The sequence below is a fragment of the Homo sapiens genome, chromosome 5 (assembly GCF_000001405.40).
Source record: "Homo sapiens chromosome 5, GRCh38.p14 Primary Assembly".
Classification (NCBI taxonomy): Eukaryota; Metazoa; Chordata; class Mammalia; order Primates; family Hominidae; genus Homo; species Homo sapiens.
In genome coordinates this window covers 115,198,968-115,487,325 of record NC_000005.10, presented here as the reverse complement: position 1 = coordinate 115,487,325, position 288,358 = coordinate 115,198,968, and the positions used below count along the sequence as shown (strand labels likewise).

Sequence of the window (288,358 nt, the reverse complement as noted above, 5' to 3'; positions counted from 1 at the left end):
TAAACCACAAGTTTTATTATCCTTGTTTTGTTGATAAGGAACCTGCAGTTCCTCATCTACAAAAAGAGATTAAGTTCTGCCCCCAGCTAGTAAGTGAAAGATTCAAACTGAGGTTTCTCTGATTCCAAGCCTGTGTTTTTCGCTGTATGTTCAGGCTTCTCACTTGACCGCCTTCCCAGACTCTGAAAAGATTCCTTGTTCTCAGACTTTTCTTTAACTCTTTCTTCTCCATTCCTTACCTGTTTTGTGCCCCAGTCTGCAAGCCCCTTGCTTTCTCCTGAATGACAATAGATATTTATCTCTACTTACTAGTGATCTAATTAAGCTACTACATCTCCTAGGAACTGAGTTCCTTAACTTTGTCAACACGCACCTGTTGCTCGGCAGCATGGACACCTTGCTGAGAGGATGGATACCTCAGGCTTGTGGCATAAAAGACACTTGATAGGGTAAAGCATGTGCTTGGGGTGGATCAGGGGAAGGGGCTGGAGGGAATGCTTTCCTGTATGTGGCTCATGGGCTCTGCAACCCTGCTCCTTGGAACAATTAGAATGGAATACAGAAAGCCCCTAAATTTAGACCAAGGGAGAATCAAAATATTGACAATGTTAAAACTTCAGAGGCAAAAAGAGGAGGAGGACAGAGGGAAAGTTAATCACTACTTTCAGTAATGTCAATTTAGTCCGGAGACTCAAACCCCTTGCTCCTCTTGCCCAGTATGCCTCCTCATCTCCTATAGGCTGATCTCATAGTGAGGCTGTGGCTCTTCCTCTCCCACCATGGTTTTCCGCATTTGAGCCAGACTCCTTGCCTTTATTCATGCAGGCCCGGATTATTACTGCTACTCTCCCTCCCCATCTTTCAGCCCAAATCCTAACCATTCTTGAAGACTCAGTGCAAGTCCTACATTCTCCATGAGGCCTTTTTGAAACACATCTGCTTACATGAGTCTATATTTCCCTGAATTTAGGAGTTGTGATGATTCAGCTCCGGAGTGTGGATGCTTCTGAAAGTTGTTTCCACCACTTTCTCTAAAACCTTTGAGCTTCTGAGCTATTGACATGATTGGTCCTTAGAACTGCTGACCCTTGAGGAGTCCTTACCTATACCCTCAGCAGTCTTTCTAAGACCACCACACACCTGTCTAGTGTTTTGCCTGACCTCCATCCTTTCTGTCTTCTTCTGATAACATCACCTCAATTTTTCTTTGGAGTAGCTAGGGGAAGGCATGTGACCCAAGTTTTAGTCAATAAGCTTATTTATCTCCCAAGTCATCTGATTTGTGCAGAGAGCATATCATTCAGGCCAGTCCAACAGGAATCTCTATGAGATTTATATGGAGCTGTTTAAAAGGAAAGAATGGGTAAGTCATGGTGGCTCATGCCTGTTAATTCCAGCAGTTTGGGAGGCCGAGGTGGGCAGATCACTTGAGGTCAGGAGTTTGAGACCAGCCTGGCCAACATGGTGAAATTCTGTTTCTACAAAAAATACAAAACTTAGCCAGATGTGGTGGCATGCACCTGTAGTCCCAGCTACTCAGGAGGCTGAGGTGGGAGAATTGCTTGAACCCAGGAGGCAAAGGTTGCAGTGAGCCGAGATCACGCCATTGCACTCCAGCCTGGGCGACAGAGAGAGACTCCGTCTCAAAAAAAAAAAAAAAAAAAATACTTAGAAATAAACTTAACCAAGGAGGTGAAAGACCTGTACATGGAAAACTGTAAGACTCTGATGAAAAAATTTGAAGAAGACACAAATAAATGGAAAGATATTCCATGTTCATGGTTAGAAATAATTAATATTGTTAACTACCCCAAGCAATCTACAGATTCATTGGAATGCCTATCAAAATTCCAGTGGCATTTTATACAGAAATAGGGAAAACGATCCTAAAATTTATATGGAACCATGAAAGACTCTGAATGGCCAAAGCAATCTTGAGCAAAAAAGAAATAAAGCCAGAGGCATCACACTACCTGATTTCAAAATCTACTACAAAATTACAGCAATCAAACAGCATGATCCTGCCATAAAAACAGATACATAGAATAGAGAGCCCAGAAATAAATTAATGTATTTACCATTAATTGATCTTTGACAAGGTGTCAATAATATACAATGGGGAAAGGATAGTCTCTTTAGTAAAGGATGTTGGGAAAACTAGATATCTACCTGTGTATAAGAATAAAATATGACATTTATCTCACACTATATAAAAAATCAATTCAAAGTGGATTAAAGACTTAAATGTAAGACCTGAAATTGTAAAACTATTAAAGAAAAATATAGGGAAAAATCTTCTTGACATTGGTCTGGGCAATGATTTTTGGAAGTGATCCCCAAAGCACAGGCAACAAAAGCAAAATAGACAACTGGGATTGCACCAAACTAAAAGGTTTCTGCATAGCACAGGAAACAATCAACAGAGTGAAGAGACAACCTAAAGAAAATGTTTGCAAATCATACGTCTCATAAGAGGTTAGTATCCAAAATATATAAGGAACTAAAAAACTCAATAGAAAGAAAGTAGAATAGAAAGAAAGTAAAATAGAAAGTAATAAAATAAGTAAAATAGAAAGTAATAAAATAAAAGAAAGTAAAATAGAAAGAAACTCCAGGCATGGGGAGTTTCAGGGCTCTCAGTAAAGCAGGAAGGCTAGAGATGAAGTGGGAAGGATATTTGCAGAGAATGAAGCAATTTTCAACCGGAAAATATAAAAATGTAGCAACTGCAGAAACCCAGAACTGATACTTCTCTGCTGCTTATATTGTGTGAACATGTGTGTGTTTGTGTGTGTAGCAAAGTTAAAAAATTGAGTAATCAGATTGTTTAGCAATCGTTCCTCATTAGGCCCCGAGACTTGGTGGTGGTGCCTCGTTGATGGTTTGGGGAGCACTGGCTGGAATGTTTGCCCTGAAGCCCCCTGCCTCACCTTTCCCTCTTGGGGGTGGGAAAGAGGTACAGTGGGCTCCATCCTTGAAACTTGGCCCAGTGACACAGAGCATGGGTCACTTTGCTTTGTGCAGATCGCCAGACCTCAAATAGGAGGGAAAAGGCTCTGATGCTGACAGGTTTCTAAGTGAGGCTGGCTGGAGGCTGGTGTGGCATTGTCTGGGGAAGCTGGAGATCGGGATTATTGGCATTTTCCTTAACCACGTGACACTGGACAAATACTAGCCAACTACCAGGTGACTTGGTACCTTTAGGCTCCACCTCACCCTTTCAGTTGCCTCAGTGGAATCGAAATATAGGTCTTTCTGCTGTAAGACTTTTTCTGTGTTTCCCAAGCCTCCCAAATTCCTTGAAATGTATTTTAGGCCAGTTTTTTTCTTTTCCTCTTGTTAACTCTTTTTTCTTAAAATTACACCAAGAATTCATGCTTAACCATAGAAACATGAGAAAATTCAGAAAAACAACATGAAAGAGTAAGTATAAGCCCATTGTTAACATTTTGTTGTTAACATTTTGTTACATGTACAATCGTGTTAATCATTGTTAACATATTGTTACATGTGCAGTCATGTGTTGATTAACAACGGAGATTTTGTCCTTGTATGAACATCATAGAGTGTACTTACGCAAACCTAGATGGTACAGCCTACTACACACTTAGGCTACATGGTATAGCCTATTGCTCCTAGGCTTCAAACCTATACAGCATGTGACTGCACTGAATACAGTAGGTAATTAGAATACAATGGTGTTTGTCTAAACATATCTAAACATAGAAAGGATAGAGTAAAGATACAGTATAAAAGATTTTAGAAATAGTACACCTATATAGGGCACTTACCATGAATGGAGCTTTCAGAACTGGAAGTTATTCTGAGTGAGTCGGTGGATGAATGGAGTAAATGTGAAAGTTTAGGACATTACTGTATACTATTGTAGACTCTATAAACACTGTACACTTAGGCTATACTAAATTTATCTTAAAATATTTTTATTCAGTAATAAATTAGCCTTAGCTTACTGTAGCTTACTTTATAAACTTCTTAATTTTTTAAACTTTTTGACTCATTTAATAATACAACTTAAAACACAAACATACTATACCACTCTATAATGTGTTCTTTCTTTATATCCTTATTCTATAAGCCATTTTCTATTTAAAACTTTTTTAAATTTTGAAAACTTTTTTGTTAAAAACTAAGACACACACACACACACACACACACACACACACACACACACACTAGCCTAGGCCTGCATGGGGTCAGGATCAACAAAATCACCATCTTCCTCTTCCACATCTTGTTGCTTTGAAGTCTTCAGGGCAGTATCATGCATGGAGCTGTCGTCTCCTGTGATAACAATGCGTTCCTCAGGAATACCTTTTGAAAGATCTGTCTGAGGCTGTTTTACAGTTAACTTAAAAAATATATATAAGTAGGAGTATAACCTAAAATGACAATTAAAAGTATGGTATAGTAAATACATAAACCAGTAACAGTTATTTATTATCATGATCAAGTATTATGTACCATACATAATTGTATGTGCTATGCTTTTATATGACTGGCAGCACAGTAGGTTTACACCAGCATCACTAGAAACACATGAATAATATACTGTGCTATAATGTTAGGATGGTTATGATATCACCAGGTGAGAAATTTTTCTGCTGTATTATAATCTTACCGGACCACAGTCATATATACGGTTCATCGCCATCCATCATGTGGTGCATGACAATTTTTTCTTTTTGTGTTTATTGCTTGTTAGCCTCTTTTTTAAAATTGAGTATATTCTAGACACCTTTTCTTATCAATAAATACTCTTCTATACAATCATTTTAAAGGTTGGCTGCATTGTGTCCTATTGTCTGGATATACGTGATATTTTTTGCCAGTCCTTTTTGCTGGGCAAGAAAGTGGCTTCTGATTTTCCTGTATTCAGTATAATAACCTCCGTGTAGTTACATGTTTGTGTACATCTTTGAATATTTCTCATAGCTTTCTTGAATTGGAATTGAAATTTTGTGGCTTAATATGTTTGTTTTTAAGGTTTTGATGACTTTGTCAAATTGTTCTACAGAAGGTTGTGCTACTCATTTATGAGTGTCCGTTACCTGAGTACCAGTTTTCATGAACTAATGATCATTCCACCCACTTTGGGGCTGGAGCACAACAAATCACACAGACTCACTTTCTTTTTCAATCTATTTACTTCTTTGTAGTTTTGCTTCTCATTATCCTAGATACATTATGAATTTTCTGTGGAATGCAAGTATCTTGGTCCTTCCATACATTTAACCAATGTTTGTTCAGTGCCAACATGTGCTCAGGCTCGGGCTCAGACTAGACTCTACCCTCAATGAGCTTGCAACCTAATGGTATTAATTAGAAGCAGAATTTCACGTAAGTAATAACCAATTCAGGCATAGCAATTTTAATGTTACCTCTTGTTGTGTATTACCTCATTTAACGTATACAGTAACAGTGATATCAGTATTACTACCATCCATTTTACAGATAAGGACATCAAGACTGAAAGATGCTGGTTAAAAGCCTATGCAACTGACACATGGCAAAGTAGCAATTCTAAATCTCATCCTTCTTCCTTATACCCCCAAGATGGCAGGGGGAAAGAAAGTATTCTATTAAGGACATATGGAAGGGCTTCTTACCCAGACTTCTTTGCCTCATTGTCTCTCATCTCTGAAAATCCCTCATGCATTCCTTTATTATCAACATCACTTTTTGAGAAAAACTTCTTTTTAAGAGGTAAATAGATATAAAGTTCCAATAAAAATAATAATGCCTATCGGTTTTCTCCTTATAGGAGGGTCTAGGGTGGAGATGGGGCTGCATCAATGGAAGGGAAAATGAGTGTACATAATGCCACTGAATTGTACACTTAAAATTGTCAAAATGGTCATTTTAATGTTATGTATATTTTATCACAATTTTTTAATTTACCAAAATAAAACATTAAAAATTAAACATCATCATCTGTGGGGAAAAAATAGGAAAGTAGATTTCAGGAGATGAGCTTCACCTACCCCATATTTAACATGCAAGGACCTTCCTTCCATAAGACACTGGGACTGTAATATGGAAATGATTGATATTCTAAGAGATGCTAATTTTTAGAGTTGTTTGGATTTTCAGGTTCAATATTTCATTTTCATTTCAGAAGTATAATTTTAAACATCATAATGTCATTACATATTCCCTACATAGCAGCATATGTAAAACCCAGAAGCAAGACAGTGGCCTCTGACTCTCTGGCATACAGCAGTATCAGTTCCCAAAATAACAAGACATTCTTATTATGATTTAATCATAACTAGGAAAACCCAATATGTAGAGAGGTCATCTTAGAGTTTACAGGTAGAAAAATTTTTGTTTCTTTTAATGAAAAAATGTGTTTCCTTTTATTAGATGACAGTTTTTAAATTAATAGTTTTCCTTTTTTCACCTTGACTACCAGGAGCACAGAGCTAATTTGGGGGATGATTGCAATGATTTGTCTATAGCTTAGGCTTCATAAGTCAGTGTTTTCCTAGTTTTTCAATCCAAGTCTTGGTTCTTCCACTTTTGTTTTAATGGGTCAGTTGGATTTTTGATTTTTGTCATAAACGTCCTCATTTTTTTAAATAGGTAAGGAATAGAATATAAGTAAATGGAAGGACAGAACAACCACTTGACTGGCAGGCTGAAATAGAAGGGCATAGTAAATTCTTTATCAGTCACCCATCCCAGTTTAGATTCCTGCCTGGCTACGCTTTACTTGAGTTAGCTGCTTTTCTACTATCTGTATGCAAGTTATGTGTTCTCTCATCCGTGACTTGCTTGGGCCTGGCTAGCTGAAAGAAGAAGCTGGTCTTCACCTTCTGAAGCTAATATTGGTATAGAGTGCTTAGAGAGCCTCTGTTGGAGGGGAAGTGCTGTGTAACATACCTGCTCTTCACATACTGTCAGAAGAAAAGTCAGTTGAGCCCGAGTGGGCAGGGTTACCAAGGTACTGCTGGTGGAGGGGCCAAGCCCAGGGCTTCAAGATAGTAGCAGAAGCAGGAGGAAGGCCAGCCCTGCCGAGCTTGCCCTGGAGGTTGAGCCTGAGTTGATGCTGTCTTTGTCAGAGATGGCCTTCTAATGATGGTGGGTGTGCCTGTGTACCCCCGACCCCTGAGTGTAATGTAAAGCTTCTTTCTGCTTGTGTTCTAGCCCCTGAGTGTCTGCCTTATGTTTTAGGTTGGTTGTGGGGAAGAGTTTTCTGTGTGAGATTTTAGAGTGTGATGCTTGAGGGGAGTAGGTGCTGGGATAATTGGCTACCCACATGTAGGAGAACGAAACTGGGTCCTCATCTCTCACCTTATACAAAAATCAGCTCAAGGTGGATTAAGGACTTAAACCTAAGATCTGAAACTAAAATTTCTAGAGGATAACATTGGAAAAACCCTTCTAGACATTGGCTTAGGCAAGGATTTCATGACCAAAAACCCAAAAGCAAATGCAATAAAAACAAAGATAAATAGCTGGGACCTAATTAAACTAAATAGCTTTTGCACAGCAAAAGGAACAGTCAGCAGAGTAAACAGACAACCCACAGAGTGGGAGAAAATCTTCACAATCTAGCCATCTGACAAAGGACTAATATCCAGCATCTACAATGAACTCAAATAAGTAAGAAAAAACAATCCCATCAAAAAGTGGGTTAAAGACATGAATAGACAATTCTCAAAAGAAGATATACAAATGGCCAACAAACTTATGAAAAAATTCTCAACATCACTAATGATCAGGGAAATGCAAATCAAAACCACAATGTGATACCACCTTACTCCTGCAAGAATGGCCATAATCAAAAAATCAAAAACAGTAAATGTTGGCATGGATGCAGTGATCAGGGAACAATCCTGCACTGCTGGTGGGAATGTAAACTAGTACAGCCACTATGAAAAACAGTGTGGAGATTCCTTAAAGAACTAAAAGCAGAACTACCATTTGACCCAGAAATCACAGTGCTGGGTATCTACCCATAGGAAAAGAAGTCATTATTCGAAAAAGATACTTGTACACACATGTTTATTGCAGCACAATTCACAATTGCAAAATCGTGGAACTAACCCAAATGCCCATGAATCAATGAGTGGATAAAGAAACTCTGTTATATATGTATATATGTATACACACACACAGACACACACACACACACACGATGGAATACTACTCAGCCATAAAAATGAATGTATTAACAGCATTTGCAATGACCTGGATGAGATTGGAGACTACTATTTAAAGGGAAGTAACTCAGGAATGGAAAACCAAACATTGTATGTTCTCACTGATAAGTGGGAGCTAAGCTATGAGGATGCAAAGGTGTAAGAATGATACAGTGGACTTTACGGACTTCGGGGGAAGAGTGGGAGGGGAGGTGAGGGATAAAAGACTACAAATATGGTGCAGTGTATACTGCTCAGGTGATGGGTTCACCAGGATCTCACAAATCATCACTAAAGAACTCATGTAACCAAATACCACCTGTACCCCAATAACTTATGGAAAAATAAAAAAAAAAGATGTTTTATTTTTTAAAAATATTCTCTGACAAAACTTAAAGAAGAAAAACGAACCTCTTGGGCTGGGACCTGAGTGAGAACAGGGTGTGTCACCCAGGGTGAAAACAACCTCTGTTCTTTGTAGTCCCTCATCTACCCCTCTCATTTCTGCACCACCCTGGATCCAAAATGATAAGATTTAGAAGCTCACCAGCACATGTTTTGATTTTACGTTTTAAAGTCTCTTCACAACCCTAGATAGTTTATATTGAGATTAAGGAAGGGAAGGGATCATATTCAAATGACTTCGCTTTTTCTCTCTTCTCTCATTTATTAGTCATTCTGGAAAATCAAATGTCAGGTCAAATATGATGAAAGTTCAAAATCTGTTTCTATGATTAATTTTAATATGTCCTTCAGAAAAGGAGATTTCTTCCCTTCCCAAAAGTAGACAGCTTTGCTTCCTAGGCATTTCCTTTACAAATGAGGTTTTCTCTTTATTTTCAGTAACCACACAAAGATGGCAAAAATGTTGTGAGCAGGGTCTAAATTTTAGCAAGTAAGGGGAAGTTTCTGAGGATTTATAAAAATGGAAGCAAAGCAGAGAGCAATGAAACCAACCCTGTAGTTCAAGTTCAGGGCACTGTTTAGCTCAATACTATTCTTTTAGAGATCTATGGCCATGTGTTATAATTCCTTGTTACTCAAAGTATAGTAGGCAAGCCAGCATATTTGACATTACTGGGAACTTTTCAGAGAAGTCTTGAATGTCTTAAATTGACATGAATTTGAAAGAGGTCACATTAACTGTTAGTTAATATTAATATACCCCAAATAGTATTTGCATCATCAGTTTATTGGTTCCAATGAGCTCTCATTACCGGTAATAATTGAACCTTACCAGCTCAGTTTTCCCCGGCAGTGCCAAAGACGGGATCATGTTCATCTTCAGAGAGCCCATAAGCTTTCCTTGGAATCCTCCAAATGTCACCCATGCTACATTAGGAACAGATCCTGCCCCTGCCCCCTTGCCTATTGCTTACTGCCTGCAGGGTGTTCCATGGGACTCCACTAGGTCATGAGCAGAAATAGGGAGGGTGCTGCCTCCTCCAGTTTCTGTCGGCTGTTGTGCCCGGGCCCACATAGTCTTGTGTATACCCTAATTTAACTCCCAACCCCACTCTCCGCAGATCTAAGCTATCTTAAAGGCTACAATTTTGACTGACTTCTCGTGTCCTCACTACTTCACATTTCCATCCCCAGGCACTCTGGCACCAGACCCCTCCCACAGGCTTCTTCCTCCATGAAAATCACCTGCTACAGAATGATCAATGCCGGTGGGTCACCATTAATAGCCATCCTTCATATACTGTACTTGCAACTTTTGAATCCAGTTCAGGCTCAGCTGGAACCCCACCTCTGAGAAGCAACAGTATAATGTAGCTGGTTTAAACATCAGCCACCACCATCAGCACCACATCAACAGCCAGTGCATGCTGTTGTTTCACTACTAATAAAACCAAAACATTCGGAGAAGCAGTTTCTGAGATTACTAGAGATAGTCTTTGAGCTATCTGCTGAGATCACAAGGATATACAATTTAATTTGGGCAACTACATTTTAAGATGGGCATTGATAAACTAGGGAGGAGCCCCGCATAGGCAAGAAAGATGTTGAGGTGTCTGAAAATCATTTACATAGAGTGAAAGGAAGTGGAGAGGGTAACTTGAGAATGGAGGTCAGGATAATGTCTTTAAATATTTAAACTGCTATCATGTGGACAGGTAGGGTCTCTTGTTCTGGATTATTCTAGTGTCCAGACTAAGATCAATGGGAGGAAACTACAGAGAGGCATATTCTGAAACCACAAATCGACCAACAAGGAGTAAATGCCCTGGGAGGCAGAGTTCTCTGTCACTCATGTGTCTAAGCTAAGACGAGTACGTTTACTTTAGAGCACTTTAGGAGAAATTATTGAATCGGGGGGGAATGAACACAGAATGCATTGTCTCTTGAAACATAAAAGCTGGAAGTAATCTTAAAGATTATCATCCAAGCTTAGGAGACTATGGCCCAGAATGGGGATTTGATTTATCCCAGTTCACACTAATCACTGTCAGGGGGGGACTAGAGCCTGCATTTTTTTTTTTTTTTTTTTTTTGAGACTAGAGCCTGCATTTTGAGTCCCTGTCTCATGATGCTTTTCTCTACATGCCATTCTTCCCTCTAAGATCCCACACAAATTTTAGCCTCTCTAATGAATGCCATAGATGGGAAAAGAATAGGCACAGAGAGTCCAGGTGACAGTGGCTGGGACAGACCTGGGTGGTGCCAATGATATGGAGACCAATTTTAGAGTCTACTTTGGGATTATAGAACAAGATGACTTTTCTATTCATTTTACTCAGCAAAAATGCATTTTTGGTTCTTTTCTTCCCACATATTGAGTTTTGAAGAATCTGCAATTTGCTTTCCGGTAATTTTTTCTGATATCATTTTCATGTATGAGCAATATCAACGTCAACTCAATCAAAAGTCACTTGTCCTGGTTCTTCTCAACTTCATGCTTCCCTTGGCTGCACCATGCTGAGTGTCCCTGGGCTCTGTCTTCTCTTTTGTCCTTCCTTTCCCTGTCCCTTTCCTATGTTGCTTCCAGTGAGGTATGAAAGGAGGAAGTCACTGGGAACCTGTAAAGGGGAAGGGAAAGACTGTGGGAGAAGGGAACCAAAACAGGAGATGGATGGCCCAAAGAAACTTTGCTGACTTCTTCTAATTTTTGCCTCAACCTTTTCTTATTTCAGTCATCTGTGCTAAGAAAAAGAGAAGCTATGAGCACATGCCCTTTCACATCCTACCTCACATGCCCCAGGAATGATGGCCACAAGGCCCATGTAAGCAGAAGTAGCTCCCTCATGGCCTGACATTCAAAATGGCTACCATCATAGTAATTCCTCTGGGGGAAAAACACCTCTAAAATGGAGTTGTTATTGAGAATTTCACTGATGCCTGAACATCTCTGAGGGAAGTAAGAGAGTACTGCGAGGGGGTGGGGCATGACACTGGGCATCCTTGGGGATAGATGGTTAGAGACCTTCCTGGGAAGGGTTTGGAGTGGACCTCATGTATCTTGGGATCCCTGGGCTAAGGCACTAAGGATGCCTGAGACAAATCAGGTAAGTTCCCTGGAAGGTCAACACATGAATGCATTGATTCTTTGACTCCAAATCCTTTATTAAATCAGGGAATAAGGGAATGGCTCAGCATTTTCTTAGTGGTTATATGAGGCAGTAAGAACTTCAGCTGGACTTTACCCTAATGGATTGTCATTTGAGCTTCCCTTTTTAGGCATGATCTATAAACCTCTAATAAGAACTGTGTTCTTATAGAGTTTCTCAATAAATATTAATTTCCTGTTGTAACTGTGCCACCAGTTCAGTGACTTTGGATAAATAATATCGCCAATCTTCAGATTCCTTTGACTATAATATGGGGGCTTGAACTAAATGGTATTCAAGGTTCCATGTAGGCTTGTTTAAGACAATAAAAAAATAAAAAAAAATTTGGTCTTTGTCTTCAGTTTCTAAAACCCTTGGAATTTCCTGAGTGATAGGAGTGTATCTTGTTATTCATAATGAGCCCCTTTCAACTATACCTGAGTTTATGCTAATGATGTGACCTTTCATGGGCCCCTAGATAGCTTCAGGATGGGGCAGGAGGCCAGGAAGACCAAACAGGTAATTAGAAGTTTGCAGCTTTCAATGCTCCCCACTCTGGGAAGGAAGAGGCCCTAGAGAGTGAATTCAATCACCAATGGCCAGTGATAGAATCAATCATGCCTGTGTTAAAAATAAAGCAAAACTCCATAAAGACCCCTGGCAGCAGGGATTCTGATTCTGTAGGCCTTGGGTGGGGCCATGGAATCTGTATTGAAACAACTCTTCCAGAGATTTGGATGAGCAATCATATCTGGGAGAAACTTTTCTGGAAAACCCACTTTCAATAGTTCAAGTTGATCCAGGTCACCAACTAGTTTTGTTGAACTTGTTTTTGTTAACTAGACTTTGCTTCCCAGCATCCCTTTTCCCTTTCTTCTGATAATAGCATGTTGATTTTCATAGGGGACACCATCTCTTTCTTCTTTTCAGTCTGTGGGGCTCCGGAGGAGGTGACCCCACCTCTGGTTACAGCAGTAGCTCATAACCCGTGGTGGCCAGTTAATAGATTCTGTCCTTTTTGAAAAAGTGATTGTTTCAAGAATAGACACATAAAACAACCTGGTTCAGTAAAACCAATCCTTGGATTTTTGCCAGATATTGCAAAAGAAATTTTCTTTTTCTTTTGAGATTGCTAATCTGGAGAGATGTAAACCATGGCCTGCTGATGGCCATCTTGCCTCCATGAGGGTGGGGCTGCTTGAGAACGGAGCCGAGATACGAGAAAATTTGAGGGGATGGGAGTGCAGAGAGAGAGAAAGTCAGATCCCTGGTAACATCATGTAAAGCCCTAAATCAATCAATGCCATGCCTAAAGCTAGATCATTACCAAAACTTTCTCTTATAGGCACCAACACATTCCCTTTTCTTCTATTTAGCCAGTTTAAGTTGGGTTTCTGTCACTTAAACCAAATATATCTTTCATAGCATTTTCAAATTGCCCTTCCACTCTAGCTCCAGATGGCCTGGGAGGAACATAAACAAAGCTCCTAAATCTCACTGCCTGAAATTATTTGAGGTCAGGAGACTGAGTCTGAGTCCTAGTGCTACCATCATTCACTAATAATGATCAGAAACAAGCAATATCGTCACCTGTAAAGCATGCACAGGGTTATTGTGATAACTAAATGGGATGAAGCATCTACATTTACTATCTCAGCGGTATGAACGTGTTAAAATGTAAATGTGGGGCTCAAGAGAAAAGCAGTGATGACATTTGGTGTCTGCTCTGTGCCAGGCACTCTGCATATTTAATCTTATTTCATCTTTACAATAGTCCTGTGAGGCAGGTTGTGGTGAGGGTTCACATTCACATATAGAGCACCTAGTATATTTCCTGGTTTGGAGAAGTTGCTCAATAAATATTAATTTCCTGTTATAACTGTGCCACCAATTTAGAGACTTTGGATAAATAATATATCCAATCTTCAGATTCCTTTGACTAGAATATGGGGGCTTGAACTAAATGGTATTTAAGGTTCCATGTAGGCTTAATTGTTTAAGACAAAATTTTTGAACATGGCACTTGGAAAAAGCGTTCCATGATCAGAAAGGCTGGGGACAGGCTGGGATCAAAGTTAAGCAAGATCTTGTCCAGGGTCATGTAGCAAATCTGTAGTCAAGCCTGAGGTGATGGTGTTCTGTATCTTGATACGGGTTTGGGTTACACAGGTGCATATGTTTGTCAAAATGAGGCACCTGTAGACTTAGTATTTGTGCATTTCATAACATGTAAATTTTACATCAAATGAAGTGTTTAGATGGAAACATATTGAAGCCTGTAATTTACTTCAAAATGCACCAAAATTAGGAAGAAGTAATGGATGGGTAGAGGGATAGCTGAATGGACAGATGCAACAAAGCACAGATAGTAAAACTATAATGATAGAATTTAGGTGGGGCTATGCCAGTGTTCACTAAAAAGTGCCCTCAACTGTGCCATATGAGATTTTTCATAATAAAATGTTAGAAAAAAATAACCTAGAGCCAAGCCTGGATTTCTGCCCAAGAGCTTCGATCAGCCCATGGCACCTGCTTCCCTCGGGGCCTCCATGAGAGGACCCATTGCCTAAGGGTATGAGTGCTCCTTCTCTGTAGGACTTCTAAGCTGAGACAGGCACACTCTTCTTTTGTGGCAATTCCCCTCCTGGGCAAACAAGGCTCACCCTTTCTCATAAAAAGGGAAGCAAGATTTCCTCTAGCTCATTCCCCTCATTTTAATGAGAGCCAAAGCTAAAGAGGCCACAGGGAACAGTTCTGAAATAATCCCTTTCTTCAGCTGTCATCGCCTCTACTCCCAGCTGCTCCCTTGGCTTCGGCAGCTCCTTTCCTCTAACAGTCATTTTAGCACCCTTGCCCCTCCCTTGGCCTCCCTCTCTCCTCTTGGCCTCGTTTCTGGGCCCAGCAAGCCGTGGAAACATCTGAGATTCCTCTTTTGCCTTCCCTCTTTTAATCTTATCTGAGACAAGTCCAGGGGTTTAAGCAGACTTCTCTAATTATGGTTTTAGTCTGTTTAATAAATTAATCAGGCACATCAAATCTGCTCCTGCTCTTAAACTCTGACTTCAGTCCATTTTTGCATAATAATAGCTCCTGTCATTTGCATTTGCTTTTCTTAATTCCAAGCCCCTTTCGTTCTCTATTCATTGCTCTATATACATTTTCACAAGCTAGATTGGCAAGTATTATTTCTGTTTCACAGATGGAGACTCTGGGAGATGTTACAAATTAAGAGTTATTGAGTTCCTACTGTGTGCACTCACTGTGCTGTCTGCTTCTATGTACACAGTCCCGCTTGAAATCCACAACCTCTTTGTGAGGTGTCTATTGTATGGGCACCACTTTTGCAAATGAGGAAACTGAGGCCCAGAGAGAATATTTTCTGAGGTACAACCACCAGATGGTAATTGCCATGAGAAGTGCAGTCCCACAGAATGTCAGAGCAGGAGGGATGTTGGTAGCTTCCTAGGCCAACTTCTATATTTTCTGGTTGAGGATATTAAGGCCTAGAGAGTTAAGTGAGCTATTTAGAAGCGAAGCTAGAATTAGAACTCAGGTCTAAATTTTCTGACTTGGCCCAATTTAGCAAATGAGAAACTCCACATAGCTCCAGACATATGGGGAAAGTTGGAGTGTTACACGCCCTCAGGGTATCTGGATGCCACTCTGTGCTGGCAGTGCACTTTTAAAATCTGGCATGAGCTGAGTTGGGTTGTCTTGAAAACTTAGCCACTCACAGCCTGTGAGGCCCTCGGGCAGCCCAGACATAACCGATGTTCCCTTGTGCAATACTCGTCTCCTGTGCCAGGAGGCTTTGAAAGCAGGAGAAGCATCAACAGTTGCAGTATAAACATGGGAATGGGGAGTGAATGGAAAAACATGGTGCATAGACCCCAGACCAGCTGGGCACCAGGGTCTGTTCCTTTACAGCTCACACCTGCCACATCTCGATTCAGTTTGATTGGGCTTGAGGGTGAATGGGGAATACAAAGCTGGATTTTTTCATTGGCCTGGGATTTGCATCACTTCCATGCCAATAGCATAAACTTGCTTGTCTGATACACTTTGCATATGGCTGTTCACACCCAAGTGTCGCAGACAGAAAGAGTCTTACTTCTGAGCTGATAGAGCTGATATTTGCTTTCCTTTCCTAACAGAGTTGAGAGTTAGGTCAGAGGTTTATTTGGTTTATTTATTTGTATATTTAGTTGCTTGTATATTTGCTAAAATTGCTTAGTCCTCTAACACCATGGGGCTCCTATCATTGAGGGGGAACCATGCCTTATAAACTGTCCTGTGGACAAGTGGCTCATAAGTCTGAATGTTGTATAACAAGGGATTCTGTCAGGCTGGACTTTAAGGTTGTTTGGACTCCCAATCAGCAGAGGACTCACCTCTCACTAGAGGTGTGACTGAAAAGAGAGAGCACTGATCCTGCCACCGTGCAACTTGGATTGGACTAGTGATGCCCACATATGGTATTTTGTAAGGTGGAATGAGTCAGACATTGGTAAATGCACTACTTCCAGACTCTTGGTATATGACCATTATTGGGCTCCATAAGGCTGGATCAGTCCCTTGGTGTTGGGATGGGATTTCCCAGAAAAGAATGGATATCCTCATGACCAGTCTTCCTAGAGCAGATTATTTCTAGACAATGTGACCATGAAGCTGAAAATCAAATTGGGGCTATTTGGGGAGTGAGGGGGGAACTATTAATAATTACTAATAATTACACTGAGACATCAAGTGTAAACTGGGACGGATGGTCATTCTCCTCTTACAGTACTAAGAGGTGAGATAAGGGAAAATACTGCCTCTCTGGGCTGGGAGGTAGAAGCCTGGAGCACTTCCCTGCCACAATGGGCCCTAGAGAAGAACAGGGACATAATGGACCCTGAGGGCAGGTCTGGGTCTTGGCACTTACTAGAAGCTACTCCCTGAATTGTACTTCTGATTCATTATCCATTATATATATTTATGAGGCATAGTCTCACTCTATTGCCCAGGCTGGAGTGCAGTGGCGCGATCACAGCTCACTGTAGCCTCAAACTCCTGGGTTCAAGCAATTCTCATGCCTCAGCCTCCCTAGTAGCTGAGATTACAGGCCTGCCACAACTCCCAGCCAATTTTTGTATTTTTAGTGGAGACGAGGTTTTACCATGTTGGCCAGGCTAGTCTCGAACCCTTGGCCTCAAGCAATCCACCCACCTTGGCCTCCCAAAGTGCTAGGATTACAGGCATGAGCCAACGCACCCGGCCAATTATGGTTCCTTAAACATTACCACCCTGCCAAATGTCCAGGTGGCAACGTTTAAGGAACCTGCACATAAAAATCAGAGATGTTTGTGATTGTGCTGGGCACAGAAGAGTCTGGGGGACTTACCTCCCGGGAGTGGGCAGGACAAGAGGCAGCAGATGACAGCAGCACCAAGACACTGGTGCAGACAAGGCAGAGCCCAGGGACCAAGTAAGAAGAGGCAGGGGGAGGGGCATGGGTAGTGGCCATGGCTGGCTTGCCAAGGACCTGAGCCATCTGTGAATGCAGCGCTGGCTCTGAGAACTTTACTCACCTTCCCAAGTCCACGTTCACTCTTTCCCACCTGAGTGACCTTAAGAGGGTTTTTCCATTGCAATCACAAGCAAAAATGTTTTTGCTTTCTGTTGCTATTGTGTTCCTTTGTGTGGCTCCTTACCTTTGGAGAGATAATGGATGTCTTCGGGAAGAAGTCTGAGCTCAGGCTTCCCATGCCCTCGCACACACCTCCAGAATGGCATTTAAGTTCTGAATTGTAATTGCTGTTGGCTTATGTCTCTCCCACTCCCTCTGCTAACAGCAACTTGAGGTTGTCACATGCCCAGTGTCCAATGCAATGCCAGGCAAAAAAGTAAATCTAATTAAATGAAGGAGCAAGATGAAAATGACACTGAGCTGGCATATACAAAGGTTAAGATATAGACTCCATGTTCTTCAAGGTCTCAAATATCCATGTGGATTCTCCAAGATAATATAAAAACTCTATTCTCTCATTTTTCTATTGCTTTCAATTTGATTTTGTTAATCTGCTTTCTACCCTATAGAGAAAAAAAAAGGATCTTGGCATTGCAGCTTAAAAACAAGAGGCAACCAGGATTTATTCTTAATAAAATGCTTTCAGAAATATTTCTCAATGCATTTTTTTCTTTGCAGGTCTTACATCTGATAACATATAGGGATGCTGTTTTTATCTTTTTTTTTTTTTTTTTTTTTTTTTTTTTTTTTTTTTTTTTTAGTTTCTCCACAGTACAGGAATCAATTTAAAAATTGTCATTATTGCCTTGGAGTTATTTGATATAATCTTAGAAAGAGTACTCCCCTCTTTTTAACTTGCCTTGTAATTTTCCTTACAAAATTTTCTAGATTGAACCCAGGGTGTTAGGAAAAATTATATAACATATCTAGTTATTTGTTCCACATATTATAATCATTCAACAAATGTTACTTAAATAGAACATTTCCTATTTACAAAAGCTGGATAAAGTATTTTTTTTTTTTTAGAAAAAGAAAGATCACAGAAGCTTTAGCAGATAGAAATATATGCAGGATTTATGTGTGAGCACAGTTTTTATAAATCCCAGGGTAAGTAATAGAGGGATAGATTTAAAGGTTAAGACTAAACCTTCACTTGGAACTCTTTTAACCTTTTTCTTTTTAACAGCTTTTATTTGAAAAATGTGAAAAAAGGAGAAAATGAAAGTAATAATCACTGACAACTTTCCCACATTTTTAGTTATGATCTCTCCATCATCACCACCACCAAAATCTAGTTACTAACAATTTAGTGGATATTCTAGGCTATTGTTCTCAATTGCTCCTTCCCCTGCACTTCTCTCACACATGCATACACACACACACACATGCACACACACAAATTCACATATATATTTTTACTTAAAAAATAGAATTATGCTAATCATACTGTACTCCTATTTTCTTTTTTCACCTAAAAATAGCTTATAGACCTATTTCAAAGTTAGTACATACAGATATTATCTCATTCTCTTTTTTAAATTTTGGGTTTTGCATTTAGCTTTTGGATCTGACTGAAATTTCTTTCTTTGTATGGTGTGAGACAGGGATCTAACACTGATTTTTCAAAATGAATTGCCAGTCATCAATTAAATATCCCTACTAATTTAAAATACTCCTGTTAAAAGGCTGCCTTTATCATGAAATGAATTTCCATATTAATTTGAATATTTATCCTGTTTCATGGAACTATTTGTTTATTTCTGTGACAATTATTGTTTAACTTACATAATTTATAATGTATTTTGATATCTACTTATGTATTTCTGTGTAATGACAATTTTAATTTCCATTTTAATTGTTATATCTGATAGGAAAAGGGCCCCTTCATTGCTTCTATTTTCTGGTTTGTTTTGATTTCATTTTTGTCATTTCAATTTTAACAAAGTAATGCACGTACATAGTTTAAAAACCAAATAAAACAAGAAGGCTCATAATTATAAACAGCACTTGCCTCACTACTCTTCATCCCTTACCTCCTTCTTCTCAGAGATAGTCACTTGCATTTATTTTAGCTGATCTTTCTGGCACTTACCTCTATAATTCTAAGTAATAGGATTATGCTACCAATTCTTGATTTACATTTTTTAGACCTCATTTAGTGACTTCTATTTTACACAGTAAGTATTCCTCTCTCTTACATTCCACTCTCCTCCCTCTTCTGCTCAGCAGTGTATATAACAAATTTTAGCTCAATTATTAAATAGTGTTTACATTGAGATTGGGCAAACACTTTTAAATTGTGAAATCAATCCACAGGGTATGATTGCATTTCCTTTCTTGTCTGAAAGAAACCTTTCATGGGATTTTTTAGAATTATTAATTGCTTCTATTTTCACTGTAGTTTTAAAAAGCTAATATCCACATTTTTCTAAATATTCCATCAGAGACACCATATATCAATCAGCTGTTATTTTTCCCCATACTCAGAGGCATCAAAGTGTTTATTAATTCTCTACTTTACCTGGAAACTTTCTTCCCATAACCCTTTGACTTCCAATGCCAGTCCCCTGTCTCCTCAATCCCATGTGTTATTTTTTCCTTAATTTATTTTCTCATTTTGTTGGAGCATATTTTCTAGTTGCTGTAAACATTTCTTTATTTTTATGTTTTATTTTTTGCCCCTTTAAAATTGATTTTTATTTTTATGTCTTAGATATGTTACTTTTAAACAACCTGTATTTGGAATTTGTTCATTAGTTTGTCTTTTTTTTTTGATCCAGAAGGACAATCTTAGACTTCTAATTGCAGCAATTAGTCTATTTATACTTAATGTATTAACTGTACCTTTGTGTTTAAATCTACCATTTTATTTTGTACTTTCCATCATACCTGCTGTTCTATTTTTTCTCTCTTCTTCGCCTTCTTTTTGATTTTTCTAGTTTGAAGTTTCTTCCCCTTCATTAATTTGGAAGTTGTACACTTTGTTTCTATTTTCTTAGTGGTTATTCTAGAAATTATGATTCACATCCTTGACTTACCAAATGTTAATTATTACCTTTACCCTCCTCCTAGACAACACAAATTCAATACCACTTTCCCAAATTCAAAACTATTATTACAGTGTATTTAAATTCTCTATATATTTAAAACACTATAAAACATGTTATTATTTTACATAGCATTCATTTGGATTTACCCACATATTTACCATTTTTCTTGCTTTCCTTTTTTTCCCTCAGCTTTACCTTTCACCAATGATCATTTTCCTTATGTCTGAACTACATGCTCTAGAATATCTTTTAGTGCAGATCTACAGAAGACACCCTGTTTTTACTTGTCAAATAGAGTCATCATATTGCTTTAAATTTTGAGGTATATTTTTGATGAGTGTAGAATTCTAAGTAGGCAGTTATTTTCTATTACTGTGTTGAAGACATTCCCTCGTGCTGTTTTTTTTTTTTTTTTAACTTTTAGATTCACGGGTACATGTGCAGGTTTGTTGCATGGGTATATTGCATGATGCTGAGGTTTGGGTATTAATGATCCCATCACTCACATAGCGGGTATAGTACCCAACAGTTTTTCAACCCCTGTGCCCCTCCCCCATCTAGTAGTCCCCAGTGTCTATTCTTGACATTTTTATGTCCATGAGTTTAGCTCCCAGTTCTAAGTGAGAACACGCAGTATTTGGTTTTCTGTTCTTGTGTTAAATCACTTAGGATAGTGGCCTCCAGCTGTATCCATGTTGCTGCAAAGGACATGATTGCATTCTTTTCTATGGCTGTGTAGTATTGCATGGTATGTATATACTACATTTTCCTTGTCCAATCCACTGTTGATGGGAACCTAGGTTGATTCTGTGTCTTCATTTTTGTGAATAGTGCTGCAATGAACATACAAGTGCAGGTATCTTTTTGTTAGAAGAATCTTTTTTTTAAATAAAAGAAATAGGATTGCTGAGTTTAATGGTAATTCTGTTTTTAGTTCTTTGAGAAATCTCCAAACTGCTTTCCAAAGGGGCTGAAGTAATTTACATTCCTACTAACAGTGTATAAGTGTTCCCTTATCTCTGCAGCCTTGCCAGCGTCTATTGTTTTTTGACTTTTTAGTAATAGCCATTCTGACTGGTGGGAGATGGTACCTCTTTGTGCTTTTGATTTGCATTTTTCTGATTATTAGTGATGTTAAGCATATTTTCATATGTTTGTTGGCCACTTGTATGTCTTTTTAGTAGTGTCTGTTCATGTCCTTTGCTCATTTTTTAACGGAGTTGTCTTTGCTTGCTGATTTAAGTTTCTTTTAGATTCTGGATATTAGATCTTTTTTGTCCGATGCATAGTTTGTGAATATTTTCTCCCATTCTGTAGGTCTTCTTTTCACTCTGTTGGTAGTTTCTTTTGCTGTGCAGAGGGTGTTTGGTTTAATTAGGTCCAATTTGTCAATCTTTGTTTCTGTTGCAATTACTTTTGAGGATTAGTCATGAATTCCTCCCCAAGGCCAGTGTCCAGAATGGTATTTCCTAGGTTTTCTTCTAGGATTCTTACAGTTTGAGGTCTTACCTTTCAGTCTTTGTTTTTTGATACTGAGAAGTTAGTTGCCACTCTGTCACAACTTTGAAAGTGTTCTTTTTCTCTAGCTTATGATTTTCCCTTTCTCTTTGCTTTTCTTGCAAACCAAGGTATGGGTTTCTTTATATTTATCATATTAGGGATTTATTGAACTCCTGAATTTTTTGAATTGGTGTCATTCATCAGTTTTAAAAAACTCTTGGTAATTTTTTTTTTCATTTACTGTCTGTACCCCATTACTCTCCTTATGGTCTATTTGGAGACCTATGTCTCCAAGACATAACATACATATGTTAAAATTTTCATTCTATGTTAAGTGTTGATAAACTGTGGCTTTGGAGGTAGTCACCTGTTTTTGTAAATAAAGTTTTGAATATAGTCATGATTATTCAGTTGCTTGTTGTCTATGGCTTTTTTTGAACTATAGTGGCAGAATTGACTAGTTACCACAGAGACAGTATGGCCTGCATGATCTGAAATATTGACTCTCTGGCCATGCAAACAAATATTTGGCAATCAATACTCATCCTTTCGTTTTTTTCTGGATACTTTCTTCTAATTTATATTCCAGTTCCCTAATCTAATATTTGGCTATATCTGTTCTACCTGTATATCTGGTAAACCTGTAGAATTCTTAACTATAGTTACTGTATTTTTTAGTTCTAGAATTTCTACTCAGTCCTTTTTCAAATAAAAGCAACTTTTTAAAGTTTCCACTTCCCAATTGAAATGTTCAAGATTTTCTTTTTCAGTCTGAAGACAGAAAACATGATTTTGGTGGCTGTGCCCAATACTTTCACTATCTGAAATCTTTGTGGGCTTGTTTCTGTTGTCTTTTTTTACTCCCTGGTTATGTCTCATACAGACCTTATGCTTAACATTGTATTTGAAATCTTATTCGTAGAAATAATTTGGGCATAGATTGAAAACATCTACCTCCACAGAAAATTTTAATTTGCTTCTGACACTCTAGACTACCTTAATTGAAATTTCAGGCTTGAGATTCCCTGGATCATCCATATGAGAACAGTGTTGATTTCAATTTATTCTTTCTCTAACAGCAGCGATTCTCAAACTTGTTTGTACATTTGAGTCACCTGGGAAACTTTAAAATGTACTGATGCTTGTTTCCTACAGTCAGAGATTGTGATTTGAATGGTCTCTGGTGTTACCTGGGCTTTGGAATTTTTAAAAGCTCTCCAGTGATTCTAATGTGCCCACAAGTTTGGGAAGCTCTGCCCTAAGAGTAAAGCCCTTCAGGACCTTCATTTAATGTGTGGGTATTTATCAGACTTTCCACTTGGCAGGTCCTTTTATCTATTTTGTTCAGTGAGGCTGCCAAATACCACAGCTCCATACTGCAGCTGTTTCTTCCTAATCAGGGCCAGTGCATCTGTGAGTACTTGCTTTTTCCTTCTTATATTCTCCCAAGTTTTTGGCATGGTAATCCCTCACTAGTTTGCTTTTTAAGGATTTTAAGAAAAAAAGTATGTATGTATATATTCATCCTCTACGTTACTCAATATACATATATAGCTGTTTTAGTCAACCTCATCAGGAGGATTGGTCTAGACTGCCATTAAGATAACTGAAAGTCCTCCAGTTGCTTTTAAAAAAAAGAAATAGGGGTAGTGTTTTTGCATTCCTACTCTTCTGAAAATGTCTTTATTTTATCAACTCTCTGGAGTTATAGTCTGGCTGAGATTCAAAGTCTAGGTTGAAACTTAATTTTCCTTCACATATTTGAAGGCACTATCTTATTGATCTCTTCTAACATTTATTGTAAGTGTTGTATAATCCTATTCCTTCCTCATGCTTATTTTCTTGTAAGTGACTTTTCCCCTCTCTTTGGGGACACAATTATCTCATAATGTTTCTCACATAATTTGGGGGTAACACATAATCTCACAATTACATAGTTTGGCATAGGGTGGGCCTTAATTAATTTATTTTTCTGTTCATAAAAGCAATGTGTTCAATCTGGAGATTTTTTTTTTACTCCTGGGAAATTTTATTGTCACTTTACTTTTTTTCTCTCTCTCTTTTTATTTTTATTTATTTATTTATTTTTTTGAGACAAGATCTCACTCTGTTACCCAGGCTGGAGTGCAGTGGTGTGATGATGATCTTTTTTTTTTTTTTAAAGGTAAATAAGTTATTTATTATTTCTTTCTTTTTTTATTTTATTATTATTATACTTTAAGTTTTAGGGTACGTGTGCACAATGTGGGTGATTGAACATGGAGTTCATAAATGCAAATCGGTCAATCAATAAAGCTGGAAACTTTTTCTTTAGGATAATTTAATTTGTCAAAAGATAATCTGATAACCATCATTCTACTCGCTACCTCCAAGACATCAACTTTTTTCAGTTTCACATATAAGTGAGAATATACAATATTTGTCTTTCTTTGCCGAGCTTATTTCACTTAACATAACATCCCCTAGTTCCATCCACATTTCTTCAAAAGACAGGATTTCGTTTTTTATGGCTGAAAATGTATTTATATACAATAGCATTCCATTGTATATACAGACCTCATTTTCTTTATCCATTTATTTGTTGATGGACACAGGTTGATTCCTTATCTTGGCTATTGTGAATAGTGCCACAATAAACATGGGGGTACAGATATTTCTTCAATATTCTGATTTCCTTTCTTTTGGATATATTCCCAATCGTGGGATTGCTGGATCATATGGTAGTTCCATTTTAAGATTTTTGAGGAACCTTTATATTGTTTCCATAATAGTTGTACTAATTTACATTCTCATCAGCAGTGTATAAGCATTCCCCTTTCTTCACATCCTCACCAACATTTAGTTTTTGTCTTTTTGATAACAGCCATTCTAACTGGGGTGGGATGATATCTCATTGTGGTTTTGACTTGCATTTCCCTAACAATTAGTGACGTTGAGCATTTTTTCACATACCTGTTAGCCATTTGTATATCTTCTTTAGAGAAGTGAGGCGGAGAAGAGTAGTAGGGAGGGAGAAATGAAGAGAAGTTGGTTAAGTTTGCAGACTTCCATGTCCCTCCCCTCTGTTGCCCCTATCTCTGTAGCCCCAAGTCAAAGCCTTTCCCATTCAAATTACACACAAAAAAACTCTTTCATCACCAGCCTGGGAAACTAGTGGCCTGACTGTGCAAGGTGAGAGAAGAACATGACTGCTTCACAAACGAACTTTCAACTTCTATTTTTAGCTCCTTACCTCACCCCAACCCTTCATTGTACCTGCTGTCTCCAAATCTTGAGCATCTCAGGTTTTCCATTGGGATGAATGAGCTAATTCATTTGTGGTAACTTGTCTTCAGGTGACTTAAATCCTTGCTTCCTCTGTCTTACTAAACCACTTACCTCCATCTGGTCCTATCTTTCAAACTTGTGTGGAATTCTCTTGTCTGCTTGTTTTCTTTATTCTCTTTGTCTTTTATGGGTTTCTACATTCTTTTAGACTCTAGTTAGCCATTCAAACTCCATGATTCATCAGTTCCTCATCCATACATGAAAATAATGCTGGCTTTGCCTATCTGACTCAGAGACTTTTTGTGTGTGGATATAGTTTGATAATATACATGAAAGTGATTGTGGGAAAGCCTAGAGGTCTTTATCATTATTTTCCTTATGATGTCTTTGTCCTCATTAATCTGATTTTCTAAATAAATGCTGAATTCAAATTATGCTCTCATTTCTCACCAGAATGAGCAGTGTCTGTTTCTTCTTGGTTGTGGAAATTGTATCCCTCTTCCTTTTCATCTGCTACCATCTCTTTTCTGTTGAGGTTTTCAGGGTGTGCATGAATCACCACTGCTCCAAATGACTGTGTGATATTCTCTGCCCCACCCTTGAAGCACTCATCACTGGCTGGGTGGATTCTCACTGAGCTATCATGGGTGGTGACACCTACCATCTTTGAGCTTCCCAAGGAGTATCCCAGCTGCTAAACTGGGACTGATCAACAAGGGGAGGCTGATTCTCCATTGCTGGAGTTCTGATTTCTACCCAATGGGTGCTTTGTTGTGAAAGAGATTTCACTAACTAGTCAGGCCAAACCACCTATTTTAAATCAAGATAATGATCGTTAACACTTCCAGATTCTAAGAATGTTACATGTTTTAACTTATTTCATCTGCACAACACCCTGTAATATCCTATGTCACGGGGAACAAAACTGAGACCCAGGTTGATTAACAAACTTGCTCAGTTTCACAATGCTCGTCAGTAGCAGAGCTGGAATTTAATCCCAGACAATCTCTCCCCAGAGTCTAGGCTCTAAACCACAATTTTATCCTGTCTCTTAAATCGGCTTTGTTTAACTAGCTAAGAGTGAAGAAAATCTTCCAGAATTTAAAGTGCATAGTAGGGTGCTGGCCTTCCTTGATTCTTTGATAATGTAAATAAAAGTCAACACTGGGGTTCTACCTCTAAGGTTCTACCTTGTTTGTACCCAATACTCCAACCAATTGGACACTGATTTCTTAGGTGCTTGAGTAATAGGCTGATGGCAGGTTGAACCATATGAAATTGTCAATATTTGGCCATTTTTGACCTATATAAATGGCAATGTCATATGAATCAATTCAATATTTGTTGAGCCCCTACCTACTTTGGTGGAAGACATGGTTCCAGGCATTTTTCTTACGTTACTTAACCTTTACAACAATATTTCCAAGTATTTTTACCTCAATTTTTCACATGAGGAAATAGGCTGAAACTAACTAGCTGGAGATCACTCAGCAATTGAAGTGGTAAAGCCAGGGATCCTGTTCCAAGGTGGATTCCTTTCCACTGCACAGCTCTGCTGGCTGAGCCCCAGGAGCTGAGTGGAGCTGGAGGTTCTGCAGGCAAAAAGGAAGGTCACATTCGAGTGGCACACTCAAGTTATATCAGTTTTGAAGTTGAGCATGAGTCAAAAGGAGGAAATCAAATGACCTCTGGTAAACAGATATGAGTCAATCAGCAGCAAAAGTCAGCTTTGGGAAAGTGAATCAGACCTATTCCATTTTATTCAGTATTGTCACGACTGTGGGTGTACTTGCTACAGCTTTAAAGAAAATTTGGGGATTGAAGGGTGATTTGCCTAATTGGAGAATACTGTCATGGGAAGCCCAGCCAGGAGAGCCCAGATGGGGGTGGGGAGGCGGGGCATCTAAAACAGCTGGGGACTATTGGGATTCAAAATTGGAACAAATACAACTATGGAACTTAGGGAGTTTGAGGAAGAGATAGGATGGGAAGGTCTTTGGTAGTACAACCAGAAAAGAATGATAATTTGGGGCTCTCCAGAATCTCCAGTGCTAATTGAGCCAGATGGGGCTTGGCAACCCAGGTTAGCCACGTGGAAGCATTTTGGAATGACTACAGGCTGTAAGTTACAGATGCTGGGTTGGGAAGACAGGGAGTGTTAAATGGGCACAAACACACTGAGATATGTTCCAGTTAAGTGGAATATTATTCAGGGGTAGATGCAAAAATAGTTGAAGTGGTTCATAGACATTCATTTTAATTCTATGACTTTCCTCTGTGGGAAACTACTTTCATCTGGTTCTTTTCAATATGAAGTGAGTCATATTCTTTTTATTTGCCACAAGCATTTATTTGCCATAAGTGTCTTAAAGCATTTGACAATTGCTGCCTTATTTTCAAGAAATTGATTGAAACACCCTTGCTGAGCTGCTCAGAATTTGAGATTAATTCTCAACCACTGGCACAAAAGTAGCAAGAGAAGATAAGAGTGAATGTGGTCATTGATCAACAGATGTTTGTTTTAACTCTTTTCTGGAAAACCTGCCAAATACTGGGGAGTGTAAAGGCATCCAGACTGCCTTCTCTGAGCTTATACTCTAATTGGGAGAAATATGACATATACACAGAGCAGAAGACATTGACTTACAAATGCCAAATGTGCAGTGAATAAACAAAGTTACGGGAAGCAAGGAGGCCGACATTGGCAGTGGGGCTAAACAAGGCCCATGATTCCTGGAGAGGGTAGATTTGAGCTGATCCTTAAAGAATGAGCATTCAGGGATACTAGGAAAAGGGAGGAAGGCATTGCAGGCAATGAGAATGGCACAAGAAAGAAGTCCAGGGGTGAGAGAACCCCTATTTGCTCAGAACCCAAGAGGACCGGGTTGGACAGAGTGGAGAAATTGTTGGTGAAGTAGTATGAGTGCCCCCACTTCTTTTCTCTACATGATTTCCTGAGTGATCTCATTCCGTCTTTCTCATTTAAATAATGTCTATATGCTGATGATTCCTGGATTTATAATTCCAGCACAGACTGTTCTTCTGTATTCATGACAGAACTCTTGATTTTTGCCCTCCCAGCTCATCCCTGTCTTCCCACTTCCCATGTCTTTCTCCTGTTGGTAAATGGCATCATGATTTACTCAGGTGATCAAGCCCAAGCCCTGGGAATCATGCTTGACTTCTTTCATTTACTAGCCCATCTCTGATCCATCAACAAGTGACATCAGCTCTTCCACAAGAGTATCTCAAATATGTTCATGTTTTTCTGATTTCTACAAATACCACCCTGGTTCAAGGCACCAAGCTCTCCTGCCTGTCATTCTATCATAGCCCCTGATTTCAATCCTTCCAAGCTTAGCTCCCTGAAGTACTTTCTGTAACCTGCAGTAAGAATTTTGTTTTTGAAATGTCATCAGAACATATGTCAGTGGATCACTCTTCTGTTTAAAATGCTTTGATCGCTTCCCAGTGCTCATAGTATAAAATCCCAACTCCTCACCATGATCTACATCACCCTGCTTTGTGGACACCTCCCATGCCTGGCCAGCATCCATGCAACTTCTTCTACTAGCAGATTCTCCATTTTTCTTTAGGGGAACTACCCCTCCCTGATTCTTCCTGCAAGTGGTCTGTGTGGGCTGATTCCACCCCATGTCCTGTTTCAGCAGCCAGCAAGTAACTCCAGCATGGACAATTAGCATATTCTTTCCCCATGTTACAGTGGTTGTCTGAGAGATGAACACATCTCCTAAGTTGATTGGATAAAACTCAAGCCTAGATCTTTTACTAGAACACTGGTGCTTCTGGTGAGGGCCTAAAGAATATTACAATCATGGTGGAGCGAAGGGGAGCCAGAATGTCACACGGTGAGAGACAAAGCAAGAGAGAGAGGAGGAGTGGCATGCTACTCTAAACAACCAGCTCTCACATGAAATCACAGACTAAGAACTCACTCAATGCGGCAAGGACAGCACTAAGCCATTCATGAGGGATCCGCCCCCATGACCCAAACACCTCCCACTAGGCTCCCCCTTCAGCAGTGGGGATCACATTTCAGCATGAGATTTGGAGAGAACCACGTCCAAACCATATCACCTGGGAACTGCTGGCTGTAAAATTATGCATACTTGGAGTTAATAGGGAACCATCTGTGGGAGGAGGCTTCCTGAGTGCGAAGCCAACTCAGAACAAAGGAGACTGGGAATGGAGAAAGACCAAGTTTTGTGGACTCTGAGTCCAGCACAATCCTTCTTCCCATGCAGTGCCTCTACTTTTCAGTTACATGAGTCAAAATGTTCTCATTTTAGTTCTACTGTATGCTTATGCCTATACCTATCTATGTCTATTTATCTTTTGAAGAGATGGGAAGATCTCTTTCCAAGGAGCCTCCCCGGGAGTCTGCCCGTGTGTCTCGTTGGCCAGCATTGGTTCCTATGTCCATGCCAAACCAATTCCCAGAGGCTTAGGCCAATCCCTAAAGTGCATGGATCCTTGGGAGAGTAGGCAAAATTTGAGTTCTGTTAGAAAGCAGGTGGCAGGTGACTCATTGCTGGTTGTAATTTAACAGGGTCTGCGACGTAAGGTTATCTTCTTTTCTTGGAGTTTTCCAGGCGCTATAAATGTGAAAGAGGCCTGACACCATGAATGGGGGAAGCAGTTGGTTGTATATCTAAACAGGATTGGTGGTTTCCAAACTGACCCCTGATGGTCTGCATGATTTTGGTGGAATCCCCTCTGCTTTCTTGATTTTAGTTTCAATCTCTGTATTAGGAATTCAGAGATTTAGCCACAATGTGTATACAGTGTATACAGCACAGACCATCTCAGAAAATAGATTTTAAAAAGGACCTTCCCTTCTGTGTTATTGCCTTATAGAAACTCATAAAACATTTTTGAAGCCACAGGGTTTTATCATTTTGCTGCAGCTTTTTTTTAAATTTACCCATTCCTGCCCCGTTCCCAGTGCCACCTCTTTTCCCTGTTCTGGTTATTTATAATTTAAAGAGAATATGCTCTGCCTCTCAAACACTGTCTATTGGAAACCACTGACACAGAAAAGGAGAATCAAAATCAGTCTCCTTAGGCTGCCTCTGAAGGATTTCACGCAGCTGTAATTGAATTAGTGCCTTTTCTGAATGGTCTGGGGCCAGGATCAATAAAGCTCCACAAAAGTTTAGACTCCTAAGGGGAACTGTGGGGAAACTGCAGGAAGAATTCCAGGGAGGGCAAATCCTTGAGGGCTGCAGAGCCCAGAGCAATGCAGCCAGCATGCGCCAGATGTTATGAAAGTATGTATGCTTGTAATGTAAATTAATAGCCATCAAAAATAACTGCAACATCCTGGGGCACCCACTGCCACCACCAAACCTAGGGCTCAGGGTAGACACCCCAGTTTCCCTCCCGGAAGAACAGGCTTGATTTAGAAGGGGTCCCCTGGAGGGTGGAGCTGAAGGTGAGGAGTTAGGCGAACAGATGAGGCAACTTGGCCCCTGGAGACACCCAGACCTTTGTTCCTAGGAAGTGGATCCTCCTTTTTTGCCGTCTCCTGTTGATCCTCTGTGACTCGGCTCAGGCTCTGCCTTCCTCTTAGAGCCTGCCCTGACACCTGTCCACAGTTCTGATAGTTCTGTGCTCCCACGGCACTCTGCCCTTGACCAAAGAAGCTCTTCCACGGGCTGAAATTGCAGGGCCATTTGTTTTTCTTCCCCACTAACCTTGTTTCTTGAGGATTTACCAATCACTTCATCAAACGCTAGCTGTGTAGCCTCAGACAGATTTATTAGATTTTCTGAGCCTGTTTCCTCATCTGTAAAATGGGGATAATGACAAACCTTTCTTCAAATGGTTGTTGTGAGAATTAAATAAGATAGTGTGTAGCCCAGAAGCTGGGGTATAGTACTCTGTAAATATTGTTTTGGGGTTATTACATCATCATTATTATTATCTTTATATTTGATTCCTCATCAGTGAGTCAGGGTACATGTTGCGTGATCAGTATATGTTGTTGAGGGAAAATGAATGTGGGATCGCTTGAGCAGAGAAAGAACATATAAACAGGTAATGATAATGAAGATCATTATTATAGTAAGCCAACAATGCAGGGAGACGTGACAGGGTGGCAAGTGTGTGTAATTAACTCTCTAGAGGGAGGGACCTACAAGAGTTCATTGATTGCAAAAGAATGAAATATCCCTGTGAGATGAAGCAGTCAGGCGAGACTTCACCAGGGCCAGTAGAGCCTGCGATGTCTGTAAGGATAGATGGGACCTGAATACACAGAGAGGAAAGGGGAGGAATTTCAGATAGAGGTCCCCTATACTCAGACCTGACATCTTGGAAAATGTGAGCATTGGGGATGTTCCCTTCAGGAGCTGATATTTAATTTGACTTTAGGATCTGTGGCTTAACCCTAAAGGGCCCAGCCCAATCCCAGAGTCTGTTTTATTCTTGTTGGAGAGTGGGTGGCGGTGGCAGTACCAAGCCCACACATCTGCAGAAACATTTTCTTTGTAAACCAGCTCTCTGTGACAATCATTGCATGTGTTTTGGGGTAGGGGCCAGCTGACTCAGGAATTAATCAAACCTTTTATGCCCATTCTCATCAGCTTTCAAAGAGTCTTTACACAGAACACTCCTAAATGAGCAGTGAATGAATATTCATAGACATATTTTCCTTACCACCAATCCGGAAGGACACCACTCTCAGAGCCATTTTGCTGTTTCTTGGTAGAGTGGACTGACTTTGGCCTTTGTGCTTATTGCAGAGAAGAGGGAAGTGAGTCAGCCCATAACACTGAAGAAACAGAATGTCCTTCTCCCATCTGTGATAAACTTGTCAAAGGCCAAGAAGCACGGAGGAGTCAGAGGGTTTCCAATCAGAGCCCTTGTCTGCAATGGGTAGAACAGGTTGACGTGTGCATTCACCACAGACGACCCAGATTACCCTCCATGAACCAACGGACTCGGTTTCTCATGACCTACTTTTCATTCATTTGCCTTGCCAGACCCACAGTTCTTGGCATTCTGATTGGACACTGCCTTTCAGGAATAATAACTCCTACATTTAAAGAGCAGTTTCCAGTTTGTGGGGGCTTCTGTCCACATTATCTGATTTCTTCAATGATCCCGAAAGAAAGGAAGGGCAAGAATCATTTAACCATTGCACAAGTGAGGCATCTGAAGCTGAGAGGTGAGTTCAGTCACAGAAAGGCAGATGTGAACTTAGAACACACAAATCCCAACTCCCAGGCCAGGGCTCTGCTGCATGGCCCCTTTGCCCTCCTGCTATAACCAGGATTTGAATTATTGACACTGCAAGTATCATATGCTCAAAAACTCAAATAATGTTTGAGTCCTTCATCAAAGGAGTAAGGCAGTTGTTCAACTTCTGCTCTGAAAGAGGTCTCCCAAAGGGCAATCCCATTGCAGAACACTTTCTAAGGCCCACAGGAACTCAAGTGGATTTCGCTTCTCTGAAACTCATTCCAGTGTTCTTCTGAGTGCCACGCAGTGCAACACAAACCGTCTCCTGTCTTTCACCTCTCTTTCACGTGGAGTCTTGAGGGCTGCCCTGGCACAAGGAACTGTTTCCTCTCCAACATTTCACTTGACAAACAGGCACTTTCCTACAATACTTGTGAGGGGTCAAACAGGCCAGGTCTATGGAGGACAGTTGTGTTATATTCCTTAAAATTACAAATGCATTGACAGTTGCATTCCAAACAATCTCACTTCTGGGGATTTACCTACATACATACCTATATATGTATAATAAGATGTATGTACAAGGTTTTCAGCTGCAGCTCTGTTTTGTAATAATAAAGATTAAATTCAATCTAAGGGTTCATCTGTAGGAAACCAGTTAAATAAATTATAGCAGAACCACATAAACACTATGCAGCTACAAAAATGAGTGAGGAAGTTTTCAGTAAATTAATACAAATTGCCAGGATATATTATTAAGTGGAAAAGCAAAATGCAAAACTTTGTATATAATTTGCTACATTTTGTGTAAGGGATGGGAAAGAGTACGTATTTGCCTGTGTTTGCATAAAGGAACACTGGAAGGATATTCAGGGAACTCATAAAATGGTTACTTTTGAGAAGTAGAGACTGGGATAGATGAGCTAGTGGTGAGGGAGAGGGACCTAGACTTTTTAAAGGGCACTTCTGACATCATTTTGAGTTTTGAAGCATGTTAATGAATTATCTATTCATGTTATTAAATTAAATCTAATCCACTTGCCCCTAGGAGCCAGCCAAGGTGTGCTGACCTCTTGCCATTGAATTTCTACCTTGGAGGCTTCCTAGAGGTATTTGAATGGAATCTATATTGTTAAGTCTTGGGCCATTGCTCAGGCATCTCATGAAGTCACTGGAAGATACTATCACCTAAAAAGACCCAGTCAGGTGAGAATGTGTCACCTCAAGTGGAGATACAGAAAAAGTGAGGAGGTGTCCTGAGGCTGGGCAGGGTGGAAGGATTGCTTGGAGGATTGAAAGGCTTTCCAAAGTTGTTTGAATGACTTTGGGATTTTGTGGAAATTAAGGCCTCCCCTTTTGGAGCTCAGGTGAATTACCAGGTTATCTTCCTACTGTGTTCTAGGCCTCAAGCCAGTCCTGTGGCACTGAGATAGGCCAATCTAAGAATCAGTAGATATTCTAATGCTAGCTCAGCTGCAGGTACGACCTCACCTGGAATGAGGCCTGGCTTGAATTGGCTTCTAAGAGTAAGGTCTCAGCACCGATTGCTCCACCCCATTATGTGGGATATGCTGGAGACCTTAAACCACCCCAAGGACAGAGAGGTTTCCCACTCAGCAACAACCAAGTGCCTGACTGCTCTGGCTCTACTCAGAGGAAATTAAGCAGTTTAATTGCACCAGCTCCCCTCTCTCCTAACAGCCTCTGCCCTTCCCAAATATGCCCTTCTTTCCTTGTTATTGGTATATTCATTTCAAGAACACTTGCATGCTCGATTTTACTAGACAACATAAAAATGAGCCCTGCCTCTACCAGCAGAGCTGGCAGTAAACCGTGGTCATCATCAATGATTCTCCTTCCCCACTTCCACTTCACTGCAGGGTGGGGACAGGTGTTGGAGTAACTTTGTCATTTTTACAATTTTCCTAGAGCAGTGAGAATAAGATATAAAGGAGCAATTTTTTCCTGCCAAGCAAAGACACACTTGCATTCCACAGCTCAAAACACCTCCAAGTTGGCTGCATTTATGTGGAATTTTGAACCATGCCTCAGCATACCCTAAGCTCCCCTGAGCATTCAGTAAGGGCTCAGGAACTCAGTGAGGTGTACAGGAAACTCTGGACTCTTCCTACAAGCATAATAGAAGCATACAGAGAGTACGGCTTTGCTGAGAAAAGTGGCTCAACTTGGCTAATTTGCTTCACTGTTCATTTGCCTCCACCATGAGTAACAGAAAGGAAAATTTTAACTGGTTTCTTCTATTTTCTCTTCACTTAGATGAAAGAAGTATTTGTTTTGTTTCATTTCACTTGTAGGAAAAAGGCCTAGATAGGTCAAAGGAAGATAAGAAACTTAATAGAGCTCTGAGTTGAAAGTCTAGGCTCAGATTCAGGCCCTGCCCACTGATGGTCTGTGATTGATTTCATCAGTCTGTGGGCCTTGATACCCTACCTGTGGAATGGGTGTAACAGATCTCTTTTGTTACGTCTTGAAGGATGTTATGAGAAGAAATGAGCTGGATCTTCACAACTGTTTTCCTTTCCTACCCACTACTAAGAGAACCTGTGGAGAAATACCTGTAATCCATGTCTTTAAGGAGCTCACTGTTTACAACAGAAAAGAGACAGAGCACATGTATACTGACAAAAATAATACTGAGATAAGCATACACTAAACCATCAACAAGAATCAAGTCGTGTGGTAGGACTGTGAGTACCTGTATCAAGGAGCCCAGGAGTGGAGCCATTGGAGTGAGTGGTGCCTGGAAGGTGCGGGCAGGACTCAGAGCCAGGTGTTAAAGGTCTAGGGATCACATTCACCTGCAGGGCAGATAAGAGCATGTGAAGTGGTCAATGCAAGCCAGTGAGCTGATGAGGGCCATAGTGAAGGTTTTCAGGGTAAAGAAAAAAAGATCAAACTTTGCTAGATGAACAAAACCCCCCTGCAGGCAGACCCCAGCCCTTGGCTGCAATTTGTGACCTCTGGGCTAATAGGTCTGTACAGACACAGAGAGGTGGGGAAAGGGAAATAGCAGGGGTCACGACTTTTGGGGCTTCCAGTAGATGTGCAGGATTCAGTGCCCTTGCGGGGAGAGGGTCTGAGTGCTGAGCGACCCCTACTCAGGTTAGCACTTAGCTAATCTGGCTCTGAAGCAAGGGGCCCCTGCTGAGAAGCACTGTCAGTCCTGCTGAGGCCTGGAACTCTATATGCTCATGTTATTCTTTAATGTTGTTATTATTTTCACCAGATACTGCATGTAGGAGCAGAGCCTTTGTCTAGGTCTGTGGGAGCCCACCCACACCCCGTTGCCAGAACTGCTCACCTTGCCTGCCACAGCCCTCGGACTGGCCCACCTGAGTCTGTGCCCAGAGCCCTCCGTCCCACCCACCAGAACAATGGGAGTGGCTGGGTGTGGGCTGCTGTTGTGCACATGGGAGGCTGGGACACTTGATGAATTAAATCATTAACCTTCAGCTTCTCCAACACCTGCTCAGCTGCACAGCTAGAGCTCCTCGTCATCACACACACACACACACACACACACACACACACACCCCTATGAAGCTGCATTTGGTAAATTTCTAGTCACAAATCAGTCAAAGAAGACAGTTTAAACAAGGAAGGCCCCTGCTTGTTTAGAGTTGTGGCACCTCTCAAGGTGATAGCCTCCTGCCCCTTAGTTGTATTACAAACAATCTAGGAAACACACTCCTGACACATCTAATAGTGTTTCTCAAAAGTTTGAGAACGATAGCATAGTCACATCAGAACCAATGTGCAATTGTAATGTATTTTTTTTTTAATTTTCTCAGAAAAGATCGACTGTGGGGAATGAATAAGATTACAATAAAACCTGAGGAATTTAATGCCACATTAATTGAACACACATTTTCACTTGAAGCATTGCCTCATTTCACGTCTCATCCTAGCTCGGCCCCACCCAGCAATTACATTTCATATTCATCATTAGTATTTCTGCTATGATAATGGGTATCAAGGGGAGTTCAGTTGATTCACAGATGGTACGATTTTGCTCAGTTCTGGAGGCTGAGTCTATAGTAAATGGGATAGCCACATAGAAAGTGTGGATTCCATTAATCATCTGGAAGCTTCCCAGAAGTTGCTGCATATCTGCTTTACAAACAAAATTCAGAGGCCTTCTGGAACTTTCACATTGTATTTAAAAACCCTTTCAGAACTGGTAGCACTGAATTCTTGCTTAACTTGGGAAATTCCCTCTATTTCCCCATGGCCCTGGACCTCTGGGCCATGTAAAAGTTGCTGATGTTTGTTCTGGGGAGACACTCTGGCTTGAGATGGGCTGACAATAGTTGCTCTTAAAGCTTAGGCTCTAATTTGTTCTTTAAGGAGGTTGAGGATGAAAGCCTGTTTTTGTTTAGGGTCTTGGCTTACTTTCATTTTAAACAGAGGGGAAGAAAGGCAGGAGGAACTGGAATGAGGTCACAGGCAGTAATTGGTCTAGGAAATGGCTCCACAGGACCCCTGCGAAATGGGCCTTCATTTATCAGCCTGGGAAATAGAGGTCATTGAGAAATCTGAAATATTTTTTAGCATGGTGCTGGAGGAAGAACCTGACTGGTGGGTGGGGTACAATCAGGGATTCCAAACTCTGCCTACAGGGACCAGGCTGGTAACTTAAATAGGGTGGGAAAAACTTGTGGCTACCTGGAGAGTCTTGGCTGTGTCCCAAAAAGGCACGTATGTCAGCCCCAGCCAATTGTTGTCCAGGGTCATTCAGTGGGTCTAGTGTTGCTAACTGTAATTGTTTTTCAAGAGAAGCTGGAAATCCAGATTTTTGTATGTAATCTTTCAACCTAATAAAGATTGAGAAATTAATTTAAATATTTAAAACCTTAGGAGGATCATTAAAATATATTTGCAATCAGTATATGGCCCCATGGCCACCAGTTTGCTACCTCTAGTTGGGACATCTTCTGGCTCAAGACAGATTTGTTCTCTTCAGATATTTTTCAAGTCTACGAGTCCCTTAAGTAGCAGAGGTTTATTGAAATCTCTGTCCCACACTATCCTGAACTTTGAATGAGGGTGGGAATAGAAGAATATAAGGCAAAATTATTACCCTAAGTTTATATTTAGAAGAGGAAGCAAGATGAACACATATTATTACTTTCTACAAGGGCTTTATAGTTGTGGATGTAGCTTATTTGTCCTCTCAGATTGTAAACTCTTCATCACTTCAGGGGCTTCCAAGACAAACTAAGGTAATAATGAAAAGTTAGAGGTGCACAAATTGCAACAAAGTAACGTGGTAAAATGCCAAAATGGCAGAGAAAAGTCTATGGATTCCAGGGTAACTTACTGAAAAGGGGATGCTGAGGAAAGCACCTGAGTAAAGGTGTGGAGAATGAGAAACCAATGTGATTGGAAGCATCCAAGAGGCTCATTTGCCAGGTGGAGCAAGAACAATGAGGTCGCTATTACAAGAAAGAAGAGAATGAAGAGCCTTTACCAGATTGGTGACAGTGAGAACATGAAAGAAGAGGACCACGTGAGAGACTGAAACACTGGACTGGTAGAATCAATAGTGCTTGGAAACAGGGTCAATGTTGGGGCTAAGGCAGTAAGTGATCAGAAAATTCCCTAGAGTTTAAGCCTGAGTTCTTGGAAAATACATATATATATATACATATACACACACAATTTAGCAAGGAGGTGGACAATGTGAAGGGGGCCAGCCCTTCCATACCTGTGGGTATTTCTCATCAGGCGGGACGAGAGACTGAGAAAAGAAGTAAGACACAAAGTATAGAGAAAGAAAAGTGGGCCCAGGGGACCAGCCCAGCATATGCAGGACCTGCACCGGCACCGGTCTCTGAGTTCCCTCAGTATTTATTAATTACTATTTTCACTATCTCAGCAAGAGGAATGCGGCAGAAGAGCAGGGTGATAGTGGGGAGAAGGTCAGCAAGAAAACACATGAGCAAAGGAATCTGTGTCACAAATAAGTTCAAGGGAAGGTACTGTGCCTGGATGCGCACGTAGGCCAGATTTATGCTTTTCTCCACTCAAACATCTCAGTGGAGTAAAGAGTAACAGAGCAGCATTGCTGCCAACAAGTCTCGCCTCCCGCCACAGGGAGGCTTTTCTCCTATCTCAGAATTTAACAAATGTACAATCGGGTTTTATACCGAGACATTCAGTTCCCAGGGGCAAGCAGGAGACAGTGGCCTTCCTCTATCTCAACTGCAAGAGGACTTCCTCTTTTACTAATCCTCCTCAGCACAGACCCTTCACGGGTGTTGAGCTGGGGGATGGTCAGGTCTTTCCCATCCCATGAGGCCATATTTCAGACTATCACATGGGGAGAAACCTTGGACAATACCTGGCTTTCCAGGGCAGAGGTCCCTGCAGCTTTCCGCAGTGCATTGTGCCCTGGTTTATCGAGACTGGAGAATGGTGATGACTTTTACCAAGCATACTGCCTGTAAACATTTTGTTAACAAGGCACATCTTGCACAGCCCTAGATCCCTTAAACCTTGATTCCATATAACACATGTTTCTGTGAGCTCAAGGTTGGAGCAAAGTTACAGATTAACAGCATCTCAGGGCACAGCAATTGTTCAGGGTACAGGTCAAAATGGAGTTTCTTATGTCTTCCATTTCTACATAGACACAATAACAGTCTGATCTCTCTTTCTTTTCCCTACACAATGAATTTTTGGCATACTGAGATTTAGGCTGGCAGTCAGGTGAAAAGGTCCTGAATATTTTAAAAATACCTATTAGTCTAGAGCTACTGAGAAAGTTTGAAATTAGAGATGCACATTTTGGAGTCTTTTTTATCAAGATGATGAAGTCAGAGGGTAGACAAAAATTTTTTTTCTTTTTTCTTCAATTATACTTTAAGTTCTAGGGTACATGTGCACAACGTGCAGGTTTGTTACATATGTGTCCATGTGCATGTTGGCGTGCTGCACCCATTGACTCATCATTTACATTAAGTATATCCCCTAATGCTATCCCTCCCCACTCCCCCCACCCCACAACAGGTCCCAGTATGTGATGTTCCTCACCCTGTATCCAAGTGTTCTCACTGTTCAGTTCCCACCTATGAGTGAGAACATGCGGTGTTTGGTTTTCTGCCCTTGCGATAGTTTGCTCAGAATGATGGTTTCCAGTTTCATCCATGTCTCTACAAAGGACATGAACTCATCCTTTTTATGGCTGCATAGTATTCCATGGTATATATGTGCCACGTTTTCTTAATCCAGTCCATCATTGATAGACATTTGCATTGGTTCCAAGTCTTTGCTATTGTGAATAGTGCTGCAATAAATATATGTGTGCATGTGTCTTTATAGCAGAATAATTTATAATCCGTTGGGCATATACCCAGTAATGGGATGGCTGGGTCAAATGGTATTTCCAGTTCTAGATTCTTGAGGAATCGCCACACTGTCTTCTGCAATGGTTGAACTAGTTTACAGTCCCACCAACAGAGTAAAAGTGTTCCTATTTCTCCACATCCTCTCCAGCACCTGTTGTTTCCTGACTTTTTAATGATCACTGTTCTAACTGGTGTGAGATGGTATCTCATTGTGGTTTTGATTTGCATTTCTCTGATGGTCAGTGATGATGAGCATTTTTTCATGTGTCTGTTGGTTGTATAAATGTCTTGTTTTGAGAAGTGTCTATTCATATCCTTCGCCCACTTTTTGATGGGGTTGTTTGATTTTTTTCTTGTAAATTTGTGTAAGTTCTTTGTAGATTCTGGTTATTAGTCCTTTGTCAGATGGGTAGAGTGTAAAAATTTTCTCCCATTCTGTAGGTTGCCTGTTCACTCTAATGGTAGTTTCTTTTGCTGTGCAGAAGCTCTTTAGTTTATTTAGATCCCATTAGTCAATTTTGGCTTTTGTTGCCATTGCTTTTGGTGTTTTAGTTATTAAGTCTTTGCTCATGCCTATGTCCTGAATGGTATTGCCTAGGTTTTCTTCTAGGGTTTTTATGGTTTTAGGTCTTAAATTTAAGTCTTTAATCCCTCTTGAATTAATTTTTGTATAAGGTGTAAGGAAGGGATCCAGTTTCCACTTTCTGCATATGGCTAGCCAGTTTTCCCAACACCATTTATTAAATAAGGAATCCTTTCCCCATTCCTTGTTTTTGTCAGGTTTGTCAGAGATCAGATGGTTGTAGATGTGTGGTGTTATTTCTGATGCCTCTGTTCTGTTCTATTGGTCTATATCTCTGTTTTGATACCAGTACCATGCTGTTTTGGTTACTGTAGCCTTGCAGTGTAGTTTGAAGTCAGGTAGCGTGATGCCTCCAGCTTTGTTCTTTTGGCTTAGGATTGACTTGGTGATGCGGGCTCTTTTTTGGTTCCATATGAACTTTAAAGTAGTTTTTTCCAATTCTTTGAAGAAAGTCATTGGTAGCTTGATGGGGATGGCATTGAATCTATAAATTACCTTGGGCAGTATGGCCATTTTCACGATATTGATTCTTCCTATCCATGAGCATGGAATGTTCTTCCATTTGTTTGTGTCCTCTTTTATTTCGTTGAGCAGTGCTTTGTAGTTCTCCTTGAAGAGGTCCTTCACATCCCTTGTAAGATGGATTCCTAGGTATTTTATTCTCTTTGAAGCAATTGTGAATGGGAGTTCACTCATGATTTGGCTCTCTGTTTGTCTGTTATTGGTGTATAAGAATGCTTGTGATTTTTGCACATTGATTTTGTATCCTAAGACTTTGCTGAAGTTGCTTATCAACTTAAGGAGATTTTGGGCTGAGATGATGAGGTTTTCTAAACATACAATCATGTCATCTGCAAACAGGGACAATTTGACTTCCTCTTTTCCTAAATGAATACCATTTATTTCTTTCCCCTGCCTGATTGCCCTGGCCAGAACTTCCAACACTATGTTGAATAGGAGCGGCGAGAGAGGGCATCCCTGTCTTGTGCCAGTTTTCAAAGGAAATGCTTCCAGTTTTTGCCCACTCAGTATGATATTGGCTGTGGGCTTATCATAAATAGCTCTTATTATTTTGAGATATGTCCCATCAATACCTAGCTTATTGAGAGTTTTTAGCATGAAGGGCTGTTGAATTTTGTCAAAGGCCTTTTCTGCATCTATTGAGATAATCATGTGGTTTTTGTCTTTGGTTCTGTTTATATGATGGATTACATTTATTTATTTGTGTATGTTTTACCAGCCTTGCATCCCAGGAATGAAGCCAACTTGATCATGGTGGATAAGCTTCCTGATGTGCTGTTGGATTCAGTTTGCCAGTATTTTATTGAGGATTTTTGCATCGATGTTCATCGGGGATATTGGTCTAAAATTCTCTTTTTTTTGGTTGTGTCTCTGCCAGGCTTTGGTATCAGGATGATGCTGGCCTCATAAAATGAGTTAGGGAGGATTCCCTCTTTTTCTATTGATTAGAATAGTGTCAGAAGCAATGGTACCAGCTCCTCTTTTGGGCTGAGACAATGAGGTTTTCTAAATATACAATCATGTTGTCTGCAAACAGGGACAATTTGACTTCCTCTTTTCCTAATTGAATACCCTTTATTTCCTTCTACCTCTGGTAGAATTTGGCTGTGAATCCATTTGGTCCTGGACTTTTTTTGATTGGTAGGCTATTAATTTTTGCCTCAATTTCAGAATCTGTTATTGGTCTATTCAGGGATTCAACTTCTTCCTGATTTAGTCTTGGGAGGGTGTATGTGTCCAGGAATTTATCCATTTCTTCTATATTTTCTAGTTTATTTGTGTAGAGGTGTTTATACTATTCTCTGATGGTAGTTTGTATTTCTGTGGGATCGGTTGTGATATCCCCTTTATCATTTTTTATTGCATCTATTTGATTCTTCTCTCTTTTCTTCTGTATTAGTCTTGCTAGCAGTCTATCAATTTTGTTGATCTTTTCAAAAAACCAGCTCCTGGATTCATTGAGTTTTTGAAGGGTTTTTTTTGTGTCTCTATCTCCTTCAGTTCTGCTCTGATCTTAGTTATTTCTTGCCTTCTGCTAGCTTTTGAATGTGTTTGCTCTTGCTTCTCTAGTTCTTTTAATTATGATGTTAGGGTGTCAATTTTAGATCTTTCCTGCTTTCTCTTGTGGGCATTTAGTGCTATAAATTTCCCTCTACTCCCTGCTTTAAATGTGTCCCAGAGATTCTGGTATGTTGTGTGTTCTCACTGGTTTCAAAGAACATCTTTATTTCTGCCTTCATTTTGTCTGAAGTCATGACATCATTCTGACTTCATAGTCATTCGGGAGCAGGTTGTTCAGTTTCCATGTAGTTGAGTGGTTTTGAGTAAGTTTCTTAATCCTGAGTTCCAGTTTGATTGCACTGTCATCTGAGAGACAGTTTGTTATCATTTCTCTTCTTTAAATTTGCTGAGGAGTGCTTTACTTCCAACTATGTGTTCAATTTTTGAATAAGTGCAATGTAGTGCTGAGAAGAATTTAAATTCTGTTGATTTGGGGTGGAGAGTTCTGTAGATATCTGTTAGGTCCACTTGGTGCAGAGCTGAGTTCAATTCCTGGATATCCTTGTTAACTTTCTGTCTTGTTGATCTGTCTAATGTTGACAGTGGGGTGTTAAAGTCTCCCATTATTATTGTGTGGGAGTCTAAGTCTCTTTGTAGGTCTCTAAGGACTTGCTTTATGAATCTGGGTGCTCCTGTATTGGGTACATAGATATTTAGGAGAGTTAGCTCTTCTTGTTGAATTGATCCCTTTACCATTATGTAATGGCCTTCTTTGTCTCTTTTGATCTTTGTTGGTTTAAAGTCTCTTTTATCAGAGACTAGGACAGAGACTGACACCTCATACAGCTGGGTGCCCCTCTAGACTAGGATTGCAACTGCTGCTTTTTTTTTGTTTTCCATTTGCTTGGTAGATCTTCCTCCATCCCTTTATTTTGAGCCTATGTGTTTCTCTTCATGTGAGATGGGTCTCCTGAATATAGCACACTGTTGGGTCTTGACTCTTTATCCAATTTGCCAGTCGGTGTCTTTTAATTGGAACATTTAGCCTATTTACCTTTAAGGTTAATATTGTTATGTGTGAATTTGATCCTGTCACTATGATGTTAGCTGGTTATTTTGCTCATTAGTTGATGCAGTTTCTACTGCATCGATGGTCTTTACAATTTGGCATGTTTTTGCAGTGGCTGGTACCTGTTGTTCCTTTCCATGTTTAGTGCTTCCTTCAGGAGCTCTTGTAAGACAGGCCTCGTGGTGACAAAATCTCTCAGCATTTGCTTGTCTGTAAAGGATTTTATTTCTCCTTCACTTTTGAAGCTTAGTTTGGCTGGATATGAAATTCTGGGTTGAAAATTCTTTTCTTCAGGAATGTTGAATATTGGCCTCCACTCTTTTCTGGCTTGTAGAGTTTCTGCTGAGAGATCTGCTGTTAGTCTGATGGGCTTCCCTTTGTGGGTAACCCGACCTTTCTCTCTGGCTGCCCTTAACATTTTTTCCCTTCAGTTCAACTTTGGTGAATCTGACAATTATGTGTCTTGGAGTTGCTCTTCTCGAGGAGTGTCTTTGTGGCGTTCTCTGTATTTCCTGAATTTGAATGTTGGCCTGCCTTGCTAGGTTGGGGAAGTTCTCCAGGATAATATCCTGAAGAGTGTTTTCCAACCTGGTTCCATTCTTCCCATCACTTTCAGGCACACCAATCAGACGTAGATTTTGTCTTTTTACATAGTCCCATATTTCTTGGAGGCTTTATTCATTTCTTTTTACTCTTTTTTCTCTAAACTTCTCTTCTCGCTTCACTTCATTCATTTGATCTTCAATCACTGATACCCTTTTTTCCACTTGATCGAATTGGCTACCGAAGCTTGTGCATGCATCACAAAGTTCTCATGCCGTGGTTTTCAGCTCCATTGGGTCATTTAAGGTCTTCTCTACACTGTTTATTCTAGTTAGCCATTCATCTAATCTTTTTTAGAGGGTTTTAGCTTCTTTGCGATGGGTTCAAACATCCTCCTTTAGCTCTGAGAAGTTTGTTATTACCGATCGTCTGAAGCCTTCTTCTCTGAACTCATCAAAGTTATTCTCCGTCATCTTTGTTCTGTTGCTGGTAAGGGGCTGTGTTCCTTTGAAGGAGAAGAGGAGCTCTGATTTTTAGAATTGTCAGCTTTTCTGCTCTGGTTTCTCCCCATCTTTGTGGTTTTATCTACCTTTGGTCTTTGATGATGGTGAAGTACAGAGGGGGTTTTGGTGTGGATGTCCTTTCTGTTTGTTAGTTTTCCTTCTAACAGTCAGGACCCTTAGCTGAAGGTCTGTTGGAGTTTGCTGGAGGTCCACTCCAGACGCTGTTTGCCTGGGTATCACCAGTGGAGGCTGCAGAACAGCAAATATTGTAGAATGCCAAATGTTGCTGCCTGATCCTTCCCTTGGAAACTTCATCTCAGAGGGTCACCCAGCAGTATGAGGTATCAGTTGGCCCCTACTGGGAGGTGCCTCCCAGTTAGGCTACTCGGGGGTCAGGGACCCACTTGAGGAGGCAGTCTGTCCATTCTCAGATCTCAAACTCTGTGCTGGGAGGACCACTACTCTCTTCAAAGCTGTCAGACAGGGACGTTTAAGTCTGCAGAAGTTTCTGCTGCCTTTTGTTCAGCTATGCTCAGCCCCCAGAGGTGGAGTCTACAGAGGCAGGCAGGCCTCCTTGAGCTGTGGTGGGCTTTAACCAGTTTGAGCTTCCTGGCCACTTTGTTTACCTTCTCAAGCCTCAGCAATGGTGGATGCCCCTCCCCAAGTCTCACTGCCACCTTGCAGTTCCATCTCAGACTGCTGTGCTAGCAGTGAGTGAGGCTCCATGGGCGTGGGACACTCTGAGCCATGCGTGGGATATAATCTCCTGGTGTGCTGTTTGCTAAGACCGTTGGAAAAGCGTAGTATTAGGGTAGGAGTGTCCCAATTTTCCAGGTACCATCTGTCACGGCTTCCCTTGGCTAGGAAAGGGAATTCCCCGACCCCTTGCACTTCCTGGGTGAGGCAATGCCCCACCCTACTTTGGCTTACGCTCCTTGGGCTGCACCAACTGTCTGACAAGCCCCAGTGAGATGAACCCGGTACCTCACTTGGAAATGCAGAAATCACCCGTCTTCTGCATTGCTCACACTGGAAGCTGTAGACTGGAGCTGTTCCTATTTGGCCATCTTGGAACCTCCAAGGGTAGATAAAATTTGTAAGAAGATTGTGGGGGAGATGAGAATTCAACTGAGGATAAAACTTTAGGGAAATGCCTGCATTTAAGATGTCAGATAAAGAAGAGTATCCTGAAAATATAGTATCAGCAAAAGAGCCAAGAAGAAAGACGCAGTAACAACCCCAAATGCAGCTGAAAGCCAAGGACAGTGTGGCCCCAAGAGAATCTGATAACTAATCAGTCGTCAAGAAATCTCCAGTGAGCAGCTTCAGTTAGATGGGAGTGTAGCACAGAAGTCAGGAGACAAAAACATTTAAGAGTAAGTGGGAGACTAATGTGAACAACAGGGCAAACTAGAGTTGCCTGGCACTTGTCCCCCAACAAAAGGGGATGAAAACAAGTAAAAGACTGTATTTTGACTGGAGGGACTGAGGAATGATGCTGTAGAGTACCAGCAGAGCAACAATATACCTGTGAAGCACAGAATTCCCAGATTGCACCATAAAGAGGGGAGCACGGCTCCCTGCCCCTGCTACACTGTCTTCCCTACCAGATGCAGCCTGGTGTTAGGGGGTGGTGGGGAGCAGATTCTTATGGGGAAAAAGTGAGCTGGAGATCCTCTGTGGTCCCCATTGCTACCACAGACGCCAGTGGTCCTTGCTATAGAAGAGTCCCCTAATCCTTACAGGCCCAAATCCCATTTGGACAGTTGCCAGGAGTTCATGTAAATGCATTGCCTCAGAATAGGAGCCCACATTGTGCATCCTGTAACCTCTGTAACCTAAGCTGCTGTGTCATGGCACCATCTTGAAAGCAGACCCACTGCTAGAGACCACTGTTAGACTGCATTTTGCCCTGGCAGCCAGTAGCCACTGATTCTCTCTGCTCCACCATCATTCCATCAAGTTCACAAAGGTGTATGAATCATCATGACCTCAGCTGCCCAGAGGCTAGACAGAATGAATGGGACCCTGGCATCCAAACCTGAAAGGCACCCCTGGGGAACAGGCAGACCTGCAGTGTGGGGAAGTTGCTGCACAGCCAGCTGGCCTGCCTCACCCAGAGTGTCAGCAACCCTGCTCCCTGAAAAGACAGCTATACTGTTGGCTGGTGTACCCCAACAACCAGCCCAACACCCCTGCCCCCAGCAAAACCATGCTGCTGTCATCATAAACTCCCATAGCCTAAGCCATTGAGGCAATCACAGCTATCACTTACAAACATTATAGCTGAAGAAACTGCACAGAGACTACACCACCAAGTCCACCCAGAACCAAAGCCAATGTATCATTACCAACCAGTACTGTAGGACCCATCCATAAGAAAAAGTCTCTCCCTGTGAAAACTACTCCATAAAATTAGAAAAAGTGACAATTCTGCTAGATATGCAAATATCAATATAGGAAAACAAGAAATATTAAAAAGCAAGAAAACATGACACCTCCAAAGGAGCAATCTCCAACAGTAGACCCCAAATAAAAGGATGTTTATAAAATGCCTGAAATGAATTCAAAATAATGATCTTAAGGAAACTCAGCAAGATACAAGGGAATACAGACAAGCAATTCAGTGAAATCGGGAAAGCAATTCATGATCTGAGTAAGAAATTCCACAAAAAGAAATTACAAAAAGAACCAAACAGAAATCTTGAATCTGAAGAATTCAATAAATAAATTATACAACTGAGAGTTTCAACAACAGACTAGGTCAAGCAGAAGAAATAATTTTTGAACTTGAAGACAGACCTTTTGAAATAACCCAGTCAAAAAGAAGAAAATAAGAATAAAAAAGAATGAAGAAAGGTTATTGGACTTACGAGGCACCATTAAACAAATTTTTGCATTATAGTAGAGTCAGAGGGAGAAGGGTGGAGAAGGGCACAGAAAATCTAACAAAATAAGAGTTGAAAAAAATCCCAAATCTGAGGAGAGATATGGACATCCAGATTCAGGACGCTTAAAGTCCTCAATTAGATTCAACTCAAAAAGACCCTCTCTGAGGCAGATTATAATCAAACAGCCAAAAAACAAAGAGAGAAAGCTGTAAAAGTGTCAAGTCACATATAAGAGGATTCATGTTAGACTATCAGAAGATTTCTCAGCAGAAACATTGTGGGCTAGGAGAGAATGGGATGATGTATTCCAAGTCCTGAAAGAAAAAAACCTACCAGACGAGATTTTTATTTCTAGCAAATTTGTTTTTCAGAAATTAAGGAGAAATACAAGCCTTCCCAGACAAACAAAAACCAAGGGAATTTATCACCACTAGACTGGATTTACAAGACATGCTTAAGAAGGTGTTTCAACTGGAAACAAAAGGATAATAACTGCTATCATGAAAACACATGAAAGTATAAAACTCACCAGTAGAGGTAAATTTATAATAAAACTCAGAATACCCCATTGCTGTAATGGTGCTATGTACAATTTTCAATCCTTTATTATGAAGATTTAAAATAAAAAATGTAAAAAACAGTTATAATTAGTGGCTAAGGAACAAATAATAGGTAAAGATCTTAAAGTAAGGCAAAAAATATACAAACGGGGGAGGAGGGAAGAAAAAGTTTCAAGTATTTTTGTGTGACCAAAGTTAAGTTATTAGATGTTGCTGTAAAAGTACTTTAAAAATGTGGTTAACATTTATACTCGGGAGACTTTTATTAAGGCAGACTAATCTGTTTGGAATGAAACTCTACCAAGTTAGTTGCTATTTACTGTCCCCAGCAACTGAGAGGTCCAGACAAAAGAGCACCAGGAGGGAATCTACTTGCATGGGTCCCTTTCAGGCAGCCTTGCCATCAGGGGTTTGATTGTAGGCACAGCTTCAATGACAAAACAATCATGTGTAAGTTTTATTTGATTGATTGATTGATTTTTGAGACAGAGTCTCGCTTCATAGTCCAGGCTGGAGTGCAGTGGTGGAATCTTGGCTCACTGCAACCTCTGCCTCCCAGGTTCCCTCCAGGCTAATTTTTGTATTTTTAGTAGAGATGGGGTTTCACCATGATGGCCAGGCTAGTCTCCTGACCTCAAGTGATCCACCTGCCTCGGCCTCAAAGTGCTGGGATTACAGGAGTGAGCCACCATGCCTGGCCAGTTGTAAAGTTTTTAGTACTTACAGACCCTGGAGAATATACAGCATATGTGGAGGCCACACACACATGGAGGTCAGGGAGAAAAGACAAAGAGACAGAGAGAGTGAAGGAACCAGTGGGCCAATGCCTTTATTGGGTCCAGGGCATTATTCAAAAAGGTTTCCTGTGGGGAGCTTTAACTGGTGGGTTTACAGAAAACAGGCACTAGTTCTACAGTGTGACTGGGCGGTGGTCACTTTAAGTTCATGGACAAATATTTAATTGGTCTGTTTACAGGAAGCAGTGGGAAAGCAGGAAACCCAGCCTGCTAGGCAGGAGAGATACCCCTGAATTCTATCTCTGACCGCTGGCTAGAAATGTTTGGGTGGGATATAGTATTGGAAACTACATCAGCGGTGACTGAGGCCTGCTTCTGGTATGAGAAAGTTAAACTTATATTTAAAAATAGATGCCAAGGCAACATAAAGTTATTAGCACCCACTACAGAATAATAATGTGCATGGGCCTTATCCAATCAGTTGAAGGCCTCAAAAGCAGATACTGAAGTTTCTTTTTTTTTTTCCCCCTATATTGGCTGGTTTTAGCTGTCTTCGTATTTATTTATTTATTTATTTAATTTTACTTTATTATTATTATACTTTAAGTTTTAGGGTACATGTGCACAATTTGCAGGTTAGTTACACATGTATACATGTGCCATGCTGGTGTACTGCACCCATTAAGTCGTCATTTAGCATTAGGTATATCTCCTAATGCTATCCCTCCCCCCTCCCCCCACCCCACAACAGTCCCAGAGTGTGATGTTCCCCTTCCTGTGTCCATGTGTTCTCATTGTTCAATTCCCACCTGTGAGTGAGAACATGTGGTGTTTGGTTTTTTGTCCTTGTGATAGTTTACTGAGAATGATGATTTCCAATTTCATCCATGTCCCTACAAAGGACATGAACTCATCATTTTTTATGGCTGCATAGTATTCCATGGTGTATATGTGCCACATTTTCTTAATCCAGTCTATCATTGTTGGACATTTGGGTTGGTTCCAAGTCTTTGCTATTGTGAATAATGCCACAATAAGCATACGTGTGCATGTGTCTTTATAGCAGCATGATTTATATTCCTTTGGGTATATACCCAGTAATGGGGTGGCTGGGTCAAATGGTATTTCTAGTTCTAGATCCCTGAGGAATCGCCACACTGACTTCCACAATGGTTGAACTAGTTTACAGTCCCACCAACAGTGTAAAAGTGTTCCTGTTTCTCCACATCCTCTCCAGCACCTGTTTTTTCCTGACTTTTTAATGATTGCCATTCTAACTGGCGTGAGATAGTATCTCATTGTGGTTTTGATTTGCATTTCTCTGATGGCCAGTGATGGTGAGCATTTTTTCACATGTTTTTTGGCTGCATAAATGTCTTCTTTTGAGAAGTGTCTGTTCATGTCCAAGGAATCCTGTCTAAAGACTAACATAGAAACTCTGCCTTAGTTCCTAACCTGCAGACTCAGGACTGCAAGCTCAACTCTTACCTGAAATGCCAGCCTGCCCTACATATTTTGAACTTGCCGGTCTCTACAGTTGCAAAAGCTTATTTCTTGACATCATTCTCTCTCCTCGCCATTCCCCATGTGTGTGTATATATGCATATATGTATGTGTACATATACGTGTGTACATATAGAATATATATATATACATCTATATTTTAATCTATCCTATTGGTTCTGTTGCTCTAGAAAACCCTAACTAATACAAGACCCTTAAAACTCCCAGAAGGTTTCAGGAAACCTGAGAGCAGAGGAGGCTTTCCTAAATATAATACCCCAAAGAAGAAATGGTGACATAAGAGAGTGAAGTAGTGGCAGAGAGAAAGGTGAACTAACTCCTTCAAAAGGGGTGACTTCTACTTAACCGCATGTAAGTGTTGCCATGGGAGAATGGGAGTCTGGTGTTATTCGTGTGATTAATTAAGAGAAGCCAAAGTCCAAATGACTGTGGGAAATCACTATGGGGAGGGTTTTTGCAGAACCATAAATTTTGAGCATACCCATAGAATTGCAATCTACAATAATGTGTATGGTTTACTGGATTTGAAGCCATATAAATCAGGCACAAGACCCCTTTTACATTCAGGGACCTCCCTACACAAAGAGGGAAATGTCATGAGTTTGAGCCTCTCTGAAGAAAAATGAGGCTAACATGGTTTATCAAGAGGTTTATCAATAAGGTTCACATTATTTTGTGAGGGAAGACAAAGTCTCAGTTCTTTTGTAAACAGTTTGAGGTTTCAAAGACTCTTTGGCTCTCTAATTTATTTGAAACATCTATTGCTTCATGAATTGGCCTCAAGCACTCCTCAGTAAGTTATCAAGAGGCATTTATTTTTATTTAATCACCACAATGCTTGCTTGTTTTAAGGCTTAGGAAAAAAGTGAAGAGTGAAGAGGGCTCATCTTTTCATTGACTTCATTTATGTTATGCTTTTGAATCCTGTCGGATATATTTTTAGAAGCCTGTAAGTGAATAAAGCTTCATAAAGACAAGGTAACTTTCTGAAACTTCAACCCAGGTTATTTCTGTCTTGCTACTTTCAAAGGGCATCAGAGCTCACACAGCAGAGACAAGAAGAAACAAACAAAGGTGAAAAGCAAGCCCTTGTACGTGGGAGACAGGCTTGCATGGAACATGTGATTATGTGGCAGGAGGTATGGATGTGACTCATGAAATTGTATAGCAAATTTTTTTTTCCCCTAGGAAAAAAGGTTCAATGAAACAGACCAACCTCTCATTGAAAGTGACTTAAGTGCTGGTTAGTATTATCAAGCTATGGAAAGCTCAACTAATTATGATTTTTTTCTTTTAAAAAGCAGCTCATTGCTAAGGATTATACTTCCCCCTGTTTTTCAATGTATTCTGATGTTAAAGTGAATTTGATGATTCATGTAATTGAACAAAAATATGTGTTATTACATAAGAGGAGGGAAAAGGTTAAGCTATCAATTGGGTGCGTCTCATTTCCTAGGTCATTATGCAAAATATAGTGTACCTTGAAGTTTTCTATTCTCTTAATAGTGAAAAATATACTTTGGCTGAAATGGTTTAAGGTAAACCATTTTTGCTAAGAATCCAGCACGAACCACAATGATGGCCTAATTCTGGAAGCTCTCCCTGGAATATGCTGAGTGCCAGATGGCACTGGGAGCATCAATAAAAGAAAATAATTTCTAATGCAGCAAGTGAAATGCTGATGGCAGATGCTGCTAGCTGCAGGCCCACATTGGCTGCAGACAGGATATTGGGGAGTATTTAGCTGGGGATCTTTTCTGATTCTGTCAGTTTGCTCTTCTAGAAGATTACGGAGTGAAACACAATAGTGATTCTCACCTTGGCTGCACGTTGGAATCACCTGGAAAAATTTAAAACATGTATGGATGCCTGGATCCCACCACCAGAAATTCTTATGTAATTTGTACAGGTTATGGCTAGAAATCAGCGTTATTTTTAAAGCTCTCAAGCTTTCTCTAACATGAAGCCAAGGTTGAGAGCTACTACTCTGCTGGAGAGCTTACAGAATGCCAGAACTTGAAGAGAATGAATTCCTTGCTTTATAGATGAGGTCACTGATACTCAGAGGGACAAAGTGACTTACTCAAAATCACACATCTTATTAACCCATTTATAGCAGGGTGGTCACTAGAACCCATCCCAACCCAGTGTTTTTTCTTTTTCTTTTTTTGAGACAGAGTCTCATTCTGTTGCTCAGGCTGGAGAGCAGTGGTGCAATCACAGCCTACTGCAGCCTCAACCTCCCAGGCCCAAGTGATCCTCCTACTTCAGTCTCCTGAGTAGCTGGGACCACAGGCATGCACCACCACACCCAGCTAATCTTTTATTTTGGTAGAGGTGCGATCTCCCTATGTTGCCTATGCTGGTTTTGAACTCCTAGACTCAAACCATCTTCCTGCTTCGTCTCCCAAAATATGTTTTTTCTATAATACCCTACCACACAGGCTTTGATTGATGGGTGGCAGGGAAATTAGAGACTTGAAAGTGCTTGGGAGAGTTGTCAAAATATTATGTAAGTAGCTGCTACTACCTATATATAGGACCAGCCACAGTTCACCACTCAAAAATGCTCTCACTCAAAAATGCTCACCACTCAAAAATGGATTGCTGGGCATCCGTATGCAAATGGAGTCAGTTATCACATCTGATCTGCCTTTCGGCTTTATGTTTGAAGTTAAAATCCTTTCCAAGATAGGCAGGCATCTACAAAGACTCGTTAGTAACCTGTGTATGTAAGAATTACGCTTGGTGAGATTCTGGGTTCTTGCTGCAAAGTGCCATTGTGTGGGTTTTGCTCAAAGGAAAACCCACTAGTTGCTGAGTGTTCTACACCAGTCAATCAACTGGTCAATAAGTGGAGATGGGTACCTACTAGAGAGAAGGATCCATGATAGCTGCTTTGAGCATGAAAATGCATTACATGGTTGCTCCTTCAATCAATGTATAATATAAATGAGGGGCAAGACATCAGAGTGAACATCTTTCCTTGCTTGCTCAGCATCTCTTGGGAAACCATACCTCTCTCATTTCTGGTTATATGTATATGGGCAGCCTGACCTCCAGATTGAGGACTGAGCATGACTGTCAGGCTAAGAGTCTGAGATGAAGGGATGAGCAAGTAGTGCAATCTTTGCCCAGTTGGGAAAGTCCTGGGTCTCACTGGAACTGTGAAGAAGAGGCTTCAGTCTGTGGAATGACTCATAAACTCTAGCACCCATAATGGAGGAAGGGAGAGAGAGAAATGTTGCTCTGATGGCACTGTTGGAGCCCCTGGATCCAGCCTTGCCTAAAGTCCCTGGACTTCCCCAAAGACATTGGGCTTCCTAGATACATGATCCATAAACTTCTACCCTCTTTTGTTCTTTGATATAATTTGAGTTTGATTTCTCTCCTTGTCAATTAAAAGAGCCCTAAGGTTGGGTGTTTTATCTTAATCCATTTAAATTACTTGGAAGTTCTGCTACCGTTCATCTATGTCAAACAAAGCTAAGATTTTTTTCAAACAAACCCAATGTGAGTGCTGATTAATTAGCTGTGCTACCAGACCTTTCTGCTTGCTATCTTAATGTCAATTTGTTTTCAGGAGCTATTAGAGAAGCTGCTGGGGATACCTGTTTGGTGATGTGGAGATTAATTTGTTTTTCACTGGTAACACCCTCATTTGATCACAGTTACAATTCCTGACAAGACATCCCACTTTCCTGTTAAATCAATTCACCACCTGCCTTTGCTTCTAATCTTTGACTCTTAGCATATATATGAGGTATAGTTAATTATATGACTTGGGACTTCAGTTAGCTTTTCAGTTCATAATTCTACATTGGAAACTTATTCATAATCTCAGATGTGTCACTGGCAAAGTTATTGAATAGGCAAACTCAGCACATGCAGAAGGTAGTAGAAAAGAAATATTTTTGAAATATATTTGATATTTCAAAAAAGTATCAAAATACTCATCACAAGAAATATCAGAACTTTGTTGTCTTTCTTATACTTATTTTGTGATTCAGAATTGTGTTGATTTTCAATTATGTATCAGTGAGGAATGGGTGATGTCCTGTAACTTAGCCTCTAAAGATTTTGATCTGTTTCTAAATAACAAGTAGCATAAAAGCAAGTACTGAAGGAGAAAAAGGCATACTAGTATAGGAAATGAGGGTCCTAAGAAAAAGGCAATAGGGAAGGGCCCTGGGCTCTTAAATCATTGGGATATGAAATCCTTCTTAGTAGAGAATGTCCAGAAGTGTGGTAAGGGTTCACATTATTTTGTGAGGGAAGACAAAGTCTCAGTTCTTTTGTAAACAGTTTGAGGTTTCAAAGACTCTTTGGCTCTCTGATTTATTTGAAATATCTATTGCTTCATGAATTGGCCTTAAGCACTCCTCAGTAAGTTATTTATGTGGTACTCAACTGCTCCTGCAGGTTTATATCAAACCACAGCTGTATAAACAAAGACTATTAACCTATTGGTTGGATTTAACAGACACTTCAATCTGTTTAAATCCACTGACATTTCAAATTAGTGTGCCTCCAGATTCTTCACAGAACAGCCACTGAAGGTGACAGGGCTGTTTCTAAATAGCTCTGAAGACAAACAATAAGTGTGTTCTAAAGAATGACCACCAAAGAAATGGGAACTACCATTCTATTTTTGCGTAAAATTATGGACAGAATTTTCAAAGGACCTGGAAGGGAATAAGGATGGCTCAGAAAGGAAGGTTTCAGACAGTCTAAGTTAGTGATGTAAGCTCTTATATTTTCCACATAGGGCACCTGATTAGTAGTAGTAAATAATTTATTGGCCAGATGTGAAACAATATTTTTCTCCTCTACATTCTTTCTTGATAAGCTTTTAGGTAACTGTTTTTGTTTGGGTCTGATCCTCCCTCAAAACAGACCTGAAACAAGGCCAAGTTTGGGTAGTTATTCAGGAGTGGGCCTCAGGGTGCATCACTGACTAAGTGGGAACAGCGAGACAGGAAAGGAGAAAATGTCAATGGTATGTGAATTCCACCCAAATGGGCACCTGGGGATTGGTCTTTCCAGGAACCTTAGAGTAACTGAGTAGAATGGCTTCCAAACCTTGCCAAAGAGGTTCAAGAAAATGGGGTACTTATCTACCAACTCTCCACTCATTGGTTGAAGATTGCTTCTGGGGCTTTGAATCTTGGAGAAAACCCCAAGGCAGAGAAGAAGAAAGTCTTGGTGCTTTAGATGAGAAACTGTCAGCTGGCAAGAAAAAAGTCTACCATTTCTCCAAGTGATTAGATCCAGAGAAATAAGAGTGGGGCATCAGTAGTCAGCCACACAGGCCATTTTTATATAGCTGAAAACCTTAGGTTTGTCATGAGAAATGACATTTATTTTCTCCAGCAGGAAGAGGGTTTGACTCTTTCCTGAAAAAATTACAGTGGAATGATTTGGGACAGGTTTCTCAGTAGCACACTCCAGTAATATTAACATGACATATGAACAATATAGTAGCAGAAGCATGAGAAAATGCTAAGTGAAATCCTAATGTCAAGTGAAAAAAATCAGGTTATAAAACTGTACAATTTCAGCTATGTGAGAAAAATATTTTATAAAGAAAAATTAGGCTAGAAAGAATATACCAAGATGTTAATGTTGTTTATCTCTGCGTGGTGAGATAAACAACCAGAGATAGCGTTGTAATTTTATATTTGGATAAATATCAATTTTATATTTGGCTAAATATAAAATGGATAGCTTTATAATTTTATAGACTTATTTCCCAAATGTTCTACTTTGAACATGTTTACCTTTTGTAAAAGTGAACATGCCTTTTTGCTTTCCCTGCATGTACAAGTTAAATGGGATGCTTGCTGAGTAGACAGGTGTAGACCTGCCACAGCAGAGCAGCGTCTCTAGAAATAATTAGACACTCTTGAGCTTGTTGGTTTGAACACAGAGGCCAGCCTTACTCAGCTCTGTCTTTGCTGCCCAGCTCCCCAGGGCAAGCTGGCAATTCATGGGTGCTCACTTCAAGGTTAGCTCATGAACTGCTTACACATGAACTTGTGAGGCCAAGAGGGCATGTTACAGTACAAGACTTCTGCAAGGACTGCAGGGAGGCAATGCCTGTTACCTGCTTGGTTCAGAGGAGTCCACCAGGGAGGCAGTACCTGGCAGTGGGTAGTCTATGTGTTCCTTTTGGGTCAAGCTGAGAAGCACATCCTAGTTCAGTTTATCGTTTTCAGCAGCCAGCCAGGCCAGCAGTGGCCACGGGAGAGTGCATTTTCAGGCCCATCTGGGAATAAGCACAGTGCTAGGAATGATGGAGGAATACAAATCCAAGTATCCTTGAGGAGATCATATTCCAGAAAGAAAGTAATATAACCTGAAAACGATTGACCATACAGAGAGGATGTGATTAAATATGAATATAATATACAAAGAAAATATGTCTGGAGTTTGGGAAGGAGCTGGGGAAGGTTGCTTCAAGAGAGAGTAACTGTGGACTGGAGTGGTTGGAAAAAGGTTTTCTAGAGAAGGCAGTGCTTTGAGTAACAGGTCAACTATACAGTGATGAAAATCCACCTAACGCATTAGCATTTACTGTATTGGGTCAGGTACAGCTTTAGTATCTAGAATTTGGATCATGGTGCTGCCTCAGATTCCCTGTGTGTCATCATTTGGGGTATGTTTCCTGTCCTATAAAATGCAGTCCCAACAGCTACCTGCCCTGCAGGTGTACTGTGATGAGTAACTGATGGTAAACATCCTGGGTAAACTTGATGGTGCTATTACTGAAGGCTTACAAATGTCAGATGATTAAATGTAGAGACAGGCACCAGTGGGTTTCTGAGATACAAAACAATGAGAGTGATAGAAAACTCAAAGTATGCTTGAAATCGTGGCCAGTGTCAGCAGGTTAATGCAGGAGGAATTTCTCTTCTGGGGTGTTAGTTACAAGCTGAATATAGAGAGGTAGAATCAACTGATAACTATTGTTTCAATTTATCTGGTATGCTCAGGCCTAAGCTGGGTATTATTAGGGGAATCTAAAACATTATTAGCAAGAGAGTTGTTTGGGCGAGTTGGTGGCACACAAACCTGAACAGGAAGCTATCAATCCTCAGGAGTATAGACACCCTGCTAGATTAGTATCACAGAGTTTATATAGCCCTCAGGAGGAACCCTAAGAGAGGCTCATTTTCCCTAAAAGATTTAATTCATCACTGAATCTAAACATCACATCTTTGAGCACAAGTCCCTTCTATGCACTTGTTTGTTCTGTTAATGCAAAATGGATTCATCTGAATCAGGAAACTGCGCCAAAAACAAACAGAACAGAAACAACAGAGAACTGGCCCCAATTTGTAGAAAGAGTGCACTTTTCTTTTTTGTGCTGGGGCCTTTGCACAGTATGGTTGCACTACCCCTGCATACCACACTGGGTAAATACCTACTGTGCCAGCTTTCCTTCCCTTTGGGACTGGGGCAATCCTGTCTAAGGAAATGAGAAGTCAGAGTTTACTTGATCAATTCTGGACATGAGAGGGTGTGTATGGCTGTTTATGCACTGAACCATACCATTCTACATTAGGCTGAAAAACTGCCTGAAAGAGGCCTTATAATAAACTTGGAGTAGAAAAACAACAAGCAAACAATAAAAGTAAACCACAAGAACACTGTAATAACATTTCCATAAGGTGATATTTGCAGCATTTTTGCAAATATTGACTCACTAAGTATGAAGCTGAAAAACAAGCCTGGTTTATATTTGGGCCAACCATATATAGCAAGGGGAGTACTCCCTTAGAGAGTTTTTCACTGGCCCCAGGATCAAGCCTAGAAATGAGCACTTCCTTTTGTGTGAACTGTAGTCTTCCATTGCAATATCCCCCCACACCATCTAAATTCATCAGAGGCTTTCTCTTCTGCCTTAAAACAGCCTTTTCTCCCAGTGGTTGGAGAACTGATGAGGCAAGATTAGCTACAAACGATGACGTGTGGCCTTTTAAAAATAATCATTCTATCTTATGGAACTATCATACTGTTTGCTTTCCCCTCTCTTTTTTGTCTGCACTAAAAGAACTTAATGTAAAGTCTCCTCTCTTTTGGGGAGAGTTTGCTGATCAGGGCCTTCTGCCACATGGAAAGACAAACCAATATTTGATTTGTTAATCATCATACTATGGGATAATACACCAAAAGATTATCGTAAAAGAATAAGAAAGAGGATAAGGTTGACAGAAGAGGCGAGTGACTTGGAGGATACTGTTAGAGAAGAGGAGATTATTCTCCCATAGCAGAAGAGGTTTATGAATGTCAAGCAGAGAATGTGCCTTTCATTCTAAGAGCTCAAGGAAGCAGCTAATGCTCAAAGGAGATGGTTGCATGCTGTGCTGGAAGAGACGAGGACACATGCTCTGGAGTTCTCAGTGCCAGCAGCAATTGCTGAGTCTCAAGCATGGGCAGAGCAGCCATCCTGGGAGTAGTGTGTGTGTGTGCATGTGCATGTGTGTGTGTGTACCACCTAGCAGAGTGGGGCTTCCAAATGGAAATCAGGTTGATTTATAAAAAATACATATGGTCCTTCTTGCACATCAAAGTAAAAGAAGCACATTTAAGCATTTCATCCATGACTCACATCAGAGTGGCCTACCTGTGTAACTCTGCTACAGAATCTCTACCTGGCACACTCAGGGGCCAAACCATATTTTGCCCACTGAAATTTATTTAATCTGGGAGGCCTTCCTTAAGAAAAAGAAAACATATAGAAATATAAAATTAGCTAGAGAGCCTTGAAAGGAGCTGGTGCAATTCAGGAAACCTGAAACTTAGGCCTCGTTAGTTATATGATACACCCTCCTCTGCTGTCGTTATTACATTTTGTCCTGAGTAAGCTGGGGAAAAAAAGAGCCCTAAAGGGCTCTTCCCCCACCATTTGTAGACATTATTCCTTTTCATGAGGGTGTTTCTCATTTTGTCTTCAGCTTTCCACACTCTCCAAACCAAGGGAGGCTCTGCAAATAGTTTATTTACACAAAAATGTGTTGCTCTGCTGTCTCCTGGAAGTCCCTTAACTAGGTTACTCAGCCAGGTGTTTACCTTTAATTTTAAAATCTTTTATTGCAGAATGAAATTCTTCCCTACTTTGGGAATCTCTCTCCCTCCTCAGTCTCACCCTTCCTCTTCTATATGCAATCACTTTTAAAAGAAATTTTTGGGCTCAGCAAGCATTTTAGAAGATTGGGAGGAGGGAAGAAGTTGTATTAGTTCATTTTCACACTGCTATAAAAAACTACCGAGACTGGGTAAGGTTTAATTGACTCACAGTTCTGCATGGCTGGGGAGGTCTCAGGAAACTTACAGTCATGGCGGGAGGTGAAGGAGAAGCAAGCACTTTCTTCACAAGGCAGCAGGAGAGAGAGAGCAAGGGAGAAAGTGCCACACTTTTAAACCATTAGATTCCATGAGAACTCACTCACTGTCACGAGAACAGCATGGGGGAAACTGCCCACACAGTCAAATCACCTTCCATCAGGTCTGTCCCTGACACGTGGGGATTACATTTTGACATGAGATTTGGGTGGGGACACAGAACCAAACCATATTAGAAGGGGATCGCTTATTAAACCTCACTGGAATAATTTACCTGGTCTTGAAGGGAAACTAATTTTGCTCTTTTGAGAATGAGCAGCAAGGATAATACACAGCTCTGAGTCTCTCTCCACCTGAGGCGTAATGGGTTTTTCAAAATCTACTGACTTCCTGCAGCTAAAAAGTCTCAGATCCACATCAACATTTTCTGAATTGCCACAATGGAAAGATAAAGAAGTATTTTGGGGGGCTTTTGCAGAAGAAGGCGCTAAGAGTCCAATTTCACCAAGGTGGAGCCTCGTTTCACCAAAGACATGCAAAAGACTGAGCCATAGGTTCTGAAGAGAATTCCAAAGAGTTCTGAAGCATTCTGAGCTTGATGTTTCTACTAATTCAGACATTAGGTCGCATTTGAAAAAGAAAATCTCATTATTTTAGAGTTAGTCCTCACATATATTTCAAGAAAAATGTCACAGGATGTTTAAAGGTGTAGTGCTCTATGTATAAAATGTGGTTTTCTTTAGTTGTTATTTTCTCATCTTTGCATTGCGCATAATGAATAAAGAAACAGCAGGATCTTATGATAGAAAAAGAAGAGCCAACATTTGTTTTCCACATTTGGGTTTACAACCTTGCCTTTTTCTTGTTTGTTTGTTTGTTTGTTTTTCTTCGTCTTAAATAACTGAAAATCCCAAGTCTTTAGAAGAGGATTATACATCCAAGAAAGAGTCTTGGCCTAAGGTGAAAGAGCTTTTCACAGGGAGTTAGGAGAGTTGAGGTCTATTTACCATCTTCAGCCACTGGCCAACCAGTCCAAGGACTTCATGTCCCTCAATCTCTCTGCCTTGATTCATTCATCCAATTCGAAGCTGGACTAGATAATCTTTTAGGTCCTTCCAAGCTAGTGTTTGTTTAATAATTTTCCTCTGAGAATTCCAGAAGTCTTTCCATGACTCACCCAGCTAAGAGTCCATTTAGGGAAAGCAGAGGGGCCACAGCTCTGTTCTCATCACCAAAGAACTAGTCAGGCTCAGAAAGTTATTTCAGCCAAAGGTAGTGTGGGGACAGTGTGTTCAGACACAGAGCAGGGAAAGCTGATAGAATTAATGAACCTGATAATACAGGCACTGGGATGGTGTTGCTCTCCAGCTTGGGGCTTGACAGATAAAACTGGCTTTTGCTCAGAATCCTGCTGTAATGAAAAGGTATGCTAGAGGGAGACCTAAACACAAGGGCAGGTGGCTCTGCCACAAACATCATCTGACCTTTGGCCAGTCACTCACCCTCTCTGGGACACAATTTCTGTGTGTGTGTGTGTGTGTGTGTGTGTATGTATGTGTGTGTGTGTATATATATATATATATATATATATATATATATATATATATATGAAAAGAAGGTAATAAAGTCAGCCCTGCGTTGCTTAGTGGTTTTGATAAGGTCAAAACATATATGGAAGCAAAAGAGTTTGAAAACCATAAAATGATTCATAAACAGAAGGATTGCAATTAGCTTTGGAAGTTGTTTCTGCTCCTGTGCAGGGTGGGTCTAGGGAGGAAGCAGGGGCTGGGGAATTTCAGCACAGGAGTGGAGAGGGGAGAGTCTAGGCAGAGCTATGAAGGGAGGTGAGGTTGGGATCCATGAGAGAACCAGTGGATGCAGGGGAAGAGCTGCTGCCTAACAACCAAGTTCAGGCTAGGGTGTTAGAAGTTCAGAGCCTAATATGTCCACATCCCCACTCCTCACTGACGCTCCCGCTTCTAAAGACCCTCTGTTTGTTGTTGAGAGCTAGGCCTTACTGCTGATAATTCTGTTGCCATGTTTCTTCCCAACAGAAAATAGCTACCTATGGACTACATAGCTGATGTCTCACCTTAGAATTCTCTTGCCTCATGAGACAGAAGACGAGCCCTGGCAGTCTGCAGTAGAAGCAGATGCCTTGATCACTTATAGGACAGGACTTAATAGACAAGTGAGGTAGGGACAATGCTGAAATAAAAACCAGGCTAGGTAATAGGAATAATCATCATCATAGTTACTGTTTATGGAGCACTCTGTGCCAGATGCTGAGCTAAATGCTTTATATACATTTCTTATTTAACCTTCACATCTGCACTATGAATTTGTTATATTATGAATTTACTCCAGTTTAGAGAGGCCGTGGATCTTACTTGAACTGCTTATTGTATTCTCTAGATAAAATTGACTTGGAACTTTGTTTGGAATCTAAATTCTATACTCAATCATTATGCTGTTCTGCTTCTCTTGGGTCCACAGATTCTTATCAAGTCACCCCAAAGTTATCCGGACTTTAGCAGAATCCCAAAGTAGAAATCAAATCAGTCCTGTGCAGTGAAGAGACCAGGATGCAACAGTGTTGCCCAGAAGTGCCTGACTTGCTCCTTTTATTTGACTAGAATAAATAAAATAAAAATAAAAACAGCTGTAGCTCCTTTAGTGAGGTGAAGTGTTATTTTCCTTTTGGAGCCATTCTGTACTTGTTTAGGAAAAGTAAGACGTCCTAGAAGGCACAGGAAATGATTTGTTGTTGGCTCTTTTAGCTAGCAGTGTGCTGATGCTGGCTGGCACTGCCACATACCTTCCCACAAGAGCCAATTGTGTGCATCTCTTCCCAAATCCAATTCAATGAGTTTTGGTTGGTAACTTGAACTTTGCCAAGATGGGAGTATTTACACCATGGAAAATGGCAAACACTACAAATCAGAGCTTTGTTTTCTTGCAGAGCCAGTTGTTAAACATTTACCTACATACCGCTGATTCCAGCCCTGTTTGTCATTTTGTTCCATAAATTTTATATGCCAAAGAAGAGTTGTTTCTGAAATATGGTATTCAAAAGGATGTCTTAATTCTACATACCTAGATATTATACATGAATTAAGGAGCCATTTTAATATGCACAGCTGAGGACGACTGCTAAAAGTTGCCTAATCAAACATGCTCTAGACCACTGGATGCGAGTAACTGGACCCTTCCTTATTGCCAGGCCTTGTAGAGCACCTTGCCGCCAGAGCTGCCATCTGTGCCTGCAAGAGAAAGGAACTGTGATTAGTTTCCTTTGGTGAGGTCTGGCAGCTCAAATTGTGACAGGGAGACTGCATGTGTGTGCAAATGACCTTTTCCTTCTTGACATTTTAACATATCAGAGATAATAACATGAATAAATTAATCAAATGATGGAGATGAATGGATTCATTTGAGGAAAATATTTTGTCAGATCATCTACCTTTTCAACTACATCTACATTAACCAGAAATGGCATTTTTTATGTTATCCATAGGATCACCTCCCCTTATTTCCCATGGAAATGGAAGCTAGGAGTAGAAAGAAGAAGCAGAACTACAGATTACACCCATATCTGCGTGTTGCTGTTACTTCCAGAGTCTTCCTCTTAAGCCTTTGTCTGAAATGGAGTGCGGGCTGTGTGTTCAGCTGTTCTAGCCCCTCCTTCTCCGTCCTTGTGGGTGCTCATGGGGAGGAGGACGTGAGCACTATCCAGCATTCACTGGGGAGGTAGAAATGTCTGTTAGGCACTTATCTCAACATTCTTTAACTAGAGCTATGAGAAGGTAGCACTGGATAATCTCTCTTACTAAGGTCCTCTCTAGCGCAAAGATTCTGTGGCTAAATAATTGACATTTGTGTGGCCCAGGGTGCATGCAACCTTTTAAGCGCTGCTCCTGACAGTCTGAGAGAGAACTGGGTTTCAGTTCCAATTCCCCAGCCATATAAAGACCTTTATTCTTTCAAAGGCTACTTATTTTCCTAATCTGGACTTAGCAGGTGGAAGGATACATTTCCTCAGATTTCCAAGTAAAATAGTAGCCAGCACTGTAGTAAAAATAACAAACAGGATATTAAATGACCCACCCTGTGTGGCCAATAGCTGGCATGTCCCAGTGCTGACAGGGTGGGAAGGCTCTGGGACCACTGTGAGGGCCCTGCCTGGGGCAGTCTGGCGTCTGTTGGGCGCTGCTCCTGGTGTGTAGAGTCTTATATAATACCCGGGCACAGTAGCCTGCCCCTCCCTGCTGCGGTATTTCACAGGACACAGGATTAGCAAGCTAGAGCCAAGCTCTATTTCTGGAAGGCAGAAAGTTCAGCTGAAGAGTAGCCACTGGGAAGACACTCATTTACGCCACTGAGGGAAGCAGAGATAGAGACTCCTAGGGAGAAAATTATTTTGGCAGGCTATTTTGCACAGATAATTTAAGAACATTCGGGATCAGGGTAGGGGAAGAAAATAGAATAAACAAACTGGAAAAGTAACTATTTCCCCTGTTGTCACCCTTCTTTGGCTGCTGTACAGATTCAAACCTAGGATTTTAAAAGTATAATTTATCCAATACCTGATTAAACAAGACTTGATGATTAAGTCTTTGCCACCAACCTAAACTTACATTTGAATACACACTATACCTTAGTAAGTACAGTAAATTCTGATGACTCATCACCCTGGGGAATCTCTATTAATCCAAATCCCAGATCTCCAAGCCAGGCTGGACATTGTTTTCAAATTCATGTGAGAGAAGGGGCACCGCTATTGTGTATATACTGATCTGTATTATTGCTTCCCTAGGCCATTAATTCCTTCAGGACAGAACACAGTAGGAGGTATGGTGATAATTCAATATAGCTAATTAAGGAAAAATGATCTGAACACGTATGTCTTTGGTGGTGGCGATGGTTGTGTGTGTATATGTTTTGGCAGAATGGGTAAGTGAAGTCTGTTAGAAATGACAGTTCTGAAAAGGGGTAGGTCCAAACCTGGGAAGGGGAGAGACAAGCTGGGATCTCGGAACAGGAGGTAAAAACCAGCAAGCAAAAGGCATGTTGAAAGCAGAGACACTCCGATATGTGAGTAGAGTCAAACCCAGAAGACAGGAACCAGATCAGGAAAGAGCTGTCATACAACAGGAGGGATACAGAATGTGAACCAGGAAGCTATACTGTGAAAACACCCTGGATATTTCCTGAAGCCCCAACATTAGCAAAGAGAATGCATGCACCAGGGCCCAGATCAATCGACCCCGTTTGTGCAACAGGTAGGGGTTTCTATCACCCAAATATTTTAATGTAGTATTCGATATCTGATGTGTATTCAGGTGAGCATAGGTTGTTTGCTGAAGTCACATTTGGAAACTTCCTTCAGAGGCAAGTTTTTGAACAACACAAGAAAATAAATATCATGAGTTCTTTGTCAATGGCTTTATTAATTTTACTCTTTCTATTTAAGCAGAGGGGTGAAAGGCCAGATTTGTGCCAGATAGAGGTTGGAGTGTGCCTGGAATGCCTGTTAGGAGGCCATTATAGTGGTCTAGAAGAGATGATGGTGACCCAGACAAGGAGTTGAGGGGAGGAGTTTGGAGATGCATTAAAGGGAGCAGAGTTGAGTGCCAGTTAGACAATTGATTGCAAAATTCAAATGCCTACAGGCTTCTGTCTGTGTTTTAAATTTTCCTTAATAATGTTTTTAATTGTAAGAAAACAAGAGATAGTTCTAGATCCCTGAGGAATCGCCACACTGACTTCCACAATGGTTGAACTAGTTTACAGTCCCACCAACAGTGTAAAAGTGTTCCTATTTCTCCACATCCTCTCCAGCACCTGTTGTTTCCTGACTTTTTAATGATTGCCATTCTAACTGGTGTGAGATGATATCTCATAGTGGTTTTGATTTGCATTTCTCTGATGGCCAGTGATGATGAGCATTTTTTCATGTGTTTTTTGGCTGTATAAATGTCTTCTTTTGAGAAGTGTCTGTTCATGTCCTTCGCCCACTTTTTGATGGGGTTGTTTGTTTTTTTCTTGTAAATTTGTTTGAGTTCATTGTAGATTCTGGATATTAGCCCTTTGTCAGATGAGTAGGTTGCGAAAATTTTCTCCCATGTTGTAGGTTGCCTGTTCACTCTGATGGTAGTTGCGGCATTATTCACAATAGCAAAGACTTGGAACCAACCCAAATGTCCAACAATGATAGACTGGATTAAGAAAATGTGGCACATATACACCATGGAATACTATGCAGCCATAAAAAATGATGAGTTCATGTCCTTTGTAGGGACATGGATGAAATTGGAAACCATCATTCTCAGTAAACTATCGCAAGAACAAAAAACCAAACACCACATATTCTCACTCATAGGTGGGAATTGAACAATGAGATCACATGGACACAGGAAGGGGAATATCACACTCTGGGGACTGTGGTGGGGTCGGGGGAGTGGGGAGGGATAGCATTGGGAGATATACCTAATGCTAGATGACACGTTAGTGGGTGCAGCGCACCAGCATGGCACATGTATACATATGTAACTAACCTGCACAATGTGCACATGTACCCTAAAACTTAAAGTATAATAATAATAATAATTAAAAAAGAAAAAAAAAAAAAAAAAGAAAAAAAAAAAAAAGCAACATTACAAAGGTAGTTATGCACATGTCTGCTTTAAGAAGCTGAAGTGAAAAAAGGATTTGCATGTAATGAATCTTTAAATTATTTCCTTTATGTCTTAAGAAGTCACCTCAACAGCTTGCCCAGTGTTCTTGTAATGCAGGAGATGGACTTATGATGCATAAAAGAGAGGGGACAATCTTCTCTATGGTTATGATTCTGTTGGTTCGTGGTTAATGAGGGGCCCTCTCTAAGTTCATGGTAGGAGCCAGGCATTAGTGATTCTTTATAGCTGTGAAGGGTGAGTGGCCTTTCTCTATCTCATCTTTTCTAAGAGTTTCAGTTCTGAACGCATGAACGTCTGTACTGAAACTATATTAGTGTAAAGGGAAGGAAAGTGATCATGTACAATTCAGTTAAAGATATCTACTTTATAAACAGATTAAAATATATCTATATGTAAAAAAAAAAAAAAAAAAAGAAAACAAGAGATAGAAGAGAAACCAAAAGTTAAAGGAGACTTAAATATAGCTACCACTTGCAACACAGGAATATCATTTGGATCCTTGATTCAAGCAAATTGTTAAAAAGTTTGAGACTTGGAAAATTGATCAGTGACTTTTTGCATTAAGAAATTATTATTACTTTACATGTGATAAGAGTATTGTGGGTTTTTTTGAGTCCTTTTAGAGGTATGTGCTGAGATACTTACAAATGAAATTATATGACTGGAGTTTGCTTTAAAAATATTGGGGAGTAGGAAGGGGCTAGTGCAAACAATATTGGCTTTGAGTTGATATTTGTTAAGGCTTCATGATGAGTTCTTGAGCTCCTTATACATGGAGCCGGGGCTTTATTTGTGTTGACAACTGCTAGTGCCATGTGCCAGAAACTTCTTTCAGAGCTACATGGTCTGTTCTGCTGAAGTAGAGTAACTTTCCTATTGCACTAGGATGAAGACATCCAAATGTGCACATAATAGATGAAACAGCTACAAGAAGGTGGGAGTTGTAGAAGAGCTTTTTTTGTTTATTTTAAATGTATATATTCAGCTCTTTCTGTTAAAAAATGGAAAAAAAAGAAGCATTTTGGAATTAACCAAGATGAGTAATGATGTTGTCAGAGAGGAAAATTGCCTCCCTTCTCTTTTTCTTTCTTAGTAGCTGAACTTTGTTTTGCAAGCTTCATTGTTACCCAAAATAAAGACTACATCTCCCAGCCTCCCTTATGAGGTGTGGCCATGTAGTGTGAGCAGAAATGTTAGCTGGGGCTTCCTGGAAGGCTCCTTAGAGGGAACTGACTCATCTGAGTGGTATGTCCTTCTTTTCTTCTCCCTTCACTTTTTCCTTATGCCTGGAATACAAACATGAGGTATAGAGTTCCAGTAAGCATGCTGGACCATGAGGTGGTCTTGAGGATGAAACCCACATACCTCATGTGGCCAAGCAGAAAGATAGGAGGAGCCTAGTGCTCCTTCTGAGGACTCTGGTGACTTGGAACTGCCTACCTCTGGGCTTATTTTATCAAACAAGAATAAACCTTTATGTGGTTAAGCCACAGTTACTTTAGGTTTTTAATTATATGCAGATGGACTTAATGCTATTGGATACACATAACTGATTATTTATTGTGAATAAAACACCATCTATTTGGTGTTATCTATCAAAAGTTAAAGTGTATAGAGTTATTGACTCAATAATCCCAGAGTCAGGACTTAATTTTGTAGTTATACATGCAAGAAAGTATTATTTGTAAAAGCAAACCCTGTAAACAATGCTTCTTTTTTTTTTCAACCTAAGCATAAATTAATAGCATGAAAAGTTTGCACTCATTAAATTTTCTTTAATATTACTATCCTGTATTTAAGGTGCAGTCTAATTTCTAGTCTGTACTAATTTAAATGGTATAGTAAAGGTATTAGTGGCTCCCCTTCAGCCTCCCCTTCCCTGTCCACCTCTCCCTTTCCTCTCCATCTCTCTCACTCCCATTCCTTTCCCCTTCCCCGCCTCATAAATGTATAATTTTACTGAATATTCAAGGATCTAATCTTCCCAGGATCCATGCAGAAATTCAGGGGAGATGAGAATACAGGAAAGATCTCTTCAGGGATGGCTGATCCAGCTAGGGATTCTTTGTGCCAGCTCTAGGGTTGATATTGATAGTCTCCCTGAACATAGAGTCCAGGAACACTCAATGGCCTCCGAGTGGTTTTAGCCAGGTTGTTTGTTTCTTGCAGGTGAACGAGGACACACGTGCTCTGACAGGATTTGGCATATGTCCAGGAGTTTATTTACTCATACTCCATATGAAGGCAAAGGTTTATTTTGATTCTTTCCTGGAGCATGAGAGCTCGGCTTAAGGGAGTGGGATGGAAACACAGTGGGAAGATAGCAGCAGGGTAGCCTGAGCCATAAGGCAGATGGCAGGAGAGGTGACATTTGTTCCGAAGGCTCTCAAGGCCTTGTGAAGCTCAAAGGAGAAACTTACTTGGTGCTTTCATTTTAGGACAGTTATTTCTATGGGAAGTAACCTTAGTTGCTGGCTGTTTGCTTCAGTGATAAAATCTGAATCTTGGCAACCCCATGGTCCTACAGAAAGGATTATTGTAGGATAATCAAGAAAGCTCATAGCTAAGAAGTGGCAAGTTCCAGGGTTGATTCAGGGGTGGATTCCCACATAGATTAATGTGAGTTGATGAAGTCTAAGAGATGAAGGGAGGTATATATGGATCTATGGATTTGTTGCTAGACAAATGGGATCTATTAATTTCTCACTAGACCAGCTATATTAGTCTTGACAATTTTGGTTATGAAATACATGCCCAACTCAAACTGGCTCAAAGAAAAATCAGAATTTATTGATCCTTGTAACTGGAAAGTTCAGTGGGTGGTTTCAGGCACAATTTCATCCAGGTCTTTAGACAGTGAGTGCATGAAGGACACAATCATTGTCTCTTTCCCGCTCACTCCTGCTTTCCTCTGTGTTAGTTTCATTCACAGGCAGGTATTCCCTACAAGTGGTAAAGATGATCACCAAGAGTTCCATCTATAAGCTTAGCAACCCCAGAGTAAGGCACCAACAATCTCAGGGCTGATTTTCATGGCCCAGCTTGGGGCACTTTCCCAGCTCTGAACCAATCACTGCCCCTTTGATTTTCCAAGCCCAGATCCAATACCCAAGCCTGGAGCCAGAGTCACTTCAGATGAGTGGGGGAGAAGGGGAGGAGTTTAAGGGTAAATTAGTATGTGGTTATCAGGGTCAGGGAGATGGTTGGCAGAAAATCAAATGTCCACCACACCAGGGTAGACTTCTAGGCTTCAATTATTTTCAAGCAATAAATGAAAAGAAAAAGAGGAACTATCAATATACTACACAGTATATGATTGATTCTTCTCTGAAATGTTGGAGATTAGAGGCTCCCAGACCACAGCCCAAGGCTTTGGGACTTACTCCAGAGTCTTCGAGTTTCTTGGGGTTATCCGAAGTATTTGGGTTAAAAACAGATGGGGACTGGAGCACATGTATATGCTCTTGGGGTTTTCTCCAAAACCATATATATGTGTTCCAGTCCCAGGCATGGATGAATTCCTGGTCTAGGAATTCCCCTAGGAGGTAGAGTAATTCATAAGTTTTCCCAAAGGCTTTATAATTCCCCCTCCAAACCTAAAAGAATCAGTCTAATTTATTTTTTGTCCCATTATTTCCTATGTTTTTACTAATGAATACACTGATGCTTGCAGAGCAGCCAATAAACGGAGAACTGGACCCACACTCAGGTGTTCTGCCCCATGTCAGATAGGGTGACTCTGTACCCTGCTGTGGGTGGGTAGAAAAAGCAGCAAAGAACACTGGTTCTACCTTCCAGAAATAGAATGTTTGAAAAGAAATCTTTGTGAAGTTGAGAAATGCTATCTTTTATACTACACAGATGAAGAGTGGAGTCTACAGAGGCTTTGAAAATGAAGTGGAAAATGCTGGATCAGAATGCAAATGATGTGAGCAGACCAAGCAGGCACAGAGAATGTGCAGCATTGCCAGTCCTTCCCGCTTTTCTGAAAATGAGAACTGTGTGAAGACAATAAGCTCATTTCAGAAACTGCCAATTGCCAATTCTTTTTCTTACTGGGGAGAGAATATTCTGGAACTCTTCCTACAGGAAAGGTCATCAGACACAGACCTATTTCGAAACAAACATTCGTAAGGAAGAGAGGCATAGTTTGGAAATGTGAAGAAAAAGAGAAGAGGCATCCTGGCAACAAGAAAAGCTCAGGTCATGGCCCATCTTCATCAATTTTCTCAAAAACTGAGATGTAATTGGTGGAGAAGGAGCCAGTCTTAGTCCCTGTTGGAGTATGATGCCACCTCTACCTATGCATTCTGGGACATTTTCATGGGGCAGCTGATGACTGCTGATTCATTTGACTTAGAAAGTTTCAGAAATTTCAAACCAGATAAATCCTCTGCTCCTTCTGAGTTCAAGAACATGATCCAAAGAGGAAACAAATCTGGAAACATCCAACAATGATAGCAGACTTTCAGTCAGTTTATCTACCACACCCACTCCTCACCTACAACTTCTAACAATGGCAGTTCTGTGTACCATGTGATTGAACCGGGAATGGGCCCTAACCAAGCCAGAGACCAAATAAATTACTCTCCAGGAATTCTGAGCTTAGAGACATATAGAACTTGCCAATTTGGTTGAGGACCATAAAGAAACAGATGTGTGGACTGTGTATGATGAGGTACCAGTCACCACAAACCAGCCACCCACAGGACATAACTGATACACGACATGTTTTGTTTGGCCTGTGAGGTTTGAAATTTAAATGATTGCCAACACTTAAAAACTAAAGTATTTCACATTTAAAACTAGGTGGGCCTTCCAGAGCAAACTGCATGGAAATTGTGGTTATCTTAAGAATGAACATGCTGAACCAGAGAGGCCAGACTTGAGGTGCATTTGAGACTTTTCAGACTTTTAGAACATACATTTCAAGATCACACACATGCTCGCATAAGTGTCCATACAGAGGACCAAGGGGCCTGCCCCAGACTCACCTGCTGCTCAGAATAGATGAGCAACTTTCAGCAAACTCACAGGAGACTCAGTGAACAGAGAATTTTGTTTTATTTCAGTGGCCAGATTCCCCACCTCTCTCTACAGCTCCCCAGGCCCAGAGGCTGAGTGGTATAAGCAAGTTTCCTTTTTAGACCCCACTATTTCACATGTGTGAGCCCTATAGGCAGTGGGGTCAGTGAACCCTGCCTAAAGTGAAGGATGTAGAGGGCTTCTGAGGGGTCCCAGTTCTAGCCCCTACTAAGGTCTAGCTCTTTAGCAATTCTAAGTTTCCCCAAAGACTTTTTTATACCTACAGTAAGCTTTCTCCCTTCTCTCTGCTGTCCCCACACAATAGACAATTTACGTAAGCTAATTTGAGTGGATTTCACACCTTGCTGCTAAAGGGGCTCTCACAAAAACAACCTCTGAGAATTAACCTAGTAAAGAAAAGATCCAGTGGAGAAAAGAACTGGACTGTGTTCCACGATATCACCTGGAGCCACTGGCCCCTTTAATGAGGCCGTCTTTGGCAGCCTCAGAACCCCTGTTGATGGGGAGTCTTTCAGGCTTCTTCCCACCCACAGCATCTGGGCATAGCTAACTATATCATAGAAGGCATCAAGCTATAAATGACGACTTTTTTTTTTTTTGCCCCACATTCTTGTTTAAGTTGTCAACTTGTATGTTTGGGAGATATTTTCAAATGTTTGCTTGTTTGTTGCAAAACCTCGGTAACCTCACTCATTGGATCTGTTCAGAGATGCCAGAGGAGGAAAGGGTTCTCACCTAAGACACTCAGAGGCCTGAGTGTTTTTGGGCCCTTGCCCAAGGGAGTGGGTGTGCAGCATGTTATACAGCCTTCATGCAGTTCTTTGCTCTTTTCTGTGAGTCAGAGTCATGTGCTGTTTAAAATAGGTGGTGACAGTGGGCAGGGCACTCCAAACACAATAGCAATTCATTGAGTGCATTGGGAGGGAGAGTGTGACCTTTCATCCAAAGCCTCAGCGAGGCTCCATTTGACTGTTGTAAGATCAGAATGAGCATGCAGACCCACTGAGTTGACTGGCAAAGCTTTACTATGGATAACCACAGATGCAACCGCATGCTGTGTCTTTAGGAAAATGGGAGCAAGTGGATTGTGTCAGATGTCCAAATGGTAAGTAAGCAGTCATGTACTTGTGGCTCAGCTTCCCTGAGGAAACTGTACTAAGTATGTACTTACCTAAGAATGCACAAGCTCACTAATGCAGCTCAAGTGGGGCATGAGCTGAGGCCCCTGAGTGAGGCGTGCTTGGGATTTTTACCCTTTTAGAAGTGTTCAGAGATGAGACACCCTCTCCTCCTGCACACACCCCCCCCACACACACACACATGCACACCCCCACACACACGCACATGTAAACATGTTCTCATGAGCATTTACCCAATAGTTCATGCTGATTGTGGGTCTAATGACTAAATTTCAAATCTACCTCTGGCCCATAACACTTAGCTAGCTGTACAGCTTTAGGTAATGGAAGAAATAATCACATGACTTCCCTAAAACACATGTATGAATGTGCTTGTGACATGATAGCCATGTGGTGATGAGCAAAGCCCGGGCAATCTGCAGCTGTGATCCATCAGAGCACAGGAATGGACACTCTTTCCAGGAAGCCACAGCAGCAGCCCCAGGAGGAGAAGTAGTTGTAAGTGTTACAAATTACCCGCACAAGGAAACTCAGCAGTTTCCAAGAATTACATGTGGCAAGCACCTGTTGTGCCAGAGAATTAGAGATCACTTTATGAGTGGGAGTGGGAAGGTTTGCTGGACTAAAAAAACTACTGTCACCCAGCCTTGCCTTAGGCAGATGTGGCAGAAGGTTGTATCATCTCCCTTTCACTACCATTTTCTTGCCCTCCCTCCTGCTTCCTACCCCCATCGCCTTACCACTGTCCACACTATAGGTAATCATCATGCTCTCTGCCCTCTAATATCCCTCGTTTTTATCCTAGAATGACGACCAGTCACTGTGTTAAGTCTTCCGCGATGATTCTAAGCCTCAGTGTTAACTGTGAGATAGAAGACTGTGTTCCCCTTTCCAAGACTACCATCAGGAGAGGAAGGGTCTGTGGGCAATAGGAGGGCTTTATTAATTCCTTAATAAAGGATGGTCCACAGACCGTGGTTTAAAGCAAGCTCTGCTTAGGGGAAAAAAAAAAAAAAAATAGCTCACAGCAGATCCAACAGGAGTCCCGGAGCATAAAGCTATTCAAATGGAAAGACAGTGTCCCTGAAAGAAACTCAAATTGTTCTCATGTGTGGCTGCTCTTTGTTGCTGTTGGGTTTTTCATTTGTTTTATTTTGAGAACTTGACATTTTCCCCTTTCTGGTGCACACAAATGCAGAAGCAGCATTGGCTGGCACTTGGCATCTCATTGAGACTCAGCAGTCACTACCACTTTCTGATATGACTTCAGCTCCTGAGGGGCCCTGCCCACTGGAATTTTTTATTTTCTATTTTTTATTTTTTATTATACTTTAAGTTTTAGTGTACATGTGCACACTGTGCAGGTTAGTTACACATGTATACATGTGCCATGCTGGTGCGCTGCACCCACTAACTCGTCATCTAGCATTAGGTATATCTCCCAATGCTATCCCTCCCCCCTCCCCCAACCCCACCACAGTCCCCAGAGTGTGATATTCCCCTTCCTGTGCCCATGTGATCTCATTGTTCAATACCCACCTATGAGTGAGAATATGCGGTGTTTGGTTTTTTGTTCTTGCGATAGTTTACTGAGAATGATGATTTCCAATTTCATCCATGTCCCTACAAAGGACATGAACCCATCATTTTTTATGGCTGCATAGTATTCCATGGTGTATATGTGCCACATTTTCTTAATCCAGTCTATCATTGTTGGACATTTGGGTTGGTTCCAAGTCTTTGCTATTGTGAATAATGCCGCAATAAACGTACGTGTGCATGTGTCTTTACAGCAGCATGATTTATAGTCATTTGGGTATATACCCAGTAATGGGATGGCTGGGTCAAATGATATTTCTAGTTCTAGATCCCTGAGGAATCGCCACACTGACTTCCACAATGGTTGAACTAGTTTACAGTCCCATGAACAGTGTAAAAGTGTTCCTATTTCTCCACATCCTCTCCAGCACCTGTTGTTTCCTGACTTTTGAATGATTGCCATTCTAACTGGTGTGAGATGATATCTCATAGTGGTTTTGATTTGCATTTCTCTGATGGCCAGTGATGATGAGCATTTTTTCATGTGTTTTTTGGCTGCATAAATGTCTTCTTTTGAGAAGTGTCTGTTCATGTCCTTCGCCCACTTTTTGATGGGGTTGTTTGTTTTTTTCTTGTAAATTTGTTTGAGTTCATTGTAGATTCTGGATATTAGCCCTTTGTCAGATGAGTAGGTTGCGAAAATTTTCTCCCATTTTGTAGGTTGCCTGTTCACTCTGATGGTAGTTTCTTTTGCTGTGCAGAAGCTCTTTAGTTTAATTAGTTCCCATTTGTCAATTTTGTCTTTTGTTGCCATTGCTTTTGGTGTTTTGGACATGAAGTCCTTGCCCATGCCTATGTCCTGAATGGTAATGCCTATGTTTTCTTCCGGGGTTTTTATGGTTTTAGGTCTAACGTTTAAGTCTTTAATCCATCTTGAATTGATTTTTGTATAAGGTGTAAGGAAGGCATCCAGTTTCAGCTTTCTACATATGGCTAGCCAGTTTTCCCAGCACCATTTATTAAATAGGGAATCCTTTCCCCATTGCTTGTTTTTCTCAGGTTTGTCAAAGATCAGATAGTTGTAGATATGCGGCGTTATTTCTGAGGGCTCTGTTCTGTTCCATTGATCTATATCTCTGTTTTGGTACCAGTACCATGCTGTTTTGGTTACTGTAGCCTTGTAGTATAGTTTGAAGTCAGGTAGCGTGATGCCTCCAGCTTTGTTCTTTTGCCTTAGGATTGACTTGGCGATGCAGGCCCTTTTTTGGTTCCATATGAACTTTAAAGTAGTTTTTTTCCAATTCTGTGAAGAAAGTCATTGGTAGCTTTATGGGGATGGCATTGAATCTGTAAATTACCTTGGGCAGTATGGCCATTTTCACGATATTGATTCTTCCTACCCATGAGCATGGAATGTTCTTCCATTTGTTTGTATCCTCTTTTATTTCCTTGAGCAGTGGTTTGTAGTTCTCCTTGAAGAGGTCCTTCACATCCCTTGTAAGTTGGATTCCTAGGTATTTTATTCTCTTTGAAGCAATTGTGAATGGGAGTTCACTCATGATTTGGCTCTCTGTTTGTCTGTTATTGGTGTATAAGAATGCTTGTGATTTTTGTACATTGATTTTGTATCCTGAGACTTTGCTGAAGTTGCTTATCAGCTTAAGGAGATTTTGGGCTGAGACAATGGGGTTTTCTAGATATACAATCATGTCGTCTGCAAACAGGGACAATTTGACTTCCTCTTTTCCTAATGAATGCCCTTTATTTCCTTCTCCTGCCTGATTGCCCTGGCCAGAACTTCCAACACTATGTTGAATAGGAGTGGTGAGAGAGGGCATCCCTGTCTTGTGCCAGTTTTCAAAGGGAATGCTTCCAGTTTTTGCCCATTCAGTATGATATTGGCTGTGGGTTTGTCATAGATAGCTCTTATTATTTTGAAATACATCCCATCAATACCTAATTTATTGAGAGTTTTTAGCATGAAGGGTTGTTGAATTTTGTCAAAGGCTTTTTCTGCATCTATTGAGATAATCATGTGGTTTTTGTCTTTGGTTCTGTTTATATGCTGGAGTACATTTATTGATTTGCGTATATTGAACCAGCCTTGCATCCCAGGGATGAAGCCCACTTGATCATGGTGGATAAGCTTTTTGATATGCTGCTGGATTCGTTTTGCCAGTATTTTATTGAGGATTTTTGCATCAGTGTTCATCAAGGATATTGGTCTAAAATTCTCTTTTTTGGTTGTGTCTCTTCCCGGCTTTGGTATCAGAATGATGCTGGCCTCATAAAATGAGTTAGGGAGGATTCCCTCTTTTTCTATTGATTGGAATAGTTTCAGAAGGAATGGTACCAGTTCTTCCTTGTACCTCTGATAGAATTCGGCTGTGCATCCATCTGGTCCTGGACTCTTTTTGGTTGGGAAACTATTGACTATTGCCACAATTTCAGCTCCTGTTATTGGTCTATTCAGAGATTCAACTTCTTCCTGGTTTAGTCTTGGGAGAGTGTATATGCCGAGGAATTTATCCATTTCTTCTAGATTTTCTAGTTTATTTGCGTAGAGGTGTTTGTAGTATTCTCTGATGGTAGTTTGTATTTCTGTGGGATCGGTGGTGATATCCCCTTTATCATTTTTTATTGTGTCTATTTGATTCTTCTCTCTTTTTTTCTTTATTAGTCTTGCTAGCGGTCTATCAATTTTGTTGATCCTTTCAAAAAACCAGCTCCTGGATTCATTAATTTTTTGAAGGGTTTTTTGTGTCTCTCTTTCCTTCAGTTCTGCTCTGATTTTAGTTATTTCTTGCCTTCTGCTAGCTTTTGAATGTGTTTGCTCTTGCTTTTCTAATTCTTTTAATTGTGATGTTAGGGTGTCAATTTTGGATCTTTCCTGCTTTCTCTTGTGGGCATTTAGTGCTATAAATTTCCCTCTACACACTGCTTTGAATGCGTCGCAGAGATTCTGGTATGTTGTGTCTTTGTTCTCGTTGGTTTCAAAGAACATCTTTATTTCTGCCTTCATTTCGTTATGTACCCAGTAGTCATTCAGGAGCAGGTTGTTCAGTTTCCATGTAGTTGAGCGGTTTTGAGTGAGATTCTTAATCCTGAGTTCTAGTTTGATTGCACTGTGGTCTGAGAGATAGTTTGTTATAATGTCTGTTCTTTTACATTTGCTGAGGAGAGCTTTACTTCCAAGTATTGCCCACTGGAATTTTGTGAGGATATTTTAAATAACAAAAGACCTAACAAATTACAATGTACAATCATGTGTCGCTTAACAATCTAGGCTATATAGTATAGCCTATTGCTCCTAGGCTACCAACCTGTACAGCAAGCTACTGTACTGAATATGGTAGGGAATAACATAACACAAATCAGTAGGTGATAGAAAATTTTTGTTCCATTAAAATCTTATGGGACTACCATCATATTTGCAGTTGGTCATTGACTGAAATGTCACTGTATGACTGCGTTGAAAACTTTGCTGTGAGACTATAGTTACTAAAGCCTGAATCTTGTCATCACTTGTAAAGGCTATCTCTGAGCCCAACCGCCATATAAATATAGAAATGTCATCTGATTGCTATATTACTGAAATTTGTTAACTTTTGAGAGCAATTTCATAGAGACTAGAAAAAAAGGAAGATTCTAGGATTATTAAATTTACTAAAGATTTTCATGGGTTCTCAAATGATATTTGAAATGATCACATTTGGAGACATATCACACACAATGTTTCTGCTTGCAGTAGCCCCATGAAATGGCCATTAGTGTATTCTGTTCTTATTAGATGAAAACTCCACTAAGACTTTGATTCCAAATAATTTACCTATCCCACTTTACTGACCTAAGTTAATAGTTCTTACCAATGTTTCCGTGCTCAGGAGATATAATAGAAATTATTTTTGATGAGGAGAAATAAAAACATTGATTAGGCAGAACTAGGGCTCTTTCTGAGTGTGAGCCTATTTCTTTTTCTTCTTTTACAATTCCATCAATTCTCTTGTTTTTCTTCTAATTTATTCCACCTTCAAATTCTTTATTCTGCCAAATAACCAGTTTCCCATTTCCCTCCCAGAGAGTCTTTCCAGTCAGCGTCCCTCCTTGCTTCCTCTTTGTTTCTTCCATTCTATGACTTCTTCCCTTACTCATAGTTGGGTGGGTATTTACCATCCATGCAACATTGGCTCAGTGGGTGTTGTGTTAATGGACTGAATGTTTACATCCCTCCACTAAATTCATATGTTGAAATCTAATCCTGGATGTGATGGTATTCGAAGGTGTGGTCTTTTAGAGGTGATTAGGTCATGAGAGTAGAGCCCTTATGAATGGAATTAGTGCCCTTATAAGAAGAGGCCAGAGAGCTAGATAGCTCCCTTTCTGTCATGTGAGGATATGAGAAGCTGGAAGTCTACAACCCAGAAGAGAGCCCTCTCTAGGACCTGATCATGCTGCACCTTGATCTCAGACTTCCAGCCTCCAGGACTGTGAGAAATAAATTTCTGTGGTTTATAAGCTATTCAGTCTATGGTATTCTGTTATAGCAGTACAAACTAAGACAGTGGGATATCTGAAAAATTCTCAAAGCCTTACAGTTTGAAGCCAAATTCAGCATCTGAGTGGCCTGACAGTCTCTTTATTAAACATACATTTGATGATTGCCTATAAACAATCTTAGCCACTTTGGAGCTCACCACCACCACAACCATCACCAGTCTTGAATATTCTTTCCAGTCTCCTGACATTATGGAATTTTTTCAGCTTGCTGAAAGGAAGAGGTGCCACCACTTCATGATATTCAGTCCTCTAACACATGGCCCCAATTTTTTTTCTTTCTTCCCAATACCTGCTTTCCACCTGCACCCTATTCTAACTCAATATTCAATTTTCATGCCTGGTGTTTCCCTGCCCATTGCTGAATAAGGCACTACTATAATGTTGTCTAGATCAGCAGTTCCCAGCCTTTTTTGGCACCAGGGGCCAGTTTCATGGAAGGCAATTTTTCCATGGATGATGGGGGGATGGTTTTAGGATGAAACTGTTCCACCCCAGAACATCAGGCATTCGTTAGATTCCCATAAAGAGCGCACAACCTAGATCCCTCACATGCACAGTTTGCAATAGGGTTCACACTCCTATGAGAATCTAATGCCACCACTGATCTGACAGGAGGCAGAGCTCTGGTAATAATGCTCACTCACCTTCTGCTGTGCGGCCTGGTTCCTAACAGGTCATCGACCAGTACTAGTCCACAGCCTGGGGGTTGGGGACTAGTACTGGTCAACAACAAATTGTGCAAAGACCTCACAAGACCATAGGCCTAGTCCTAGATTGTGAGCCTAACTGGATAATAAGAACATCCAAAATTGTACATAAACACGTTCCCATTTCAGTTTACATAAATTTATGTAAGTGACCAATAAGAATCTTTGCTGATGTTTAGAGAAATCCATTGTGCTTGGGGTCACTTTATCTTCAAAAGCCATTTAATTGTCATTTTTCCAATTTTTAGTTAAAACCAAACAAGAGCTACTGAAGACTAGAAAATATAAAACAAGTACATTGTGATTTCATTGAAAGTTGTTTTACAACCTGCACACTTGAAAATGAATATTATTAGCTGAATTTAATTAAATACAATAGCCATATCAGGGAACTTGACCAATCACATCAAGACCTGGCCATACAGGAAAAGCTGTTTATTGGAGCAAGCTTCCAAAAACTTTTAACTAGTGTGACATTTGATAAGTAACACAGACAGAATGAAAAATGTTAACTATCCATGACGATGACTATTGATAAAATAATGATAAACAATCTATTGCTTAAATACTCATGTGTAGGAGGAGAAATGTGATTATGAGGGCAGATCTGGACTTTTGTGATGAAAGTTCCAGCTGGTGAGGCTTCCAGGTGGTTCTCAGCCCCTGCTGAAGACCATTTTGAAGCCTGACTCTCTCGGAGGTAGTCAGCTCTGTTATTTTAGGATAGTGGTTAGCAGCAGGTGGGGAGCTTTAAAACAAAGAAACACAGCAATGTCCATGCCCCCACCCATGAGCAACTAAATCAAAATGTCTGGAGTATCAGTATTCTGTCTTAAACCTCCCCCTTTGGTTCTCATATGCAGCCAGATTTGAAAGCTACAGTTATAGGAGGTTAGATGACTTGGTATTTTGAAGGTTCCATAGTTCCATGTCAGGATGATGGACTGAGTATATCCTAGAGCTTCTTTACTCCTACAGCGAGGGACTTGACTGGTGATCCGGAATAAAAAGTGAAACCTTCAGTGAACCAGAAACTGGGATAAAATCCTAAAGGATGAGGTGAACACTGGATTGATCAAAGACAGAAAGGCCAATCTAAAACACGCACAGGGAAGTATTGCTAAAAAAAAAGGTGCAGGGAGCAGCAAGACTGCCCCATCCCCTAAAGTGGCAGACACCAGAAGCAGGAGGGTGTCAAGGGCAATCAACATGTAGGTTCTTGGGGTAGTGCTGCAGAAGAGGCCAGGTAGATCTTTCTTCATCAATGCCCTTCCATCTACCCCTGAGCCAAACAGCAGTGACAAAGTGTCCACTTCCAGGTTGGAGCTGTGACCAGGGGGCCCAAATTAAAGAGGCATGGCATGACCATGTCATGAGGCTGTCATTGCCAGGGGGCACTAGACTAGAATACCCAAGAGAAATCTCACCCAGTGGCTTGTCCCCTACTTTCCCTGAAAATAGGCCACAGGACAGTCCAGAGCAACAATTTTCCCAAGCACAAGTACACAACACCCACTTATAGAAAATGCAGTCTAACAGAGAATCTTAATAAAAAAGATGACAGTCAAGACTCACAAGTTAGAGCAGCTACAGACAAATCAACTAGAGGACATTGAGATTAATACTTAGAATACAAAATTGAGGCCAAGCACAGTGGCTCACACCTGTAATCCCAGCTCTTTGGGAGGCTGAGGTGGGTGGATCACCTGAGGTCAGGAGTCTGAGACCAGCTTGGCCAACATATAGGGAAACCCCGTCTACTGAAAGTACAAAAATTAGCCAGGCATGGTGGCATGCACCTGTAATCCCAGCTACTCAGGAGGCTGAGGCAGGAGAATTGCTTGAACCCGGGAGACGGAGGTTGCAGTGAGCCAAGATCCCACCATTGCACTCTAGCCTGGGCAACAGAGCGAGACTCCATCTCAAAAAAGACAAAACAAAACAAAACTGAATAGGTAGATGGAACTGATATTTTTTCCAAAACTTAATTTTATTAAAGACTAATGTATACCTATGACCTAGTGACTAGTAATAGTTCTTAAGTTTGATAGTTCACATTTTTAGAGACAGTCTCTTCAAAAAATGGGGCTGGGAAAACTGGATATCCTCATGCAGAAGAATGAAACTAGACCTCTATCTCTCACCATATAGAAAAATCAAAATGAATTAAAGACTTAAATCTAAGACTTCAAGCTATGAAACTACTACAAGAAAACATTGGGGAAACTCTCCAGGACATCAGTCTGGGCAAAGGTTTCTTGAGTAATACCTCACAAGCACAGGCAGCCAAAGCAAAAATGGACAAATGGGATCACATGAAGTTAAAAATCTTCTGCACAGCAAAAGAAATAACAAAGTGGAGAGAAAACCCACAGAATGGGAGAAAATATTTACAAACTACCCATCTTTAAGGGCTTAATAATCAGAATATATCAGGAGCTCAAACAAATCTATAGAAAAAAATTCTAATAATCCAATTTAAAAATAGGTAAAATATTTGAATAGACATGTCTCAAAACAAGACACACATATGATAGACACATGAAAGGTACTCAACATCATTGATCATCAGAGGAATGCAAATCAAAACTACAATGAGATATCATCTCACCCCAGTTGAAATGGCTTTTATCCAAAATACAGGCAATAATAAATTCTGGTAAGGATGTGAAGAAAAGGGAACTCTCATACACTGTTTATGGGAGTGTACATTAGTACAACCACTATGGAGAAGAGTTTGGAGGTTCCTCAAAAAACTAAAAATAGAGCTACCATACGATCCAGCAATCCCACTGCTGGGTAAATACCCAAAAGAAGGCAAATCAGTATATCAGAGATATATCTGCACTTCCATGTTTGTTGCAGCTCTGTTCACAATAGCCAAGATTTGGAAGCAACCTAAGTTTCCATGAACAGATGAATGAATAAAGAAAATGTGCACTTATACACAGTGGAGTACTATTCAGCCATAAAAAGGAATGAGATTAAGTCATTTGCAACAACGTAGATGGAACTGGAGGTCATTATATTAAGTGAAATAAGCCAGGCACAGAAAGACAAACATCACATGTTCTTAATTATTTGTGGGATCTAAAAATAAAAACAATTGGACCCAGAGAGATAAATAGTAGAAGGATGGTTGTCAGAGGCTAGGAAAGGTAGTGAGGAGGTGAAGACGGGGAGTGATGGTTAATAGGTACAAAAAAATAGAATAAATGAATAAGACCTAGCACTTGATAGCACAACAGGGTGACTAGAGTCAACAATAATTTAATTGTACATTTTTAAATAAATAAAAGAATATAATTGGATTGTTTGTAACATAAAAGATAAATGCTTGAGGGGCTGGAATCCCTGTGTTCCATGATGTGATTATTACCCATTGCATTTCTGTATCAAAACATTTCATGTACTCCATAAATATATACACCTGCTACGTACCCACAAAGTTTTTTTAAAAAAATGGTTAAGATGGTTAAAAAATAGTTTCCATTTTTAGGATGTACATGATATTAATATTCACATGAGACATAGAAAGTATTTGAAAGAATGAAATATTTTCTGTAATCCTTTTTTTAAAACTTGGTTCATTTTGAAAATCAACAGTGAGTGAAAAAATAAAACCAAAAGAAAGAAAAGTAAGTTTTTCTCTCAAAAACATAAGAAACTCTTGCTGGCCTTTGTATTTTAAATGTCTGGAGTAAAATGGGCCAAATTTTCAAAGGCAGTTAATAACAGTTTATACAAGGACTTTTATAATTTGGTTTAAGCAAAGAGGAAATATTCCATTTAAGATATATTTGGTTTCTTCTCCACCTCTCACATTGCCTTACTCCTCTTACCAGGCCATAGTAGATAACATGGATCCTCAAATCTCACTAACGAATCTAAAATAATGGCTTTAACATAGCTGCTCAGATTACACACACTATCAGAGTATTTTCCCTTTAAGATAGGATATCAGTGAACACTACAGGTATCAACTTTTTTGTTATAAAAATTTCTTCAGCAAGCCCAATTACTTTCCTAGTCCTTTTTAATCTGTCATATAAAGCCTTTTTATTGTTACACCTATTCACTAATTATGACTGCTATTTTGCTCAAAGAAATATTCCCCCAGGCATACATCTATTTCTATTTCCTAATGACAAAGTATGCTTATTTTATGTAGTGTCACAATATTATTTTATTGATGCTGCTTTAAAAAAACATTCTAATTGTCATTCATCAAGGCATATTGCACACCTAGATCAAAAAGAGAACCAGCAAGCACACACATTTCTTAACCTAAGTAACATCTGAAAACGTAAGACTTAGACTTCAGTTACATTTTCCACTGAAGAAAATCCATACAACTTTGGTGCCTATCCAAGAACTTATAATGTCAATTTCTAACATACGTTATAACCCCCAGTACACGTGTATTTTCAGAAGAAAGCAAGTCATAGCAAATCAAATTTTTCCCAAATGCTATTTGATATATTTTTATAGCAAATTAAAAATTTTTGAATATGAAAACTGAAGGTGGCCAGGCACAGCAGCTCATGCTTGTAATCCCAGTACTTTGGGAGGCTGACCTGGGAGGATCACTTGAACCCAAGAGGTCAAGGCTGCAGTGAGCTGTGATCATGCCACAGCACGCAAGCCTGGGTGACAGAGTGAGACCCTGTGTCAAAAAATAAAACTGAAGGTATGTTCAATAATAAAACAAATATAGCTTATATAATAGGTTTATTTGTTTAAAGTCAACAGTATATTTGCATTCTGCAACTGACCTGTAAATCCCATTATTTTTCTCTGGAATTTTATAGGTACAATGTCTCACAAAACCATGTCTCATATCCAAGAAACATCTTTTTGGCATCAGGCTATGTGAAAGACTCTGATGAGATACTTCCCCTGAATTGGAATAATTTTTTTACTTTTCCAGAAAAACATGGCAACCTCATCAACCACTTACCCATATGGAGCAAAAGTTACTACCAATTGTTCTTTTAATTTTACTCTAAAATACTTAAAGTTTAGGCATTTCTCATGTTTTTGAATTGCACCCACATAAAAGATAACGGAATGAAACACAGTACATAATTTCAAAAGATAAATCTTAGTATCTGACTCATTTGGCACATCCTTAGAATTTAAAATAAAATCAGTAGAAATAAAAGTGATGTAATTTTCAAAGAATTTCTACATGCTGGAGTCTTAGAACAAGGGCCTTCTAAATGAAAAGAAGGGGGAGGTTCAGCTCATCTTGCTAATTATATGCATTTTTCCTTATGGAGTAACTAATGCTTTCTGGTTTATTTGGGGAACTTTTGTTTGTGGGAAAGCATGTACATTGGGCCAGATCTTGTTGGTTTCTCTTCTGAAGATTGAACACCCCTTTTTTCTGGCATTATTCCAGGACCACTTGCATTTGGGATTAGTAAACCTTCAACCTCTTGTTAAAGTCAGATCATAATGCAGACTGTTTTGGAGGGTTGAATTCGAGGTTGTTGACTTGGCTATTGGCTGGATGAATCCAGCAAACAGTGAGGCGTAGCTTGATGACCTCAGATTGCATGTTCGGGTTCATCATCAGGTGTATCTGATAAACTCAATCTAGGCCTTCAGCCTGTGGAAGTATCCTGGTGAAACCATGCAACAGCCAGTGAGACTGGGTGAGATTTTTCAGCTCGTGTGAAGTCAATCACATCATAACGTCACCTGGTATGAGCTTCCCCTGGTCAATGACAGTCTTGGCCAGCAGACAAATCTCTGTGTCCCTCCACATATTGCCTCTTGGCAGATCCTTGTGGGAAAGGTGGTTCAGTTCAAAGGGTTTGATTATGCACGATGGCAGGGTGTGCTTGCTGGAGCCTGGCCCCCATGATCACATTGTGAGTAGCCTCCCAGAGGCCCCCCTTGGCCCCTGCACAAGGCCTGAATGCACCAATGACTGGACCCTGGCCTGGCTTGCATGCTCCCCAGGCTCTGGGGCTGGGCTCTGGCTGCAGCATTGTGAGGACACACGTCCCAGAGGGCGCAACTGGCAGTAGAAGTTGATATTTTAAAATGGACACTGCAGGAGAGTAAATTCATGAGTTAAAACGTGAAGCCAAGGAATTCTCCCATGATGCAGTACAAAGAGCTGAACAAATGGTAAGTATGAAAGGAAAATTAAGAGACATAGAGTATAGATTCGAAAGTTTCACCTTTCACAAGTGGAAAATGGAGAGAATGTAGAAACACAATGTTTAAAGACATAGTTACAGAATAGACAAGAATTTCCCAGAATTTAATAGTAAGAGTTTGCAGGAATAGAAAATATATCAGTGGAACAGCATAGAACATCTAGAGGCAAATACTGGCAAAGTTGTGAGTGAATATGTATTTTCACACTCCACTGGTGAGATATAGTAGGGACAGTTACTTTGGTAGACAATTTGGTGTCAACTATTAATATTTTTATTACCTATTGATATCCTCTTTAAACAAACACTTTCACATGACAACAAGGAGGCATATATAGGATGTTAGTTGCAGCCTGATTTATAAAAGCAAAAAGTTCTTAGCAGTCTAAATGTTTACTAATAGAATAGCTAAATGAACTTTAGCCATAATGTGTAATATTATGCAACAGCTAAATAGAGAGGTAGATTGCTAGATATTGACATGAAAAGATTTCTAAGACATTGTAAATAAAAAATTGCAGAAGATTTTATACAGCATAATATAATTTATATTAAAATATATCTATAATGTGAACTGGAAAGCTGATGAAAGGTTTTGAGCAGTGTAAAGACATGATCAGATTTTTGGTTTTGAAAGACTGCTCTGTTTGTAAAAATGGAAACAAGTGGACTTGTTAGGAAGCTACTTCAGCAGACCACCAGATAAATACCCAATCAAAAAGTTAGCAATATCCCAAATTAATAACCTAACATTACACCTAGGAAAACTAGAGAAACAAGAGCAAACCAACCCCAGAGCTAGTAGAAAGAAAGAAACAAGCAAAATCAGAAAATGTAAAATGTAAAACTATAAAAATCCTGGAAGATAACCAAGGAAATAATATTCTGGACATAGGCTATGGCAAAGGTTTCATGACAAAAACATCAAAAGCAATTGTGACAAAAACAAAAATTGACAAGTGGGACCTAATTAAACTAAAGAGCTTCTGCACAGCAAAAGAAGCTATCAACATTCAGCAAAGTCTTAAGATACAAAATCATTGTGAAAAATCGCAAGCATTCCTACATAGCAATAATAGACAGAGCCAAATCGTGAGTGAACTCCCAGTCACAATTGCTACTAGAGAATAAAATAACTTACAGGGGATGTGAAGGACCTCTTCAAGGAGAAATACAAAGCACTGCTCAAGGAAATAAAAGAGGACACAAACAAATGGAAGAACATTCCATGCTCATGGATAGGAAGAATCAACATCGTGAAAATGGCGAGACTGCCCAAAGTGATCTATAGATTCAATGCTATCCCCATCAAGCTACCACTTTCTACACAGAATTGGAAAAAACTACTTTAAATTTCATATGGAACCAAAAAAGAGCCTGCATAGCCAAGACACTCCTAAGCAAAAAGAACAAAGCTGGAGGGATCACGCTACCTGACTTCAAAGCATACTACAAGGCTACAGTAACCAAAACAGCATGGTACTAGTACCAAAACAGATATATAGACCAACAGAACAGAACAGAGGCATCAGAAATAACACCACACATCTACAACCATCTGATCTTTGACAAACCTGACACAAGCAATGGGGAAAGGATTCCCTATTTAATAAATGATGTTGGGAAAACTGGCTAGCCATATGCAGAAAGTGGAAACTGGATCCCTTCCTTACACCTTATACAAAAATTAACTCAAGATGGATTAAAGACTTAAATGTAAGACCTAAAACCATAAAAACCCTAGAGGAAAACCTAGGCAATACCATTCAGGACATAGGCATGAGCAAAGACTTCATGACTAAAACACCAAAAGAAATGGCAACAAAAGCCAAAATAGAAAATGGGATCTAATTAACTAAAGAGCTTCTGCACAGCAAAAGAAACTGCCATCAGAGTGAACAGGCAACCTACAAAATGGGAGAAAATTTTTGCAATCTATCCATCTGGCAAAGGGCTAATATCCAGAATCTACAAATAACTTAAACAAATTTACAAGAAAAAACAAACAGCCCTATCAAAAATTGGGTGAAGGATATGAACAGATACTTCTCAAAAGAAGAGATTTATGCAGCCAACAAGCTTATGAAAAAATGCTCATCATCACTGGTCATTAGAGAAATGCAAATCAAAACCACAGTGAGATACCATCTCACACCGGTTAGGTTGGCGATCATTAAAAAGTCAGGAAACAACAGATGCTGGAGAGGATGTGGAGAAATAGGAATGCTTTTACACTGTTGGTGGGAGTGTAAATTAGTTCAACCATTGTGGAAGACAGTGTGGCAACTCCTCAAGGATCTAGAACTAGAAATACTATTTGACGCAGCAATCCCATTACTGGGTATATACCCAAAGGATTATAAATCATTCTAATATAAAGACACATGCACACATATGTTTATTGCAGCACTGTTTACAATAGCAAAGTCTTGGAACCAGCCCAAATGCCCATCAATGATAGACTGGATAAAGAAAATGTGGCACATATACACCATGGAATACTATGCAGCCATAAAAAAGGATGAGTTCATGTCCCTTGCAGGTACATGGATGAAACTGGAAACCATCATTCTCAGCAAGGTAACACAAGAAGAGTTACAGGAAGAGCAAAGTAACACAGTGCATGTTCTCACTCATAAGTGGGAGTTGAACAATGAGAACACATGGACACAGGGAGGGGAACATCACACAGCAGGGCCTGTCAAGGGGTGGGGGATTGGGGGAGGGATAGCATTAGGAGAAATACCTAATGTAAATGACGAGTTGATGGGCGCGGCAAACCAACATGGCACATGTATATCTATGTTAACAAACCTGCACGTTTTGCACATGTACCCCACAACTTTAGTAATAAAAAATAAAAAAAGAAGCTATCAACAGACTATACAGATAACCTACAAAATGGGATAAAATATTTGCAAACTATGCATTTGTTAAAGGTCTAATACCCAGAATCTATAAGAAACTTAAATTAATAAACACACCCATTAAAAAGTAGGCAAAGGCCATAAGCAGACACTTTTTAAAAGAAGCCATACACCGAGCCCACAAGCATATGAAAAAATGCTCAGCATCACTAATCATTGAGAAATGCAGATCAAAACCACAATGAGATACCATCTCACTCCAGTCAGAATGGCTATTACTAAGTCAAAAAATAACAGATGCTGGCATGGTTGTAGATGAAGGCAATGCTTATACACATGTAAATTAGTTCAGCCATTGTGAAATGTAGTGTGATGATTTCTCAAATAACTTAAAACAGAATTACTATTTGACCTAGCAATCCCATTACTGGATATATACCCAAAGGAAAAGAAATCATTCTATCATAAAGACACATGCATGCATGAGTTTATTGCAGCAGTATTAACAATAGCAAAGAAAAGGAATCAACCTAAATGCCCATCAACGGTAGACTGGATAAAGAAAATGTGGTATATATACACTATGGAATACTACACTGCCATTAAGAAGAACAAGATCACATCCCTTGCAGAAATATGGATGCAGCTGGAGGCCATTATCCTAAACGAACTAATGCAGGCACAGAAAAACAAATACCACATTTTCTCACATATCAGTGGGAGATAAACATTGAGTACACATGGACTCATGTGTACTTAAGGGTGGAGAGTGGGAAGAGGGAAAAGATAGAAAAACTACCTATCAGGTACCATGGTTATTACCTACATGATGAAATAACCTATACATCAGACCCCCATGACAGACAATTTACCTATAGGACAAACCTGCACAGGTATCCCTGAATCTAAAATAAAACTATAAAACAGGTACTCCTGAATCTAAAAGAAAAGAAAACTTGTCAAAAGACCAGCAGAAAAGTGAGAAAGTACTATTTTAATTTCTTCAATTATGAGTGAAATTGAACATCTTTTCATTTGTTTATGGACCATTTACATTTTATTTCTATGCCGAATTTTTAAGCTGACAATTTCCTGCTGATCACTTTCTTGAGAAAAAATGCTGGAAGTTTAGTTTACTCCACAAGCCATGAAATAGATCCTCTGTTCTGTCTTGGGTGGTCCAGTTGCACTGGCTTAATACAGATCAGGCTGTGCATCATATGGTGCTGATGCTATTGAGAGGCTGCTGAGCCACCAACCATGCATCCACTTCATTCTCTATCCATTAAGAGTCATAAAAATAAGGTGATGGGTTGCTTTCATTCTATAAGCAGGAGAGAAATCTATTTCCAGAATAAAGGTTGGGGGAGTAGAAACCCAATTTCTGTGTTTGTATTTGTAGGGGCCGAGTAGAATTTATGCTCTAACTTTCCAGATTTTTTATTGTTTCTGCTATTTGTGATCCTTAATTTAGTCATATAATTTCTGTTATTGTTATATTCAAAGCAGTTACATTGAATACGTAAGGAGATTTAAAAGGTATAGAAATTTGGCCTATATTCTCCAGCAAAGGAACAAAATGATGTTATAATTTGAACTGCTACTTTGCATAATACTAATTGCTTTGCATAATAAAGAAGCATACTATTACAATCTTTTAGCATAACTAATTATATACACAAAAAGTAATCCTGTTAAGGCCTTTCTATCTTCTTGCAATAGATTTAGACTTCTAGTATACTCAACCTTTAATTGAGATACCTAATTTGATACCAGACTCTGATCCCAGTAAATTCCAGATAGAATATGGGTGAGGAGTTGGGAGTGTTTGCTTGGCTCCAGATCTGAGTGGGAGAAGACGTGCTTTGGAAAATCTTAGTGCAGTCACAGATGATGCTGGCCTACTGGTACATGTCAGATTCTCAAAGCACATTGGCCATTTCTGGCTCCTGAGGCCACCTTGCTCCATTCTCCTTTTCCAGACCTACATCACATAAGCCATTTGAGACAAATGGCTCTGCAGCTTGTTCTTAAGAACATCTGGTAAGAGATTTTTTTCACAAAATACGTTTAAAAACTACTAGCCAACTAATATCATTTAATACATTTGACCTCATTTTGCAGAAACATCTAAGGGCAACCAAACATGACTATGGAAATTTATCAAAACTTTCTAGATATGTTCTTCATGGTAATGGAAACCAAGTGCATAGCAATAAAAGAAAAGCAGCAGGAGCTCCTCAGATTAGGCTGTTTTCTAAGGTATTACTCATCTTGTCATGAAATTTTCTATGTTAATTTGTTGCCCACCCCTTAAGGGAAAGTTAGCAGTTTAGAGCATCCAAGGAACCAGAGCTAAAAGCCACAAGAAAGATAACAAGTTTGAAAACCATTCATTCATCGAGTCAACAAACTTTAACTTGGAATTTTTCTGTGTGACTAGTTTTTCTATTGCTCCTCTGTGGAACTTGAGTAGATTTTAGGTCTCTGTGAGAGAACATTCCCGAGCCTTGGCCCCAGATTTGATGTGTTTTATTTTAGTTTTTAAACATTGTTTATTATGGAAAATTTCAAAAGATACATAAAATTAGAGAATTTATAAGCCCGTGTACCCATCATCCAGTTTTTAAAAAGATCAACATTTTGCCAATCTTATTTTATCTATCTTATATTTTTTCTGGAGTATTTTAAGTAATAACACATTTTTATTTCAATGGTTAAACATTTTAATCTGAATAACAAAAAATATATAACCAGCACATCAAATCTATAATTTCACAACGTTATTGCTTTGGACAAAACTAAACTGTAAATTTAAACTTTTAAAACTGCTACACAGATACGGCAAAGTGCAAGAAGAGAGCACACAGATGGCTACAGTTTATGAACTGTTGTTAGAGGCAACAAGAGATTAGGAGATAGTAGACATTCCCCTTCATCTTCCCTCCCACAGTGAGGTTAGGATAGTTAGAGGAGATTCCATCTTCTGCAGACAGTGCTTAGTACCATGCCTGGCACTTAATAAGTACCCATAAAATAGAAGCTAATATCATTTTTTGAAAGGCATCTTTGATTCCAGAGAACTGATACTGGCTAACATTTATTAGGCCCTTACTGTGTACATGTTAGCAGCGGGAAATTCATATGGGTCTGCAGCAACCTCAATTCTTGCCTCCTCAGAAGAAAGAATTTGATCAAGGGGCGTAAGGCAGGGGAGACTGAGGCAAGTTTTAACTCAGGAGTGAAAGTTTATTAAAAAGTTGTAGAGGCCGGGCGCGGTGGCTCACGCCTGTAATCCCAGCACTTTGGGAGGCCGAGGCGGGCGGATCATGAGGTCAGGAGATCGAGACCATCCTGGCTAACACGGTGAAACCCCGTCTCTACTAAAAATACAAAAAATTAGCCGGGCGTGGTAGCGGGCGCCTGTAGTCCCAGCTACTCGGGAGGCTGAGGCAGGAGAATGGCGTGAACCCGGGAGGCGGAGCTTGCAGTGAGCCGAGATCGCGCCACTGCGCTCCAGCCTGGGCGACAGAGCAAGACTCCGTCTCAAAAAAAAAAAAAAAAAAAAAAAAAAAAAGTTGTAGAGCAGAAACAAAAGGAAGTAAAGTACGCTTGGAAGAGGGCCAAGGGGGTGACTTGAGAGATTAAAGTGCACTGTTTGACCTTTGACTTGGGGCTTTATATGTTGGCATGCTTCCAAGGCCTGTATTACTTTTCCCCTGATTCTTCCCTTGGTATGGGCTGTCCACATGCACAGTGGCCTGCCAGAACTTGGGAGGGGCTGCATGCATAGTGTGTTTACTGAAGTTGTACACATGTTCATTTGAGGCATTTTGCCCTTACCAGTCAAGCGTTTCTAGAGGAAGGTCATACCCGTTGAACTCCACCATTTTGCTTCTTAGTGCACATGCTTGAGCCCACTTACCCAACTCCTGAGATCTTATCAGGAAACTGCTGATCACCAGTTTCAGATTTTTTCTATCTATTGGGAGACTGCCATTCCCTGGCACCAGCTGCAACCAATTATTATTTTAGTGATACAGTTTAATGACCCCCTGACCATACCCATCACCTGATGGTCACCTGACATTCCTGGTGGCCAGGGCTTGGGGGTGGTGGGGGGCTCTCCTGCCGTGTTCACATCTACCTAACTACTCCAACATATGGACACTTCAGTGGGAGATTTACATACATTATCTCCTTTCATCTTCACAAACTATGAGTAGATACTAGTTTTCCCATTTTTAGAATTAAAAAGTTGAGGCTCAGATAAATTAAGTTACTTAAGATCACAAAGCTACTAAGTGGTGAAGCTAGGACTTGAATTCAAGGCTATCTTCCTCCAAAGCTCATGTTGTTTTTCCACTGGGCTCCTCAAAAAGCCAGGGCCCACCTCCTGACCATGGGAGACAACTGGGGAAAGAACGAGACATGTAGAATTGGAGGCCTGATTCTTCTATTTGCTAATATTGTGACATGCAACATTTCACTTCCTTTTTTCTGACCCTCTGTTTCTTATGCCTCGAATGGGGGTGGTAATATTAATTATCCAATTTGCAAGCACAAAATGCAATAATGTATATGGGAATCTGGCGTTGTAGGCACTAAATAAATATTTGTACTATATTCAGACACCACCCATAAAGCATGCAATCTTGAGCAAACCCCTTTCCTCTCTGGGTCTTGGTGTCATCAGCTATAAAGAAGATGGGATCAACCTCAACATGCTAGAGTCCTGAGACCTGACTTCATTTTCCCAAAACAATGCTCTCTGTTAGCATGAAGCAGTTAAGAGCAGTCATCATCCCTACCCTAATGGCAGTTAGATGTACCTCTTCAGAAGCGGGGATTGATGGCAGTGGCCACTCCAGATGACCTGCCACTGCCATCACACTGGCTGCAGTGGGGAGGCATGGCCAAGGCTGCATGCTCCACGGATCAGGCAGGAACCCCATGCTCCTGGGTTGGGCCACAGCCTCCCAAGTTGTGGCTGCAGATCTGAGCCTCCCTGTGCTCTTGGGGGGCCAGGAGCAGGCAGGAGCCCTGCCCTTCCAGTTGCAGCTGCAGCCTCCCAAACCACCCCTGCAGACCCCAGCCTCCCACTCCATGGAATAGGCACCCAGGGTGCAGTTGCAGCCACCCAAACCATGACTGCAGACTCAGGCATCCCTGCACTCTTGGAGGCCCAGGAAAGACCCCTGCTGCCCTTGCAGGCTCAGAAGTGCCTCCTTCTGCTGCCTGGCTTCTCCTTGCTGTCAATGCCCTCTCCAATCTTGAAGCAAAGTTGGGGCAGAGCCTGGGTACCATGAACAGAAGCAGGAGGTAGACAGATTCCTAGATGGAAGGGGGCAGTTCCTGAAGGCTGGGGGTGGGGCTGCCAGTCCCCTTGACCAGAATGGGAACTGGTGTCTTTTCTGAGCTTGCTATGGTCACCCATGGAGCAATCAGCATGCACTTTCTCCTCTCTGAGGCCCATAAAATCTCCAGGAACAGCCAGAGCTGAGCAAATGATGGAATTACCAGCTGCAGAGAGGAGCTACCCTCTCTGCTGAGAGCTTCAGAGACTTGCAGAGACGGTGGGACCACCAGCTGCAGAGAGGAGCAACTCACTCCAGGACCTCCTCTCTGCTAGGAGCTGGGCAGATGTCAGGACGACCAGCTGCAGATAGGAGCTACCCTTTCCAGGGCCTCCTCTCTGCAGAAAGCAGCAAACGTCAGCACAACCAGTAGCAGAGAGGAGCTACCCTCTCCAGGGCCTTCTATTTGCTGAGAGCTGAACACTGGACAGGGTGACCTGCCTACAGAGAAGAGCTACAGAACCCACTGCGGGTCTCCTCTGAGCTGTTCTAACACTCAATAAAGCTCCTCTTAATCTTGTTTACCCTCCACTTGTCTGCATACCTCATTCTTCCTGGATGCAGGACAAGAACTCAGGCAAAGGTGCCACCAGCCACAGAGGTTTCTGGCCAGTAAATTGACACCCCAAAGATCCCATAGCACTTCTAGGGATAATATTCCAGAATTGTATTCTGATTAGACCACAATAAATATTACTGATTCTGAAGTTAATGAAAATGACTAAACTTCCATTTGGGGGAATTTTACTTATAATTACTTAATCTAGATTCCTTAGAAAGCAGAGCCTGAAAATGCTATGTTGGTACTACTGTGATAGGGAGTGTGATCCCATGAAGCAGAAGTGAGGGGAATGAGGCAGGGAAGGAGAGAGAGAAATTCAAGCAGGCATAACTGAGCTGGTCACCACTAAATACTTCTGATTGCTCTATCTTACAAGACCAGGACTTTTAAAAGCTGCATCCCAAGTCTGGAATTAAAAAAAAAAATCTATCAGTTTTCATCTCCCATTTGGGAGCATTTTGACCATGTGGTATTAATTCCTCTGTAATTATGAGTTGTGCAATTCTGGGGCCTGAGGGAGGGCCTCTGGATTCCTTGGAAGTTAACAGGGAATCCTAGGTTGGGAAGATCGAGGTTCATGGCATGGGTATGGAGCTGGGCTCTGGAAGGAGGTGCCTGGCAGAAATAAATGGAGTGGGGTGCCAAGGTGGCAGCTGGAACAAGAGACAGGTGAGGCTGAGAGGACCTGAAATTGGTATGTGATATGTTAACTTGTACCCAATCAACTTCCAGATGGAATCTGATGAGGCTTACATATACAATAAGGATGATGGTGAAAAAGGAAATAATTCATAGCAATAGCAACAACAACAAAGTACCTCAGTTTCCTTATCTTTAAAAGGGAGGAGGACAAAGCAGCGGGCGTTGGCTTCGGGCCTCCGGAATCCAGTGCTCACCCTACTCGCCGCAGAAATGACTGCTGTCCACGCAGGCCACTTAAACTTGAAGTGGGACCCCAAAAGTCTAGAGATCAGGACTCTGGCAGCTGAGAGACTTGTTACACAGGTTACAACCCTGGTAAACACCAATAGTAAGGGGCCCTCTGATAAGAAGAGAGGTCATTCTAAGAAGGTCCATGTTTTGGCTGCATCTGTTGAACAAGCAGCTGAGAATTTCTTGGAGAAGGAGGATAAAATTGTGAAGGAGAGCCAGTTTTCTCTAGGAATAGCTTTTGGCTGCTGTAGAATACGTTCGAAAACAAGGTGATTTGATGAAGACTGCTGCGGGAGAGTTCGCAGATGATCCCTGTTCTTCTGTGGAGCAAGGCAACATGGTTCAGGCAGCTTGAACTTTGCTCTCTGCTGTTACCTGCTTGCTGATTTTGGCTGAACATGGGAAATGTCTACACATTACTTATTCAGCTGAAAGTTGTGGAAGATGATATCTTGAAATTGAGGAATGCTGGCAATGAACAAGACTTAGGAATATAGTATAAAGCCCTAAAACCCGAAGTGAATAAGGTGAACATTATGGCAGTCAAAAGACAACAGGAACTGAAAGATGTTGGCCATCGTGATCAGATGGCTGCAGCTAGAGGAATCCTGCAGAAGAATGTTCTGATCTTCTATACGGCATCCCGGGCATGCCTACAGCACCCTGATGTTGCAGCCTATAAGGCCAACAGGGACCTGATATACAAGCAGCTGCAGCAGGCCATCACAGGCATTTCCAATGTAGCCCAGGCCACTGCCTCAGACGATGCCTCCCATCACCAGGGTGGAGGAGGAGTAGAACTAGCATATGTACTCAATAACTGATAAACAAATCATTGTGGACCCTTTGAGCTTCAGCAAGGAGTGCTTGAGGCCTTCCCTGGAGGAGCACCTGGAAGGCATCATTAGCGGAGCTGCCTTGATGGGCGACTCGTCCTGCAAGCATGATGACCATCGTGAGCGAATTGCGGCAGAGTGTAACACTGTCCTCCAGGTCCTGCAGGACCTGCTTTTGGAGTACATGGGCAATGCTGGATGTAAAGAAAGAAGTAATTCCCTCAATTCTGCTATAGATAAAATGACCAAGAAGACCAGGGACTTGCGTAGACAGCTCCACAAAGCTGTCATGGACCACGTTTCAGATTCTTTCCTGGAAACCAATGTTCCACTTTTGGTATTGACTTAAGCTGCGAAGAATGGAAATGAGAAACAAGGAGTATGCCAAAGTTTTCTGTGAACATGGCAACAAATTGGTTGAGGTTGCCAACTTGGCCTGTTCCATCTCAAATAATGAAGAAGGTGTAAAACTTGTTCGAATGTCTGCAAGCCAGTTAGAAGCCCTCTGTCCTCAGGTTGTCAATGCTGCATTGGCTTTAGCAAAACCACAGAGTAGACTGGCCCAAGAGAACATGGATCTTTTTAAAAGAACAATGGGAAAAACAAGTCCATGTTCTCACAGATGCTGCTGATGATATTACTTCCATTGATGACTTCTTGGCTGTCTCAGAGAATCACATTTTGGAAAATGGAACAAATGCATCATTGCTCTCCAAGAGAAAGATGTGGATGGCCTGGACTGCACAGCTAGTGCAATTCAAGGTTGGGCAGCCTGGGCCATTCACATAGTCACCTCAGAGATGGACAACTATGAGCCGGGAGTCTACACAGAGAAGGTTCTGGAAGCCACTAAGCTGCTTTCCAACACAGTCATGCCATGTTTTACTGAGCAAGCAGAAGCAGCTGTGGAAGCCCTCAGCTCAGACCCTGCCCAGCCCATGGATGAGAATGAGTTTATCAATGCCTCCTGCCTAGTATATGGTGGCATCCGGGACATCAGGAAAGCAGTGCTGATGATAAGGACCCCTGAGGACTTGGATGACTCTTACTTTGAGATGGAAGATTTCAATGTCAGAAGTAGGATGAGCATCCAGACAAAAGACAATCAGCTGATAGCTGGCCAGAGTGTCCAGGCGATCATGGCTCAGCTTCCCTAGGAGCAAAAAGCGAAGACTGCAGAACAGGTGGCCAGCTTCCAGGAAGAAAAGAGCAAGCTGGACGCTGAAGTGTCCAAATGGGACAACAGTGCCAATGACATCATTGTGCTGGCCAAGCAGATGTGCATGATTATGATGGAGGTGACTGACTTTACCTGAGGTAAAGGACCACTCAAAAATACATTAGATGTAATCAGTGCTGCAAAGAAAATTGCGGAGGCAGGATCCAGGATGGACAAGCTTGGCTGCACCATCACAGACCACTGCCCCGACTCGGCCTGCAAGCAAGGCCGGCCTGCTCGACTCAGCCTGCCCTGACTTGGCCTGCTGGCCTACCTGCACTGCATCGCCCTCTACTGCCACCTGCTCAACATCTGCAGCAAGGTCAAGGCCGAGATGCAGAATCTCGGCAGGGAGTTCATTGTCCCTGGAATGGACAGCGCTACGTCCCTGATCTGGGCAACCAAGGACTTATGAATGCTGTGGTGCAGACAATGAAGGCATCCTACGTCGCCTCTACCAAATACCAAAGGTCACAGGGTATGGCTTCCCTCAACCTTCCTGCTGTGTCATGGAAGATAGAGGCACCAGAGAAAAAGCCCTTGTTGAAGAGAGAGAAACAGGATGAGTCACAGAGCGAGATTAAATGGGCATCTCAGAAGAAGCACTTGAACCCGGTGCAGGCCCTCAGCGAGTTCAAAGCCATGGACAGCATCTAAGTCTGCCCAGGCCAGCTGCCCCCACCCCTCGGGGCTCCTGAAGATCAGTCACTGTTCATCACTCAAATGAATTTGCTAAATACAACACTGATGTAGATTCCACGGGGAAACGGGCCGACTGTGAACCAGTCCAGGTGGTGAATTTTCCAAGGACATACTTGTGTTTAAGTTGATTAAAAATGCTTTTAGAATGCAGGAGCCTACTTCTAGCTGTATTTTTATATGCTTAAATAAAAGTAAAATTCCATAACCAAAGAGAATCCCACATTAAGTTGTTAGTAATGCTCTGACCAAGCTGTTCTGTTAGTAGTGGTGGCGTTAGGATTTGAGAGAAGGGAATTTGGCTCAACTTCAGTTAAGAGGGTGTAGTCCAGATGGCTTGACAGCTTTTAAATGACCAAAGATGACCTGTGGTAAGCAATCTGGGCATCTTAGGAAGCAGTCTCTGGAGAAGGAATGTTCCCAGAAAGGTCTTTGAAGGGACAGACTCAGTAAAACATAATGTATCATGAAAAGAACTGATTACTCTCTTGATGACATGAAATGAGAATTTTAATGCATGGTTATAATTACTAATGCATGCTGCTGCAGGACATTAATAAAGTTGCTTTTTTGCGGGCACAAAAAAAAGAGGATAATAATAGGACTTGACCATAGGGTTGTTGCAGTAATAGAATGAACTTAAACATTTAATACTTGTAAATAATTTAAAATATATGCAACATATAAAAGGCACTGTATATGTTTGTTTTAAAAAATACTGCTAGTCCCATAAGCTTAGATGGTTTTGCAACTGAGCACTAAATTTATCTCTAAGCTTTCTAGCAGTTAAGGAAAAAATAAAAATATGACAGCCTTCATAATTTACATTAACTGATTGAAATGAGCCTGCTAATTCTGAAACAGAGCCAATAATTTACCTGGCACAAATGCCTAAAGGGAATTTATCCCAGGAGACATTAAAAACAGAATAAAACACATTTTCAAAATGGCTTAAGTAAGATTTGTAGGAGAGTTCTTCGTCTGGCGAACTCTCTCATGGATACTTCATCAGAGAAAGCTATTTCTTCTGGAAGCTAAGATAAAGATGTTCATGTTCGTAGCTTTCTGATGTGTAACCCTGAATCAGTGGTTTTCAGCAGGAGCAGTTTTGCTCCCTGTGAGAACATTTGTCAATGTGTGGTGACTTTATGGTTGTCACAGCTGGGGGTGGGGGAGCATGCTATCACCATTTAGTAGACAGAGGCCAGGGATACTGCTAATACTGCACAGGACATACCTATACTATAAAAATTTATTCGTGTTTATCTGAAATTCAAATTTAACCAGGAATTCTGTATTTTAATTTGCTAACTCTAGCAACTCTAGCTGCCAAACTTCCTATAATGCACAGGACAGCCATTCACAACAGAGAATTGTCTGGCCTTCAATGTTAATAGCACAGAAGTTGAGAAATCCTGCCCAAAATGAAGACTAGATATTTGAATACTTTTCTAGAGGAATAGAGAAAAAGTATGGACATTAAAATATCTTTCTTCCCTTCAGACTTTTCTTCAGAATTAGTTAGTTGATGATTAATTTCAGGTCAAAACCTCCAGCCTTGTCTAATTAAGTCATATCCATGACGCTGACTCCAGCAAACAGGTGACAAAGTGGATGTTCTACAGGAAGCTTCTTGAAAATCCCCTAATATCTCTTGTCTGCACTAATAATTTGACACCACCTACTGCCTTAGGGCTGGGTTACCTGGAGAGATTACTGAGTACACAATCTGCTAATCCAGAAATATTTGTTGCGACTGATGTTGAACAAGGTGATTTTGATGATAAAAAAGGGGCAGGAAATAAGACTACAGTACTTGGTGGGCTTATATTTGAGTTGCAGAGGTAATAACTAGGGGAAGATACTTTAGGAAGATACTGCAAATCTCATCTTTGTGTCAGATTAAGTGAAGACTGGTGGTTTAACTAACAAGCTCGTGCAGAGTTTAGGGTGAAGTTCATTTTCCAGAAGAGGGGCCCATCTCTTGGCTGGGCTGTGAGGCTGAGCAATTGTTGGGCTCCAGAGAGGCCTGGTCTCTCCAAGGAGGAAGCATGGGGTGCCATGTAGCTCCAGAACAGGGGAATGGAAAAGCCTTTGTGGGAAGCATCACTGCTTGGGACTGATTTGTAATCCCCCTTCCTCCTAAACTCCCTTTACTTCTCTGGCCACCTATCGCCAAGGCTCACATTATACCATTTCTTTGGCTTCATTAGACACTTCTTCATGTAGTATGAGCCAAATTATTGCCCTATGATATATCTAACAAAGAAAATATTCTCTAAGTAGAACTGGAAAATGTCACAATTTAAATTCCTTCATGAAAATATCAACGAGTTAACCTTCACTGGCCTCTCATGCCTGAAATGAGATAAGTAGGGGTTATTGGGGTCTTCAATTGTTGCCCAGAGGATGTGCTTTGCATTCAGAGGTTGCATTGCTAACCAAGAAATGGCACAGAAAAATGGGAAAATCAACTGCCAGCTGCTCCCCTCAGCTAAACTGCCTGTTTAAGAAGGTAGAAGACACGCTCTACCCAGGGCTGGCTCACCTGGGGTTGTATAAACACCTCTCTTATTCTTAATTCACATCAATTTTTTGTGACCTTCTCTTTGCCATTTCTTAGCTGTGAGATGATGGCTCCTGTATTTCTAACTTCATGCCATGGAAAAGAAAATGAAAGGCAGGACCATGCCGTTTATTGAGGTAATGTGATAGCAGATATTCACACCGGTGGCCCTGACTCACCCAGAAAGGATTCAATTACTCCTATGTCCTCTGTTCAGAGAGGAGTGAATTTTTTCATCCACTTTTGAAAGCTTGCCATCAAAAAAAATAGCTGAAAATAGCAACACCTTTTTTGTGATTGAAGGGTTAGTTTCAATTTTCTGAAAAATTAACCTCCATGGTACACTTCCTCCTCTCTGAAGGCTGAGAAACAAGGCACCACTGCACTTGGATAATGTGCTCAATCCTCAGGCACAGAGACGATTTCCCATTGGTTTCATTTTGAGATGGAGGGTTCTTGATGACATACAGTCATTTTTAAAAAAAGCTTTTAAATGGAATCACGTTAGATTTACAGAAACTTTGCAAAAATAGTACAGAGAGTTTTTATATACGTGTCATCTAGTTTCCCCTATTGTTAACATCTTATATAACCAAGGTACCTTTGTCACAACTGAGAAACCAACATTAGTACATTACTATTAACTCCAGACTTTATTTGGATGCCACCAGCTTTTCCACTAATATCCTCTTTCCATTGTAGATTTCAATCCAGGACTTCATGTTGCATTTAGTTGTCAGGTCTTCCCAGTACTCTGGTCTGTGAAAGTTTCTCATTCTTTCCTCATTTTCAATGACTTTGTCAGTTTTAAGGAGTAGTGCCCAGGTACTTAGAATGCTCCCATGTCTGGATGTGTGTGTGTGTGTTTTCACATAGTTAACTGGGGTTACTGGATTTTATGAAGAATAGCACAGAGGTAAAGTGTCCTTCTTGCCAAGCACATCATATTAAGGGGTACATGATACCCACATACGATGATGTTAAGCATCATCTCTTGATCAAGGTGGCATCTGCCAGGTTTCTCTACTGTAAAGGTACTATTTTCCCCCTTTCTCTTCTCTGATTTTTGCAACCAAATCACTAAATCTAGCTCACCCCCGGAAGGGGTTAAGCTCTACTTCCTTGAGTAGGGAGCATCTACATATATTATTTTAAATTCTTGTCGAAGAAAAAATCCATACAGTCATTTTAATGAAATATTTTAAACAAATACACATAACAAACTCCCAAATTTAACAAATATTAACATTTTGCCAAGTATGCTTCAGATTTTTTTTTCACATAAAAAAAATCATTCCTGATGTGGTTGAAGTCTTTTGCTGTTTTCAATTACCTCACTCCTTCCCTATTGGTAAAAATAATCCTGTTTTTACATATATGTATATATCCATAAAAAGACTTCCATATTTATATGTTTTATTTTACAACTTAATTTTTTTCATTCAACTTTATGTTTCTGAAATCTATCCAGGTTGAAGTGTGTATATGGAAAGAAAGGCATTTTAATCTCACCAGTAAATTGTCTCTAAATCACTTTAAGTATTAGATTATTTGTGGAACTATTTCCTGTAGGGTGTCAATCATCCCATGGTGTGTGAATTGTTGCAAGGTTTAGTCTTGAGAAGTGAATGATACCTCCTAACTTCGTTCTTAATAGCTGGACTTGGGGGGTTGTAGAAAGGTCAGAAGGAGGACAAAAACTGTTCTATTAGGTAATTCCTACATTCTCTTTCTATTGGCTGTCCCTCTTGTTATCCTTTCTAACCCTGCTACCCCTTCTCCAACATCTCTGTTTTCTGTCTTTCATTCTCTAGTGTAGGTGAATCATCAGAACAAGTACCTGGTAATCAGTGAGGAACAGCAGGAGATTTCCACTCAGCCCTCACAAGACAATGCAAGGCCCCACAGGACAGAAGATAACGGAGTTTCAGTAGCTGAGCTCCAAACTTTAATGTCTTAAAGCTCAAACTCAGTCTGTCCCTAATGAATACATCATCTTTCCCCATGAGTTGCTGTGCCATCAATGTTCCCAACTTCAATATCCACCCCATTGCCTGGGAACTGTCCTTCACTCCTACCTTTCTCTCTACTCCCAGTAAATTATGCCCTAAGTACTACTATTCCTATCTCCTAAATATCTTCATTCTTTTATTTCTGTATCATTCCATGCCATCACCCTCACCTTGGTTACATTAACTCACTCCCAAATTATTGTAGCATGTGCTCAACTGGGCTCCCTGTGTACAAACTGTCAGAATCAAAATGGAGTCACTTGTGTTAAAAAGCAAAAACAAACACCAAACCAACACATGACAAATAGAGCTGGGGAATGTCATAAAGCTGTCTCATGCTTTTGTGCCTGATAACAAAAAAAACTATCACAGAAGATTCTGCAAAAGCTACCTTGCAAAAAGGCCACAGCATCCTTACAAAAATACTTCTATAAGGACATCTTCCCTGCAAATGCATGTCCAAACTTAGACTGACATCACCCTTGTTATTGATCTTTGTAATAGCCAAGGATAATTGTCTCAAAACAAGTATGCAATTCTCCTCATTTTTCCTTTAAAAACCTTTGTCTCCCTTTACCTTCCTGAATGCACATATAGTTTACCATGGTACATTTATTCCCATGGCAATGCCCATTCCTGAATAAATATTATTTTCTTTTAGAGAGCCTCTCTCTGATATATAGGTTGACAGCTGCTCTAGTCTTGCCCCCTCCAATCTATCTTTCACTCTGCAGGCTAGAGAAACCAAATCATAATACTCCCCACTGGCCTTGAGACAGAATCTGAACTTCTAACAAGATTTACAGTGCCTTCAAATCTCTCTTTTGCTTCTGTCTCTGGTCTCATTTCCTATCCTATTTGCCTCAAACTTCATTTATCCATCAGCATTTTTTACTTTCCCAAATATACCATGCTCGCCTCACCTCTAAGGCCTTCACAGGTGCTCTTCCCTCTGCTTAGAATACACCTTCATCCAACTTGAATCAGCTTTAATACTCCTTTCTGCAAGCACTCTGACAAAAGCCCTTTCCTCGACCAAACTTTAAACAGCTCCTCAGAGTCTTCTTTTTGACCAGGCCTCATCCTTGGGCCCTGTCCTTGGCCTGCTGAAGCCTGTTTCATCAAGCATCCTCCTAGTCAGTTTAGATTCCCCCACCCTTGATATCTCACCAACCTTGACATCTGGTCAAGTTCTTCATCTTCTCTGCTAACCTTGAGTTCTAAGTCTTTGGTCCACCTTTATCACAAGTTCTGGGATGCCAGTTTAGCAAGAATCCGCCAACACTTGATGTCCCTCTTAGTAACTTTCCATCCACAGACTGCTTACTCTGCTTGCTGGCTATAAATCCCCGGCTGTCTGCTGCATTGAGAACTGAGCTCAGTTCTATACTAAAGTCTCTTTCCCTTCCTGCAGTAGTTCTTCCTGCACACAATCTGCCTTTATTGCCTTTAACTAGTGTCTAGCTTGTTTCTTCGACAACTCCTTGATCCCTAGACTAGGCTGACACCCATCATATGCCTCCTCCACTTTCCTGGTGACTGCCATAACACTTTATTGTAACTTCTATAACTGGGGGCTTTTAAAAACTGAATTGTATGTCCTGAAAGCAAGTCTTAGGTCTTATTTACCATCGTATTCCCAGCATAGCATAGAGCTTGGCACACATAGGATACAGGCAGTATTTGTGGAATAATGGAATGAATTTCCAGTGTTCTTCACTTGCCTGTATGGAATGTTTCAGCATAACAGGCAGTTTTAACCATCAGGGGGTAGTATGTTGAGCCTATGGCATGGATGAAAAGAGTCCATCTATTTCTTAACTATTGCACAACTCTTAAAAAGTCCTTCCTGCCTCTGGCCTGCCATGGAGCAGAAGCACCAAACTGATTTTCTCCAGCAATGGCCCCAGGTAGACCTGGCAGCTGCCTACCTCATTTGCTTACTCTAGCTGGCTCTCTCATCACCAGTGCCTACAATTCATTGTTGTACTCTCTATATTTGTTTACCTGTCTCTCTGCATTTTCAGGCTGCCACAAAAAATAGACTAGACCTAAACTGATCAAATTTTGTTCTCAGGCACAAGAAGTTCTTCATTTAATGTAACCATTTCTCATTTTGCATCTGTTTCTCTGCTTAATTATTCATTAATTCGTGGAAGTAATCGACTGGTTTTGATACATTTCACACACTAATAAAGAGTTTCACATACATCTTAGGTTTGATTGGGGGCTTTCTGTTATCTTGAAACAGAAGTAGCCAATAATTTCAAATGAAGGTATCTTCATTTTCTAATGTATTTTAATAAAGTTTGGAATGTAAGTAGAGGCAAACAAGACAGTAATTACATGAAGTGAAAATTATCTTTTAGGCAAATATAATAGGTTAATATTGGTATCAAGAGACCAAAGGGACCATCTGTAAGTCCTTCACAGACCACCAGGGTTGCACTCAGTGAAACCCCTCTTCTTAATGATGCTCTGTCATGGTTTTGAAGGTTTATGGAAAAGAGAATTCTGTAACCTTTCTGGCAAACCCTCCTAGGTGTTAGAAATGCTGACTCAGGAAAACCTGCGTCTGTTAATTTTTCGCTTGAATTCTTCCTGCTGCAGGTAAAACCTAATTCTGTTTGCCTTTTTGCAGTGTGGGAGAAAAAAAGATGTTAAGATTGGATGCCTATAATCTCATCTAATGAGTAATAGATATAAGATTTGAACGAAGACCTGATTCTAAAGCATGCCTTATTTTTTTTTCTTAACCAATGAACTTCCTTGCCTAGTTAATGGGATTGTTCAGTACTACTTAGGGATTTATTTCCCTAAGTAGCTTGGATTAAAGGTAATGCCCACTATTGGCCATAAATCCTTGTGACTCTAGCTCTATTTCCAGGAGTCCAGGGCAGTAAGGCAGCCCACAGGCTGCCTTTGGAAATACTGGAAATGGAAGCAGAAGACTGTAATGCGTCATAGCCCAGTGTGCTTCCTGAGCTAGCTAGAAAACTCTGTCCCTGGGCACCCCAGGCCTTTGGTACAGTTTTACACTTTTTTTTTTTTTTTTTTTTGAGATGGATTCTCACACTATTGCTCAGGCTGGAGTGCATTAGTGCAATCTTGGCTCACTGCAACCTCCACTTCCCAGGTTCAAACAATTCTCCTACCACAACCTCCTGGGTAGCTGGGCTAATTTTTATATTTTTAGTAAGACGAGGTTTCATCCTGTTGGCTGGGCTGATCTCAAACTCCTGACTTCAAGTGATCTGCCAGCCTTGGCCTCCCAAAGTGCTGGGATTACAGGCGTGAGCCACTGCACTGGCCTACGCTTCTTATTACCATACACCACTCTGACATTTGAAAAGTGGTAAAAGTTAATCTGAGCTCAAGAATAGTAACTATCTTAGATCCTTTGTAAAATGAGGACAATAATAGTCCCCACTTCTTCATTCTAGTGAGGATCAATGCTGTATTACATATAAAGTGGTTGGAACAGAGCCCAGTAGATAGTCAGCTCTCAATAAAGCTTGCGTATGAATACTATTTTTAAATTGTTGCTTCTATTATTGTTATTGTTTGAGAGCAAAATATTTAAACACAGCTGCAGTTAATTAAGAACCTCCGTAGTGAGGTTCCTGACTGGCCAATGACTCAGCTACTAAGAGAAAGAGGAAACGCCAGTAGTTGCTGCTAAAACATGCACACCCTTACACAGGTGCCTGGAAACCCTGAGAATTTTATGCATTTACTTTAGCTTTTCCCAGAATTATATCCACTGTTTTAGAAAATTTTAACTTACTAATAAAATATTATTATACATGATTCTTGTCCCCAAAGTCTTCCTTTGAAGTACTCCTATTTATACCATATAGCTCTTAAGTTTCTCTGTTTGATGATAGCGTATTGATTATTCACATCCAGAGATTGTTTTTTATTGTGTTATATCTACTCTTGAGATTTTTAAAAATTCTTGTTTCTTTCTTCATGTTGTATAGTTTTGTTTCACATAAAGATCTATTATCTTGCATTAATGTTTCTTAAATACTGTTTTTTACACTTCTTAAAACTTAAAAACTTTTTTAAAAAATTATACTTTAAGTTCTGGGATACATGTGCAGAATGTGCAGGTTTCTTACATAGGTATACACATGCCATGGTGGTTTGCTGCACCTATCAAAAAAACTTTTAATTATATAAATGCACAAGCTGCATAAAATTATTTACTTACTATAAAAACCTCCAGAAATGTAAAAGGTCCTTATAAGCACTTGTCCATACTTTATTAGCTTCAAAATATTGAACACCTGTTTAAAGTTATAATTGTAGAAACTGTCTTATTTTAAGGTATATAACAAATAAAGCTCAGAAACACAATGGCGTTGTTATAACGTGTCACCTGACATTGTCAACAGTGGATTAATTAATAGGCGTGGTTTCTACAGGATCATTAGATAGATTTTGTATTCATTTTGATCAGATGTTCATCTCTACACAAAGTTCGAGGGGAGTGCAAATATGTCATGGGAGTATGCTACCATGCTGTACCTCCACCCCAGCCAGCCCCTACCCACTCCACCAACAGCCCTATATTTGTCGATGTGTGAACTTGCTTGAGCCGGGTGGACTAGAAAATACCTAAAGGGAGTTTATTAAGAAGAGAAATGATATGTTTCAGTTCTTGGTAGCAGTCTAGATGCTGGTGAATGTTAGGCCACCACCGTCCATATCGTGAACTCTCTGAGAGACAACTCTGGCATGGCAAATGACGTGTGATCATGTGCATTGACTCATGCAAATATAAGAAAATCATTGACAGCTCAAGACCCTACTTTCAGAAGATTGCATGGGAACTGCTAACAGGACCTTCCGAGTACCCTGCCAGCTCACACCTGTTAATTATGTACACCTGCCCAGGGCCAGCTGCCCATGTAGAAGGTTCAGAGGCAGGTCAAAACTCCACCTCTTTCGGCTTCTTCCGGCTGCTGAGTAGCAGGAACTAGCCTAATTAATCCTGATGCTTCCTAAGCATTTAGATTAGAGAAGTAAAAGGTATCAGGAAGTCAAAAGATTTCTTTGGAGTTTTTTGTTGTTGTTGTTGTTTTAACTTTAAGGTCCTACATAAACTGATGTTGAATTTATAGAAAATTTTGCTTTGGAGATTGAGATGAAAAGAGTCTGATTTCTGAGGTCTAATTATGACTAATCAAACCGCCACAGGCACTAGATCAGAGGAATGCATACCTCGTCAGCATGAAAGCAGCAGGTAGAAACAGCTGCTCTGTGCAAATTTATCTGGACTGATCACAGCAGAAGAAAAGGAACTAGGTTTATGTCAGGACCTGGGCCAGAGACCAGAGTGACTTTTTTTCTAGGAAATGGCAACAGTGCCAGCAATCTTTTAGCACAAGGTATAAGAAAAACTAGTCATGCTCTACCTGAAATAATTTTTTTAATTCATAATATTATTTATTCTGTTACTGGAAAAATAGACATATTCTTTCTTTCTTCACTAGCTGTAATTTATAGCAGGCAGGAAGAGAGTGCTGGATTCCTAAGGGTTCTCTAAGGAAGTCAACTGCAATTCCCCACTTTTGTGCCCATAAAACAGCATAACATTAAACAGTGGACAATACAGGGACTTTCAAGATCATGGTTCACAAACTCCCAACTTGATCACACATCTCATTCTATATGTTTGCCTGGAAGTCCACCTCTTAGACTATACAGTCTTTTCTTGAGCCATTTTTAAAGTGAAATTTTAACTGTACCTATGTGGAATTTTTCTGGATTTCTTCCCATCTACTCAGTATCAATATCTACTCCATATCCATCTACTCAATATCTACTCAGATCCCTGCCTTGGAAATTGGAAAATGGAAGATGGGAGTGGAAAACAATATCAATTCTTAGTTTTTGGAAGTGAACCAATTTGCTCAAATATTCATTCTTCCAGAATCAGTCTTGGAAATAACCACTAGCTACTCTATCAGATAGTTTGTGCTGCAAGATAAACTACCCTAAAACTTGTGGCTTAAAACATCCACTATTTATGTAGCTAGCAATTTTGCAGATCAGCAATTTCGACTGAGCCTAACTGGGCAGTTCTGGTCTTGACTAGGCTCAATTATGGGTCTGCCGGGTTGACTGGGACCCATAGGGTGGCCTCTTGGTCAACTTGTTGTTTCTTCATGTGGTCTCCTCACCTTCCAGCAGGCTAGCCCAGGCTTTTCCACACTGGGGCTGGCTGGGACACTAGAGAGAGAGCAGAAGTGTTCAAGACCTCCACAAGTCTTACCTTGGAACTAGCACAATATTATTTCCACCACATTCTATTGGTCAAGTCACAAAGCCAGCCCAGATTCAGGGCCAGCCTACCGCTTGATGGAAAGAGTTGCAGGGTCACATTACTAGGGGCACAGATGCAGGGAGTTATTACACTGTAGTCATCTTTGCAATCTACCACACATGTAATGGAGGAAAAGGGGATCCAAATAATTTTATCACAGGTGAATTTTCCATAGAAGAAAAATGAGCTGATAAATAAATTATATGGATTTGTACCTTTAAAATAGTAATAAGCAGTCATTCTTGCTAATATTAATGCCATGAAAACAAAAACTACAGGGGCAAATTCTCAGCTTAGTTTTAGTCTGGCTTCCCAGATTTTATACATGATAAATGGAAGACCTTTCCCCTTAATATAACTTTCATTTTCAATAGTTTGTATAGATTCTTATTGCAGGCTGGGTTTTCTGGGAAGTAGACTCTGAGGTGGAGTCGAGTGTAAAAAGTGTTTATTAGGGATTGTCTCTGGGATCAACACCTGTGGAGAAGTGAAGAAGGAGCAGAGGGAGGAGTTGAATGATCAGGCAGGTCCACAGCCTCAGTGGACCCTGTGGGAGCTCTGGATCTAAATGCCCTGTCAGAGTTGTCCCAGGTTAGGCCACTGTGGCTGGGCCTTTATAACCAACCCTTCCTCTGTCAGTCACTGGATGTGGGCGTCTTCTGGAAAGGACATAATCTTAGGCAAGGTGGCTTTCTGCATCTAAGGCATTTCCTGAAGGTGCCCACAGATGCTGTCTGCTAACAGCAAATTCTGGGGCTGAAGGCCCTTCCTTCCAGATCCATCACAATGCTAGTAGAATTATGATAAGAGTCTAGCTACATACAACTAATTTCATCTGCAGGAGAAGCTACATGACGCATCATGTGATGATATTTATTGACTCTGTTGTTTTCCTCAGAGGGTTTCAAATAGCTTCAAGAAGTGTAGCTGACTCATAGTGCTGTTACTTTCATTTTACTGCTGGGGCTGAGCAATAAGTAGTAGGCTAACTGAGGAATTTATCAGCCATCCATGCAAGTAACTTTCATGCATATTTCAGGCTTCCTCTTCTCCCTCTGAAAAGAGCATTAATTTCTGCCATCCTACCCTCTGGCCAACAATTTCTGACTTGGTGGATAGGGATGTGGCTCTTTCTCCCTCTTCTGTCTGGATCACAAATTACCTTCATCGTCATGAGTGAGTGAATTTGTGCTAAGGGAGGACGGGGGACCACAGATTATCCCAACTCTAAGGTAGTCATACATATAAAATGCTAAGCTTGGCAAATAAATCTATTGGAACTGATTGTGTACAATAGTATTACTTTTTTCTTTTTGTGAAGAAATGAAGCACGCTCCCTTGGTGAATTTAGAATAGGATTTGATTTTCAAAAACTGATTTACATACAACCTTTCAATCATCTTCTGTACATGTGGCTGGATTAAGAAAGCTTTAGTTGTACTTCCGGTCTGATTATGGGATTGCCCTTGTAAGGGCCTTTAAGTAGTCTTTGCTAAAGTTTGACCAGCCATAATGAGAGGCATAATTGTTTAGTGGTTAAGAGGCCAGGTTCTGGAGTCAGACAGACTTAGATTGCAATCCTCTCTCTGACGCTTTCTAGATGTGTGTTATTGGACAGATCAGTCAATCGCCTAAAGCCTCAGTTTCCTCCTCTATACAATGGGCATCATAATAGCTGCTCCCTCCTAAAAAGATTCAGTGAGGTGATGCCCACAAAGAGCCTGGAACGGTAGCTTACGCCTGTAATCCCATCACTTTGGGAGGCCGAGGTGGGCGGATCACGAGGTCAGGAGATCGAGACCACGGTGAAACCCCGTCTCTACTAAAAACACAAAAAATTAGCTGGGGGCGGTGGCGGGCGCCTGTAGTCCCAGCTACTCGGAGAGGCTGAGGTAGGAGAATGGCGTGAACCCGGGAGGCGGAGCTTGCATTGCAGTGAGCCGAGATCTTGCCACTGCAATCCAGCCTGGGCGACAGAGCGAGACTCTGTCTCAGAAAAAAAAAAAAAAGAGCCTGGAACAGGCCCCGGCACTATCAATCTTAGTTCCTTTTCTTTAGGATGAAGATGACAATGACGGTGAGACATTTGGTCTTTGCCTTCTGCTACATCCCCACAAACACTCCTCTTTATGGTCATCTTAATCTGGTGTTTCTTAATTTGTCTGATGCAGGAGATCTGAAGCAATAGGTAGCAGGTAGAGGTAAAAGAATATAGAGCAGACAAATGTATATTTGAAAATATATATTGAATAGATTCAGCTTTCAAAATAGCAAGATAGCATAGCATGGCTAAATTCTAGGAGAGTTACATTTTAAAAAATAGCTATGACTGTTTCAGTGCTACCTGAAAGCAGACACCTAAGGGAACATAGGGAGGGGTGTGGGGGTGCAGTGCCAGCCACCATGGGAGTGAATTTCTTGGGTTCAGGAACGGGGTCAGGGAGTCAGCAAGAGAACCAAAAGTCCAAAGTTTGTGGGCCTGTGGGAGGGACACAAAACCACAGGCTTCTTACGCCAGATCCACTGGTGGCTGCCAGTAGTGACAGATTGAGAGGGCTGACAATACACAAGGCAATTTGAGAAGGTTTCTAAATATAAGGACTTTTGACGTCATCCATGTAACCTCAGCTGTTCTATAATAAGGCTTAACCTTTGTCCACTCTGGCACAAGACTTCATATGTCACAACAGTTTGTCACAGAGAGGGACAATGCTAGATTTACAAACTATGAAGATATTTCAGGCTGGGCCTGGTGGCTCACGCTTGTAATCCCAGCACTTTGGGAGGCCGAGGTGGGTAGATCACCTGAGGTCAGGAGTTCAAGGCCAGCCTGGCCAACATGGTGAAACCCCCTCTCTAATAAAAACACAAAAATTAGCTGGGTGTGGTTGCACACACCTGTAATCCCACCTGCTCGGGAGGCTGAGGCAGGAGAATCACTTGAACCTGGGAACTGGAGGTTGCAGTGAGCCAAGATCACACCACTGCACTCCAGCCTGGGCAACAGAGTGAGACTCTGCCTCAAAAAATAAATAAATCAATCAATCAATAAAGATACTTCTTAGATATGAGCTTAATATTCTACAGTGGAAGAGAATATCTCCACTTTGGCCATAGTGATTTATTCATGCATTTCTAGTTTTGGTATACTCTAATTTAGTTGGCAGTGAGAGGAAACTGGTATGTTCTATTTTACCAAGCTGTTTCCTACGTTCATACTCAGGTTACCAACTTTCAAAGAGCTGGTTACCAACTTTCAAAGAACTGGAATTCAATGAAATGCATTAACATTGAAGCTATTAATTTATTCTTTCTTTGGCAATTTAGAAGAGCTTTGGGATCTGTTGGGATCTCATTGTTTCGTTATCACCATGTATTTCTTCAGGTTTAGAAGATGTAAGCAGCTGAGCCCAATATATGTCCAGAAGCTATCTTGTGAATATGTGCCTAGTATCTGATTCTAGACTTCATGCTACTTTCTCACAAAAGCATAAGCTTAGGAGCTACCTCTGGTCATTTGAGTCTTCTCCTTGTCTGGATTCAGAGTCAATAGGCTTCTCCCATTGAAGTAGCCCTCATTTTATGCCATCCCCAAGACATCTTAAAATGGAGCAACAGGCAGTACTCCTCAGGAAGGGAAATGTTGGGAAATGCTTTGCCTGGGGATCTCAGACCCACACGCCATCTCCAGGCCTTGTGACAGAAACCCTGGGCTTGAATATGGCCTACCTGGTGTTTCAATCTGATTCTGATAGCAGAACAGTGAAACTAGTCTGAAGGATTTCATTTTAAGCCTTCAAATAAAGTGTCAATCACTTTCAGCTAAGCAGTTTACAGTCACAAACAAACATGACCCGTATCTTCTAAGGTCTTTTGTATCAAAGTGTTTTTGTTATTTTTGTTCTAGCTGTCTTATTACTTTTCAAAAGTAGAAAAAATATGTAATCGAGTTCTTGATCCTGCAGTGTGTAGAATTTAACTATAAAGTGTGATACTTATTTTCTTGGATGGCTGATAAATGGACTGATTTCAAGTGGGAGTCCTAGGAGGGACTTGAGCAACACACCAAGTGTACAGTCACCTTTAAAAAGGTATGGTTTGCCAAAACAAAGATCTTAAAGGACTACACCACCTATCACTTGGCTTGTACACCTACTGAGAGCTGGCCAAATTCTTCCCCGGCTAGATAGCCAATAGGAACAAACTTCTCAGCTCCCTGCCTTGGTTCCTGACCTATCACCTGAGCATCTCATCTTGCCCTATTTGCTGCTCTTCCCCTAGCTGTTGACCTTCTAAGCATCTTAGCTATTGCCTGGCCTGCAGTCTCTGGCCTCACCTTTGCCCATCAGACCTGGTGCTTGATTGCTTCTCCCATTCCCTTGCCACCTACCTGGGACTCCAGTTTACACTCTGCTTGGATGACAGCTGCCCTCTGCTGCCTGTGGTAACACTTTCACCCAGTCTTTTCCCCAAGGCTAGTACATTTGTGGGGGTTGAGGGGTGCAGAGGGTACTCTTGGTTCAGGAAAAAGATACGGCTAAATTGGTTTCATAACAAAAATCTTTTAATGGATTCTAAACAGCTTTTACTGGTTCTGCAACATGTTTATTGTGAATTGAGTAGGTCCAACATTTTTTTCTTATCCACCGATTGGCAGACATCTATTGAGACCTACCAGGTGGCCAGTGCTAGGTTTGGCATTGGGAAGTTACCGTGTGATCTTAAACCCTGAGGAGGATGTAAGGGTGATCCCCTGGCTGTGAGATCCGTCTCCCCACATATGGAAGAGTTGACTGCACTTTTCTTTACGGTTGGCAGACAGTCTATTTTCCATCCCTAGTCCCTGTGGGCATCTCCTGAAGCTGTCAAAAAAGAGCCAACCTTCCCAGATAGACGGTTCCTGCATAAAGTGTATACACAACGTCAAATACAAAAACATGAAATAGAACTTTACATATAGTGTACTTAAGTCAGTTGCTAAAAATCAAGGGAGAGACTACATATATCTACGTGGTACCTCTGAAAAACACCCAAGAAAATGATAACATTGGTTGCTTCTGAAAGGGAATTGGATAGTTGGGAGTCGGGGGAAGAAGGGAAAATTTTCACTGTATATTCTTTTGTACCTTTTGAATTTTAAACCGTGTGAATATTATAGCTATTAACAAAACAAAACCGATTTTTAAATGTTAAGTTCTCAAAGAGGAGGGCAGGGGAGTGTTGGAATAAGTGGAGCTGCAATCTCTTCTTGTAACCTGCAGTCTTAAGCAAATTGATGAGAGATACCCAAGTGCAGATACAGAAGATAGATCCCTAGGAAATCATTGAACAAGGAAGCAGAACTCAGCCTTACGAATTATGCGTACTTTTTTTCCTGAAAAAAATATATCAAGATATCCCTCATAGATGTGTATGTGCTCAGGCCCCTTCAGCCCATGGCTGGGAAGCAGACAGGCATGCAGATGACGGGCTCAGGTCAAATGGTAAGGGGAAGCACCTGAAAGCCCTGGTGACACTGAGTGATTCAGCCAGAAGAGATAACCATCTGCGCTAAATTCTGCAAAAATGCATGTGTGGGTTTCTGTGATGGCCACCACCAATTAGGGTGTTTAATATTTAAGGCATGTTTAATATTGTAAGGCATGTTTGAACTTCAGGCCCAAAGATATTGGATTTTGATGATACTTTCACAGCATCCTCCTTAATGAATGAAATCTCTGAACTATTCTCAAGACAGAATAAATTTGTGTTCCCAGGTGTAAACAATAAATAATGTACACAGAAAGTGCCTTACAATATTGGATAAGGCCATGTCTACAATCTGCTGTTTACACTTGTATCACTTTTTATTGGTGACATATGAGCTTAATACAGTAAAAAGCTGCAACTGAGTCCTGTGCAGGCCACAGAGGGCAAGTCACAATTCACCAGACACCTGTTTTTTGTCAAATTTTCAAATCAACCACAACAGGCTACCAGCACTAAAACTCCTCAGATCAATACACAAATATTAAAAATTTGCATTTACTTAATAACTACAGAATGATGGTGCTGAAGTAGCTACTATGCACAATCTTTAAAAATAATGTTTTTTAAGAAAAGCAAAATGCAAGATTTCTTCTATTGATTGTGTTTGCTGGGAATTTAAAAGGTTCATGTGGGAAGATTCATACTGCAATTTCAAATCATGGAAAATTGGAACAATGGCAAATTCCTAAGGTGGGCGGAACTCTCTAGTGAACTATAACCAAATGAGCCACCCCTTTCAGGATCACAAACCAATGCTGAACAGCAGAGGCCTTCGTTTGCTTTCTCTTGTTACAGTCAGGTTGAACATATTTGGCTGCTGATTTATCTTCTCAGCTTAAGCAATTTACACAGATTACATCATTAAATCTTCACAACTACTGCTTGAGCTATAATTATTCTGTTTCATGGATGAGGAAGCTGGAACACAAAGAGGATAAGTCATTTATACAAAATCACTCAGCTAGTTGATGGTCAAATCCAGCCAGCAAAACTTCCAAATCTGTGTTGTAACCATCCCATTGTACTGTTGCTCTGAAGAAATATACTAGGTTCAATGGGCCATTTTATACATTTTATGTTTAATAGAAAAGTAATAACTTTATGCTTAAATATTAGAAGAAAAGAGAACTGTAGTAAACTGTGGCTGCCATGTACAGTTGTATGGATGAGCACTGCCCAACCATAGGGCCCTCATCCATGTTACAGCCCCTAGAGGGGCACCTCTTAGATCTGGGCAGTGTACAATGTACACCAGTGTGTGCCATGGCCCTGAGTAACCTGAAGGGTTGATGAAAGTTGTATAAATGTTTCTTTACCACAGAAATATTATTTCCTATATTAGCCCTATAAAATTAGAAAAGTAGTTTATAGAAAAAAGAAAAGCAAGGGAGGGCAAGAGATTATATAAAGCATTAAGTTGGCAAATTTATTTTTTATCTACATGCTTCAAATTTCACAGGCTGAGTTAAGTCATTTTGCTGAGACATATAATAATTAGAATTATCACCTATCCACTCACATTGCTTCTCTTTATCCTCTGTTTTTTTGTTAGTCATTTTATTATACGTGATCAGGATTCATAATATTTACAGTCTATTAGGAATCATAATTTCCACAATTTCTGACATTAAATCCCACATCTAAATAGACCACCAGACCTTGTATCATGGCCTCTCAATTTTTAAATTCATATTGGTTAATTTCTTAATTGGCTCCAAAATTATCACTGGGTACTAATAATTTTATGATTTTGTTTATTTCTGTGGGATAGATTCCAAGTGTTGGGTAATAGGGTATAAGCGTTTTTTAAAATTCAGAGGCATTGTCAAATTAGCCCCTAAAAAGGCTGGATTAATTTGTGTATTCACTAACAGTCTATGAGAATATCTATATTCTTATGCCCTCACCAACCCTAAATACAATCACTGAAAAAATGTTTACTTATTTGAAGAATTGAAAAGACTATCCTCCCACAGAATCCAAGTCAGAGATAGTTACTATTAATGGTTTATTATATAGTTTCCATAGCATCTTGCTGTTATAAAACAATAAAATATAGACACGCATTTGTAACATAAAAGGGCACTTACTATACAAACTGTTCTCCACCTTGCTTTTCTCTCCATTACGGATCTTATAGAAAATCCCATATCAGCACATATTCAGCTAATTTTTAAGAGATGTACAGTATATAGATGTTCCATTATACAGGTGTTCTAATATTGATTTAATGTTCTGTTAATGGACTTGTAGGCTATTCTAGACTTTGATTTTAAATAATGCTTCAGTTACTATCTTATATCTTTCCACACATACATGAATATCTGTTGAGTAGATTCCTAGACGTGAAATTTCTGAGCGGAAAAGGCATGTGCATTTAATGTTTCGATTGATGTTGCCGACATCACCTCTAAAGAGGCTTCATCATTTGCAGGCCTACCAACAGTGCCTGAAATCGCCTGTTTCCCCATAGCCTCTGTAAAATAGTGCTCTGTCAGACTTTAGGAACACTGCCAATCTAGACATTGAAAGATGCTGTCTCAGTTTAATTTTAATGTCTACTTGTCTTATTATGAGTAGCAACGGACCAACTCTTTAGTATGTGTAAGAGGTAGTTGTACCTATTTTTCTATGAACTCTCTTCACTCATCCTTCACCCATTTTTCCACTGGTTTTCGGTAACTGCTATTTCTTTTTGATTTGTAAAACTTATCTATATATGGAGTAGATTAGCCCTAGCCATCTGTTTTGTTAATAATAGTTCCTAGTTGTAGTTTGTCTTTTGTATTTCTTTGAAGTATTTTAGGCTGTGAAGAAATTTTTTTACACTTATGTAGACAATTTTATCCATTGTTTGTGTTTCTATGTTTTATTTCTTCCTTAGAAAGGCCTTCTTCATTCCAAGATTGAATTTCAAGATTATTTTATATTTTCTTCAGGTACTTTCACTGGTGCTTTTTAAAAAATTTTATTTAAACATCTGACCCATCTGCTACTTATTTTGCAGTAAAAGGTAGGCATCCAGATTCTTTTTTCTCATTAGCCTATCAAATATTGAATAATCCCTCTTTTCCCCACTGTTTAGAAATACTGCTTTCAAGAAAATTCCAGAATTTACATCAGAAAGGTCCCAAGGAAGACACTGAGCTTAGTCATTCCCACACGTTGACTTGCAGATTGGTGCTCTGTGGGTCTCTTCAGGGTCTCACAATGGTCCCACCAAAAATACAAGTTCCTGCCCCAGGAGCTTCAGATTCTCAGAGAGAGTTCAGGAAACTGTCTTTTTGCCTCTAGCTGTTTATTTTAAAATTTTTAACCCAACAGAAACATTGTTACGGGATCCTTGGGGTGTCACTTTGCCAGCTGGAAACCTCTGTGGCCAGTGGTTCCTCTGTCCGAGTTTTGCTCGGGCCCACTGGGTTCATTCTGCCCGCTTGGCCTAGCAGGCTGTGCTCAGCTCATGCTACCGGCCTGGATCCTACACCTGCCAAGGGCAAACCAGGCACAGAGCAGCGAGGAGTGTGTGATCGAGGGTGGGGTCCAGCCACTGCACACAGCCACACATGTGGGCGGCAGTGGGGCGGGCAGCTCCAGGCGCTGGTACAGGCACAGGCTCCCTGTGAGGCTGCAGCTGGGCTAGGCATACAGCAAGCAGCTTCCATGGCTGACACCGGGCAACATGGTGGTGCCCAGAAGCTTGGAGATGCCAGGAACCACAGAGCCCTAAAGAAGGTGACACAGCCCTGGCTCCGGGAGCTCCTAGGTCTGGGCTCCCCAAAGGGCTGCAGCTCTTCTCTCCTTCTTGTCACCGGTAACATGGTGAGCAAGGACTGTGTTTCAGCCCTGTTTGGTTATAGCTCTTTGAGCCCTGCCATTTGGTGGGTCCTGAGTTCTTGTCCTACATCCAGAAAGAATGAGGTATGCAGACAAGTGGAGGGTGAGCAAGACAAACAGGAGCTTTACTGAGCAATAGAATAGCTCAGAGGAGACCCACAGTGAGCAGCTCCTCTCTGCTAGGCAGGTCGTCCCAATGAGTGTTCAGCCCTCAGCAGAGAGGGTAGCTCCTCTCTGCAGACAGGTTATCCCATCATCTCTTCAACTCTCAGCAAAGAGGGTAGCTCCTCTCTGCAGCTGGTCATCCTCTCATCTCTTCGAATCCGGCTGAGTCTGGAGCTTTTATATGCCTCAGAGGGGAGGAAGTGCGTGCAGATTGGTCCGTGGATGGCCGTGGGTGGGCCCGGAAAAAGCACCAGAAGTTCCCACTCTGGTCTGCATGATTGGCAGCCTGGCCCCCAGGCTTCAGGCCTTCCCCAGATTGAAGATGGGGCTTCACTGAGGACCTGCCCCTTTCTGCCCAGGAGCCTGTCTGCCTCCTTCCATCATCCATGGTGCCCAGGCTGTTTGTGCTGAGGGGCGCTGGCAGGCCAGCACCGAGCTGCCTTTAGCACCTCCTCGGCTTCCCTCCCATGCTCGTTGGCACCCAAAGTCTGAAGGGAGCCAAGGAAGAAGGGGGCTGGCATGTCAGCGCTGTCCCAAGTGTCTGTACACCTGGCCAGGTTGTGACAACACCCAGGCTCAGCCTCAACTTGCAGGACACAGGGCTCCTACCACTGCCAATGCTGCTCCCACAGCCACTCCTGCTGCCACTGTCCACACCTCACCACTGCAGCCAGCATGATGGTAGTGGCTGGTCCAGATGGCCCGCCACTGCCATCATCATGAAAAGTTCAATTAAAAAACTGTATAAACTTTACCTAGATTCACTGTCATTAACATTTTCTCGCATTTGTTTTATATCTCTTTATATATTTATGTGCCTATACACACACACACACACACACACACACACACGCACATCTATATTTTTGAATCTTTTGATAATTAGTTGCAAATGTAATTTCACTCCACCCTTATATGTTGACACATTTTTTTCTAAGAAAAGGATATTGACACATTTTTATTCTAAGAACAAGGATATTCACCTGCATAGCCACAATATAATTATCATGCAGGAAATTTAACAATGTAACAATACTACTATCTAGCAATCCATGTTCAAAGTTTCCCAGTTTTCCAATAATATCCTTTGTAGTTGGTTTTTCACTCAGGGTCCAATCAAGAATCTGCAATGCATTTAGTTTTCATGTCTTTTTAGTCTCCTCTAACCTAGGACAGAACCCAATCTTTTCTTTTTTTCTCTAACGACCTTGACATTTTTGTTATTTTGCCGAACGTCTCTCGATTTGGGTTTGTTTCCTCATGATTAGATTCAGATTGAGCATTTTGGGCAAGAATGCTACAGTATAATAATGATCTATGTCATACTAGGAGACACATGATGTCAGTTTGCCTCATAATTTGTGATGTTACGTTTAATTACCTTGTTAATGTGGTGTCCATCAGATTCCTAGGCAGCTATAATTTCTAGGTGCTACTCATGTGATTAGAAGTAGAACCTGGTTTAAGAGTCACTAGGTTAGTCAAATATCCTATTTAGAGATGGCATTCTCTTCTCTGGTGTCTTTCAAGGCTGGGCATTTTCCAGAAACTTTATTAGCCCCAGTAAAGGAGAATTTCTACACTTCAAGGGCAGACAGATCTTTCTTCTAGTTAAGTTCATTAGAAAATATATTTAATGCCCAAAATAAAATAATTAAAAGCAGTGACTCAGACAGATATTTGTACACCCATGTTCATTGCAGCATTATTCATAATTGCCAAAAAGTAAAAACAATCCAAATGTCCATTGATAAATGAATAGATAAATTGAGTATATACATAAAGTAGCATATTATTCAGCCTTTAAAAAGGAAGGAAATTCTGACACATGTTATAATGTGGATGGACCTTGAAAACATCATAATGTTTGATGTTCTTAAGTAAAAAAAAGCCAGACACAAAAGGATATATATCATATGATCCCATTTATATGAGGCAGCTGAAACAGTCAAATTCAGAGATACAGAAAGTAGAATGGTGATTCCAAGGGGCTGGGGGAAGGGAAATGGGGAGTTATCATTTAAAGGGTACAGAATTTCTGTTTGGAAAGATAAAACCCATGTAGACATGGATGGTGACAATGGTTGCACCACAATATCAAGGTACTTAATGCTCCTGAATTGTGCTCTTATAAATGGTGAAAATTGTAAGTTTTATGTTATATATATTTTACCACACTAAAAAACCCTTTTTTACAAACACACATTTGTTTATACCAAGAAAAAATTGCTGCTTTCTAACTCTTCTTCCTTTGTTTTGGCTTCTGGAACAATACAAAATGCACTTTTTCCTCTCTTCCTTATGATATCCTTCCAACTTGTCTCCAACCCATGCCTACACTGCCCCTCCCTGTCCACCTTCTCAACCTAGTGGGAAAAGTATAGACTTGAGTGGAAGTTTTACTTCTTCTAGATTCATTATTATTCCTTTTTAAAAGTCAGAATGGTTTAGGACTGCCTTAGGATGTTTTATTTCTTGAGAAAAGTAAAATTAAACATTCTAGTACTAAAGTGGTCCACCAATTTCGGACATAGGACAACATGTATAGTACTTGCCCACGGCTCTCCTTCTCTTGTCCTAAGCCTGCATTCCACCCTGTGCCTGCAGAGGATTATGCAGCAGCTGCTTGAAAGCAGGATGCATGTGATGATTCATATCCAGCAAGCTGTAGAGAATGCCGAGGTCTTTTATCTCCTTGAAGCATCAGGGCAGACAGAATAGAACTTGGCCAACTGGAAACAGCTTGACATTCCTTGATAGGCTCACATAACAGTTCATAGGCACAAAGACAGTTACACTTTGCCATAGCAACAAACTCATTTACCCTAGTGAGGTAGGCCTTGGCAAGGCTATTAGCTGCCCTCATAGCTTAGCAGACACTTGGCCACTAGGCTACAGGCTCTGTGGGAGGTGCCCCATGCAACTCCAAATTCAGGCCCAATGAGCAATTCAATGTCATCAGATTTCAAGCTGATCAATGGGCCCAAGGCCTGGTACTATCATAAAGAAGTCATGGAGCACATGGTGGGATGGTGGGTCTCCCCCAATCCCTCAAGGGTAATGCTCAGCTCTGTGTATTTCTGGGGAGGCTCCACCAGCCTACACTTACCAGCACTCCTTGGAGGAGTTTTGTGTCCTTTCATGGAGCAGATAGGAGAAAAATAATCAAAAGAGAGGAGCCCAAAATGAGGAGAAAAGGAAAGGATAAGGGATTCCGGAGCCTTACATAGGAACCAGTCTTTTTGCTTCTCAGGCCCTCCTGCATACACCACCTTGCAGAACAGGCTCAGGGCTGGTGTATTAGTAAGGGTTCTCCAGAGTGACAGCCCCAATAAAATGGATGGATGGATGGATAGAGGGATGGATAGATAATGGATGGATGGAGAGAGAGAGAGCACAGCCCAGGGGTGAAGAGGAAAGGGCAGGTCTTTAGCATTAATTGGAGCCAGGCTGATCCTTCAGACCCAGAGATCTAGAGTCCAGTTTAAGTTGGAGATCAGACCTTTAATGGAGAGCTCCAGACATGAGATTAGGGAAAAGAGGCCCAGTATCCTGAGAGTAAGAACCTCCTCCTCCACCCAAACCCACCATCCTCTTTCTTACCATCATCCTAGGCTGAGGGTATACTTGGTGAATTGGAAAGTTACGACTCTTTACAAAAAGGAGAAGAGGCCACTGAGCAGGAAAAGAATTGAGGAGATGACACCCTGCACCCTGGTGGTATATTTTCCTTTGGTCCATCTAAAATCATGCAAGCATTCCTTCTTTATTTTCTTTGCTTATAAATCAACTGTCTGCCCTATAAGATGGTACTTTTCTTCTTGTGACAAGCCTCCTATGTATTACTCCCATCCAGGTAACCATCACCTACTCAACTGGAGGAGACTATTTTTGTGCCCGATTTGCTTGCTGGAAACTGCAGAACTTCAATGTCTGCAGTGAAAATGGAAAGAAAAGAAAACCAGTTGTCTGCCTTGGTGATGAGAGCAGAAAGTCAAGAGCAGCAATATAGGCAGCTAACAAGCATTTAATGGTGAGGGAACAAGAGAAGGGAGGAAAGGCAGGGGGCTCAAGGTCATGGCCAAGATATGTTTTTCCTACTCAGAATTAGGTCTGGGCCTGACCATGTTCCTATAGACCAAATTCTGTCCTCCAGAAATAGGTACAGTGACCCACACATAAAAGGCATTATAAGCAAATGAGGTGCCTCTTTAATTCTTCGATGAGCTCTAAAAGTTATCTTTACAGTTTAGTTATAGTCAGAGCAACTGTTAGAGAACCTTGGTTTTTTTCCCAAAGAAAAAGAGTTGCCACTGTGAGAAATAACTGGGATTTCCTGACATTAAAAAATAATAACAGACATATTAGTCCCTTTATTGTTAAGTAAAAGAAGGAAATGGGCAGGAACCACTATGCATTGAAGAGGAAAGTATTGAGCTTCCAAATATATCCTGGGAAACATGTAATACTTCCCTGAACATAGGGAAATGTGGCTGAGATTCTCAGCACAGAAGTATGTTTGCCACATGCAAAGCACATAATAGAAGTGATAGGGACAGGGCAGAGAAATTCTAGGCAGAAAAAGATGGGTCCCCAGGGAAACCCCATCCTTATGCTGAAAAGCCTGAAACCACAGTCCAAAGTGAGAACTTATACCCCTGTTTTCCTGCTCAAATGTTGTCTTTTCCTAAAACCACCCATGGCTCCCACTCCACCCTATCCTGTGCCTATAAAAACCCCAGATTCAGCTGGTAGACAGGACTACAGCTGGACATTGGAGAGAAGCAGCTTGACTTCAGAAGGACAGCTTGATGGCATATAACTTCGGAGAAGCATCCTGCCGGAGACAGCTGGGCTTCAGAGGAAGATTACCTACCCACTCTGTCCCCTTTTCAGCTCCCCTTCCCACTGAGAGCTACTTTCATTGGCAATAAAGTCCCCTGCATTTATCATCTTTCAGTTCATTCATGCAACCTCATTTTTCCTGGATGCTGGACAAGAGCTCGGAAGCCACAATTGTGCATACAAAAGGCGGTTGCACTGGCACTCTGCCCTCCATGGGGCCTGCACAGAGTTTGCTCCTGCCAGTGCTAAAGCATCTGGCCAGTTCCTGCACCTGCTCACCTTGCACTCCCTCCCACGAAGGGTGGAACACAGTGGGTCTGAGTGAGTAGAGTTTTATCTCATGGGTGCTGAAGCAGTGGCTGGTTCCAGTGCTCATTTGGTCCAGTTCCCACACTCATTCGCTTGCATGCTCCCTCCTGGGGGGAGTTGAGAGCGACACACTGAGTAAATGAGGCACTCCTGTCGTGAGTCCCACAAAGGGGCCAGAGAAATATCCTGCTTCAGAAAGTATCCTGAAAATGAAGTGACCAGGAAGCCATGGAGACCTCCCCCAATTACTCATTGTTCTAGTAAATACTATGAGATAATGTTCTGAGCATAAGCACCCTTAAGTGACACTGCCCACCATCTTGGAACATTTAAAGCAGTGCTGGTGGGAAGTTCGGAATGAGCTGGAAAGTCACCTTCCAAAATAGGAGCACTCCAGTCCTAGACTACTCCCACTGCCCTGCACTAATTGACATCAATGCCCCCACACTGCAGTCTGCTGAGGCAAGGGAGAGGAAAGGGGGTGACACTAGCCATGAAGGAAATTCTGATTTCCTTCATGATATCTATCTAGGAACCCACGAGCTCTGCTGAATGATCACCAACAGGTGAAACCATGAGACAATATGTTGACAGGAAATTGCACAAAGTGGGGATCAAGATGGCCTTACCTGAACTCACTGGAAACTCAACATCTCTAAGAGCAAGACCACTAGACATGGATCTCCTGGTGCGGTGCCGCATCACCGATCAGATATTCTTGCCAAAACAGTTTAACCTAAATTTAATCAATCTTGTAGATCTAACTTCCAGTTTATATGAAATACATGGGTAGAGGAACGATTCCACCAAGAAGTAGTCAAAGCCATGCAACAGAACATTCTGCAAGACAATTGACCTTGTTTTTCCAATACATCATTGGGATTAAAAAGTAAGAAAAAGAAGTAGGAGGAGGAGGAAAAGAAGAAAAAGATGAAAGAGAAGGGTTTATTCCATATTAAAAGATACTTAAGAGACATAATACCCAAATGCGATGCACAGACCTTATTTAAATTCTGACTACTCCAAACTGATGGGGTGGAAGGGTTGTAGTTGAACTGAGGCAATCAGGGAAACTTATACATAAACTGCTATCAAATGATACCAAGGAATTGTTAATTTCATTGATTAAGATATTGGCATTGCAGTCATATAAGAAAATGTCCATAGTTTTCAAAGAGATATTCCAAAGTTTGCAGGATGAAATGAGAAGACACCTGATATTTGCTTTAAAGTACTTCAGGGAAATTAACAAAAAAAGGATAGATTAAGCAAGAATACTCTTTAGAATTCTTTTTTTTTTTGAGACAGAGTCTCACTCTGTCACCAGGCTGGAGTGCAATGGCATAATCTCAGATCACTGCAACCTCTGCCTCCCGGGTTCAAGCCACTCTCCTGCCTCAGCCTCCTGCGTAGCTGGGACCACAGGTGCGCACCACCATGCCCAGCTAATTTTTTGTATTTTTAGTAGAGATGGGATTTCACCATGTGGGCCAGGATGGTCTCAATCTCTTGACCTCATGATCCACCCACCTCGGCCTCCCAAAGTGCTGGGATTATAGGTATAAGCCACTATGCCCGGCCTATTCTTTAGAATTCTTATGACAGATGCTTTTATCAAATTGTTCCTATATGAATATACATCGTGCACGAGTAAAACAACTTTGTTCTGTGACACACACATACTCCCACACACAACTGGAAACACATTAGGCCTGCTAGCACTCACGAGAGGAGAGTAAGCATTCTTCTAGTAGCCAGAAATGGGTCTGTTCTTTCTCCATCTTTTAAAATAACGAAAACAGAATGTTTTTAGGACAGAGACAGGCAGCTCATATACGAAGAAATATGTATGGCTTTTAAAAAATGATGATTTCTTTGAAAACCCACTGATTTCAAAGAAGCTTAAAGAATATTTATCTCAGATTGGCCACTTGGAACAAAATGGAGCTGGAGTCTTCCTGGTGCTCTGGCTTTCTCCAGGACAATACAACCTACTTGTCTTATTGAGCTTCACTTTATTGTATGTTGCAGATAGCGCTTTTTTTTTTTTTTTTTTTTTTTACAAACTGAAGGTTTGTGGCAACCCTGCATCAAGCAAATCTATCAGTGCCATTTTTTCCAACCACATGCACTCACTTCATGTCTCTGTGTCACATTTTGGTAATTCTCACAATATTTCAAACTTTCACTATTATATCTGTCATGTGATCTGTGATCAGTGACCTTTGCTGTTACTATTATAATTGTCTTGGGATGCCATGAACCATCACCATATAAGATGGTGAACTTGATTGATAAAATGTTGTGTATGTTCTAACTGCTCTACCAACTGGCTGTTCCCCCATCTCTTTCCCTCTCCTTGGGCCTCCCTATCCTGTGAGATACAATAGTGTTTAAATTAGGCTAAGAAATAAAGCCATAATGGCTGCTAAGTGTTCCAGGGAATTAATGAAATTCTTAATGAATTTCTTGAATGAAAAGCTAGAAATGATTACATTTAGTGAGGCAGGCATGTTTAAAATGAGACAGGCTGAAAGTTAACCCTCTTGTGCCAAACAGTTAGCCAAGTTGTGAATGCAAAGGAAAAGTTCTTGAAGGAAATTAAAAGTGCTACTCCTGTGAAAACATGTAGGATGAGGAAGTGTAATAGCCCTATTCCTGTGGAGACCTACTGCTCAGAAGAAAAAGATTCCTTTCAAAATATTGTTGCTGATTGACAATGCACCTGGTCACCCGAGAGCTCTGATGCAGATGTACAAGATTGACTCCATATTTGAAAGAAGTTCTACTGTGGGTAAAATGTTATCAAACAGGATTGCGTGCTACAGAGAAATCTTTCAGGAAAGAAACAGTCAAGTGATGTGGCAAACTTCACGTTGTCTTATTTTAAGAAATTGCCACAGCCACCTCAACCTTCAGCAGCCACCACCCTGATCAGTTAGCAGCCTCACTGAGGCAAGACCCTCCCCCAATAAAAAGATTACAACGCATTGCAGGCTCAGATAATCACTAGCATTTTTTTTAACAATAAAGCATTTCCTAATTAAGGTATGTACATTTTTTAGACATAATGCTATATTGCACACTTAACAGACTACAATATAGTAATCATCACTTTTGTGTGCGCTAGGAAACACCAAATGTTGTATGACTCACTTTATTGTGATAATTCTCTTATTATCTAGAACCAAACACACAGTATCTCTGAGATATACCTGTAGTCCTCAAAACATCGCTTGGGCACTTTTAGGAATGCAAATTCGCCAGGCCTACCCCAGATGTATAGAATCAGAAATTCTTGGTAGCAAAGCCAGCAATCTTGTTTTAACAAACCCTCCGAGTGATTCTGTGCGTACTTACAATGAGAGCCACTGCCCTAAGCAAAGGCAAGTGTTAAGAAGGACATCAATTATCCAAATCCCTGAGAGGATCATTTAGGGCAATGCAAAAGTAATGCACTAAATGACTCATCACTCTTGTTTGCTAAGTGGTAGGAGTTTATCCAGTGGTAACAGTCTCGGATCCCTTCCCGTGAATATATCTCAGCTGCATAGCTTTGTTAGAAAGTATGGTTAACAATCCTCTTTTAATCCAGGCCTGGCCAGGAGGTTAATGTTTTCAAAGGGTTTTAAATCTGGCTGCCAACTTGTGTCCATTTAACATGGAGCCATTTCATTCATTATGCCCATCGCAGCTCCTGATTTGACTGGCTGGACTGTGAACATCATCTTCTAAGTGTTACTGAGTGTTATCAGCTGTAGAGTATTTGGTGGGTGCTTTTAGACTCAGAAGACTGAACTTTATCCACTCCTTGGCAGGCCTCCACTCAGGCATTTTTATTTATTCAACTAGTTGGTTTAGGCATAAATTGGAGGAAAATTAGAAGAGATCTATGCTTACAATAGAAAAATTTTCTTTCTCTTGATATCTTTGAGAAGTGGGAAATGTTTATTCTACAAGAAAAATATCACATTATGCAAAGGGATTAGAAACTCCCTTTGGAAAATAGAGTTATACTTCTAAAGCAGCAATCATTTAATTGCTAACTACCAAAGCAGAAAAAAGTCACCTGCTGGTTTCATGGACTTATGAAGTCAGGTCTGAGCAGGCTGAGGCTGTCACTGGAGGGTGCAAGGAACCAAGAAACCAAGTCTTTACCTTGGAGGAAATCAATGTGAAACAATCTTTAGGTTTGTGAATCCAAAAGTATCTGAGACAGGTCTCAATCAATTTAGAAAGTTTATTTTGCCAAGGTTAAGGACACACCCATGGCACAGCCTCAGGAGGTCCTGATGACATGTACCCAAGGTAGTCAGGATACACCTTGCTTTTACACATTTTTAGGGAGACATAATATATCAATAAGTACATGTAAGATTGACATTTGTTCTACCGGGAAGGGCAGGACAACTTGAAGGATCGGGGAAGGCTTCCAATTAGAGGTAGGTAGAGTTAAATATTTTTTGATTGGCAGTTGGTTGAGTTATTATCAGTAGAAAGGAATATCTGAGTTATGATAAGGGGTTGTGGAGTCCCAGGTTTTATCATGCAGATGAAGCCTCCAGGTAGCAGGCTTCAGAGATAATAGATTATAAATGTTTCTTATCAGGCTTAAGATCTGTGTCTAAGAATCCCTAAGCCTAGCTGGGAAGGTGACCGCATCCACCTTTAAACACGGGGCTTGCAACTTAGCTCACACCCAACCAATCAGGTAGTAAAGACAGCTCACTAAAATGCTAATTAGGCAAAAACAGGAGCTAAGGAAATATCCAATCATTTATTGCCTGAGAGCACAGCGGGAGGGACAATGATCGGAATATAAACCCAGGCATTCTAGCCAGCAAGGGCTACCCTCTTTCGGTCCCCTCCCTTTGTATGGGAGCCCTGTTTTCACTCTATTAAATCTTGCAACTGCAAAAAAAAAAAAAAAAAATCTGTGTTGATGTTAAATGCAGGTCATCTCTTCCCAAATGCCAAAAGATAGAAGGGTAAAATGAAGCATGTTCAACCCCCACTCCCAATCCCCCACCAATTTTCCACCCTTGCCTGAACCAGTTTTTCAGGTAACTTTGGAGTGCCCTATCTGAGAGGAGGGAGTGCATTCAGATGGTTTGGGGTGGGGCTTAGAATTTTATTTTTGGTTTACAGGTTCAAAGACATTGTTGATGTTGATGAAAAGAATTGAACTCTGTAAAACATTTGAAGAGATTTATTCTGAGCCAAATATGAGTGACCATGGCCTGTTACACAGCCCTCAGGAGGTCCTGAGAACATGTGCCCAAGGTGGTCACGACTCAGCTTGGTTTTATACATTTTAGAGAGGCATGAGACATCAATCAAATACATGTAAGAAATACATTGGTTTGATCTAGAAAGGCAGGGCAACTCAAAGCCAGGGGGCTTCCAGGCTATAGGTGAATTTAAACATTTTCTGTTTGACAATTGGTTGAGTTTGTCTAAGGACCTGGGATTGATAGAAAGGGAATGTTCAGGTTAAGATAAAGACTGTGGAGACCAAAGTTCTTTTGAAGTCTTATAGTGGCTGCCCTTAGAAACAATAGATGACAAATGTCTCCTATTGAGATCTTAGTTAATCTCTTCAGTATTGGGAAGGTCTGGAAGAAAAAGATCTTCCAGCTATGTTAATAGAGATTCTTTACAGATACAGATTTTTCCCCACAAAGAACAGCTTTGCAGGGCCATTTCAAAACATGGCAAAGAAACACGTTTTGGTGTAAAATATTTTGATTTTCTTCCTTGTCTTGCAATGTTATGCCAGAGTCAGGTTGGAAAGTAAGTCATGATATATAGGGTTAAATAAAGCCCATCTGATGAGAATTTATTATTTGTAGGGCATGACTCCCCAGACCCCTTAGATAGGAATTTGGGCAAGATAAAAAAAAATCAGAGTTTAGTCCCCATTGACTATGTAAGTCCAGTCTCATTAGGGCCATATCTGCTTGCCAAGAGGAGGCTGGAGAGAGGTAGGTCTAAATTTCTAAAAGTGGAAGCTGGATTTTTAGTAACATTTCACATGATGGGGTAAAAAGAATGTTGATCTTAAAACCTGACGGTACAAGCTTCAAGTCTCAGCTTAACACTTAGATCTGTTTGCAATAGGCGTGATTTCTTATTCTCTGAGCTTCCATTTTCTCATTTATAAAATGAGAATAATATAATAACACCTAGTTGGCAGAGGTTATGTGAAATTATACACACATACAGACATACATTTTGTTCTGCTACAGTCCTATATATATATTTTTTTGTTTGTTTGTTTTGTTTTGTTTTTTGAGATGGAGTTTCGCTCTTGTTGCCCGGGCTGGAGTGCAGTAGCACAATCTCAGCTCACTGCAAGCTCTGCCTCCCAGGTTCAAGCTATTTTCCTGCCTCAGCCTCCCAAGTAGCTGAGATTACAGGCGCCTGCCACCACGCCCGGCTAATTTTTTGGATGTTTAGTAGAGACGAGTTTTGCCATGTTGGGCAGGCTGGTCTTGAACTCCTGGCCTCAGGTTATCTGCCTGCCTCGGCATCCCAAAGTGCTGGGATTACAGGCATGAGCGACTGCTACAGTCCTGTTTTTGTAAATATTAGCTCCTATGGGATTGCTAAAGAGTGGAATAATGGTAGTACAACATGGAAGTCATGTTGGACTCTGCCAGCCTATTAGTGTTCTCCTCCATGAGTAACAGTAGCTGGTCCCAGAGTGTACCCCCACAGCTGAACATGGCAAGTGAGGAATATAGTAGTGCCTGTGATGTCCATTCACCCCTTGTTTTTATTTTTGGCTCAGTTCTACCCACTGTTCTGTCTGGAAAGTGTTCATTACATGGTTTTTCCCAATCTTTGGGCATTTTGCCCTTGCCACCATAGCTCAGCAGCCTCTACACTGTGATTTTTTTTTAATTAGGAATTTCACTTTTTTTTTACTGTGCTAATATTCTTATTAGTATTGTTCCCATTTTTGTTGATGCCCTGGTTACAAATATGCATAGATTTTAAGAGATGTGATTCTAATATTATTTTTCCCATAAGCCCTGTTAATTTTAGTGTGAATGATAATTTTATGTTAATTTTTTAGAACACTAGATGTATCAGAGAGACAAATATTATAACAATGCAGAAATGGCATAATGCAAAATAAATATTCCTTTATGTATACAAATGTTCCTTGACTTATGATGGAGTTACATCCTGATAAACCCATTGTAAGTTGAAAATATCATAAGTAAAAAATTCATGTAATACACCTAAACTACTGAACATCATAGCTTAGCCTAACCTACCTTAAATATGCTCATAACACTGACATTAACCTGCAGTTGGGCAAAATCATCTAACACAAAGTCTGTTTTATAATAAAGCATTGAATATCTTCTGTGATTTACTGAATTATACTGAAAGTGAAAATTTGTAGTATTTTATGCCTACTCGAAGTATGGTTTCTACTGAATGTAAATCAGTTTCCCATGCCAAGAGTCTGGCATGGGAGCTAGTAACACCAAAACCAAGGGGCCAGGAGCTCTCGGTCATATCTGTCATGGCGATGTCAGTGCTTTGCTCCCCAGATGGTTGGGGTCATAGCTTTGAGCATTCTTTCCTGCAAAGTCTAGAGCTAGATCTTCAGGCCTCACGATGATTCAAGAGCTACCCACTGTCCTTTCAGAAAACTTTTCTGCTTCATTCAGCCAGAATTAGCTTCTGTTGCTTATGATGATACCTATATTTCTAGGTATCTGTTGGTCTGTTGGTGCATCTAACAAACTACCCCCCAAATCTCAGAAGCTTAACACAGTAACGTACTATTATATTTCATCATTCTGGGGTTGACTGGGCTCAGCTGGGTGGTTCCCTCTTGGGCTTTCTTACACAGTTGCAGTCACATGGTGGGTGGCTCTGGAACCATCTGAAGACTGGACTGGGCTGGTGTTCCAAAATGGTTCCTTCACCTACAGGCCTGGCTCCTTACCCTCTCTGTTTACACACAGTGTCTTATCTTTCACGGCCTCTCCACATGACCTGAGGCTTTTTACAGCAAGGGGATTTCAGAGTAGTCACACAGGCAGCTGGATTCTAAGATGCAGGAAATTAACACTTAAGAGCCACACCTGGAATTAACACAATGTAACTTCCACATTCTTTTGGTCAAAGCAGTCAAAGGGTCTACTTGGGTTCAAGGGGAGAAGGGCTGGAGTTGGAGAAATAGACTTCAGTTCTTAAAGCGGGAGTAGCAAGGTTATGCTGCCACTGCCAGAGAAAGTTTTGTGGCCATCTTTGGAAAATAGAGTCTGCCACACTGTGCTCTAGAGGGTAGGTACCAACAGAATAATATAGAAAACATTCAACAATGTTGATTTTAAAAGGAAAAGTGCCCATCCTTAGGCATCCATGAAGTGATACACAAAATCTACAGTGGTATGGCTTTTAAAGGAAGGTGTAACCTCTCTGTGGAGACACTCCCTCTCTCCCTTCACACCAATTCCTAATCTCTAATTAGTGGCAGATAATCCAGTGCAATTTGGGGACCCCCTAAAAGTTTAAAATACCAAGAGGAAAGTTCTCTCCCTGTTATTGGCTTTTTTCATTACTTGGGAAAATCTACCAAGTGAAGAAATTGATAAGCACTGTCCTAGCCAGCCAAGCCTTGGACCTGAGTATTTGAAAATAAGGAAATAAAAAAGACAGTAAATAAACTGCTGCACTCCAGGCTGTTCCCCGAGTTATATGATATGTAAGAGTGCCATATAGGAAGAGGAACAGCACTTCTGAATTCATTTTAGTGGTTAAAAACTGGGACTATGTCTAAACATAACTTGATTGAACACAGTGGCTGTCCAAATAATGGTCTGTTTGCCTTCATACCAAGCAATCATTTATTTGGGTATACTTCAGGGATACCAAGCAATCATTTATTTGGGTATACTTCAGGGATGCAAGAGAGTATAACTTTGTCTCTGATATCCAATATTTCTGACTCAAAGTTTGTTTTTCTTATCATTTTGACATTACTGCTTTAAGGCAAGTACCTGACAGAATTACCTATACTGGTTGCACAAAGCTAGTCTGAATCTAGCTTTTTAAAAAATCTGTTCTTCCTGAGGCACTTGCAAGCTTGACCAGGAAAGTGCTCTACTGTTCTGGAACCTGAGGGGTTTAGTATTATGAACCAAAAATAAAATTCTAAGGCCTCCCTGATAGGGACAGAAGGCACAGAAATTCTAGGCAGAAGGGCGAGGTCCCTGGTGAAGCCCCACCCTTAAGCCTGGAACTGCAGCCCAAAGTGAGAACATGCATTTCTGTTTTCCTGCTCGAATGTTGCCTTTTGCAAAATTACCCATGGCCCACCCTGACCCCCGTCCTGCATCCATAAAAACCGCAGGCTGGAGAAGGCTGGACTTTAGGGGAAGAAGACATTTCCACTCCATCCCCTTTTCAGCTCCCCTACCCAATGAGAGCCACTTCCATTAGCAATAAGATCCTCCACATTTACTATCTTTCAATTCATTTGTGTGACCTGGTTTTTCCTGGATGCTGTCCAAGAGCTCGGGATACAAAAGGCTGTCACACTGACCCTCTACCCTCACGAAAAGACAGAGGGTTCACTGAGCAGTTAAACACTTAACCTATCCATGGATGGCAAAGCTAAAAGAGTGCTGCCTGTAACACTCCTTCTGGGGCTTTCAGGGTCGCAGGTACTACCCACTAGACCCTGCCATGAGACCAGCATGGAATTTTGCTCCTCCCAGTGCGCAAAAGCACTCACTCTGGCTCTTGCACCTGCTCACCTGTGTGCTTCCCCTCCCATGAGGGGTTGAGAGCTGTGGGCTGAGTAAGCAAGGCACCCGTGTCTCAAGGCCCACAAAAGGGTCAAGGAAAATTTCCTGTTTCACCTCCAACCATCTGAATGGACTTCCTCCTCAGCCATGGCTCTTTTAAAATTGATCCTGAGAGACTGTTTCAGACCATGATGGGAAGTGGGATCAGACATGCCTCATTATATCTCTCTGGCATTAACATCAACACAGACTGGTAAGAAGCATTTTACAGCCTATTCTCTCTGAAGCCTAGTAGCCAAAGGTTTCCTCAGCAAATAAAAACTTGGGTCTCCACAATGCTTTATATTAACCCAGATGTTCCTTTCCATTGATCCCAGGTCTTTAAGTAAACTCAACCAATTGTCAACCAGAAAATGTTTAAATCTACCTATAAGCTGAAATCTCACCCCCTTGCCTCACCCGCTTTGACCCACCATTCTGGATCAAACCAATATATTTCTTTAATGTATTTGATTAAAGTCTCATGTCTCCCTAAAATGTATAAAAACCAAGCTGTGCCCCAAGCACCCTGGGCAAATGTTCTCAGGACCTCCTGAGGCCTGTGTCACAAGCCACGGTCACTCATATTTGGCTCAGAATAAACCTCTTCAAATATTTTATAGATTGACTCTTTTCCTCAGTAGTATTTTGTGTGTAGTTTTTGTTTCATATACCCCACTGGGGCCAAGGTTAATTCCATTTGGCTAACAGAGTGAGCCAGAAGTTCTAAATAATATTTCCCTGCACTCTGGCTTATTTGCTTGTGCTTTGCTTTTGTCAAGACAAGGTTCCTATAAAAACTGTAAGGTCTTAGTATCTGATATGACTTTTCCCTTCACATAATGTTTTCACTGGCTTCCCCTCTACTATATTTGTGTTATTATTATCAGCATTATCATTTATATAAATTAGTTCTTCCTTAGTTTCAAGCGACATAGAACCAAACTCAAATTGACTTAGGACAGAAAGCAAATTCATCGGCTCAGGAAGCTGTAAGGCCCAGGGACTAGGCTGGCTTCAGACATGGCTATGTCATTAGGACTCAATTTCTCTCTCCCTCTTCAATTTGCTGCCCACTGTTTTGACTTCATTTTCAGTCTCCATTTAGTTTCTCTGGAAGCTCCAGGCTCTCTCTTCACAGTGACAAGATTGCTGGGACAGCTTTCACCCTGTATGTTCTCAGGCTACTGTTTGGGTGAAAAGAGAGAATCTCTTCCAGTAGCTTGTAAACAAGTCCTGAGATTTATGCTGATTAGACCAGATTAGGTAGTGTGCCATCTCTGAATCAATGATTGTAGACAGAGGAATATGCAACATATTCTATGGGTTAGGCCTGAGTCATGTGTCCTTAGAACCAGGTGAATGAAACCCCTGGGCAAGGGCTGAATCTGCAATCAGAATCAGGATCTGTTGTTAAAGAAATGAAAAGCAGGCTGAGCATGGTGGCTCATGCCTGTAATCCCAGAACTTTGGGAGGCCAAGGCCAGCAGATGGCCTGAGGTCACGAATTCGAGACCAGTCTGGCAAACATGGTGAAACCCCATCTCTACAAAAATGCAAAAAAATTAGCTGGGCATGGTGGCATGCACCTGTAATCCCAGCTACTCAAGAGGCTGAGGCAGGGGAATTGCTTGAACCAGGGAGATGGAGGTTGCAGTGAGCCGAGATCGCGCCACTGCACTTCAGCCTGGGTAAAAGAGCGAGACTCTGTCTCAAAAAAAAGGAAAGGAAAAGGAATTCTAGGGAGGCAAATAACAACTATTTATATTATTATTATTACCATCATAATCATTTTTTAGCTACCATTATATATATGATACCATTTAATCCCTGCTGCCTGGCACATAGTAGCTACATAATACATATTGAAGGAATGGGTATTTTACTGATGATAAACGTTTGTTCAACGAAACTGCCAGACAGGGCTGCCAAGAGTCAGGTGCATAAAGGAAAGCATACATTACTTCCTTGAAACATACGTTATCCATCAGATTTTAAAGCAGTTCTTCTTCAGACCTTTATTATTTGTTTGGATTATACAGGCAGCATTTGCACATGTCATAAATGAAGTACATTTTATATTTCTATGTACATGGATAGTTTTAAGTCTCTTTCTAGGCAAGTGAATCTGACACATTTCACTTTGAGCTGAACTGGAATGCTTCCAAAGCACACTTTCAGATGCTGCAAATGCACCTCACTTCTGGTGCTTCACTGTCTATGCAGAAAGCCTTCCTCTCCCTGGGGGAAAGGGTGGAAGTGAGAGAGAGAAGGGAGAGGAGAAGAAACTGTCAAGTCAGTATCAGCAGTGCAGAAGCTAGGCAATCTTTCTTTTGTTTTTTTCAATCCTATTGCTTACCTTTTTTTAGCCTTCTGAATGGAGAGAACAGCTCATCACTATCCAGGGCCATGTTTTTGATAGAGGTCAGGGCATAGAAAATTATGTGAGTGGCTATATCTAAATTCTCCCAAGGATGGTACTAAGAATGGCACATAACTAGTACCATTCTGGATGCATACATGCAAGTTAATTCATAACTAGTACCATTATAGATGCATAGAGTTAATTCATTACATACAATAAATGCATTAGGGTATTAGAAAACAATTCTCTCACAGAACTGCAGTTAAGAAAGGCTGAGTCAGACCTTGGTGCTTAGTCATCTTGTTGATCTGAGTGTATTATTCTCTATTGAAGAAAAAAGGTATTTATTTATCTGGCCATAGACAAGAATGCAAATCAAAATCCACCAAACATACACACACACACACACACACATACACACACACACACACACACACACAAATGTATAAATGTGTGTATGACATTTCATCTATACAATATATATTATGTTCAATATATATTTTATATATAATATATAAATTCAATATCCAATTCCTATTATATATTTCAACATACATGTATACATAAATATATATGTATATACATATATATGTGTAATTTTTACATAAATATACATATATACATAAACGTACATTGATATGGCTTGGATCTGCATCCCCAACCAAATTTCATGTAGAAATGTAATCCCTGACTCTGGAGGTGGGGACTGGTGGGAGGTAATCGGATCATGGGGGCAGTTTCTCATGAATGACTTAGCACCATCCCACGAGTACTGTATAGTGATAGAGTTCTCATGAGATCTGGTTGCTTAAAGATGTGTAGCACCTCCCTCTCTCTCTTTCTCTTGCTCTGGCCATGTAAGATGTGTCTGCTTTCCCCTTCACTTTCTGTCATGATTGTAAGTTTCCTGAAGCCTCCCCAGAAGCAGAAGCCACTATGCTTCCTGTACAGCCTGCAGAACTGTGAGCCAACCAAACCTCTTTTCTTCATAAATTACCAGTCTCAGGTTATTTCTTTGTAGCAATATGAGAACAGACTCATACATACATACATATATATAGAAATACTCATATATATACACATACGTATAATTTTTTTTTACTTCAGGAAGAAATAAGAAGTGCTGCCTCCCAAGTAAGAAGGAGAGAAAACTCCTTATTACTCATAGACTACCCCTTGGAGATGGCAGAAATCGCCACTGAGGAGCCTCAGAGCAGTCCAACGTGAGCAGGGAATGGCAGTGCAGTCAGCTCCAACCATATGCCCTGCCCCATCATTGAACTATTTAGGTCTGTACAAAGAAGAGGAGGTGCTGCTTTCCCTGAGGAGAGCATCTGTGGGTGCCTCTCCTTGGTGGCTGTGGCAGGGTCTCCACACCTTAGGGAGGAAAGCCAGGTGGATCTCTTGGAGAGGCACCTTATCTGCCTCGTTCCTGCCCATGATGGCAGCCCTGGTAGCTGGGAAGAGACTCCCTCCGTTCCATAAGAGGCTGAACACAAGCAATGGCTTTGTCGTTTCTACTGTCTTGCCTTTTGACCATGAGGTACCTGAAGAGCTTACTTCTATGTATCTATTTTCACATCCCTGGAATGAGAGCTGTAGAGAAGAGAATAGAGCCAAGCAGGCTTCTGACAAAGTTATAGGAGGTGTCAGAGCCACTGGACAGAGATAGATGGTACCTTCTCCGCACTTGGCCATAGCCCCAGAGCAGTAAAGGGTCTAGAAACTAATTAAAAGTCAGATATGCTGTAACTCCACAGATAAGCAAGTGGAGTAGGAGTAGAAGGATTCTCTTCTTTCTTTCATGAAGCTCACAGAATAACTCTTCCTTTCCTCTACACACAGACCAAAGATGAGTTGGGCACCATGAGTTTACACAATGCCTTTTGTCTGGATACCTCAAAACACTTTCTTGAAGATAATTTCTGAAAAGAAGGGTCAGAGAGATAAGTGGGAAATCAAAGTGTGGTTCTGGAGCCCCACCCTGATTTTATTATACACTGAGGAGAAATGGTCTAGCATGTCAGTTCATATTTCTGGGCATTTGTTTCTTTTCTCACCACGACTGCCTCCCAGGGGTAACTTAGCAAAATCTAGCATTCAAAGGACTTAATCATTCAGGGCTACTTTGTGAGATTTCGACTCACTGAAGGCAGTTTGGTGAGTAATTTTTCAAAGCTGATTTTTCATTAGAAAGAAGATGGGAAGTTGGGAATTAAGTGGGAACAAAACACACTGGCAAGAATATGTATTACAGCTGCTAAATCAGACAAACAATGAGTCATCTGGTCTCACCACAGCCCTTCTCTGTGGAAGCTGCCCATGGACTTTGCCACGTGTTTGTATTTGTGAACAGCAAATAGGTTTAGAAACATTATCTAATAAACAATAAATTCACTTTATTCTTGTTCTGTGTAACTAAGATCTAACCTATGAGTTGAACTTGGGGATGGATTTTATTAATAAAAATTGTTCAAATATTCCACAGTTAAAATATTTATTTAATTCTTCTTCCTTTTTAGCTAAAATGAAACTGACCTATATCACATAGCCCTGGCCTAGGGAAAGATAAAACGTACCTTCTATTCTGATGGTATTAGTGTGAAATATTTGCTTCATCACAAAATAAACTCAGAGGGCATTTTGAAATTAGGTCAAATTACATCACCAGGCAGGTGAGTAATAGTCTTTTTCTCTACCCTTGCATCCTTTTTCTCCTGCCTTACATTTTCCATAAAGAAAAAAATGCAACAACAGAGAAAAAGAACAAGAGGAAACAATTTCTTTTTTTTGAGACAGCTCTTATACGCAGGAGTGCAGTGGCACAATCTCAGCTCCCTGCAACTTCTGGCTCCTAGGTTCAAGCCATCCTCCCACCTCAGCCTCCAAAGTATCTGGGACTACAGACACATGCCACCATGCCCGGCTAATTTTTGTATTTTTTGTAGAGGTGAGGTTTCACCGTGTTGCCTAAGCTAGTCTCGAACTCCTGAGCTCAAGCACTCCGCCTGCCGCGGCCTCCCAAAGTGCTGGGATTATGAGCATGAGCCACTGCTCCCATTAGAACATGATTTTTAAAAAGAAAAGAATTGTATGAAAATATGTAAAACTTTCCTTGACCAAACTATTGTTGTGGCAAATGTATCTGTGTGTGGGAAATACAGCATTTGTTCCTTCATTGATTTGCTAAATATGTATTACATACCCAGTGTGCAGCTGCTATAGGAGAAATGTAAGCAAAATGATTTGAGGTCATGGGTCATAAACTCAGATGGCTCTAGGACTGAAACAACTACCGTGAATCTGTGATTGTGACGAAGCAAACAGGAGAATCCTCGCCCCATTTAAAGCATTCACATTTAATTTTAAAAATCAACAAAACCTGCTTCCAGTTTTCAATCCCTGGAACATAGAGGAGGAAGTTAACTATTATGGAAGGGTAAGGCTTGAAGAGTGAGTAGACTGTCAATAAAAGAGAAAGAGCAGGAAAGGATATTATAACTTGAGACAATTTTACAAACAGAAGTCCGGGCTTCAGGGAGAGAAGAGCCTGGGTGAGTAGGATAAGTTCTGGGCTTTCAGTGTGAGAGGTTGAGACTTTAGTACAAACAGAACAGAATTTTTTCTTTTGGTGTGAATGGAATTCTACATCCCCTTCAACCTGTTCTTTTTCCAGAGTACTATGGCTTAGAAATGACACTACTATTCCTCCTGTCCTTCTGGCCAAAACCTAAGAACCATAATTCTTAATCCTCTTTACTCTCAGACCCTAGAGAAAGAGTCCCATTTTGTGGAAATTGAATTGTATGCATTAGTGGGGAGGGAGGGGTTCTCATTAAGTAAAAGACTACAAAACTAGATACAAAGATGCATATTTGGATGGGCTGGTGCAAATGGCAGGCCCTGAAGCCTAAGTTTCATGGAAACTCACCTCTGCAAACCCTACATGAACCCCCCCGGAATCTGATGCCTCTGCCTTCAAAAATATATCCCAAATCCAACTGTTCCTCCTGACATTCGCTACTAACCCACTAGATGAAAGCACCATTAGCTATGGCATAGATTCCGGCAGTTCCAGCCCCCTGACTTGTCCTCTACTGACACTCTTGCTTTGCTGCAGTGTATTCCAAACACATCAGGAGGAATGATTCTTTTTAAATCTAAATTGGATCACATCATTCCTTTCCTCAAAATTCTTCAATGGCTACCCATCACACATAGGATAAAATCTAAAGTTATTCCTATGGACTCCTATTGAAGGGGGCCAGCCCCTCCACACCTGTGGATATTTCTCATCAGGTGGGGTGAGAGACTGAGAAAAGAAATAAGACACAGAGACAAAGTATAGAGAAAGAACAGTGGGCCCAGGGGACCGGCACTCAGCATACGGAGGACCCACACCGGTGCCAGCCTCTGAGTTCCCTCAGTATTTATTGATCATTATTTTAACTATCTTAGCGAGGGGAGTGTAGTGGGGCAACAGGTGGGGAGAAGGTCAGCAGGGAAACGTGAGCAAAGGAATCTGTATCATGAATAAGTTCAAGGAAAGGTACTGTGCCTGGATGTGCACGTAGGCTAGATTTATGTTTCTCTTTACCCAAACATCTCAGTGTAGCAAAGAGTAACAGAGCAGTATTGCTGCCAGCGTATCTCACCTCCAGCCACAGGGCAGTTTTCTTCTATCTCAGAATAGAACGAATGGGAATGGTCAGCTTTACACTGAGACATTCCATTCCCAAGGACGAGCAGGAGACAGAAGCCTTCCTCTTACCTCAACTGCAAAGAGGCCTCCCTCTTTCACTACTTCTCCTCAGCACAGACCCTTTATGGGTGTCGGGCTGGTGGACGGTCAGGTCTTTCCCTTCCCATGAGGCCATGTCTCAGGCTGTCTTAGTGAGGGGAAACCTTGGACAATACCCAGGCTTTCTTGGGCAGAGGTCCCTGTGGCTTTCTGCAGTGCATTATGTCCCTGGTTAATCGAGAATGGAGGATGGCAATGACTTTTACCAAGCATACTGCCTGCAAACATACTATTAACAAGGCACATCCTGCACAGCCCTAAATCCATTAAACTTTGATTCATTACAGCACATGTTTCTGTAAGCACAGGGTTGGGGCTAAAGTTACAGGTTAACAGCATCTCAAAGCAGAAACAATTTTTCTTAGTACAGATCAAAATGGAGTGTCTTATATCTTCCTTTACTACATAGACACAGTAACAATCTGATCTCTCTTTCTTTTCTCCACACTTATGGGCTCCAAGGCCCTAATATGCAGCATCTGCTCACTTCTCAGACATTTTCTGCCACTCTTCCTGCTGATCACTCCACTGTAGCCACGTTGGTTGGCTTCCTTGCCATTCCTTTATCAAGGCCTTGGGGTCTTTGCATTTATTGTTTTCTCTGCCTAGAACACCTTTGCCCAGAATACTTTGATGACTCTCCCCCCTTACTTTATTCAGGCTTAGCTCACATGTTACCTTCAAATCACCCAATCCAAATGCACTACTTTAACCTCTATTTCCTTACTTGATTTATTATTTTTTATTTACCACTACTTACTTTACTATTATTTACTCATTTGGTGTTGCCTATTTCCCCTAGCAGAATGTAAACTCCATGAAGGTAGGGATTTTGTCTATTTTATTCCCTTCTGTTTTCCCAAAGAATAGCATAGGACCTAGCACAGAGAACAATATAACCCTTCTCTGGAGGAATATGACATCCTCCAAGGCCTCTATGATTTTTCAAACACAATGTACAGCATTTGATTAAACAAAAAAAATTCCAGGCATGTGAAGAAACAAGACCAAAAAAAGAGAAACTAACAATAAAAATAGACCCACAGATGACCCAGTTATTGAGAATTATCAGACACAAACTCTGTATTAACTGTAATTCATATATTTAAGAAAGCATATGACAAGATAGAGAATGTAATCAAAGAACTTGTATCTATACAAGAAATGCAATAGAGATTCTAGAACCAAAAAAATCAGTACTGAAATTAAGAAGTAGATTATTTATAGTATATTAGATTCAGCAAAAGACATGATTACGAAACTGAGAACAATAATGGTAGAAAATATAGAGGCTGAGGCATGAAAAACAAAAGAGGTAGAAAATACAAAATAGGGTAAACATATAGGACATGATGCAGATACATATGTGATGTGGTAAAAAGGCCTGAATAAGTACCACTGGACTTCAAAAAAGGGAAGAGAGAAGGAATTGGGTCAAAACAATACTTGAAGAAATAATGGCCAAGAGTTTTCCAAAAATGATGAAAGACATTAAACTACTAATTCAATAAGTTCTCCAAACCCTAAGTGGGATAAATACAAAGAAAACTACAAATAAGCACATCAAAGTGACATCATAGTGACTGCTAAAAAAATGACAAAAATAAATCTTTTAAAAGAAAGAGAAAGTCAGGAAAGAACAAGACAGGCAGATGAATTGTAAAGAGATTCATTGAAAGTCAGAAGGCAATATAATGGCATCATTAAAGTGCTAAAAGAAAACAATTGCCAACCTAGAAATCTATACCTAACACACATATTCCTCAAAAATGAAGGCAAAACAGAGTAGTTTCCAGACAAATAAAATATGACAGAATGTTTCACCCAGAGGTCTGCACTAAAAGAAATGTTAAATAAAATTATTAGGCAAAGGGAAAGTTACTTCAGACATGTCCACAGAAATGAAGAAAGGGATGATGAACAATGGCGAGGGTATGTGTAAATGAATATCATCTCTACTAAGAAGTAATAATGTCTTGTGGCATCTAAAATATATGAAGGAAGCTGGGCATGGTGGCTCAGTCCTGTAATCCCAGCTTTTTGGGAGACTGAGGCAGGTGGATTACTTAAGGTTAGGAGTTTGAGACCAGCCTGGTCAACATGGTGAAACCCTGTCTCTACTGAAAATACAATAAGTATTTGTATTAATATAAATAAATAAGAAGGAGTGAAAAGTTAACAATGATAACACAAAAGTGGGAGAGGATAAATGGACTTAAAGTGTTCTAATAGCTTATCAACATCTGGGAAGTAGTAAAATAATTTCAGTAGTCTCCCCTTAATCCATGTTATTATATGTTTCCTTATCATATGTTCCAAGACCCCTAGGGGATGCCTGAAACCACGGGTAGTACCAAACCCCACTGCCAAAATTTGGAATGTCTGCCCACAAATTTAATACTTTTTCCATTTTAACAAGGCACATATCATGCACTGTGACTGTAACTTTTGCAGTTTGAAGTACAGGAGCAAAACTAGCACATAATTTCCTTATTTGACTTGTAAAACTAGCCTGTAAATTTCCTTATTTATAATTTCACAAATAGAAGATTTTTTCTTCACATAGATCTTAGTAACTTTAATGTACTGTTTTGTTTTTTTTTTTTTTTTCCTATTCAATTGAGAACTTTCACCTTTTCACTTGAAGGAAGCATTTTCTGGTTTCTCTTCGGCATAGCTGAATTGCCAACATCACTATTTTTGCATGTTGGGGCCACTATTAAGTAAAATAAGTGTGACTTGAACACAAGCACTGTGATGCTCAACATTGGGTAAGATAACCCAGATGGCTCCTAAGTGACAAATGGGTGGGAGCCTCTATATTGTGAACATGCTGGACAAATAGATGATTCATGTACTGGGCAGATTAGAGTGAGACAGTGCAAAATTTCATCATGCTACTCTGGACAGCACACACAGTGTGAAACTTAGGAATTGTTTATTTCTGGAATTTTTCTTTTAATATTTTTGGACTTTGGTTGACTGAAGGTAACTGAAATCACAGAAAGTGAAACCCTGGAAGAGGAGGGACCACTGTAATTTATATGAGACTGTAGTAAGTCAATGATGCATAGTATAATCACTGGAGTAACCACTAAATGAGTAATATTTTTAAAACACACACACACACGCCAGGAAGTAGAGGGGAAAAAATAGAAAAATAAATTTTTACTCTGTTCAAAACAAGGCATGAAGGGGGAGAAAATGAAACACTGAACAAATGAGACAATTACCAAAAAAGTGTAAGTTAGCAGATTTGATGAAAACATATCAATAATTATTTTAAATTCCTGATCAGTCATATACTACTTATAAGAGACATACCTTAAATATAAAGAGCCAGAAAGGTTGGCAGTAAAAGAATGAAAAGGGATTTACCATGTACACACTAACTAAAAGCTAATATAGCTATATTAATATTCAACAAAGCCAACATTAAAGCAAGCCCGTTATCAATTTATTGCCTCTCAGCTCCAAAGTCACCCTGAGATATGTTTTGCCACAATGGACAGAATTTCTTTAAGCATCTCTCCTTTTTTTAAAATTTAATTTTATTTTAAGTTCCAGGATACATGTACAGGACATGCAGGTTTGTTACATAGGTAAACGTGTGCCGTGGTGGTTTGCTGTACCTATCAAGTCATCACCTAGGCATTAAGACTCACATGCATTAGCTATTTATTGTGAAGACATCTCTCCTTTTTAAAGAGCATGATGTTAACTAAGCTTTCTCAGTGGGCAATCCTAGAGGAACACTGCAGGAGGAAGGGCCTCTCCTGCTGCTTCTGGCTGCTCCATGGCAGGTCGGTGGTATTATGGTGAGGATATTTGGTAGAGCTCTGCCCCAGCTATGTGCCCAGAATTCCCAGTCCCCTGGTGACCTTGCAGCCTCAGCTTGGCCTGGGGATAACCTGAGCCACCAGGCGGCTCACCTGTGGCCTGGAAGGTTTCCTTTTTCTTTTTTATTTCCTTGTAGGAAAACTTTTAATGAACAATTGACCATTATAGATTTTCAGCCTTAGTATTTATTTTTTTCTATGTAAAATCAGATAATTAAAACAGCCTATCTCAAGTATGCTAGAAGACGATAGTATGAAAAAGAATAATAGTCATGTTTGCTCCCACTAGAGGGTTTCTTTCAAGGCCCCACTCCTTCTGCATATCCACACATCCAGTTGCTGATCCCCTGCCCTGCCCTGCATTCCGAAGAGTTGCTCCCTGTTTTATCCAGTGAAATCTGGACTCCTTCCAAGTTTGACCTTTCTTGGATATTCTCTAAGCCCTAGGGTGCCTTACAGAGTTTCCGCACATTTTACAGTCGCTCTTATCAGAGCATGAAAGTCTTTATTAAGTCCATTCACTTTATTAAACTTCCACTGCTTAACCCACTGATTGGACTCAGACTAATACAAAGGATTATGTCAAAGTGATGAAAGATCGGGAGATAGAACAATCCTAATTTTGTATTCAGGTAATAACATAACTTCAAATTATACCAAGCAAAAATTGCACTAAAAAAAGAAATTAACTAATCTATAATTATAGTGGGAAATTTAACATACCTCTCAATAATTGATAGAATGAAGCAGAAAGTAATATCAATAAGGATACAGAACATCTAAACAACATAATTAACATACTTGACCTAATTGACATACATAAATAGTCCACATAAAGACAATAGAGTGTGCATTCTTTTCAGGGAAACATGGAACATTTATTTAAATTGATAATATGTTAGGCCATAAAAGACACTTCAACAAATTTTTAAAATTTTAAAGGATTGAAGTCACTTATAGTATGCTTTCTGACCATAGTAGAAATAAGCTAGAAATCAATCACAAAAAGATAATTAACAAATAAAGATGATGAGAAAATAATATTTTGAAAATCAGCAATGCTATTCCAAATTAGGGTTAAACTTGTGAGGGTTGGGGCTTATTCTAAATAATGCTGCTTTTGTTTAGTGTAGTTCAAAAACATTTGCACTGAAACTATCTTTGGATGTATTGGTGGACTCACCCATACTAAAAACACAGACTGATTACTCATAACTTGTTACTTTTTTGCAATGTCAGATATTATTCAACTAGATCTATGCCCCACCCCTGGCCCTTAATCACAATATTTAACAGAGTGACTTTTGCATATTTCCAAAAATGAAATACACACCTAAAGTATGACCGTTTGGTAACGTTAAGGATATTTTTTAAATGCTCTGCTTTCTCCATCTGGCCCCTCTATACCTCAGTGTTCTCACATACAAAATAAGAGGGGTTGAATTGGAAGTTGCTAAGGGCTTTCTAACCCTTAAGATTGTATGAGTGGATGAACTCTGTGTGCAAATATTCTATTTTAATAAGCACGTTGACCCCTGAACAACACAAGTTTGAACAGCATGGGAAATACATGCAGATTTGCTATCCCTGAGACAGCAAGACCAACTCTTCCACTTCCTCCTCCTCCTCAGCCTACTCAACATGAAGATGATGAGGATGGAGACCTTTATGATAATCCACTTCTACTTAATGAATAAGGAACATATTTTCTCTTCCTTATGATTTTCTTAATAACATTTTCTTTCACTATAGCTTATTTTATTGTAAGAATACAATATACAATATAAATAACATATAAAATATGTGTTACTAAACTGTTTAAGTTATTGATAAGCCTTCTAGTCCACAGTAGGTTATTAGTAGTTAAATTTTGGGGAAATCATAAGCTATATGCAGATTTTTGACTGTGTGGGGTGTTGCCACCCCAATCCCTGTGTTGTTCAAGGGCCAACTCTGTTTGTATTATAATATGTTACCTGTCAAAACCATCAATTTAACTAGAGGCAAATGTAAAATCTTCATTTACATTGATCCTTGGTTAAGAAAAAAAAAAGAAGAGTCCATGTCATTTTTTTTCTGAAGCAGTGACAAATGCTTGAACTTTGAGGTGACTGAGGGATGAAAAAGTAACTTTTCCCTGTACAGGCATCTAGAAGGTACTGTGATCATGTGAACATGCTGATGATGATGTTTAAAATATTCCTGGGATGAACTCAGAACTGGGTCATGTATGCTCTCAAGATGGTGTAAACGTGAGAGGCTTTTCCTGGAACAGATTTCTGGTCATCTAATCTGACTTCAGCAGTCATATCTACCACCAGTCATCTCAGTAAATAATCTGAACATCACATATATTCTATTATATTTTCCTTTCCCTATATTAATATTATTCTTCAGCTAGATGAGTATGTTTTTAGTAGGAGTGGGGAGAATTCTCAATGCATACAATAAAGAAACACCAGTCTCTTTGGATTTTTTCTTGGCATTTTTAGTCTTATTTATTATTTCTGATAAAAATGACCAAAAATTTAAATGCAGCCTTTCACAGTTTGCAAATAATTCTTCTCATATTTATTTGGTGCTTGGGAACACTATGATGCATCAGAAAAATCGAGATGTTTAAGCCAGGAAGACTTGACTTTCAATTCTACTGTGGCTATGTACTTGCTCTGAGTCCTTGGACTAGTTACTTAATGCTTCAGTGAATATTTTTGACTGTAAGTAGCTGAAATCCAGTCCCAAACCAGCTTAAATGAAAAGGGAATTTGTTGTCTGTTAATTGAAAAAGCCCAGAGAGAGAGGACCGCTGTTTGGTCATCTCAATCTAAAGGCTCTCTCCATCTTTCTGTGACCGCCTTGATTCTGCCCTCCTATGTGTGTAAACTTCTTCCTCTGACTGGGAATGAGACGGATATAGTAGTTTCAGGCATCACAGCTGCACACTGAGTATAACAGTACTAGTTACTAACATATTAAAATACTTTGGTACTAGTTGATAATTACCCATTGCCCTGAACCTGATGAGGGTTCCCAATGTCCAGCCACTGTAGCTTCCCCCCAGGACTTCCTCACAATCTAGTACATAAAGAGGCAATATATGAAATTCAGGAATCCGGGTAATATATGGAAGCAGGAATTTCAGACCCTGCTTCAGTATTATGTTCAGCACTTATTCTGGTAAGTATGTATCAAATATTATTGCTATCACCCTGCTGACACATATCAACATTCAGATGGAACAAGAGAGCCTATCTTTCCTTATGGCCCTATAAAAGAGTAAGAAAACTTTCCCCAATGTCTCTAGTACACTGTCTCCCAATTTCCTTTGCCCAAACTAGATAATGTTTCATTTCCTGAACAAGTCCTATGGGAAGAAGAATGTCATTCCCTTAGGCTCACCCCTTAATCTAGAGGAGGGGACAACTTCTTTGCTAAGTGAGAGCCTGTATTTCTCTATGGCTCTATGAAACAGCAAGAAAACTTTCCCCAAAGTCCCTAGTACACTGTCTCCCAATTTCCTTTGTCCAAACTGGATAATGTTTCATTTCCTGACCAAGTCCTATGGCCAGAAGAATGTCATTCCCTTAGGCTCACTCTTAAAGCTAAAGGAAGGAACAACGTCTTTGCTAGGTGAGAGTAAATGAAACAGAATGCAACTGAACAGAGGGAAATGGATACTAAGAAGCCAACCAACAATGTCCATTTTTTGAATCTCAGTATTATCATCTATAAGATGATAATAATGTTGTATAATTCACAACACTGTTATAAAAATTAAATGAGATAATATAGTACATTACTTAGAACAGAGTTTGGTTCATTTATTTTATAATAGGTGCTCAATAATTTCTGGTTAACAACAATAAGCACAATAATAATAATATTGCTGTTGTGAAGAACTGTGAAGGAAATGTCTGAGATTTTATACCTTTCACTACCATAACAAGTCAGCCTGCCATGGTTTAACAGATCCTAGAAAAAGACACAACACACCTGGGTTAGAGATAAAGAACTTTATTGCTCATACACAGCACTAGCAATAGCCAGAGTATCAGCCTCTTTTTCCCACCAGTTCCTTGAGCCCCATTTTCCACAGGGTGATTCACAGACCGTCAGGTGACATCTGCATATGCAGTGAGCTGTATTACAGGAGAAGAACACTGCAATAGACTGAGTTTATGTCCCTTCAAAATTCGTTTGTTGGAATCCTACCCCATAAGGTCATGGTATCAGGAGGTGGAGCCTTTGGAGGTGATTCTTCGGGAGCTGATTAGAATGGAATGAGTACCCTTGTACTTGTAAAAGTGATCCCAGAGAAATCCCTTACCTTTTCTTCCACGTGAGGCTATGATGAAAAGACAATGAAGAAGTGAGCCCTCCAAACACTGGGTCTGCTGGTGCCTTGATCTTGGAATTCCCAGCCTCCAGAACTGTGAGAAATAAATTTCTATTGTTTATAAGTCACCTAGTTTATGGCATTTTATTATAGCAGCAAGAACAGACTAAGATGGAAGGCAAGTTTAAATCTTCTTACTTGTAGCATTTGACTAATTCTCTCTTAATGTAAGATATACAGTGTGTATGATGTGTTGGTGGGGGACCAAATGTTCCTGTACCCACATCCACATAAGCAACGTCTTAATAGATGATGTGAAACTTATTATGTATAGTCATTATCCAGGTCCCACTCACAGTTAAGTGTTCACCAATAATTGGCACAGCTCCATCTGGAATGTCTGAAGAAAATTACTCTGTTTAGGCTGCTGAAGGTTAGCATCGGTTCTATCATATGCATGTAAAACCCAAGACAGCTCTCAAATGGAACAAGATAATGTGTCCTCACCTTAAATTAAATGGACACTTAAGACTTGAAAGAGTAAGAAGAAGGGAGGATTGGGGATATCCAGGAAGAGAGAAAGAGACTGTACAACAGGTAGGCCCACAGTTACTGAATCCTATTTACTTAATAATAAATGAAGAGATATAAAGTTTTCTGTGAATGTATGACAGGAATGGATCTCTACTCAAGTACCATGGCATGAGTTGAACTTTGCACCATCAGTTCCTGTATATGGGACTCCAATGAACTTTAGAGCCAAACAGATATTTCAGCCTCTGCTGCTTACAGGCTATGAGTGTAAGCAAGTTTCACAACATTTTTCTTACTTAACTGAGAAGATAGGGATAATAATAGCACCTACTGCATAGGGTCATTATGAAGAGTAAATTCTGAAAAGTGCATACCATAGAGTCTAGTACGCATCATCAGTAAATGGTAGCTGATACACTTGTTTAAAAAACTTTAGTAATGATTGACTTAATGATATATTGGGGAAAAACTTGCCCTGTCGTCCTATCTATATTTCTTGCCAGACACATGTAGGACAAAGGGTCACTCCATAAACCATCTGTGAGCTTTCAACTGATCATCAGAATAATGAGCCATCCCCAAGACCAAGTGCCACCCCTGGGCCAACTAAGATCTCCCGGGGTAATGCATCAATCCATTTCCCAGACTTTGTACAGCCATAGAGACGGTTCCCAGCTCCAGGAGATAGGTGTAGGGTGCGATAATCAAATTACAGAAAGTTGGATATTCATTCTGGTTCCACCTCTTATGAGGCTGACTTTACATTTCATCAATACCTCAACAAAGAGTTGTTGTAATATTTAAGGAAAGCATGTCTATAAATTTCCTACTTAGCACAGTTTCTTGCACGTTATACATTTGATAATTATTTATTCCTTACTTTCCATCCCTATTGTATTAAGGTGGAACAGATGTTGTCTCTAAGTTATTACGAAGCTGTCACTTTTGAGGGGCTAGGCAAGAGGAACAACTTCAGCAAACTTTAAACATTTTGAACTTCAGTGGGCATAAGGATCACTCAGGGAGCTTGTTAAAAATGCAAGATTGGCCCCACCCATAAACATTTTGACTAAATAAATCTGGGGTAGTGCCCAGTAATCTGTATTTTTAACAAGCTCTCTAGGAGAGTCTTCTGATGTAGGTGATGTTGTCATCACAAATTGAGAAATGCTGTTTGTGTCCAGTGCTATTTTAGGCTGAGCTATCTACCTCATATTACTTATTTCTATTTTCTTTTTACCAAATTACACAATAAAAAATTGCTTTTAAAAATAAGATATAGAAAAATGGCAGAGAGGGTCATGGCCAGGGGAGTGGAGCGCAACTCTTCTGTTTTCACTTCAGAATCCTTACTTAGTTATCAGCTGACATATAAATAAAAGATGAATTTTCCAATGATTAGGAGACTCTGTCTTGGTTTTAGAGAAGATGAATGGAGGAATTTTCTGACTTTAAGGACACAGAAATACATGAAAGAAAAGGTTTGTCAAAGAATAATTAAAAGGATTTTTACTAAACAAAAAGAATATGGTTCATTAATGTGGTCAGTGAGGACTCAAGTAATTATACGAGTAATTTTTATATGTTTTCAGGAATGAAAATTGACTCCAAGGTTCTAATTATGTTAAACCACAACATCAATATTTCCTGGATTTGGGAAGAGAAAAATCATGTGCAGATAAAATTAATAATGCCTTACCCTCTTCCATGATGTAATTAATGCATATGGAAGTAGGGGATGACTGTCAGTTCTTTTCTACAATGTAAGTTTGGGAACAACTTTGGCATTGTTGCAAATGCCCAGCTGGCTATTTCTAAGAAATGAAGTATTTGTATGACAGAGACTCTGTGTTCTTAAAGGAAGTTCCCTATTCATTATTCAGATCCATGCACATCCCTGGAACAGGTTCAGCAACAGAAGTTTCCATGCTTTAAGATGGTGAGATATAAATAGTTGTGTAAGGTTGAACACCAAGATCATCTCATAATATTGAGAATGTTGCAATGTAGCTGTGAATCAGGTTTCAAGTTGTTGTACCATTTATTGGAAATAAAGAGTATACTTCTTTAACTAATTCATCCCTCAAAGGTCGAATGAATTTAATTGCTCCTATTTTGAGCCTGGCTTCAAACAGCACACCCATTTAACCTGGCTATATTTAAAGGAGGTGGGGGGATCATTAAATCACTTAAGGAGAAAACATTCAGAAACACAAGACTGAAAGCAATGTTATTCTTTCTGAAGTCATCTTTCAAGAGAAGTGACCTGGAGGCCTGACATCTCCAGGCCATCTTACATTCGAAAGTGAACATGAAAACAGTAAAATAGAACGAATGACTTCTGGAACCAGGCGGAGGGAAGCTGATCTGCAGCCCAGAGAGGGAACAAGAGCCTTTCTACTCTGTCTCCAAAATAGACAATATCACACTTCCCATGCCTTCCTCCACAACCTTCCCAAATGCCATCACAGGGACAGTTTGTACATGATGAAATTCAGAAAGTTTCCTACAATATTTTAAATGAAGAAATCTTTTTGCCAATTGTTTTCAATCTATAAAATAACTGAATTTCCATGCATACCTCTTCTTTGCCTTCACATAGATATGCCGTCCAGCTATCTGTCCATCTTTTGCCTCCCACCCTCAGACTTCTTTGAACAAGAAGAGGTTACACTTTCAACCCTTTCCACTGCGGTCACGTACACATTTAACTTCCTACTCCCTCTGTTCAAAAATTATCAAAGGAGAATGATGAAACTCAGAAAGCTGTAACACAGCTTCAAGATGCACCACAATTACTCTGTGAACTCATGAAAAGCATTGGATTTGAAAAGACTAGAAGAATAAGCAGCTGGTACTTTAGGAGTGCTTATCATGTGACTAGCCTTGTTCTAACTTATTTAATCCCCATATCAGACCTATGTTTATCATACTGATTTTACAGAGAAGTAAATCAAGGAGAAAGAAGGATAAGTAACTTTTCCAAGGCCACAATTGCAAGGCTTGGAGCTAGGATTGGAACCCAGAAGTATGGTTATAGAGTCTGTGCTTCTAGCCACTATTTAAACAAGATGAACCAAACAGTTAAGACCTTAAATGGACTATGATGAATAGAAGTGGGGAAGCATAGAGCAGTGCTGCTGTTACTCAGGAGACCCAGCTTCACCTCCACTTGAGAACCCTCTGAAGTAGCTGACAAAATGTTAGGTGAGTCTCCTCAGACCTGGGCTCTGGAAAATAGGCCTCATTCTTTCCTGAAACCACAGAGCTCTAAAAGAGCAATTGTCACCACGCTGAGCAGAAATGCCTCTAAGAGGATGCTTCATTGCCTTCTTAGGTGTCAAGACCCCCACCATGTATGTCCGGGTGGGGGAGGGGGTCACTATCTTCTGTCTTGGCTCCTTGGTCTTGAGCCTTCAGTCCCTAAAGCTGAGGTGCCAAAGATCCACCTCCCTCATCCCTCTGGTTGGGCAGGAGTCTTTCTGAACTTTGAGGACTTGATGCAGATGGAGATTTTTTTCCTCTGCGCAAACAGGATCCTCAAGACCCTAGTTGTGGCAATGAGAGGTGTTCACCAGAGAGTAAGAAGACACACTTCTGTTGGGACCTGGTCCAAATGGCTCTTGGGTACTCACCAAGTGACATAATCGTCTTTCCTGCAGTCCATTCTCTGGACACCTTCTGGACCACAGGTTCCCCTTTTTAAATATATCCTAGGATCAGATTCCAAGTGTAGAAAAGTGTGATAGGCTATAAGTTAAACTGTTTTAATCATATATATGATCAAAAGTGTGTATATATATGTATATGTATATACTCAGAAAAAAATGTATCGCTGATGCTTTTTTTCTACTTTTCCTTTCCCATCTCTGTCTTTCTCCCACATAATGAAGACTCACGGTAACTTCTGCTATTTGAGATAGCAATTTATTTTGCTTGTCTCTCCTCCAGTGTCTTAATAATAGTTCCTCTGATAATTTTTAAACTTAAATACAACGCAAATTTTGCTTATGTTGGACAAGTAGAAAATCATTTTTGCAGAGATAAAATCAAACAAAAAGTGCATATTTATATTTAAGTATGTTCATATCAACATGACAAAGAAAGATGATAAGTATATACCCCAGGCCATAAACATTTGTTGTCTCAGAAAGAAGCTTGAGAACAGAGGGGTAGCAATGATAGTACTTTTATTATTTAGGTTTTATTTATGTATCTTTTTATTATTTCACCTGTTAAAGTAGCATGCATTGTTTTCTAAATTAAATAAAAATAGAGAACATTTTAAAAGGAAAAGGTAGACTTCCCTTTCCAGGAAGCTGAAGTAGACACATTTTTCCCTATTCCTCTCATTAAGTATAACTAAAAACTTTGGACATTATGTATAAAAGGAAAATAAAAAGACTCTGAAATGTAGAGAAAAGGCAGATCGTCTAGGAACAATAGGAACACAAGAAGAAATTTAGTGTTGAACTCCTTGGGTTTTCCTTTTGTTTCCCAGACTTGGAACTGAAGAAGCCAGCCACCCAGAAAAGTCAATGTATACAGACAAAAAAAGGCCCAACAAAAGCCTGTTCTCTCTACCAAAGGACCAGGAAAAGGACAACATAGCAAGGCAAAAAACTGCTCCCCTCCAGCCTAACTGCGCAGAAAAAACTGTGGCTCCCTCACCCATACCAGCAAATATTGAGTGGGGTGCCCAGTCTTCCACCTTCCCCAGGCTATAGTGAGGTTGTGTCAAAAAAGTCCAAGAAGGAAGCTGAGACTTTCATCCCTGCCAGAATATAACAAGCCTCTCCCACCATGGTGTCAGTTGAGGCCATGTGGGAAGCCTGTAATTCTACACTCAGTGGATGGTAGCAAGACATCCTCCTCCTCCCCGCTGGGCTAGTGTCAGAAGAGGCCTAGTGGAGAGTCAGCACTTTCAACACCACCCAGTGGTTTTGAGGCTAACCCTTTATACCTCCTTAAGTGGCACAGTATCAAGGGAACTTCTACCCCCTGCAGCCACAGAGGCATCAATAGAGGCCTCATGGGAGTCAGAACTTCCACCCCTATGTAGCAGTAATGAGGAGCACAAATTAGAAGGTGTCAACAAAGGCCAAGAGAAGAACCTGAATTACCCCACCCAGCAGTAATAAGGTAGCAACCCCCTTTCACTTTTGGAGCAGTGTCTGGAAATCCAGATAAAACAGAAGGCTTAAATAAGATCCAGAGCCTTGTAACAAAATACCTCAAATGTCCAAATGTCAATTGTACCAAAAAGAGTTCAAATTCAATGGAAAAAAAAGCCAACATTAAGATGACAGAGATGTTAGAATTAGCTGATTACATTTTAAAGCAGCCACCATAAAAAATGTCTCAGCAAGCAATTACAAACATGCATGAAACAAACAGAAACTTAGAAAGTGAAGCAAAGAAGTCCGGGTGTGGTGGCTCAGGCCTGTAATCTCAGCACTTTGGGAGGCTGAGGTGGGTGGATCACCTGAGGTCGGGAGTTTGAGAACAGCCTGACCAACATGGAGAAACCCCATCTCTACTAAAAATACAAAATTACCCGGGCATGGTGGCAGGCACCTGTAATCCCAGCTACTCGGGAGGCTGAGGCAGGAGAATCGCTTGAACCTGGAGGCAGAGGTTGTGGTGAGCTGAGATGGCGCCATTGCACTCCAGCCTGGGCAACAAAAGCAAAACTCTGTCTAAAGAAAAAAAAAACAAAGGAAGTGAAGCAACGAAATAGACAATGTTAAAAAAATAGAAATTTTTAAAACTGAAATGTACAACAACCTAAGTAAAAAAAAAACAAAAAAAACCCTCAGTGAATCAGCTCAACAGCAGAACAGAGGAAAAAGAAGAAAGAATTGGTCGACTGGAAAATAGAAATTAGCTAATCTGAACAACAGCAGAGAAAATGGACTTTAAAATGATATTTGAGTAGATGAATATCCCAATTATCCTAATTTGATCATTACATATTGTGTATTTATATCAAAATACCTCAGGTATCCCAGATATCTGTACAATAATTTTATATCAATTTGAAAAAAAAATGAGCAGAGCCTTCTCCTCTTTAGTTTTCTAAATCATGTTTGAAGATTGAAGCAAAAATTATAACATTGTCTGGTATGATTCTAAATGTGTAAAAAGGAAATACTTCAAACAATTATAAATGAGGAAGGATAAAGTCATGTAAGGTTTCTACATTTCACTCAATCTAGTAAAATGACAGTACCAATAGACTGTGATAAGTTATATAAGTAATGTTACTACTTACAGCAATGACCAAAAAAGCTATAGACATAGGCTCAAAACACTAAAAAACACTGCAAATATCAAAATGGAATTCTAAAAATTTTTCAAGTAATCCACAGGAATATAGGAAAAGGAAAATGGAAACAAACCAAACAAAAAAAAAGAGAACAAAGAGGAAATAAAATATAGAATGGCAGACTTAGGTCTTAAGATATCAATAATTACATTAAATGTAAATAGTCTAAATATGTCACTTAAAAGACTGGCAGAATGGATTTAAAAACATGACTCAACTATATACTGTCTACAAGAAGTTTACTTCAATAACAATATAGCAGATTGAAAGTTAAAAAAAAGTATCACTGAGAAAGATACATCATTTGAACATTAGTCAAAAGGAAGCAGAAGTGACTATATTAACATCAAATAAAGTAGACTTCAGAGCAAAGAACATTATTATCAGAAACAAAGAAGGACATTTAGAGTAATCCACCAAGAAGACATATCAATCCTAAATGTGTATGTACCCAAAAAAAGAGCTGCAACAGAATCTAATCAACATTTATAGAACATGCCAACTAGCAACAAAAAAATACCCATTCTTTTCATGTGCCAACAGAATGTATACTAAGCTGGAGCACAGTGAACAAGTCCCATCAATATGCTCAGGCCCATCCTGAGTCAAACAACACACCTCAACATATTTAAAAGGATTGAAATAATACAGAGTGTATTCTCTGTCCACAGTGGTACCAAACTAGTGACCAATACAAGAAGATAAGGGGAAAATCTCTAAACATTTGGAAACTAAGCAACATATTTCTAGATAATCCGTGGGTCAAGGAAGAAGTTTTAATGGTAATTTTAAAATTACATTGACCTGAATGAAAGTGAAAATACAACATATAAAAATTTGTGGGACACAGCTAAAGCAGTGCTGAAAGGGAAATTTGCAGCACCAAATGCCTACCTTAGAAAAGAAGAAAAATCTCAAGAACCTAGAAAAAGGGGAAAACCCTAGAAAAACCCAAAGCAAGCAGAAGGAAGCAAATGATAAAGCTATACAATGACTAAGCTGGTAAAAATTTAAAAAAAAAATTGCTTAGATTTTGGATAAGGAGAAAAACATCGTTTTTGGAAAATGAAATTAAACTACAACACTGAAATATTGGAATGAACTTAAGCTAAATTCTGAGGATTTGAGCCTGGCTTCTAAATTTGCATATTCATTTCTAATCTCTATAAAAGCTCCAGCATGAAACCATATTGGTCAAGGAAATCAGAAAGTGCCAGGAAAAAACTAAGAGTTATGCTCATTTTTTTCACTCTTATTTATTTATTTATTTATTTATCTCAACTTTTATTTTAGATTTAGGGGATACATGTGCAGGTTTTTTACATGGGTTTATTGCGTGAGGTTTGGGGTATGAATGATCCTGTCACCCAGGTAGTGAGCACAGCACTCGATAGGTAGTCTTTTGACCCCTGTTCCCCTCTTTCCCCACCTCCAGTAGTCCCCAGTGTCATTATTTCTATCTTTATGTCCATGTGTACCCACCGTTTAGCTCCCACTTGTAAGTGTGAACATGCAATATTGAGTTTTCTGTTCTTGCATTTGTTTACTAAAGATAATGGCCTCCAGCTGCATCCATGTTGCTACAAAGAACATGATTTCATTCTTTTTATGGCTGTGTAATATTCCGTGTGTATATGTACCACATCTTCCTTCATCCAATCCACATTGATGAGCACCTAGGTTGATTCCATGTCTTTGCTATTGTGCATAGTGCTGCAATGAATGTACAGGTGCATGTGTCTTTTTTGTAGAATTATTTATTTTCTTTTGTGTATATATCCAGTAATGGGATCACTGGGTCAAATGATAGTTCTGTTTTAAGTTCTTTGAGAAATCTCCAAACTGCTTTCCACAATGGCTGAACGAATTTACATTCCCACCAACAGTGTATAAGCGTTCCCTTTTCTCTGCAGTCTCACCAGCATCTGCTATTTTTCGACTTTTAAATAATAGCCATTCTGACTGATGTTTTTACTCTTGTTCATGAGATTCATCATATGGTTATTTACCTTACTGTGACCTTGCTGAAATGATACCTCCTCAATTCTAGGCCAGTGTGTTCTAAATGATACTTAAAGTAACTGCTATCACACACGTGTGTGTGTGGTTTTAAGGAGCGCAGAGTTTAATAGGCAAGAAAGAAACGGGAAGAAAGAAAGAAGAAGCTCCCTTGTACAGAGACAGAGGGAGCGGGGCTCCAAAGCTGAGAGACAGAACTCCACACTTAGCTAATATCAGCCAGCTATATTCAATGGCTGGAGGAGGCTGGGTCTGATTTGCATAGGACTCAGGGGATTGGTTTGACTAGGCATGTCATTCACGTAACCGGCGGAAAAAACTGGCCCTCCTACCCTAGCCTTTTAATATGCAAATGTAGGGCACCATGATGTTCCACACACGTGGGGATATGTGGGGGTGGTCATGCTGCCAGACACATGTGGGGGAAGGGCAAGAGGACAGCTGTGGGAATCGCCATGTTGAGTGGACCCAGTTTCTTTTCTTTCTTTTTTTTTTTTTTTAGAACAGAAAGAAAACTGTTTTATTACACAAACTTGAATGTGACATGCATCATAGTCAATCTGCTTAAGAGACTGCAGAGACAGAAAGATGGTCACCAAAATTAGTCCACAAGTAGAAGAATTTACAGTACCATGTCATACATAGTTAATCCTAAATTCACATGGAGATTGAAGAGGCTATCTGTGTATGCTAATTGTTTATATTCAATGACAAAAAAACTTTTCACATCTTCATAACAGGAGGTAGTTTAGCAGCTTGAAGCCAGGTACTTGCTGAAGGTAGGCTTTGAACCTGCTACAAAAATGGTTGAAAAGCATTCTATCCTCTTGGCTATTTACCTTTTAGAGCAGTGGCTCTGTGCTCCGTGGCATTGGGCTACAGCACTCCTGCTTGCTTTTTCCTGTTGCTAGTGTCCTCTCTTGACCTCTATCATCTGCCACTGAGGCACAGCCTTGAGCACAGCTCAGTTTATGTGAACCACATTTCCCACAGCAGCACTCTAGTGTCACATCAGAGAGGAAAGCCTGAGCTGCAGGAGGAGAGCCTGCAGGCCTCGTGGGTAGAATTGCACCTTCACAATAATGGGAGTGTGACCGTTTACCCAGTTTCTAATGACTTGCATTTGCATATTAAGGTTGCCAGCCCAGCCGTGCTGGGTGGACCCAGTTTCTAACGGCTTGCATTTGCATATCAAAGGTTGCTGGCCTGGGTCTAAGAGCCAGGGCTTTCATGCTAGAGAAGAGCTGTAAAAAAATTTTCCAAGGACCCCTTTTTCCTCTCTACCTGTCTAAAATAATTTCTTAATAACTCCTACCTCATTTCTCCCTGTGGAGATATCACCCCAACGGCTGTTAGGGGGTTCTGGGTGACAACTCTATCTGGCTACTTCCTGCTGAAAAGGGGCATTGAATGGGGAACAGCATCTAAGACTTCTCCTGGGGTTGATCTAAAGGTCCTCAGAACGGCGTGTCCATGTGTGGTTCAGTTTGCAGCACCATTTGGAGTTTGACTGATTCTAGGTGAGAAGAAACAATCGAGTTACAGTATTGAGTATACAGGGTCCAAATATTAATACAAGATATACAAGCAAGAGAGGGATTAATAAAGGGGTCAACCAATTCCATGAAGAAGACTGGAATTCGTTAAATAAGGATTGTAGCCACCGGGGGCTGAAGCCGGCATTTTCTCTGAGCCTGTCAAAAATTTTGATTTGATCTTTTAAGCACCTGTAGATTTTCCTCTTCTTTACTAGAGGTGTTAATCTAGAAGCAACATGTTTCATTTGAAAGTGCACAGGTACCTCCTACTCCAGCCATAAGGACATGGAAGGCCTGTCTATTTTGTGTTACTACTGAGGCTAAAGAGACTATAGATTGCTGTCGTGCCTCTATGGCCCCTACAGTTTCCTTCCATCCTCGTTGCATCATAACAGAGATATTAAGTATTGATCTTTCAAGGAGAGGTATGTCTGCAGACCAGAATAGACCTCTGGCTATAGAATTTCCCATCCATGGATTCTTCTAAGAAGAGATTGTCATGTGCATGCCCTCCCCAGTCTGCGCTTTCAGTTAAATCTCCATATGAAGGCATAGAAATGATAGATCTTTTTGTCTGGTGTATTCGAGTTAGTGCAGTTTCTAGAAAAGAGCTTAAGTTAGGGATGTCCCCAGATGATGCTGCCATCTCAGTAGAACTTAAAAATAATAAGTCAGGAACTACTGCAACTGTAGTACAAATTCCCTTCCACTTTCTTGGGAGGATTAAGTGTATCCAGGAGCCACACAGAAAATATAGCCCTGTTCCTTGAAGAGATGGTTTTAAGTTGTGGCTTGTGAGAGACACTGGCAGATTTTTCTCATATCTCAGAAGTTTTCCCTCTTTACATATAATAAGGACATCCTGGGATAAGGATAACCATATTTAGGATAGTCACTTACAGTGCCATTTGGAATTTGACATGCCAAATGAAGAGGGTCCACCTGACAAATGGAGTTTCAAAAAATTAGAGACATAATATGCCCTGGCCAATATCTCAGAAGATCCTTGTGGCAAGGGCTGTCGGTCCAGATGTCTCCAGTTCGCCCACATATTTGTAAGCCACTACTATTAGCAAACGTCATACAAGGGTTTGGAGTTCCATGACGGGGCATGTTTGGAAAGGCCCATGTGTTATTCTTTACATTACAGTCAAGGTGGTTATTTAGAGCATGCCATTCCCATTGAGACTTCCAACCAATGGGAGCAGCTAGATTCTGAAAGCCCCCTACTAGGGCTTCCGATAGTTGTAGATTATGCTTGTTGCATTCTCTTCCCCAAATCTTTGAATTTCAGCAATTACAAGTGTGATGTTACAATACTTGAGATCTCCCAAGCATGGTCCTTCCCTTTTACTTCTAAAGCAGAGAGAGGCATTTGCTATTACTTGGTCCACTTTTCCCAGCCTGAGGGTATCACACATATTTTTTAAACTATGATACATAGTGAGACTAGGAATAAGCACAGTAAGGAATAATGTATTTACCTGAAATCTATTAATTAGAACTTTATTAAGTCTAGCACTTTGGTTGTTTGCAATAGTTGGTTTCCTCTATGTCCTTAAAACTTTAATTTTTTTTAAAAAATCACACAATACATAAGTATATTCTATTTCTTCAAATTCAATCTACACAGAAGCATGTTAAAAAAGAATGTAATCATGGCTAACAGTTTGATATATATATATATATCCTTCCAGACAATTTTATATATATTTACACAAATACATACATATATTTATAGATTTACATACAGAAAATTAACCACTGGAATTTAAGATAAGCAGAATTAGGCTTTTAGGGTTAATTCTACTACTTTTTAAAAGCTTTTTTAAAGCTTAGCACAGTGTCATAGACATCTGTACATGCTAGTACAGGATTTTAAATGCCAGTAGTTTTTTTATTTCCCACTGTTGTAAACATATCACATGATTGTATCATAATTCAGTCAATCCTACAATGAATAACTTACTCATACTCTTTGTGCATGTATACATGTATTTTTCTAGGGAAAATATATAGAAATTGAATTTTTTAATACATTGTTTCCAGTAAGTCACAAACTCCCCATAGTGTGTGAGTCTCATTTGTTCACATCTGGAGTCCAGCGTCTCTGTGCTTGGACGTACCAGAACAGCTCCCACCTCTGCAGCAGTCCTCCCAGCAGTGGTCTGGGCTGCTATGATTTCCTTTATCAACCCAATCCTAAGTTCTTTCTGTTTTTCAGGTAACTTTCAAAATTCCTAGTACATTAATGGCAGTCATTCTTGTTTTCCGGCATTATATGCATTTATTTATTTATAAAATATGTATTCTGTTAATTGAAAGGATTTGGAGAGGTAGGCATATGTGTTCAGTCTATCTTGTTCTAATCTCTTTTCACTCTACAAAAAGGAAAGATGAGTGGATCAGAATAGTCAAAAGAGAGAGACTTGCTAAGAATCTTTACATAGAAACTCTCTATAAAATTTTCCTCTTTTTAGAACCTCTGACCCTGAAAGCTGCCAGTGGGCTCTGTGAAACATCATCTGTAATGTTAGTTTTTCTGTTGAATGCCTCCAGCTGTGGGTCATGGGGCAGAGGACATAGATTTTTATATCATCCCAATGGATTAATGGCTCAAAATCAAATCCTGGCAGAGTATCAAAGACTGACATCAGAAACGCAAGGGTGAAAGTTCTCTCTCTTGAACATGCATAACTTTGGGTTTGTTTTTTAAATGTTGAATATATTTATCATATTCTTTTAATCTAAGAAGCCAAAAGAAAACCACATGGTATAAAAGAAAGCAAGCCTCCAAAGAATACCAAATTATTTTGGAAGCAATAAAATCTACTTTAAAAGATTTGCCTGTTTTAAAAAGCGGCTGGATGACCTCATGTTCCATATGAAATTCTCAAATCTGGACATAGCCGTTGTGTTTTCTATTTAAAGCCCAGTACAAAAGCCAAGCAAATGCTTTGTGCAGCTTGTTTGTGCCTTGAACTGCCTCTGCTCTGATATGGTTTCACCTACTTGAATCAGGCAGGAAGGTTTCTGGACACAATATCACATTGAAGTCTGGATCTCAAAAATATTGTGAAGCTGAGGGATATTTTTTAGCCTGGTTTCCCAGTTTGGGCAATCTTTTGCTTCTTTCTCCCAGCTGTTAACAACTTTCAAAATTTTAATTAAGATTTAGGTGCAAATGACAGACTGACTATAGCTTAAACTTTTACTCCTTTAAAAACACCTGCATTTTAACATCAATGCTCTAATTGTGGAATCCCGGTGTTAGCAAGAAGAGGAGCAGATGAGGTGGGACCCTTTGGGCACCTGGGCCTTCCAAGTACTCAAGTAAGTGAGGTGTGACCTCCTTCACCCTGCTCACCTGGGTACCACTTCCATTTTCTCAACAGGACTCTCATTCCATTGCAGCCAAAAGGATAATGGTTTTGTGCCTCCTAGGTTCAGAGAAAAAACAAGAGTCAGCAGGGCTTGGTGCAGGAGCTTCTTAAATATGAGCCCTTCAGGGGCCTCCATGGGAGGGAAGTGGTGAGAACAGGTGGGACTGACTCCTTCCCTACTTTATTTTTCAAAGAAATTCCTTGCTTTTCCTTTTCTTCAGTGTAAAATGTTTGACAAGGGGTTTTGGCCAAAAGAAAGGTGGAAAACAAAGATGGAGGAGTGGAAAGGATCTGGGTTGTAATCCCTGCTTCCTGGAGCTCAGAGAAGTTCAATATGCAGTGGCTAGAGTAAGCCTTGGTGCTACATTTGGCCAGAGAAGATTGTATCCTATAGTTGCCTCCCAGCTCAGCCTACACATTTGTAAGAGAGAGAATGTGTCCATTCCATCTTCAAGACAGGAAAGATAATATAGATGAGAAAGACTCTTTCAGTGAACATGGAAAATGACTGTTGTAAATAACATGTTATATTTTAACTCCTCAGTCCTCAGTTTCCTCATCTGTAAAATGGTAATGCTGAGAGTGACCTCACAGAGTTGTTGTGAGGATTGAGTAACATCTGCAAAACTCTGCCCAGTGTTCGGCCCACAATCAAGTGCATGTCAGCCATTGTCATTAAGTATCTGCCTTTCTGTATCACTCTCCAGTCTCTTCATGCATGATCCACTGCCTCCCAGCTAGACAGGAAGGGTTTGGGTGGCATTATATTTCTTATCCTAAATCTTTAAACTCCCATCTCCCCACAGCTCCCATTACAGTGTCTGGCATATAGTGGGTTCTCAACAAATATTTGTCAGTTGAGTCATGGATATTGCAGTTGATCATGGACTCTTTTTCTTCTGCAGTCCATGAAATTGTGTCACCCGTTGTCCTAGTTTCTGTTTGCTCCTTATATATAGAATCCTACCTTTATTTCTAAGCACATTCTGACTTTTTTTAAAGTTCTTGAAATTTGATCTTTTGATCTACCTACATACAATATAAAGGAAGAGAAGAGACAAAAATCAAGTTCTTCTGTGGTTTTTAAATTTTACTTTGAGCCAACCCAATAAGGGCTTCTCCTCTTAAACTGTATGTTATTGGAAGAATCTTTTGGTTTCACTTTATTTATATTCTCTATTTATGAAAAGAGGAAAAAAACACATTCTGTATATCCTTGGAGTGCAACAGCTTTTTTATAAGACTAAAGAGGTAAACATCAATAAAGATCAACTACATAACGTATATTCAATAGCAGAAGAACACTAAGAGGATTACATTCTCTTCCTCTATTAGGTTAATTTTACATTAAAAATAAATCTCTAAGATGAATTTTGTAATTTACCAAGTGGTAAAATAAACAACTTGATTAAATTTTAAAATACACATAATAAATATTGCAGTTAATATTAAATAACAAAAGTGTTTTATTATTTAACATATACTTTAGAAAATAAATAGAAATAAAATGGTACAGTCACACTGGAATACAATTTGGCAGTTTCTTTAAAACTAAACATGCACATACCATATGCTATGGTTTGAATGTATCCACCAAATTCCATGTATTGGAAACGTAATCCCCAAGTTTATATGATGATTAGAAGTGGGACTTGGGGAGATGATTAGGATGAGATAAGCTCATCAGGATGGGGCTCTCATGATGGGACTGGTGGCTTTATAAGAACAGGATGAGAAACCTGGGCTACCATACACACATGCTCTTGCCCTCTTGCTATGTGATGCTTTCCACCATGTTGTGACACAGCAAGCAGGCCCTCACCAGATGCCAGTGATATGATCTTGGACTTCTCAGCCTCCAGAACTAGAGGAAACAAATTTCTTTTCTTTATAAATTACCCAGTCTTAGGTATTCTGTTATAGCAACAGAAAACAAACTAACACACCATACAGCTCAGCAATTGCACTTTTGGACATTTATCTCAGAGAAATGAAAACTCATGTTCACACAAGAACCTGTACATGAATATTCATAGCAGCTTTACTCATAACATCCAAAACCTGTAAACAACCCAGACATCCTTCAGTGGATGAATGGTTAAACGAACTGTGGTACATCCATACCATGGAATACTACTCAGCAATAAAAAGAACAAACTATTGATACATGCAACAAGATAGATAATGCATGGATCTAACAGGAATCATGCTGAGTGAAAAATGCCAATATCGAAAGGGTACATAAAGTGTGACACCATTTATTGTAACATTCTTAACATAACAAAATTATAGAAATGGAGAACAGATTAACAGTTGCCAGATTAGTGTTTAGGGAGTGGGGACTTGACTATTAAAGGATAGCATGAGGGAGCCTTGTGTGGATGAAACAGTTTTGTATCTTGATTATGGTCATGGTTATACTAATCTACACATGTGATAATATTGCATAGGACTATGTACACACACACACACACATGCACAATTAAGGACATATAAAACTGGTAAAATCTGAATAAGCTCTGTGTGTTTTACCGTTGTCCATTTTTTGGTTTTGATGTTGAGCTACAGTTATGCAAGATGATACAAATGGAGGAAGCCGGATAAAGGGTACTCGGGACATCCCTGTCTACACATTTTTTGTAACTTCTCATGAATCTATAATTATTCACAATAGTTATAATAATTATAATTATTTCAAAGCAAAAACAAAAAATAATAAATAGAAGCTCTGCACAAAATATATTTCCATTGCACACAATAGTGTTTTTTCAAGAGACATATATAAAAAGGGAGCCCTATGGAAGTACAAATGATGTATAGAGAGTGAGCACTGAGGGACCTTTAGATTCAAAAAAGTAATCCAAAGGACTTCCTCTTTGACTTAGCTTCTTAACACAGATGAAGTGGATTTTATCATAAAAAGTATGCTCTCTAAAATAATATTAAACTTTAACTCCAAATGTTGTTATTAATCTTTTAAAAATCAAAGAGTTCCTGGCATGGCTTTTAAATAACACATACTTATCCATATTTTTAGAGAAAGAAAGTGAAGCATAAATGTTCTCACTATATGCATACAACATGCTTCAGAATTTCTGTTATCACAGAAATTCTTAATTCTCCACAATTCTCTGTATTTCTTTCCCTTTTATTTGGTCCTCAAAATAATTGCATGAAGTATATAGAGGAAAAAACATAAGTAGAAAAACCACGGACTGATAATACTACCATTCTTCTAGGAACTGCCAAGGCCAACACACATACCCAGTCACAGGTGCTCAGTGTAGCCCAGAGACTTCAGGTATTTCCTCAAATATTATACCAAAAGGACACACAAATGCGGAGTGACTTGACAACTCCTCCAAAGCACGGTGCTGATACAAGAATTGTGCTGTCGGTTCATTTCATTCCCCAACATTTTATTCTCTAACAATCCTATGAGGTAGACATCTTACAGATAAAGAGACCAGATAACATAAATGTGTCAATTAAGTCTATGGGTGACTAAGTATGGGCTAGCCCTGGCCCAGCCACATTCACAGTGAGTCAGTGCTTGGCTTCTGGAGCCACACTGTGTGAGTGTGAACCTCAGCTCTACAATGTCTGAGCTACACTGTCTGGGGCCAGTTACATGACCTCTCTCAACCACAAGTTCCTCACCTGTAAATTAAAAATAATAATAACAATCAGGGTATTTTGAGGATCAAATAATTTCATATATGTCAGTCATGTAGATCAGAGGTCATCAAACTATGTCCCGTGGGCCAAATTTGTGGCCAAATCCCACAAATCCTACCATCTGTTTTGGGAAATAAAGTTTTATTGGAGCACAGGCACATTCATCCCTTACATAATATCTGTGGCTGCTTTCTCATTACAACAGAGTTGAGTACTTGTGACAGAGATCATATGGCTCACAGCACTGAAAATATTTACTATCTGGTCCTTTACAGAAGAAGTTTGCTGACACCTGATTTAAATGATGGCTTGGCGAAACCTAAATGCTTAGTAAGTGTTTACTATTGTTCTCACTATTATTATAAAAGTTCACCCTGATGTCTTGGAGAACAAACCTCTCCCATCCATTAAGAGCCTGATACAGTCATATTCCAAATAGTTTATCCTTCCATCATAATTCTGAAGCCTCTCTCTTAGAAAATCCATACATGTTTTAGGCCTGTATCATGAGGGCAGTAGCTTGGTAGAATAAGGCTTCTACTTTCCAGGAAAACTACAGAGTCACTTTAATTAATCATGTATAGCTGACCTATCAAAAGGTCTTGGTTTTTGGCACAGTTGTAGCATGGGTTTTCCAGGTCAGACAAACAAATATGTTTGCTAGGAATGCACGAAGCAATGGGCTGATTTTTCCCCTGTTCTAGGTCATTCTGGGCATGTTCTCTGAGGATAGGAAAGATTATTACCTAAAAAAGCCCTGCTATTTCTGCAAGTCAAGTGTAAAGATAAAAAAGAATAATGGGAGAGATCATAAACTAATCTAGATTCATAATAAAATAAAAATAATAATTATTTTACTGACCCAGGTAGAAATACTGGTTTAATTGGTGTCAGTGCAAAATACAAGGCTAAAATGGATCTATTCTCCATACAGTATGCAGAGTAATCTTTGAAAACACAAATCAGATTGAAAACACAAATCAGATTAGGTACCTCCCTTGACTAAAATCTTCCAGCAGCTTCTTATTTTAGCATAAAGTCCAAATTCCATGATCCTGCTCTAGTTCCTTCTCTGACCTTAATCTGCCACTCTTCTCCCCTCACTCCCTTGAGCCAAGCTCATAAGCCTTCTTTCATTCCTAGCACATGCCAAGCATGCTCTGCCTTCGGATGTTTGCACCTGCTTTCGTCTCTTCCCTCTGCCTGGAAGAGTGTGTCCGTATATCTTCACAGGGCTGACTCCTGCTCACATGCTGGTCTTGGCTCAAATGGCACTTCCCCAACCAACCTTCTCTCAAGACCACCCACTCACACTCTCCATCACATCTTCCCATTTTATTTCACTCATAGCCCTCATCACTAGCTGAAATTATCTTGTTTCTTCATTTGCCTCCTTAATCTTTGTGCATCTCCCTCCATTAGTACATAAGCTCTATGAGAACCTGGAATATCTTCTTTTATATAATAGGTAGCTAATAAATCATCATTAAATGAATGAATGAATGAACCAGCAGGATTTTTACCCTACAACTATAAAACATGTCTGAAGTAGAAAATAAGAAATTTTTAGGGAAAATTAATTTAGGTCAAAGAGCAATATGCGGTCAGAATGCAAAAAATAAGTGTCAAGTAGTAGAACTATTCAGAATGTGCTTTTGAAATGCATTCTCCTACATGGGTCCTATCTCCTACCATTTAGGCAACATACTTGGAAAGTCTATGGGAGGTATATTTTAACTAGTAATTACATTATTTCTTGTCAATCTTCATCTACCTGCCATTAAGGCCAGCAAAAAAAAAATGAAATTCCCAAGTGCTGAGCTCACTTAAATACCTGGGGGTAATTTTTCCCTTCAATGTCTCTGGGATCATGGTTAAAAAGTCAAGTCCCTCTTTCAGAAGAGAACAAAAATCACTTATAAACACTCTTTGAACATTTTGTTTATAGTTCCCTTTGTAGTTTCTAAAAAATGCATGAGAAGCTATTAACATACAAAGCCTAGTAGGGAAAATAGCCTTGTACCTTAAACTAGTTCTCCAATATTTTCACAAAAAATAAAAATAGACTTGTCACATGGAAGAAATGATGTCATTTATCCTTGGAAAGACCTCTAACAGACATTCATCTGTACTGTTACTAAACTTAGACAAACACTCCACAATAGAATGACAGACCTAAACAGCCCCTTAAGTTACCTACACACAGATGAACTAAGGCTGCTGTTCAGCAGACATCATATTTTTCAGGATCCACTCCTAGGACAAAACATATCTCATGCATTAGGCAGTAGCATATGGATATTATCATTAAAAATGGACTCGTGTACATACAATGTAAATGTATGCAGTTCATACATGTAAAAGGTTCTAGATTTAACTTTAGAGATGAAAAAGGGGGAAAGTTAAAATAATTTATTGAATTTAGAGAAAAACTCTTATTGCATTTAAATGAAAGACACTTAGTCTGAATGCCAACCTTATTTTCTAGCTCAGACATTATTTTTATAGTTGAATAGTGAAAATCTTTTAATTCATTTATTCAACAATGCCTTATTAAGTACCTATTATGTACTAAGTGAAATTCCAAGGTTGCACAGAGCTTATGTACTAGTGGAGGCAAACAGACAATTATAAAGTAAGCAAATAAATTTAATCCAGATTTAAATCTGGTGGTTCTAAATGTCAAGCAAGATCTCTGAAATAATAGTCCTGACCCATCTTTAATATTCTTCATGTAGATTATTTTATACCTATCTGGACAGATCTAGGAAACATTAACTCTAGCAAGAATTCAGAATTTCATTAAGATACAGATTCCAGTGAGATATGCGGGGCAGATGAGAAGTATGTCTTCCAGTAGGATTATATTTTTATTGAACTGAAAGAGGATTCTACCCAGATTTTACTGAAACAAATTAAATATTGGACATTTGTTCTAATCATGTAACAAAATGCATTTTCTAAATGGAGTTTATAGAATAGCTTTTACCTATTTGGTGGATAAGAAAGATTAGTGTTCACGGAGCGACATGTATTGTTTGCATGGAGAGCATGCCCTGAGACCATCTCTAAAGAACACACACATACATAGGAAGACTCTGGGCTCTACCTGTCAACTGCACAGTCTCTGCCCAGTGCCAGGAACCATTACTTCATTTAAACCTTGCGAACAACCTGACCAGGCAGGTAAGAAAACAGACAGAAACTCAGAGTTAAGTGATGTGTGAAGATTCACATAGCTAGTAGGTCAGTGGGAGAGCCTAGATTTTTATTTAGGTCTGACTTTAGAGTCCATAAACATTCAACCATTTCACTCGGGTCTCTCAGTTGAGAAATGTCATTTAAACATAAATCTGAATCTAGACAGTATTATGGTCCACTTGGCTATTTTCCTAAAGTGAAGTGCCTAGATCCACTGGACAAACTCCAGAGCATTTGAAGAACTCATTTTGACAATGCCCAGCAAAGATACTTGGTCTTAGTGCTTTTGTTTTTCACTATGAGCCTTAATGCAAAAGAAGTATTGACATTGAAGCATGATTTCTGTATCACAGGAGGGCTCCTGGACACTTGGGAGGCATTTACACTAAAGAGTCTTCTAATTTAAATTTTTAACTAGGAAATATTTCAAACAAACAAAAAAGTAAAGAAAAATAATGTAACAGATGCCTATGTAACCACCTCCAAGATTAAGGAGATGCTAACTGTTGGGGTGGGGATGGGGTGCATTTTAATGCACTCTAAGGTTTGGGAGCAATAACTACTCATTTCTCTTGCTGTTTTCTTCCTTTTGACAGCATGCTTGACCACAGGGTACATATGTTCTTCATTGCTTTCTGCCATGTGACAAGCTACATTTCAAAGGCCCCTGTGTGGGAGGGCTAGCCCTGTTGGTGACTGGATGAGCACTCCTGTGTATTTCTATGGGTCCAATATTTTGAATTCCAGATCTGAGCCACATTTGCATCATCTATTTAGCTAGTAATAAATGTGGCATTTTGTTGACCACCTGTCTGACTTTGACTGCCTTCTATTTGGTCCAGAACTTAGGTGAGAAGAAGGGTGCTATTTTGAGGGACTCCTCAAATTCCAACATTAAAATTTGTCCATACTCAGAACTCTCCTTTTAAAAATGAATAAAAGTTAACATTATAGCTAAAGCTTTCTTCCATCCCACACCTCATTTTCTTCTTCTTCCCCTAGGGCTACCCACTAAGCTTAATGTATCCTTCCTATACATGTTTTGGTAATTTTACTGTATAGTTATATGTCTGTAAACAATCTTATATTGTTTTATGTGTTTTACAATTTTGTAAAATGGCTTCATCCTGCACACATCCTTTTGAAACCCACCTTTTTCACTCCATGTTATTGTTCAGATTTTTCCATGTTGATACATACATAGATCTAGTCATTTTAACTACTGTATAGTATTTAATCATATGAATAACCCACAGTTGTTCTTTCCCATTTTATCCTCAGAGTGAGCAACACTACAATTAATTTTATTGTATGTTTCCTTGTATCAGAATTTTTCAGTGGTAGATATCTAGATGAGTTAACAAATACTAGCTGATGTGGTAAATAAACTCTGAAATGTCAATGGCTTAACATAATGAAAATTTATTTCTCACTTAATGTAAAGCCCAAGTCGATGTGGGGAACAGGGAGAGACAACCATTTCACAGGGCCATCCAAAGATCCAGTCTGAAGGATGTTCTGCCCCTGTTCAAGATCAGCCTGTTTGTCAACATCTAGCCAGAAGGCGAAGAAAGAAAAAGCGAAGATACACCAGCTTTTTAATCTCTCTGGCTCAGAAATTTCACACATTACTTCCACTTACCTTCTATTGGTGAGAAACAGTAGTACACTTAAATGTTATCCAGCTAAGAAATATGGACGTTGATTGGGCAGCCTCATTCCCAAGACTACCCTACCCGTGGAATGGGGAACATAATGTTTACAGGATAGCTGACCATCTCGCCGCAACACCTAAAAGTGGTATTGCTGGTTCTTTCAAAGAAGAGTTATTCACTATAAAGTTTTTATTTTCTGGCCTTTTCCTTGTACTAAAGGGTGTTGTTATAGGCTTGCGAGGCTTTTTGGCAGCAGAAATAGGTGGAATCACTACTAGCTTCTCTTTGTTATCATCAAATCTGCTGGTATGAGGAAAGAGAGCCATTGTTGGTTGTTAATTGCTGGTGGTGGGGTGAGGGAAGGGTAACACAGCAGACTCCTCTCACTGTCACTTTCCCAGACTTTGAATGAGACTTTGACAGAGCCTTCAATTACTGCAATGCCTGTGATCTCATTAGAAAAATCTTATTAAATCTAAAGAAATAGACCAGAAGAATATCAGATTGGTTTTACCAAAACATTATGCCAACAAAAGTTCCAAAGGCAGATTTTCTGAGGCCAATATAGCTAAAGAACTTCTTGGGCTAGGACAGAGATGTAGCTTGGATTCTTCCTCTATCCTTCCAAAACTCTGGCTTGCCTTTAGACCCTTGTATACTCTCTGGTCATCTAACTGAGTGAAAACAGGAAACACAATCCTATTAAAAAGACCTGGGGATAATGTAAAACTAATCCTACACATATTTAGATGAAGTAACAATTGGTGCCAAGAGGAGGGAAGGTATTTGGGAAAAATGGAGTTTTAAGTCTTTCTTTTAAAAAGAGGCTTTAAAAATACAGGGAAAACTAAAAAATATCTCACTTTTAGCAAAGTACCTTCCAATCACCTATAGAAAGTCATTTTCTATAGAAAATCCCTCTTCCCACCCAAGTTCTGGACCAAATAAAAGGAAGTCAGAGTCAGATAGATGGACAACAAAATGCTTTTCTACAGGTGATTGCTATTTGACTAATTGCAAATGCTGCCACAATCTCTAATTATGGGTTGACATAATTAGAGTTGACAATTACGTGAGACTAAGGAAAAAGTAACATAACTACAGTTAAGCTAAGAGATTGTCAGGTTTTCTCTCACAAATATGTTGCAGCCATCAAAAAAGAATAATCGTGTGCTGATATAGAATTATCTCTAAGATATATTTAAATTTAAAAAGCATGTGTAAACAGTGTATGTATTATGTAAATATTTGTGTAAAAAGAAGATATATGTATATATAAATGCCTACACATGTATTTGCTTATGTAGGAAACAATATCTCTAGAATTATTAAAAAAAAAAAAGAAAAAAAAGAAACCTGTAACAATAGTTACTTCTAGAGAGGGGAATGGATTCCAAGGCAGGGAGGTCAACTAACTCATCACCATACACTCTTTTATGTTTGAATGTGCTGTATAAATGTGTGCATGTGTGTGTGAATGTGTTTGTGTATTTATGGTGAAGCATAGAGAGGTACAGTAGTCAATTCCACACCCTACTGAGAATAGAGTTTCAAATTAAGGATTCAAGTGTAGTGAAAGTAGACACAGTTATCATTTGAAATTAAAGGGAAAGGAAAGCCAAATATTATAAGGCCTATCCTCAAATTGTTTTAAGTTAATGCTCCTCAATCTCGTTTTGGCCCCAAACACATTGAAGGATCCACATTGTTCATGAACAGCCACTCCTCTTAAAGGTGAGTCTCAGTTTAGTGCCACGTACTTCGTAGGTCTAGGACATGTAGCCTTAAACTTGTTCCAGGGGCCATTGGCAGAGAGGGATGGGAGAGTAGAACATTCCCAAAAATGTAATCACAGAATGGTTTGCTTTAAAGGAACATATCCTTAGAAAACTATTAGACAGGCTTTTGAACCATTATTGTTTTGTGTTCCCCTATTATAACTAAGATAATTTCTACATATTATTTCTCTCTCTCTCTCTCTCTCTCTCTCTATATATATATATATATATATATATATTCTGCTTAGTGCCATCTTGCCAGCTAATGCATTTTGCATTAAAATGCTTCGATCAGCCTCAGCTAAACCCAATATAGGATCCTGTTTCTTTCCCATCCTGATCTAAAGGGTAGCATATGAAAACCTTGGGGAAGGAGAGGGGCAATACTATCCTTTGGTGATTCTGATACCAAGTCCAATTTAACATCTATACTTACTCATTCAGGCAGCCATTCTTGGTGAATAAATTGTTCAGAATCAAATATCAAACTGGTGGCCCATTGGGTCATTATAGCCTTCTACCTGAGGGGGAAATTAAACTGAATCAAAGGAAAGTTTCACCAGATTCTTCTCAATGTACTAAAAAGAACAAAAACTACCATAACAATTCTAAGAATTTGTGATCCTAGTATAATACAGCCATGACTTACTGGGACATAACTGAACACTTTATAGAGTGACACTTTCCAAAGATTCTTGTGAGCTTTTACTTAAATTTTTCCCATAAATTTACTAATTACCCTTATCAAAAGGAAATTCATGACATAGCTCAATGCTAAGAGTCCAGGGAACAAAGTAAAGGCTGGAAATAGTGACCTGGTTTCACTAGAAATTGCAGGAAAGTACTGGTTTATAGGTCACTGGTTTTTTTGTGCCAGAAATGTCTGACTAAATTAGGTTACATCCTGCAGGCCCTTCACCTGTCTCTCACGTAAATAACATTACCCAAGGGTGTCCTCTCAGCCCTACTCATGACTGGCACAAAGACATTTCAGCCCACATAAATTACCTTTTTTCTGGTTTTGTGAGAAACTTGGTTCCCTCAAATGGTTGTGATATGAAAATTCGCTCAAAGCCGAAGGTGAATGATAAAATAAAATGGGCTCTAAAAGGACACTTCTACATCTAAATTCAAGAATTCTATGGTTCTAGGATATAGTATAAAAATTAATGGAATCTGTTTCACATAAGCAAGCAGATTTAGGATTAGAAGCATGTCATAACTTGAAGGCAACCCAAAATTTATTTTTAGGCTACATGAATCTTTCAGAGTTCTTGATTTCAGACAATGAAACTCCCCCTAGGTAGTTTAGGCAGCAAAAGGAATTGTATTAAAGATTTTAAGCAGTTCTTGGAATCTCAGTGAGGGCTACAGAATAAACCATGGCTGCTCTGAGGCTGGGAGCCATATGAAAGTTACACAGATGGTTCCAGGGGGCACTCTATTGCTGCTGTGCCTGGGCACAGACAACCCAGCTTTTGCCCCGAGTGGCGGACACTGGAAACTCTGCCTAGAACCTCTGGCAACATCTCTGGAAGGTAGAGCCTCTCCCTCTATCTGCCATGATGGATTCTGTGAGATGCCTCACTCACTCCAGCATGGAGGTCTCAATAAGATGGGTCTAATTGGCAGAACCTGGACACTAGATCCTCAAATTGAAGATGTCAGGAGAGTTTCTGACTTCATCTTTGAAGAACGAACTCTCAGAAATCAGGAAACTCTCCAAATATAAAATGGGCTCAAAGGTAATGAGTGGCAATGCCCACTTCAAGTAGTATAACCTTAGCTTCCCCTGGGGACCTGGAAAGCCCGGGTCACATCTTCCCGGGGAGTTAATGCCCATGGGCAGACTCTTGACCAGGGGCATATGTAGAATGAAATGGACTGGCAGATAAATTGTTTTCCCTTCCTCTCCCCTGGTGGGCTGCCTTGATATGTAAAGTTCATTTGGCCTTACTGAGCACATCCCATGAGATGCAACATGAACTATACTTGTTGCCAACAAGAGGCTGACTCAAACTTCCCTCATGTTTGCCCCTTTTCCCTCACTTCTGTTTCCCTGGGAATGTAACTCCCAAAACAGATAGCAGCACATAAGCCTTTCCTTTAGGCTCTGGTTTCTACGGGTGCAAAAGCATCTCACTGCAGATGCAAAGTATTCTTATTAGAGCCTTTGCCTGGTCTCTATGACAAGCTTCAATTATTTTTCCTAGAAAACTAGTAATAGAAGCTCATGCCAATTTGTAAGACTGCATTTGCCATAACTGTCGTTCATACTAAAAATTTCTTTTCTACTATCTCTAGTTTTGTCTTGTGTGCAAAGAAAGAATTATTCATTGGGGCTCAGGTTGTGAGAGTGAGGAGTAGATGAATGAACCGGTCAGCTCTCTCAAATTCAGTGAGAGTCTCCTCGCTGCTACATCAAATGGCATCATGCTTTGTTATAGCCATGCTGAATTTCTTCTAGTTCCCTAAACAAACTATTGTATATCATTTCTCCGTGCTCTCTATCTCAGGTTTTCTCTCCTAAGAAGCTGTCTTCCTTTCCACTATTACTACTGCTAATAGTGGAATTAATACAGCTAACTGCGTCTGGTCCTTGAAAACTAAGCTTGGGTGTCACTTCTTTAAGGAAGCCCTGCTGAAGACCCCTTCCCACTACTCTAATTTATACCAAACTGCATATTCCTATAATACCCTGTGCATTGTATTTATTTGAGCCAAACTGGACTTCAGCTATTGGTCTATTGACCTGTCTTCCCTGACAAGATAGCTGCTTGAGAGCAACGACCATGCCTCATTTGGCTTTGTAGCCCTAGCAGCAAGCACTGTAACTGGCACATAATGATCGTCTAATTAAAAGCTGTTTGAATGAATAAATAATGTTTATGGAATAACTGAATTACACCAGTCAGGGTCCCTGTGCCATGTTGTGGCAGTGGCTAAAAAAAAAAATCTATCCAGCCGGGCGCGGTGGCTCACGCCTGTAGTCCCAGCACTTTGGGAGGCCAAGGCGGGTGGATCACGAAGACAGGAGATCGAGGCCATCCTGACTAAGATGGTGAAACCCCGTCTGTACTAAAAAAAATACAAAAAATTAGCCGGGTTTGGTGGCAGGCACCTGTGGTCCCAGCTACTGGGGAGGCTGAGGCAGGAGAATGGTGGAGCTTGCAATGAGCCAAGATCACATCACTGCACGCCAGCCTGGGCAACAGAGCAAGACTCCATCTCAAAATAAATAAATAAATAAATAAATAAATAAATAAATAAATAAATAAATGAATAAATAAAATAAAATAAAATAAAATAAAAAATCTATCCAAGCCCTTCCCTGGATTGAAGAGTGCTTCATCCTTCCACCCACCTGTGAGATACAGTCAATAACTACATTGAGCCATCCCAATTGAAAAATCCTGTAATTTCCCTAGGAAAGATGGCTCAATGTCATGTTTTTGGTTGATTCCTGAGTGAGTGAGGATAATAAAAAAAAATTACTATTGAAAAAAAAATAAGCGAAATGTATATACCTAGGACTTGCCTTAGATGACCAGTGTTTTTGTCATCTCCATCTCACTTCACCAATGGAACAAAAATAGTTATTAAGAAATGACATTTAACTGTTCTCATATTTAGAAGTTATCTGTCCCATATATCTGAAGCTGACCCTCATTCCAAATACTTGTCCAAATATGTCCTAATTTTTAGTTTAGAAAATACATACTCATTTATTTTTTCATGGATCCATCTAAAAAATTCAAATTGATGTCTAAGATGGGCTGCCTCAGGCATAGATATGCAATAGTAAATGGAACAAACATCATCTCTTGTGGAGTTTGCATTTGAATGGGGGAGGAGTATAAACATTATAACCTATATTCAGGAAGTCTTTCCTTCAACAAATATTTATTAAGTGCTCCTATGGACTCCGTGCTGAATAGCAGAGACACAGGGGTGCCCCATGGAGGTTGTCCTCTAGAAGGGAAAGAATATTAATCAAATAATCACACAAATAGATAATGAATTATGACAACTGTTATAAAGGGGAAAAATCAGATTAGATGGGATCCAAATCTAGATGTGGGTGGAGGTGGCCAAAAAAGGCTTCCCTAGGAACTGACATTCGAATTGTGTCAGGAAGCGAGGGTTAGAGGCTCCCTCCAGACATAACCACTAATACAGGCTAAGGGATGCTGGCATGTTATGAGAGCTAAAAAAGCCCAGGGTAGCTAGAGAACCAGGAAAGATGGAGAGAGAAGCAGGAAAAGTGGTCAGGGACCATATCATGCAGGGTTTTACAGGTCATTTAAGAAGTCTGTTCAAATACATTAGGGAATAACTAATGAAGGTTGAATGAGATTGCAGGTAAAAATTAGTTCATGAACTTCAAAGTTGCTAGTATTTATTGTTTTGATTTATATTCTGGTATAAGTAATTGAGGTGTTTTTTTAAAAAACTATTTGTATCACATAGAAATTGGTAGCATTAAAAACTATTCTAACCATTTTTGCTAAAAATAATTATTAGATTTAGTATAAAATTTTGGGAACAATCCATTTAAGAAGCTAAATGTCAGTTGACTGTATTTGTGAGTCTTAATATGAAAGTAAGTGTTTTTATTTATCTGCCAGGATTTCAACTGGTTTGCTCTTACTTCTATTACTGATATATTATAACAAGAACATTCTAATTTTCATGCCTAAAAGATGAAAATATTTTTTTCTTTTGGAAAGAATCAAATATGAACTGCATGTTTTCTACTGTTGCTCAGGTGACATCTGGTGGATAAAAACTGAAATGCAATTTTATATAGTTTAAGAAAGGTGAGGTTCTCAAATTCCACTGGTAGGAAGTCATTAAAGAAGTTGAGCCTTACTGATTGATGATTAATTTTGCTTATATTTTTGGCATCCTATTATTCTCATTAAGTAGAAATTGCGATAGAGATTTGATGGGAAGAACACTTCAGTGCCCTAGTAGATTTGGTAGGCTTTGGGTCCTGCTTAAACCTCTGGCAATAAGTAGCTAAATGGCCTGATTTAATTTTGTTTTTTTAGGAGTTTTCAAAGTGAGTAAACAGATTAGCTACAGATGGGACAAGAATCAGATTAATATCTGACTTCTCAGTGACAATAGTAAATAGGAAAAACAAGAGAACAATATCTTAAATATTCTGAAGAGAATTTTTACTCTGTCTAGAGTTCTCTGCTGAGCCAAACTCTCCAACAGATGTAAAAATAAAGGCATTTTCAGACATGCATGGGTATGAAGTTAACCTTGCATGAGTTCTCTTTGAAAGAATTACTATTTAAAATGCTATTTTTATCATTTACTCAATTGTCAAATGTTTCTACTTGGGGAAAGCGAGTGTATTCCATTAAGTGTTTATTAGAGCATGCCCCTCACTGTTATTGGTTTATTTTTTCTGAAAATTTCTGGATTTTTTCTTTACTTTTTATTATAAGCTATAGACCAGCTTGTCTACTTAAAATATTTATGTTTTCATTGTATTCTTTCACATATTCAAAAACCATAACAGTGAGCAGGCAGGCAAAGTCCTTTCCAGAATGGAGCTTACATTCAGTTTTTTTTTTTTTTCACTATGTCAAATTGGGTCTTTATTTCTATTATGTTTTCTAACTGCTTGTTGTTTGTATAGATGAAGGTGATTCCTTTCTGCACACTAATTTTGTACCCATCCATTCCACAAGTTCTCACATTGTTCACAACACATGTATAATTGAGTTTCTTGGGATTTCCAGGCATACAGTGATCTGTAAATAGTGATATTGTACCACTCTTCCAATGTTTATAACTCATGTCTTTGTCTTGTCTAATTGCATTGGTTAAACCTCCAGAACTACACCAAATAATAGTGATGACTGTAGATACAATTGTCTTGCTGCTCATTTTAACAGCAATGCTCATTGAGCATTAGTGTTTCCTCATTGAGCAGACTGCTGGCTTTTGGGAAATACCCATCTTTCCCCTTTATTGTGATTTTTTTTAAAAATCAAGTATGGATGTTGAGATCTATTGAATGCCTTTTCAGTATATTTGGAGAAAATCATGCATAACTTTTTTCTTTTTTAATCACTTTTATCAGACAAATTTCAGTTGCAGAAAACAGAAGAGGGTTTTATACAGGGAATTGGCTGCATACAAATCAGTAGAAAGCTGGAGGAGCAAGCTGTCTAGTAGTGGCTCCCGGAACCATACTGCAAAACTGGCCCACCCAGGGATCTGCCCCCTCTGTCACAGTCAGGAAGTCATGCTCCCATCCCACAGTTTGTGAGCATGTCATCTTAAGGTGATCTGGGAATGACAGCCTGCCACCACAATTCTTAGCTCCAGGAACACACCTTCCTATCTTTCACCTCTGGATCAGAAAACCGATAAAAGGACTACCAGCTCCAGAGTCTCACTGTGTCTGCTACAAGCTACCCCAGCAAAATGGCTGCCTCAGGTGCCACCAACTGTATTCTGAAAACAAGTCTCACACAAATGCATCTGTCTGATTGTCAAACGTAATTCACATTGAAGACCCTGGCTGCAAGGGAGCCTAGGAAATGAAGATTCTGAACTTTCCAGCCTTTATGGTATAGGATGTCATACAAAAGAGAGATTGGGGTAGACAGTGAATGAACCATGTTACTATACCCAACCACTTATTAAAATAGTGAATAATGTTAAATCATTCTTGAGACCATAGGGAAAAAATTCTTTTTCCCTTAATTATTTTAAGGTGCTGCTGGATTCTGTTTGCTAAAACTTTGGTGAACATTTTAAAATCAGTATTCATAAGTGATTTTTGTGCTGTCAGTTTCTGGTAACAAGCGTATGCTACTTTCATTAATAGAATTTGGAAGCTTTCCTCTTTTGCCTCTGCTCTGGAACAATTTAAAAAGCATTAGATGCCAGTCATGGTGGCTCACGCCTATAATCCCAGGACTTTAGGAGGCTGAGGCAGGTGGATTGCTTGAGGCCAGGAGTTTGAGACCAGCTGAACAACATAAGGAGACCCCATCTTTACAAAAAAAAAAAAAAATTAAGAGATAGCTGGACATGGTGGTGCAGTGTCTATAATCCTAGCTACCTGAGGCGGGAGGATGGCTTGAGCCTAGGAGTTCAAGGCTGCAGTGAGTTGTGATCATGCCATTGCACATTAGCCTGGGTGACAGAGCAAGACCCTGTCTGAAAAACAAAAAAATAGCATTACAGCCTATTTATTTCTTCCATAAAGATTTTGTAAGATTAGCCTTTGAAGCCCTCTGAGCCTGATGCTCTTTGGGAGCCTACCTCCTTGACAACTGTTTTCTTTTTATTTTTCTTGGACATTTAATATTTAATGTTTATATTTTTAATTCACCAATTTCAGTAAATTGTGTTTTTTTAGAAAAAGGATTAATTTCACCTAAATGTTCAAATTTATTTGCAGGCAGTTGAGGGAAATAGGCTCCTATGATTATTTTATTTTCCTTTGTATCTTTTTATTATGTATTTTTGTGCTTTCTTAATTTTATTCTTGGCCAAGTTAGCTAGTAGTTTATCTGTCTTGTTAAATTTATTCATTGGGATTATCATTTTTCTTAGTTTGATTTTATTATTTTCTTTTATAATTCATTTTTCCTTATCTCCTTTTTGGTAGCTGTTTTTTTCTCTATATTTTTTAGCTGGGTAGTTAATTCATTTACTCTTATTCTTTTGTGGTTATTAATACAATTATTGAAAACCACTGTTTCTTCTGAGGGTTGCTTTAATTGTATTCCGTGGATATTAGTATGTAGTGTTATCAATATTTTCTAATTAAGCTGCAATTTTAGTTTTGATATCATCTTTGACTCGAGTTTTAAGAGAGTTTTAAAATTCCAGATAATAGAGTCTTTTTGTCTTCTCAGTTGATTTGCTTTGTGATCAATGAAATATATCCACATTATTTCTGCTTTTTGGCATTTACTGAGGATTTGGGGCCTAAATTTTTGTGAAACTGTTAGAAAAGAAGGTATAATCCTTGTTTTCAGTGCATAGAGTCAATATGTGTCAATTAGACCTACCTTATAAAACATATCATTTAGTCTACTCTATATTGAAACCCCACTCTTTATACCCTTCTTCAGGTAGTCTCCCCACAGCAGCCTTTAAGAAGATCAGCAATTCTGTGACAGGTGTCTAACAGCTATAGCTCCAACCTCTGCCAAGGGAGTGAATACTCCTGCGTCCAATATTAACAACCAAACCTTGCAGAAATATTGATAGGAAGAGAAAAAAAAAATCAAGAAGTTATTACCTCTCATTCATTTACACTGACTGGCAGCCAGGTCAAGCACAGGCTTGCATATTTATATGCACATTTGCATATTTATTTGCATATGTATACAAAAACAAACCTCCCCAACTACATGCACTTTTTTGCTTTCTCTTCTGATTCCACCAAGGTTTCCACCAGGCACTTTCCTCAGACTGACCTGTAATACCCTAAGCAGTCTCTCAACATGGCCTGCTTCCATGCCCAAATCAGGGTGGGACATCCACTTCCTGGTATTTCTCTGTAGTAGGCAAACTGGTTTGGTATCTGCAGTCTTAATGCCTAGTAACAGCCTAATGTTAGTTGATTTTCCTTCCAACATGAACAAGCTATAAAATGTTTCTGTGCTCCAGATTACACCCATCACTAGACATTTCCTTTCTCTTATATTTTATAGATCCCAGTTAATGTTAAACTAACAGTATCAGTTGGGATTATTATATCTCAGACTACGTATAACAAAAATCCAAAAGCAGTGGTTGAAAAAACAGTTAATTGCTTTTCTCACATAAAAAGCAATTAGAGGTAGTCAGTAAAGCTGTTAAAATTAGTGCATGATAATTGTGAAAAATTCTCAACATTACCTAAGTCCCACCCATCCACTGATGTTTTATCATTTCTTGAAGTACATTTCTTATCTTCTATATTCTTGAAGTACATTTCTTACCTTCTATATTTATATATAGGGACCTGGTTTTTATTTAAAATTCTCAAGCAAGGGTAAATAATTTAAAACTTATTTTGTACCTATGAGCTAGAAGTTTCTGAGAATTTTCCTGTAATCCAAGGAAATATGTAGAAAGATGATCTACTGTACGCATTTGATTTTCTAACTGTAAAATAAATGACTATAATATAATAACTGGAATAATTTTTAAATGGTAGGTTTGTGGTCAGTCATATAGGTTTGAATTCTCAAAGAAAAATACTGTATTGGGACTAAGCGGTGTAGTCATAAAACTGTCATCCACATTGAAGATTTTTTTATTTCTCTGAGGATGGTCTGAGGGGCGTAAACCGGATACTATCAGCAACAGAATAATCAACATCCATTCAAACACAATTGATTGTTTTGTTTTCTACTGGCCTCCAAGAAATACTTATTTTTCAAAAGAAGAAAAATAGACTTTGAGGGTTTGGTGGTTTAGGAAAATAAGTATTAATGATAAAGGCAGGTTCATGGTTGATGATTGGTTCTGCTATATTTTAGCTATATTGTCTTAAAAAAATGTATTAACTACGCTCTCATAGTTAATTTATTTACACCAAAAGGAGATTATCAGTGTTAATAAGAATGTTTGACACATAACAGGCAATCAAAAGTAGGAATTATTATTTTTTAAATAAATATTTAAACTTTTTCCTTTTATTATACCTGCCCTCAAACTATCTTATCTTAACAGCTACACTTGAAGATTCACGGTTGTTGCTGCAGCTGTTACAGTTGTTAAAGAATCCATCTTTTAAGGCCCATCTTTGGGGAACTATAGTCTGTTAGAGAGTGTCTGGTTAGGGAACTCTAACATTACCAAGGAATTGTAAAATAGAAGCTAAATGACTGGGAATTATTTAAATAACTGTCTCTTTTTCATATCCAGAAATATTGTTTAAACAATAGAATATTTTATATGGAAATAGTGAAAAGTTGATAGAAGACATTCAATTGTTTTTACCTGAGAGAGAGAATTGTGGCGGGAGCTATCACCCTATATGTAATATTGCTTAGCTTGCATTGTGATTTCACTAGTCAGTGAAAAACAATTTATTCCTGCCTTGTCCATTTATACTGGTGAATTCTAGAGGGCACTGTAAAATCATCCATTTGTTGGTGTATTTGAAAGATTAATACAAATATTTTGTTATAATTAAGTCTTATTTAAAAATCCAGTCCCCAGGCATATGAAGACATTTGATTTTGTGTAACTCTCTGGAACAATTCCACCCATTTTCAGCAAATTATTCTGTGACCTTAGAATGAATCAAAACTGTCTCACCATCTGTTCAGTTTGCAATAGTGATCCTTATGTAAGGATCACTTTGATTTGAAAATCAAATCACTAGTTGCAACACTGGGCAACAAGTTCATTAATTGGGTTGAACTTGTTTGGTTATAATTGGAAAATAGCCTCTTTTTTCCTCTTACTGATTGCTTTTTAAACTTAATCTGTTAGATATCTCTTCCCTCTCTCAGATAATATCTTAGGTGGAGCCCATATATTTTCTGATCACCTTGAGTACTACTCATTTTCAGGTATTGAAACGTCAGCGTTCCCTAAATCACAACCATCATATCATGTCCAACTTAAAGCTTTTCCTTATTCCTGACCCAGAATCAGTAACCAGCAGTGGAGAAGACAGGCAGAGGTTCTTCTTCCACTCTCCTTGACCTACCCCCTTTCTGCATTCAACACACTGCTACTGAGTACTTCAGGATCAAGGAAGGTTTGAGAAGCTAATGAAAAGTCAGGAACTGGTGACAGTAAATGTAGAGTATTTTTTTTTTCCAAAAAACTGACAATGAAATGGAATAGAAAAAATAGAAGGCTGTGACTTGACTCACATATTGGTCGTGAAACAACACTGAGTTATATGGTGCAGATGAGAGCCAGGCCTAAACAAAGTGATTCTAAAATGTTGAAACTACAAGGCTGGGCAAAGGCGTACCAGAATAAATGTGAACAAAAAGGAATCACCAGACAGTGATTTTAAATATAAGATTGAATTCAGGGCAAAAATAATTAAACAGGAAGTATACTTTACAATAATAACAGGTGTAATCCACAATGAAAATCTAAGTTATATATTCTATACCCTAAATAACGCAGCATCAACATTCATTAGAAGGACTACAGGAGATACAAGAAGAAAAAATAGAAACATAAGTATCAGAAGACTAAGACAGATTAAGAATTCAAAAAATTAAGTGAAGATTGGGAGGGAATATAATAATGTGCAGTAAAACTGACTATAAAATATTTTCAAATAGTATTTTAATAATATGTAGACTTAGAGGAAAAATAGGCTTGCACCCAAGCCTATTTTTATGAACCTTATGAACCAAGAAACAAGAACAATTAAAAAGACAGGTTGGTATGGCAGGCAATGCTAGCAACTAACCCACTCATCCTCATAATAACCCCAATAAAGTATATTTTCAGGATGCTTTGTAGCTAGGGGTGGCTGTGTGATTCAGTTATAGTCAATGATACCTAAAAGGGGGGCATTGGGTAGGGAGGACTCATAGGAAAGCTTTTTTAAATGTGGCAGGTCTGCTGTCATCCTCCTTTTGCTCTTTGCCTTTGTAGCAACACATTGTAGATGTCCTGCCTCTGAGTTCACCCATCTACACTGATGGCCTCCACCTGTGTCCATGCTGTTCCGCTTCTTGACCTAACAGCTTTCTCTAGAAGCTTGTTTAGCCATTGTATGGGCAGCCTATAAAAGCTGGTGTTTAATGTCCCCACAGCAACGCTCAACGAGTGAGGTTTGGGATTTGGTAGATAGATAACTCAGCTTTCCCACCCCTTAGTAGGGAAACTCTGAGGACAGTCCTATAAGATTCCTCAGAGGTCCCCAGCTGGAGTGAGGCCCAGTTGCCCACAGCACTAACCACTAAAACACCCTCTGTTGGCTTTTCTCCCTTTCCTATTTCACTTTCTCGACGCTGTCACTTGGCTTCTTGAGATCACCTCCCAAACAACCTATCTCCTGTACCCAAGTCCTTGTCTCATGATCTAATTTCATGGGAACCCAAACTATGAAAGCCCTTTTCCTTCTTCCTGTCTAGAATGTAAGTCTGAGAATTGGATAGAAAGAGATAGCATGATATCTATTTTCAGAGAGTATATACTATAAATGGAAACCCTAAGATAATCATTCTAAAAATAATATCAAAATTAAGAAAAATGACCCAAGTAGCAATAAAGAAAAGCGATTGTCTTTATATATTCAAAGAAAAATAAGCTAGAAGATATAAAGGAAGAGGAAATCCAGCTTACAGTTGCAGTAAATATTGTTAAACTCAAGAATAAACTTAAAATCTTTAATTTTCAAAGATGCAAAAGTGGACTAGAACAAATGTAAACAAATGTAAATATGCTTTGTTCGTGGATAGGACAACGGCACCTCATACACATATTAATTCTTTCCAAGTTAATAAATTTAATGTGATTCTAATGAAAATGCCAAGCTTTTTTCCCCAAAGTAGACTATTGATTCAAAGTTTCTGTGGAAAATGAGCAAGCAGGGAAAGCTAAGAAAACTCTGGAAAAGAAGAATGAGAGAAACTAGTCCAATAAGCTATTAAAACATTTCATAAAGTCCTTATAATTTAAAAAGCATCTATTCATTAATACATAAGTAGACCGATACAATGATAGAAGAGAATAGAAAAATTCAGGAGAAATAGGACAATTATATACGAAAAGTTAAGTGGCACCAAAAATTACCACTAAACATATGCTTTTAAAGAATAATGTCGAAATAACTGGATAGTCATTTGGGTAAAAGTAAAAATTGGGTCCACATTTCACACTGAATATCAGAAAGAAATCCAAATAATCCAGATATATAAATGTGAAAGGTGAAACCACAGAAGAAAACAGGAATTCACTTCATTATAAACTTGGAGTGAGAAACGCCTTTCTAGAGATGATTATAAATCCCAAAGCACTGAAAAAAATAATAAAAGACTGACAAATTTGACTACATAAAAATAAAAAGAACTTGCTCAAAGCAAAAAAAGGAAAAGTCATAAAACAAATTTAAAACCTGAAAGAAATATTTGCAATTTATACCACAAAATATATCATAATCTCCTAATTAACAAACAGTTCTTAAAAACTGGGAAGAAAGGCACCAAATACCAGTTGGGAAAAGATGTAAAGAGACAGTTAAAAAAAAAAAAAGCAAGCAATTGTCCTTAAACTTATGAAAAAGGCTGACCTTCCTCATAATAACATAAAGGCATACAGACATCCCTCAGAAACATTGCAGGAAATATTACACACAAATTTAAGGTTTCCAAGTGCATATAAAAGTTATGTTTACACTATACTGCAGTCTATTAAGTGTGTAATAACATTGCATCTAAAAAAGCAATGTACATACCTTAATTTTAAAATACTTTATTGCTAAAAATGCTAACAATCATCTGAGCCTTCAGTGAATTATAATATTTTTTGCTGATGGTCTTGCCTCTATGTTGATGGTGGCTGCTGAAGACTGGGGAGGCTGTGGCAATTTCGTAAAATAAGACAACGGAAGTTTGCCACCTCAATTGATTCTTCCTTTCACAAAAGATTTCTCTGTAGCATTCTATGCTTTTTGATAGCATTTTACTCATAGTGAAACTTCTTTCAAAATTAAAGATGGAAGAACGGTCAACTGGTGGAGTAGTCAGAATACACAAAACATTTATTAAGTTCGGCATGCCTCATGGTGTCCCAAAACAATTAAAATGGTAACATCAAACATCATTGGTCACAGATCACCATAATAGGAAACAAGTTTGAAATATCGTGAGCATATTTCGAGAAATACCGTCACATTACCAAAATGTGACACATAGACGTAGTGAGCAAATGCTGTTGGAAAAATGGCACCAATAGATTTGCTTGACACAGGATTACCACAAACCGTCAATCTGTAAAAAATGCAGTGCCTGCAAAGCACAATAAAGTGGAGCACAATAAAAACAGGTATGCCCATATTAAACTTACTGAGAGATACGATTTTTCATCTCTTTAGATTTTCAAAAATCCAACAACTTAAATACTAAGATCTCAAGCAATAAAGAAGCAAGCACCCTCACACATTGTTAGTGGCAGTGCAATATGGTACAACTCCTATGGAGAGGAATTTAGCAATATCTAACTAGGTTGCATTTGCATTTAACCTTTGACCTAGCTATTCTACTGAAGATAATCACTTTCCCAAATATGAAATACTTATGAATCATTACTTGCAGCAACAAAAGTTTAGAAATCACCTAAATATCTATTGGCAGATGACTGGCTGAATAAAATAACGGAGGATTATGCATTTAATTTTTAAAATTTAAGAAAATTTCTGTGAACTGACATGAAGCAAGTTCCAGTATATATTGTTAAGCAAAAATTTCAAGGTGCAGTATATATTGTTAAGCAAAAATTTCAAGAGTATAATACATGTGTTATCAGTTGAATTGTGTCCTCGAAAGAGATATGCTGAAGTCCTAATCCCTGGTACCTGTGAATGTGACCTGATTTGGAAATGGGGTCTTTCCAAATGTAATCAAGTTAAAATGGGGTCATACTGCATTAGAATGGGCCCTAAACCAGTGACTGGTATTCTTATAAGAGGAAAGTTTGGACACAGAGACACAGATATGTGTTGTGCAACGATGGAGGTAGAAATTGGAGTAATGCTTCTACAAGCCAAGGAGTCTCAAGATTGCTGGCAATCATCAGAAGCTGGGAGAGGGGCATGGAACAGATTTTCCCATTAAGCCCCCATGAAGAAACCAGACCTGCCCACACCTTGGTTTTGAACTTCTGGCCTACTACACTATGAGAGAATAAATTTCTGTTGTTACAAACTACCCAGTTTATGGCACTTTGTTATGCAGCCCTAGAACACTAATATAATATGCTAGATGTTTTTGTAAGAAAAAAAGAAAAATAAAAATGTATTTGTCTATTTACCTTTTTTTCTTTTGCAAATGAAACATAAAAGAACCAGAAATTAACACAATTATTTACCATAGAGGATTAGTTGAAAGGCCATGGAGAGGATATGTTGGGGAGTAAGCCTTCTTTAAACATACCTTGTCATAGAGTTTTGACTTTATACATGTTATACATAACTTACTTATTTTTTAAAAAAAGTAAATTGAAAGAAAACAAAACAAAAAAGGAAACATTGAAATTGAACACAAATGTAATCAAAAGAACTGAAATATATATCAAATTGATTCCATAGCACATAGAGAAAAGGGTGATTTCAGAAAACTTCTGAACACAGTACTCTAGATATCCAGTGCAGGATATACTCTAAAAACAATAGGAAGTGCAAAATGATCTTAGGCTTCTCTTTATTTTTAGTGGCAGTATTAAAATTGTAAAAGACCACTCAACTCAAATCGTTGGTTGACTTGCTTTTTTTCCGAGGCTGCAAGATAATTCTGGACTAATAATTACAGGAATTCAGACAGTGCTATAGTAACAGGGCTCATTTGGATAAAAGGTAATACAAAAATTAAAGAAGTTTTACCTTCTCAATACACCCAAGTGACTTACTTCCTCCTACTTCACACAGGGGTGGGGAGGTGGGGCCAACCATCTCCTCCCTCCAAATCTTCCAACTACCTTGTGCTGCAACCCATGTATGCAGGACTCTCTGGCCTCCCCATAGTCCCCACCCACTACCTCCCTGTGTCAGAAGAGTCTGTGCGTCTATCAAAGACCAAACCTCCCACTTATGCTCTGGACTCCATCAGCCTTACTTTCAAGAGGGTCTGACTGCCTCTGTCCTGCAGCATCAAACTTCTGTCTCCACTAAATAATTCCCAGCAGCATGAACTCCTTCTACTAGTCCCTACCTTGAAACACAACACAACAACAAAGACCCTCTTTGATCACACATCTTCCCCCAGCTACCACTTCATTTCTCTGATCACCTGCACCATAAAATCGATCAAAATCATAGCGAAAAACAGTTTCTACCTCGTCACCTCCATTATCTCCTCAATGCAGTCAGCCAGGCTTTGGTCTACCTACCCCATAAACCCACGGCCTCCCTGTTGCCAAATGCAACCATCATTTCTTTGTTACCCCTTCACTCAGCCTCTAGGCAGTGAACCACACAGCTGACCATTTTCTCCTCCTCCTCCTTCTTTCTTTTTCTTCTTATTTCTTCTCCTTCTTCTTCTCTTCCTCCTCCTCCTTCTCCTCCTCCTCCTTCTCCTCCTCCTCCTCCTTCTCCTCCTCCTCCTGCTCCTCCTTCTCCTCCTCCTCCTGCTCCTCCTTCTCCTCCTCCTTCTCCCTTCTCCCTTCTCCTTCTTCTCTCTTCTCCTTCTCCTTCTTCTTCTTTGCCTTCTTCTTCTCCTCCATTCTTCTTCCTTCTTCTTCTTCTCCCCTCTTCTTCTTCTCTTTTTTTTTTTTTTTTTTTTTTTTTTTTTTTTTTTTTTTTTTTTTTTGTTGAGACGAAGTCTCACTCTGTCACCAGGCTGGAGTGCAATGACACGATCTTGGCTCACTGCAACCTCCGACTCCCTGGTTCAAGCAATTCTCCTGCCTCAGCCTCCCGAGTAGCTGGGACTACAGACAGGCGCCACCACGCCCAGCTAATTTTTGTATTTTTAGTAGAGATGGGGTTTCACCATGTTGGCCAGGATGGTCTCCATCTCCTGACCTCGTGATCCGCCCACCTCGGCCTCCCAAAGTGCTGGGATTACAGGCGTAAGCCACCACGTCCGGCCTCTTCTGCAAAAACTTCCCTCCACAGACTTCCGGTTTTCCTCCCTTCTCACAGATCTCTCCATATTGGTCCCCTTCTCCTCTTGTCCGTGGTCACCTTCTCGGAGTGGCCTAGGCTTAGTTCTCAGACTTCAATTTATACTCACCCTGGGTGAGCTCATTCAGTCTTATTTCAAATATTTTCTATAGGAAGATCAAATTCGTATCTTTAGCTCTCTCTCTCCTGGGCTCCAGAGGCGTTTATCCCGCTGCCTGTTTAATACCTCTACCAGGATGGTCTCTGGAGTCAGGCTGTCTAGATAGGTATCCTACCCTCTACCTGTGTGGCCATGTGATCCTTAACTTTATCACTGAAATGGAGATGATAATAGTACCTACTTCATGAAGTTATTTGTGAAGATTAAATGCAAAAGTGCATATAAAGCACTTATAACAGCCCTGGCATAAAGGAATTGCTCAATAAATACCTATTTGTTTACTTGTTAAAGGTGAAGGAACCTTACCTATGTGTCTAATTCAACAATGAATTCCCAAGGCCTAGAACAGTGCCTGACATATGCTAGGAGCTCCATATTGACTGACTGAATGAATCGATTTCTATAAAGGGGGAAAAGGTAGTACCTACAGAAATCAGCTCAGTTGCCACAGGTTGTCTTGACTGGAAGCGTCATCTGTGGCTTTTTTCCAACTTCCCAGCACTGTATTTTTGGAATCTGTCTTCTCATTGACCAAGTCCTAGGAATGTAACTGTGGCATTCCTGCCTCTGATATCTGGTTCTGTGGAGCAAGCTGGGTTTTTTTCTTTAAAAATCTAAAATATGATTTATTGTTAGAATCCATTGATAATGTTTTTTCATTTAGACTCAGTCTCAGCAGCGCTAAGTAGAAACCTAGAAAGCGGATGTATATTAGGTAAAAATATGTATATATTGACTATAACACGAATAAAATTTAAGGACGATGTAAGACAATGAATTTTCTTGACAGGTATGGGACTGGGCTGGCACAGTCGGTTAAGTGCCCAAAGGGTATATAAACCCGCGACAGGGCAGAGCGCAGCCCCCGCCCCGCCCCGCCCCGCCCCCACACCCGCCCGCCCCAGAACCCCAGACCCGCCCCTCCCCTGCATCCCGGCTCCGCCCGGCACCTTGCCCCTCCCTCGCCCCGCCCCTCCCCGCCTGAATCCCGGCCCCCGCCTCGCATTTCGGCCCCGCCCTGCACCCCAGTCCCGCCCCTCCCGCACCCCCGCACCCCTGCACCCCCGCATCTCAGCCCCGCCCTGCATCCCGACCCCGCCCTACATCTCGGCCCCGCCCTGCATCCCGGCCAAGCCCGCAGCGCAGGGAGCTGTCTGCAGAGGCCAGGGTGCGCCTGCCACGAATCCCCAGGCACCGGTGGCCGCCGCGGCCCGAGTAGCTCGGCGGGTAAACATGGCCGCACTGACGACGGTTGTGGTAGCGGCTGCGGCCACCGCGGTAGCCGGGGCTGTGGCAGGGGCGGGCGCGGCCACCGGGACCGGCGTGGGAGCGACGCCAGCGCCTCAACAGGTAAATCCGGGAGAACCGAGAGCTGCTCTGGCGGCAGGCGAGGGGCTGCAGGCCCTGGCTGAACAGGTGCCCTCTGCAGCGCCGGCGGGAGGCGCGGCGTTCGCCTCCCCTGCTCGGGGCCTGGCACGCGCTGGGCGTTGCTCTTTGTTGGCTTGTGCGTTTAACAGCTTTTGCAGAGCCGCCTCCATGTGGTTTCGGAGTCGAGGAAGACCTGGGTGGGAACCCGGCTCTGCCGCTTCCTAGCCGCGTGATAAGAACATATGCTGTCGGCGACTCACTTTCTTCTCTAAAAATTGGGAATAGTAACATGCACCTCCCGAGCTTTGGACTAACGTTATGTCTGGGGAGCCCCTGGCACAGTGCTTGATTGGAGGGGGACTCTGTGCTCAGTAATTGGTGGCAGCTCTGTTACTGTACCGGCGCTGGGAACACAAGGAGAAAGACAATATGGGATGGTCGGAGGCAGAGGTGTTTCCAGTGATCGGCTTAGGACCGCTTTCTAGGTGGTGAGGACAAGGTATCTTTGTTCAGATGTTATCAGCTCAGCGAGACTTTCCATGATCTCCCTAAAATGAATCGCCTTACGCGGCACACCCAGTCCCTGTTTCTGGTTTTATTTTTCCCCATAGCACTTAGTACCATATATTATATTACATACTTTATTTCTATTGTTTATGTTTCTCCTCACACCCCTCACCCTCCCTCGCACCCCCATGAGAATGTAAGCTCCATGAGGGCAGAAAGTATTGGAAATTTTATTCTTTATTGTATTCCCAGCACCAAGAACTATGCCTGTTGTGTAGTGCCTGGAACGTAGTATGCACTTACTAAATAATTTGTGGATCAATATAAACCTGAAGGAAGGCTGTCATGAGCTGAGGAGAGGTTCCATCTTTTTCCTCCTTTAAGGAAATACAGTGTCTTTACTCGTAGACCTTCAGGAAATTCCACCTACGGCAAATTTTCTCACACATCCTCTATAATTCTCTTTATTATTCTAACTCTGTCCCAAGTATCTCAGGAAAAAATGTAAAATATATAAATATACATAATACGTAAAGTATTTTTAAGTACTATGCTCAAAAAAATGTGTGACACCATGTTGCTGGCTTTCTCCATCATTTCTCTAAATTCTTGTAGCAATGTTCTGTCTTCTGATCTGCATTTCTTGCGAGTTGCCTAATGTTGTTATTGATGCACACTTTTGTGATGTTTGCCTTCTCAGGGGTTGGATCAGATCACCTGTGGAGCTCTTTCAGATATTTTATCAATCCCCTAGAGGATATCTAGCAATGTTTGGAGACATTTTTGGCTGTCAGAGTGGGGAGCAGGGGGGTGTTGAGGGGCTGCTAGCATCTAATGGATACAGGCCAGAGAACAGCCACCCATAACAAAAATCATCTGGTCCAAAAGTTAGTAGTGCTGAGATTGAGAACCATGGTGTATACTGTCTTACCACTTTAGTAGGGAAAGCAGAGCCTCATTGTTGAGAATCTACCTCAGCATAGTTAGGTAGAATTCTTCACGTGTGTTTGGGCTTTTTTAAAAAAACAAAACAAAACAATGCAGCATTACTGCATGCTATATTGTGATAATGTTTAGGAGTTTACATGTTATCCATTTTTGTACTTCCCCCAGCATACCACACGCACATACCTATACACACAAATTCTACAGCCTAACACCGAACTTGAATATTTGTCATATGATTAAATGAACGAATATTCCTACTGACTTTAACACTGAAACCAACTAGTATTTTCTTGAGAAGAGAGAATTTTCCTGGTGGCAATCTCATGATACTAGAGATGTCTACCAAAATATCTAAAGTTCCTGTCAGCTAGGGCTTCTATAACAAAATGCTACAGACTTGGTGGCTAAAACAACAAAAGTTTATTTTCTCACAGTTCTAGAAGCTAGAAGTTCAAGATCAAGTTGCCCTTAGGGTTGGTTTCTGGTGAGGCCTCTTTTCCTGGCCTGTAGGCAGCCACCTTCTCACTGTGTCCTCACATAGTCTTTTCTCTGTTACAAGAGGAGAGAAAGAGATCTCTGGCATCTCTTCTTATAGGAACACTAGTTCTATCAAATTAGGTCCCCACCTTAATGACCTCATTTAACATAAAGACCCCATCTCCAGATAGAGTTATTTGGGGATCAGGCCTTCTACATAGGAATTTTGAGGGAACACAATTCAGTCCATCACAGTGTCTTTAAATTACTTTGGAGTAAATATCTCTGAAGTTTTAAAACTATTTTATATTGTATTTTATTTTACAATATCCTCAGGGCGTGGAATCTCATAAATTCCTCACTCATTATGAAAAGTTAACACATTTTCCATACTTTTTAATATTTGTATATTATTTGTTCATAACCCCTCTTAGCTATTGCCTTTCAAAACTGAAGACCGCAAATCTCTATCCTCCTCTCCAATGTCATTTCCTTCTTGTTACCATCTGTTCTCTTGATCATTGTAGTTGCTGAATTATGACTTTTTTGAAGTATCTTTAACAGTATCACATTAGTGTGATGCTGGTTTTGTACCAGCATAAGGCTCTGTCTTCTGTTTTGTTTCTAAGGACCTTCCCTCTGATGACCTGAATTTTATGTTCCTTGGCTGCCTGAAATAACCCTTCAATAATAACTATTTTCACCTGTGACTGTGTAATCTTGCATCGTAAAAGGGACTTTGCAGGTGTGATTAAGATAAATTAAATACCTTAATTATCTGAGTGGACCTGGTGTAATCACAAAGGTCCTTATAAGAGAGTCGCAGGAAGATCAGAGTCAGAAGTAGGAGATGTGATGATGGAAGGAAGAGGATGGAGTGATGTGAGGAAGGGGCCATTAGCCAAGGAATTAAGGTGGTTCTAGATGCTGGAAAAAAAGGTAAGGGGGTGGATTCTTCCCTGAAGCTTCCAGAATGAATGTAGCCCTACTAACACCTTTGTTTTAATTAACATTATTTTTAATTGACAAATCTTAATTATATACATTTATGGGGTACAGTGTGATGTTCTGATATATGTATACAATGTGGAATGATTAAACCTGGCTAATAATTAACATATCTATCACCTCACTTATTTTTTTCTGGTGAAACATTTGAAATTTACTCTTATTTTGAGATACACAATACATTATTACTGAGTATAGTTAACCTACTGTGCAGTAGATCTCAAAACATTCCTCCTGTCTATCTGAAACTTTGCACCGTTTGACCAACTACCTATTTCCTTCCTTGCCCTCCCCACCAGCCTCTGGCAACTATTGTTCTACTCTGTGTTAGATTCCACGTGCAGTTTAAGTGAGATTATACAGGATTTGCATCTCTGTTTCACTTAGCGTAATGTCCTCCAGGTTCACACTTTGATTTTAGAGTAGACCTCCAGAACTATAAGTCAATAAATGTGTGTTGTTTAAGCCACTGCACTTATGGTGAGTTTGTTACAGCAGCAATAGGAGACACCAGGAAAGACCTAAGAAGCTCTCAGTCCTCATCCTTGTTTGTCTTTGAAACACTGTGCTGGCAGAAAGTAAATACTAAGATAGGGTTGTAAACTGCCTGCCTGCATGTAGGAGGTATGCTTCAGCATGCATACAGACCCCCTTTCCCAAAGGTAGCAAAGGCTAGGACACATAGTGGTTCAATGCATCTAAGGAAATCTCTGACCAATTATTGGCTGACAACTGAGCTAACCAATCAGAGATTTCACTGCCACACCTGACCAAGACTACAGATTTTACAGAATTAGTTTAAAGTGACCAAACAAACAGCAACAAAACAAACCCTGCTAAGGGGAGAGAATCTCATTTTTGGAGTTGTCCATTATATTATTTTATATGTCCAGTCTTTAACAAAGTTATGAGACACGGCAAGAAAGTATGGTTCACACATGGGGAAAACAGTAAAAAGGAACTGTCTCTGAGGAATACTGGCTATTGGACATACTAGGCAAAGACTTCAAAACAGTTATTTAAATATGTTCAAAGAACTAAAGGAAACCATATCTAAAGAACTAAGAGAAAGTGTGGGAATGAAATAGAAATCTTTAAAGAAATTAAACATTTAAAAAAGAATCAAGTAGAAATTCTGGAGTTAAAAAATGCAAGAACTCAAATGAAAACATCACTAGAGAGACTCAACACCAGATCTGAGCTGGCAGAAGAAAGTATCAACAAACCTGAAGATAGGTCAATTCACATTATCCAGACTGAAGAACAGAGGCAAGAAAAGAATGAAGAAAAATGAACAGAGTCTGAGATCTGTGAGATACCGTTAGGCATACTACCATGTGCATAATGAGAGTCCCAGAAAGAAAGGAAAGGAGAAAAAAGGAGGAAAACCGATATTTGAAGAATAATAGAAGACGTCCCAAATTTGATGAAAAACATTAACCTACATATGGATGGAGCTCAATGAACTCTAAGTAGAATAAACTCACAGAAATTCATATCTAGACACATCGTAATAAACCTGCCAATAAATATGGACAAAAAGTCTTGAAAGCACCAAGAAAGAAACAGTTCATTACATATAAGGAATTCCTCAATAAGATTAACAGCTGTTTTCACATCAGAAACCATGGACACCAAAAGGCAGAGGGATGACATAAAATAGAAAAAGACTGCCAGCCAGTTGTTCTTTGTACAGCAAAATTATTCTGTAAGATTGAAGAAGAATTTAAGACATACTGAGGCAAACAAAAGCCAAAATAACTTAGCATAATTGCCCTACATTAAAAGGAGTCCTTCAAGCTAAAATAGAAGGACACTAGACAGTAACTTGAATCCACATGAAGAATAATGTGAATAGAGTACTGCAAATATATAGGTAAATATGAAAGTCAGCATAAATGTATTTTTGTTTTTAACAAATGTTTTTCAGAAAATAGAGGAGGAAGGAACATTTTTAATGAACATTTCTCATTCTGTAAGGCCATTATTACCCTGATACCAAAATCAAACAAAAAACATCACAAGAAAGAAAAATACAGAATAGTATCTGTTATAAATACAGATGTAAAAATACTCAACAAAATACTAGCAAACATATCTAAAAACATGAAAAGGATTATACACCATGATCAATTGCAGTTTATTCCAGACATGCAGTGTTGGTTTAATATATGAAAATCAATTAATATAATACTACATATTAATAGAATAAAGGGCAAAACCGCATAATCATCCCAATAGAAGCAGAAAAGCAATTGACAAAATCCAACACCCTTTCATGAAGATAGGTCAATTCAGATTATCCAGTCAACAAACTGTCAATAGAAGAGAACTTTCTCAACCTGATAGAGGCATCATTAAGTAACGTATTACTTAATGATCAAATATGGAAAGCTGTTTCCGTATGATCAGGAACAAGGCAAAATTGTCCACTCTTACCACTTTACTCACTGAAAGTTCTAACTAGGGCAATTAGGCAAGAAGAGCAAATAAAAAGCATTCGTATTGGAAAGGAAGATGTAACATGATACTTATTCACAGATGACCTAATATATATTAAAAATTCTAAGGGATTCACACACACACAAAAAAAACTTACTAGAAAACTAATAAACAAGTACAGCAAGGTTGCAGAATACAAGATCAATATACAAAAGTCAGTTGTATTTCTATACACTAGCAATGGACAATTCAAAAATGAAATTAAGAAAAAATACCATTGATAATAGTATCACAAAGATTAAAATACATAGGGATGAATTTAACAAAAGAAGCATAAAACTTATTCTCTAAAACCTATAAAAATTATTCAAAAAATTAAAGGAGACTTATATAAATGAATACTTAATGTTTATGATTTTGAAGACTTCATTTTGTTAAGATGGCAATAATCCCCAAATTGATTTACAGATTCAGTGCAATCTCTGTAAAGATCTTAGCTGCCTTTTAAAAATTATTTTGCAGAAATGTACAAGCTGATCTTAAAATTAATATGGAAAATGCAAGGCACCCAAAATAGCCAAAACAATCTTGAAAAAGAAGAACAAAGTTGAAGGACTTACACTTGTTAAATTCAGAATTTAACTTCAAAGCCACAGTAATCAAACTATGGTACTGGCATAGGGATAGACAATAGACATATAGATCAATGAGAGTCAAGACATACACCTACAGTTTTATGGGCAGATGATTTTCAAAAGGGTGCCAAGACAATTCAATAAGAAAAGAATAGTCTTTTCAACAAAAGTTTGGACAATTGAATAACCACCTACAGAAGCTGAACTACCTCACACCATATTTGAAAAATATCTAATCTGATCAAAGATCTAAATGCAGGTCTAAAAAACTTAGAATAAAACACAGGCATGAGTCTTCATGACCTTTGGTCAGTCAGTAGTTTCCCCTGTATGACACCTAAAGCACAAGTAGCCAAAGACTAAATAGATACTTTGGATTCCATCAAAATTAAAAAACTTTTGTGCTTTAGGCCACGTGCAGTGGCTCATGCCTGTAATCCCAGCACTTTGGGAGGCCCGGGCAGGAAGATCGCTTGAGGCCAGGAGTTTGAGACCAGCTGGCCAACATCGCGAAACCCCATCCTTACTAAAAATACAAAAATTAGCCATGCTTGATGGTGTGTGCTTGTGGTCCCAGCTACTTAGGAGGCTGAAGCAGGAGGATCACTTGAACTGGGGAGGTGGAGGTAGAGGTTGCAGTGAGCCGGGATTAAGCCGCTGCAAAAGAACATTATTAAGAAAGTTAAGAGATAAGTCAGAGTATGGGAGAAAATACTTGCAAATTATATGTTGATAAGGGTCTTACATCTAAAATACATGTTGAACAAAGTTACAACAAATTTAGTTCAATTTAGATCGAATTGGCTTTTATTTGCGATTCATGAATTGGGGCAGCATCCCATTCTATAAAATAGAGTAAGAATTTCCACAGGGCATGACAGAACAGTGGGTTCTGTAAAGTAGGAACAAAAAACCCAGAAACAATAGAAAAAAGTGGGGATCTCAGCCGCTGGGGTGGCGGGAGGAGCGGCAACAGCCAGGTAGCCCAGCTCCACAGAGGCTCACACACCAGGGCTTGCAAGCACTGAGCACCAGGCAGGTGCCTTTCCTGCTGCCAAGAAGCCCAAGTGGAAAGTCAGCTCAGCAGAAGGGGAAGTGAAGGAAGAGCCCAAGAGGAGATTCTTGCAATTGTCATCTAAACCTGCTCCTACAAAAGCAGAAATGAAGCCAAAAAAGGCAGTCATGAAAGGATAAATCTTCAGACACAAAGTGCAAACCGAAGGGAAAAGGAGAACAAAAGGAAAACTGGCCAAAGTGGCTAACCAATAAACTAAAGAAGACTTATCTGCAGAAAACAAAGAAACTAAAACCAAAGAGGGTCCTGCCTTTGATGAAGGCTGAGGGAAAGAAGCCAAGTCTGTCTGGCAATAAAATGAATTTGGTTAAAAAAAAAAAAAAGGAAGCCAATCTGATTAATATCATCTACTGTGTCTTAGTAGTCCCTGTCTCCCTCCTTGTACAATCCAGAGGAATATTTTTATCAACTATCTTGTAAATGCAAGTTTTTTAGTCACTCAGGGAACATTTTTAAGAAGGAGGGAATCCCACCTCATCCTATTTTTTAAGTGTAAATGCTTTAAGAGGTGAAATCATTTGCTGGTTGTTTATTTTTTGGTACAACCAGAAAATAGTGTGGAATATTCAATTATGGGAGGCTTTGACTGTCTTGGGTGTCAGCATAGCATTCCATAGATGGGGGTTAGTTCTTATATCTTCTAATACTAAGTGTACTAAATGGCGATATGGAGTCACGGTCCTGCATTTAATGTCTTGAACATTTTAAATTACTTCCATTCCCATGTTATTTTTTAGTAGAATTGTTTCCTTATAAAAACCACTCTTTGATCATGGCTTTCCCTGTCAGAATTGTATGCACTCTGTGACATCTTTGGTTATGGTAGTCCTATATTTTCCTAATAACATTGTTAGTGTGTTGTGAAAGACTGAAAATTAGAGTTTGTAGTGTATATGGTATTAAATTGTGAGTTGCTGGGATGTATTTAACAGCTTATCAACATGTGAAGATACTGGTACTTGATCACCTCTTAAGGAAAATTTCCCTCCAAATTTAAGCTGGAAAGTCACTGGAGTAACTTTTAAAAGTACATGGTGGCTGGGTGCGGTGGCTAACACCTGTAATCCCAGCACTTTGGGAGGCCAAGGCAGGCGGATCACCTGAGGTCAGGAGTTCGAGACCAGCCTGGCCAGCATGGCAAAACCCTGTGTCTACTAAAAATACAAAAATTAGCTGGGCGTGGTGGTGGGTGCCTGTAATCCCAGCTACTCGGGAGGCTGAGGCAGGAGAATTGCTTGAACTCGGGAGGCAGAGGTTGCAGCGAGCCAATATGGTACCAATGTACTCCAGCCTGGATGACAAGAGCAAAACTCCGTCTCGGGGGGAAAAAAAAAGGCATTTTAGATTTTTGGTACCTGTGTTAAAAATTGTGTGCAAATTGAAATGTGTGTGTACTGATTTTCAACACAACCAATAAAATCTCAATTATTAAATAATATTTTGAAGCAAAAAGAAAAATAAAAGAAAAAAGCAGATTGGAGTTGAGCACAGTAGCATGTGCCTGTAGTCTCAGCTACTCAGGAGGCTGAGATGAGAGGATCATTTGAGCCCAGGAGTCCAACCTGGGCAACATAAGAAGACCCTCACCACTTTAATTAAAAAAAAAAAAAAAAAAAAAAAGGAAAGGGGATTGGTTAACATCTGTTTACTTCGGGTAACTTATGAAGGTAAAAGCAGAGAGGCTTTTCTTATTACTCGGGCTCAGGTTGACTGGACCCTTTCTGATTGGTTGCCGTGCATCTCTTGTTTTCAGGAAAAATTGGTCAGTTGGGGAAATCTACCTCTTTCCTCAAAGTTTCATTTTGATCATGTGGCACTTAGCATGAGTAACTCCATTTTTATTTTGTCTGGTCTTTTGGGGCCTACTGCAGGAGCTCTGTTCAAAACAATAGCCTCCCATAAAAGTTGAGTAGCATAAATAACTGTTACAATTCAACAATAAATAGACAGCCAAATTTTTAAAAAGGGAAAGGATTTAAGTAGACATTCCTTAAAAGAAGTGGCCAATAAGCAAGCACATGAAAAAAATGCTCAACATCATTAGTCATTATGGACTAATCAGAACCACTGTGAGAAATCACTTCATACCCATTAAGATGACTGTAATAAAAAAGACAGACGATAACAGTTATTGGTGAGCCTGTGGAGAAATTGAAACCCCTATACATTGCTGGTGGGAATGTAAAATGGTGCTGCCACTGTGGAAAACAGTCTGGCAATTCTTTAAAAAGTTTAAAATTTTGGGGCTTCGAAGGCATTATCAAGAAAGTGAAAAGACAACTCAGAGAATGGGGGGATATATTTACAAGTCGTATGTCTAATAAGGGACTTTTACATCCAGTATATAAAGAATGCTTCCAGCTCAACAATAAAAGGGCAATCCTTTGTTGTTGTTGTTGTTGAGACAGTGTGTTGCTCTGTCCCCCAAGGCTGGAGTGCAGTTGTGTGGTTATGGCTTACTGCAGCCTTAATCTCCTGGACTCAAGTGATCCTCCCACCTCAGCCTCCTGAGGTGGCCTCCTGGTGGCCTCACACCACCATGCCTGGCTAATTTTTTTTTAAGTTTTTATACAGACAGGATCTTGCTATGTTTCCCAGGCTGGTCTCAAACTCCTGAGCTCAAGCTATTCTCCCACCTTGGCCTCCCAAAGTGCTAGAATTAGAGGCATGAGCCACCAGGCCCCACTATGCCACCCAATTTTTCAAAATGGGAAAGTAAAAAAAAATAGTTACTTTATGATCCAGAAATTCTGCTGCTAGGTATATAATGAAGAGAATTGAAAACATGCATTCACATTAAAACATGTACACAAATGTTCAGATTAATTTGGCCAAATAATGGAAACACCCCAATTGTCCATCAGCTAATGACTGATGAGTAGATAAAGAAAATGTGGTAGACCCATATAATGGAGTATTATTCAGCTGTAAGAAGGAATGGAGTATTGATTCATGGTACAACACGGATGAATCTTGAAAACATCATGTGAAGTGAAAGAAGTCAGACAAGGCTACACATTGTATGAGCCCATTTATATAAATTCTCCAGAATATGCAAATCCATAGAGTCAGAAAGTAGATTAATGGTTGCCAGGAGCTGGGAGGAAGGGGAATGGGGAGTGACCTCTAATAGGTATGAGGTTTCTTTTTGGTATGATGAAAATATTCTGAAACTGGGTAGTCATGATGGTTACAAAACTTTGTGAATACACTAAAAACCACTGAATTGTACACTTCAAACAGACATATTTTATGGTCTGTGAATTACATTTTGACTTAAAATATATTTCCTAGATTTAGATTTAATACTTTGTTCTTTTTTGCTCCTGGAAATTTGAAGCCTTGTTTCCTTTTCCCCTCATCCCCCACAACCCATTTTTATTGCTCAGCAATCCCTCTGGGTGATACCTCCAAAATACATTGAGTCTTCTTTTATTTTCTGTCAGCCCAGTAGTCCTGGACACTGTCATTCCTTGTCTCTATAGCTGTACTAAGTACCTCATTGATCTCCTGCTTCCAGTCTTGCCTCACTCCACCCCCACACCTCCCATCAATTTCCTCTCCAAAAAAATAGCCAGAAAATTGTTCTTAAAGAGTTAAATGTATCATGGCATTTCCCTGCTCAAAACTCTTCAATAAAATCCAGACCCCCTAAGTGACCTAAAATATCTGTATGATCTGGCACATACCTGCCTCTCTACTTTCATTTTCCTACCAAGATCCACACCGTTACTAATCTCATGACACAATTGGCCTTTCTCTGCTTGAACTCAGCAAAGTCTTTCATGCTCTAGGGCTTTTGCACATGTGGATCCCTTTGCTTAGAACACACTTTCCTACTGCTCCTGTCATGGCTGGCTTCAATCTTCCTTAAAGTCATCCCTTCAAATAGACCTTCTGTGACCACTGTAACTGAAACCCTTTCTCCGCTTTCTCCATCTGAGCCCTAATATTTATTTTCTTAATAGCATTTATTGCAGCTGGTGGAGTTTTCATTTTATTGCTTGTTTACTCTTATCTCTTTAAATCTGTTTTTCCTCACTAGACCTTCAGACAGGGACCATATTATTATAGATCATCATTGTTTTCCTAGTGTCTAATGTAGCCCGTGTCACTTCATAGTGTTCAATACATATTTGTTAAATGACCGACTGAATGAATTAGATCATTTTGCAAATAATCCCTGGATATTTAACATTTCTTACTCAGTTTAGCATTTTAAGATAGATATTCCTTCATTTGATAGATACTCCTTCTTCCACAAATGTACTTTTAAGAGTTAAGTGAGATTGGCCCCAAAATTATCCTTCAAGAAACTCAACTATTGACATTTTATCTCTCTGAAAAAATTCCACATTTATGTCTTACTATTTTCATTACTGTTAAGTTTTTCTTGTTCTCAATGCAGAGTGATGGCTGTTTTAGTACTTCAGGTGGAATTCGTCCTTTTCATCTTCAGAACTGGAAGCAGAAAGTTAATCAGACTAAGAAAGCAGAATTTGTACGCACAGCAGAAAAATTTAAAAATCAGTAAGTATAAGAATATAATCTTCAAATAACATTACTAGCCATTTTATAATGGACAATAAAAAATTAATTCTACTCTACCCTACCTAGGCTCACATTAAGTTATAAAATTGTAATCACTAGCCTGTCAAATATAACAAGAGAAAGATGGGAGGTATGAAATAATAGGCTGTTCAATATAAAGTTAATTGTAAATAGAGTTATTTCAATTTTCTTTATTTTTACAATTTTGAATCTGTGTATTTCAAGGGAAAAAAAATAGCTGTTTCTTTAGATTTTATATAACGAATAACAGACTTAATCTATTTTCACTTTATAACTAAATGCCTGGTAAATGTTTTTGAGGAAGTGAATCGTTTTTGTGTTTTTTTATTATGTGTATATGAAAGTGTTTTATAATGTTTTATAAATGACGAACATCATATATTTAAATTGCTCTTCTTCCTGTTTTACAAATGAGGATGTTGAGGATCATAGAGGATAAACATCTTTCCATAGGTTACATGGTTAATAAATGGTGTTTGAGGGACTCTTAGGCTGGCTCCAGCCACTCTGAAAGCCATTGTTCTTCTTACTAACCAGTGATGTTCACCACCAAGCCTATTTGAATATGTGGGTGTGATCTCACTAAGGAAGACAGTGAATCAATTTAATGAAAAGTCTGTGCTCTTACTTTTTTTTTTTTGAGTGGCTTTTTAATTGATCTCAATTCCTTGGTTTCTGCTCCTTTCAGATCCATTTTGCCCATTATGACCAAGCTATTTGAGAAGCTTCCATTTATTTTAAATTTTCAATATATATGAACTTTTTCTTTAAACAACCATTGATATTTATTGAATGTTCAATGTTGTCAGCAGTACCAGCATATAAATATGAAGAATGTTAAAAAGAATTAGAACTCAAGGCACCCCACTCTACCCTACAGTTGAGAGCTTTATCAAAACGTTGCTTTGAACCTACATAGTATCAATTTGCCAAAGGACATGAGAAAAGGAGCCTATTATAAGGAATGGTCTCTGGGTCAGAATTGGTGGCAGGTCTATATTTAGAAATTCTACCAATGAAAAAGTGTACTGTTAGAATTTTGAAAAGCTATACCATATCGTAGCTTTTGGAGACTAAATTCTCCTTGCATTTACATAATACTTTTGTCTTTTCCCCCACTTTTATTGAGGTATAACTGACAAATAAAAATTATATATATTTAATGTCTACAGTGTGATGTATGGATGTACACAAACATTGCAGAATGATTACCACAATCAAGCTAATTAACATATCCATCACTTCACATAGTTACCTTGTGTGTGCGTGAAGGGTTGAGAATATTTAAGATCAACTTTCTTAGAAAAGTGAGCTGAGATTTTCATTATGTTAAGTGAAATAAGCCATACACAGAAAGACAGACAATGCATGATCTCATTTATATGTGGAATCTTAAAAAAGTCAAACTCAGAAACAGAGAATAGAATGGTGATTACCAGGAGTCTGGGGGTGATGAGGTGGGAGTGGGGATAATGGGGAGATGTTGGTCAAAGGGTACAAGTTATAAAATAGAAAAGATCTAGAGACCTAATGTACAGCATGGTGAGTATAGTTAATAATAACGTATTGTATGCTTGAAGTTGCTAATACATATATCTTTAGTATTCAGAATTTGAAAAAATACAGTTCTTTAAAATATCCAAAATGCATTACTCTAGATAGAATTAGATTCTAGGTTAGAGGTTCTGTTTTATGTTTCTTTCTAGATAGGGTAATGTCCACCAAATGGTTAATATCCATAGATGCAGCAACCAGTGTGTTTTACAGTTCTGAGAAGGCTTCTTCATCTGTTTTAGGGCATTGGAAAAACTCACTGAAAGAATATTAGAAAAACTCATTGTAAGAGTGTTTCTATCTAACAATTCACATAAACACAAACGAAAAACCACAATCTATAATATCTTTTTTTAAATTTTTAAAATAGGTAATATATTTACATGGTTCAAGAATCAAAACAAATCAAAGGGTACCCAGTGGAAAGTCTCAGTTTTACTCTTCATCCAAGCCACCCAGTTCCTTTCCACTCAGATAACCCACTAGTTTTGGTTTCTTATGTATCCTTCCCCAGATATTTTATGTGTTTATAAAGAAATATATATTCAGATTTTTCCTTTTTTGTATAAATGGTAGCATACCGTCCACATTGCTCTGCATTTTTTTTTAAAGTGTATGTCTTAGATAACAAGGAATTGTAGATTTTGCTAGGCACAATAATGGCATTATAGTTAGGTAAGTCAAATATCAGTACTCTCTAGAGGCACACACAAAAGTTTGTTGGGGTGAAATTGCATAATGTGATGGATTTACTTGAAAATACTTAAGCTAAGCTAAGCAAAGCAAAGGTAGATGTAATGGATCTACTTGAAAATACTTAAACTGAGCAAAGCAAAGATAGATGGATAGATGAAATGAGAGGTAAAACTGCTGAATCAGGGTGAGATAAAATTCATATCATATGATGGGTGTCAATTTACCATTCTGTACTTTTGAATATGTCTAACATTTTCCTACAAAAACTTTGTTTAAAAAAGAGGTTATCTTGGAGATCTTTTCCTGTCAGTACGTAGAACAGAGTACCACTGTATCATATTCCAGTGTATGAATGTAATATGATTTATTTAACCTGCCCATATTTATGGACATTTAGGTTATATTCAATCTTTTTTTAATAACAAACAGTGCTGCAATTAATTACCATACCCACATAGGTCAACATTATTTGTTTGTAAGTATATCTTCAGGATAAATTCCTAAAAGGAAATACTGGGTCAGAGATAAATGAATTTACAAATGTGATAAATATTGCTAAATTGCCCTCCGTAGACAACAGTTCCACCAACAATGTATGAGAAGACATGTTTTCCTCACAGTTTTGTCAACAAAATATATTAAATTTGTGATTTTTTTGCCAATATGATAGGTGTGCAGTGTTACTGTGATATAGTTTTAATTTGCATTTCTTCTATTGAGGAGGTTGTTTTCATTTTTGTCGACTTGTCTCCATTAATTAGCATATTTTGAATATCCTTATAGGTTAATATTTCTAATCCAGGAAAAACAGAAAGTAAGTTGAGTTTGTGATGAACTAAAAACTGTTGAGTGATATAAAGTTGTAGCATATCCTGTGTCCATGGCAGACGTTTCTTTTTATCATAGTAATTTTCCCCATCTGCAACCAGAGCCTAGATGAACTTCCCAGTCCTCAACACAGGACTCAGTCCATTAGAGTTGCCAGGTGGGACTGAAATCTATTTGATATCTTTATCTACCCATTATTTCTTCTCACAAACAATAGAAGCTACCTAAACACACATGCTAAGACATGATCCCCTCAGCCTCTGGAGAAGTGTGGTGGGCTCTGGGGCAGTCTCATCTGTCTACCCCCATGTGTCTTATGAATATTAAATTTTTCTCTATGGGCGGTCAGATGCGGTGGCTCATGCCTGTAATCCCAGCATTTTGGGAGGCCAAGGAGGGAAGATTACTTGAGGTCAGGAGTTTGAGACTAGCCTGGCCAACATGGCGAAATTCTGTCTCTATGAAAAATACAAAAATTAGCCAGTCATGGTGGCAGGCGCTTGTAGTCCCAGTTACTCGGGAGGCTGAGGCAGGGGAATTGCTTGAACCAGGGAGGCGGAGGTTACAGTGAGCTGAAATCGCACCACTGCACTCCAGCCTGGGTGACAGAGCGAGAGTCTGTCTCAAAAAAAAAAAAAAAATTCTCTATGTATGGCAAAGTGGAAAAGATTGGGAAACTCTACGGTATAGATAGTTGCCTCTCAGGTTGTGTGAATTAAGTAAATGGCCAGTGATGCTCCACCACTTATTAAATCCAAGATTAGTGGAGAAATATTCATATTAATTTCCACCTGGGAGAAAGAAACACATTAAGAAAATTAATTTTGGCTGGGCATGATGGCTCACGCACTTTGGGAGGCCGAGGTGGGCAGATCACTTGAGCTCAGGAGTTCAAGACCAGCCTGGGCAACATGGCAAAACCCTATATCTATCAAAAAAAAAAATTAGCTGGGCATGGTGGTTGTGTGCCCCTGTAGTCCCAGCTACTCAGGAGACTGAGGTTGGAGGATTGCTTGAGCCAGGGAGGTCAAGGCTGCAGTGAGCTGAGATGGCACCATGGCACTCCAGCCTGGGTGACAGAGCCAGACCCTGTCTCAAAAAAAAAAAGGTAATTTGAGAATTGATTTCTTTGCCCAATCAAAAAAGTTTCTCAGTAGTGTTTTATTTTATTTTTGTTTTCTCTTAGGGTGCAAACTAACAATGAGAACTCCTTACTGTTAGACTAAATTCAAGGGGCAAAGATGTGCTGAAAGAAGCCTGAAGTAAATGTAGACAATAGTCATTAAATACCCGAAATTTCCTGTCTTTGTAGATGGTTAGTCTCTCGAAGTTTTAGTTTTATTAATAATATTAATAACTGGCATTTCCATAGTATACTTGTACTGTACAGAGATCTCCCACATATATTATCTCATTTGATGTGAATAATAGCCCTATTAGATAGTGGAGAGCTGTTATTATTCACATTTTAGTGATGAGGAGGTTCATACCTGGAGAGGTTAACCATCTTGGCTAAGGTTACAAAATTAATAGTATCTACTATTGAAAGCAGTCATCAGCAGTGATGGCCATTTTCAGGCTCCAGTGAGATTGAGTTGGAATCAATAGTCAAAAGCTTATGCATTTTCAAAGCAAATGTATATCCACATTTTCTTAAATTATCATTTTATGATTTACATAGCAGTTCAAATTATAGTTGTGTTTGATTGAAATTAACTCTTCTAGCTATTATTTTGACTAATGTTTTGATTCCTTAGCCTTATTAACCAAAGTAATTATTTTTATTCCATAGATGAATTAATCCAAATATAAAATACGGATTATTGAGTGTCTTCATATTTTAAACTATTAAAAATATATTTAGATCATATTTATACTATTTGTTTCTTTTCCTAAAGAGTAATTAACATGGAAAAAGATAAACACAGTCATTTCTACAACCAAAAAAGTGACTTCAGAATTGAGCATAGTATGCTAGAAGAATTGGAAAATAAATTGATTCACAGCAGGAAAACAGAAAGTAAGTTGAGTTTGTGATGAACTAAAAACTGTTGAGCGATATAAAGTTGTAGTTTTACCCTGTGCTTTGTCTTTGTGCATTGACTGTATTGTGTTCTCTATCAATAGAGTCAGTTCTCTATTGACTGTGTTATATTCTCTGTATTTTAGTTGGTAAAATTTGTCTTTTAGGGACATGTTTATTCTTTCGGGTCACTATTTAGTCATACTAACTGGATTGTTTTCTGTTGTATATTTTTTCCAATATAACAAGAAAGAGAGGATTTGGGGGATTTTTTTGGTTGACACACCACCAAATTCTATTAAAATTTCTTAAAAGCAGAGTGATTTCTGGGCTGTCTGATGTTAGCTCATTACCCTGGCATTGTTGACTGAGCCCTGGACTCAGTAAGCATCAACAGATTCAAAGCTATAATTAGCAGTTGTGTGAAGTGATCAAGTCAGATAATTGCATAAACCTGAGTTTCCTTGTCTACATTCTAAAACTTGTCATTTCTACCTCAGGAGAGCCGTACTATGCATCTGATGAGATAATATATAAAAATGTACCTTATAGATAGATTGTACATGACTATGTTCTTTTGTTTGTTATGAATATTAATCATTGTCAATAGTGTACTGAATGTTACCCTTAAAGAATTTGAGAATATTTGTTTCATTGTAGCGTTAGATTCTGTATGTTGTAAAATCTTTATAATAAAAAAGCTGCTTAGCATTTCTTAAAGGAAAAATAATGGTTATCAAATAACTAAGCTTTATAAAATATTAAGACTTACTATGTAGAGATGAGACTGCTCATGATACTCCCTTGTCATCAATTAAAGTAAATTCTTAGTGATTTTTTTCTTTCAAAATACAAGGTTGCACTATTTTTTAAAAGAAAAGATTACACTACTTTAAAAAGTGATTCTTTGTCAAGCAGTGGCAGGAATCATTTTCCTTCTTTGATACATTGAAAAACCGAGACACCCCTGATTCAATATTTCTTTATTTCCCTCAGTTCTTTTGTAGACAACTGGGAGGCTGATTTTTCTATGTCTCAGTAATGCCAATAAGTAAAATTTTGTGCAAATTTTAGGTCACTTGATTTTCCCTTTATTATGGCAACTTTATTTGTACCAATCTATTTCACTTTGTTCTATAGTTTTGCTTATTTTTTTAAGTTATTTTTATAAGTTTTGCTCTTATAAAGTGTAGTGTTACTACACTTTATGTTTTTCCTGTCTAGGAGAGTAAAGAATGCTTGCCTTAGTGTAGAGAAGTTTTCCCTTCATATATTACAGCTGAGCAGTAGAAATACCTATTCCTTACCTCCAATAGCATACCTCAATTTTAGTCTGCATTTATGTCATATTGTACTTAAATGATTTGTCTATCTATCCAAATGAATAAATAAAATAAAAAGATTATCAGCCTTGTAGTGATATTTTGGTAGCTGATCAAACTAAGGCTAAAATGAAGCAACAAAAAACACTTTCCTAATTACTTTACTAGAGAGGTTTCATGACCTAAAGTTCAACAGTAAGACCCTACAAAGTAAATTACAAAAAGTTTCTGCCTTTATGGAATTCTTGAATTTTAATGAAAAACACAGAACAAGCCAAAGTTGTCATATACGTATTAAGAGGTTTATTTTGGATGTTCACACTGACTGCAAACCTATAGGTAAACTTTTTCTTAAAAAAATAATTACTTTTAAGGACTTTTGTACAGAGCCTTTGGTGCTTTGTGCTTATTTGTGGAAAAGTTGCAAAAACAAAAAAGAGGAGGGTGCATAAAATACCCCAAGATGATAAAATAATAGTATTACTATTATAAGAATGCGAATATTTTGACATTAGCCTAGTAATTTAAGTAAATATTAAAGTAAGATTATTCCTTCAGAAAAAAATATGAAAGAAGAATCCTTTATGCTGATAAAGACAATTTGAAAGAATCGTTGAGACTCTCATTTACTTTTCAGGCTTTATTGTGGGCCTAATATTTTACTCCAGGCTGGTCCTTTGATTGAGCTTGGCGACCTGTGGCATAGTATACCACTGAATGATACCTGAGGCACCTCCTCAGGGCCGTGCCAGTGATAACAATGAGTATCACCTGCCCCTTTCCTAGAAGATTTGGTTGGATGAAATTAATTCTCAATGGGAAGTTTCTCAGTATTCACAGAATTAACTAAATAGTTTTAATATTCCCACAATAGAGTTAAGACCAAATTCTATTTCCATAAGTTATAACAAATTAAAAAGAAATGAAACACTATTAAAGAACAAAAACTATGCTGAAACTGCTAATATTTACATGTAAAACAATGTCCAATAACTCAATCTACACAGAAGGGGAAAAAAAGACATTTCCTTAGCACGGGTTATAGTAAGACTTAACCCATTATGCTTTTAAATATTGAAAGATATTGAAGGATGCTTTATTTAGAACAAAGGTACTTAAAGTATTAATGTTTTGACATAAATATCTTTTGTTCTTTATTTAATTGCTCTTGGCTTTTACTAACAGTGATCAGTCTTACATGTAGATTCCTGAATTGTAACCACATTTGTCACAGAATTATTTTAAAGTGCATACTTCTTTCTTATAGGAGCAAAAATCCAGCAACAATTGGCCAAAATACATAATAATGTAAAGAAACTTCAGCATCAATTAAAAGATGTGAAGCCTACACCTGATTGTAAGTAAATTTAGATATTATAATCTTTCTTATGTGTTAGTATTTTCTGTTTGGCATTAATGGAGCTAAACTCTACTTTATTGGTTAGGACTTAAGTTTATTAATGGAGCTAAACTCTACTTTATTGGTTAGGACTTAATAAGTTTATTAATGGAGCTAAACTCTATCAGTTAGGATTTAGTAAGTTTACACCGGAGAACTATAATCGGGCATTTCTGTGTGTATCCGTTAAAGTATTATCAAATCCTTAGAAATTATAAGGTAGGCAGAACACATACTAGTGACATTTACAGGATTGGGAATCTATGTTATAGAAAGGTTTAAAAAAACAGCTAATTAAGGGGAAAAAAGATTGATTTCCTTAATCCTGTCCCAGTGTTTTCCCTTCATTTGCTTTTTGAAATAATTGTCTTTGAGAGGCATTTCTAATACATAAGGAAAGGTTAAACTGATTTAGGACAAATGCTAGTTTTTGGAAAAAAATCCCACAAATTATATCCCTACCTCCTTGCTTACTGTAATATTCATTCCTGAGAATCAAAGCAACAAATTAAAGGTCTCAGGGTGTATGGACTTAGGAATCAGACAGGTGTTGGGTCAAACCTTTGATCTTTCACTTGTTGGCTATGTAATTTTAGGCAAGTTACTTGATATATCTGAGCTTTCATTTCCTCAGCTCTAAAATGGAGATAATTATGATATGAGTATATAGGGAAAATGTCTGTAATCAGAAAAAATAGCAATCATAAAAATTCACTTTTGAGCACAACTTTCTTATGCCTTAGGCTAAGAAATATTTTAAAATTAGGAGAACATTCCACTTTTTCTTCCTAATATTTAACTTTTAGCCATATGGGAAAATGGCACAAAATAATTTTCCGTGTTTCTTTTACAGTTGTTGAGAAGCTCAGAGAAATGATGGAAGAAATTGAAAATGCAATTAACACTTTTAAAGAAGAGCAGAGGTTGATGTATGTTTTAAACTCATTTTAATATAAAATTATTGACCTTTATTTTTTAATAACTGGCCCCAGTACATTTTTGTATATAATGCATTCTGTTATTATGTATTTGAGTCTTATACAAAAGCAATATAATATCTTTTTTGTTTTCAGTTTTAGGTGGCTTTTCATATTTAAAGCGAAATTTTATTCATATTTAGTTACTATAAAATCCCAAATAAGAATTTGAAAGATTGTTTTTATCTCTGAGGAGACTCTTTTAAGGCTTAAATTTATAAATGTTAATAATGTTAAGTGGAGAAGATGATATAAAGAGTCAGGTATCTTAAATTTGATGGAAAATTAAGGGTTAATATGGATTGTCTTCTTATTCAAACTTTATTTTTAAAATTTTAGATATGAAGAGCTAATTAAAGAAGAGAAGACAACTAATAATGAGTTGAGTGCCATATCAAGAAAAATTGACACATGGGCTTTGGGTAATTCAGAAACAGAGAAAGCTTTCAGAGCAATCTCAAGCAAAGTTCCTGTAGACAAAGTAACACCAAGTACTCTTCCAGAAGAGGTACTAGATTTTGAAAAATTCCTTCAGCAAACAGGAGGGCGACAAGGTGCCTGGGATGATTATGATCACCAGAACTTTGTAAAGGTGAGAAACAAACATAAAGGGAAGCCAACATTTATGGAAGAAGTTCTAGAACACCTTCCTGGAAAAACACAAGATGAAGTTCAACAGCATGAAAAATGGTATCAAAAGTTTCTGGCTCTAGAAGAAAGAAAAAAAGAGGTAATAATTATAATAGCTATTATTCATTCTGTGTTTCTATGTTCTAGGCACTGTACTAAACACTTAACATGTCTCATTAACTTTACAGCAATCCCATGAAGTGTGTTTATAGTTCCCCGCCCCCGACAATCTAATAGAAGATGAAACTGAGGCATTGAAAGTTAAGTAATTTTAGCCAGGCACAGTGGCTTACACCTGTAATCCCAGCACTCTGGGAGGTTAAGGCGGATGGATCACTTGAGCTCAGGAGTTTGAGACCAGCCTGGGCAACATGGCAAAACCCTGTCTCTACAAAAAATACAGAAAAATTAGCTGGGCATGGTGCCACGCACCTGTGGTCCCAGCTACTTGGGAAGCTGAGGTGGGAGGATTGCTTGAGCCTAGAAGGTTGAGGCTACAGTGATCTGTGATTGCACCACTGCACTCTAGCCTGAGCGAGACCTAGTCTCAAGAAAAAATAAAAATAAAAAAAGGAAGTTAAGTAATTTTACCCAATTAATAGAACAACATTTGGACTTCCTCATAGCCAAACATGTCTCTGTCACAAATAACATAATGGGACAAAAAGCCTCTGATTATGGGTCCAGTCCTCCGTATCCACTTCTCAGAAATGTGAGCAATCCAGATCCACTGAGACTTTTGAAAAAAGTCATCTTACGAGCAAAGGCCACATTGTTTTGAATAGAAAAATCAAGAGGCAGTAGAAAAAATGCTTTGACTAGTAAACATTTCTTTGAGATTTTTAAACTTCAACCATATTGCTTATTTTAAAGACTCAAAATGTTAGCTACCCCAGAAAAAAAAATAACGCCTGATTGTGGCAGATACCTAAAAAGGTCCATTTTTACAAAAATATTACTCTGGCTTTGCATTAGATCAGGATTTCTTAACCTTGATACTATTGACATTTGGAGCTAGATAATTCTTTGTTGTGGGGGCCTGTTCTGTGCATTATAGGATGGCATCCCTGGTTTCCAGCGGGTAGATGCTTATAATGTCTCCTTAATTATGATTATCAAAAATGCCTCTAGCCAGTTGTCCACTGGAGGGGAAAAATAGCCCCTAGTTGAGAACCACAGTAAGTCAGAGTCTTTTTTTTCTTTTGTAGAGTTCAGTGATGACGAAGTTTGACTTACCTGGTTTAACAAAAAGGTTGTGTTTATTCCATAGATGGTATACCCAAGGAATATTAAAGAAATAATTGAGTCCATGTTTAGTCTAAAGTTTTAGAGGGAATAGCTGCATTTTTGTTGTTCTTGTCATTCTCCTCCCTCCCCCCAGCAATAAATTGAATGTAGGGAAATTGACTTCTCGGGTTTTAAGAAAAATGTTTGAAACATAAGTCATTTGGGCTTTTTTCCCCAGAATGCTGAAAACATGGGATTCTCAAAGTGGTCCCTAGACCAGCAAAATCAGCATCACCTGGGACCTTATTAGAACTTAGCGGGCTCCAACTCCAGACCTAATTAGCACTGTGAGGGTAAGGCCCAACAATCTGTGCTTTACCAAGTCCTCTAGTTTATTCTGCTAATGAAAACCACCTCTTTAGGAAAAAGAAACAGACACACTGCTTCTTGTGATAAAAGTAAACCATTCAGATTCTAGCTTATTTTCCTTGTTCCCATCTGCTCTATTTCCTGATATTTGATGACTGATATATCATCAGTTTGATACGATATGAGCAGGACATAGGGGTGAGATAGAAGGGTTTGTGAAAGTGGAGGTGCCATTTACTGAAGTAGGGCATGTTGGAGGAGGAAAGGGAAGTTTGGAGGAAAATATCAGGAGTTCAGTTTTAAATCTACGGAGTTTTAAGATGTTGAGTAGTAAATTTACCATTTTTATCTCCCACTTCCTTTAATATGTCTTGTGTTTTTAATAAGTGAAGATATTATTCTGACATTTTCAGACATGCTCTGAACTTTCTGGCCTGAATGCCTTTGCTTATCTTGTTCTCACTTTCTGGAACCTCCATTCTTTCTTTCCCCCTCCAATCCCAGCTTATCAAAATTGGCCCAGATCAGATGTTGCCTCCTCCTTGCCCACCCAAACATAAGTAGCTTCCCTCAGGATTTCACTGACACTTAACACCTTTTATATGATGTGTTGTGGTATGCCCATGTTGAATTTCACCTAGAACAGTGCTGCTCAGACTTGGTCCATGGACTAAATATGGGTTTGCAAACTGTTACTGGTTTACAGTGGGATAAAATAGTTGCACCAGAATTAACTATGCAGTGAGCACTGTTTAGTTCAATTGACTTTTTTTTTTCCATAGAAAATTTTCACATTGAAAGAAGCAGTGCATTGATTTGCGTTTTAACACAAATTCCCAATATTTTTGCAGACTGGTATTTTGAGTAGCACTGTACTAGGTGGCATTTGGTATAGTTTTAATATTGTTTCATTGTTCCTATCACATTGCCTTGTTTATAGTATATATACATACCATAAAGATTTATTGAGTGGAATGAATGATACACCATAAAGAAAGATGAGGAAATAGTTTCTTGACTTGGAGGGAAGGTAATTCAGTGAATATGCCCTAAATGGCATGGAGAAGCCTGCTAGAATTTGAAATAATTTTTACATACCCATATGTAAAGACAGCTCTGTAGCTATTGAGCTGTTTTATTTATTTATTTATACATACTTCGGAAGCACTATGTGCCAGACGCTAACTCATTTAATCTTCATAACAACACTGTGCAAGAAATCCTACCTACCATTTTATAGATGAGCAAAATGAGGACAGAGAAGTTTAGTGGCTCATCCAATGCCACACCTAGTAAATGGCACTGCCAGGATTTGGTCCCAAATAGTCTGACTTCAGTGCTCATGTTCTTAACCACCCTACTCTTAATTCTTCTTCTGATATTTGACCAGATAAAGATCACTCAGAAAGTATTCTAAGCCTAGAAAGAGAATTTGGAAGCAGAAATGAGATGATCAGAGGAAAGGGATGTTGCCCATGAAAATAAAAGGAGCAGATAGGCCTGGCACGGTGGCTCACACCTGTAATCTCAGCACTTTGGGAGGCCAAGGTGGGTGGATCACCTGAGGTCAGGAGTTCAAGACCAGCCTGGCCAACATGATGAAACCCTATACTAAAAATACAAAAAAATTAGCCAGACATGGTGGCTGGTGCCTATAATCCCAGCTTTTTGGGAGGCTGAGGCGGGAGAATCACTTGAACCTGGGAGGCAGAGGTTGCAGTGAGCTGAGATCGTGCCACTGCACTCCAGCCTGGGCAACAAAAGCGAAACTCCGTCTCAAAAAAAAAAAAAAAAAAAGAAGCAGTAAAGAGGAGAAGGATCATTCATGAGTTGTAGTCCTTTTGAACTTGATTAAGAGAGAAAGAGGAAGGCCAAAAGGATGACCCATTATTCAGAGTTTTAAGAGACAGCAATTTTTAAAAAACAGAAGTAGAAAAAAATTGCAATGGTTAAAACAAAGCTGAAAAACCTAAGCATCCAGCATTCTGCAATCAATATTCTTTCTAGAAAGATGGAATTGATGTATTTTAAAATACTTTTGGCTATTAAAAAACTTTTTTCTCTTGCTTTCTTTTTTTAAAAAAATCATTTAGTCAATTCAGATTTGGAAAACTAAAAAGCAGCAAAAAAGGGAGGAAATTTTCAAGTTAAAGGAAAAGGCAGACAACACACCTGTGCTTTTTCATAATAAACAAGAGGATAATCAAAAGCAAAAAGAGGAACAAAGAAAGAAACAGAAATTGGCAGTTGAAGCTTGGAAGAAACAGAAAAGTATAGAAATGTCAATGAAATGTGCTTCCCAGTTAAAAGAAGAAGAAGAGAAAGAGAAAAAACATCAGAAAGAACGCCAGCGCCAGTTTAAGTTAAAATTACTACTAGAAAGTTATACCCAGCAGAAGAAAGAACAGGAAGAATTTTTGAGGCTTGAAAAGGAGATAAGGGAAAAGGCAGAAAAGGCAGAAAAAAGGAAAAATGCTGCTGATGAAATTTCCAGATTTCAAGAAAGAGTGAGTAAATCTATTTCCTAAATAATTTTTAAATGCTACACATGGAGGTATTACTTCCAAATTCAGTTAAGCAAAAATTGAGTATTTGTATATTGGACCTGTGTATAGCATTAGTATACCAAAATGAGTAAGCCGTGCTCCCTAACTTCTAGTAGGTTATAGTCTAGTGGGAAAGATATGTGGAAGTAGGAGATTGCAGTATAATGTGTTAAAGAGTGTGGTGATTGAGGTATGGACATAGTACTTAGGAGGGAGTACAGGGAGGGACGCTACCACAGCTATGAGTGGCAGAGAGAAGGTAATACTTAGGTTGAGTCTTGAAGAAGGGAAGGAAAAATGAGGTCCTTCCTAGCAGAGACAACAGCATGAATAGCAGCTTGAAAGAGTGTAACAGTATGGTTTGTGATGGAGACTATTAACACTTCAGTATTCTTAGGGCATTAAGCAGGAGAGGGGAACCAACAGATGATGAGACTAGAAAGGTAGCCATAGGCAAGACTGAATGATTTGTCTTCTCTGCCAAACTGGCTGGCTTTACCATATTGATGACTTGCCTATTTGTTCATTTCCCCACCATAATGTAGGCTCCATGAGGGCATTAGTGGTGTGTTTGCATTAGTGGTGTGTTTTTTTGAACATCCTTGTACCCTAGAGTTAAGTGCATTGTAGAAACTTATCTTCTTAAAGGAATCGAGATTATTGCTGGGTGGTCAAATTAAAGGTGATTTTAAACAAACATATATAAGAAAAATGCTAATAAAGACATACTGGCAGAATTCATTCCAAAAAGTATTAAGACAAGGAAGGGGACTTTAAAATGAAAAAGGGTGCAAATGAGATATAATTTATGAATTGTTATGTGCATCAAAATATATAGCAGCAATGTTTGTAAAGCAAAAAACTAAGGGAGGTACAAAGAAAAATAACGGACAAAAACACAGACAAAGCACATTAATACTGAAAATTTTAGTTCATTTCTTTTAGTTCATATATAAAAATCTTCCTAAGTAACAAAAGTTCCCATTCCTCCTCATACACCCCAAAAATAAGCAGGACACATAATAAAAGAAAAAAATAAAACCCACAAAACAGAAAATATAAAATAATGAGAGATCTGAAATCAGACATACCTGCATTGATGAATGAAAATGGGATTAACTCACCTATTAAAAGGGAGTTTTAGGTTGAACCTTAAAGGAAAACAAGAGATGCCTAAAATAAAATAATACAGAAGGGATGTGCATGTGTTAACATTTATATTCAGAGAAAATAAAGCTCTTAGGCTTTGTTGGAAAGAATTAATATTGAAGGAATATTGATAGGTAAGGTAATTTAATTTTACTTGTGAACAACTAAATTTTGAACAAATTCTAGTTCACATGCTTTCTTAATGCTATGGGTTTTTTTTTTTAAGGATTTACATAAACTTGAACTGAAAATTCTAGATAGACAGGCAAAGGAAGATGAAAAGTCACAAAAACAAAGAAGACTGGCAAAATTAAAAGAAAAGGTACTCTGCACCGAGATTATTTTCATTGTTATTATCCTAATTCCTTGATTTGTAAGGATACTGACATCAAATCTATTTCCTTTATATCTCACCTTATTTCTATAACATCTACTTTAAATTTCATACTTATTTACATATTAGCAAGCATAACTTGGTACAATTTAAGCAACCATTATTTGAATTCTGTCATTTTACCTTATGAGCACCGTTTTCTTTCACTCTGAATTATTGTTCCCCCTACTTGTCATTTAAAAATTTGTTTCTATATGAACCTTTATTTTAGATCAATGGCAGCTATGAGCATTGCTTAATCTCTCTTGCAGTACTCAGAGCTAAAGATATTGGTGACCCTCATGGATAAAACGGAAGACTTATTGGTAGTTACTTATCCTAAATTTGTTGTCTGGCTATATCACTAGCATACTTAGCTGCATTACATTTCTCTCATAATAGAAATAGAAAAATAGGAATAGAATAAAATAATAGAACTAAAAGAAATAAACTAACAGTTTATGAATAGATTGATGTAGTCTAAATTTTCTTTTAGCTATATGAGCCCAATGAGAAGTTTACTGAGGTTATTAATGGTTTTATTAGCCAATATCAACTATGTCTTTTAAAACTGCACTAAGGCTTTTACTTATTTACTAGTACAAACTGAGTTTGTATAATTAACTGGTACTATTTTACTTCTGATTACAGGTTGAAAACAATGTTAGTAGAGATCCCTCTAGGCTTTACAAACCCACCAAAGGTTGGGAAGAACGAACCAAAAAGATAGGACCAACAGGCTCTGGGCCACTTCTACATATCCCACATAGGTAAGAAAGAGTTAGAATTGGTGTTCATTTAGTAATTTAATTGCTGCATGTTTATATTTTATGCACTTACTATATGTAAATTATATTTTTCATATATATATGAAAATATAATATGTAAGTGTGTATAATATATAAATGTTTTTTACCTAAATCTTTTTTATATAAATATATAACATATTTATATAATATATAAGGATATATAATATCTATAAATATACATATTTTTTCATATATATATGAAAAATATATATATATATTTGCCTTTCAGGTCACTTTTATTTAAAAATAAACAGTAGATAAAAGTAAAAGTAGGTCGGGTGCAGTGGCTTACGCCTGTAATCCCAGCACTTTGGGAGGCCAAGGAGGACGGATCACGAAGTCAGGAGTTTGAGACCAGCCTCGCCAACATAGTGAAACCCCATCTCTACTAAAAATACAAAAAAAATTAGCCAGGCATGGTGGTGTGCACCTGTAGTCCCAGGTACTTGGGAGGCTGAGGCAGGTAGAATCACTTGAACTTGGGAGGCAGAGGTTATGGTGAGCCGAGATCGTGCCACCTGGGTAACAGTGAGACTCCGTCTCAAAAAAATAAATAAATAAATAAAGTAAAAGTAGTACCTGATGCCCTATTAGATATTACATTCATGTTAGTAGATGCCATTTTCTGCCTTTTTCACATTAATATTTATTTTTATAAGGAGAGTAGTATTGAAAAAGAATGAATGAAAGATCGATAGATTAATAAGTAGATTAACTGATTGGTTTGTCTGTCAATCAGTTTGAGAGCTAGAGCTAGAAATAAAACCTTAATGAGGGTTGCAAACCTACATGCCCATATGAACCAGCCAAACAACATGCAGGGTAGGTTATATATATATTTTAAAGTTAGCACTTAATCAGATAGGGTTTTTTTCTTTTTAATTTCCTACATATTTACAATTGCTTTTCTCTTTTTCTCCTTAGGGCTATTCCAACCTGGAGACAAGGAATACAGAGAAGAGTATGAGATAATCAAATTGCTACTCAGTTGATAAGAATGTTAACATACTAAGTTATACCAGGGAGAGAGTGACTAACCACATTCTTTAAATATCAATAGCTTAGTCAGATTGATTATTGTGCTATATTGTGAATTGAGAGGTATTAAGTTTCATGAGGCTTTGTCATTAGTATTCCTGCTTCTACCAAGAAGGTATTTAATATATGTGTTGGCCTATTATTGATGTAAAAGTTATTTAAATAAGTTAATGTTAGAAACATTATTCAATTTAAATACTGAAAACATTTCAAAGAGATTTTGTTTTTGTTATAGCATAGCAAAGTAAATTGGAACAATCATACAATGACATTTTTTAAACCAAAATTTTGTAACTTTTATAACTTGGAGTTAAGTTAGCTTGAGTAACAAAAAGGTAAAGTGGTTTTTGTTTAGAGTTACGAAATGTTAGTACTTTTTCTATGTTTAACAAATTGGCAGTTTGTCAGTTATGACATTTTTGTGTAATAAATATTTTGTATTTGTTTGAAGCATGCTTTGTTTTATATAGAGAATATTTATTTTAAAAATATGTCTCTCATATACCCTATTAATTGTATTATTGATATAATCTTTTTGGTTTCCTTCAGCAATTCCAAATTTTCCTTCAGCCTTTCTGGATTTCACAGATTTATAAAATCTTTGTGTCTTTCACATCTTCCTGGCTAATGCAGTTTTCTTTTCTGCTTCTGTTTGCCTCAAAATAGGAAAATTCTTTGTTCTGAAACATCATCTGAAATAAGCCAGCTTTAAAATACTGTGATTTCTCTTGATGGCACTTAAAATGTTTTAGGTGGGGCATGGTGGCTCATGCTTGTAATCCCAGCACTTTCAGAGGTCAAGGTAGGAGAATTGAGGCCTGGAGTTTGACACTAGCCTGGGCAACACAGGGAGACCCTGTCTCTACAGAAAAAAAAAAAAAAAGTTTAATTAACTGGGTATGGTGGCACACACCTGTAGTCCCAGCTACTTGGGAGGATAAGGTGGGAGGATCACTTGAACCCAGGAGTTCCAGGTTGCAGTGAGCTACGATGGCACCACTCTACTCCAGCCTGGGTGAGAGAGAGACCCTGTCTCTAAAATGAATGAATGAAGGAATGAATGAATAAGATCTTTTAAAGCTGTTAGATTAACATATTTGGGCAAGAGTTAGTTCTTAAATTTCTAAACTTTTAGACATGAAAACACAATGTAATTGAATACAGTTCAACTTTTCATATTATAAAATATTCCTTTCTAACGTTATTTAATTTGTTCTCATAGGAAAGATACTATATACATAAAAACACAGGAAATTTATCTCTTATAAATCTTTTTTTATCTTAATCTTTCATTGTTTATCTTTATCTTTCATTGTTAATGGGATGCATTTAGGTTAAATGACTCAGTTAGAAAGGTACTATGAGTAGCGGTGAAAATCTTTTCTTATTTTACAGTTAATATTCAAAATAGATGGCTTCCAAATTTTAGAAACTGAATTCTGATTTGTACAGTTATTGGTGCAGAATGAGAAAATTGACATAAAAGATCCTTAAACAGGAGTGCTGATTTTGTTATCCAAAACTTTTTTGTAATGATTTGAAGTAGTTCAGAGATAAAATATAGAGGCTGGGTGCAGTGGCTCAGGCTTGTAATCCCAGCACTTTGGGAGGCCAAGGTGGGCGTATCACTTGAGGTCAGGAATTCAAGACCAGCCTGGCCAACATGGTAAAACCCCATCTCTACTAAAAATACAAAAATTAGCCTGGTGTGGTAGTTCACGCCTGTACTCCCAGCTACTTGGGAGGCTGAGGCAGGAGAATCGCTTGAACCCGGGAGGCGGAGGTTGCAGTGAGCTGAGATTGTGCCACTGTACTCCAGCCTGGGCAACAGAGTGAGACTCCATCTCAAAAAATAAATACATAAATAAAACACAGAGCAAGATGAGGAAATTAAAAGCAGAACTGAGAAGCTACAAGATACAGAAAATGTTTCTTACATATTGCTTTTTTACGTGTTGCTTTTTGTTGCACCGAAATGCAGCTTTCAAATTCCTGTATCCAAGGTAAGCATTCTGGATGATGTGATTCTTATGGCTTTGTTTTTTTATTTTTTTTTTAAATAAAGAAAAGTATGGAAGTTCCTCTGAAGAAATCAGTTTTTCTAGCTGAATCTGAAATAAATGATGAATTTATTATATAGATCCTTTATATAAAAGATGTAAGATAAACAAATATCTTCAGTTACAGACTTCATAGAAGTTACAGGTTCATAAACAAGATGTCAAATAAATATTTCTTATACTGGTTTAAAAAGTACATTAGCTTTTTCTCTGAGAAAACACCAAATCGCGGATGATGCCGGTGCAGCGGGGGACCTGGGAGGCCCGGAGGCCCGGGGGGCTCTGGGATGGGGAACTGGGGTCTCAGCCGGCCCTGGGATGGGGAACTCGTGTCGCGGCCATGGACGGGGCCGGGGCCAGCTGCAGAGCTCGTGGAGGCAAGACCAAGGACAAGGAGTAGATGGTTGTCACCAAGCTGGGCTGCCTGGTCAAGGACATGAAGATTAAGTCCCTGGAGTAGATCTATCTCTTCTCTCTGCCCATCAAGGAGTCTGTGATCATTGACTTTTTCCTGGGGCCTCTCTCAAGAAGGAGGTTTTGAAGACGTGCCAGTGCAGAAGCAGACCTGCACCGGCCAGAACACCAGGTTCAAGGCGTTTGTTGCCATCAGGGACAGTGGCCACACTGATCTGGGTGTTAAGTGCTCCAAGGAGGTGGCCACTGCCATCTGCGGGGCCATCATCCTGGCCAAGCTCTCCGTTGTGCCCATGCGCAGAGGCTACTGGGGGAACAAGATCGGCAAGCCCCACACCATCCCTTGCAAGGTGACAGGCTGCCACGGCTCTGTGCTGGCGCGGGTCATCCCTGCGCCCAGGAGCACTGGCATCGTCTCGGCCCCCATGGCCAAGAAGCTGCTGCTGATGGCAGCTATCAATGACTGCTACACCTCAGCCAGGGGCTGCACTGCCATCCTGGGCAACTTCGTCATGGTCATTTTTTATGCCATCTCTAAGGTCTACAGCAGGCTGAACCCTGACCTCTGGAAGGAGACTGTATTCACCAAGTCTCCCTATCAGGAATTCACTGACCACCTCCTCAAGACCCACACCAGAGTCTCCGTGCAGAGGACCCAGGCTCCAGCGGTGGCTACAACATCGGGTTGTACAAGAAAAATAAAATGAAGTAAGCCTGGAAACAAAAAAACTACATTAATAAGAAACATAGAAAAAACACTAAAGAAGAAATGTTATAAAGTACCCATAATTCCAGGGTAACTTTTTCAAAAAACATACCTACATATTTTTAAATTGTTACAGTCATACAGTACATATTAATTACTATGCTATAATTGCATTACACATTTTCGTACATTTCTACCTAATTCAAACATTATCATGTAATGGCTAAATAACACTCAATTATATAGATGTTCTATCATTCCCATTCTGTTATGCACATGCCAAAAATCTTGTAGGGATAAAATCACTCATGGAAAGCCTTTTACCGACCTAGGAGGCATTCTGTATTATCTCTGAATGAGTCCCACATTGCAAATTTTTCCTCTAGATTTGGATCAGATTGCTAGTCCTTGAGCTGAGAATCAGATGAAACATTTGGCTTCCCTAACTTAAGGGCCATGTTTATTAGAATTAATTTTCTGAGAATGTATAGAGTGTCCATAGCTGATTCCAGTAAGTTAAATGTGTATAAGACTCCACTTTAAAAATCTTCAGGCATTTGGGGGTATGTGTGCTAAGTGAGAGATCTTAATTTTAATAACAGTGGAAACTCCAGACTGGGCACACCTGAAGGGCAAGGACTGTGAGCTCCGTATTTGTAGGGAAGTACCGAGGACAGCCTAGAATCCGTCTGTGGCTGTTAAATGCGGCATTTTGTAAAGACATGCAGGAATACCTGTGAATAAGTAGTTAATAGTACCAAAAATTATTCAGAGCACTTTGGATTGTTGAATAAGTGTAAGATTACCCCAGCCCATAGAGTATAAGAATTACATTTTCTAAGAAAGCTAACAAAATTAAACCCAAAATTTTATTAGCTAAGTTGATCACAGGGAACCTAGTTTAGTTATATTATTGGGTGGATCCCCCCACCCGCTACTCAGGAATGCCTCATGAAAGTTTAAAGGGCATAGTATACCGGCTAAACAACTTAAATCCCTATTTTTGGAAAAAAGAACTAGAAGCATGTTTAAATTTTTTAGAATGCAGGTAATTGGAGAAGATATTGAGCTTATTTTGCTGTTGCAGATTGATGCACCATTGATTCTTGATAACACGTCGACTCAAGCAAAGTAAAATCTGTAAGATTTGTAAAAGAATGACGCAAGCAGTCATATATAGGTATGAATATGCATGTTGTATATGTTTGGGGGCATTATACACAGATTTTTAAGTGATTCCTGGTATCCAGAAAGGATTAAGATTAGGAAAGTCTCTGAGCTTTTGTAGTGTCAATAAACATTTATCTCCACTGGTTTGTTTTTCTGTTTCCCTAACCGTTCGGCTTAAAACTGGCCCTCCAAAAATGAATCTGTTAGCAAGTTTATACTGATCCATCCTCGTTTTCAGATATACCATCCTCAGGTTCTACAGAGCCAGAATTGTCTCAAAGCGTACTTGATGCTTTTGACCTTGCGCTTCCCAAGATAAAAATTCTGACGGAGGGATTTGTGGACTTGATTTTCACAAGGCCTGCGAGGTGTTTACAAGCCTCGAGGGCTTTGAGTAGAAAAGGTAGGGTCATGCGCTAGCTAGGGAGATATCGGAGAGAGGAAGTGCTGCACAGGACCCAGATGATAGCGGTTTCAAATACTGGCTTAGTCTGCGGCGGGCGCAGGTCCCCTCACCCGGCACCCTGTGGTTCAGCACAGGAGGGTTCTTTCTCTCCGCGGGCACTGATTCCGGGTCGCGGCGGACGTCGCTTCCGGAGCAGCATGGCGGCCACTGAGGATGAGAGGCTAGCAGGGAGCGGTGAGGGAGAGCGGCTGGATTTCTTACGGGATCGGCACGTGCGATTTTTCCAGCGCTGCCTCCAGGTTTTGCCGGAGCGCTATTCTTCACTCGAGACAAGCAGGTAACTCGTGGCACAGTCAGCCAGGCTGGCACAAGGCCCGGGCTCCAGCGGAAAGGCGCGGCGGAGTCGGACCGCAAACTGGGCGCCGGAAGGGGGCTGCGCGGCCGCCCAGTTGGCACTGACTGGTTTCAAGTGGGCTTGAGGTTACCCCCACTCTCCCGCCGTACGGTGGGAAGGTCTGGAAGGCTGTAGGTCGAGGGCTGTGGCATCTCCAGTTTCCGGCTTTTTCACTTCCCTTTTCTTCTGGCAACTCTGAGCTGCTTTTTTACCCGCTCCCATAGCCTGTCACTTTGCCTCATTACTTCCGAGTGTAAAAGGAAAAGGACAAAGTTTGTCGTCGTATTTTTAGATGAATACTTCTGTGCATCCTTGTCCTCTCTAAAGTCATTAACTCTTAATAGAGTGTCTGTATGGTGTTTTATGTGTAGGAGCGGCAGAGAACCTCTAAGGTCTTAGAAACTTTGTGGGAACTATAAATCTAATGGTAGGCGAAAGAGGTGTGGTGTTGCGTGAAGCAGCCTGTTAAAAGTATCGCAATAGCTGAAGAGTGTGGTGCGGCAGAGACTAAGCGACTTCATTTACAGTAAAAGCTGGGGATGAGAAGAAAGAAAGGAGAAGGCAATCTTTGCTCCGCATTGCTGTGTTTTGAAGTGAAGCTCAAAAGCTGCTTGAGACTGGATGGGAGGAAAGAGCGGCTTGTTTTTGCTGTGTTCTTTCCCCACGTTTTCCAAATTCTGAGTTGCTGGTGTATTTTGAACACTGCATGACCGGATCAGTTTGGGGAGCTTTGCAGATTACTTCTGCACACTTGGTCAAGAACCACATTATGGTAGGTGCCAGAGTACAGCTGAACAAGACAAGCATTTGTATAGAGTTCTGTGCTATATGTTAGTGTAGTGTTCATAGGAGTATATAGACAGGCATGTACATAATCCAGATATCTTTAGAGAGGCCTTCCTTAAACACCCTTCCTAAAGGGACCACTTCCAATGACCACCTCACATTACGTATGTATTGGTTTATTTGTTTAATGTCTTTCTATTACACTGGATTATAAACTTCACAAAGGTAACATTTTCGTCTATCTTGTTTACCTCTATACTTAGGACTGGGCTGCCCTGTCCAATCTGGTAGCCACTAGCCACATTTGGCTATTTTGATTTGAATTAATTAAATCAAATTAAAAATTAAGTGATTCTTTTGGTAGTAGCCACCACATTTCAAGTACCCAGTTGCCATATTGGCCAGTGGCAATTGTTTCTATTTCAACATTTGCAACAGCTTAGTCCTTTTGGTCAACATTGCACTAGGACCTTAAATAGTACCTGGTATCTGAGAAGCACTAAGAAATATTTGTTGAATAATGTGAGCTGAGCCCTGAAGGATGAACAGATTCTCACAAAAGAAAGAGTGAAACGTTTATATTCCTTCCTCCTCTCATAGGTGTTGATCGATTAGCAGAGCCTATACCTTCACTGAAAGATTCAGATTTCCAAACCGAAAGGTTATGATTGTAGTGATATGAGATGTTTTAAAATGTTGATAAATTGTTTATATCTTAATAGGGATTAATTTTATGTGAATTCAAAGCTTTTAGATAAAAAGTCTTCCATCCTGTTTTTGTTATTGATACATAATGTGCATATTTATCGTATACATACACTGCTTAGATAGATGCAGTGTATAAGTCCTGTGAGCTGATTAAATTGTGATTGTTAAACAGTTGAACTTTGCTTGCAGCTATCACTATAAGTCTGTGATTTAATTTTCAAAATGCCAATGTGTTTGGCCTGTTTTATAAAATTCCAGCTTGGACAAATCCATATAGAATAATGCACATTGGCATTAAACTGTGTAATTCTGTTCACAGCATAAGTAAAACAGCACAAATTTTCTGACTTATTTAACTTTAGTATGAGCATAGGATCGACACCAGGTGTTATATAACACCTTGGTGCATTGGTTAAGCAATATTGTATCCTTTTTTGTCTAATGTTTGTCATATGAATAGAATTTTTACATCATTTTGGTTTTCTTATAGCCTAGTTAACCGCATTTAAGATAACTGCATATGTCAGTTTCTGTAGTGATTTTAAGTTTTTCTCTTTCCTAACTCACAGACTTTATTTTCTTTAGCACTAAGTTCTTTTGTGGTGCATGTGATTCATAACTGACTTTAAAATGCTTGTGAAGAAACTCCAACCTTTTCAGCAAAGGTGACCGGTCACAAAGTTTCTGCTGATCTTTAAGACAAAACAGTACATTGGGCAAGCCACAACTCTTACCTGGTATTGCAGTTAAATTCCACAGTCATTCATAGAGTGCCTCCCCATGTGTCTAGGTACAGGTATACAGTGTTAAACTAATGATTCAGGTGTTCCTCTGTTCGTTTCTTTTTACCAATAGGTATGAAAAAGCTTTGAGAAGGCTAATATTAGACTGGATATTTAGACACTTATTTTCAGATTCACCATTTTGGCAAAATTACTCTTATTTTCTTGTTTCTTTTAGCCTGACCAATAGGAATAATTTTTACTTTTCTAGTGACAATGACTTTATGAAAATAAAGAGTGTATTGTCTGCGGTTTCATCAGAGATTTTTCTTTTATATTGACTTCTTAAAATGATAGTTACTAGTTTATAATCCAAGTGAATATTAAATCTTGGGTTGGGAGCTTTATCAATTACCAGGTTTCTTTTATAAGTAGTTTAGGGAGTTTAGTGTGGTTATGAGTTATTCTTGCCATTTGTATTTGGGTAATAGGAATTAGAGTAGTCCTTTTTATTAAGGAACAAAGTAGTGACAATTTTCTGTTATTTTTACAGTCACCTCTTCTAGAAGAAGGGTTTAGGCAGTTAGCTTTTATTTCACAAAGCATTTACAATCTAGCTAGTCTTTGTATTCTCATGTCCCTCTATTTTCCCCTGTGTATCCTGTGTTGTAACCTCTCTCCTGCCTCCCATTCTGCAACTACTTTGTTCTTTCGTTTCCTCCCTTATCTTTTTTTTTTTTTTTTTTTTTTTTTGAGACAGTCTCACTCTGTCACCAGGCTGGAGTGCGGTGGCACCATCTCTCCTCACTGCAGCCTCCGCCTCCTGGGTTCAAGCGATTCTCCTGCCTCAGCCTCTCAAGTAGCTGGGACTACAGGTGTGTGCCACCACGCTCAGCTAATTTTTTGTATTTTTAGTAGAGATGCGGTTTCACCATGTTGGCCAGGATGGTCTTGGTCTCTTGGCCTTGTGATCCGCCCGCCTCGGCCTCCCAAAGTGCTGGGATTACAGGCGTGAGCCACCGTGCCCGGCCCCCTTATCTTAAATATATCACAGTCTAGCAGTACATCTTTCAAAGTGTAGTGGTGGGAGACTCTAAGTAATGGCTTGTATGTGCTTTCAAAAATGCACATACCTGGGCCCCTTCCCAGACCTTCATTGGATTCTGTGTGGGCCTTGGGAGTCTGCATTATAACACGCATCTCAGGTGGTTCTAAAGCAGGCTAAAGTTAGAGACTGTTTGCCTTATAGGAGAAACAAATATGCAGTTATTACAGCAGTGATTCCCAACTCTAATGTGTATGTGAATCACTTGGGGATCTTGTTAAAATGCAGATTCTGATTGCATAAGCCTGGGTCATTGTATTTTTAGATGAATACTCCTGTGCATCCCAGTCCTCTGTAAAGTTATTAACTCTTAATAGAGTGTCTGTATGGTGTTTTACGTGTAGGAGCAGCAGAGAACGTCTAAGGTCTTAGAAATTTACTTTATGGGAACTGTAAATCTAATGGTAGGCGAAAGAGCTGCGGTGTTGCATGAAGCAGCCTGTTAAAGTATATTGCAATAGCTGAGGAGTGTGATGCTGAGTGTGAGCCGGAGATGCTGCATTTCTGACAAGTGCCCAGATGATTTTGTTATGGCTAATCCCCTGACTAGACAAAATGATTGTGATATTCTGAGGGCATTCTGGAAGTACCTAAGTAGCTCAGCCTGAAGAGAGACAGGGACTAGAGAAGGCTTCTTGGAAGAAGTAATCCCAAAGCTAAATCTTAAAGAATGTGTTCCAGTGTTTTGTTGTTGTTGTTGTTGCAAATGGACAATAAGAAGAATAAAGCTGGAGAAGTGAGTGTTGAGCAGAAAACTTCAATTAGTTCTCTAGTAGTGGTTCAAAATGTAAAGGGATATGGTAGGAATGTAATCTGAAGAGGTAGGCATGCATCAGATCATGGAAAGCTTTGTGTGCTTGTCTAGAAACATGAGTTGGATATCATGTAAGTGACAGGAATAGTCATATATATAGTCATATATCACATGGTACAGGACCAGAACCAGGGAGACCAATGAGGACACTCATGTGGTAGTCCAGGAGAGAGATGCTGAGGCAGTGAAGTAGGGCTAGAAAAGAGGGGATGAAGAAAAAGAAGGAGTCCCAGGATTCTTGAATTGGAACTGCTATCTGGTCTGGATAATAAAAGGCAAAAGGAGCCAGTTGAGAAAGGAAGAAGATGATTCATGTAATAGCACTTAACATGTAACCTCCTTAAGGTTAGGAAGCTTTATTCATTTTTGTGGTGACATCTAGTCTGTAGTAGGTGTTCAGTAGATGTTTCTTATTGAAAAAGTATGATAGTAGAAAAACTATTTTACAAGTTAAATAATTCCACAGATATGTGACTGTACTTAAAAGTATTTACCAGTTGAATCAGCCATTGAAAAATAATTATAAATGAAGAATAATGCTTAAAATTCCAGAATTCATGCAGTCTTTCAGTCATTTGTTTCGAAGTATTATGGCAGCATCTATGTGCTAGTATTTTAACTTCATGATTAAGTCTAATGTATCATCTAAGGCTCTCTCTTCACTGACATGGTTATCAATTTTATTTGTGTTCTTATTTCTTAATGTAGATGCTTATTTATAATTTTAGATGCAATATGATGTAGTCATAGGCCCATCTGGTATCTAGGCAGGAATGTAGTCCATTGTTTAAGACACTTGTTTAAGACACTTGGTAAAGGATGGGGTTGCACCAGAAAGGGTCAGGACAAGGGATCCAAAGTTTGGGAATCTAGTCAACTCTCATAAATTAGTGTTTTCAGTATATTTCTTATATCAGTATGACTAAGTTCTTTTTTCCACTGTCCAGACTATAGACTGTTTTTCATTCTTTTTTTTTTTTTTTTTTTTTGAGATGGAGTTTTGCTATTGTTGCCCAGGCTGGAGTGCAATGGCACGATCTCGGCTCACTGCAACCTCAGCTCACTGTAACCTCCACCTACTGGGTTCAAGTGAGTCTCCTGCCTCAGCCTCCCTAGTAGCTGGGATTACAGGTGCCCACCACCACGCCTAGCTGACTTTTTGTATTTTTAGTAGAGATGGAGTTTCATCATGTTGGCCAGGCTGGTCTCGAGTTCCTGACCTCAGTTGATCCACCCGCTTTGACCTCCCAAAGTGCTGGGATTGCAGGAGTGAGCCACTGCGCCCATCCTTCTTGTTGTTCTTATTTAATCTTTGGGGTATGCGTGTCTTAAGCCTGGAATATTTGACATCTTTTGGAGACACTTAGGTTAACCCTCTTGTCTGTGAATTGATTCTTTGGTAAAGCAACTTGATTGGGGGTTGGGGGATGTTACTTTTTCATCCTTGTAAGATAAACTTCTTATACATATTGTTCAGAGTGAGAGAAGAGGGGTGAACAGAAAGATATTGTTTGCTTATTTACACTTCTCAGGCTGCAGATTCAGATTGAGTTCTAGGGAAAAGAAGAAACAGAATAAACAGATATTCTCTGAAAGAAGTAAAAAAGTAAAAATAACTTCATTGGCTTGATTTTAGGTGCGTGTGTTCGCACAATTACCCCTCTATACACCTGTGCTGAGTCAGGTTGCCCAGCAGTTTATTCCCAAGTAGAAGTCATCTAGGAACCATAAAACCCTACATTATACTATTTCTCTGGGAGGCCCACAGCCCAAAATTCCTTTGTGTTTTTTGTGGCTTGTTTTAATTCTCTCTCTTTCAGTTTTAGGACTACTTGAGAATTCTGATGTGATTGGAAGAGGAATGGTTTCCCAGACTATTTTAAAGGAGGCCAGATATTTGCCCCAAAGTGACTTATTGGTTCTGTCTGCCAAGCATTTCTGATGGGACCTCTTTTTATAAACATAAGCCATTCACCATAACTCTGTTACTCTCATAAACCTTATGGTCTCACCCTAAGTCTTCACCTATGAGTTGAAAATGCTGGACTTTCAGGAGCCCTTAATAATTAAGTATGCAAGATTTTAAAATACCATCACATGGCTGATTTCTTGTATTTGGCACTTACATGTAGAGTGCATTCATATCCAGGAGCAAGTAACATGACAAACAGATCATTCAGATAACGTATACAGATAAGAGTATGACCTTAAAGCAGGTTTTCTCAACCTCAGCACTATTAACATTTTAGGCCAGATAATTCTTGGTTGTATGGACCTGTCCTGTGCATTGTAGACATTTAGCAGCAGCCGTGGCTTTTACCCACTTGATGCCAGTAACTCCCTCCTCCACTGTGACAACCAAGAATGTTTGATTATGATATATTATGTTAGGGTCAGTGTTCCCAGTAGAGAACCACTGTTCTCAAACAGTGCTTCTGAAACCTGCCTGCACATTAAAATTACCTGGGAAGTTAAATACAAAAACAAACCGAAAGGGCCCAGACCCCACCTTACACCCATAGATTTGATTGTGAAGTAGGACCTTGATCTCTATGTTATGTTGGTGGTGTTTTGGTCGTTTGTTTTTAAGCAGATTCTAATGAGCAGTTTTTAAGCAGATTCTAATGAGAAGCACCCCTGTGGAGAATACCACTTTGGGACTTAGACTTCTTGAGTAGTTTTGATTGTCTAGTGTTGAAATTTCAAGTAAATTACTTGAATTTTTTGGGCTTTATATTCTTCAGTTAGAAAATCAAAGAGATGGACTAGATCATTTCTAAATTTCTTAATTTTGAAAAAAATGCCAACTTGTTTTTATAGCCTTTTGCATAAATTCTCTTACTACATAGCTTTTACTGACAGGAAGATCTTTGTTTTATCCATTGTCTGACCTCAAGTCCTTCATGTTTTCCTCCACTTTTGTCTCTGTCTTCTTTTTGCCCTTTTCCTTAATAACGCTTTAATAAACTGTATTAGTAGATGCTTAATTGTACCTGACTATAAATATAATCATTTACTTTATGTATTATATCAAAACCAAAAAACCCTGTTAGAGCTCTCCGGGAGGGTTAGATGTAGTATTGCAGGTCCTTTATTAGTTCAGTAAATATTTGAGTGCATACAAACAAAGTGGACCTTCTCTCATGAGACATAATTACCACCAAGGGCAGTGATTTTCACACTTTGTTGCTATTATGTAGAGGTTTTTCCCATGTCTAAAGGTTTATTGTGTTTGGAGAAGCACATTCCTCTGGGGAAAATGGTTACAACCAAGAGTCTATAGAAAAGGCCTGTAGTGTTATAGACTGTGATTAGATCCTAAAGTCGTTGTTACTCTTGTCCCTCCAAATCATGGCAAAGACCAAGGATAATGGCTTCCATTTATTGCGTGCTTATTGTGAGTAGGTAAGCACAATTACTGTATAAGGTATAGTAATGATTAAAATAATTATTGGAAGCTGATTAGAAAAGTTTAGGTATCCTGCCCAGAGTCATGTGGTCAGTCTAGTGAAATTGGCCAACTTGAAATTTGACTGCAGAGTCTGAGCTTTGAACTACTGTACAACACTGCTTCCCACATAAAGGAGTTCCACTGCCCTTAATATAATCCTGATCTTACCTAGATAAATTACCTCTCTAATTCAAATAGATCTCAGTGTGTTGTTAGGATTAAATTGAGATAATATATGAGAAATGTCCCAGCTCAGTGTCTAATACATGGTAATAGTCTCTCAATAGGATGTTTCCCAAATATTTATTTCTGAAGTGCACCCAAATCTCTGTAGTTTTAGTTTTTGCCCTTAAGCTTTGGTTGGAATTAAATTACTTTCTGATATCTCCTCCTGTTATCTAATGGATGCTGCTAGTCTTTTTCCACCAGGGATCAGAGCGATAATTTGCCCTTAAAAAAAAAAAAAAGAGAAGAAATCACTATTTTCTCATCTCTCCTAAAGTTGGTACAGATTGAGCATCCCTAATCCAAAAATCTGAGAGACTCCAAAATCAGAAACGGTTTGAGCACTGACATGAAGCCACAAGTGAAAAATTCCACACATAAGTGCTTAACACTAACTTTGTTTCATGCACAAAATTGTTAAACTATTATATAAAATAAGCTTCGTGTGTAAGATGTATATGAAATTTAAATGAATTTCATATTTAGATTTGGGTCCTGTCCCAGTGGGGTATCATCTCATGTATATGCAAATATTCTAAAATCAAAAAAAAATCTGAAATCTGAAACAGTTCTGGTCCCAAGCATTTCAGATAAGGGATACTCAACCTGTAGTACTATTCTAGATAATAGTACTCTAGATGCACAGGAGAGAAGTAAATTTATTACATACAGTGGATACCTCAGGACATTAAGGCTTAACTATTTCTTAGAATCTTCATTGAAAAGATTACAGAATACATCAGGTAGCTCTGCTGTAAAATTTTAGACCAGATAATTTGAAGTGTTAATTTATTACTATTAGTCATATGAATTGTTAGATTATGGAAATGATGTAACAGTACTCAATCAAGCTATACTAGAGACTGCTTCTCAACATGAAAGGAATTATATATAACAAATTCTTTGTGTTCAAAGCCATCGGTAAGATACTGATTTTTATATGAAAGCACAGGTTTAGATTTCTGATTTATAGTGTACAGTTTCAGAGGGGGAAGGTTTTGCTCTATAGTTTTTCATTCTGCCAAAGAATGCTCCTCTCTGGGAAAATAGAGTGTAAGTACATTTGTATTTTTTTAAATGTTTTATATTTCTCAAAGCTTATTATAAATCTTTTCCCAAGGAATCATGTTATTTGTGAACACCTTTGAATTAAGACATTATTCTCATATTCCTCCAGAATTAAATACAAGCTATAATTGATCCTGACAAATTAGTGAAAATTGACATTTTCACATATTTCTAAGTCCTGTACTATTTGTACTGATTAGTTGTAGAGAATCCTTTTTTAAATCTACTTTAGCCTTCAGTTTGGTGATATTCTGGCTTCAGTGGGTCTTGTTTGTGTCAATGGGGTAGGATTGGTTTCTTAACCCCCAAATGTCCCCTTTTGAAAAATTGAAACAAAAGGCTTGACTGATAGTATTAAGTTACAAGAATATGTATATATATATTTTTTGCTTTTGCAAGGTGGAAGTATTGTTTAAATTATTGGAAAATTAGAATGATTTTATTATTTTTCTAGACCAGGAAGACTTCAGACTTAAGTGGTATGATAGTTAAGATGGAATTTTACATTTTTTTCTTTTAGGTTGACAATTGCATTTTTTGCACTCTCCGGGCTGGATATGTTGGATTCCTTAGATGTGGTGAACAAAGATGATATAATAGAGTGGATTTATTCCCTGCAGGTCCTTCCCACAGAAGACAGTGAGTGAGTTTTTAGCATTTTATTTTTAGTGTGACTGGTTGTACCTGACATAACATGTGTTGGACTAGAAAATCTTAGTACTTGTATACTGTTAACATATTTTATTTATCTGTGATTTTGTTGTAATGCAGCATTGCCATTCTGTTGAAATACAGTACTTAACAAATCTGATCATAATCTCAAGAAAACAATTTAGAGTTATCTGGAATTTAATAGAGATTCACAGTTGTGGCACCATACTATGTTGTATACTTCCACTTTGATGACTACTTGTTGATTATTTATAGTCAGTATTTATGTTTGATTAGTTCTGTAGCATTAACTCTGTTTTTCATTCCCAACAATTCTTGTCTTTTCAGTGAAAAACTCTTTGCCATCGAAAAGTTTTCTTTCAGTTTCCTGATTATTTTCCCTCCAGTGTTTCATTAGCATTTTTAATGGTTTCTTAAAGCTCTTATGTATGCTTCAGTCATTTTTACACTTAACACTTAAAAACTTTTGATTAATTAAATGAATTCTCAGAGTTCATAAATTACGTAATCAACTGCAAATATACAAGTTTTTATAAACTCTGTTATTCACTCTATTAAGTATAAAATATCTAAGATAGATATAACTTATACATGTTATAAATTCTAACCTTAAAAACATCAAACAAACAAACTCCTAGAAAATCATGCTTGTTTTTTTTTGTGGTTCGTTGGTTAGAGTAATCATATGTAAATCTCATCCAGTGAACTTTGGAGAAATAATAAGCTAAAACTTTACTTAGAAAGAAAGGTTTTCTCTGTTTGGCAGACGATCTTGAACATAGTTTGTGGCTATTTTATTCTTGAAGTTCATAGTGTTTGTTTTTATATAACTTTTTAAATCTATGCCTATTTACAAAGTCTTATTAAAAAATGATTTAAGTATTTTGAACTAGGTCTATCAGAATTAAATATATAAATATCTAATCACTTTTCTGCTAGCCCCAATGAAAGCATGTATAAGTTTGGTCAATAGTTACAGATCTAACATGTTGATGAGTAGGATTTATTGAATTTCTGCTAAGAGTACTATTCTTCTAAACCTGTAGAGAAGAGCTGTGATAAGTTGCAAGTTATGGTCCTCATTTTCCAGGAGCATGTGGCCGAGGCCACGTCTTAGTCCTAGTCACTTGCAAAATACATGTCAATTGTTGTTTTCCCTTTTTGCCGGATGTTTTTTAATAATTTAAGTGAAAGTCTGGGATTTTTTAAACAGTTGATTATTAGACTGAGGTATGGTAGAATTATTACAGATTGTGCTTGGTATTTTTTTTTAATTATAAGTACATGCCCGGTTTTTAAAGAAATGTATCTTACATGGTACAGATAGGAAATCATATACACACTGTGGCACATACGAAAGCTATTCCCTAAGTTCTTGCCGAAATATATTTTTATATTATTTTTTAATTAAAAATTTACTGAAACTCGTACTCCTGAAATAAAATAGCTATTGTCTTTATAGAAAAGGATGGACCATAACATTTAATGAGAGAACTCAAGCTGTAGGTTATAGTTTCCAGACCATTGGTCACTTACTCACCATGCTTCCTACTTTCTGTCTTTTCTTCTATTTCCCCCCACTATTAAGGATTATTTGGTGGCTCCGTAATTGAGCAATTTTTTGGTCTGTTCTTTAATAAGTGTTTACTTCCCCCTACCATTTTATTAGTGAAATGAGTTTTTTATAACGCTATTATATCTATGTTGTTTTAAAAAGCTACATACTTCTTCTCATTATTTAATCTTGTGAGAGATTTGCTATTATCTGGAGTTTCATATTATCCATAATAATTTTGTTTGTTACATAATCAACAGAATGGCTAAAAATTAAAAAGGTGGAAAATAACAAGGGTTCACAAAAATGTAGCAAACTGGAACTCTCATTCACTGCTAAAGGAGTTTTATAGCTGCTTTGGAAAACTATTTGGTTATATTTACTAAAGCTGAACATATGTATGTTCTATGACCCAACAGTTCTAGTGTATACTCAGCAGAAATTAAAACATGTTCCCCAAAAGATATGTTCTAGCATGTTTATAACAGTATTTTTTATAAGAGCCTACAACTAGTAATTATACAGACTACCCATCTTCAGTATAATGGATAAAGGATATATTAGCATATTCACACCATGGAAAATAATACAGTAATGGGAATGAACAGTCTACAACTACATTCAGTTATTTGAATGAGTGTCACAAGCATGTTTATGAGAGAAAGAAGTACATTGTATATAGTTCCATTTTTACAAAATACAAAAATAGGTCAAACCAGTCTGGGCATTTGGGGAGTACTAGAAGGAAGTGGGAGAGGCTTCTGGAGTGCTAGTCATGTACTTTTTCTTGAGCTGAGTGCTGGTTATACAGGTGAGTTTATTTTGAAAAAGTTCATGGAGCTTTTTAATTATTATAGGAGTACTTTTCTGATGTTTATTATACTTCAGGGAAAGTTTAAACATTTTTTGGAGTTAGAATTGCAGCTCACCACTCCTTTTGAGAACCATCAGAATTTTCTTTCCCATTAAACTGTCAACTCCATGGACTTCACTGGTTTGAAACCCACTGCCAATTTTTTTCTTCAGTCATTGCTGCTTAAGTTACTTAAAATATTTTTGCCTCCACCTGAATTGCAAACCTCTGGAAGGGAGACAAGTGAATGTGTCTTCTATTTCTTTTCCCTCTCAGTGCTTATTGTGTATCAGTAGTTGTTAGACTATTAAATCACCTGCCCCTTCTCCAACTTTTTTCTCTTCCTCTTTTATATATTTTCACATTTAGCCTAGGACCTCATCTGGCTCTTCAAATATTTTCTAATTCATAAAGCATTTGCAAACTGGTAGAATATGCTTTCTGCAACTCATAGGTCTGTATTTGTCCTACTTTGAGATACCACATAAAATCTAGGGAATTATAACATCTAGAAATGTTAAACAAAACCTGGGGATTATAAAGCAAAAATTTGATAGATTTGACTAAATAAATATTTAAATACTTTATGTAGTAAAAGATAAATAAGTGATGAATTTGCAGAAAATTATGGCTTGTATAATATTAACATCGACTATAAAGAATTGTTAAAGATTCAGAAGAAAAAGATACATTGTCCTTTAGAAAATGACAAAATTTATTAAGTAGTTAACAAAAGAAGTACAGATACATAAAAAGATGATTAACCTTACTAGAAATCAGGGAAATTCAGTCAAAACAATGTTACAAAATAAATGTTCATCAAAAGTGAAAGTTACATAAACTATGGCCCAGTAAAGAATATTATGCAGTAAATAAGGTAGAGCTCTATATATATACTGACATGAAACTGTCTGTCATATATATTAGATATGAGTTTTAAATTTCTTTTCAAAGAATCAATATGTCAGTATGTTCAATTTTTTGCCTTCTACTTTTAAACTTAACTTCCTCGTAAAGCAACCTTTTTCAATCGCCTGCCCCACCCTGACTCATTCTGATTACCTGCTCCACCCTGACTCATTCCAATTACCTGCTCCTCCCTGACTCATTCCGATTACCTGCTCCACCCTGACTCATTCTGATCTACCCTGACTCCCACCAAACCACTCACCTTGTCTCTCTCTTTAAATTAGCCAGTTGGAATTAGTTTAGCCTGTTTGGTCTAACCCTAGCCAATAGGGGAACAACACAGCAGCAGGGGCCACCCGCGTCAGGGATGAGAACCCCTTCCCCTCCCTTGTCCAAGTGTGTGCTCACCATTGCTCCATCTGTAAGGGCACATCCTTCTATAGAAGTAAATTGCCATGCTGAGAAGAAAAAAGAAAATTTTATATTTGAGTGCTATTTCTTTTGTGGCACCGAAACTTTACTTATAATATATATGATTAAATGATAAATTTAAAACATATACAGAGGTGCTTTAACAATCTATATAAATGTGCAGGAAAAACTCAGAAAGGATACATAGAAAATCTTTGTGGAGGGGGAAGTAGATGGGAACAGAGGTGGGGGGATGGCAAGATAAGATACTTTACTGTTTTTCTATATATCTGAATTGTTTGAATGTTTACCATAAGTAAATATGTTTCTGTATTTAAAGTTTTAAACTAGAAAAATACTTAGCTTAACCTCTCTTCAAAACATACAAAAATAAAAACTAAAAGTTCATAGCTATACGTAAATACTGATATTTTTGCTAATGGAAGAAATAATGCAATACATTATTTACTATTTTATAATTTTCAAAGCACTGCCAAATACATAATCAGATAGATTTATTCTTCACCTAATTGGCCTGTCCCAAGAAGAGGAAACTGAGACGCAAAGTGATTCAGAGACCTGTCTGAAACCTCACACAAATGATAAGAGATAGAATCGGATTGACATCTGGCACTTCTGACTCCAGGTTTCAATGTTGTTTTACTGTTTAAGTATATGAGTGGAGACAATCACGTTTGGCATATAAGGACATTGTGAATATTTAATTAAAATTAACCCTGGCCTCCACTTAACTCCAGGATTATAAAGACCCTAGTGGTTTCCTAGTAATAAGTGTATGGTGAGACCACTGGAGGATCGGGTCCTTCTCATTAACTTCAGGAGGGAAGTATTCGGGAAACACAATGGGTCAGGTTGGGAATTGTGTGTGCCCTTCTTTGAGGGCACAACCAGAGAATTTTAGACTTAGAACAGAGTGAGGACTATTACAGTCCATCATTTTACAAATGAGGACATTAAGGTTCAAAGAGATTAATAATTTGTCCACAGTAATACAGCTAGTTAATGCTAGAGACAAGATTAGAATGCAGTTTTCTAGTCCTTTGGATATTTTACTTATATGTGCTGATTCAGTGCAATAGGTGCTCTGTTTACCATGCATGTTTTTCTGTGAGGTACAGATTTTTCTCATGGGAACTCAGAGACTGTCTTATAGCTTTACAGGAAAATCTAGTATCTGTTCCTTAATAGATCCCATAAATTATTAGGATTAAGTGTTTGGAAACATAGATAAGAAGATTTAATATTAAAGGGTAAAATGTTTAATGCTTTCATTTTTTTAGTGGATTCTTCAGATGGCTCACTTTTTAAAAAATAACATGGGGGAAGTAAGTATGGTTTCATGTGGCTAAGTCAAGCGTGTTGCATATTTTAAAAATTATAAGTCATCTGTTTTGGAAATATTATAGATCAAGACATTTTGACAAAAATGGTTTTACAATGTTCATTTATATATCCAGCATTCCCAGGTCAGATGTCTGGTAGACCATTCCACAGACCTTTTCACAGTTCAGCTGCAATTCTGAATTCTCAATTTGCTATCTTGTTGAGGGAAATATTATTAAGTCTCTAATCTCTGTGAAAGAATATCTCCTGTCTGCCTTTTCTTTAATTGGTGTAGGTCCAATTCTAAAACAAATGTGTGAAATGTGGAAAATAGGTATATTTAAAATTTTTTTTTTAGCTATTGAATGTTTCATTTACCTTGTTTCATTACTTTCTTGACATCCTTAAGGAGTTGTGTAAGGCATGTCTTCTTACTAGGAAATTGTGTTTCTTGAGATTTATGTGGAATTATTTCTCTATCCATAAAATATAAATGTTCATTTTAAAATCAGAAAGTAGCCACATTCCTCACTTGAATTCTGTTTGCTTAGGGCAAAAACTTTTAAAATGAGGATTAGAAAGTTAAGAAGTTAAGAACATGAGCAAATCAGTTTTGAAATATATTTAAGAAGCATAATCATCATTAATAGTATGGTGATATTTTGGCCCAAGAGCTGTCCTTTATTATACCTAAATATAATTTTGAATGCAATTTTATATTTCACAATACAGTTTATTGCTTTTTATGAAAAGCAACTCCCCTGATTAAAATAAACCTCTTTAAACTCTCAAACTTTTATATTCCATAAGTTTATAACCGTTTTTTAAAGAATATCTAAATGTACTATCTTTCAATGCTTGACATATAGTTGGTTTTATGAGCTTAATAGTAAAACACTAAGTTTTAAAGTGACATATGACTCAGTCATCAGGCAAGAGTCAGCTTAATAAATTTTCATGTACAAACGTGCAAATAAATGAATTATTCTTCCTTATAGTTGATAACTATAGATACATTATATTTTCTAATAACACACTTCCTGCATACTTACACATAAACACACACACATATTACATCCATGTACATACTCCCATTTTTGCTGCCTTTCTCATCTACCCAGTTTTCATTTTTCTTCAGTAACCTCAATTTTTATGATATAGTGCTATCTAAAGTACTTATGTTAAACAGCATAAACAAGTTTGACTCTATAGTTCTACAAAAGTATATTTACCAAATCAGTAGTTCTTGATTCTGACTATGTGTCAAACCGGGATTGTTTTTCTTTTTAAATACAATTTTCCAGGCCCTATCCTCATGCTTTTTAACAGGCATGGGAGGGGAGATGCAAGAGGCATCTCTGTTTTTTCAAAATAGGCAATTGATTCTGATGGGCAGCCAGACCACACAAAGAATTTTCAGTTTGTTTTGCAACTGTTAAATAGGAACACTAGATGGTGCTGTTTGATAACCTGGAAAGAAATTTATACTGTACCCAGAGTATGCATTCAGCGATAAATTTACAATGAATTGTGTGTGTATACTTTCTTAATTATCATGAAAAGGTATGCTTACTAGAATTCCAAAGGAAAGCACACAAGAGCAGACAAATATTGACAGAAACCGCAAAAGAGTACCTAATAAATATTTTTAAGTGGTGAATTTTTTTTTTTTTTTTGAAATGGAGTATCATTCTGTCACCCAGGATGGAGTGCAGTGGCGCAATCTTGGCTCACTGCAACCTCCACCTCCCGGGTTCAAGCAATTCTTCTGCCTCAGCCTCCCAAGTAGCTGGGACTAAAGGTGTGCTCCACCACACCCGGCTAATTTTAGTACTTTTAGTAGAGATGGGGTAGAATTCTCCATGTTGGTCAGGCTGGTCTCGAACTCCTGACCTCAGGTGATCCACCCACCTCGGCCTCCCAAAGTGCTAGGATGACAGGCTTGAGCCACCGCGCCCGGCCTAAGTGGTGAAAAATTAAGTGGTGAAAATGTTACCTCCTAATGAGCATCATTTTTTAAAACATTAGGATTTAAGTGTGTGACTGATAACTCAATTTAGTAAATGAGTAATTTTCTTGATTTCTTAGTTACTTCATCATAGCTTTTCATAAGAAACAGGAGAATTCTCTTACTGTAGAATAAAGTATAAACTTTAGAATAAACTTCTTTATCCAGTTTCATAGTCCACAGGTGATTAAGAAGAAGGCAAAAAATACTACATTGTCTTTTCCCTATACTGTGACCGTGGTGCTTAAGATCCAAACACTTTTTTCATGACAGTATACAGTCTTTCTGGAAAAAAAAAGAAAAACATTTTTACTTTAAAAAAGCTTTCCTTGATAAATTGCAACAAAAGCTATTCATTTCTTCCTGTTTCACTTTTGATAAAATACAATTAACTGATTTTGAATGGTTACTGTTTATTAAGCCTTGTTTCACTTTGCTAAGTACAATCTAAACATGTCCTTTAACCTTTACAAGAAGCCTGAAGTATATTACTTGCAATATGTTATTGTTACTAGTTCAAAAATGGAAGAAACTGGCTCAGAGAGGTTGTTACTTGCCTATAGAACTCATTGATAGGAAGAATAGGATCCTGAGTTTGATTCCAAGTGTCCATGCCATAATCTCCTAACCTTATATGGTACTTTTAAGTATTGATATTTCTGCTGCTTTTCAGAAAAGTTATTTATTTAATCAGGCTAAAAACAGAAGTGAACAAACAGAAATGTCATTTACTGATTCACCTCTAAGAAGATGAATAAATTCATTTATTTCACTCAGAAGCAGATATTTTATTGAGCCACTACTATATGTCTGCCTCTATGTAAAACACCTGACAGAATTGTTTAAGTTGGTGGGGTACTCAACAAAGGTGTCCAGTTGCAAGTATAAATGCAGAACTGACAGATGGTATCAGAGCTGTCTTCCATCAAAAGTAGAAATGGGATCACATTTTTATGGAGGACTGTTAGCAGATTAGTAACTTGAAAGGATACCCTTTAAAAAAGACAATCCCAAGAACAAAAAGAGAAAAAAAAAGATTTAAAAATGTTTTAATCATATAGGAAAATACGCCTTTTGATACTGCCCCTCATCCAACTAGAGAAGGATTAAAAGAAGTGATGATAAAAGGATAGGCTGGGTGCGGTGGGCTCCTGCCTGTAATCCCAGTACTTTGGGAGGCCAAGACAGGCAGATCACTTGAGGTCAGGAATTCGAGACCAGCCTGGCCAACACGATGAAACCCCGTCTCTACTAAAAATACAAAAATTAGCTGGGCGTGGTAGCTCATGCCTGTAGTCCTAGCTATTTGGGAGGCTGAGGCAGGAGAATTGCTTGTGCCTGCGAGGCAAGGTTGCAGTGAGCCGAGATCATGCCCCTGCAGTCCAGCCTGGGCAACAGAGCAAGACTCTGTCTCAAAAATAAAAAGGATAAATGAATTCATAACTTGGTAAGAGAAAGATAACTTTTTATTTTTTTTTTAAGTATAGCATTATGTACAATTTGGAATATGGGGGGTGTGTTAGGTAGAATCCTTTTTTTTTTTTTTTTTTTTTTTTTGTGAGACAGAGTCTCGCTCTGTTGCCCAGGCTGGAGTGCAGTGGCCCGATCTTAGCTCACTGCAAGCTCCGCCTCCCGGGTTCATGCCATTTTCCTGCCTCAGCCTCCCGAGTAGCTGGGACTACAGGCGCCCGCCACCGCGCCCAGCTAATTTTTTGTATTTTTAGTAGAGACGGGGTTTCACTGTGTTAGCCAGGATGGTCTTGATCTCCTGACCTCGTGATCCGCCCGTCTCGGCCTCCCAAAGTGCTGGGATTACAGGCATGAGCCACCGCGCCCAACCTGTGTTAGGTAGAATTCTAAAGATGTTGCCCCAGGATTTCTGTTCCCTGTTAATTCAGTCAAATACTAATCTGGGTACTGCTGTGAAGGGACTGTGTAGATGGGAGTTAAAGTTATACTAATCAACTGACCTTAAAATGTGGAGCTTATCCATAGGTGACATGTGTACAGGTGGGCTCAGTATAATCACATGAACAGCAGACGAACACAGAAACGTTCGTCATGGAATTGCAGAGAAAGGGAGCAGAAGAGAGAAGAGAAGGTAGAGAGGGTCTAATGGAAAAGATTTGAGTGCCGTTGCCACTCTGAGATATGGGGCCCATATATGAGAAATGGCAAGAGAGGATCTAGGAGCAAAAAGGGATACCTACCAGCAAAGAAATGGAGAACTCAGTCACACAACTGCAAGGAAGTTGATTCTGCCAGCATCCTGAATGAGCTTGGAGGCAGATTGTTCCCCCAAAGCCTCCAAGTAAGGAAGGTAGCCCTGCCTACACCTTAACTTTAGCCTGATGATGCCTGTGTTAGACTTCTGACCTTACAAACAGTAAGGCAGTAGGTGTTTTAAGTTGCCAAGTTTGTGGTAATATGTTATGGCAACAGTGACTAATACAGAGAACAAATTTCAGCCTTATTCATATCATCTCACACCATTCATATTATTTTGTTTATTCCCTTCCAGTCTTTGTTGATATGTGCCATTTGCTTAATTATAAACATAAAAATGCACATTTATTTTTGGATCCTACTTTTTTGCTTAACTTGATCAAATACATTTCTCTGTGTTGCTACATAGTTCTACTGATTATTATTTTTAATAGGAATATAGCGTTTCTTTCAGTACATGAGGCATGATATGCTTAACCTGCTGGACTTTTATGGTGCTTCTAGATTTTCACTATTATTAAACTGCAGTGTGCATTTCTTCTCATACTTGAAATTATTGGAATTGATTCTCAGATATATCATGACTAGGTCAAAAGGTTATGAGTGTTTTTATAACTTCTGTTATATATTGGCAAGTTTTAAGTAGCTTACCAATTTAAAAGTCCTTAGGATAAGAGAACCATAATTTGACTGGGTCAAAAGGATATGAGTGTTTTTATAACTTCTGTTATATATTGGCAAGTTTTAAGTAGCTTACCAATTTAAAAGTCCTTAGGATAAGAGAACCATAATCACTGAAATCATAATCACCATTAGTATCTTTTTTTTTTTTCAAGACAGTTTGACTCTGTCGCCCAGGCTGGAGTGCAGTGGCACGATTTTGGCTCATTGCAACCTCCACCTCCCGGGTTCAAGCAATTCTCTTGCCTCAGCTTCCCCAGTAGCTGGGATTACAGGCAGGTGCCACTACACCCATCTAAGTTTTGTATTATTAGTATAGATGTGGTTTTACCATGTTGACCAGGCTGGTCTGGAACTCCTGACCTCAGGTGATCCGCCCTCCTCTGCCTCCTCCCCAAGTGCTGGGATTATAGGCGTGAGCTACCACACCTGGCTGCTAGTATCTTTTTAAAATACATTTTTCGCCAGTAGGGAGATGATAATTGGTGGAGAGTTTAAATTTAGTGGTTCCTAATTTGTTCAAAGAATTAATGTATAAGCTACTATTTTAAGTTTTTTGGGGGGATAAGAAGCTGAAAAAATATAGTACCTAATGCAGAAGTAGGAGAGTGAAAACAGTTAATAATGAAGTTAGTCATACACTAGTCATAATCTCTTATGAAGGTAGTTCTTCATATCAGAGACTATTTTTAGACCAACTCGATTTTTTTTTATCAGCGGTGCATTTACAGTCTGCTGATACTGCATTGTTATTTTCTGCATCTATCATACTGATTTTCTAATAGCTATTAAAACCATAATTGTTGTATAGTTGATTGTTCTTTCAAGTTCCCAACTTATATTCCATTGATATCTTGAGAAATGAAAATTTTTAGATAGAAAAAAAGTATGGATAAACATATTTTGATTGAGTAGAGAGAGACTAAGTGCTAACTTACAGTGTTCTACATACTTCAAAGCCAAGTGGATTACTGGACTCAGAACGAAGGTCTAGCTAATGTGGAAATACAAAGTACATATTTTCTCTTCAGCTTTAAACCTTTAGTTTGCTCCCATGTAAAGAAGCAATGAGTTAAAGTAAAAACACACTAAATGAGTTAAAGTAAAAAGACAGTAGACCCTATTGTGTTATTAACCGTTACCTTGAACAATCACTTAACCTCTGGGCTTCTGTTTTCTGTTCTGTAGAAAGGGGGATTGAACATGTTGATCACATAAAAATTGATCTGACAGGAGAAGTATGAAAGGACTGTATAGGCAGTGAGGTGGGCTATTAAAAAAAGGTACATGATAGAAATAATTATGTTTTTTGTGACTCATATGGAAATTAAATGAGGAAATTCCCATAAGCACCTAGAATGGACCTGGCACATGGTAAGCATTCAGCATTAGCCAGTATGAAAATGGAGACTAAAATAGTCTGTTTCTGAAAGATTGTGTAATTAAACTGCTTTAGAATCTGTGCAAAAATAAAGTGTACTTTAAATAAGCACATGCTTTTATTTTCTAGGATCAAATCTAAATCGCTGTGGTTTCCGAGGCTCTTCATACCTGGGTATTCCGTTCAATCCATCAAAGGTTGGTTCTATTTGGTTCAGAAGGAAGTAGAAGGGATGTAGGGATATTTTAATAAAAGAGAAAACTAAGAAGTTACACAGAAAAAAACAGGCTTCCAGATTTCAATGTGGCTAAATGTTGTCTAATAATATATATATATTATAAACTGAAATCCTTTAAAGGAAACCTATACCTACTTTACTTCCTCAAAGAAGTGCACTTTCTTCCGGGAAGAATACATGCAGTACATAAACACACACAAATTTCTATTAATTGTTACAAAAAATTGTCTCAGTATCATACATCTGTGTGTAAAAGTTATTGGTGATTTCCTGAGTAAAGGAAAACAGAGCACTGAAGTGTTTTGATACCTGCTGTGTAAGAAGCCAGTAAACTTTGTTGTGTTTATAGAAAGACTCTACATTTAGCTCACATTTCTTAGGAATAAAAGAAAAAGCCCTTCTAAAGGCAGTGATTGAAGACCTAGGTAGTGATTATTTTAATGACTTTTATTAGAATATGCAGAACTTCTTCATGGTTATATCCAAAGGCCTTGATACCAGCACATGCCAATATAAAAACAGTGAGTCCTAACAGAGGGAGGAGCTTTATTTCTTCTTCAAAGGAGCAGACCCAGAAGAAACTTTGTAGGTGTTCCATATGTACACAAAATACAAGTATTTTTCTACAGTAGAAAGTGGAGAAAAGCATCATTTTTTCTAAAGCGGCCTCACACCATAGAAACTTTTTCCCTGATGGGGCCAGCCTGCTTATGTAATGGTTATAAGCCAGTATCTTGTTGGGCTGAGTATCCACTTGCAAGGTAAGTGGAGAGCTACCAGTTTTTCCGTAATCAGCTTCAAATTTTTGGAATAAATAGCAGTAATGTTGAAGAAGATGACATACTTTGATAGAGGTACTACTTCAGCTTTCTTCCTCTGCCTTAAGCTGTAAACCAGCTTGCCTGTGTCAAGGTCATATGAATTTACCAGCAGGACTCCAATTATGGGTGCCCACTGCATTTAGCAGGGAATGAGAAAACAAAGGATTCAGAAAATTTGTCCCTTTTCATGCCTATCATATTTTCCACCTTAAGCTAATCCAGAATACAGGTAATGTCTTCATTTAGTCATAATGAACAGAATATCGTGCCACTAGTTATGATGACCGTTATATAGTACTATACTATATATAGATGTCTACCTATATTTGTTACAGTGCTTTAATAACATTACTTTTAAAATATGATCCTTCCCCCAACCAACGCCTGCACCAAAACATTTTCAAAATAACAGGAGTAAAATTGAAGAAAAAACCATTATTGCCCTTGGTTCACAGAGTCTCCTGAAACTCCTTTTTGGACCTTCATTCACCTGCACCCTGATATCTTCTGGGCAAGCTAGGTCTCACTTCATGCTGTATTACCTTCATCTGAATTCTGGGTGGTAAAAGGAACTAGATATTCCAAGTGGTATCACATAGAACCGTCACTGAGAGTGGTGACTGAGCGTCTAGGAGACAGATTAGGCCAAGAGAATGTGAGGAGGCACATTAGATTGTCCAGTACAGTATATGAATAAAATATTGTCACTGAGTTTTCTTCTGAAGCCACCAAACTACCTATGGACCATTCACTGACTTACCTGATAAATGCTTGGGACCTTCAATGGCTGTAGAGCACTTTTTGAGAAACACTGATGGATCCTCCCACTATTGTCACAATTTCCTTTCACAAATCCCATGCTCTCTAGCAAATTTTGTGTTGTCCTTAATGTGCACCCCAGAATTATCCTTCTCTAATTTGCGTTTACTTTTTCTTCTACCTGTAATACCTCCTCTTCATCTATACCTGCCCAGGCTCCTCTTCTGCAGAAAAGAATTCCTATTTAAACCCATGTTATTATTATCCCTCCCTTATGACTACTCATTACATTCTATTGTAATTATTTGAGTAGACTTATCTTCTGCTCTTAAGGTTAAGGACCACATTTAATTTATGTTTGGCTTCCATGCAGTTGTTTTAACATAGCAGGTATTTACTTTAAGTATCAAAAAGTTAAATATGCAATAGGAATTCTAAGAAGTCAGTTGTAAATGTGGAATAGGATAGCCAGGAGAACTAGAGCTTGAGTTCTAAGGAGGAACTTAGAATGAAAGACATAAAGATGGAAATTTGCTTGGTACATTTGTGAGACCATATAAAGAACTGCATATCTGGCCAGGCACAGTGGCTCACACCTGCAATCCCAGCACTTTGGGAGGATGAGGAGGATGGATCACTTGATCTCAGGAGTTTGAGACCAGCCTGGGCAACATGGGAAAAACCTGTTCTGTACATAAAATACAAAAATTAGCTGGATGTGGTGGCAGGTGCCTGTAGTCTCGGCTACCTGGGAGGCTGAGGCAGGGCAGGAGGATTGCTTGAGCCTTGGAGGCGGAGGTTGCAGTGAGCGAGATTGTGCCACTGCACTCCAGCCTGGGTGACGGAGCAAAGCCTATCTCAAAAAAAAAAATGTGTATCTAAAGGTGGGTAGGTGGGGTGGGTTCAGATTATTATAAAAAGGGTAGTGAACACCATTCAAATTCATTCTGTGAGGAACCATAGAAGGTAAGTATGCAAGAAAATCTTACGATTCATGGGTGGTTTCAAGACCCTTGGATCTTGACTCCAAAGAACTAGTGGTCCGTCTGATATTTGCCTTGCACTTAGTCACCATTAAGATAAGTAACAGCTTTTTAGACAGTAACTTACTTAATCGTCACAATAACCTTGTGATGTACTAATATCTTCATTTTCTAGGATTAGGAACATTAAGCAAGCCAGTGAGAAATAGAACCAGGATTTTATGCATTTCAATGATTGTAAAAGTTTACATTTATTATAGAAGGCAGAAGAGTTTATTTTAATTGTATCGTTTTTTAGTTTCTTATATGGTGATCACTACTGTGGTATTTCATTTAGATTTGTGCTATATAAAATAAGTTTTGTTTTAGAAATCTTTTTTTCTGGAAGGCTATATGCTTTTCTGACTTTATAAGACTTAAATTATAAGTGATAGCGTGATTAAGTTTGAGGTTTAAATAATTTAGCCAGGCATGGTGGTTTGTGCCTGTTGTAGTCCCAGCTACTCTGGAGGCTGAGGCCGGAGAATCACTTGAGCCCAGGAGTTGGAGACTGCAGTGAGCTATGATTGCACCACTACAGTCCAGCCTGGGTGACAGATAAGACCCTGTTACTAAAAAAAAAAAAAAAAAAAAAAAAAAAAAATCCAAAAAAATAAGTAATACATAATTTGCTTTACCTGAATATCATAACTACTTCCATAATGCCTGAGGTATCAAAGAATTTAAAGATTAAGTAGCCTGTGCAATCATATTCATATTGAGACATACATAAAATGGAGATTTGTTTTTCTCAATAAGATGTCTATACAAATCAGTATAAGCCATATTTAATTTTACTATTTACTAAAACCTTATGTCAGATTTCTTAATGAAATAAGTTTTCATTTCACTTCATTAATTAGTACTATATTAATTTTGTATTTAGGCTCCTGGAACAGCTCATCCTTATGATAGTGGCCACATTGCAATGACCTACACTGGCCTCTCATGCTTAGTTATTCTTGGAGACGACTTAAGCCGAGTAAATAAAGAAGCTTGCTTAGCGGGCTTGAGAGCCCTTCAGCTGGAAGATGGGAGGTATGAGTGATTCTTTGTTACTTTTTTTGTAATAAACAAAAATATATTGGAACTAAAAAATGGATACAGTACTATACTAGATCTTTAGAGGATCATACTCTATTAGAACCCCACCTAAAGCTTACGAGGTACATAATTAAGTGCATAGTCAAAAAAGTGACCTCAGATTTCCTCTGTGAGTGAAAATAATAGTAATTACAATAGCCAAACACCTTTATCTTCCTTCTTAATAACAATGGGTACATAAATAAATGGTTGAATAATTTCAGGATTGGAATCTAATTTACATTCTAGATGAAAAATTGATATTTTGAAGTACGCATACATTTAGTCTGGACCTCAGTTCCTTGCTTTATGGTGATTAGGGAAGAAAGGGGTGAACACTGAATATTGTATTCCAGAGTAGGTAGTTTCCATGACATTTTTAAAGGATAGAAAAAGGAGTTCGTATGTTCATTGATATTTGGTGATTCACATAGTGTGTCTAAAGATGAATCTTCCTGGAGCTTTAAGGTAGAAAAAAAATTTTAAGTCTGAGAAGCGATAAAGCAGTAGTGAAAAGATTAAGGAAAAGACTGCAAACAAATCCTGCTGTGCTGTTAACTCTTTGTGCTCCATCTACTAATAGCTCTGTTTTCCCGTCAGTGTTTTCAAAACACTGCTCTTGATGAGGGAAAAATAAATGTAGACAAGTAGAATAAATTGACATTAATTGGAAACCCTATGAAACTAAATATTTACTTCATCCAGTACATATATGACTTATGTCTCAATATTTCAGTGTAGTCTTTGATTATTGCTTCCTTATTCTTGTTTATAAATACATACACAACATAGATTGCTGCCTCTCTACAACTAATATGTAAAATTAAAATACAATATGATCAATCGATTAAATGGTTATCTGTGTATACATTTAGAAGAAATTTCACATAGAAAAACTTGGGCTTGGAAATTTCGTATACCCAGTAGGTCTCAGGTTTTACCTTTTACTTTTTCTGCCATTCTCAAGCCAGTATACTGCAGCTGTCCCTGGCTAGGATCAAATAAGCTTATGCTGAGTAAGCATCCAGGAGGGAGTAACATGGTAGTGTGTAAAAATACCAAGAAGTCAAAAGTTTGTAGTAGAATGATGATTTAGAGAAAGTTTTATATTATTCAAGTTAGTAGTCTTATTCTTTATTGAATAATAAAAGTAGAATATTGAATAATAAAAGTAGAATAATCAACAGATTTTTCTGTTAGTAAAGACAAGCAGGAGGTGTTTCTAACCCCCATGCAAAAAAATCAGAGTCCAGTGTTAATAGAAAATCATATTGTTGTTATTATTTTCAGTTTTTGTGCAGTACCTGAAGGCAGTGAAAATGACATGCGATTTGTGTACTGTGCTTCCTGTATTTGCTATATGCTCAACAACTGGTCAGGCATGGATATGAAAAAAGCCATCACCTATATTAGAAGGAGTATGGTGAGTTCTGTTGATAAAATTGACTATTTAGGTTGTTTTTGCTGGTACATGAGGGCTGTATTATAGTGTATGTCTCATCTCTTCCGCCAACAATTTGTAAATAAGAGCATTAAGATTGCTTTTTGGTAAATTGTGTATCAGAACACAATAAAGAAATAATCTTAAAGTGCAGATTGACTCCTTGGCCATTAAAATTTAATATGATTTTATTTAAAGAAGCAGTATCTTTATAAGAAAGGGATTGGTTGACTTAAAAGAAAAATAAGTAAAATCTGAAAGTCGAATATTGACAGCCTATTCTAGCAGGAGTTAGTAGAGAGTCCTGACACGCAAACTGGAAGATTATGTTATCTTTGGTGAGACTATTTCTCTCATCTTTTTATTGGCATTAGTAAGGAAAGCTTAGTCTTAGCCAGAACTATCCTTTGCTCTACTGTGTCATCTCTGTATAAAAGGAGAAATAAAACTTCTGCATTCCAGGTTTATTATTTCCCAAATATGAAGTTTTTCATTTTATAGATTATTTTGAGGCTGTTAGAATATTTTAGGCTGTTAATTCAACTTTTCATAGGCAATATTTCAAAATGAAAATGCCTGTGAGTTCCTAAGAAGAATGGAGTTGCATTTAAGTGAGTGTGTAACAGTGGATCATATTTTTGTAGATTCCACAACAGCCCAAATTTTAAAAAGCCTCTGGATACAGAAAGAAGATACCATTAAAGGAGTTTTAAGAGGAAAAGAGATTTATGTTTGATAGGAGGGTGGGTGATAAGAATTTTTGGTATGAATAGTACAGAAGTAATACTGTCTTCTCAGTGCACTGTATTTGGAGGTGCAGCAAGTTGATTTGCCCTGTGTCTGCTCACTTGGTTAAGGTGGCATATGCCAGAGTTTTCTCTGTAAAGTTAGTGTTTTTCCCTTTGTAATTACCGAATATCTTGTGGTGAGATACCTGGAGACTAAATATTCAGTGAGTCCCTAATCAAATTTTTATCCAATAGTGTTGTTAGTATGCATTGATGATTTTCCAGCTCTAGCATCCTTCCTATAAATATCAGTTAAAATTCTACTGTTTGAAAAAAACTTTCTCTCTGCATTTATTTATTTACTTATACTTACTTATTTATATCTCTATGGACTTCAGTTTCTTATTTTATTCAGTGGGTTGTAATCTGTTACTGTCATTATTTTGATGCTCAGATTGTCCTAGATTAGGCCTGTGGAACCCCTTTTAGTAGGCTCTATGCCCTTTTGACATGTTACCCTCATTCTTTGAAGACCTCCTTGCTTTCTGGCACAAGATATTCCAGGTTTATCTTCTACTTTTCCATCCTCAGCTCTGGAATCAGTCATTTCTTTGAGGAGCCTTGGTTATTCTTGTTGGAGGATAGGGTTTAGAAACTAGAATCTGGGTACTAAGTATGCTCATTGGTATTGCGATGTCATTACTTCTAGGCCTTTTCTCGGGCAGAGATAGGAAATGTATGTGTACATAGGCATCCCCTTACAGACACACAGAATCTATATTTCTGTATCTATTTATATGTCTATATATTAAAATCATGAATCTATCGTGATGCCTCAAATTTCAGTCTTAACACCACAGGGCTCATTTTAACTTTCGTCCTTTCATTTATGACTCCATTTCTGATAGTGACAAGCAGTCCTGGCTCCTATTACCCAGAATACATTGGTTCTTTTTGTTTTGAGTCTGAGGGCATATAGTCAAAGTACTATATTTAAGAAGTACTCCAGTTACTTATTTTATTTCCCCCCTTTAATATGGTTATGTTATCTGTTTGAAGTACCATTAGGTTATTTGTTTCTCTTTGAATTCCATTTTAGGCTTTTCCTTCACTTAGCTCTCTCCTGCCCACAACTTCGTTGACTTTATTTATTTACTTAATATGTGAAAAACTAATTTGGTTCTTAAGGTCAGAACTATACAAAAAGATATATACAGAGAAGTGTGACTCCTTGCCCCTCACCCTCCCTGTATTCCCCCCTCTTCTTAACTCCCATACTTAACATCTTGTTCCCTGTCACCCTGTAGGTAACTATTCTCGTTAGTTTTCAGTTTATCTTTCTTACATTTCTTATTGATGAGAAGATATGGATATTTTTAATGCTTTTCCTTTCTTCATAAGGTAGCATACCATATTCTTTTTTTTTTTGCTGTTTGCTTTTTTCACTTAACAATATAGCTTGGGAGAAAAAAAAAAACACCAATACAATGTGAAAATTACTCCTTATCAGTTCAGAGAGATTTTTCTCTTTTTCTTATAGTTTCCTATTATATTACTCCACTGTGTGGATGTGCAGATGTACCATGGTTTTTTTCAGCTATTCTACATTTAGAGCATATATTTTGCAATTACAAATAATGCTGTAATTAATAACTTCCTGCATATATATTTCTATATTGTTATAGATACATCTTCAGGGTAAATTTCTGGTAGTGGAATTGCCTGATCAAAAGGTAAATGCATATGTAATTTTATTAGAGATTGCCCATTTTCTCTCCAAAAAGGATAGACCAGTTTGTTTTCCTACCAATATAAGAGAGTGCCTGTTTTCACATAGCCTCACCAATAAAAAGCGTTATACTTTTTTTGTTTTTACCTTTTTTTCTGGTAGTCGAAAAGTGATATTTCAGTATATTTTTAATTTTGCTGCCCTCCTCTCATGATTTTTCATTTTATTATTTCTTTTATTATGAGTGTAATTGACCATTTTCTTAACTCGAGGGCCATACAAATCCAGACTGCAGGCCAGAGTTAGCCTTTGGGCCATTGCTGACCCCTAGTTCTAGTCCATTATTTTGCATTTGCTTTTTTTTTTTTTCCTTCTTTTTTTTCTTTTTAGGAATTCCATTTTAGTGTCTGTTCTTATTTTTTTGCCTGACCTTCTTTTCAGCCACTTTCTCTTTGACCTTTTTGACTTATCTCATTTTTATTCTCTTGGATGTTTTCTCCTTTTTTCAGTGTCCCTTGTATTTTCATTTGAGATTATTCTTCCTTAGTCATCCTGTAATTTAAAATTTATTTCTTATTTTGTCTTTTTCTTCTATTTCTTTTCTAACACTATTTCTCTTTTTATTTCTATTGTTTGTTCATCTGTTTTTAGCTTTTAATTTCGTTTTTTATTTCCAAATGGTTGTTTGAGGGTATGTATTTGAGTGTGGAGTGCTACATTACAGTTTTCTTCTGATTCATGCCTATTTCTTGGGAGTAGAGGCAGATTTTCATATACTTAGGTGTTAGCGTTTCATTTGCTGTATTTTCATCTCAGAGTTACTTTGTATGTTAGTGATTTTTATTTTTTCTGATAAGAATTCCTAGTTTAAGATTGTTCTCTTCATTGTAATGCAGTATGCTTTCTTTACTGGGTGGCTTTTTTTGTAGCTGGGGTTGTTCTATGATTTTTCTGATAGGAAAAAGGTTCTCTTTTGTTTCTCAGGTATCTAAATTTTGCTTTTTTGAGCTTTCCTTTATCACCTGATTTTCAAAGGGCTTCTCCCTCCTTTTTTAACTTTCTTCACCAAAATTTACACTCTTTGAGCCCTGCCACTTTGACTTGCACATTCTTTTAAGTGCCTTCCATATAGCCAGTGCTGTGTTTACCAGGCCTCTTTCTGAACAGGCTATCCTCATTTTGCATGACAGTGCCATACTATAATGATAACCACACAAGCTGAAATGATACAAGGTGATTTTAATCATCAATGGGAAAAATTATGATTGTTTTATGACCTTTAAAATTTTTGCCAAAACTTTGAAAACTCTTCCTGTCAGTTATAAATGTATGATGTTTTAAATAGTAAAATCAGTATATAGTATACTATGATGTTTTAAATAGTAAAATCAGTATATGGTATACTATAATTTAAAACATTAGAAATATTGTGAATATTGCCTTCTTCTCATTATATAAATTATAAGATGGAGTATTTTTTCTGTGTCTTGGCAAATGACCACAATCTAAGTTTCTATCAGCTTCCAACGTTGTGTGTTTTGTGTTTTCAGTGTTGTGAAGTCGCTGAGAATTCCTTTTATGTGAAGTTTTTTTGCCCATAGCAGTTCCCTAGAACATCTTCCTCTTTTTTTATCACAAGCTCTTCCCTTGCTTATAGATGTTTCACCTTCACTTAGTTCTTCTGGTGGTATACCTAGAGTCTCAAACAGCAATATTATCAACATTCCCGTAATAGCTGTTTCTTCTATAACTCTAATTTTAAGTTCATACCCAGTGTTAATGCTTTTTATTTCTTTACTGCACTTTCATCTTTGTTGGCCAAGCCCCTCTTTCTGTTATGCCTTTTAATAAAACATCATGTGGGTTTATCACTGAGAGACAAAGAACACAACCACAGTCTGCTATCTGTGTGTGAACTGAATAACATGAGCAATGACCAATTCCTAACAGACTTTGAAAAAGGTGGTATGATTGATCACTGATCGCGATGCACATGTGTTATTTATGTAGTGATTTGCAGAGTGAAGAGCCAGCAACGGAGTTTTGTACTTTTTGCAATTATGGTTAATATGCTGCTGTGGTTACTGAAGTTTGTTGTGTTATTTAGCTAAACCATGGCAACTGGAATGTGTGCATAAGAGAACTGTGCAAAGTGAGAACTGCCTGTATTTCTCATATTTAGGGTGGACTTTCTCTTAGGCAGTGATTTTAGATCAATCTCAGAACTACTGTTAGCTCCCCTCCTCTCATGATTTTTCATAAATCACCCTTGCTCTCTGCAAAGGTGTGTAGAGTTGCAATAGACGGCTTGCTGGGATTTGATGTTTCTTTTTCTGTAGACAGGTAATCTGAAGCTTGAGTGTGTCTTCTTGCTTTGCTAAGATTTGAGATTTCAAAGTTTTATTGTTCTTCTTCTGTTTTGATTTTGGAGTGTATGTGGGGAGATTCAAATAATGGTACCCAATAATGGCTACCATTATTCTCAGTGACCCCAGACTGCCTCAGAATAGACTTGTTTCATGTTTATAATGTTCTATCAGTATGAAATCCTTACATTTTCCTCCAGCTCACGTATACTTGCAATGGTAAAGGAGTAAGGTTTGGAGCTTTTATTGAGTAGGGATTGAATATGTAGATAACTTTGAATAATCTATTCTCAGAATGTGCCTAGTGTATGCATTTAGTGATTTGGCTTGGTGAATAAGAAGAGAAAATCAGGTATTTGAAAATGCCTAATTCTACTTCTCCATGGGGAAAAACGCATATTTTGGAAGATGTAAAGGAGAAATAAAATTTAAAGAGACCTAAAAAACTTAGTTCATTGGCAACTTATTTATTCATTTATTATTATTATTATTTCCCTATTAAACTGAACAATGTTTTTCTTTTTCAGTCCTATGACAATGGACTGGCACAGGGAGCTGGACTTGAATCTCATGGTAAGACATCTTAAATAAGTGAACATGTAGTTTCTTTTGTTCCCTTAGACAACATCTTGGTGTCTTCAGTATGGAGAACCTCAGAAGTTTTTCTCAACCCTTGGTGCAGCATAATTTTCTTCTTTGTCACTTTCCTGATTCTCTTTTGACACCATTTTGTCTATTTGAAGCCTCTTTGGTCAGTAATCATTCAGGTGTTATTCAGGCTGGGATGTTCATATGATGTTTTCTAGTAATCTATTCAAGTGTTATCTGCATGAAAATATCTTGGGATTGTTTCTTACACTATCATTAGAAAACAACAGGTTTTCTTTGGCATAACTCTAAAAGGCTAGACCAAATATAGAATATTAAATATGAATGCACAAGTTCATGAAGAAATGAACATTTTTATTTTCCTTAACAAAATTATTATTAGTCATAGTTGTAAAACATTTTGCTGCTTAGCTTATATTCAGTGCAAACATTAATACAGTCTTTTCTTTCATGTTTTTTTCCACTTTGGCAGAACTAGAATAATGATGTGATAGTCACTAAGTGTCAGCACATCAATAGCCTGAATTCTCTCAAGTTGAAATTTCCATTTGGAGATAAATAAGCTTCCATTCTTCTTTTCTAAAAAGAAAAAGGCCAGGTCATGGAGACTCTCTGAGTGAATTTCACTTTCTTCCTCATCACAGCAGTTTTCCATATAATTATTTGTTATCTCCATCCCTTTGCTAGCATAATGTAGCAGAAAGAACAGATCAGTGTTCTTGTCTCAGCCCTGACACCAACTGAGTGACCTTGGCTCCTCATGTAATTTCTCGGAGGGTTTCCTCATCAACAGAGTAGAAAGAATTCCATCTTTCTTTAGGATTGTTGTTAGTATTATAAGAGATATGGGGGAAAGTGGTTTGTAAATCATAAACCTGTATAAAAAGATATTTCTAACAAATATTCCTTAATCCCATAGCCTTGTATACATTCTGGGATTTTGTCCTATCAAGTATTTCCTCCTCTTCTCACCTCTTCACTCCCTCCTTCAATTTAGGTAGTTGTAGAGTATGTGTCTCTAAGGGGTATATAGAACACTGTCCTGGAGTTTCCTCTGAAGCCATACTATAATTATGACACCATAGTTTTTGTGTGTGCCTGAGTCTCTATGAGATGGAGGGTGGGAGGAGCTGGCAATAACAATTATGTTACTAGTCATCACCACATGATCAAGAGGGATATAGTTATAGTTGTACAAAGAGGAAATCTGGCGGCTCTAAGAATTTCTAAGAAGACAGGATCTGGTGTTTACTATTGTAGGTGGTATTAGTGTACACTCTGGCTAAGGAGTCACCTCACCTGTGAGACAGCTGATATTATTTCCAAGACATTGGGATTATATTCTCTGGAATATGAAACAGAGGGGCTGCCCAAACATGACACTGTCTAATGGGTCCTGTCAGGAAAAAATCTTCCTGAGTTATACAAGTCATGATTTTGAATTGGTATGGCTTGAGTAGGCTGTACCCATTAGGATCATCAGTGATGGGCTATAGTTCATGCCCAAAGCGTATATCTTCCTTCTATCTATAAATTTGGCTTGGTAGGTTTGAGGCCTAAAGCCCTAGAGGAAGGCCTTTTAATCATAGTGTCACAGTGTATTTGTATATCTTAAATAGGTTATTATACCAAAGTATAGCCCCTTCAGCCTTTGGAACAACCAAGCAGGACCTGGGTATCTGGAGTCCCTGGTAAGGTTGTCTCCGGCCAGGAGCATCTTCCTCAGTATTACAGTATGGCCTACAAATACCAAATATTATAATTTTCTTTGTGTGCTATGAGGTTAGATAGGCTGGGAAGTACTACCCTAAAGGATTTTGGTTTAGTTTTCTTTCCCCTTCTCATCACCATCTATACTAGCAAGTGAAACCTCTTTCTAAAAAGTAGTCCTGCAGTTTGGCAACCCATCAAGTCATTGTGTTCTCTCTTTTTCTTTTTTATTGTTACTGTCTTTGGAAAAGTGTTCCAAATGTACTATTCACCTTTCTTCACAAATGACTTGTTCTGTAATTCTCTGTGTAAGCCTTTAGCAACTTAGGAAGTTTGTCTTTGAAAGTCATGAGTGATCTGTATTTCAAATCCAATATCTTTTTCTCATTCCTCATCTTATATTTATTGAAGCATTTGAGCTATTAACCTCCCCACTTCTTTCTTAAAACGTCACATTCCACTTGTCCTACTTCCTCATGAATTAGTTCTGGTTCCTTCACCATCTTTGTTTCTTCCTGTCACTTCTTTACCTCAGTTCAGCTTTCTTTTCTCTGAATAGTTCTTCCTAAATCTCAAGGCTTTTGTACATGCTGTTCATTGTACATAGAATCTTCCTCCATCATCCTCCACCCCCAGCATACACCTGGTTTTCTTTCACATCCTTCAGATCTTGGTTCAAGCTCGTGATTTAAAATTGCAAACCACCCAGATACACATGCAGTATTTATAATAGAATTGCAAACCAACTGCACATACACATCCCATTCTCTAACCCCCTTTCTAGATTTATCTTTCTCCACATCACTTACTATTTTATAAACGACCTATGTTTTATCTATTTGTTTATTGTCTGCTTCTTCTCACTTAAACCTCATGAGAACAGAGTTTTTTGCCTATGTTACAAACTGATGTATCCTCTACACCTGTAACATGCTTGGCACATAGTTGAACAAACTAACAGATGGTTCTTTATTAATTATCTCTGTGTTGATGGCACCCAAAACTGTGTTTCCCAGTCTGCACTGTTACTTCTGTGCTGCATAGCCCTCTTTCCATTTGCTTGCGAGGCATCTTTCTCGATATGACTTCAGTATCTCAAACTGCATATTTTTAAAACTGTCATTCTCCTCTTCAGCCTGTTGATGCTATTCAGAAATAACGTAGATTTATTGATTTTTTAAAAAAATTTTTTTGGCCTGGGGGAAGCCAGCAATCTGGAATTTTGAGTTTAATTTTAATCTCCTTTTCAGTTTTTGTTTTTAATTTGCCAGTTACACCAGTTGTCCTCCATAAATTAGCAACTTATAATCCCTGATCTACAGACTAAGAGGAAAATAATGTATTTATTAACCAGCTGCTGTTTGCCCACTACCATCTGATACTTTACATACAGTCTCATTGAATCCCCATATCAACTCTCTGAGAATAGACATTTTTGTCTTAGTCAGAACTCAGAGAGGTAAAACCACTATGAGTATTAAAGAATAAAGGCTGTAATAGAAATATGATTTTATACACAAGTGTGGAAGAAGATGGAGAAGAACCTAAAAGGGGTAGTTGGAGGGTCAGGGAAAATCACTGACAAGTCTCCTGAAACAGTGGCACAGGTGGACAAGTCAGGCCATACAGGGAAATCTAGAAAGCCAGACACAGTCACCTGCCAGATTGTGACTGTGGTGGATAAGTCTGTGAAGGGCTGGTGCTCCTGCATCTGTATGTGGGCCTGACGTAACCAGGGCAAGAGTAAGAAGAATTTGGATGACAAGTATATGGGAGAATGAGGGCAAGCTGGACTCTACCAGCATCACTGCCTTTGTTGCTTACCTCCTCTAACCATAACCAGGGTAATGAGTGTTACTTGACTTCCACCATACAAGTCTCACACAGATTGCTCTAACTTTTGACCATACAGGGAAGTGGATCCTGGGGAACAGAATTCTAGCTTAGCCAAGTTGACACAGTAGAAAACCACAATAATTATTGTTATTTCACTCAGAGAAGTCACTTGCTTAGTAGGCTTACATATCAGGTTAAGTGTCATAACCCACTTTAAAACCCTGTGCTTGCTCAGTAATCTCATCCTGCCTACAATTAAGTCCCTTAGTTTATTCCTCTGTAATCTGATTCCAGTCTAGCTTTGTAGACCCACATCTGAGTGACCCCTTCCATGCACTCTAGGTTGTAAGAAAACATACTCTCCAAACATTTGTATGTGGCTTTTCACCTCTGGACGTTGCTAATATTCCTTTTCCTTTGCTTGAAATGCTTCCTTTCCACTTGCTTCTGCTTGTTTCTCTTTTCATAACCGTCAGAGTTTAATCTATCTTTCTATACCTGTTTCCAGGGGTTCAAGTGTCACCTTCTCTATAAAACATTTCTTCATCTTTTGTCCCCCTTAGTTCTGAGCAAAATTTCCCTTTTCTGTATTCCCATAATACTTCATTCATGCCATTTTTATGGTACTTACCTCTGTTTATCTTTGCTGGATTGTAAGCTGGTCATATGTCTTATTCCATATGCCCTTGTACAATGTACTATTTGATGAATTAGTTATCCTGTATTCCACTTTGCATCTCTTGCTTGGAAAGTTGAATTTGGAATGTGTACTTCTGTTAGTTTGTTATTAATTTAGTTTCTTCGTGTGCCTTTCTCATTCCCCAATTTAAATATTATTTTATATATATATATTTTAATTCAACTACTCTTCTCCAACTGTAGCTTAGCTTGGAGCCCATTTTTCATGAAAACTAAACAGACATATTTTATCCTTTTAGGCTGTGATCATCAAATGTAGTGATTCTCTTTATCCCCATGATTCCCTTGAGATAGTGCATGTTGAGTGTCCCTTATCCAAAATACTTGGGTCCAGAAGTGTTTTGGGTTATGGAATATTTGCATTATACTTACCAATTAAGCTTCCCTAATCTAGAAATCAGAAATTTGAAATGTTCCAGTGGACATTTCCTTTGAGTGTCATGCAGGCGCTCAGAAAGTTTCGGATTTGGGAGCATTTCAGATTTTAGAATTTTGGATTAGAGATACTCATCTTGTACAGTTTTAGGGTAAAATGTTCCTTTTGTTTTGGAAGAATTGAATTTTCCTGCTTTGTTAGAGATAAAACTATTCTCGCTGCCCCCACCCCCACCCCCGCCAACTCAGGATTCATAATGCAGTTCAGATAAATTAATTTGGTTCCATGATTCTTTTAAAATATCTCTACTTCTTAATTATAAAGATAAATATTAAATCTAAATAATCAACTCCCTTGAATTTACTTCACTTGGCCGGGCATGGTGGCTCTGCCTATAATCCCAGCACTTTGGGAGGCCGATGTGGGTGGATCACTTGAGGTCAGGAGTTCAGGACCAGCCTGGCCAACATGATGAAACCCCATCTCTGCTAAAAATACAAAAAAAATTAGCCAAATGTGGTGGCACACACCTGTAATCCTAGCTACTCGGGAGGCAGAGGCACAAGAATTGTTTGAACCCAGGAGGCGGAGGTTGCAGTGAGCCGAGATCACACCACTGCACTCCAGCCTGGGTGACAGAGCAAGACTGTCTCAAAAAAAAAAAAAAAATTTACTTTACCTTTTTAATATGGTGTTTAATTGTAAAATGATGTACTTATTTATGTACCTATTTATTTAGTTTTCTACTTTAGCTATATGATTTTTGACTACCTTAAATTTCAGAAGACATGGATTCTTTCTGATAACTTAGTATATACAAGTACTAAGAGAATCTCTAAAACTGAGCTGGAAAACCTGTGGGAGCAAAATAAGTTATAACTGTTACACTGTTAAAATATAAGTAGATCATAACATAACAGAGCTGAAGTCAGGAACACCTCCTTTACCCTGCAGTTGGAAGAATTGGGGTAGGTTAAGAGAGAGTCTCTATGGTCCCTTTCATCTGTGATGTTTTATGACTGAAGTATTCTGCATATGCTAATTCTCCATATAACTGAAGCACATCACGTAGGTGGCAAACTTTTAACCATTTCAGATGAAAATCTTTCTTATTCTTTTATTTGTATTTGCCTTAATATTCTTACTATTATCCTTAAACTTTTGTTCATACTATGTCTTCAACTAAGGCATAATGAGCACAGTTTCACCTTTTCTTGATGAATTCAAATCATTATAATAAAGAACAATTCTAGTATTGTACTTTTAATATAATGATATAGTATTCTTGAAATATTTTGAAGTGTGTACACATCATTGATCTAACCCCATTCAGCCCCAAAAAGATATTCCATTTTAGTTCTTGTGCCTGTTTTTAAATAGAATTTTGTAATCTACTTATCAAAATGTCACTTTTCTTTTCTTCCTGTTTTTATGTCTGCCTTTAACACTCTTCTAACATACTACTACTTTTTTTTTTTTTTTTTTGAGACATAGTCTCTCTCTGTCGCCCAGGCTGGGGTGCAGTCAAGGGATCGTCCTACTTCCACCTTCTGAGTTGCTAGGACCACAGGTGCACACCACCATGCCTGGCCAATTTTAAAAATATTTTTTTGTAGAGACAGGGTCTCCTTATGTTGCCCAGGCTGGTCTCGAACTCCTGAGCTCAAGCAGTTCTCTCACTTTGGCCTCCCAAAGTGGTGGGATTTACAGGCATGAGCCACCATGCCCAGCCTAACATACTAGTTTTTATACAGGGTTTTATAACTAGTTTTTTAGAGATTTGTGTAAAACAAGAGACTTTAGGAGCAACAGGCTTACCTGTTGGTAAATGAATGTTAAAGCATAGACTTTGTAAATGTTTCTGGCAATCCAGAGTCCAAACTTACTTCTGGAGTTACTATGTTCAAAATCCAGTAGTTTGGACAAAGTAAAGAGTGTTTTTCTTTGAGTTGTGCCAGTTTGCATTAAGTAATCCTAATAAGTAGTTTGAGGAGTAATCCTTAATTGCCTCTTTTTACTTTTCGGGAGTTTGAAAGGTTACTTACTGTCTATTAGAGACTTTATATTTAATGATGTAATAAAACTTGAAGTCATGGCTTGGTTATCATGAAAGAAAAATTGGAACTAGTGAGTCATTTGAAAAGGAAATAAGATTACTAGTTGCTTAATAGAAATTATTTTAAAAGGTTGTAATAATTTTTTTAGCTTTTCTTTTGATTCACTCAAGACTAACATAGATGTCCCAACTAATTCTGAAGATTAAATAGTTCTTAACTGACAGTAACACTTCTAATATGATAACTACCTTGAGTTTTCTAGAGGGAATGCTCACCTTTCCTTTGCCAGAGAATACATTCAAGATTTGTAACACTGAAAGGAAAGTTAAGGCATGAGATGTATTAGGAACAAGGCATTTAAATTGCTGAAATTAATAAAAATCACTAGGTGAAGTCATAATAAATTGCAAGTATAAGTATTTTCAAATTATTTGGAGTTGACAACAAATAGTGCCAGTAAAAAGTGTTGTTTGTTTTCTTATATGGAAAAATACTGACTTTTCATTTCCTGAGGAAAGTACCTTTGTGAGTGTATTAGTTTTCTATCGCTGCCATAACATTTTAGCACAAATATAGGGGTGTAAAGCAGCACAAATTTATCCTCTCCATTTCCGGCCAGAGCTGTACATCTGTAACTAAGTCTGAACTGAGACTTACAGGGCTAAAATCAAGATGTCAGCAGGGCCGGCTCCTTTCGCCAACAGTGTCTCCAGAGGAGAATCTGTCCCTTGACTCTTCCCAGCTTCTAGTGGCTGCTGGCATTCCTTACCATTGGCTACAACACTCAAATCTCTGGCACCATAGTTGCATTGCCACCCCCTCTCTGTTAGTCTAATCTCCTTCTCTCCTCTTATAATGGCACTTGTGAGTACAATTAGGGCCCACCCAGATAATACCGAATAATCTCCCCATTTCAAGATCGTTTAACTTAATCACATTTGCAAAGCCTCTTTCTCCGTATAAAGTAACATTCACAGGTTCCAGGGATTAGGACTTAAATATTGGGGAGGCATTATTCAGCCTACGCAGTGGGTATGGATACGTTTTGAAGTAATGCTGTGCATCTGCTTTCATATTTGGTTTCCCTCTTTCCTACCGCCCCCATCCCCCACCATTCTTTTCTTCCTTAAAATTCTTTTTTTTTTTTATACTTTAAGTTCTAGGGTACATGTGCACAACGTGCAGGTTTGTTACATATGTATACATGTGCCATGTTGGTGTGCTGCACCCATTAACTCATCATTTACATTAGGTATTTCTCCTAATGCTATCCTTCCCCACTCCTCCCACCCCACAACAGGCCCCGGTGTGTGATGTTCCCCACCCTGTGTCCAGGTGTTCTCATTGTTCAGTTCCCACCTATGAGTGAGAACATGCGGTGTTTGGTTTTCTGTCCTTGCGATAGTTTGCTCAGAATGGTGGTTTCCAGCTTCATCCGTGTCCCTACAAAGGACGTGAACTCATCCGTTTTTATGGCTACATAGTATTCCATGGTGTGTGCATTTTCTTAATCCAGTCTATCATTGATGGATGTTTGGGTTGATTCCAAGTCTTTGCTATTGTGAATAGTGCCACAATAAACATATGTGTACATGTGTCTTTATAGCAGCATGATTTATAATCCTTTGGGTATATACCCAGTAATGGGATCGCTGGGTCAAATGGTATTTCTAGTTCTAGATCCTTGAAAAATCACCACACTGTCTTCCACAATGGTTGAACTAGTAAATAGGAACACCTTTACACTGTTGGTGGGACTGTAAACTACTTCCTTAAAATTCTTAAGCTGACTAGTTGTAGTATCTGTATATCAGCTTCTAACTTGTTTATCTTATTTGTGAAAACTTGTTTGTAGCTTAGGGTTGATGGAGCCTCAATTCATAAGCAATATACTGTCTTTAAGAGAGTTAAAAATCAGTCTCAGGTGATTGGGTCCTGGGCAGGGAGTTAGCAGTCCCGGACTTTAGTTCCAAATCTGCTGTTAACCATGTAATTTTAAACAAGTTCCTTAATCTTGTTCCAAGTCTTACTTTTTTTCATAAGTAAAATGTTTCTTATAGCTTTATATTCTCTGTTTTAACAAATATTGAAGACTTGTGTTTAGTGGTTATTTTAAAATCTCATCTTTTAAATTTAAATTTTATTTCACTATTTTCTAGAATTATATAACCACTTTTTCCCCTTGAACATTTTGTACTATTTTCATAAGCATCTAATTTGAAGTTTAAAACGTTGTGTGGTTTTGATTAACAGGAGGATCAACTTTTTGTGGCATTGCCTCACTATGTCTGATGGGTAAACTAGAAGAAGTTTTTTCAGAAAAAGAATTGAACAGGATAAAGAGGTGGTGTATAATGAGGCAACAAAATGGTTATCATGGAAGACCTAATAAGCCTGTAGACACCTGTTATTCTTTTTGGGTGGGAGCAACTCTGAAGGTAAGAGAAATAATAAAAAATGAGAAACCTATATTCTGTGTTCATATAGATTGTGCTAAAAAGGTTTGATCTTTGTAATGTGTATTAAATATTGTTAGGTTTAGGCTACTGGATTTTCTCTTTTGCTCTGCCAAAGCTAGTCTCTGTATGGTTTTTCCATAGAAATCAGTGATCTCTTGTGCTGCTTGAAAATTTTCATTCTTGGAAAACTCAAGTAACCCAGAACTTGAGTTTTATGCCTACTTAAAACCTTACATAGAACATATTAAATACTTACTTTCTTGTGGGTATAAGGTAATAAAAAAGTTGGAACTGACTAGTTCATATAAATCAGGGATCTGTCTGAAAATGATAGCAGTAAAGGTTTTATGGGAAGGTATTAATCTTAAAAGACAAACCATGGGTCATTTCTTCAAAAACCATGTAAGGACTTTTTTATTATTTATTTGTTTAAACCTTCTGAAACTCATCAATTGACATGCCAGCACATTTTTTCCCATCTCTACTACCTTTTAATATACCTAATTCCGTAAGGTTATTTAGTCACTAAATACACACAAGTTTTCTCTGTCTTAAAGTTGCCTTTTCATCTTTAAGAATTGTTACCTTGTTCTGATATTCTGCCATGTAACAGGAGTCTGTTAGAGGAGTCCATGTTTGTCTTCTCCATAATATCCTAATTTTTTCTCTTAAAATTTATGTATAAGGTTGAAAAAAATTTGGAAAAGAATGGTTTAAAATGATGACAGTAGTCTCCCTGTCTCTCCTCACTTGTAGTACCATTTCTCAGGTGCATTTCAATTTTTTTGGACTGTGGGAAATTTCAAGCATATTCAAAAGCAAAGAGAAAGGTATAATAACACCCATGTGTCCATCAACCAGTCTCAACAATTATCAACCGAAAGCTACCCTTTCTTCATCCATACTCTAATTCCCTTCAATTCACTGAATTATTTTAAAGCAGATCCCATATATCATTTTTTATATTCTCTGGAAATTTTTTAATATAATCTCTAAATGAAAATAACTTTTTAAAAAAAACAGAACCTTAGTGTCATTATCACATCTAAACAATTAGCCATAATTTCTTATTATCATTAAATATCCAGTGATTTCCTGTTGTATCACGTATATTTCCTATTGTATCACATCAAGAGGCATGTAATATCCAATTATCTCTCCTTTTAATCAAAGAGCTCCACAGTTGAAAATATACATAGCACATTATACTAACAGTTTAAACATTTGTAAGTATACAGTTCACTAGCATTAATTCCATTTACAATGTTGTGTAATCGTCACTACCATGCAAAACTTTTTCATTATACCCAACATAAATCCTGTATACATTAAACAGTAATTCCCTATTCTTCTTTCCCCTCAGCCTGGTAACCTCTCCTCTGCTCTCTGTCACTATGAATTTGTCTATTCTAGGTACCTCATATAGGTGAAATCATACAATATTTGTCCTTCTGTTTCTGGCTTATTTCACTTAGCATAATGGTTTCAGGGTTTATTTATGACATGGCATATATCAAAATTTAATTTTTTAATGGCTGAATAATAATATTCCATTGTATATGAATACCACGTTTTCCTTCTTCATTTATCTGTTGATAGTCACTTGCGTTGTTTTCACCTTTTGGCTATTGCAAATAATACTGCTAAAAACATGGGTGTATAAATATATGTTCAAGTCCGTGCTTTCATTTTTCAGGGGTACTGTATGTATATAGGAGTGGAATTGCTGGGTCATATGGTAGTTCTTCATTTAACTTTTTGAGGAAATGCCAAACTTTTCCACAGCAGCTACAACATTTTGTATTCCCTCTAGCAATGTATGAGAGTTCCATTTTCTCTACATCCTCACCAACATTTGTTTTTTCTGTTTGTTTTTATGTATATATATTAATATAATAGCCATCCTAATGGATCTGAAGTGTCATTTCATTGTGGTTTTGATTTGCTTTTTTCTAATGATATTGAGTGTCTTTCTGTGTACTTATTGGTCATTTGTATATCTTCTTGGGAGATATATCTATTCAAACCCTTTGCCTATTTTTAAATCTGGTTTCTTTTGTTATAAAGTTGTGGGAGTTCATATATTCTGGATATTAATCCCTTCTCAGATATATGATTTGCAAATATTTTCTCATTCCTTGAGTTGCCTTTTTACTCTGTTGATGGTGTCCTTTAACGCACAAAAGTTTTTTGATGCAGTACAATTTTATCAAAATTTTTCTTTTATTGATTGTGTTATTGGTGTCATGTCCATAAAATTATTGCTGAATCCACGGTCGTAAAGATTTTCCCCAGTGTTTTCTTCTAATAATTTTATGGTTTCAGGCCTTAATGTTGGGCCTTTCATCAATTTTGAGTTAATTATTTTATGTAATGTAAGGTAAGATCCAACCTCATTCTTTGACATGTGGATATCTAATTTTCCTAGCACCATTTGTTGAAAAGACTGTCCTTTTCCATGAAATGGTTTTGGCACCCTTGTCAAAAGTCAGTTGACTATATATATGTGAGGTTTGTTTCTGGACGTCTTATTTTATTCTGTTGTTTTATATGGCTGCCCTTGTGCCAGTACTATACTGTTTTAATTACTGTAGCTTTGTAGTAAGTTTCAAAGTCAAGAAGTTTGAGACTTCCAACTTTTCTTTTTCAAGATTGTTTTGGCTATTTGGAGCCCCTTGCAATTTGATATGAATCTGGTAATTGACTTTCCCATTTCTGCAAAAAAGTCTTTTGAAATTTTGATGGGAATTGCATTGAATCTGTAGATCCCTTTGGGTAGTAGTGATATCTTGACACTGTTGAGTGTTCCTATCCATGAGCACAGGATGCTTTTCCATTTATATAGGTGGTCTTCAATTTCTTTCAGCAATGTTTTGTAGTTTTCAACATACAAATCTTTCACCTTTTTGTTAAGATTAAATTCTCAGTATTTAATCATTTCAGATGCTCTTGTAAATGAAATTGCTTTCTTAATTTCCTTTTGGATTGTTCATTGCTAGTCTATAGTAACTACCAACTTTTTATGGAATAGTTTTAACAGGCATTAAGGATCATTGCTTAAATCAATTATGGCATTAAGAGGTTACAAAACAGTGGTATTCTTTCATTCCTTCTCAATTTATTAACTAGCATTGTTTTTTAAAGAAGAATTTTACCTTACCCTGAGATATACTTTGTACAGAGAAGGACAGATAAATACTGAATTCTTTCCCTTAATAGTGTTCAACAAAATGAGTTGGTTCCCTACCATCCCCTCAGCCTTTCCAATAAAATATTAGATTTTAGAGTTTGGGTTTTTTTTTTTTTTTTTTGAGAATCATTGTGAACACATAGATTTTAACATTTTTTAGTCATATATTATATATAATATATATTAGTTATATATGACATATATATATATATATACACACACACATATAATGCTTAAATTGTCCTATCTTTAGTCTATAAGAACCCTTTCAAGTTGTCCCAAGTCTTTTTTATTTGACGTCAGTAGTCTTTGACAGCTTTCTGAAGGCAACCACTTTTAAACTTTTTAAAAATGTTTTAATTCTTGTGGACATTACCATAACTTTAAATCACAGACTGACTTCTTATCACCTTTAGACATTATTGATGATTCCCAACTATGAGAAATTAAGATTTAGCCTCTCACTTTTCCAACAAATTGTTACCCGTTATAGTTAGTTCTGAATATTTTCCTCATCTTCTACCTTCCAATGCTATATAAGGTTACCTTTATTTTTATAATGTTAAGTTAGGACACATTCATATATTTGTTCAATATTAATAATCACATCTTTCAGCCTTTGCCTATAGGTTGATTCTAAAATTTAAAAACCAGTAATCAACACTTATTATGGGATAGTGAAAATATTGTTTATTGCTAAGCCAAGTGCAGTGTTACTATTATAATTTTTTCATTTTTATGTAATGACCAGTGTGCCACTGATGGAAAATATTCCTAACATCAAGATTCAAAAAAGTCTTTTTCCTTATATTTTATTAATTAAATCAATGTAAATGAATAAATTTGTTTCCTGTTTGTACCATAACTTTCTTATGAGTTTAGCTTTTCTTTTTGAGAAATAATGCTTCTTCATTAGTCACTAAAAGCTGTGGCTCTCTCTGGTTCATTAACATATATTAAATTGCTTTGTATCATCAGAAATGTCTTGAACCCTCTTACCTACTGTGCACCTCATCTTGAACTTCACAGTATTATTTATTTATTTGTATTTTACTTTTATGGGGTCTTGAGAGAAAAGCCAAGTACATGTCCTAAATCATTAAAAACTATATAGTTTTTTATGTTGCAATCATTTTTGTCTTACCTTTTTCTTTCCTAATTAAAGAGCTATACTTTTTTACTATTTTCAAAACTGTCTGTAGCATCTGGTTAGTAATTTTTGTTTGCTCTTTTTTTAAAAAATATTTTTAATTCCAGTTACTACTAGTTTATAACTAATAGCTCAAGAGCTTATCATAAGAGTTAAAATATGGGTAGATAAAATTGTACTTTTTAAAATGACTGATTATGTTGAGTGGATTCGAGTTGTCTTTTGAATTTAGCTTAATGTGATTTAAAGGGTTCAGTTGGCCTGGTTCAGAAGAAGGAAATAGAGAGTCGAGAAAAGGAGAGTAGATTTGATAAGAAAATTAAAAAGTTAATGTGATTTACTCATTTCAAAAGTGCTCAAGGCCCCAGAGACTTGGTCTGAGCACCTTAGCTAAAGAAAAGCATATCTAAATGACACGTATCTGAAATTTGAGCCAAAGGTTGATATGAGTTTTATGTCAGTAAATTTTTATTTGTCATGTCATTTCAGCTTCTAAAAATTTTCCAATACACTAACTTTGAGAAAAATAGAAATTACATCTTATCAACTCAAGATCGCCTTGTAGGGGGATTTGCCAAGTGGCCAGACAGTCATCCAGGTAATTATTTTCTTTGTGAATCAGAACAACCTTTATTTCCTGAATAGATCTTCAAGCATCTTTATCAGAAAAGGCATATGATAGAAAATATATCCAGTTGCAAAGTTACATTAAATAATATTTTTTAAAAGGTATATTGTGTAAGCTTAGGATAAATTTAGGGTATTAGAGAGTATAAATGAAAGAGTTTATTATCAAGATGCATGGGAATAGTGTGCATTTTTTCCCAAATATTTTACTTAGTAATGTTTTATTTCATTTGCAGCAATAATGTAGATGGTCTGAATGGGTCCTTTCCAAAGAAGAGAATTATTTAGGCCATCCAAAGCCGTTAGGATTATTAGTCATGACTTGAACTAAGTATAATAAATTACTCCCAATCCTGAAGGGAATCAGTTCTTACTCTTTTCAGAAGTCATTAAATAGGCCGGGCACAGTGGCTCATGCCTGTAACCCCAACACTTTGGGAGGTCAAGGCAGGTGGATCACTTGAGGTCAGGAGTTCAAGACCAGCCTGGCCAACGTGTTGAAACCCCGACTCTACTAAAAATACAAAAATCAGCCAGGTGTGGTGATGCGTGCCTGTAGTCCCAGCTATGCGGGAGTCTGAGGCAGGAGAGTCACTTAAACCCAGGAAGCAGAGGTTCCAGTGAGCCGAGATTGCACCACTGCCCTCCAGCCTGTGTGACAGAGCGAGACTCTTTGTCTCAAAAAAAAAAGTCATTAAATAAAATATTTCAAATCCTGAATATATGTGTTTCTCACTTCCCATACTCTTGTTCTCCAAATTTCAACAGATTCAGACAATATAAATGGCATGGCACTCAAGGCCCTTCCAAAATTTGGCTCCTCTCCCACCTCTAGCATCATTCTGCAGCCTACACCTCACCCGACATATGTTTTCACCTCCAGCAAAATGAGTCTATATACAGCTTCCCTATAAAAATCCATTTAAGTGTGTTTTGAAATAATTTCAAACACTGACACTTTTGATAAGCAAGTAGTTAAAGAATTAGTTACAAATATGAAACTAGACACAAGGAATGATTGTTTTTGCCAGTATTGCAATAGAGTCGTGGTTTTTATTATCAGCCTGGAAAGTGCCTCATCAACTCATCTTCCATCACAGAACTGCTGTGGTTGGAATGTGTGATTGAATCAGAATATAAATAAGGAGCTCATGAAATCAATTTTTGTATTTGAAATGAGCAGGAATATTTCCTTACACCCCTACTTGCCTATATTTTCATATAAAACATGCTTCCTAGGCCAGGAGTTTTGGCTCACGCCTGTAATCCCAACAGTTTGGGAGGCTGAGGTGGGCGGATCACTTGAGGCAAGGAGTTTGAGACTAGCCTGGCCACATGGTGAAACATTGCCTCTACTAAAAATACAATAATTAGCCAGGCGTGGTGGTGGGTGCCTGTAATCCCAACTACTTGGGAGGCTGGGGCAGAAGAATTGCCTGAACCTGGGAGGCAGAGGTTGCAGTGAGCCAAGGTCACACCACTGCACTCCAGCCTGGGCAACAGAGCAAGAGTACATCTCAAAAAATAAAATAAAATAAATGGCCGGGTGCAGTGGCTCACGCCTGTAATCCCAGCTTTGGGAGGCTGATGCTGGTGAATCACTTGAAGTCAGGAGTTGAAGACCAGCCTGGTCAATATGGCGAGACCCCGTCTCTACCAAAAATACAAAAATAGCCAGGCATGGTGGTGCACACCTGTAGTCCCAGCTACTCAGGAGGCTGAGGCAGGAGAATTGCTTGAACCCAGGAGGTGGAGGTTGCAGTGAGCCAAGATCTCACCATTGCACTCCAGCCTGGGCGACAGAGCGAGACTCTGTCTCAATCAATCAATCAGTAGTAAAACATGTCTTCTTAGAGAAAGTGTACATTGCTTTCAAAGTCGTAAGCCAAAGTGTGTCTTCAGAAGTTAATTTCTCAAGCAAAATAATATCTTGAAATTTTTGATATCTCTAGTGCCTCAAAACTGAGAATTATTTTGGTCTTCATTCCATTTTTTAAACCAGTGCAGGGTACTGTTTTAACAAATAATGGGAGTAGGGAAATGACAGTCTCTTAGGAAACATTTCTTGTATAAACATACTTGAAATACATTCAGTGTTTCCAATAGCTTTTTTAAAAGAAAGTTCTTGAGGCTTTTTCCGGAGAGTTCAGTTGCTAACTTTAACATTTGTGTAAATATTTGGATGTACTACTTACTTTTTACAGATACATTACAATGTTTTCAGAGTATGCAATAGAAAGCATAGAAGGGCTTTGCTAAATTGAATTTATGTGTAAAGATCTGGTCCCAGAATCTTTAATCATTTTAACAAGATTCTTTAAAATTAAGCTTATTCTTCATTCTAGTGAATTTAGTGGCAAATTTGATACAAAGGGATTTTATATACATTTATGAAAGAAACTTCAAAAGAATAACCTTTTATTGTGGAGTAAATATATATTTCAACATCTAAAGTGCTTTATTATGGAGTAAACATATAGTTCCACATCTAAAGTGCTTGTACGTTGCCACTTACAGATAAGGAGTTTTTTTAAAAACACAATTTGAGGCTTCAAACAATTGAGTTCTGATCTCATTGGCTGTTACAAAAATCTTTTTGAGAAACAAATAAGTTTTATTTGTTACTTTACCCAGAGAGATTTTAGTTTTACACAGTTCTATTTTATGTTATTATAGATATATATTTTCTGTTGTACTTTTTCCTAGAAAAGTTTCCTAGTTTCTAGAAAACAAAGCTTAATGTTGCTTTGTACCCTTTGTAGTTTTAGAATAACTATATGGATGTAATATGACAGGTGAAATCAAGTTTATTTTTTATAGTCTGAAAGTCAAAGGAAAGTGAGCCAGAAGAAACCTAAGTATTTTCTGAAAAGGCCTAAAAGGTGATCAACATGGGCCTCCATTAGTTAAATAACATTTTCACAATGGCATTGAGTAAGCACAGCTATTTGTCATTTCTGTTTTGAAAAATAAGTGATACTGTTGTAAGTAAAGCTTTTTCTTTAACTCTTTTGACAAAGTTTGATGTGGTAAGATGTGTTGAACTTTTTGTTGTTGTTGTTTTGAGACAGGGTTTCATTATTTTGCCCAGGCTAGAGTGCAGTGATATAATCATGCCTCACTGCAGCCTCAACCTCCCTAGGCTCAGGTGAGCCTCCCACCTCAGCCTCCCGAGTAGCCGGAACTACAGGCGCACGCCACCATACCTGGTAATTTTTGTATTTTTTGTAGAGATGGAGCTTCACCGTATTGCCCAGGCTGGTATCGAACTCCTGTGGCTCAAGGAATATGCCCTTCTCGGCCTCCCAAAGTGCTGGGATTACAGGTGTGAGCCACCACACCCAGCCTGTTTTGAACTTTAATAGCTCTTAAGGCCATAAATGTCGGCCAATTCAAAAATAGAAAAAAATTTTGACTGGTACAAAACTGTCTTTTTAATGTTCCTATAACTGCAAAGCTCTGAGCTCTTCAGAAGTCTACATAAGACTCCTAGGCAGGAATGGCCATGTGATTTCATTGGCCACTTTAATAGAAGAGGATCGCTGCCCCCTGAAAGATGGGAAACTAGTGAGCCAGTGCAGAATTGTCATGGTATGAGCACTCATATTATTTCAACCAAATAGAATGTGAGTTTGTTTTTATTGTCAGATCAGATATTTTTACAATGACTGACATTACCCTAAATAGGAGGATTAAATATGGCACAGCATTCCAGAATGGATTATTTTTGCATAAGCTCCTTTTATTTAACACAATGTTAGGATAGTACTGCATATGGTTTAGGAACTTTCAGAGGTAAAACGTGGAGCGAGGGATATTGCAACTTAGATTCAGAGTTTTGTTTTCGTTTTAAAGAAAAAAAAACTTAATGATATAGCATTGAAGCTACTCGTTTTCATGTTCTCTAGTAAGCAAGAGGGGAAACTCCCCAAAGTGAGAAGTCTTACATATGACTGCTGCTACTCCTGTCTTTTAATCACAGAGGTTATGGACAGTATCAGCTCTTCAGCTGGAAACTGTTTTCCTTTGTTAATGATATTTTCATGAATAAAATATTTTATTTTGATCATCTGAGTTTTTTTTTTAATTGGTGTTTGAGGCTTTGAGAAAGCAAATATTTTTAAAACTATATTAGCATTTCTCTAAACTTACTTTTAATGGAGTGATGGGCTGGTAAATATGTGGCTAAAATATTCTGTAGAATGTACAAGTAAGAATGCCTATTATGATGTTTTAAATGCCTTCTTTTCAGATGCTTTGCATGCATACTTTGGGATCTGTGGCCTGTCACTAATGGAGGAAAGTGGAATTTGTAAAGTTCATCCTGCTCTGAATGTAAGCACACGGACTTCTGAACGCCTTCTAGATCTCCATCAAAGCTGGAAAACCAAGGACTCTAAACAATGCTCAGAGAATGTACATATCTCCACATGACTGATTTTAGATTGGGAGGGTGGGGGGATTTGTAGCATAACTGTAGCTCAAGTTTAAAAGCCATGTATAACCAAGTGTGCTCTTTTTTTAAAAGGTAGAGTCTTACAATCAAATCTCCTGCTGATTTCACTTTGGGATATGGTCTTGAGCCAGTAATCTTTATACTGGGTTTCAAGAAAATCTTTGTTGAAGTTTGAACCACAACTTTGTCGTGGTTCTTAAATGTTTATACTGTATTTCTAAGAAGTTGTTTGAGGCAAATTAACTGTATGTGTGTAGGTTATCTTTTTAAAAACTCTTCAGTGCAAATTGTATCTTATTATAAAATGGACACAAATTTTCAAGTTTACACTTCATATAGCATTGATAATCTTCAGGTGAACACTTAGTGATCATTTAAAAAGCTCACTGCTGATCGTAGAAAATTTGCTTTAATTAATTAAGTATCTGGGATTATTCTTTGAAAACAGATGACCATAATTTTTTTTAAAGAAGAGTGACTTATTTTGTCTTATTCTTAAGTAAAGTGTGCCAATTAAACCTGTGTGGCCTATATAAATGAAGTTAATAACTTCATAGTAAGAATAAATAGGTTTAACTAATGTGATAGTTTTCTAAAAGGAGATTGTTTGAAGACAACTATTATGTAACTGAGGGAAAAGCAACTTAACTGTATGTGATTGTGAATGAGAAAGTTTTGTGCTATGTGGGTCATTTATCTAGACATTGCTGTGGTGAATACCAGTTATGTTTGATTTTATTCTCAAATCATTAGTTGCCTTTTTTTTTTTTTTTTTTTTTTTGCTTTCTAGGAAGAAAACAATCTTTTTTATCTAGAAGGAAAGATACTTTGTGTTTTCATTTTTAGCCATTTGAAGTTTTTAATTTATTGCCCCCAGTGTGTTAGCTGCTCTAATTTCAAACTAATACTTTTCTAATTTTTTTCAAATTAAATAAGTAAAAAATACAAAAACAGAACCATTCAAACAGATTCAGTGGTGTAACTCAATACATGGTCATTTTTATTCTCATATTTTCAGGTAAGTGAAAGGGAAATGCGACCATTTAGAGGGTAAGAAATAGGGTTTTGTTTTTGTTCATTGTTTTGTTTTAAGTCTATGAACTAGCTAATTATAAAGGAGGTAGTATAAAAACTCTTCATTAGTAATTAATTTATCAATAACTCATATCCGTTACTTGCTCAGTGACATTCAGAACTATTGCGTCTAGTACTGAAATGGGGAAAGAAATCTCTTCACTAAAGGAGTTGGCTTTAAGTTAGTCTTGGTGATAATAAATGTTGAAATACAAGTATCAGTATAAAAACTGGATTACTGGTATCACTGTTTAGGCATTGTAATACTTTAAATGTTATCTTTTTTTCTAAATCAGAGGGAAAAAAATGTTGTGAAATAACAGTCCTTCCCAAGGGAAACACTGTGTACTTGGAGAAATGATTGATTTATTATTGGCATGCTTAGTTTTAAACCTGAGTTTGCCAACTGTATGTTTTTTAATTAGAAATAAAATAAATCTTCTGATGGTGGGGGAAAAAGTAAGCTTAATAACAGATGTTATCCGTCTATGGGTTATTCCAGTTGCTACTATTTAAATCCTGGCAGATTAAGACATCCATATCTCAAACTAAGTCATCTCTTAGACATTGGAAGTTAAAGTAGCATATATATAATGGCTTTAGGACTATATAAAAAGCCCAAATTGTTTTTTCTGTATCACCAAGAAAGGTTAGAAGGCAATAAAGGTAGTAACAGTGATTTTATTCATAAATGTTAGAGAAAAATTCCAATCTAAAAGTATTTCATAAGGCTAAATATTTTCTAACTCCTGATAATTTAATACCATAAGATTATAAATTTTAGTATGCTTCTAATTGATACACTTGTGGGAGACTTTCTTGTGAAACTTTATGGACTAGTAAATGTTCACATTCCACAGCAACTGAATTGACCAGAAAATAGCAGCCCAGTGTGAATTGTGGAGAAACTATTTCTAACTTTTCTAAATAGTTATTTACAAGAAAAGCATTTATCGATTAAATAAATTATAAGCAATATTTCACATATACACTTTATTCCTTAACAGGAGCGATGTAATGAGGGAAAATACGAAGTCCGAAATCTCAAAAAGCTCTGTTACCTACTCTATACTTGTCTCCTTCCCGCCCCCTAATTTTGTGGCATTTTTTTTTTAGAAGGTAGGAGGAGGAGCTTTATTTTGAGCATCTGTGTACAAATGAGATTAATCAGATCATATGGCCTAATTTAACCTGTTTATCATTTCAGTGTTTTTAGATTTGATCTATAATATATATGTGTTATTAGATCTTTAGTTATTTATATTTAATCTAAATTCATATAGAAATCTTGCTGACAGTGGTATATAATTTGAAAACTGTTGGACCTGATCATTTTTGAGAGACAGTTAATGAGGAGGTGCTCTGGAATCAGATGACCTGGGTTTAAATCCCAGATTTGCCAGTTCAGCAGCATGATCTTGGACCCTAACTCTGCCGTGGATAAAATAAGGGTAAAACCTAACACACAGGGTTTAGGATTAAATGAGATAATACAGATAAAGCACTTAGGATAGTACCTGGAATACAGCAAATTTCAAATTATAGGTTCTTTATAATGATCATAAAATTATTTTTGTAATTAAAACCTCTCTTCTACAACAGAAAGAGGTCTTAACAGTTTAACCTCAGGGAAAATGATGACAACAGTGTTGTTTTCTAATCTCCCCATAAGAATACAGAGCAACTAGGATAGCCACAGACACTATTACAACGCTAGATGACAAGGTATCTCTATGAACTTCAAAATACAACTAAGTGAGGACAAACCACTGAACCACATAGTTTCAGTATCTGTGGGAGGAAGTAGAAGGAAGGCAGCTGGTTTCTGACAGCTCTGCAAATTGGAGAACTACAACACTGCCCACAGTTTCTCAACTACAAAGTGCAGCGGGCCAATCTAAGAACAGACACTGAAACTGGGAAGTGACTACAGAATCTCATTTGCAGATGAATGTTAAAGCAATATGATAAGGTCTGCTGATTGCATTAGAGCTGTCTGGGTTTTACGCTGTGTACCTCTTGAAGCTTATGAGACAAAGCCCAGCACTGAGGACAAACTTCTAGAATTAGAATCCAAATGGGCAGGATGGGTAAAATAGGACAAAGGAAAGAAGATCTAGATAAGTATTGGGAAGAAAGGCCAAGACACAGAGACATTATATATGTGTATTTTCATATATATATATATTCTTTTAAATCACTGTGAAAATGGGAGCTCTAAGGCTGTGAAGTCATCCTAGAGCCACTCCTTCCTCCTAAAAGTACAGAAAAACTCATTTCAGTTAAGGGGAAAAAAAGAGTAAGTGAGCCAGGATTACAGTCCAACTCCAGTCAAAGTTAGTATAAGAAATAAGAGAATAAATAGATCAACATCCTCACAGACAATGAAAGCACACCGGAAGGACATGACCACAAGACAGATAAAAACCTAATATTTGCCAAAAAATAAAATGCAAATATGACAGGAAATTTATATTAATTAGTACAGTTATCAATAAAAGTAGGAAAAGGGGAAAATTAACCAAGTACCAAACACTTGGAGTAAAAAGCAAAATAAAGCAGAAGGAAGGAATTAATAAAAGCAAAAAAGAATTACTAGTAGAAAACCAAAACAATAGAGGCAATAATAAATCCAAGTTGGTGATGGGTAGTGCGGGGAGTTGAGTCAGATAAACTACCAGCTAACCTATTTAAGAAAAAAAGGAGGAAGCACAAATACAAAAATTTAAATGACAAGGGGGAAATAGTAAAACAGGAAATTTGTTTAAATTGACTATTTTGAGCAATTTTACACAATAAATTCAAAAACTATTTTGAGAAAAATGCAAATTGCCAAAATTTACTCTAGGTAGATAAAGTCACAACAAACCAATTACCGTAGAAGAAACAAATAGTTAAAAGTACCCCTTACCAAAAGAAGCATCAAGCCCAGATTGTTTCAAGGGGATTTCTACCAAACCTTTTAAGATTAAATAATCCCATTCTTGCTTAAACAATTGCAGAGACTAGGAAAAGAATCTTGAACCTCAAAGTGCCAAAAAAAGAAAAAAAACAAATAAAGAAAAACTCCTGAATTCATTTTATAAAATGAATGTAATAGCATTGATTCAAAAACCTGACAAAGATGGTACCAAAAAGAAAATATAGAGCAATCTCATGAATATTAATAAAAAGTTTTAATGATAACATTAGCAAACAATCCAACAGCACTTTCAAAAGGTAATCATGACTAAGTTGGGTTTATTGTAAGAATGCAAGGGTAGTTCAATACTAGATAATCTGTTACTATTCATATTAAGAGTTAAAAAATATCTTCATCTTTGCAGAAAAGACATGATAGAATTGAGCACTCACTTATGTTAACTATACTAAGTAGAAATTGATGAATAATCTATTAACATTGTACCTCTACCTAAAAGCCAGCATCTTAAATTTCAAAGCAAAGGAGACTTTCCAGCTGAAGTCAGGAACAAGACATGCCCACTAACTCCTCTGCTACTTAACAATGTGTTGAGAGTTATAGCCAATGAAGTTAGACAAAATAAAGACGTGAATTGGAAAGGAAGAGGTAAAACTATTTGCAGATATGAATATGTATCTAGAAAGCCCAAAGGAACTTGTTGAAAAACTAAACAATAAAAGAACTTAGTAAAGTAGCTATTAAATACAATTTACATAAAAATATCAGTAGGCTTCACCAGACACAAGTGCATACTTTGATTCCATTTCGGTGAAGTTCAAAACAGACAGCATCTATGTATGGTGTCAGAAATCAGCACCCTCTTTCAGTCACTACCTCTCTTCCCAAAGGTAAGTGCTGTCAAAATTACCATCAATTAGTTTTGTCTGTTTTTGAATTTTATATGAGTGGAACCATATAGTATACATTATTTTTCAACTGGCTTTAACTCAGTAGGACTGAAAGAGGGTACAAGGGAGACTCTGCGGTGCTGGTAATGTTCTGTTTCATGATCTAGGTGCTGGTTACGTAGGTGCATTCACCTTATGAATATTTATCAAGCTGTATATGATTTGTGCACTTTTCTGTATGTATAATTATAGCTCAGTAAAAATGTTTACTAAAAAGAGTAACAAGACTATATATATATATATATATATATATATGTATGTATATGCAAACCTAAACTAGTTAGAAGATACTTGAAGAGAAGACCACCTTTGTGATAGCAAAAGTAAAAAGAAAACTTAATGTGTAAATTTAAGACACATCTAAAATCTGTATGAGGAAAACTAAAAAAACTCTTGAGAGGCAAAAATGTAGATTCCACCAAATGGAAAGATACATGATATTCTTAGATAGACAACATCAAAACATGTCTTTCCCCACTTAGGTTCATTTATAAATTCAGTGCCATTCCAATAAAAATTATATTGTTATTTGAGAGAACATACTAGAATAACCATGGAAACTGAAAAGAATTAGAGGGGACCAGCCATATCCGACACTAAAACATACTCTAAATCCTCCATGGCAGAAGCTATCAGAATTTTTTAAAGTGTGCACACTTTTTGGCCCAGATACTCTCTATCTATAGATTTAGCATAAAGAAACATGCAAATAGGCAATGATACATTTTCAAGGATCTCACAGCCACATTTTTGTAATTGTGAAAAATAAGACACATTATGATACATTTATGTAACTCAATACTATGCAACTGTTAAAGTATGGATATTGGAAGGCATTCGTAATGTTGAATAAATGAAAAGTTTTGTATTGGCACATAAATAGGAAGTCCAATGGAACAGAAGAGGAATTCCAGAAATAGACTCAGTGGCATTTAGAATACAGTAAAGGCAGCATCTCAAGTTAGTGAGAAAATGAACTTTTAAGTAAGTGCTATTGAGATTACTGGTGCTTAATTATTCAGATATTTACAATTTTAAAAAATATATAGCTTATTTCACTTTGAACCTTTTTTTAAAATGGTCATTTAGTTTTATAATTTAAAGAAAAATGATAGTTCTCTCCCCATCCCAGCCTATACTATACCCACAGCCTATACTTCCTGGAGGTAAACACCACTGTTGCATACATCTTTCAGACCTTTAATCTCTGTATATAGAGATATAGAAATAGAGAATATTCTTTAAATATCTGAACATTTAAGTATTACTCATCCCAATACAATATATACTTATACAAATAGATATATGTATGTATACTATACATAAAGATCTGAGGTACTAAATATTCCATGGTTTTTTTTCATTCAACAATGTATTATGAATGCCTTTCAATAGCCATACTTTAATAGTTGCATAGTATCACGTTGCATAAACATATTAGGTCAGTGCATAAGTAATTGCACTTTTTACCATTTTAATGGCAAATGAGGCACTGATTAATCAGTGCCTTATTTTTCACAACTACAAAAATATTGCTGTGAGATCCTTGAAAATGTATAATTGCCCATTTGCATGTTTCTTTAAATTTATAGATAAGGAATTACTGGGGCAAAAAGTGTGCACAATTTAAATTTGATGTTTTTGTTTTTGCCAAGCTGCTTTTTAAGAAGGTTGTACTAATGCACACTTTTATCTTGACACTAAGATTTTAAATATGATCAGAAAATGGGTTTCTGATAGTAAAACTGTCTACTTGTAATAATTGTGGCATTAGAAAAGACCTTTGTGGCTTCGTTCCTCAAACTCATTTACGAATTATAAATCTGAATTCCAAATATGAATTAACTCACACAAGATAAAGCTTTAACAGTTAGTAGCAGTACTGTAACTAGAGTGCATGTTTTCTGTCTCCAGAAATAACATTCTTTTTATGCCACATTTTTTTAACTGAGGTGATCATTCTCCACCCTCTTCTTTCCATGTTTTTCCATGTTTGTTCAAACTTTTCATTAAATATCTTGAGGCTCTAACTAAATTAAGGGTGGCCATTAAAATTGTATGTGGGATTCCCTGAACCAACTGGTAATGCACTACCAGCATATAAGGTGTCCTCATTAAAGCAGTTGGTGATTGGTACATGGGACCTCACTCATGTATGTTTGCATCTACTTGTGAGTCAAAAAGTTTTCTTAAAGTATAGGTGGGATCATGAAAGACATACAATTCACTGGAGAAATTGTGAAAAAGTAAAAGATTATGAATTTAGGCTCAAAGCCAATTTCCCTCTCATTTAATTCTACATGAGCAAGTCAAGGAGTTTGGTAGAGCTTTATGAAATCTCTAAAGATTGAAGGAAAACAATCACTAAAATCGATTTGATAAAGTGCAACTAAGTAGTATGCTAGCCTGTTAATGGATTTTCATCTTGTCATTTAAGTTTCAGCAATTGAGTACCACACTAGAACACCCACAAATGAGATTCTGTTACAGAGTATCTTTTTTCTACTACAGAACATACTGTAGACAGTTATTCAGTGGTTAACTTGTGGAAATAATCAGAAGATGCTTTTCACTTTTATGACTGGATATATTTTAATATTTATCATATTAAGAGAAACTTAGGTTACTTACAGCTCATAAACGTTGCTATGAACATCATTCATTTATTCACTTATTTATTTTTATGGTGTTCCTAGAAAGAATTTCCTGGACTAAAGGATTTATGCTTTAAAAATATTGGTAGTTACTGCCAAGAATTGCCATCCAGAAACAGTGTAGCCATTCATAAACTCAACAACAAGGTATGAGAGTGCCTGTTTCCTCATATCCTTTGTGACACCGGATTTTATCAAGCTTAAAGTTTTTTCATTCTAGGTGGGTGAAAATGGTATTCCGTTATTGATAATGTGTGGAAATCAAGTTCTAATAAGTTTGGGGGGAGGTTAATTCTTTATATGTGCTGTATGAATTAATGCCAACTGTATGCCTTTGAGAGTGAAATCAGAATAATGTCTCTCCACTAAAGCAGGACTTAGAGCACTAGTTTTCCAAATGTTGTCTACAGATGGAAACACTAGCATCACCTGGGTACTCGTTAGAAAGTGCAGATTCTCTGGCGGTACCTTAGACCTCCTGAATTAGAAACTCTGGGGGTAGGGTTAGACATTTGTGTTTTAAACAAGCCCTCCAAGTGGTTTCAATGCACATTCAAAGTTGAGAACCAATCACTGATAGAGAAAAAGCAGCTTGGGTAGAAACAGTTGATTATTTGCAAATTTATATTTTAAAAAGATAGGATTCTTAACAGTAAGCTCTTTATAATTCAACAATGTGATCTTTACTCCTACCCCCGAAAAACTAATATGATTTTAGTGTGTGGTAGCTGGATCGAAAACATAATAAATACTCAGATATGCAAAGAAAACGTTTTCTCAAATGGATTTCATTTTTATTTACCCATATCTTTGGCTATTAAGGGATGGGGGGAGGCTAAGGAAAAGGGCCATTTGAATGTGTTAGCTAACAATCTCAGTCTCTTCCGATTTCAGCAGTGTCTTTTTTTCCTGCTCCTTGCTGTCTGGGTATGTATGAGTCTTTGTGGGGCATGGGAGGGTCTCTGTTGCACACTGCTGCTCTGGTCTGGTCCCTGGACTGGTGCCTACTGAGGTGTCTGCTGCTAGTGTGGCCTTTTGAGGTGGGTTACTGTTTGCCTCTGATTTCAATTCTGTGGCCTCTTCACTCCGGTCCCAGGCCTCTTTCTATCCAACGGATCTTAGTGACTCCATGTCGGTATCCTCTGCTCTCCCCCACTTCCCCTCCCCATGCACATTTGCTATCTGGCAAATGCAGAAACTCTTAGATCTTGTTTATGCCCGAACACTGTCTCCTCTTCCTATAGCTACCTCCCTTCCCACCTTAATGCTACCTGGACACTCTGGATAGATAAGCCAAAAGTCTGATTCTTTTAGGACCGCACACAGCCTTTTCTAGGCTATGCCTGGAGAAGCAGGTCACAAGGCCACCCCACATTACCATGTCTAAATTTTAATTTTTAAGTTACAAATAAAACTAGCAAATTCTTATGTTCTATATTTTTAGGTTGGCAAATATATCTTCATAATGACAATTGAAAAAATAGCAAATCATATCAAATAACTGTGAATAGCACAAATTCAAAATTTACTGCATTTTCCACTCTAGGCCATGATTTGGCAGTGGCTGCTGCTGGGCTGGAGCAGAGTAGACAAAGGGAAGAGATTTCTCCCTGGCTTGTTGACTTGCCAGCCCTGGCTCCCTACAGTCACTGGGCATATCCACAAGATAAACATATGCTTTCTCTTCTTATAGAGGGAGCAGTGGTTTGGTCCCTTCTCTCCTGCTTAGTCTTCTCTGTCCACCTGCACCCTCTCCATCTGAGCACAGGCTTCTTTTTACTCCACCCAGCCCGACTCAGGCAATCTTCACTCAACAATATGTGCCCAGCCTCCAGCCCCCACCGACATCACCCTTTCGGGTGCTTTAAAGGAACTGGAAGTTAGAAGGCCAGGTTCCCATTTAGAAATCTTGGCCTTATAAAGTTCCCAGCACACTGCTGGCCCTTGTACTCCCATCCCAGAACCCCTTCCATGCTTTGAGAGCTCCCTTACATTTGTGAAGGAATCCTAACCCCTTTGTCTGAGCTCCATATTACCTCCAGCTCCCCCAAACTGCTCCTTCATCATACCTTGGACCTAGGGGTCCACATACTTTGGCAGCCTAATCAAAAATGACCCAGGGAAGAAGCCCATGCAGGTTCTGTAAGTGGACTGAGATAGGGAATTCCAGTTTCTCTGGTATGTGGGGCAGAGTCTAGAAAGGGGCCCCACTGATTCCTTACCTTATGGACAGAAGCACCAGAATGGCATCCTCTTAAGTGCAGGAGACCCTCTTGCCCAGATCTAAGGGCAGCACTGGCAGGCCACCAGCCTCTATGTTCTTAGTTTCCTTCATGCCTGTCTAGACCTTGTTACTTCCACACATATCCTCTCCTTTTCCCATCTTTCATCCTTCCCACACTTTCCAGGGGTGGGAGTAGGAGAATTTCCCTTCTTCCTTTTTCTCCATTTCCTGAGTTCTCTCTACTACTGATTTTCATTTTAATTGGAGTTTAAGAAACTTAAAAAATCCTTTCTCAAGTGACAAAGTCTGACTATGATTCTTGTTTTGCTGCAAACTCAGAAGCTGCATATTTCCTCACTTTATCCTTGCTGTAATATTCTAAACCTCTTAAGGTAAATGAATGCCTCTGATGGAATGGGAAATGCAGAGGTAAAATGCACATTCAAATTTTTCAAATTTAGTATCCCTGCCAAATTAATAGAAGTAGGGTAGCTAAAATGAAGAGGGTGATGATACCACTGTCCTCTGCACTGTCCGGGTACCACAATAGGTTCAAGGTGCCACACATTAAAAAGGTCAGAGAAGATCAGGCTTTCCAGGAGGGCAAGGAGAAATAGACCATATTTTTCACATTCAAATATATAAAGGTCTGTTCTCTGGAAGAAGGTTTACATTCAGTGGCAACTTTAGAATTCCTGTTTAGGAGGGGCTTAGGGGTGGCCATCAGTAAGAAAGTGAAGCTTAGAGGGCTTGCCATGAAGGTGATTTGCATATAACTGTACTTCTTATTTATTGTGTATTTGAGGTGGCTTTTGAGAGAGCAGGTGAAGATTACAGGTTAATCTTAATTGTACATCCTTCCATGGCCACACTTTGGCTTCATCAGTAACTGGACTTCTCAAAACGTTTAGCATGCACAACTAATAGTATTTGTTGAATAAAGGAATTAATAAATGAACTCATATTTAAGAACTATAAAGAACTTTCCAACTAGAGTTGCATGAGGCCGGAATGGGTAGCCACAGCAAGTTCTCCATTGCTACTGCTGCTGCTGCTGGAGAAGGTGAGGCTCATTCTGGAAATCAGGAAAAGAGCATGAAGACTGCAGGATTGACTCACTTTTGGTTTTGGCAGGGCAATGTTTTACACACACACACACACACACACACACACACACACACACACGATACAGCATCAACTCATTTCTCTTAAAAAAAAAATTATATTGCTCGTTTTAAAGAAACTGCATCTGCAGGGAAAACAAATCATCCTAATGATAAGGGAAGTTTCCTTTTTCAAAAAGTCTCAGTTCATAAATGGAGAAGCAATAATGGGGTTAGAAAATAACTATCTCACAAATGCTAATAGATTTTTAGGCTACAACAATCAATGGATACTGAAACCATCAGGAGAAAGGTTGATGGAGAACTTAAAAGTGGAAGGCTCAAGCTGCCACCACCTGAATCCACTGATCAATGCTGCCATCTCTAAAAGTGACTCAAGACATTGCATGCCTCCTGCTATAATGCAATGTGAGGTACACAAGGTCATCTATAAAATATCCTTATCAGAAAGTTGAGACTGAATCTAGTCAGTCTGATAGATCTAACATCTAGATCAGGGATGTCCAATCTTTGGCTTGCCAGGGCCACATTGGAAGAACTGTCTTGGCCCACACATAAAATATACTGATACTAATGATAGCTGATGACCTAGAAAAAAAAATCTCAGTGTTTTAAGAAAGTTTATGAATTTGTGTTGAGCCACATTCAAAGCCATCCTGGGCTGCATGCAGCTCGCAGGCTGTGGGTTTGACAAATTTGGTCTAGATCTAATAAGTGAAATGGGAACAAGTAAAATGACACCATGAGGAAGCAATCAGCCATATCCTAAAGGCAGATATGCTAAAGACAAGTCTGGTTTCTTCAACGACTTAATGACAAAGAAATGGAGGGGAGTAAAGGTAGACTGTTCTAAAAATGTAAGAGACACAGCAGTCAAATACAACATGTTGACTTTGGGTCCTAATTTGAACCAACTTTTGAAACACTTTTGAGATAATTAAGAAAATGTAAATATGACCTAGCTATTAGGTATTAAAGAATTGTTTTTAATTGTTAGCTGTTATAGTCATTTCTATTATATAAGAAAATTTTCTCATATTTTTAGAAACATTCAGAATTTGGACTGGCATGATGTCATAGCTTTACTTCAAAGACTGTAGTGGAACTTCTACTTCCAACCAAGATGAAGTGGCAGGACTGGATTTTCCTCCCTTGTAAAAAAAAAAAAAAAAAAAGTTAAAACCTGGATTAAATACATAAACCAGTGGTTATCAAGACATTGAACATAAGGAAATGGAAAGTGATCCCAGAGAGACAGAGAAAAAATGAGGTAAGCCCTATTATTGCCCTAGCTTACTGCCTAGAGATTTTCTAGGCCATAATACAGGGCTAAGAACCCCAGATGGAGAAGGTGAAGCTAAGGGTTCTGGGAATCCAAAGTGGCTAGCGTTCACAAGGCAAAGTGTCAGGAGAAAGCTGCACAGAAAGTATATATGGATATCTGCAAGGTATCCTTTTTGAGAGTTCAGTGTGTGGGGGAAGAAGACTACCCAAGACCAGAGAGAAAAGGAACATTACCTACAGCTTACCCAGGTCCAGAAATAGTTTCTGTTCCAACCAGACTGACTGGAAAACTTCCAAACTCAGAGAATTGAGTAGAACACTCCAAATGATCTTGACTCAGTGGTGGTAATAATTAGCTATTGACTAAATGCTACTCTAGTTCCACCCAATAAACCTCAAAAATAAGCCACCAAACACCCAAGCTGTTTTCAAGCAATTCAACTGCATCCCAGAACGAAGCTCAAGAATAGCTGTAGGAATACAAAAATATCCAGTATTCAACAAGGTAAAACAGTTTCTGGCATTCAGTCAAAAATTATCAGACATACAAAGTAGAAAAATATGACCCCAAATGAGGAGGGAAATCAATCAATAGAAACTGACCCAGAAATGACACAGATGTTAGTACTAGAAGACAAGGACATAAACATAGTCATTTTTCTATATTCCATATGTTTTAAAAGCTGGAAGAAAGATTGAACATGTTAAGTGGAGACATGGAAAATATGAAGAAGACCCAAATCAGACTTCTAGATGTGAAAACTATTGTGTCTGAGATTTTTAAAATACACTGATGGTATTTTCAGGATATTAGATATTGAAGAAGAAAGGGTTAGAGGAACTGAAGGCATAACAATAGAAACTATGTAAAATGAAATGGAGAGAAAAAATATTTTCTAAAAAGTGAAAACATGAGTGAGCTACAGAACAACTTCAAGCAGCCTAGGGTACATGTAATTGGAGTTTCAAAAGAATATTCGAAATGGCTAAAATAGTCCCAAATTTTATTAAAAAGTATAAGTCCACAGATCCAAGAATCCTGCAGACTCCAAGCACAAGAAACAAATTGCACAAAGCCAGTAATAAAGAGAAAATTTTAAAAACAGCCAGAGTAAAAATACCTTATGTATAGAACAAAGTATGACAGATTTCTCACCAGAAACAATGCAAGTGACAAAACAG

The 288,358-nt window shown here is 38.7% G+C and overlaps 2 protein-coding genes, 2 long non-coding RNA genes and 4 pseudogenes across 15 annotated transcripts, besides 14 other annotated features; 6 read left to right on the top strand and 2 right to left on the bottom strand.

Annotated features, from left to right (window-relative positions):
* Nucleotides 6,838-6,887: an enhancer, noted in NCBI's record as "active region_22930". NCBI's record gives its function as "activates an Ori minimal core promoter by ATAC-STARR-seq in GM12878 lymphoblastoid cells {active_cell/tissue: GM12878}" and the evidence as "EXISTENCE:reporter gene assay evidence [ECO:0000049][PMID:35858748]".
* Nucleotides 25,825-27,024: an enhancer, noted in NCBI's record as "P300/CBP strongly-dependent group 1 enhancer chr5:114795999-114797198 (GRCh37/hg19 assembly coordinates)". NCBI's record gives its function as "activates an origin of replication core promoter dependent on BRD2, BRD4, P300/CBP, MED14 and CDK7 cofactors, with strong dependence on P300/CBP, by STARR-seq in HCT116 cells {active_cell/tissue: HCT116}" and the evidence as "EXISTENCE:reporter gene assay evidence [ECO:0000049][PMID:35650434]".
* Nucleotides 51,067-51,267: a silencer, noted in NCBI's record as "peak5426 fragment used in MPRA reporter construct". NCBI's record gives its function as "represses an SCP1 promoter by STARR-seq MPRAs in K562 erythroleukemia cells {active_cell/tissue: K562}" and the evidence as "EXISTENCE:reporter gene assay evidence [ECO:0000049][PMID:32103011]".
* Nucleotides 71,990-72,139: an enhancer, noted in NCBI's record as "active region_22929". NCBI's record gives its function as "activates an Ori minimal core promoter by ATAC-STARR-seq in GM12878 lymphoblastoid cells {active_cell/tissue: GM12878}" and the evidence as "EXISTENCE:reporter gene assay evidence [ECO:0000049][PMID:35858748]".
* AK3P4 (AK3 pseudogene 4) lies at nt 84,362-84,986 on the bottom strand (annotated as a pseudogene).
* Nucleotides 94,885-98,302, top strand: CTNNA1P1 (catenin alpha 1 pseudogene 1; annotated as a pseudogene).
* Nucleotides 97,180-97,474: a silencer, noted in NCBI's record as "tiled region #9424; HepG2 Repressive non-DNase unmatched - State 13:Ctcf, and K562 Repressive non-DNase unmatched - State 13:Ctcf". NCBI's record gives its function as "represses a minimal TATA promoter and a strong SV40 promoter by Sharpr-MPRA in HepG2 and K562 cells {active_cell/tissue: HepG2 | K562}" and the evidence as "EXISTENCE:reporter gene assay evidence [ECO:0000049][PMID:27701403]".
* Nucleotides 109,371-109,450: an enhancer, noted in NCBI's record as "active region_22928". NCBI's record gives its function as "activates an Ori minimal core promoter by ATAC-STARR-seq in GM12878 lymphoblastoid cells {active_cell/tissue: GM12878}" and the evidence as "EXISTENCE:reporter gene assay evidence [ECO:0000049][PMID:35858748]".
* Nucleotides 117,063-117,566: an enhancer, noted in NCBI's record as "OCT4-NANOG-H3K27ac-H3K4me1 hESC enhancer chr5:114705457-114705960 (GRCh37/hg19 assembly coordinates)". NCBI's record gives its function as "activates a minimal SCP1, AML or CMV promoter by ChIP-STARR-seq in primed H9 embryonic stem cells {active_cell/tissue: H9 hESC(primed)}" and the evidence as "EXISTENCE:reporter gene assay evidence [ECO:0000049][PMID:30033119]".
* Nucleotides 117,110-123,124, top strand: LOC105379130 (uncharacterized). Its single transcript, XR_948686.1, has 2 exons — nt 117,110-117,184; nt 122,027-123,124. It is a non-coding gene; the product is annotated as an uncharacterized LOC105379130 (long non-coding RNA).
* Nucleotides 117,567-118,070: an enhancer, noted in NCBI's record as "OCT4-NANOG-H3K27ac-H3K4me1 hESC enhancer chr5:114704953-114705456 (GRCh37/hg19 assembly coordinates)". NCBI's record gives its function as "activates a minimal SCP1, AML or CMV promoter by ChIP-STARR-seq in primed H9 embryonic stem cells {active_cell/tissue: H9 hESC(primed)}" and the evidence as "EXISTENCE:reporter gene assay evidence [ECO:0000049][PMID:30033119]".
* Nucleotides 126,588-127,089: an enhancer, noted in NCBI's record as "NANOG hESC enhancer chr5:114695934-114696435 (GRCh37/hg19 assembly coordinates)". NCBI's record gives its function as "activates a minimal SCP1, AML or CMV promoter by ChIP-STARR-seq in primed H9 embryonic stem cells {active_cell/tissue: H9 hESC(primed)}" and the evidence as "EXISTENCE:reporter gene assay evidence [ECO:0000049][PMID:30033119]".
* Nucleotides 128,637-129,138: an enhancer, noted in NCBI's record as "NANOG hESC enhancer chr5:114693885-114694386 (GRCh37/hg19 assembly coordinates)". NCBI's record gives its function as "activates a minimal SCP1, AML or CMV promoter by ChIP-STARR-seq in primed H9 embryonic stem cells {active_cell/tissue: H9 hESC(primed)}" and the evidence as "EXISTENCE:reporter gene assay evidence [ECO:0000049][PMID:30033119]".
* Nucleotides 148,395-190,398, bottom strand: LOC105379129 (uncharacterized). 3 transcript variants are annotated; one of them, XR_948683.3, is made up of 5 exons: nt 189,974-190,398; nt 173,031-173,115; nt 162,267-162,339; nt 158,677-158,877; nt 148,395-148,574 (listed from the first exon to the last, which is right to left on the bottom strand). It is a non-coding gene; the product is annotated as an uncharacterized LOC105379129 (long non-coding RNA). The 3 variants fall into 3 exon arrangements; XR_948684.3 differs by having other exon boundaries at nt 189,978-190,398; XR_948685.1 differs by lacking the exons at nt 148,395-148,574; nt 158,677-158,877 and adding an exon at nt 161,211-161,280.
* Nucleotides 190,574-191,023: a silencer, noted in NCBI's record as "silent region_16248". NCBI's record gives its function as "represses an Ori minimal core promoter by ATAC-STARR-seq in GM12878 lymphoblastoid cells {active_cell/tissue: GM12878}" and the evidence as "EXISTENCE:reporter gene assay evidence [ECO:0000049][PMID:35858748]".
* Nucleotides 190,672-220,136, top strand: CCDC112 (coiled-coil domain containing 112). Of its 7 annotated transcripts, none has more exons than NM_001375899.1 (10): nt 190,672-190,899; nt 202,420-202,539; nt 207,558-207,679; nt 210,272-210,361; nt 211,257-211,332; nt 211,720-212,110; nt 215,700-216,113; nt 217,528-217,623; nt 218,326-218,444; nt 219,408-220,136. In NM_001375899.1, exons 3-10 carry the CDS (start codon nt 207,568-207,570, stop codon nt 219,448-219,450), a joined length of 1,341 nt encoding a protein of 446 aa, NP_001362828.1. In that variant the 5' UTR covers nt 190,672-190,899; nt 202,420-202,539; nt 207,558-207,567; the 3' UTR covers nt 219,451-220,136. The 7 variants fall into 7 exon arrangements, with proteins under 7 accessions (NP_001362828.1, NP_001035530.1, NP_001362827.1 ...); NM_001040440.3 differs by having other exon boundaries at nt 202,418-202,539; NM_152549.3 differs by lacking the exon at nt 190,672-190,899 and adding an exon at nt 191,036-191,416 and having other exon boundaries at nt 202,418-202,539.
* On the top strand, nt 197,996-198,290 carry HMGN1P15 (high mobility group nucleosome binding domain 1 pseudogene 15; annotated as a pseudogene).
* On the top strand, nt 222,095-222,712 carry RPS2P26 (ribosomal protein S2 pseudogene 26; annotated as a pseudogene).
* Nucleotides 224,331-224,380: an enhancer, noted in NCBI's record as "active region_22927". NCBI's record gives its function as "activates an Ori minimal core promoter by ATAC-STARR-seq in GM12878 lymphoblastoid cells {active_cell/tissue: GM12878}" and the evidence as "EXISTENCE:reporter gene assay evidence [ECO:0000049][PMID:35858748]".
* Nucleotides 224,411-224,590: an enhancer, noted in NCBI's record as "active region_22926". NCBI's record gives its function as "activates an Ori minimal core promoter by ATAC-STARR-seq in GM12878 lymphoblastoid cells {active_cell/tissue: GM12878}" and the evidence as "EXISTENCE:reporter gene assay evidence [ECO:0000049][PMID:35858748]".
* Nucleotides 224,449-283,314, top strand: PGGT1B (protein geranylgeranyltransferase type I subunit beta). 4 transcript variants are annotated; one of them, XM_011543490.3, is made up of 10 exons: nt 224,449-224,614; nt 234,071-234,189; nt 245,720-245,787; nt 249,317-249,468; nt 250,804-250,936; nt 256,305-256,350; nt 265,318-265,502; nt 270,353-270,461; nt 274,743-274,906; nt 282,587-283,314. In XM_011543490.3, the coding sequence occupies exons 1-10, from the start codon at nt 224,475-224,477 to the stop codon at nt 282,695-282,697; spliced, it is 1,227 nt and encodes a 408-aa protein (XP_011541792.1). In that variant the 5' UTR covers nt 224,449-224,474; the 3' UTR covers nt 282,698-283,314. The 4 variants fall into 4 exon arrangements, with proteins under 4 accessions (XP_011541792.1, XP_005272077.2, NP_005014.2 ...); XM_005272020.4 differs by having other exon boundaries at nt 275,019-283,314; NM_005023.4 differs by having other exon boundaries at nt 274,743-283,314.
* Nucleotides 277,958-278,067: a silencer, noted in NCBI's record as "silent region_16247". NCBI's record gives its function as "represses an Ori minimal core promoter by ATAC-STARR-seq in GM12878 lymphoblastoid cells {active_cell/tissue: GM12878}" and the evidence as "EXISTENCE:reporter gene assay evidence [ECO:0000049][PMID:35858748]".
* Nucleotides 283,315-288,358: the final 5,044 nt, after the last annotated feature.

Bases quoted from the DNA above. Each gene is read 5' to 3' on its own strand.
- CCDC112 (NM_001040440.3), top strand. From the start codon at position 190,783: ATGGCCGCACTGACGACGGTTGTGGTAGCGGCTGCGGCCACCGCGGTA. The intron at 190,900-202,417 runs GTAAATCCGGGA...TTCTCAATGCAG, and splicing joins CGACGCCAGCGCCTCAACAG to AGTGATGGCTGTTTTAGTAC. The intron at 207,680-210,271 runs GTAAGTTGAGTT...TCTTTCTTATAG, and splicing joins TCACAGCAGGAAAACAGAAA to GAGCAAAAATCCAGCAACAA.
- PGGT1B (XM_011543490.3), top strand. From the start codon at position 224,475: ATGGCGGCCACTGAGGATGAGAGGCTAGCAGGGAGCGGTGAGGGAGAG. The intron at 234,190-245,719 runs GTGAGTGAGTTT...TTTATTTTCTAG, and splicing joins GGTCCTTCCCACAGAAGACA to GATCAAATCTAAATCGCTGT. The intron at 265,503-270,352 runs GTAAGAGAAATA...ATGTCATTTCAG, and splicing joins GGGTGGGAGCAACTCTGAAG to CTTCTAAAAATTTTCCAATA.